General features: G+C 40.1%; 1 protein-coding gene across 1 annotated transcript; it reads right to left on the reverse strand.

Moving 5' to 3' along the window:
• Window positions 1-32,439: 32,439 nt before the first annotated feature.
• XIRP2 (xin actin binding repeat containing 2) lies at window positions 32,440-182,909 on the reverse strand. The gene is given in 8 exon segments (XM_032238853.1): window positions 32,440-32,572; window positions 39,555-45,244; window positions 47,372-47,505; window positions 49,361-49,433; window positions 54,902-55,009; window positions 92,956-93,063; window positions 115,512-115,672; window positions 182,808-182,909. Coding segments are annotated over 8 exon segments (6,444 nt in total). The 5' UTR covers window positions 182,845-182,909.
• Window positions 182,910-288,358: the final 105,449 nt, after the last annotated feature.

The raw sequence follows: 288,358 nt of genomic DNA on the forward strand, positions 1-288,358 counted from the left end.
CAGTAGAGTTGCCATGGTAATGGCTTTACAGTACTCCACAAGGGGGCTCCCTCTGGTAAAGGGGAAAATCCAACATTAGAAATTACATTTGGTCCAGACATTTCCCCCTATCAATAAATACCCCGGCAACACCGGGTTAACAGCTAGTTATATTATAACTCAGGAGCAACTGTTAGAGAGAACCATTGCTCTATTTTTTAAAAATAAAAATCTAATGTGATTCTGTTTTAGCTTATCGTTTATCTGACATATTTAGAGTTTTGGAGGTTCACTATTAAACTTTCCCATGACATATGTCTTCTGATATCTCAGAAGCACAGTATTTATCTTTAGATTGTTCTCTAAGGCAAAAAGTGTCTTTAGTGTTACATATTTAAAAACGAAATAAAGAAACATTAAAAAATAGGAGCATAGCATTTTATTTTCCTAATAAAATCACTAAGACATTGTGCATTAAGATTATATGCATAGTCTGACTGGGACACCGTATCAATAGCTGGATCTCACCATTTTGGATAACTTTAATCTCATCTCCCAACTTCTCCTTTTTTTATACAAGGTGGTTGAGAAGTATTGCATGGAAACTTCAGAAGACCCTGGAGGAAGTGGGTTATCTGGACACTTTTCAGATGAGTTTCAGACCTAGTAGGAGTGGGATGAAGGTGATGCATCCATCCTTGTTCTTGAACCTCTTTGCTTTGAAGTTTAGGAGTAGGACGCTGATTCTTCTCCTTTCTCTGGGTGCAGTCAGTGTTGATGATGGAGGGGAGAGAGAGATACAGCCCACAGCTCCTTCTATGTGGAGTCCCTCAGGGCTCAGTGTTTTCCCCACTCCTATTTAATATCTATATAAAGCTGATGTCACCGTTCCAAGTAATGCACCCATAGAAAGCAGAACTCTGAGGCAGGCAAGTTCCTCAAAGAACAGTTTTATTGGATATATTATATTGGCATAACTGGTGAAAGCCAAGACTAACAATTCCTGCAGCTTTCAACTGTTTAAAAGTAAAAGTTTCCCCTTTCCCTTAAGTCACTGGTCACACTGTCCATTCCAGGTGCTGGTCGGTTGCTTGGTTACTTTGCTCCTCCTCTGGCCAGTCACCTGTAAGAATGTCCTTGATTCCCACAAGAAAACTTTATTGTTTTGGCTACAAAACCCCATCTAACTATTTCCCTTCCCCTCCCTCTGTTGAGTGACAACCCTGAAGCCTCTAAGATGACCTCAGCCAAGTTCACTTCAGGGTTGACAGCTGCTGGGTGAGGTCATCTGATAGCATAGGGTTAGCTGATAATACCCAACTCTACATCTTTACCTGGGGTTTACTGAGTGATGCTGGGGACATTCCATCTTTGTGTTTGGAAGCTATAGGAGTCTGAATGGAGGAAAACTGGCTTCAGCTCAATCTTGGCAAGAAAGACTGAATAGTTTTGGGTTTTAGGGCCCCCTGGATGCAATGATCATCCATCTTTGGATCTGAATGTGTTTCATTCATCCTAACAGAACCAGTGCACAATATGTTAGTCCCCCCTGAATGCACAATTCCTATTTCAAGAGCAGGTGGGTTTTTGCATAACTTCATTTTGTGAACTAGATGCACCCTTCTCTGGACTTGGAGGCATTGCTTATAGTCACTTATACCTTAGTCATCTCCACAGTGGATTACTGCAATGGCATCTGCCTGGGGCTATCCAGAAGTTGCAACTAGTCCAGCATATAGTGGCATGGGTAATTAGGGATGCATCTTGGTACACTCATGTTATCCCTCTGGTCTGTGGGTTGCATTGGCTCCCAGTATATGTCTGAGTGGAATTCAAAGTACCTTTCTGGCAATTATTTGCGAGAGAGTTTGCACTTGTTATACCAGGTTTGACAGGAGAGGCACACTCTTGGTCCTTTCAATTAAAGAATGCCATCTAATGAAATCTAAAAGTGGGCTTTTCCAGTCATCACTGCAGGGTTTTATGCTTTTGGTATCATTGTTGTGTTGTCTTGTTTTTAATGTGTTGCGGGTCACCTAGAGTTGCATTCATGACATAGACAACCATATCATTTGATGAAAGGTAGATAGAAAAAAAAAGAACTCTTCCTTTCTCAGAAACAAAACTATTTAATTGGATTTGGGGGTAGGCCAGAAATAAATATACCTCATACTGAAATACACTTACAATTGGGATTTCACCCCTATGACTTACCACCCCTGAAGTTGCTCATGTTCCTGTCCTAGCCTATTATACAAATCCCACCCATGTTATTTTTATTTTGTTATGTCATGCAAACCTAAATAATTGGATTAAGGCTAAACCACAGTGTTATGAAAATAGTGCCAGACATAGAAGACACAATAAAAGGTTTAACTTATTTTTGTTTACTTTCAATCTTGGTTTTTTTTTAAAAAAAATACTATTTTAGAAATAGTTTTTTTTTCTCCCATTTTCCCAGTATGGTAGCAATCTTTCTTTTCCAAAGCCACATATTTATTTCTTTGTTTATTTATTTATAAATTGGGGCGGGGGGAGGCAAAGGAAGTGTCAGATCTGCTTCAACTTGAACTTGTAATGGTCCTTGACTCCATTTGATGAGAAAGGTATAGTTTACTAAAGGTCAAGTGAAATACAGTAGAGCAAAGCCAGAGCTAAAATCCTCAAGTGTAACTCCCCCCACCCAGTCTTAGGGGCTTCCCATTTCTGCCCCCCGTCATCCAATCAATTTCGAAAAAGGTATTTTTGAAATGGTCACTCTGGGTGTGGGCTGACTTGTAATTGCAGTCTTCTTCCAGCGGAGTGACCTTGAAGTGCCACCTTAGAGAGTTTCATTTACTTCCAATACTTTCATTTTCCCACAAGTATTCTCCCTCCCTCCCATTCTCCCCCCCAGGGTCCATTGCAGACTGGAAATGAGCGACAACAGTGCGCAGGTGTGAGGTGCAGTTCTGACAGAAAGTCCTAATAGAAATGAATTGTTGATAGCAGAAGACCACAGTAAAGCTCTTTAAAAAAAAAAAAGAAAGAGGGAATTTAAAAGAAAAGGAAAATGTTACTTAAAATAAGTTCCCTACCCCGAAAAGTGATCACCAACTGATCAGGAATTTCTAGCATGTTTTTTTCCCCTCTTGTCATCTCTTATCTTTATGCCCTTTAATTCCCCAAAATAATTTGGCCCTGAATATTCAACTTCATCATGTTTAAGTTGTATCCCTCATGAAAGTAGTTCATGTGTTAGTCCTATGGCTTGATTCAAGAGTTTTTAGTTCATTTTTGCCTCTTAAGCAACTGATCGTGTTTAAATTGATTTTCACATTTAGTACTGCTGCCTTTAAATCTTTAATATACTTGTCTTCTTCAAAATCAGTTTACTAATCAAAAGTTAATACTTACTCATTAGGGGGTCATTCAAAAAAAGCTAACATGCTACAGCTTGTAGCTGAAGTCATTCAGAATTCCGAATTTTGCACAAGTAATTATAATTATTTTCTATGTCAAAATTGAAGCTTGGACTCCAATTATCTGAACTCAAACTGAATACAAATAAACTAACATGTGGCATACTGCAATCATCAATGCCGTTATTAAAAAATGAGCTATAAGTAATTACTGCAGCATTGAGCTGGAACTAGAGAAAGTTGCAGGTAAAAAAGACCCATTGAAATCCATCATGATTAACAAGTTCTACCAGTGTAATTAGATTAGATTAGATTAGATTAGATTAGATTAGATTAGATTTAGGAAGAGAGATCGGAATAGAAAGATAGGGAGATAGAGAGAAATACGTAGATATATAGAGAGATAAAGAGATGAAAGATAGAGAACTATAGGCGATAGATTAGATAGATGATAGATTTATTTATTTATTTTTATTTTATTTATTTAGTTTGCCACTCATGTACAAAATAGCAGGAATAAGAATAAACATGAATAAGAACACAGGAAATGGGTACAAATAAATGAGGACAATAGGACAGGATGTTAAGCATGCTGATGCACTTATGCACTGACCTCTTAGGAATGGGGTGAGGTCAACAGTAGACAGTTTAAAGTTAAAGCTATGGGGGTTTAAGGATGTAACTACACAATCAGGTAGTGCATTCCAGGCATTGACAACTCTGTTGCTGAAGTCGTATTTCGTGCAATCGAGTTTGGAGCGGTTTACCTTGAGTTTGTAACTATTGTGTGCTCATGTATTATTGTGGTTGAAGCTGAAGTAGTCAATGATGGGTAGGAGGCTGTAGCAGAGAATTTTGTGTACTACGCTTAGGTCAGACTTTAGGCAGCGTAGTTCTAGGTTGTCCAAGCCCAAAATTTCGAGCCTGGTGGCATAAGGTATTCTGTTGCGAGTAGAGGAGTGGCGTATTCTTCTGGTGAAATACCTCTGGACTCGCTCGATTGTGTTAATGTCTGATATACAGTGCTGATTCTAGACAGATGAGCTGTATTCGAGAGTTGGTCTAGCAAAGATTTTGCATGCCCTCGTTTGTGGTACAAGATGCACTGAAAATCTCCTTGCCTGCATTCCATATCATTTTATATTCTAAACTTTCAATGGGGCATAACAGTGTTTGTGAACCTTTCCCAATTGTTATGATTACAAGTGAGCTGTGGGAGGGAAATGGGGGGGGGGGGTAAGAGTGAGGAGAAAGAATGGAAAACAAGAAGAGGAGAGGAAGGAAGTTGCATGTGTGAGAATTACCTTTTAATAACATTGCATGTGGATTGATTCAGAAGTGCAGACGTGCCTATACCTAAATTCGCCCATTACACTTCCATGAAACATTTTGTGGGAAAGTGGCCTCAGTGAAAGTCATCAGCAAAATTAGATTCAATTTCTCAACCCTACCTGAATCCAGAGTAGAGACAAGAAAATGTCACTTTACATTAACTTTTCACACACTTTCTTGCTATAAAACATGTCCTGGTAGAGTCAGCTCTTTCTGTTTTAAAAAGGGAAGGTTTTAACTATTATTTCTCTCAGGAAATTGGACAGGGAGGGCTATGCAGGATGTGGAGGCACCCAATTATGAGGATGGAAACGAAGGAAGGAAGGGGCTAATTATATGATCCAAGGATTACATTTCCTCGCTATACAAATCCATTGAAAACAGGGCAAAAGAGGATGGACTAGAAATCTTAATGTAGGAAGATGAATATGATTTAGTGGGCATTACTAAAATTTACTGGAATAAAATGAAAGGATGGGAGGATGTCAATTATTCAGAAGGAATAGGCCAGGAAAAGCATGTGAAAAAATTGCATGCATGTATTGAGATCAGGAACCTGGATGCTAGACAAGAGCATTTCAGCAAAAATGCAAAGCTGCAGAAATAGTAAAGATATTCTTGCAGGCTATTACATAGATCTCCAAGTCAGGCAGAAGACCTGGATAATGATCTCCTGGACAGGAGTTGATTACAGGATGGAGAGTTATTGTAATCTTGGGAGACTTTGACTATCTGGACATCTGTTGGAAAATCAATTTGGTCAAGACTGCAAAGTTCCAAAATTTCTCAATGGTCTTGAGAACTGCTTCATTTCTCAGAAGGCTGAAGGAGTTTATTGAACTATGTGATCATTGACCAAATGCACATAAGTTAAAAACAGTTTTCTCAATTATATTGGATAGGCAGCCAATAAAAGCCTATTCATGTCTGCACTAGATAACCCAGGAAAGCAACCAGGTCATGAAATGTCTAATTGACTTATGATAGAACATTTGACTACAGTTCTTGAATTTTTTTCTCATCTTAATTGTTTGGTAAGTGGTGCACGATTGCCATATGTCTGAATTGTTTGTAATTAGAGGGAAGGTTAAAAAGACAGCACAGTTCTAGGCTGCATAAACAGAGGGATAGAATCACGTGAAATGTTAATACTACTTTGCAATGCCTTGGTAAGGCCACAGTTGGATCACTGCATCCAGTTTTTGTTGCCACAATGTTAAAAAGATATTGAGACTCTAGAAAGAGTGCAGGGAAGAGCAACAAAGATGATTAGGGGACTGGAGGCTAAACATATAAAGAACAGTTTCTGGAACTGGATATGTCTAATCTTATGAAAAGAAGGACCCGTGGAGACATGATAGCAATATTCCAATATCTCAGGGGCTGCTACAAAGAAGAGGGAGTCAAGCTATTCTCCAAAGCACCTGAGGGCAGGACAAGAAGCAATGGGGTGGAAACTAATCAAGGAGAGAAGAAACTTAGAACTAAGGAGAAATTTCCTGACAATTAGAACAATTAATCAATGGAACAGCTTGCCTCCAGAAGTTGTGAACACTGGAAGTTTTTAAGAAGAGATTGGATAACCATTTGCCTGAAGTGATGTAGGTTTCCTGCCTAAGCAGGGGGTTGGACTAGAAGACCTCCGAGGTCCCTTCCAACTCTGTTATTCTGTATTCTAATGTTCCATATTCTCCCAAAGTGGTAGAATGAAAATTTCAGAAGCAAGTGCACTAATGTCTCCATTTCAGTAGGCTCTGGCCTTCCATTTTTACAATTCCTTCACTCCTGTGTAATTTCTTAGTCCTGTTTCACAGGAGCATTTTCACTTTGGCACATCTGGGTGGTCTCTCCTGAATATTGTTGGCTCCGATTGTTGGCTCTGATTGTTGGCTCCGATAACATTCTTTTCCAAGAATGGACAGACTAAAAGAGAAAGAAGAGTATTGGCTTTCCTAGAGCTGAGCTTAACCTGTAGGGAATAATTGTTTGGAAAACATAAAACATGATCAGTTCTAAGAACCACATTTTAGAAAGTACACTGACAAATTAGAGAGCATGGCTAAAGGGAAATGAGCAAGATGGTAAAGGGTCTATAATTTAGGATGGTAAATTGGAGGATGACTGCAAGGAGCCGTGACAGCTCTCTTCAAGTATCTAAAGGGCTGTCATTAAGAAGGTGGGGCAGAATTGTTCAAAATTGTTCCAGAAGTTAGAAAAATAAACAACAGGTTAAATTACAAAGTTGTAGATTTTAGTTGGCCATCAGTAAACATATACTAATAGTAAGATAAAGGTAAAAGTTCCCCTCGCACATATGTGCTAGTTGTTCCCAACTCTAGGGGGTAGTGCTCATCTCCGTTTCTAAGCCAAAGAGCCAGCGCTGTCCGAAGACATCTCTGTGGTCATGTGGCCAGCATGTCTAAACATCGAAGGCACACGGAACACTGTTACCTTCCCACCAAAGGTGGTTCCTATTTTTCTACTTGCATTTTTACATGCTTTTGAACTGCTAGGTTGGCAGAAGCTGAGACAAGTAATGGGAGCTCACTCCATTACGCAGCACTAGGGATTTGAACCGCTGAGCTGCTGCCCTTTCTGATTAACAAGCTCAGCGTCTTAGTCACTGAACCATCACGTCCCTTATGTACTAATAGTAGGAAAGGTTAAATTGTGGAGTAGACTGCCATGGGAGATGGTGGATTCTCCTGGCTGGACTTATTTAAACAGAAGCAGGGCCATCATCTGATGGAGATGCTGTAGCACTGGATTCCTGTATTACCTGAGGTTTGGACTTGATATCTCTAAGTTTCCTTCTAAGTTTTAATTCCATGGTTGTCGAAGGAATGATAACATAATTTGTGCGAGCGTTTCAGATGGTAGCCAATGGGTTATCAAATCAATAGGCTGGATAGGCACGTTATATTTGGAATGAAAAATATCCAGATGACCACTAGATGGCAGTAAAGAGATACAGAAAGGTCTAACTACAGTATTTTGTATCAATCTAGATTTTTCCTGCCTAGGTACCCAAGTTCAAAGACTTGGGTTTGTTGAAGGAACTTGGTAAAGTTTTGTTTTTGAATGTTTTCTCTTTGGCTCTACAAAACCCATAGAATAGATATAGCAGTTTTGTGCTAGGGAACCTCTATTAAGATGGCTGTGTAACAGTGGTGGGTTTCAAAAATTGTTCGAACCCACTCTGTGGGTGTGGCTTCCTTTGTGGGAGTGGCTTGCCGCCCATGTGACTGGATGGGAGTGGCTTGCCACCCATGTGACCGGATGGGAGTGGCTTGCCACCCATGTGACCGGATATGAAGATGCCGACGACACTTGTCAGAACCACCTTAAATTACCTCTCACACAGCACTGGCGTGCATAAGAATATGATGTAAACTTGTTTTTTAAAAGGCATCTTTGGTTTGCGTTAAAACAACTTCAACACACGCAATGTTCTGATTGCACCACAAACACAGTAGTCATCCTTACCTTTCACAGAGGCACTGAGTTTTATAAATATGAGCATGATAGTGTAGAATAATCATATCCAAGGACCAGTGGTGGGTTTCAAAAAAATTTGGAACCTCTTCTGTAGGTGTGGCCTGCTTTCCGGGTCCACTGGTGGAACCTCTTCTAACCGGTTCAGTAGATTTGACGAACCGGTTCTACTGAATAGGTGCGAACTGGTAGGAACCCACCTCTGCTGTGTAAGTATTACTTTGTCATTGGCTCAGCTGATTTAATTAATAGCAAAGGTGTTTCCAGGGAAGAAACACTGATTTACTTTAGAACTGATCAAAAGTATACCCTATGAAGTTGCAGGCAACTTCTTCTGTAGCAGAGGTTCACACTGAATTGAATGTAGCTCTGGCAGAGACCTCAATGAAATGTCCCCATAATAGTATTTCTACACAAAAGTTTTAGATTATTACTTCTCTTCTACTAAACTGACTTTTTTTTTCCTGAAGAGAAATACTTTCTTTCAAGCCAGATCAAATGACGAAACATTTAATGTCACTTTTAGTCACAGTTCTTGGGCAAGAGTGCAAAGTGGTAGTTGCAGCTGAATGTCTTGGCTCACAGGCAGCTCTGGCATTCAGTGGGGGAATTGTTATAGGTGTGTGTGTGTGTGTGTGTGTGTGTGTGTGTGTGTGTGTGTATTTGTGCAGAAATTCCACTTAGCAAGCTGTCCTAGCAGCCTCTTTTTTTCCAGGGCAGCGGCTTTTTGTAAAATGAGAACTAGCATTACCATTGCGATAAATTTCAAAATCGATTTTGTGGTGTGATGTGATGGACCCTAATGAGTACATCTAAGGAAATGAACAGATTTTTCAAGATATCTCAAAGAAATAAGTGAAATTTCTGGGAAGAATTAGGTTGGTGTAGGGATTGATTAAAGGACTCATCCCCCCCCCCCCACACACACATGGTGTGTTCCCACTAACTGATAAGGTTTTGCTTTGGTTTAGCAAATTGCATGAAATGAATTATTACCATATTTTTCAGAGTACAAGATTTTGAAGAGGCAAATTAAAAAAAATTTTTTGCACTCTGCAGGCTTCCCAAAAATGACCCGTTTTTCGCAAAAATGGGCCCACGTTTTGTCCAAAAAAAAAAGGAGCATACATAGCCTTTAGCAAAAACGAGCAAAAATGGCCTGTTTTTCACTGATTATTGCCATCCCCCAAGAGCACTCTGGAAGCCTCTTAAAGGCTACTATGCACAGCCATTTTTGCAAAGTGGGCTGGGTTTCAGGAGGCAAAAAATGCTGTATTCAGTGTATAAGACGCACCAAGATTTTCACCCTCTTTTTTGAGGGAAAACGGTGCCTCATATACTCCGAAAAATACAGTATGTTTGTAATCCATGGCTTAAGGCTTAGCACGTTGAGTGACTCCAGCTAACAATGATTTAGCCAAATTTCATTAAATAAATCATGACTTACTGTGATCTCAAAATTCAGGCCCATATCTGAAAACCTATCACACTCACCGAATCCATAGTGCGGGTTTTCCAAATGGGGTGTTTTCCACATGTTACTTCCAGAATTGCTAGCCAGAATTCTTAAAATTCCAGTGGATTTAGGAGACTCACCTCATGCCTTACAGATACCATCTTTCCTAACATGTCTGATCATTAGACTGTTTTAGTCTGACTTACACACCTCCTCAGGAGTTGTTTTAGCATATCCTAGCATATCCTCAATTGTATCCGATTCTCACTTTATCCAAAACTTTGCAAGAAAGAGAAGTGACAATCTTTTTTTTTTCTCCTCCTCTCAGCCTGCTATTGAATCTTTCCAAGGTCATTATAGGACGAATGATTCTTCCCCAATCTCTTGAGCTGCAAATTTTTATGCTAACAACTCTGCATAGCCCTTGCTGGTTCTATTTTATTTTAGCATTCATTTTCTCTCAGTCACTCGTCTTCACTGAAATTGATGGGGATTTAGGCAAGTGATCCATGTGTTTCATTTCGGGTATGGATGAGCTACCTCATTTTTATGTCCTTCAGGAGAGATTTACAGTACAGCTTAAAGTTTTAGATTATTGTGTAACAGGAAAATATATATACGGAAAAAGCTTTTCTATGAATTCTTTAGACTTGTAATCATGTATGCCACAGATTTTATATGTGAAAGTCACAGTCCTTGCCAATCATTGTGCTGCAAGATAGAATAATGCTATATACAATAATTCTGAGGTAAAAAATGCAACTCTTCCCCACAATAAAAATGAGGAACATATAAACAATCATCATCAATCATATTGGTGACAAGGATTATTTATTATTTATATATTTAAAATATGCATGTAGTTGAACTGCTGAAGAAACATCCAGTGCTTTAGAAATTATGTGTTCAGGGATAAATGCCTTCAAGTGGAGAAAAAGCAAATCTTTAGAAATCTACTTTTTCCACAGAGTTTATTGAAGAATCAGACTCCTAGGCCTAGTGATTGTACTAAGTAGACAAGTTTTCTTCATGCTGATGCTTATTAGATCTCCTGGACCATCTCTCATATTCCACAGTCAACATACTCAATGGCTGCTGTAGCCAGTTCCACCACAAAACTGCGCTCGACTAAACCGCGCCCGACTAAACCGCGTCGCTGACATCATCAACAGGGCAACAACAGCGCGGAGACAGAAGCATGCTGTAAACCCTAAACCTAAACCTAATCCCCCTAAACCTAATCCTAAACCTAACCCTAATTCTAACCCTAAACCTAACCCTAAACTTAACCCTTAACCTAACCCTAAACCTAATCCTAACCCTTAACCTAACCCTAAACCTAACCCTAACCCTAACCCTTAACCTAACCCTAAACCTAACCCTAATCCTTAACCTAACCCTAAACCTAACCCTAAACCTAACCCTTACCTTAAGTTGAATCGGCTTGCTTTCAAAGCGCTATTTAAAGCGCCCTTCTTTCTCCGCGCTGGCTGTTATCGCCCTGTTGATGACGTCAGCGACGCGGTTTAATCGGGCGCAGCTTAGTCGAGCGCGGTTTTGACGGGTTGCAGCTGTAGCCAAAGAACACATATTTGACATATTTGAATAATATGCATCTGCTCTCTATGCTGTTCCCATAGAAAGTCACTAGTAGTCAATAACTTCAGGACTACAGGTATACTAATTCCACACCTCACCTCATTGCACAAAACAATGAGAAGACAACCTGTAATTGTCTCACTTTGGGTCTCAAAAGATGGATAGTCATTGAGAATCCACCAACTGACCAGACAGAGATTGGTCTTATAGGCAGCCTCTCCCTGAGCTACCAGAGATATGTTGTGGCCCACCAGCAGAGCTGGCAGCAGAGTCAGACAGTGAGGCAGTTGGGAAAGAACAAGGGCCAGTCCTGGACATTGAGGAAGGCTCGGACGAGGGCTCTGCATTGGAGGCAGAGTTGGGGCCGAGGCCATCTAGCAGTTCTTAGCTGCCTTCAGAGCTAGACAGCAATGTGACAGAGGAACAGCTGGAGCCTGTTCCCAGTATGCGCATGCACAGAGCTGCCAGCAAAAAAGAACAACTAAGAAATCAGGGTTGACTTGGGAGTAAAGCCACAGATGGATGGTGAATGGCCTTTCCCATAGGAAATAAAAGAGGAGGGAAAAGGGAGTGGGCTTTTGCAGGAAACAATTCGTTCATTCATTTGTTTATTCATTTCAGGAGTGTGAAGATCTGTCCATGAATCTCAGAGACTCTGTGCCAAGTCTTTCCTTGCACAGCACTGCTTTTGGAAAATATTTACATGGCAGCTTTCCAAGCTAGATAAGGTCTGGGGTTATAAATTCACCTTTGAAAGACTGTTTACCAGGTCTTTGCTGAATGTGAATGAGAGGAATTCACATTCGTTTAATAAAAGGGGTTTTGTCGGGACCAGGAATCTGTTTCGTGCTTTTTGGGGAAGCCTAGGTCAGAACAAGATCCTGGAGCAACAAAAAATAAAATGAAAAGTCTTCCACTGACACACTGTAATAAAGAAACTGCATAATTCAAGCAAATAAATACAAAAACTGTTAAGGCTCCTTTCTACATGTTCATTTTGTGGGACATTGGCAAAAATAAACATCCAATTGATTGCTACGAATGCAACCTAATTGCAAAGACTCCATTCTGCTGTTGCATTAAAAAGCTTTTTGAAGATGGGAGAGTGAAAGGATGGTATGTCAAAATTTCTGTAACCAGACACTTTCCACAATAAGTTTAATCCCAGCAGCACTGGGGATTCATTGGAAACATGCTTCAAACTCACCATAGTTATTTTATACAACAAATGTGGCAAATCCTTTGCACTACTTATTCCTTTCCCTCTTAGTAATAAACCTACTATGGGCCACACAGTTTATGGATTTCAATTTTAGTATAGTTAAAGGTAAAGGTAAAGGTTCCCCTTGCACATTTGTGCTAGCCGTTCCTGACTCTAGGGGGCGGTGCTCTCCGAAGACATCTCTGTGGTCATGTGGCCAGCATGACTCAATGTCAAAGGCGCATGGAACACTGTTACCTTCCCACCAAAGGTGATCTCTATTTTGCTACTTGCATTTTTAAATGCTTTCGAACTGCTAGGTTGGCAGAAGCCGGGACAAATAATGGGAGCTCACTCCGTTACGTGGTACTAGGGATTCAAACAGCCAAACTGCCGATCTTTTTGATCAACAAGCTCAGCATCTTAGCCACTGAGCCACCACGTCCCTAGGAGTATAGTTACATCATATAAAGATGACAGACTGGATTTGTCATAGATTTTATTTGTTATTTATTATTTTATTCTAGAATTTATAATTGTGCATTTATTGAGTGTTTTTATTAGTTCTGGTCTCTGGTCTACGACTGTAATTAATTGAATTGAATTGAAATGAAATGATGGCATATTTCTGCAATGTCTAGGGATAGGGGGAAGGAAGATACATGGTTTAAATAATTCCTACAGGTAAATAGCAGGAATAGATTTTTGAAGTTCTGGGATTATGGAGCATGGTACCTAAACAGGAGGAGGAGGAGGAGGAGGAGGAGGAGGAGGAGGAGGAGGAGGAGGAGGAGGAGGTGGTGGTGTGATGCATTATAGTGCAGTGGCAGTTTCCCAAAAAGGAGGAAGCACATTCCCAGCAGTGTGGATGAAACAAGAGACAGACCAGCCTGGTCCTAGATAAGAGACAGAGGGAGGAAGTCAGATTAGCTGACTCTCTGGAATTTCCCAGAGAATATCTATTGGAGCGAGAATAGTAAAGGTTTGGCCTGGCAAGATTCAGTCTGTTGGAGGTAAGCAAATAAAGAACTGGACTTTGGCTAGATTATTTTTAGGTCACTGTTCTGCCAAATCTGACATCAATCTTGCCAGACTCAAGGCCATTGCTAGCAGATACAGAAAAAGATCACAAGATATTTAGAACCCAACGATATGATTTATAGATATAATCATCCTGATTGACATATTGTTAGCTAAATCTGAATGGAATGCCAGCCATTTACCCAGGATTTAAATTTAGGATAAAATACTGTATACCTATTTAGAGAGCTCCATGTTAACCATTTCCAAAGGAAGAATAGGTTAACAAAAAAAAAAAATGCAGTGTGAAGAAAGTCCAGTACGCACACAATTTATCCCTTGAAACAGAAACAAAGAGAAAGAGACTGCATTCAGAAACAGATTTGATACTTTAAATGAAATGCAACTTCCTATGACTGTTCTCAGAAAATATGATCCATCTGTATTTCCCTACAAATAGGCTATGTGCGGACATGTTATTTGAACAATTTTCAAGAGCATCAAAAAGGAATTGTTACAAGCCCTGAACTATTCAAATCCTATTTCTGAGACATATCACATTTGCAATGTTTTATGGATGATTTGGGAGCATCTCCAGTTTTACCTTTTAAGGACTCACACAAATGGGGCTACTTCTGCGGTGTTCATTTGCATTGCTATTGCGGAGGACTTTCTTTACCATTATTCTTAGCCCAAGAGTGGAGACTAGAAGGATTTTTGGACATGTATCTCCCAACAACCCCAGCCTAATGAGTACCATATTTTTCAGAGTATAAGATGCACCGGAGTATAAGATGCACCAAGATTTTAAAGAGGCAAATTTAAAAAAAAGGTTTTGTACTCTGCAGACCTCCCAAAATGGCCCATTTTTCATGAAAATGGGCCCACTTTTGTCAAAAAAGGGGCATGTATATAAGGAGGCTTATAGAGTTCTCCTGGAAACATCCTGTTTCTTGCTCATTTCTGCCCTCCCCAGCCCTCAGGAACACTCTGGAAGCCTCCTAAAGGCTATGCACAGCCATTTTGGTGAAAGGGGCAGGATGTTGGGAGGCCAAGAATGCTGTATTCATTGTATAAGACGCACTCAGATTTTCACCCTCTTTTTTAAGGGAAAAAGGTGCATCTTATACTCCAAAAAATACAGTAATTTTTAGGGATGATAAGAGAATCAGCTTTCATAGTCACTGTCAACCATATTCACTGTCAACCCTGCAGCCTGGCTGAGGCCATCTTTGAGGCTTCCTGGTTGCCACAAAGTGAAGGGGGAGAAAGGGAGGGGGGAATTTTAGATAGCTCAGCTTGGCCACCAAAATAAAAAGTTATATTTGTGGGAACCAAGGTCATTCAAACAGGTGGCTGAGAAGAGGAGGTGTGGAGTAATCAGGCAATCTGCTAGCACCACTATTGGACAATGTAATCAATGACCTGGGGGGACTTTAACTTTTTAATTAGGTGAAAAATGCAGGAACTTTCAGAGTTGGTTTTCATCAGTTGTGCCAATATGATGTATCTAATAAATTGTTCTTTGAGGAATATACCTGCCTCAGAGTTCTGCTTTCAATGGGTGCATTACTTGGAATGTTGACATTCATACAATACCCTATCTAATGTAGTCAAATGCATTCCACAACAACCTATCATTTGCAGTCTCCTCCCACTTTGAATTTTGTCTTTGTCTTTGAAATTAGAGAGGAGATATATAAGAACTGGAAAGAATATAGATCCTTGAGTAGCATAAGTAAGAATAGTGCAGAACTATACAGATTATCATCTGCCAATCTAGCAGTTCGAAAGCATGTAAAAATGCCAGTAGAAAAATAGGAACCACCTTTGGTGGGAAGGTAATAGTGTTCCGTGCACCTTCGGCATTTAATCATGACCACAGAGACGTCTTCAGACAGTGCTGGCTGTTTGGCTTTGAAATGGAGATGAACACTGCCCCCTAGAGTTGGGAATAACTAGCACATATGTGTGAGGGGAACTTTTACCTTTACCTTTATACAGATTATGTCAGAAAAGCTAGAATTAATTGAGGTTGGCAGAGAAAGCTAACAAAAAGGGTTCTTTTTTATTTCTGTTCAAAACAAAACTAGTGGGGGAAAAATCAATATGCCATCAGATTGGTAAAGACTCAAAATGCTAACAGATAAGAAAGAAAAGGTAGGGCAACTCTATTTCTTTTTTTGGTTCAGACTTATCCCTTAAGAGTGAATGGGTTCCCCCAAGAAATACTACTAAAACATTGTAAAAAGCCGAATGAAAGAGCAGGAGTTGAGTTAGCCATTGGTCAAAACATGGTCAGAGAAAGCCAGTTTACCTTATTTCTATATACTTAACTGATGGTGAATTGAACATTTAAGTGTTCACTTTAAAAAAAAAACATTTCAGAGGACTGGTGAAGTGCCCTATGACTAGAGAAGGACAAATATTAACTCAATTTTCTAGAAAGAAAACAACAACAACACAACAGCCAGTTTTACTGGGTGTATCAGGGAAGATTCTAGAACAGATCAGAAAGAGATTGATCTGTAAGCACCCTGAAAACAATGCAGTCATTGCAAGAAATCATGAGGGATCTGTCAAGACATTAACCCTCTGCATCCCTCTTTCTCTCTGGCATTTTAGCTTCCTTAGTAAATCAGAGGAAATGCTGTAAATAAATTTTTCTTTCAACAAAGTATTTGTTAAAGTATCCTACAACATTCTAAATTGCAAGTTAGTTAAACGTGGGCTGGATGGAGCCAGCCTCGTGTCACCTCCCCGGAAGCTGAAACTAGCCAAGAGGGACATGGGTCCAGCACACAAGTGACAGCACTGAGTCTCCCCATAATGCTGTCCATGCCCTTGGGGGTCACAGGGTAAAACTCATCCCAGATAGTCTCCAAAAGATTCATCCCTGTCGACTCGCCCAAATCTACCCAGTCAGAGTCTAAGCCTGTCCAAATCTGAGCAATTTTATCCTGCAGATACTGAACAAATTCTTCAGCGCTACCATGCAAGGGGTCTTCCCTAGTTCCTTGATTACCCTAAACAGGGCGGCTGGGCAGTTATCTGCGGACATGATAAGAGCAGAAAAATGTTGCCATTTTGCCGCTTTTATCGCCACTAAGTAGGATTTAATATGAATTCTTACTAGTGTTCGATCAGATTTGGACCAGCTGGCCCTCCAACCACTCTCTAGGCATCTTTTCTGGTGTTTTATCTCCCAGAGCTCCTCGGTAAACCAGGCAGGTACCCGGGATCAACATTGGGTCAGAGGCCGCAAAGGCACAATGCGGTCCAAGGCCCCAGTGGCCGCCCTATCCCAGGCTTCCACTTCGGTCGAGCTGTGAGCAAGGGATTCAGGAAAAGTCCCAAGTTCCATCAGGAAACTTTTAGGGTCCATCAGGCGCCTGGGGTGGAACCATCTAGTTGGTTCCACCTCCCTGGTGAAGGGTAGCAGTATGGAAGTCAAGCCTGATGAGGAAATGGCCAGACCATGACAAGCGTTGGATAGAAATATCCTCTAAATCTAGTTCATTCATCCACTGCTCAGAGATGAAAATCAAGTCGAGCGTGTGTCCCCTGTTATGGGTGGGGTCTTGAATTAACTGAATTAGGTCCATAGCCATCATGGAAGCCATGAACTCCCGAGCTGACTCAGATGTCTCACCAATGGAAGGCAGATTGAAATCCCCCAGGATCATAAACCTGGGGAAATCAACCGCAAATCCGGCTAATACATCCAGCAGCTGCAGCACGGCCGATGAAACGTAGCAGGGAGACAGGTATGTAACGAAAAGGCCCACCTGACCTCCAAGGCTCCATTTCACAAAAAGGGACTCACACCCTCCTATCTGAGGCACAGTGACCTCCTGAGGTCCAAGACACTCCCTAATAATCACCCCTACCCCCACCCCTGCTCTGGGCCCTCGGCTGGTGAAACACCCGGAAGCCTGGTGGGCATAAATCACTAAGGGGACTACTCTCCTCATGGCACAACCAGGTCTCCATAATGCACGCCAGGTCTGCTCTACCCAGGTCTGGCATTAAGCGACACCAGCAGGAGACCAGGGTCCTGTAATCCCAAGCAACCACGGGTGTGAGAATGGCGATAAGGGTCGGAATGTGAATTCATTCTTAAACAGCGAACCTGTGTCCCCTGAACATAATTTGGCCCTCAGCCCCCACCATATCTGCCTCTCCCACAAACATTAGAGATGGTAAACCCCCCAATGGAATGGCTTAATGTCTCCCCCGGAATCCTAACCCTTCCCAGCACTCTTGACCTGTGCTACTTAGTTAGCCTGTGCCCTGGCAGACTCCCCCCCAAGTCTGTATCAACCATCTGGATCAACCCCCCCCCCCTTAAAATTTGATTAAAAAACCCCTGTAACCCCTAAGAAGTCTCTTCTTCACATGTCACCTCTCGGGATCCCAAGATCCATCATTAAGCAAGTGTCTTGATAGGCAAGAAGGCCATCCCCGGGAAAGGGGGAGTTCCTGAAGGTAGTAAATTTCTGTCGCAGTATAACATAGAGGAGAGTGTGGCATCAACCAAACAGGATGACATCACGGGGAGATGGAACGGGGAGATGACATGTCCATGAGGGGGGGGCAGCCAACAGTGTTCAATGGGGTAGCGGGAAGCTTATGTCCATCATAAATGGTCAGTGTTAAGGACAATATGTAGGGGTAACGACCAGATGTCAAAATCGCAGCAGATGATAGATTGCGAGGTGGTGAAGTGGCCAGTGATGGCAGTGGTGAGGACAGTGGTGGCAGCAGTGGTTGCTCCAACAGCTCCAACAACTAAGCTCCATCCACGCCAGCCACACTCATATCCGTCGTCAGGACCGCACTCCATTGACCCAGTTCATATTCACAAGGGGAGGGGCCAAATGGCCAAATGACACAGTATGGTGGCCCAGGCAACGGCGGTGATACTAGAGGGGGACACAACGAAGGACACCCCCTCCCCACTCCAACTGCGCCCACGCCAACTACTGAAGCCATCTTCCGCTGACATCAATATCCATGCCAGCTGCCTCAGCCACTCCCCGCTGATCCAGCCTATCACCTCCATAAGCAAGATGGGGGGGGGAGCAACCAGGATAACACCACAGCGTGGGGAGTGGCAGTGGCAGAAACCCCAGGCAGGGCATCCTGCTGCCGCTGCTGCCGACCACACCCACGCCGGTAGTTGCAGACGCCCTCCATTCTCCTTTCACCACCAACCGCCCCGTTTCACTCACAATGTTCCAGCCATGAGGCAGGAAATCACAGCTCAAGAGTACCCCCGAGGTCCCAGGAAGTTCTCATAGCTGGACCTGGAGCCCACAATGGAATAGGGTACCTCCTGCAAGCCCCGAGAAGGACAATAATGTCCCCGAAGCTCTCCTCAAATGCGACAGGACACCATCTTGGGCATGCTCAGTAGAAAAATGTCTAGGCTTTGGGTCCTTTACTTTTCAATATTCAGTAGATGATGTGGTATAAGTCATTTGTTGAGATAGTCAGCTATAGAAATCAAATAAATCATAAATGAATAACCTTTTTAAAAAAATGAAAATGTCCAGGGTGTGATAGCTAAAACTTTAGACGATAGAAATAAAATTAAAAACCATCTTGCCAGAATAATAGGTTGAAAATAATAGAATGAAATTTAACAGCGAATTATTAAATACTTATCATATATATATAAATAGCTGTGCGTGTATATGTTCCAGCATGACTCTGGAACGCCTTGAGTAATTTCAACCAAACTTTGTACACAGATGACTTACTCTCTGAAAAAAATACTGTGGAGATAAGATACCCCTAACACCCCTCAGGGTATGTGTTCTGTTAAGATACAGCCTGTTGTGCCTTAAAATGGCTTCTACTGTACTGCCAGAAAATCGCTTTTACTGTACAGCGCAGTAGAGTTGCCATGGTAACGGCTTCACAGTACTCCACAAGGGGCCTCCCTCTGATAAGGGGGAAAATCCAACATTAGAAATTATGTTTGGTCTGGATATTTCCCCCCCTATGAATAAATTCCCAGGCAATGCCGGGTTTTTGGCTAGTTACTAATAAAAGTCAAGTGCATGAATATAGGAAGATGTATTGGTATACTGTCTATATGGCATACTGTGCCTGTAAAAAAAAGCATAAATGCATTTCTATACTGAATAAAAAAAATATGTAATGATCACATCACTGGAGTAATATTTCTATTTTATTCTGCATTGGTCAAGTGCTGTATCAAGGATGCCACATTTTAAGATTGAATCAGACCAGAACAAGTTCAAAGAAAAGCAATGAGGATGTGGATAGAGGTTTGAAAGCTAAGTCCTATGAACTGAGATTTAAGGAGATGAGATGTTTAGCCTTGAGAATATGGAGAGGGGAAAATATGACAGCACTTTTCAACTGAAGTATAGAATAAATGTTACATAATGGGAGGTTAAAAAAAAACCCTGTTCCTCATTGTTCCAAAGAGCAGGATACAGAATGATGGATTTGACTTACTAAACTCAGAATCTGATTAAGTAACGGAAAGAAAAGCCATAATGTTTTTACAATGGAAACAATCATCCAGAGAGTTGATAAACTCCTCTATACTGAATATCTTCGAATAGCTGGCCATCTCTCAGGGATACCTTAATTTGGATCCCTATACCGAGAAGGGGGTTGAAATGGCTGTTTTCAATTTGATGGATTTGGTAGCATTATGTGAAGACATAGCTCTGAGTGGCGCGGTGGCCTAGAAGTGGACCTCTCACCTTACAATTAGGAGGCTGTGAGTTTGATCCTAGGTAGAGGCACATATTTCTCTCTCTGAGCATGATGAGAATATATCTGATGAATATAACTCCCCATTGGTGACAGGAAGGGCATCCAACCATTAAACAGTCAGCTCTATTCAGTTGCCCAGGCTCCACCCCGCAAGGGATTTATGGGGTCATTAAAAGGAGATGATGATGGTGTGACGACATAGCTCTCTGATGACCAGTTGCAAGTTGGATTGATTTATGTCAAGTTGGTATGGGTACATCATCAGAACACCAAATTAATGACAGATCATCATGGGCATTTTTATGTGGTCATCAAGAGTCAACACCACTGTATATAATCAATTAATGTTATCATTCCGTCATTATATAAAATAACTCTCTCATCTGTTATCTGATTCCATTTAAACAGAGCTGTCTCTAATTTATGATTCGGATTATTCAAGCTTTAAATGTGTGTGCAAAAACTCCCATGCACTGGTTCATTCTTTTATATCATGAACATATAGCCCCAAATAGATTGCTGCTTACTCTGTAGTTTTTCCTGCTCTCACCTGATGCCTCTGAAATCAGAGCAGACCTCTTTCAATTGGATAAATGAACAGGCAAATGTTTATTTTCTAATCTACGTGGAACAAAGTAAATTAGAAATATATACAAAAGGATTATGAATTATGAAATAACAAAGACCATTGGCAGTCGAGCATCAGTGGATTGGATATCAGGTGCAGTATGTAGGTTTTTATAATAGAGAGTGTTTGGCAAAAGGAACAACTTGTCTTGAAGGACACAATATTGTAGGAAATGAAGAGGCTGATCTGGAAGGCAGGGTTAAATGTGTCATCAGTTTACAGTTACCACATTCTTAGAAAAGACCTAAGTCCAGTCCAGTCCCCCATTAATTCTGTTGACCCTTATCTATTACTAATTTATCATATTTTTTGGAGTATAAGACTCACTTTTACCCCATGCGTCTTATACAGCGAATGTTGCCAAAACCCCACCCATCTGCCAGCCCCCATCCTTTGGCCTCTGTGCATTGCATTTTTGGCCCCCATGCATCATGTTTTCTGCCTCCGTGCATCATTTTTTTTGGCCTCCGCATGCTATGTTTTAGACCCATTCCAGGCTGTGGGGATTGCCATACATCACCACCGATAGCTGCCTCTGTGTGTCACGTTTTCAGCCCCTGCATGCCCCATTTTTGGCCTCCATGTGTCATGTTTTTGGTTGCCTGGAACGGGCCAAAAAAGTGATGTGCAGAGGCCAAAAATGGGGCATGTGGATGCTGAAAAAGTGACGCACAGAGGCAACGATTGGTGGCAATCAGTGGTGATGGGCTATGGCGATCACTGCAGACTGGAACAGCTGATTGGCGATATTCTAGGAGGTCAATCCAACGGTCAATCAGCTGCTTGTGATGAATCAGGCTGCGATAATGTGCTGAAGCTGACCAGGCTGTTTGCTGCAAGGACGCTAGCCAGATGAATACTGATGGATGCTGGTAAGCAGAATTTTTTTTCTTATTTTCCTCTCCAAAAAGGAATGTGTGTCTTATACTTTGAAGCATCTTATACTCTGAAAAATATGGTAGCTTCCAATGTTAGTTGACTAGATTCTTGTATCAGAGGTAGCAATAATAAAGTCTTCTGTACGCTGAACTCAACAAATGCTCCTTGTTATTTGCACCTGGCATTAAAGAAAAACTGAATATAATAAGTCATTCTAATAAAGATAAATATGAATTTAGAAAGATGGTGGCATTGTCTGAACAATTTTGAAACTCTTCTGTGTTCTGATTATATCTTCCCTCTTGCTCCCTATCTTCTTCCAAGCTTGGAGGACAAAGTAAAAAAAATGGCCATTACATTATTTTATTTATATCTATTTATTTATTTATCAAATATATACTGCCATCCATCTCACCAAAGGTCACATTAATGCAGCCTGAGCTAATAACTCATGGTTCTGGAGTTTACTACTGAAATAAATATGGCAAATGACCTAGTATTCTGCTTCACAACAATTTATTTGAGGAATAGAAAGTCACGGCTCAAATTTATCAGTTCTTCCTATATCTGCTGCAAGTAGGACAGAGGTCTAAGTGGGATACTTCTGGTGCTCTTTATGCTTGCAACTGAGCTCTATTTTACTTGTGGTTCCTGAATTGAAATGAAGCTGCTTAGATTCTATGGACTGAATTCGACCAGAGGTTCTCCAGCTGGATGGACGTGGGTATGTGTGAGCTCTGAAGAGCCTCACATTAACACTGTCTGACAAATCAATTCTGAGATCCTTTTTTGGATCAGAACCCCCCTGGAGGAGGGGCGAAGAAGGGGCAGCGTCTCATCAGACCCAGAGGGAGGTAACAGGGCCCTCACAGGTCGGAGATTTTCCCTCTGAATCAGAGTTGGGGCAGCAGCATGGCGACATAGCTACACAAGAAGCTGGCTTTCAACCAAAGCAACTGAGCAGGAGGACGAGATGAAAGATGGGTAAGATCCAATTAACCCATAGTCATAAATCAAAACTTGGAAAAGGCAAAGAATCCTGAGAGCATAAATAATATTAATAGAAAGATCTGGATTTTGGCAAAAAGAAAGGGAAAAATAAACAGTTGAAATACTAGCCCCCCAAAAAGCCATTTGTGTGAAATAATTTGGACAGAAACGGAAAAAGCAGAGAAGTGCCAAACCCACTCAAATACAAACTCCAGATTTGGTTTTGGATTTGATATAGAAACCAAACATTCTGACAAGATTTCCTTCATCCGAATTTCTTCTAACTAATATATCTTAAGCAACTTCAAGTAATGAGAGGTGGAATGTAACAAGGGAGAAAAGTCAAGAAAAAGCACTATTTTCTCACTGATAACTGATAACCTAATCTTGCCTGTGTGGGAAGAATTAATTAATCAACTGCCATAAATCAGAACTTGGGAAAGCAGGAGGCAAAGATAAACATAGCCAAGTTTGGCTGTATGCAAGTTTGTTCCAATTAATATATTTTGAGCAACTATAACCAACAAGAGGTGGAAAGTAGTAAGGGAAAAAATAATAAAATCAAGAACTGGGAAAATATGAAGGTTTTTTTTTCTGCAAAAGATCAAGATGGCCCCTGCTTCTCTTCCATTTTACATTAGCTGAATTAGCTTAGCTAAATCTAAGGTGGACCAGAACTTTGAAATTAAGAACTGTATAACTAACTGCAATCTTGGAACTGGACATTAAGGAAGAACAAAAGACCAAGATGGCCGCTCTTCTTCTCAGCAACTGAACTAGCTAAATTTAAGGTGGACCAGAACTCTGAAATAAGAACTGTATAATTAACTGTAACTTTGGAAATGGACATTGCAGAAAGCTGGGAATTTGAAGAAGTACATGAAATTCTAAAAAAATATGCATAAATCATTAAAATCAAGACTAAATAGAATTCTGAACTCAGAGAAGCAGGAATTTAGGGAAGAAGGGAAGGAAGAAGGGGGGGGAGATAATAAAGGAGTAGAAATGGTGTGTAATAAAAAGCAGCCAAAAACTTCATTGGGTTTGGCAGTGGTATAGGGAAAATTGAAAAGTGGAGATGTGTCCCAACAAAAGGAAATAAAAAGCAGACAAAAGATCTTACGGAGATTGACAGTGGCATAGGAAAAACTGAAGGGGGGGTTACACCCCAACAAGGGAAAATATAAAATATTTCTTTGAGGGTGGCTTGGGGAAAATTGAAGAGGGTGGATGTGTCAAAACAAAGAAAAGGGTGGAGACAGGAATAGAGAAGTGGGACAAAAGACTTAGTAGGAAAAAATCAGATAAGGAGGAGGAAGATATATGTTAATTAAATATGTATATTCAAAAGGAATTATAAATACCATCAACATAAAATGGAGCATGCTCAGAAGCTGAAATACACCAAATAAATGAGATGAAGAGTGTGAAGTAGAGGAGAGTGGTAAGGGAAGAAGAGAGGGACAGGAGAGAGGGCAGGGGGGAGAGAAAGAGAGAAAGAAGAAGTGGAAAGGGGAGAGAGGAGAAGGAGAGAGGAAGGGGAAGTAGAGAAGGATGACAGAGGGAAGAAAGGAGGTAGGGAGGAGGAGGAGTGAGGTAGAAGAAAGTTATGGATAACGTACAAATATGGTGTATGGAGAGCAGAAGAGCCAATAATTGTTTTTGGGAGTTGATGGTAAGACAAATTGATGTAAACATTTAATAATACAATATGATGTTGGCTATGTAATAGTATACATGTGGTTATATGTTATGAAAATGAAAAAAATAAAATTTAATAAAAAAGATTATATTGACTGAAGTAGCATGAAAGTCCAAATAAAATGAATAGCCACATACAGCATATGTTTCAGTTAGGACATTGGTGTTTGGAGAGAGGGGAAGGAGAATAAAATTCTTCAACCTCTCTAACATCTAATCAGCATGATCTCTGTCTTACTAGATGCATAAGAGCAGCCCAATTCTTGGGCATAAATGTGATCAAAGTTCTTACATTTTTATGTCTTCCCCATAAGCAGGGTGTGGTACTAGATAGCATCACAGACTTATATACCGCCTCATAGTGCTTTTACAGCCCTCTCTAAGCAGTTTACAGAGTCAGCCTCTTGCCCCCAACAATCTGGGTCCTCATTTAACCCACCTCGGAAGGATGGAAGGCTGAGTCAACCTTGAGCCTGGTGAGATTCGATTTGCCAAATTTCAGGCAGCTGGCAGGCAGCAGAAGTAGCCTGCGGTACTGCCCTTGACCACTGCACTACCCAGGCTCCTAGATGTTAGAATTTGGTGGTTACTCAGTGAAAATGAATGAATAAACAGCAAATAAATGTTGTGAAAATAAAATGCTATTTCCCATTAGTAACCCTAAAGGCCTTTGAAAATAAAATGCCATTTCACCTTATATAGGGTTAAGATAGGATGTTTAATTTTCACATTAATGAGGGTCACTGCTTTATGAAGCTTTAAAAGTTAGCGTATTTAAACATTTTCATGAAAGATGATGATTTATTGGGAACACCTAAGGATATAACTAACTGGAATCTCTGTGCACCAAGGTAATCTCCCAGTGAATATTAGATTTAAAAGTGGAGCCTAGAAAGTAACACTGGGAAATAGCTCATCATTGTGTCAGTATCTTGGTTGGGTAAGTCTGGGCCACTTAATATAAATTACAGTACTAGAGTATCATTCTTCAACATCACATGTCCTTAAGTCCTCCTTATGACTTCTGGTTGGCAATATTACAAACACGATGTTAAACAGTTTAATTCTTAAACCAAAATAATGTAATAATAAGAAAAGAATAATTTTGAAAATCCGAGGTCACTGTATGGTCAGTATTCATTTTTGAAATATTTACTGCCAAGTAATTCTTACATTCTCAAAGGATTCAAATAGTTTGCTATACAGTAAGCAGTTTTCAAGTGCAATAGGTTTAAAAATAAATTCAGAAACAGCATTTGGTAAAGTGCTTTTTATTCAGTTTTGTCAATTGCCTAATGAAATATTCTCATGCAAGCTCGGCTAACCTAGGAAAACCATTTTATTCAGTACATAAGGACAAGTGTCAACATTGCTAATATGATTAAGCACACACAGATTCTAAAACTGAGCTTGGTTTGCTTTCCAAACAAGTTGGATTAATTTGGTAAATTAACATTAGTTCCTTGGCTCACCATTTTAGTTAACATTTTCCATGTTGTTCTCCCTTCTGCCTTTTGACTTGATCACTGAACAAAGTCCAATTTAAGTGAGTTCATTTCCTATTGGATTCAGTGGAAGATAATCAGCTTAATTTTCTTTCATTACAGGAAAAGAGAGTTAATATCCTATATTTCTGGGAGCAAAGTCCATTAAACGTAATGGGACATTTCTCTGTAGACATGAAGAGAATTGAACTGTTCATGTGTAATCCCATGCACCCTTCCCCCACCCCAGTTGTATTCAGCAATGCATGTTTCAATTTTGGTTGGATTCTGCTCCTCTTTGTTGGTTTTCAAGAAACAAAAATGTGCATGTTACGTGACCTGAAAACTTTCAAGGCAAATGTACTCTAGGAAAACAAAACATAAAGAGTATAACTCACAAATGGTGAGGGAACTACAGTGCATTTTGATCATTTAGTTCTGTCGAGTACTTGTATTCCAATATTTCTTAGGAAAAAAATGTGTAACGCTTATAATCTAGAAAACCCCAAATATACTTACTATATCATAGAACAACGTTGTTACAGTAAAACAGTAGGTGAAAAAATAATTTTAGAAATATTTGACTTCTTATCGCACACCAGGTGCATAATCTCTAAATTCATTACAGTGGTTAAAGCATAACACTGAAATAGTGCAGTAGTAAGAGAATCTTACAGCTTGTTTTCAAAGAGTAGATAAGTATGCATCACTTGGCTGCAATTCTAAGTGATGACTTCTATATATCAATAGAAATGTAAATACAGATTTCATTTACACCTCATCATCTTAAAAAGTTACTTTTCATTTTGCTTCCTCAATGGTGACTTGCATATGAAGCAATCCTTAGTTAGTATAAATATAAATATAAATACAGGTATGTAACTTCCAAATATATGAAACGAGTAGATATACATGGATTCTAATGTATTTTAAGCAAATTAAGTTCATCCCTGTTTTCTGGTACAAATGTAGATAATTATTTCTTTCAAAATTCTGGTAGGTAACTGGATTTTTAAATATATATATATATTCCACAAATTAGAGATACATAAGTTTTTAACCAATTCTTCAAAGAAAATTACAGATTTGCTTTGGTCAGTTCACGGGCACAAATGAATGATCGTCATTCTGACAGCTTTTCCTAATCTGCTCACATTTACTTGGGTGGCCTATCCTGATTTCTTCTTTTTGAGATGACAAAGCAACTCCGTCATTTCAGCTGAGCAAATCTAAATAACTGCTTTTGTCTTTCTGCAAGATTTCCTTTCCTTCATCCTGACAAATTGTAATATGGTAATCCATGAAGTCTTCAGAACATGGACCATCAACATTTTCGGTTGGTGCTGTAGAGCCGAATAGACCAATCCTGTCATCTCCTGGTAAAAACTCTGCTGCTGCTAGATCACATGAAATAGCACCTAATGTTTTGACATATTTCATTGATTCCTTACTGCCTGGTAATTTGCCTTCAAAAGGAAATCCTGCAACATTCACTTCCTTTAAAGTGACTTTGCTGCTAATGCATTGTTTTTCACAATGGGCATCTTTATTTTTCTGCCGAATAAAACTATCTGAGGTAATGAAATTCTCTCCTTTGATGCTTTTGTCAACATCTGTGAGATTGAAAACCTCTGTGGAATAGCCGACTTCAGAGTCAGTTAGGCAGAGTACCTCTGAATTTACATCACATCTTTTGAGTCTTTCAAATGTAGATTTGGAGGCAGGAGGACTGTTTCCCTGACCCACTTCTGTGAATGGACTGTCCTCCAACAATGTTCCCTGACTACAGAGTTTGCGATGCGGAAAAGTAGTTTGAAAGCCATTATTGTCATTGTTATTGTTGTTATTATTGTTCAGAGTAATGTTTTGGTTACTCTGCCATCCAGCGTTATGATCATCATCAGTGTTGGTAACTGGTATAACTTCGGCGACATTAGCTTTGACATTTTCTCCATCTTTCCCCTTGTTAGCAATTTGCACAACCACCTTATCGTATTCCTTTGCATTCCTTTCACTTGCTTTTTCCTTTTCTGAATCATCAGCCACATCTGCTCTCCTTTGTACAATTCCATTCTCATCATTGCATGCCTTTGCTGTAATATTGGTAGGTTCCTCTTCCCTAGGAACAGGAATGGGAGAGGGATGGTTGTCTGAATGTAAGTCAACATTTTCATTTTTCTTTTGTCTGTTTGTCTCCCAAAGATGGCTATTACCATTTGTGAGCTGCGGTTGGCTTGTATCACCCACAGAAAAATTCGTATTAATTCTGTCAGTCTCATGTTCAGAAATTTCAGGGGGCCATTTTGGTTTATTTACTTTAACCACATCCATTGAGAGTGAATTTTTCGGAGTTTCTGTAGAAGGTGGCCACATAATGTTTAATTTGCCCTTCTCTGTATTCTGTTTTAAATTATCATTCGTAGTTTCACAATGGGCTTGTGGATTGCCAGGATTCAACATATGAACAGTTGCTTTATTCACTTTTGATGTGGACTTATGGACTTCTTTAGCACAACTATTAGGGCCTTTCTGATTTTTGGAAATCCACAATTCTTTATGTTGCTTGTGTCCGAAGCCTTCATCATAATTTCCTTTGGATTTGAAAAGTTGCTTAAAATGTGGTTTGCAATATATTTTACCATGGAGAGAAGCATAATTTCCTAAGCTGTCAAATCAAAGAAAAGCGTTATATAGTATTTTTCAATCATAAACAGTCCAAGGAAATTTTAGCTGTAATTAATTGTAATTTTAGTACCCATAAATATAATTCATTCACTCTACCTCTTTCCCCCTCTCCCTCTCCCTCCCTCGCCAATAAATTAAATACTATTACATTGGATCAATATTTAGTTATACATTGGATTTAGGCCATAATGAATATTTATGGCATTGCTCAAAAGATGATTTAATCTAACTCCAAATTGTTCACTTTTAAGATTGGGTTTTAAATGCTTAATTTCACTCTTTGTGAAATAAGTAGCACAGAATAGATCAAAGAAGTCTTTTTCTTAGTGCATTTTAAAGCAAATATTTTGAAAGTTAGTTATACATTTGACAGTGTTTGAGGATCAGTTCTGTGTAGCCCCCGGATTCTATCAGAATTGCTACATTCTCAACATTTTCCATTCATTGCTAGAATTAAAAAGAAGTTCCAATAGAAGAGAATATTTGTAATTCGGGGATGAACTGTGGGGGTCTTTGGTGCTCTCTGAGTTTGGTGGGTTTTTTTGTAGATGTTTCATTATCCAACTAGGTAAGAACAGTGGGTTGTGAACAAACCATTGTGGAGTTTGTTCTTATTTTTAATACTAAGGGCTTGCCCGGTCAGTCTTAGTTGGAGTTCCTTGATTAGGCTGTTTACTGTTAGCTTATTTCTGTGTTTGTAGCTCCTTGAGTGGGTATTGTTTACTTCTTGATTGTTGGTCTAATGTTAATCCTAGTGTTAATCTCTGCTCATCTTTTGAGACAATCACCTGCTATAATCTGTAGTCAGAAGCCACAATAAAAACTCCTTAATTTCACCACACATGGACAGAATCAACCATTGTGTCAATTAAGAAACTGAGCATTCTAGACCAAGTCAAGTCCAAAAACACCAGATAATTCCTGCAGGCTTGGCACTCAGAAAAATCAGCCATCAACAGGCACACAGAGACAAGCAACATTTATGTACCATTCAAAGAGAAATAAACTAACCCTATCAAAGCAGACAAACAAGGGAACAGTAAAGTACAGCCTAAGGAAGGAAGCACTAAGAACACCCCCAGTGAAGGCCACTAGTATATAAAAATAAAAACAAACTCCATACCCTTCAAGCACTGATGATGTTACCTATTTCGATAATAAAACATTTGCAAAACAATTGCAATTTCAGAGAGCATAAAAAGAAGTTCATATGTCCATTTGATGTGTGAAAAGAAAAGCTTTTTGTATTTTCTTTGTACATATTTGTCTTAAATGTCTGTTAAATGTCTTCAGTTATCCTTACTGAAACATGTTTCGTTTAAAAACAACAGGGGATAAAATTGATATTCTGCATCTCTACAAAAAAATGCTTTTTCATTTACTATTTCTGCTACTATTTTCTCTGAAGATTTTGCATCCAGCAAAGTAATTTGAGGAATATGAAATGCTTCCATATTTTTATTTTAGAGTTTCTTTGAACTTCTAAATGTTTGTGGGGTAGCTATGCCACTTCATTGTTCCTGGGGTTTCCCTTAATTTCTTAGGTCACTTATCAAAGCCACAGAAAATCTGACTTTTTTAGAAGCTTATTATTATTCTATCGTCTTCCAAAATTGTGTGACTTTGACATTTACAGTGGATTACGGGTTATAGGATCCAACTGTGATGCATCACTTTCAGCATACATTCACTTTCGATGGCATTTTTGTAGTCTTTTTAAAATTGATACTTTAATTGGGCTTGATCTTATTCTCTTATATGGCATCACTAGGTAAACAAAATGGGAGAATAACAAAATGCATTGCAGGTTGCTGTGAAGAAAATAGAAAGCAAGATTTTGGGATATGTTCACCACCTATTTTATTTTATTTTATATACCTGTATGTATGATAAAATAATATAAATAATAATATTGATTGCAAAAGGCATCTTTACTTGGAACAGCATCTTGCAATGGTACCTTTAATAATATCAAACAACGTTTGTCTGTCCCAGATTCTCAGGCAGGACTTGATAGGTGGATAAAAGATTTAAGTCTGTCTAAATATCTGGCTGACTATTTAACCAACTGTAATAATAATAGAAAGCATATGACTTGCAGATGTTTGGCTGCAACTTTGCAATGCAAGTACCAGTCAGAGTATACTTTGTGATGTTTTGTCCTTTTCATGACATTGCAGTTTGTATATCAAATGTATTATATATACTATTATAAAAGCTTGAGTGAAAATTAAACTCTTTTAAAAACAGTTTCCTGTTTTAAAAAATAATTACTGGATGTTAATTACAGTCAAAAAACATTTTAGCCATTTTAAAAAAATGTTATTAAGATCATTGTGGTACAATGTTGTTTAAATTTTAAAAGCGCTTTAATATAAAGTAAAACATATTTTAAAACTTTTACCTAGTTCTCAAATGAGGATAATGTGGTTCATTTGTTTTTTGCTTACAATGGCTTACCATGAAAAAAAAAGGCATTTTTTCCAGTTAACAATGTTCTAAAATAGGGGTGTCAAACTCATGACCCACGGTCCGGATACGTCATGAGCTGGCCATGCCCACCCATTTTAGCAAACAGGGGGAAAGTTACAATATATCATGTGACGACAATGTAACGATGCAGGTCTGACACACCTGTTCTAAAATATCCAGGTTTGAAATGATATGTGAGTTGGATGAGATTTATTTCAGTTGTAATAATCTATGTCTTACCTAATGTACCCATAGCTTACCAACTGCAGTTGTTGAATGTACACATCAGACTAAGATAAAACTAAACCCTATTGTGGCTAAGTATGAGGGGTAGATCTACTCCCAATGTATTCAGAATTGCACCTTTCCAGCTAGACACTTGTAGTGTTCACTAATGTTAAAATATCACAAATCCTTTTCAAACGCTTAGAAAAAAAAGGGGGGCATTCATCAGATTAGCCACAGCGCCTAGAAGCCCTAGTCTTCATTAGCATTGTTCAAATATTATTCTCTTCCAAATACCCATTGTATATTTACAACTATACACACACTGCCTATCAGGAATTATGAAATGAACCCATATAAAGAGCAGTATATACTCCCTTGATTGTGGATACTGATATTATGTATATAGGTTACATTAGCAGGGAGTAATTGAAGGTGTTGTCAATCAGAGAACACTACAAAAAAATTTCTACCCCTTTCCTCAACTGATATATTAATATATGCATAAAATATTTATTTATTTATTTATATTTTTGGCATGTTTATGTGGTGTATATTGGAGGTGGTGACCCTTTGAAAGCTGTATGCAATGAAATTTCATTTTAATGCATGGCAATTAGTGTACATTCAAAATGACAATAAAGTTGTTCTAAGTTCATTTCTCTCTTCCTTTTTTTGAAATGCAATGTTTTCCGTAAGGCTTGTATAAAACTTCTTTCAGTGTTTAACCTCAGTATTTTTAAAATTCTTAAAAAGCAGGGCATATTTGGCACCTGCTTCTTCTGATTCTGTAAATAGTATTAAATCATTTCCAAGGGAGAAATAGCTTCAATAATTCTTGTTACGATTTATATAGCAGGTTTCATTTACTTTGAAATATGAACAGTCCTTTCCCCCTTTAGATAGAGAGATGCCCAGACAAAGCAGAAGTTAAGTGATCCAACACCGTCATTCTGGGGATAAGAGTTCAGTGGCACCACTAAATATGTTGATTTATTTTCAACATTTCAAGTTTCATTCATTCATTCATTCATTCATTCATTCATTCATTCATTCATTCATTCATCTGAACATCAAATCAAGCTTTGACAATATACGAATGTTAAAGTTTTAATTGCTCACTTCACCTTACCTTAATTTACTACCACAATGGTGGCACCGAAAACATGATTTATGGAAAATCTGCTTGTCGGCAGCTAGGCACTCCATTGGATAAACTCTCTTTTGACAAAGTAGGCATGTTTCCTTTCCCTGAAGTTGCACTTTCTAGAAATAAATGAGATGATGTCAGTGCTATATATTGTTATATTTCTTTTCTTCAGGCTATGCACAAAAAAAATTGCAATATCATTAGGAAACCTGAGAACCTTCACTCCTAAATAATTAACCCTTAAGCTTCCTGGGAGTCAGATGAAATAAATTCTTTGTTTCGACTAATGCCAGACTTTTTTATATTTATTTGAAGATGCTTCAATATTTTCAATAAAGTGAAAGGTAAAAGAAGATGAGTGAATGACTCTTCCTTCCTTCTTTTCCTTCCCTTTCCTTTCTTCTTTTTCTTTCTTTCATTCATTCTTTCTTTCTCTCTTTCCTTTCTCCTTCCTTCCCTTTCCTTCTTTCTCCTTTTCTCTCTCTCTTTCCTTCCTTCCTTTCTCCTCCCTCCCTCTCTCTTTTTCCTTTTCCATTACAGTGAAGGAAAACAGATGCTTCTGCCACTGGCTGCAAAATTCTGCATCTAGGGCTTGTGACACTTTCCCATTGGAAGCGCATCCTCTCCATCTGCTTATTCACAGTAGAAGCACTTCTATTTCATGGCAAGTTTGATTATGTACAGGAAGAACCCAAAGCATTTTTTTTTAAAAAAAGGATTGAATTCACGGTGTTGATCAATAATACAGATTTCTTAAAATGCAATTCACTTTGGGGAACAAGACCAGTCTTCCATGGACTGTGCTCATGAAAAACAGCGCTCTTGATCTTTTGTGCGGGTAATGCGATTTCTACCCTGTTTATAAAGGAATCTGCAATTTGGTTTTTTTATTTTTATATCTTTAAGGAAATAGGTTCATTTTGCACTGACCAAGAGTTTTATTCTTCTATTCTCTGTATCTGAAGCTGCAAATGATAGGTTTTGAACGTAAGTGGAGATGGTGAAGATGAAGGATTTTGAATGTAAAATCTGAGAGATAACTGCTTGCTTCAAGCACCATTCTACTTTTCAGAGTGCTCACTGCTATTGTTTGCGAGTACACTTCCAGGAAGAGCCCTGATCCACAGCCTCATCTCATTCTTATTTTCTAGCTCTCACAGCCTAGAATAGATTAGACTAGAATTCCCAGTGTCCTGGTTGCTAGCTTGATACCTTAGCCCAGTGTTGGTGAGCCTTTTTGGCACCGAGTGCCAAAATGGGGGTGCACATGTGTGTGCTGGAAACTAGAAGAACAGCTGCCTGATGCGCATGCGTGCACCAGGAAAATGATCTTCTGGTTTCTGGCATGTGCATGCACACTGGCCACCTGGTCTTCTTGTTTCTGTTGCTCATGCACGCGCAAAAACCAGCTGGCCGGCACGCATATGCGCACCAGAAACCAGAAGATAATCTTCCTGGGGCGGCTGCTCTTCCAGTTTCTGGCACTCCCGGGTGTGTGAAGACCAGCTAGCCCATGAAACAGAACCCAGAAGAGCAACAGGCAATGGCTTGTGTGCCCAGAGAGTTCCCCATCATGGCCTTAGGCATTAAATCAAACTGGCTATTCCACTTTCCTGCAGATTAACATTATGTCATGGGCACTGTGGGAGATTAAAACCACTAGCCATCTTTCATTAAAATCTGGGGGAGAGGGGAATTAATAGAAAACCCAGAAGAAATTATCTCCAATTCTCAAATAATTTTTCCCCCAAGTGTGGTTAGGACATACTATAGAGTTTCAGATATATATTTTTTAAATTCTGGCAAAATTCTTCTCAAACCTGCTTCCCCTGTGCCAATTCATAATTTTCAGACGATTCTGTGTCCTGCAGGAAGACCTATTGGGCAGGAGAGGAAAGGAGAAAGGTGGGGTGGGGTGGGGTCTTATTTTGTTAAATTTGCAATTCTTGAGAGTCAATTCTTGTTGTTTCTTTACAGGTGTAACCTTTTAAATTTTCAATGGTACTAAAAAATAACTTTGTGACCAATCCTTGCATTTATGACCATCACAACATAACAGAATAACAGAGTTGAAAGGTACCTTGGAGGCCTTCTAGTCCAACCCCCTGTCAAAGAGGAAACCCTATACCATTCTAGGCAAATGGTTGTCCAATCACTTCTTAAAACCCTCCAGTGGTGGAGCACCCACAATTTCTAGAGGCAAGTCGTTCCACTGATATTCTCCCTGTCAGGAAATGTTTCCTTGGTACTAGGTTGGTTCGCTCCTTGATTAGTTTCATCAACTGTTTCTTGTCCTGCCTTCAGGTTTTTGGGAGAATAGTTTGACTCCCTCTTCTTTGTGGCAGCCCCTGAGATATTGGAACACTGCTATCATGTCTCCTTTAATCCTTCTTTTCATTAAACTAGACATCCTGCAGTCATGTGCTCATCATTTGAGAGCTGAATGCAATGACATTTAAGTTTAATGTATGCTGATTAGTGTCCATTCAAAGTGACTACAAAGTTTGATTCTAATTGTTTTAATTTATCTGCTTCGCAACCAGTTTGTGACAGAGTTAATACCGAAGCAGAAGTAAAATCATAAATTGTTATTTTTTTTTGTTTAGTGACCATGTCTAAGGGAAAAAAAAGGTCATTTGCCTGTCACAATCACATGACTTTTTATTTAGCAACTACATCTTTTAGCCAACCAAGTTACTGGTTCCAATTGTAGTTGCTAAGCAAGGCTACCTATACATGATTAGATTTGACTGTAGTGCCCAGAAATTCGAATATTCCTACAAATATAACTTCTGTTACCTCTATAATTTAACAATTTTCACTGCCCTCAATACCCCCAGAACAATTTCTGATTGTCCTTTGGTCTTTGGCCTGCAAATAAAATATTATATCTCCCCCAGATGCACCCCTTGTGCAGAGCCTGGAACAATTGCTTCAGGTGCCATACACACCACACCCCAGTTTAACAGGCCCTGTTGTAAAAGAAGCAATTCTGTCCTATGAAATGAACACGTGTTACTTAAAATGACACTTTGTCAAAATATGCTGCATTTACCCTAACGGCCTCATGCAGTTCTACAACAGCAACAGCAACAACAACAACCTGTAGTATATATGTTTTTAACTTGAGCAAAGCAACACATATTTGCTATAAAACATATTTTGTGAGATGTTAGTTCTTTTAATTAAAATTCGGGGAAATGATTTTAACAGCAAAATCGAAATACAGCTTTTACTTTGGGAGATCACACTTCAAACCCTCATATTGGTTAGTCACATGCTCAGCACATATAGTAAGCTCATGCTTTTAGAAAGGGAATAGAGATTTCTGGAAGAGAGGAAAGAGAGAAGGGGAAGTAAAAGAAGTGTTAGCTGGAGTTGTGTTACTTTCTCCTTCCAACTGCATTTTAATTGTACAGAATGTTTTATTGCTGTGGTGCACATGATAAAAGCTTCCTTCACACATTGCATGCTTATTTACCACTGATAAACTCTGCTTCCTCGTGGAAACTACTTCTCACTTCTGCTTCAGTAGCTTCTGACATGGTGTAGCCAAGGCTTTGAAACACTCTCTCGCTCTCTTGCCAAGTCTTCTGAAAGTTCCTTAGAAGATCTTCTGGTGAATTGGGAGCGGCAATATCTAAGATGTGCCCTGAGACGACATCTTCATAAGTCGGAGGGGCCCGTTTGAAGCCAAATCCTGACTGACTTCCATCAGTGCTCTGTGCGGTGGAGGCCGCGGTTCTAGACTCAATGACGGTGTTCTCAAAAGATTCCATGCCATAGGAGCATCCGAGGGGGGACTTTGCATCAAAGCACACCCTGGGCTCACAGGAATGTTCTTTAATGACACGCTGGTTTTGCTTCTGAGAGTTAGTTTCCTTTGATTCTCTTTGATGCTTTCCAGGAAATTTTTGGAAACTATCTTTTCTGTTGTCTGACTCTTGGGAAGTTTGGCTAAGCCTGTCCTTTCTCGATCTACACTGGACTTCCTTTGACTTGTCGCTCATGATACCGTTTTCAACATATTTGTTCTTGAATTTTCCCTCACTTAATGTCTGACCATTGAAAGTCTGTAACATTGCATCAGTTTTATATTTGTAGTCACTGCCAAACCTTTCAGGTAGCTCTGGCTCCTTCCTTATGTGAATCACCTGGTCAGATGCTTCATACCTATGCCTAAGCCCTTTAGGACCAGTCTTAGGTACCTCAAAACCATGTGCAATGGAAATAGAGCCTACACTTTGTCCACGGGGCTCTTCTGGAATGCTCCTACCCTTTTGAGAGACGTACATTTGATTTACTTGGGATTCTTCATGTGTCTCTTTGACTTTTGCCACTGTCTCTGCAGTTACACAGGTGTCTTTTCGAAATGGTACTTTGCAAAGGTCAAGTTGACGTGTATCAATCTTGATTTGCCGACGGAGGCTTGCAGGAGATTTAACAATTTCTGACCTTTTCTCCACAATAGGAATTGGAGTTATTGATCTAATTGGGATTGCCCCTTGAGATAGTTTTGCTGTAGAGTCTTTAAGTTTCGCAAGTTGCTCAGAACGGGCGGATGACGTTTGTATCTTAGACGTTGGCGTAGTAGATCTCGGTGGGGGGGATGGTGGAACTGGAGTGCTTTCTCTTTGGATTGGAGACAATAAATCCCTGAGAGGAGATTCAACACATCTAGATTCAATCGTGATGAAAGTAGGTGAAGGCGCTCGCATTCTTAGAGATGGTGAAGAAGTTGTGGTTTCTGAAAATCTGTTTGCACTGACTTTCTGCTTTACCTCTTGGTGTGCCATGGTGTCTTTGGACATTTCTTTAGCCATCTGTGAATCTTTTCTGCTGGATCCAACAGTCACTTTAGCTATCTTTTGCGATGATCCTCTAGCGCAATGAACATTTTTTTTATACTTCAGGGAATTTGTTGAAACCATGGCTGCTTGGATTGCCTCTTCACACGAGTGAAGTATTTTGGATGCTTGATCTTTAATAACCAACAATTCTTCTCTCATCTTTTCAACACTGTCTTCCTGTGCAATGTAACTTAAGTCTTGCTTCTTTTCTTGTCCGACCAGCCATTCTGGAATAACACTTAAGAACACCTGGAATGTTTTCATTCCATTTTTACTTGGCTCCATCTCAAATTCTTTCATTCTGGACAACAACTGTTGTATCTCCTCCCGTTTCCTCAACAACTCTAATATGTCTACTGAGTCTTTCTCACTTTTCTGAAGGGATCCTCTTGGTGAACTAGATGGTAACGTTTTTTCTTGCATGGGCACTTTTTTTGGCTGGGGTGTCTTGTGAGGGCTTTTTTTCTGTTCTGAGGTAATTTCCCGGGTATATTCTCCTTGTCCTTGTAGATTATTCTTTTCCTGAGACAGGTTTTTATTCTGAACATTTGCCTCCAAAACAAAAGTTGATTCTGGTTTGGAATGCACAGTCTGAAATTGGTTATGTATATTGATTATTTTTTGCTTAACCATTTTTTCTGATTTACTGCTAGTCATTTGTTCTTTTCTTTGAATTATTCCTTTCTCTTCTTTGAGGTGAGCAATTACCTGGCTTTGCTTTCCTTCCATAGCTAAAGAATTATTTTCTTGCTTCATTTTGTCTTTCTCCGTTTCCTTTCTTTGAACTAATCTCTGTTTCGTTTCACTAGATTCTTTATCCCCTATTTCTTGCCTGCCTTCTGCATGCTTAAAAAGTGTTTTTTCCATGTGGATTTTCCCATCCACTTTCATACAATTACCTGCAGCACTTTTCTTGCTTATGCTTTCTTTCTGTTTTTCTTGAACCTGTTGCCTCACAACACCACTTGGCCCTTCTTGCTTTTTATAAATCATGGAATCCCTGTGGCCTTTAGGTAAGGTATGATCACAGGCAGAAACCTGGATGGTTTTAACTTTGAAAGAGGGGTACGCTGTTTTATTATTTGGCACATGCAACTGTTCCTCCTTTTGGTGTTGCTCTTTCTGGCTCATAGCATGTTCTTTGTGGGTCTGTACTTTTTCAGAAGATGCACTCTGTTTTGTAAGACGTTGTGATTCATGGACTGCTTCTTTCCTGATGTGTTCTTCTGCTGAGCGCTTTGAAACCTTTTGAGACTGTTCAGCTGTGAATTGTTTTGGTAAGGGCTGTGGGTCATCAGCTTCTGAGTTTATGACTTGAGGCTTCCTCTGGCATTCTGGCTCTGCAGGTGTTTCTGGAACTTCAGAGGGCAGCGACCCTTCCAGAGTGATTTCATCCTGTTTATATGATTTTGGCACTGGCAGGCCACCTTCTGACTCTGCCTGAGCTAATCTTCCCCAGCTTTCACTGTTCCTTCTCACCTGGAGTTGACAAACATCCTTGCTTTGTTTTTGTTCCATCTCTTCCTTTTGCAGTTTGTATTTTTCTTCTGCAATCATTAGAGGAGTTTTAAATTTCCGGACATAAGGCTTAGGCGATGCTTGCGTTGTCTCTGCTGGAAGAGAAGGAGACCTAAAATGTGGAAATGTCTTATTCGACAGTGATACTTCCAGATTGATAGTATCCACAACTGATGCAGCCCTTTTAACATCCTCGTTTTTGGTGCAGACTGTCTTCTCTTTTCTTTCATGGCTAACAGTGTTCCTGAACATTGAACTTTCTGCCCTTTCTTCCACTGTATTTGTCTTATCAATCTCTTTGTGCATCTGAATAACCCTTGGTTGCATTTTTCTAGATGTTTTGCCCTGGCTCGCTTCTAATTCTTTCATAAGTTCTGCCTGGAGATGTTTTGTGTTGTATGAAGTCCCGCTCTGAGACTGAACTGTTTTGTCTAGGCTTTTGAAGAAACGTTCTTTCGCCTGAGGGAGAGGTGGGGGAGGCCGATGAGATGTCAATTTATTGTCACTTTTCTCTTCTGCAGTGGGGGGTGGAGGGGGAAAACTCTCGTGCACTGACTTGACCTCTTCATTTGATGGTGGTGGTGGAGAAGGCAATCTACGTCTATCGCAAGGCATCAATAAATGAGGAGGTGGTGGCGGCAGAGGGAAGTCAACGTCAGATGAGGCCAATGGAAGTGCGGGTGGGGGTGGAGAAGGAGGAGGAGGAGGAGGGGGAGAATCAATTTCTGACCTATCTGAGCCTTTAGGATTCTTGTACGGATTCCCAAGATTTTTCACTTGAACCCTTAAGTCTTCCTCAACACCTTCAACGTTATATTTTCCCGAATACTTCAAAATGGATTTCTCGCTGCACTTTTGCTTCCTTTCAGCCTCTTTGAATTGCCTGTGCATTTCCTGTGTGACTCTGACTTTTTGATTGGTTTTCACATTCTGCTCTGATGCCATGGAAACCTGAGCTTGGCTTGCCACAACATTATTTTTCTTCCCTCTGCAAACCTCCTTTGAATGCTGTGATTGCTTTCTGTCTTGTTGCACTTCTTTTGTTTCAAGATGACCAGCCGCTTTGGAAATCAGGCCGGTTGACTGGTTGATCAGTTGCTCCGTCCCTCTGTAATTGGAGCTCTGGCGATCACATGTTGGCTGGGCCAATTTCACTTTTGTCTCACCCTGACTTCTCACACCAACATATTTTTCATTTTTATATTCATGAAAGATGCTTTGTTTTTTCCCCGTCATTTGTTTCGCACTTTGCATTTCATTGGTTGCATGGCCCTTCATCAATATTCTGCTTGCTTCTGACTCCTCTGCTCTTTCATTCTTCTCAATGTTATTGCAAAACGTAGATTGGTCAATCACATACTGATCTCTATGTCTTTTTGCTGTGACTTTATCCACGGAAGATTTATCTGCTTTTTCAGTGACTTTGTGCTGAGATTTAGGTAAGGCCTTCATATTTCTCCTCTCCATCTCATGACTCTTGGTGTTCCATCTCGGATCCAAATGGATTGCTTTGGCATCTTCTGTGAGAAAACTCTTCCTTTGGGACATCATCTCCTTCCGAAGAAATGTATCATTGTTTTTCAAGGATTCAGTTGGGTTGACTTTGTTCTGGGCTAATTGTTGAGATGGTTTCAGTAACCTTTCCTTACTTTGTTTTGCCTGGGCCTCTGTGAATCTTTGGTATTGCCTTAATTTTGTTTCTTCGGAAGTATCCAGCAAGCTCTCTATAGCAGTTTGAGTATTGCCTCTGACAACTTCTTTGTCTGTTTCCCAGAAAGATTGCTGGACTGCTTTAAAAGGTTTTAGTGTGGATTCAAGGTCACGTTGGACAACCTCTTCTCTCCAGACTTCATTTTTTGTTTGTTTTGTTTTCTCCAGAGATTCAATGGTCTGTTTAATATCACCAGGAACGACCTCTGGTTTTTCTGTCTCTCTTGGTTGATGAACTGATTCTTGAAGAGACTTCAAAATTGCATGGATGTCAGCTTTTGCAATTTCTTCTTTCTCCGTAACAGTGGTCTGATTTATAGCCTGATTCAGGGAATTCAAAGTTGTCTTCAAATCCCCTTTTATAATTTCTTCTTTGTCTACGTGACAGGATGTATCTTGTGGCTCAGTGGTGAAGATTTTAAGAGCATTACAGACATCGCCAGGAATTATGTCAGCTTCGTTAACCGTCCGCTGTATTTGAGACTTCTTTTTCTTTAGCAATAGTTTAGTGCCTTCAACATCTCCCCCTACTATTTCCTCTTCCTCGTCTTGATTTTTTCTAGCAAATGCTTCATTCGTCTCTGACTGGAGTAATTTCAAATAGTCCAAAGCTCCAGCTTCTATGCAGGTTGTAAAAAACTGAACGTTGCCCCTTTCTGAATCATCTATTTTAGGTCTTTCTGCTATTTCATGATTCGTTACAGAAGAGAGAAGACTGTGAATGGTGCGCTTTACATCACCGCCTATAACTTCATCTTGTTCGGTTTTATTGCTCTCTTTTTTGTGGAAGAGAGAATAGATTGTCATATTAACATCACCCCTTTCACTTTCCTGAATTAAAATCCCACGTTTTACAAAACGATCCTGATTAAACAGGTTTTTAATGGCTTGCTGTATATCGCCTCTCATTACCTCTTCTTTTTCAACTTGCATCGCTGTTGAGCTATTCATCAGTTGCTTTTTGGTCAAATCTACATTGCCCTTTTCATCTTCATTTACTTTACTTTCCCTTTCCAGAGTACTTGGTTTGGATAGGAGGTTTATCATGATGTTGGCTAAATCCCCTTTAATAATCTCTTCCTTTTGTATTTCAGGAGCTTCCTGATTCATCAACCTATATTTTGCCATTCGGACGTCTCCAATTTCATCTGCCTCCAAGATGATCCCATGAGTCTCGACAACTTTCTGTGAGTAAAGTTCCTTTAAAGTTTCTTTCACGCTTTTCCCAACAATTTCTTCTTTTTCAATTCTACTCTCATTAAATTCATGGAAAGGCGTGGTTTCAAAAAGCCATGTGGTGGTTTTTACATCGGCTTGTGGAATTTCCTCCTTATCTATTTCTGTATTAGACTCATCATTTTCTTTAATGGCATCTAAAGGCTGGTTTTCAAAGAGCCATACCGCATGCTGAACATCCCCCTCCTGGATTTCCTCCCTCGTTACTGTCTGGATGTCTTTGTATTCTGAATCTTCCCCTCTAATTTCATCAATAGTGTGTGTTTCAAATAGCCAAGAACATGTTTTAACATTGCCTTGTTGTATTTCGCTGACATTCACTGTTCTTACATATTTGTCCCTCTGGGTTTCTTCAGATTCAAATAATTGCTTGTTGGCTTTCACATCACCGCCCTGGACACTGTTCACTGTGGGGACAAATAACTTCTCCTCGTCTGAAATCGTGTCCAATGACTGTGTTTCAAATCGGTACCTAACTGAGCTAACATTTCCTTTCTGGATATCTTCCTGGGTGACTGATTTTATGACGTACACGTTTTCGGACTCATTTATTGAGCCCAAAGGCTTAGTTTCAAACAGCCACCGGGTCCCACGTACATCTCCATGGAGGACTTCTTCCTTCTTCACTGTAGTCACCTCGTGATAGTATCCTTCTTTGTCCTGGATTGCATAAAGCGGCTGGGTCTCAAAAAGCATTTTGTAGCTTTTCACATCCCCCTTTGTTATCTCTTCATGGTTGATGGTTTTCTTTGTATTTTCCTCCATGGCATCTTCATCTTTAATCTGGTCCAGAGAAAAGGTCTCAAAGATGAAGCAGCCATTTTTCACGTGCCCATCTTGTACATCTGTAACGGTTTGGGCCGAGGTCCTTTCTTCTTTGTCCTCTGAAATTTCACCAAGGGACCGATTTTCGAAAAGCCAACAGCAACGCAAAACGTCTCCTTTTTGTATATCTTCACTTGATATGGTTTTAATTTTGTGCAGGACTTCCTCTGAGTTGATACTGAGCGAGTCTAATGGTTGGGTCTCAAATTTATATTTCATAGTAGAGACATCTCCAGGCTGGATATCGATTTCCACAATTCGTTTGAGTTCGTTGTCCTCTTCTCCTCCTTGTATGTTCTCTAGCTTTTCCGTCTCAAAAAGGAAACACGCTGTGCGGACATCACTGCCTTGGATATCCTCCTGATCAACCATGTGCAGCTTAGCTGTTTCTGATTCCACCCCGATCGCATCTAGAGATTGGGTTTCAAAGAGCAAGGTGCATGTTTTCACATCTCCTCTCTGTACTTCATTGGTGTTTGTCACCGTTGTCTCTTTCTCATACAGAGATTCCATGGGCTGAGTTTCAAACAACCACTTGCACATCCTGACATCCCCCTTGACCACTTCCGTAACCTCCGTCTGTTGCTCACTTTCTTCGTCTTCTACGTTGCTGAAATATTTAATGGCATCAAGAGGCTGAGTTTCAAACAGCCATTTTGCTGTCTTCACATCACCTGACTGGACTTCTTTGGAGGTAATCCCTTTGATGATCTCCATTTTCTCAATGCTCTCGTCAAATTGGTCGATGGGCCTTGTTTCAAAAAGCCACCTGCAGTTCCTGACATCGCCCCGGATCACCTCTTCTTGACGAATTGTTTTAACTTGATGGTATTTCCCAAGATTATCCTGTATGGCGTATAATGGGGTTGTTTCAAAAATGTCTTTATTCAATTTTACGGCACCTCTTGTTACGCCTTCCACATGGATTTTGTGTGAATCATTCCGTTTGCTTAACCAGCACGTTTCAAATGCATGCTTACAGCTGCTCACATCTCCCTTGTCAATTTCCTCCAGTTTCACAGTTCTTACGAATTCTTTTCTTTCTTCCCTAATCTGTTCAAGAGGTTTTGTCTCGAAAATCCATTTCTGATGCCTCACATCGCCTTTCTCTTCCTCGGTGGCAGCCATTTTTTGAAGTTTTTTAACCTCCGAGCTGTCTTTCAACAGGTCCATTGGCAATGTTTCAAATAGGTGTTTAGTAGTGTTTACATCTCCTCCAATGATTTCTATGGTGGGTGAAATAATTGGGTCTTCATTTTCTTTTAAGGTATCGAGGGGCTGAGTCTCAAAGAGCCAACATTTTCTGCAAACATCGGCGCCCAGTATGACTTCTTTTTCTGCAGCAGGTTCCTCACACTCTTTAATAGTATCTAAAGGCTGGGTTTCAAATAACCATTTTGCCCGGCTCACTTCCCCTTTCACATTTTCCTCCATGGAAATTCCACGGACAACTTTGATGTCCACAGAATCTTTGTTGATGACGTCCAGAGGCTGAGTTTCAAACATCCAATGGACAGTTTTGACATCTCCTTTCTCCAGATCTTCTCGGTGGACTGTTTTAATTTCTAGCATTTGGCCTAAATCATTTCGAATAACATACATTGGCAACGTTTCAAAGTGCCTTATACTTCTCTTCACGTCTCCTTTAATCTCCTTTAGTTCTGATCTCAGTTGCAGGAGCTTAGCTTCATCTACTGAATAAAGCTGCCCAAGACTATCCAAGTTCTGGGTTTCAAACATATATTTTACTGTTTTGACATCTCCACCGGTGATTTCCTCGACAGAATTTTCATTTAGCTCTTCTTCCTGCTCGTGGTGAATTTTATTCATCGCATCCAGTGGCTGAGTTTCAAACATCCAGGTGCCCGTGCGGACATCTCCTCGAGCCAAGTCTGGTATTCGATCTGCAGCCCCTGCGTCGTCTGAAAAATTTGCACTCAGTGCATCTATGGGTTGTGTTTCAAACATCCAAGTCGTATACTTAACGTCTCCCCCTGCAATGATTTCTTGACCTGCAATGGTTTTAACATTGTCCTGGTCGGAAGACTCGTCCTTTATTGAATCCAGGGGCTGATTTTCAAAAATCCACTTCATGGATTGGACCTCTCCCTTCAGGATCTCATCCCATTCTAAATTTTCTCTTTCTGGGCTCATGCTTTTTTGAGGGCTGTTTTCTGAGTTTTCAAAGACTTGTTTAGCCTGAAGGACTTCTCCTCCTACGGAGCGCTCTATTTCAGTGTTGCTACCACAGACGATGTCAGAAATATCCTTGAAGTAATCTTTTTCTAAATTCTTTCTTAATTCGGGGTGAATGTGTTTGTACAAACGGTTTAGTTCATAAAGATTTCTTTGCCTGGAATATAAATCCTTGGGGAGAACTTGCTTGGATGGAGAGAGAGGGGGTTCAGGGGACTGGGAAAACTCTGTCATTTCAGAGGGAACCTGTAGTAAATCTGGCGATGGTGGAGGAGGAAATTCCTCTGTACTCCCATGCTTTAGAAACTTATTACAGTCTGGGGTTGAGGCAGCAGATGTGTGCTCTGTTTTCCTTGCCATATACGTTCCCTGTCCTCTAGTCGTAGAAGTAGCTTCAGCAGAAGAATGAACATTTGCAGAAGGCCACACCATTTCTTGATACCCATTTTCAATCTTTAGAAGAGAAAATAATATGCCTTTAAATTCATTTTCAGGGGATGTGCTTAGATTTCTACTATACAGTTGACCCAATGTTTTAAAGAGTCAATCAACAAGAGTTCAGAGACAGCTTTTGCAAAATATCCTTCAACATCAAGTTGATTTCACATATTCTACGGTGGTCCATGCATAATCCGACTCACCTGAAACTATAGCAGTTTGAGAAATCTATACTAGAATGTGCAGATACTAGTTTTAGATTCTCTGCTTTTATCTCATAGTAAGAAAGGCAGCAGTCATGAGCTTACACTTTTTAAAAATAATAATTGGAAAGTAACAGGATACAAAGTAAACTAGCAAGGAAAAGATTTTAGCAAAACAGAAAAATTATTTTAAAGAGCCATAGTCTACTTATAGATTGGAATTGATCAAAGTCTATGAGAGACAGTGAAAGAATGTACTAGCCCATTGGAGCCAAAGGTTGTGCTCAAGGACCCCAGTATTGGCAAAATAGCAATAGCACTTAGACTTATACATCGCTTTACAGTGCTTGACAGCCCTCTCTAAGCGGTTTATACAGTCAGCATATAGCCTCTCAACAATCTGGGTCCTCATTTTATCCACCTCGGAAGGATGGAAGGCTGAATCAACCTTGAGCCTGGTGAGATTTGAACTACCAAATTGCAAGCAGCCAGCAGTCAGCAGAAGTGGCCTACAGTACTGCACTCTAACCGCTGTGCCACCATGGCTCATAATGACATAAGAGTGGATGAACAATTCAAAGGATGTCATGGAACAGTTCAAAGTCTGTCATGGTTTGTCTAAACTCTGAGCATTGTTGGAATCTCAGAAATCAAAAGCAAGCTTGTCACATCAGGTCTCACTACCTTGTTGTACTGAGACAACAGTCAACATATAATATCTCAGGCACAGGTAATCCTCAATTTACAAGCATCTGTTTTGTGGCCATTCAAAATTACAACAGCCCTGGAAAAATTGGCTTATGTTCACACATACGACTGGTATCCCCGGGTTCAAAGGCTAAAAATCCAGGTACTTGGCAACTGGCATATATTAACAATGATTGTCTCATCCTGAGATCATGTAATCACCATTCCCAAATGGCTTCCAACAAGCAAAATCGATGTAGTCAAGAGTCGCTTAATGATTTTGTAATTAATTCAACAACTACACTTATTTGGTTAACAACCATGGCAAAAAGAAAATTGTAAAATTGGGCACGATCACTTAACAACCATCTTGTTTATCAATGGTCCCAATTGTAGTTATAAGTTGAGGGCTACACGAATTGTCAAATTTCGACTTCCCACAATGTAAGAAACATAGCGGTTGGTGAGAGATGCTGAAAGCTCAGGCAACATTGTGGAAGGTCCATTTCTGTAGTAAAGTCTTGGCAGGAAAAATAGTTGCCAGCCTCTGTCTGGCTTGCAAAAAATCAAATAATAGCGTCAATTTGACTCATGGGGCTCTTCTTTAGACAGATTCATTTGTTTGCCAAAACTTGCATTCTAACTATTATATAAAGATATTTTATGTATTTTATCGTAACTTTATTGCTACTCCTACTCAAAAATAAAGTGATCAGAGCACACTGTGAGCACACTGGGCCACATTAAAAATGAAATTCTGTTGCCTGCTCTCAAGAGAAAGTATATATCTATCCAAAGACATATATAAGGGAGATATACATATGCTATATACATACATAACTATATACCTGCAAAACACACACACACACACACACATACACACACACACACACACACACCAGTGGTGGGTTTCAAAAATTTTTGGAACTTCTTCTGTAGGTGTGGCCTGCTTTCCGGGTCCACTGGTGGAACCTCTTCTAACCGGTTCGGTAGATTTGATAAACCGGTTCTACCGAATAGGTGCGAACTGGAGGGAACCCACCTCTGACACACAAACACACACACACACACACACACACACACACACACAGAGAGGGAGGGGGAGAGTTGTGGGGGTGTTTCTCTATTTCAATATCTATCTATCTATCTATCTATCATCTATCATCTATCTATCTATCTATCTATCTATCTATCTATCTATCTATCTATCTATCTATCTTTACATAGACTGACATATGTATTTATTTCTGACCTTGATCTGCTTTGGAGCTGTTCCATTTTCTCGTCCAGAATGAAATGTCTTTCCTTGGGTAGTTTTCTCAAAGTGCTGTTTCAAACATTGTGTAGAGATCTTCGGAATCTCCTCTTTCATAGAAGCATCAACTCCTACAACATGACAAGAAAACCAAGAGGGTTTTAAAATAGTCAGTTGAATTAGGTTTAGTCACTTTAGCGATGCCTTGTGTTCTCCTGAAATTAGGATTTCCATCCTACCTGTGTATTCTCAGACCTCTACCTATGTTCCATGATAGACCAATATGTTACTGTTTAAAAAGTAATTTATCATGCAGTATGGGGGGGAAAGCACAGCTCAAAAGTCTCCATCTTTCAAGAGGGAGGGAGAGAGGGAGAAAGAGAGAAGGAGAAGGAGAAAAAAGAGAGAGAGGGGGGGAAAAGAGAGAGAAGAAGAAGAAAGGGAGAAAGGAAGAGAGAGAGAAGGAGGAGGAGAGAGAGAAGGAGGAGGAGGAAGAGAAGGAGAAAAAGAGAAGAAGAGAGAGAAAAGGAAAAGAAGAAGAAAGAGAGAGGAGGAGGAGGAGGAGAAGAGAGAGAGAGAAAGAGAGAGAGAGAGATGCTTTAAAGACTCTGCAGAATTCCGCAACATACTCAGCTGAAATATGTTTATTGAATAAATTGCAATACCAAAATATGATAGGCAGAAAAAACATCCTTCAGATGTTGTGGACCAACTTCCAGCATTTTCTGCCGTTATATTTATCTACATGCAAGGGGAATTTGGGATTTCTGAGTGATGCCATGGCACCTGCATATTATAGAACTTCCGTTTAACATTGTGATAACAGAATCTGTTATCATTAAATGCTGCTCAGTTGTTCAGTGCACATATCTGATACAAAAATGGTTCCAGTGAAAGTGAAACAAAATAAAAAAAAAAGGATTTGCTTCAACTGGTGAAAGTTATTGTGTTTCTTTTGAAGATTGTCTAGCAAACAATATCCTTAAAACGGATTCATACAGAAGTGGTAAGCCGTGTGCTTTGTTTGTTTTTGAGCTTAGCAATGAAGTGTGAACTGACCCATTATGCCTTAGCATTCTGTGGAAATCGGTTCACAGTCCTTGTCTAACAAACAATAAAATCCTGGCTTAGAATTATGTATGTTCTCAGCCATGGTATATTATACTGATGTCTTTATTTGTCTAACAGTTATCTTAATCTCAAGCTGTGCCTTAACTCCCTCTTTAGTGTTTTACTTCTACCTCCATTTAATTTCCTGTATCCCTTATGGAAATCGCTGAAAACCATATTATTGCAACCCAGACAGCAGGTATGCATAGCACATTTAAACTTATAATTGGTAACTTTACACACATTGCTCTTCACATCAGTAGGATATGTGCATTGTTGAATAGAGCAAAGCTAATAAATGGACAAACATGAATATAAATGTCATTTATTCAATCTTCATGGCATGACCTCTCCTGACTTCAGAGGATGCGATTTAATGAAATTTCCAGGGTGTAACTTTGGGTCTATTTTATAATCAGCACAATATGAATAGAATGTTTGCTGGGTGAGCTGTTTATAGATTATTTTAATCCTCACCAATATTTTTATCTAATACCCGGTGTTGCCTGGGTATTTATTTATAGGGGGGTAATGTCCAGAACAAACATAATTTCTAATGTTGGATTTTTCCCCTTACCAGAGGGAACCCCCTTGTCGAGTACTGTGAAGCCGTTATCATGGCAACTCAACTGCACTGTACAGTAGAAGCCATTTTAAGGCACAACAGGCTGTATCTTAATAGAACAGCCCCTCCCCCCAAAGGATGTTAGGTGTGTCTTACCCCCACGGTATTTTTTTCCAGACAGTAAGTCATCTGTGTACCAAGTTTGATTGAAATTGCTCTAGGCATTCCAGAGTTATGTTGGAGAACACACACATACACACAGCCTTTTTTACACACACACACACACACAAACACACAAACTTAGATCTTACCTGTTCTATCAATATTTTGAGTGGTGGTAGACATTTTCTTGGCCTCCATGGAAGCTTGCCCCTGATGGGAAACCTGGGCCAAAGAAATATACCAGTGTCAAGAAAAATGAACACTTGTCTTCTACATTTTGTGTGACTCGGGGGACGGGTGGGTGTACAAGTAAATGCATGCTTTAGGATGTGGATAATAAGATCTCACCTCCCATCAAGAGTTTTCTAAAAGTCAGACATCAATAGATCAAATGTTAGCACTGCCACAAATTCATAAAGTCCTAATCCTCTCAATTTAAATGTATATACCTATTTTGAAAGTACATTCCATGATTGGCTTTTTTTTTAAAAGCAGCCTCCCAAACCCTCTTGACACTGATGGATTCAGTAACACTCAATAATGTCAGGGTTCCAAGTAACATCTGCAACGAAGGAAGACTGCAAGGCTTGAGTTTCCTCAAACTTCCATTTTATTAGAGATGTCATATTGGCACATCTGGGAAAACCTGAATCTGAAAGTTTCCAGGTTTTCCCCATCCAAATGAAAGTTCAAGTCCCTGCTCAGCACCCACATGTCCATCACATGGTCCAATCAGTTACTGTGCCTCCCAGTCATGCCACTCCAGGTGCAGAGCAAAATGTCCTTGACTCTCTGAGAAAGCAATCTTATTTTGACTATATCTACCTCACTCCATATATTTCCCCCTCGCAGTTCCCCACAGCAATAAATGTCGCAGGCCTGAAGGCCTAATGCAAAAGATGGCTTTTAGGCTGAACAAATGGATTGGCCCAGTGAACTATTTTTTCCTCTTCTTCCTGGAGTTAGGATACTAGGACATAAGGTGCATAAGGGCCAGATCTAGGATTTGTGGAGGCATTAAGCACCTCCCCACAAAACTTTCTTCATATTTTGAGAATGAGTTCTTGCTACCTTTATGATTCAATTATGCCTGACAATTTCATAGCTGCACTGGGAGAATTAATATTAACATTAATCTGACTGGCATGCTAGTTATGGAGAGACCCAACATTTTCAATCACCTGCCTTTGAACGGTATACTAAGGACTTTGTTCCGAAGATCTGATAAAAGCATAGCAAAGAAATTTGAAAAGCCAGGATAAAGATTCCATTGGCTTTGTTTTCACTGACATTTAAATATGTACAAAACTTTGTAGTAGCTGTATTTAATTACTTTCTGTGTGATTAATGTTTCCCCCTTCTGTTAAAAATGCTAAGTGAAAACCTTTGGAAGGGTTACACTCCAGGCTTCAGGGGCTGTGTGTAGGAAGAATTCTGTTTTAAATGAATGCAGCCAAAGGGCAATTTTGTACTGCAAGGAGTCCAAAAGAGTTGAGGTAGCTGTGTAACCTACACCTTTTAAAAAAATATTGGTCACATGAATGTTTTGTCTGCATGAGTGTAATCACCGTCTTGGCTCCTTTAACTCCCTTTCTGTAGTTTCTTTCTAAATCAATCTGTCTGTCTGTCTGTCTGTCTGTCTGTCTGTCTGTCTGTCTGTCTGTCTGTCTGTCTATCTATCTATCTATCTATCTATCTATCTATCTATCTATCTATCTATCTATCTATCTATCTATATATCTAGCATCTATTTACAAATAACTCAAAGCAGCAAACATGTGGTTAATACCACTTGATAATGCCTTGGTAAAGCCACACTTGGAATCCTGCATGCAGTTTTGGTTGCCACAATGTAAAAAAGATGTTGAGACTCTAGAAAGAGTGTAGAGAAGACAACAAAGATGATTAGGGGACTGGGTCAGGATCAAACTTCTAGCAGTGAGCAGTGAATTAGCCCTGCAGTACTGCCTTCTAACCACTGCGCCAACACGGCTCATGCGAATGGAGCATGAGCATTTAGGGCTGAGGATGCTTCACTGTTGGGTGAACAGTTGCAAGATTATAAAACAAATATAATATAATGACAGCCTGGCAGCACAAGGTGGAATGGCTACACAAGGGCAGGGTCTCACTAGTGGAGAAGCAGAAGTGGGCCAGTTACAGCAGCTGATTGGCATAGGGGCTGCAACTGGAATGGAGCAAAGTGCTGGAGATGATCATGACCCAACAAATGCGCGCACGACAAAACCGTGGTGCTAAAACCACGACGTCATCAATGCTATGTCATCAACGCGCCGACAACAGCGCGCCGACAGAAGCGTGATTTAAGTTAAGGTAAGGGTTAGGTTTAGGGTTAGGTTTAGGGTTAGGTTTAGGTTTAGGTTTAGGGTTAGGTTTAGGTTTAGGGTTACGTTTACAGCACACTTCTGTCGGCGTGTTGTTGTCGGTGCGCTTCAGCGCTCATTCATCAGCGCGGTTTAGAACTCACGGTTTTGTCACCGTGGTTTAGTCTGGCGTGCTTTTGTCATTTGCTCTTATGTCGGTGAACCGGAGATGATATGATCTGCAGGGCTCCAATGGGATCAGGTTGGCAAATTGAATTAAATCTGGACAACATGGGTGGGAATTTGAGATGGTTTAGGCCCAGGAGGAAGGCAGTACTGTCCATTTTTGTCCTTGGGAAGGCTTTGGTGGCTGATGCTGACACCGGGTCAGACATAAAGTCTAAACTTGCCTTATATTGGTTTGGTTTGAATTGCTGACAGATTGCTAACACGCCTTCTTTAATCATTATTGGAAAATGATATTATTATATTCCTACTGTCGTTTGTGAGATGGGCTGTGAGACCAGAGTGGTATTCACTTACTTTCCCTACCAGTTTGCAAATGTGAGTTCACATGCATGCCCTCGGCCGTCCGTGCATGCACTTTGATTGTGCATATGGCTTAAAAACCTGCCTAAATAGGATGGCATATAGTGGGGGCGTGGCAGGCAGGCCCATCTGTGATTTCTACTACCAGTTTGGGCAAACCGGTTTGAACCGGCTGAATACCACCTATGTGTGAGACTATAACGGTCCCGAGATGTAGGCCATTGTTAACATTACAGATAAAAACTAGGACTCACTCTCAATTTCTGCAAACAAAAAAGCAAAAAAAAAAGAAGAAATACTAAGAAATAATATTTATATATGGCATTTATATGGCCACCCATCTCAGTCACATGACCCTGGGTGGCTAACAATATTTAAAGACAGAATTAAAACAATGCAACAAGCTACCTACATTAAAAATCTCTCAGGTTATAGCAGAAGCTACTATCTTTAGATTTCCACTCCTGTCCCCCAGGCTAGCCATCAATTCTCATATATACTCCTTTGATCTGCATTAAGGCAATTTGCACTTTTAATTTTTCAGCCCCTGCCTCAAATTTAATTATGCCCCTTTGAATTAGGAAGAACAATCTGTTGTCTTTCCAGCAATCTACTGCTTTTTAAGTGAACGCCTAGGTCCAGTCAAATACAATGAAACCTTGAATTTTCCCTTGATTTTTAGAGGCAGCGCTCGCTATCCTCTAGAGAAGAAAAAGAAAGAAGATCTGTTAAAACCTGAAATTCAGAATGTATTTGTGCCTTTGATCATTTTATGTCTCCATGGAAAATGAGGGAAGGTTCAGAAGGAGGGTTTGAGTAGGTGGAAATGAGAGAGAAAGAAAACGCCTGGGAAATGGGGGCTGGGAGGGGGGAAAAGAAAGAAAAATACATTTAGGAGAACTCAGCTCAGCGGAACGAAAATAGATTTATAGCTTTCTGTTGTGAACAGAAGCAAGATTTTGAATAATTGTTTATGAAAGCATATAGAAGCCATGCCGGAAATTGCACAAAGCACAACATAAAGCACCACATCTTCAAGAAGAGTGGTCAGTGTGAGATTGTTAAAAGGTTATATGCAGCACTTGTTTCCTTAGAATAAATCTCAGTGTGGCGTGCGTGGACTTGTGACTCCTTAACTAGTGTGATTGTGATTGCAGGATCAGTGAAGCTCATAAATGCAACACTGCAAATGTATTGCTGAAGCAGCAGCTGCTGTTAGTACTACTACATACTATGTGCTCATACATATGTGCTAGTCATACTATGTCCTCATACATATGTGCTAGTCATTCCCAACTCTAGGGAGCAGAGTTCATCTCCATTTCAAAGCCGAAGAGCCAGCGCTGTCCAAAGAGGTCTCCGTGATCATGTGACTGGCATGACTAAACACCAAAGGCACACAGAACATGGTTACCTTCCCCCCAAAGTGGTCCCTATTTTTCTACTTGCATTTTTACATGCTTTCGAACTGCTAGGTTGGCAGAAGCTGGGACAAGTAACAGGAGCTCACTCTGTTATGCGGCACTAGGGATTTGAACTGCTGAACTGCCGACCTTTCTGATTGACAAGCTCAGCATCTTAGCCACTGAGCCGCTGCATCCCATAGTACTACTACTACTATAGTACAATGTATTGTAAATGGGAAGTTTCTAGTAGTAGGATACTTTCATTTACATTTGGGTCCAGATTCTGTACCAGTGGGGATTTTTGTTGTTGTTGTTGTTCACTGGTACTGTAATAAAGGGATTATTACTACAGCTGCCATTTTATATTTATAAAGTTGACTTCGATTTATAAGCGTGAGAGCCTAAGGGGATGGGCAAAAAAGAATTCAGGTCGATGAAGAAAAAGAAGTATTGTTAGAAAGGGGAGAGGGGAAAAAGAAGAGTTTTGTTGAACATTATTGTGTAATCATTCCTGCATTTCTGAAAAGTGCTGTTTTCTAACAAAAAATAGCCCCTATGTTTTCTTACAATATTGTCATGGGATATTAAAATTTCTTTCATGGTATTTGTAATGCAATGGCAGTGGATGATTCCTTCCTTCCTTCCTTCCTTCCTTCCTTCCTTCCTTCCTTCCTTCCTTCCTTCCTTCCTTCCTTCCTTCCTTCCTAACTTCATGTTCCTCTATAAAAAAAAAACTTCATCCTGGAGTCAGGTGACCACTGATAAACCTCCAAGTGGCCTCAATGACTCTCTAAAAGGATGCAAATGACCAGCTGTCTGCAAGGAATATAAATCCTTCCATTCCCCACCATCCAGTCAGAGCTGAAGAAACCTCTTGGATGAGAAGTGAAACATCTTCAAAAAGAAAAACAAGGAAGTCCAGTTGCCTCCTGAAAAAGCACCTTTGGGACAACCATGACCTGGATGACTGAGAATCTCTACAGACATTCCTCTACAAACTCTCTGGCTACTCACTTTGCCACCTAAGAAGTCCTTATGGTAGAGGTTCTCTCCTAGCATCTTCCTTAGGTTTTATTGAAACTGTGAAGATGGTTTCTCTAAACTCCTTGAGCAATGATTGCACAGTGAATTGCAGGACACTCACTTCTACCCCTCCTGAAAGGAACAGGAAGAACCCTTCCCCTCTGCATGCAATTTCACCCACTTTTTATTTTCTTTCGGTTAAAAAAATGACAGACAATTTATTTTCAATCAAACAGAAAAAGAACCGTTTAAAAACGTAGAAAAGAGTTGCAGTGGTTTGCTGTCAAGCCAGAAGGGCTGCTCTACGTATAAGCAAGAACATCATGGCGTAAATTGCGCATTGGCCAAATGACATCAAATTATTATTATTATTAAATGCTAAAGTTACCTTTTCTGACTGAAATGTTTCCAGCTGCACTCCTTTTGAGGTCGCTTCATTTATGCTAGTTTCTGTCCTACTGCTAGACATCATGGTTTGACTCTGACTTGTCCTTTTCTGCAGACAAACAAAAATAATTTCACATTTTTCAACTTGGTAGTAAACTTTAATAAAACCCTAAATCCAGGGCTGAAATTTAGCAGTTTCTGACAGGTTCTGGAGAACCGGTAGCAAAAATGTTGAGTAGATTGGAGAACTGGTAAATACCACCTCTGGATGGCCTCAGAGTGGGGAGGGAATGGGGATTTTGCAGTATCCTTCCCCTGCCACGCCCACCAAGCCACGCCCACAGAACCAGTAGTAAAAGAAATTGAACTTTACCACTGCCTAAATCATCTTATTTTATTTTTCTTGAAAATGATTCTCCAAGGGCATATATACACCCAGAGACACGCTACTAGATTATAATTAACCATATGATTGAAAGGGTAAAATATGTATGGAGGCCAGAGCTGGGAGATGATAAAGATGGTACTTTCATTATTGCAGAGCACCTGAATTTTTCTTTTATTATTAGTGTAGTATATGATATATACCAGAGAACATTGCAAATAGTGACCTGGATTTTAATGCATTATTGATTTAATTGCCAGACTCCTATCTCCTAGCCAAGATGTGGACAGAATACTTAGAAAAATATAAACTTTCTGACGTTAAGGGTGAATTAAAAGTTCTGTACACAGGTTGATTACATTTGCAAATGGCTGGGTTCACACACTGCTCTAGGCCTTTGCAAACTGTCAGTAGGTTTGCATAACGTTCTAGGATAAAGCAATAATTTGTGCCCAACTGAGTTAGTTTGCAATTCGCCACACCGTGCAAAATGAGACAACCAGCAAACGAGAGCTAAGTTAATTATGAGCTTGTAAATCCGGAAAACACAGCCAATGTGTGAACGAAGTGTGTGGATTATCTGCACAATTTTAGTCTGTAAGTCCTATGAGTAGTGTTGCCAGAAGAGGCAATGCCAGGCCCATCTCCAATGATACAACACAATTTTATAGTTGCTTGATTCATAATAAGAATCGCAGCAGTATGCAAAGCTTTGCCATCGATACAAATTGAGTGTTATGGCTCCCTGAATTCTGCAGGGTTTTTAATGCATTTCAAAAATTCCTTTCCCTCTGGGCTCCAGGTGCTCCTGAAAACTACAAATCCGAGCCTTTAAACAGTGTACAGTCCTATTTTTGAACAGCCTGCATTGCAGGTGGCACTATCAGTTTGGTTGGAAGCAAGATTTGGGGGATAGACAATGCGTGCAAGGAGGAAGAGGAGAAAACAGAGCAACTGCAATTAGCGAAAAAGGCTGTTTGCAAAGAAGAAAGGAAAAATTGTAATCATTTCACGGTTAGAATTTAGCCCAGTCTTCCTGAATCCGGTTCCTTTCTGGGCCTGAGCAAGTAGCACTGCTCTCTTCTCTCCCATCAAACCAGGGCATTTTGCCTGATGTAACTACCAACTGCCAGTTGCCTGTCTCTCGGTTTCACCTGCCCCTTCATTGTTTTTGCAGCTGCACAGAAGTGATTAAGCTTCTCTCCAGTAAATATTCCAAGAGTAGGCTGTGTTGTATATTAGCCTATTCTTAATTAGGCTCAAATGGGCTTCTGACTACTAGCTGTTGCTTCTCTTATCTTCATTCCAAGTCTGTGGAGTGCTGGAAAGAATGATCTGTGGAGTCCTCTAATATAACATACAACAAACTCCTTCTAAATCAAAATTTTCTATAACTGGAGGAGCAAGAGTTTTTATGGAACTTGGCAGTGGGGGGGTGCAGGTGGTATGCCCCAGTATGGGCATACTGGTGCCTGCCCGGAGCATCGGGTACCATTCTGGTATGGTGCTCCGGAGGGCCCACCTGCGCACCCATGCTCCTTACCTATATTTGAGCTCTTCAGCGTTTCCACACATGCACACTGAGCAGCTGGAGCATCGCAGAGGCTCGCGGAGGTGTCGCAAGAGGTATGTACGCATGTGCCTGCTTCACGCATATGCACACACACTGCACGCACTCATATGGTGCATGCCGGGCCCCATTGCAACCGGTACTGGTTGCAATGGGATCAGGAACCCACCACTGGAATTTAGATCCTTTCCTGCTCCTATACAAGATGGTTCTTAAGAATGGTGAAATCCAAATGAAATACAATAGAAGGGGAAATAATATAAGGTGAGCGGTATCGATTGATAATTGCTATTAGAAAAAACTAGAAGCTCCTATTCGTGTTGTATTGTGTAAATGTGGTGTACGTCTATGTTCTGTCTGTGTGTATTTTACATGTTTGTTAATAATAATAATAAAAAAGATGGTCCTCGACTTATGACCAGAATTGAGGCTAACATTTCTGTTGCTATGTTAAGTGAGGTTTGACCCATTTTATGATTTTTCATGCCACAGTTGTTAAGTGAATCACTGCAGTTAAGTTAATAACACAGATGTTAAGTGAATTGACTTAACTTCCCTATTGACTTGCTCGTCAGAAGATTACAAATGATCATCACATGATCCCAGGCCACTACAATAGTCATAAATATGAGTCAAGATTTGAATTTTGATCATGTGACCATGGGGATGCTGCAACGGTCTTACGTGTGAAAAAGGATCATAAGTAACTTTTTTCAGTGCCGTTGTAACTTGAAACGGTCACTAAATGAACTGTTGTAAGTTGACGACTACCTGTATAGAAATGAACCCAGAATTTTCTGCGAGTAAAATGTGGGTTCCACCACTGAACAAAAGCTTTGTTATTTTCCCCCAAATTGCAAATAGCCATTGCTCTGCAGATACTTCTAATAATTCAGTGTTTCACCTTATGTGCCCTCTGACAGTCAAAATAAACTTGCCTGCTGAATTCATGGTTTAAATATATGAAGTGACAGAATGCATTTGGAAAAGTGGCACTTAACTGGCAAATTCCGCGGCAGCTGGGTGGCTATCTGTCAGTAATACTGGGTGGCATTCTTGTCTTTCTGCACCCAGAAAAAATGTTAGGTTTGATCACCTCCTTGTCTTTCCCAGATTTATGACTCTTGGAAGATGTAATCAGAATCTCTTCCTCTAAGGCAGGGGTCCCCAACCCCTGATCTGTGGACCAGCACTGGCCCACAGCATGCCAGAAACCGGGCCAGGCAAACATCCGCGGTGTTCAGGCAGCACACGAAACCACGCCCCCTCTGGTCCGTGGAAAAACCTCTCCCCATGGAATTGGTGGAGCAATGCCCCAGCAAAAGATTGGGGGCTATTGCTCTAGGGTCCTGCTGGGATTCACCTAGATAGGCCTTCCTTGAGTTGCACAAGATAAGGATATTGAGGTGCTATGAAGCTGTTGGGCACAAGGAAACACATTTCCTTACAAGTATGCATGTAAAAAACCTGTTCAAGCTAAGAACAGTTTATTTCCTTGTCAAAACGGTAAGAGTGAATTAATTTTTCAGCCACTCTTCCTCTTCACAGCAGATCCCCGTGAAGTCCTCCAAACCTGCTTTAAAAACTTGGCAGAGTCTTTGGAACAGATTTTGAGAAGGGGATGTTATGATGGAGAGGGGAAACCACCAAATATCACTTTCCTCCCCATTTCACAGATGGACTATTTTTTTTCCTAATTGGCAGAGACACACTTGCTGGTTACCATTCAATATTATAACAATAAGCAACAACCAAGCAGTTGGTTTGTTTTCACTTTTCCTCCTAAAATTATTTACTATGTTAGGAGTAGGTTAATGACGATGCATAAGTATTAAAAATAGTCCGAACTCCAGATGTGTTTATGTTTAGATCTCATGTACTTTTTTTGAGCATATGTTTTGATTTCAGCTTTGGGAAAAACAATTTCCTCAGTAGATGCTTGCCAGTATCTTGGTCAATTGAATGTTTTTCTTTTAGCATTTAAAAGACAGAAAGTGTCCTGGAGGGGAAGAGGCTTAAATATTAATTTTAGAATGTTTTATATATTGCCTTTATCCTAAGACTTTGGATGGAATCCAGCAAAATACGAAAGCCAAAGAAAGATATAGTATCCATTAATAAATATTAAAAAGTAGCCACAACCTCATTATGGGACAATCTTGTTTAAATAAAGCCATTTTCAGGTCTTCCTAACGAAAAGGGAAATTAGAATCAACCATATGTTTAGGGTTAGCCAAAAATGCAAAGGGAAATGCAAAAGACTGGCAAGCTCTAGAATAGAATAGAAGAATAGAATAGAATAGAATAGAATTCTTTATTGGCCAACTGTGATTGGACACACAAGGAATTTGTCTTTGGTGCATATGCTCTCAGTGTATATAAAAAAAACAAGATACATTCATCAAGAATCATAAGATTAAGGTTAGTAATTAAAGTTAAGTCTAGTAATTAAAGTCAAGGAGCACAGTGAAAAAAATGGAACTAAAATTAAATGCAAAGAGAGCAAACTCATGACAAGCATAAGAACTGACCTTGGGATTAACAATGAAGATACAGAAGTGATGGGTATGTTCTACTTTTTAGGATGAACCATTAACAGTAAAGGGACAGGCAGTCAAAAAATACTATCTACTGAATATGATTGCTAACAGCCAACACTGATTTAATGAAACACAACCAACCAATCAACCATTTTTTTTTTGGAGTGGGGGGAGCTATTAACATATTCCTATAGTGTAGCTTACTGTGAAGAAGTAGACTGTGTTTAAACATCTTGCTTTCAGCTTGGGGAAAAACAATTTCCTCAGTAGCAAGCATGCCCCTTTTGAATCCTCTACAAACCTCTTGATGTCTGGACTGGACATGGCTGTGTGTGCTCAAATATACACATCAGTGGTGGTAGTCAGCTGGTTCGGACTGGTTTTCAAGCAAACCAGTAGTGGCAACCTGCAGTTGGGCATGATCACCCACTCCGGCGCTACGCCATCCTATTGAGCCACATTTTCTAAGCTGTGCACATATGTGCAAGTCACAAAGTGTGAGCAAAGTGTATGCGCGGAAGGTGCGCTCACTCACATTTTTGGTGGACCGGTGGTAAAATTATGTGAAACCCACCTTTGATACACATACATAAACACAGATAAGCACACACACAGATGCGTGCATTAAATATAATAACTCCTTTCAGTGTGTGCACTTTTTTGAAAAAAAAATCACATATGATAATACTAGAGTTGTGGCAATAATGTGCATTGAGAGAGCAATCAGAGTGGCTACAAACAGAATCGATCAAATTCATATAAAAAGGATAGCAGCAGGAGGAAGGGTGAGTGAAATTATTTAGACGGCCCTTCTTTCATAAATGTAATTGTGAAACTGCTATTGCAAAGGAATTTTCACACAAAAACAGAACCCAGCAGAAAGCAAACACAGAAAATCAGAGCATGCCTCACAGGTAAGAATAGATGTTAAGAACTGTTCAAGATTGATTCTCTATATTTAGAATTGACTGAAGCAGATTCCCCTCTGAAAAGGAGTAGAACTTAGGAAATCAGAAATCGTGTCATGAATTTCTGGCTGTCATTTGTTAAAATTAAATTTTTATTTATCAAATTAGATGTTTTTCCTAATTATAATTTCAGTATGTACGAATTAGTTTGCTGTAGAATGGCAGCTAACGATGGTTTCTCTGCTTTAACTGGTTAGATGCAAATGGTTCACAATTTTCTTTTCAAGCCAAAACAAATCATATTGCATCTCAATGCAAACATTCTAGCTTACTGTGAACTAAAATAAAAATGATGGCACAGTATGTAAACTATATGAGCTACAGCTGCTTCTACTTCTATTGCCTTGCTGTAGCTGCTACCATAGGACATATATTTTGCAGGACTGCCATAATTTCATACATAATCTTATTTTATTGTGACCAAAATAATCTCCATTGTTACCTTATAACTATAAATAACACCATATGGTAAAGCAAATAATACATTGATAGCAAATAATATTCTAGATATAAAGGTGCATATTAATAACCTGGGAGAAAAACATTACTAGACACATACATTTGATTTATTTTTAGCTAATCCACCAATCTTTATATCTTTGGCCAGCATTTAAACATAGCCTGCTATATTGAATTAAATACTGTGGTTCTTTTCTTTTTCTATACATTTTATTAACAGTTTTTCTTTAACAACCAACATTTTTTTGTGGACAGTGTAGGACTGGGTTGACATATTTTTCACACAGTGCTCACAGTAATAATACAATTACATATACAGAATTTTTATCTTCCAACTTCTAGCCTTACTTAATGTGCTGATTATAATTATAATATATTATAATGTAAAACAATGTAAAGAGATGTTAAGACTCTAGAAAGAATGCAGAGAAGACAACAACAATGATTAGGGGACTGGAGGCTAAAACATGAAGAACGGTTGTAGGAACTGGGTATACTGTATCTAGTTTAGTGAAAAGAAGGACTAGAGGAGACATGATAGCAGTGTTCCAATATCTCAGGGGCTGCCACAAAGAAGAGGGAGTCAAACTATTCTCCAAGGCACCTGAGTGTAGTTCAAGAAGCAATGGGTGGAAATTAAACAAGGAGAGAAGCAACTTAGAACTGAGGAGAAATTTCCTGACAGTTAGAACAATTAATCAGTGGAACAACTTGCCTCCAGATGTTGTGAATGCTCCAACACTGGAAGTTTTTAAGAAGATGTTGGATAACCATTTGGCTGAAGTGGTGTAGGGTTTCCTGCCTAAGCAGGGGGTTGGACTAGAAGATCTCCAAGGTTCCTTCCAACTGTTATTCTATTCTATTCTATTCTATTCTATTCTATTCTATTCTATTCTATTCTATTCTATTCTATTCTATTCTAAATATATTCCTTTATGTATCGATTGATATTACACCAATGTTTCCCTGTCATTCAGTGTTCCACCACATTTTCAATATCTCAACTTTCTATAAATATCAATAAAACCAGTTGTCAATAAAATTTAATCAGTCCCGAGATTATATCTCTAAGTCCCCTGAATTTATAGTCCTTGAAAGCTATGTTTTCCAATATATTTTACCACCTGTTGAACATAAGAATACCTTTAGATATACCTAATACTGTGATTCTATGGTGAATCTGTGCTATCTTCCTTAAAACTAGTGAGGAAAAAGTTTTGAAACTTCATAACTCAGAGCTATGCTTGTTGCCTCAGAAATTCATCTCACAATACAAGTTAAAAAGTGGTACAAGTGGATTTATTATTGGGAAGTAAAATGTGGAAGAGGAAATTATTTTTATGTAAATATAAAGTCGGGGCCACTGGAATGCCACCCCAAGAATCCATCAGAGAAAGAAAACAGGCAAGGGCAACAACAGAAAGGAGGGAAGATGAGGAGGGAAAGGAAGAAAGGGCAAAGCAGAAGAAGTATGGGAGGGGAAGTAAGAGAAGGAGAGAGGGTAAGAAGGAGAAGAAGAGAGGAGGAGTGGTGGAAAGAGAGGGTTATGAAGAAAAGGGGAAGGAGAGAGAAAAGAAGAAGTTAGAGAAGAGAGGTTGAGAAGAAGGAAGTGTAGGGTTGTTAAAAAACAAGATGGAGTACGCCGGGGTGGCAAGAAAGTGACTCCAAATGTGTTTTCTATATTTGTAAGAATAGTTATAAATGTTAATAGTTAATAGATAAACGTTAATAGTATTTACAAGAATGTATATTTGTGAAGGTATATGAAAGGAAAAAATAAAAAAAAATCTCTATATCTATCTATCTATCTATCTATCTATCTATCTATCTATCTATCTATCTATCTATCTATCTATCTAAAGAAATTCATCTCATAAAGCTCACTTTCAAGTAAGCCCGCATTGGATCATTACTCATCATTCTAATTACATCAGTGAGTAAACAGCGTGAATTTCTGAGGTTTCAGAATTAATTTCACCATTTCTTTTCATTTTATATTGAATAACTTTCCCAATCCTGTTGCCTTCTAGGGATGTTTGATTTTTAGCCCCCAATAATCCAATCAATGATCAGCAGGGATGATAAGAATTTTAGTCTCACATACCTGATGGCAACAGAATGATAAAAACAGCTGTCTTCTTAAAGTGATAAAGCAGCAGATCTGCAGGAATTGCTTCAAGATTAAAATCCTTCTTTGAAACAATCCTATGTTTAATAAAAAGAAAATGACTACGGATAGTCCTTGACTTACAAAGTTCATTTAGTGACTTTTTAAAAATTACATCATCACTGAATGAAGTGACTTATGACTGTTTTCGCATTTATGACCACTGCAGCATTGCCATGGGTAAAATCCAGGCTCTAGGAAACTGACTCACAATTACAATTCCCCGGGTCCTGTAATCTCCTTTTGCAACCTTCTGACAAGCAAAATCAATGGGAAAACCAGGTTCACTTAACAACTGTGTTACTAACTTAACAACTGCAGCAATTCACTTAACAACTGGGGTAAGAAAGGTCAAAAAATGGGACAAAATTCATTTAACAACTGTCTCACTTAGCAACAGAAATTTTGGGTTCAATTGTGGCCGAACATCAAGGACTACTTGTATATAAGTACAGGACCAGGACTTCAGCCTTCATATTCAGCCGTTTTTCGCCCTCCGGAGGCTTTCCGGAAGCCTCCGGAGGGTGAAAAACAATACAACACGCAAACTGGAAGTTCAGGAATGGACTTCCGGGTTGCCTGTAGGGGTGTTTTTTGCCCTCCCCAGGCTCCTAGAAAGCTCCTGGAGCCTGGTGAGGGTGAAAAACAGGTCCATCGCATGACAAAAGCAGGGGGAGGGCAGGGGTCACGCACCCATGCATGAGATGGTCACACACATAGAATTATGGGTGTGGGAATGCCCACGCATGACCCTCCCCCTGCGCTCCCCTCGCTTTTGGCATATGATGGCAAAAAGTTTAACCATCACTGCTCTAAACTGAGCAAAGTGAGCATGCGCGTGCTCAGCACGTGCTCAGAAAACCAGTTGTTAAACCGGTACAATCCCATCCCTATATAGGACTCCGATACAGATTAACTCAACAAATCTCAACAAATTAACTGAACAGGGCCATTTTTTTTAAAAAAAATAAAGCTTACATGTAAGCGTGTTTGTAGAATCTTTCCCTGTACAGATGCCAATTTGGTGTGAGTAAAGTCATCCCCCATACAATATTATAATAAAAATACCTGTCTCTAGCCCTTCGTCTGTGAAACATGTTAGTAACAAGACTGCTATTCTGCAGGCTGTATCTGTGATAGAATTACAGGGTCTGTCTGTCCACCTGCCTGATTTTGTTTTCACTACAAACAAGCTGATAACCTTTTCCAGCAAACCACTAAATATAATGGATGAGCATGACATACTCGTGGGCCAATATTTGTAATCACATCTTTCAGAGAGATGTACAGCCAGAGGTCTCTGAAGAGAATGTTGATCATATTCTTCAGCAATGACCCAAGCGCGTTTCTCTGGTTTTACTAGCGGTAATCCATTTCCCTGGGCACTCTTGCGTTTTTATGATGAGGCAAACTTCATAGCAGTTGATGTTGTTTTCCAGTCTATCAGAATTCTGGGTTTTTGGTGTGTTTTTTTTTTTTGTCTCTCCCTGTACAGAAAACTCTTCTCCAAAAGACTTTGTGGCTGTCAGTTAGGTTTATGAAATATTGACTGTCCGGACATCTCTCTCTTCAGAATTAATTTTGAATTTCTCTCTGAAATATTTTTTTTCTCTATCTCAGGAAGATCTTTCTGGATTCAAGCAGTGAAACAGCACTGCTTAGAAATCATGCTGGTCCCGGATTCAAAGAACGACACATTATTGTCATCATATATGAAAATGGCTGTGTGTATGTATGTTCCAGCATAACTCTGGAATGCCTCTCTATCTAGTTGCCTTTCTATCTTCATCTACTCCCTAATACTTGAAATATAACAAACGTTTGTTAATATTTATGAAGAGCTAGTTCATACTTTAGTGGGACACGGTGGCTCAGTGGCTAAGATGCTGAGCTTGTCGATCAGCAGGTCGGCAGTTCAGCAGTTCGAATCTCTAGTGTGGCGTAACAGAGTAAGCTCCTGTTACTTGTCCCAGCTTCTGCCAACCTAGCAGTTTGAAAGCATGTAAAAACGCAAGTAGAAAAATAGGGACCACTTTGGTGGGAAGGTAATAGCGCACCGTGCGCCTTTGGCGTTTAGTCATGCCAGTCACATGACTATGGAAACGTCTTTGGATAACGCTGGCTCTTTGACTTTGAAACGGAGATGAGCACTGCCACTAGAGCCGGAAATGACTAGCAGATATCTGCGGGGGAACCTTTACCCTTACCTTTAAGCTCATACTTTCTATCCAAGGAAACTAGGAAGAGCTGTTTATTCTTTTTTTTAATGGGTAGTACTGCTGTTTTACTCAACATTCCTTCAGCACTTTACTTCAGTCTATCCTCTAACAAGAGATCCTACTGAATTCACCTCTCCAACAGGTTCAATCAATGCCTCCTCAATTGAAAGCTGATACTCTTTGAAAACTTTCATAAAAATGTTAAAGAGATTATTTTAATATGCTTATTTGTGCTATTTTTAATTGCTTGCTTGCTTTTGATTAGTTTTCATAGGACAAAACTTTTGATTTAATGTCATCATTTTTAAAACAAAGCAGTGCAAATATGCTTAATCTCTCTCTCCCCCCCCCCCGTCTGTGTGTGTGTGTGTGTGTGTGTGTGTGTATGTGCCAGCCAGTGTATTGATTTGCTCTTTTAATTTCTTAGTTACTAAACTAATTTGTTTTGTTGCAAGGTTTAGATTTTTCCTTGATCTAATATTCATTTTGACCCTTAGCAATCTGGTTTCCATGCTTACTACTGAAGATAAATTATTTTCTTCACTGTATATAATTCATTTGAGCATTAGAATTCTGTTAATCTCTTCTTTGATTTAATCCTCCCCTTTCGGTATGGTTAACATTCGCCTCTTCCTTCTTTGCATAATTCCAGTTTTTGAGCTTCTGCTTCACTTTCTTCATAGTTTCTATATTGCTCTTGTTCCTACAAATTCCAACTTAGGTCCTTTGTTTATTATTTTGTTTATTATTTTTATCTCAGGGTTGCCTCATTGTTAATACTATTTTTATTTTCTTTTTCCAAAACATGCTCTTTTTCTTTTGTTGAACTTTCCTCTTGTCTTGTTTCTACTGTAGGAAGTTAAAACCCACCCCTCTCCTAGAAAAATGAAATACCCTGGGAAATATTAAAAAGTCAGAATATTATATTTCCCTGGATAAGAAATGGAGAATCATGTTTTTAGGCAGGAAACAGACTCACTGTTAATAACCCTAAACCTAAGCCTAACCCCCACCTTTGTCAATGGGCCATTAAAAAAGCCTGAGCTAGTCTACTCTACATAACAAAGATAGGATTAGCTTTCCACAGAAACTTACCACAGGGCACCTGGGAAGAAGCAATGCTCAACCAAATTTGGATTCAAAGCACAGCCTAAAGAGTTGTTCCTGCATGGCTCCATGGGAGTTTTACAACCAATCAGAGTACAAGCTCAAGATCAAAGGCCAGGGAGGGCATAAAACTAGGAACTTTCAGCATCTCTCTTTTTCTTCTTCACCCAACATCTGGAAGCACGTGATCCCCATTTTCTGTTCAGGAGCTCAAGCCATGTGATCCTGTTCACCATTAAACCATCTTTCCAAGAAGAATCCATGTCTCCAGTATCTTTTTTCCCACTTGGACATTTCTTCCAACACCACTTTATTATGACACTTCTTCAAATGAAGATAAAGATAAAAACTAACCTATTTATCTACAGACTATTTCCTCCCTCCCTCCCTTCTTTCCTGTTTTGTGTCACTTATGTTTTCTCCCATATTTTTTGCATATTTTATAATCAATTAAACTCTACTAATTTCAGTTTTTAAAGGTTGTTAACAGTAACTCAGTTACAGCCAAAGACACCCTTCTATTCAAATTCATTCATTTGTTTTTATCATACTTGGAATACTACAATACCTTCCCCATTCCTGCCACAACCCCCTTGATTTCTCTTTTTACACCTGCCACTTACCTTACTGCTTCTCAGTGGGTATGATCTTGTTTCTCTGCCTTTTATTTCCCATCACTGCATAGAGTTTTCTTTTCACATTCAATTTACACCTCTGCTTCTCACCTTCACTTTCCAGTCTTTGCTTATCTGTCATCTCTGATTTTTATTTTTTTCTGTTCCAATAACTTTTCATTTTTCTAGTTCTTTGGTTATCTGCTTACCTGCCTGTCTGCTTTTCTCCTCTTAACTCTTTACCTAACAAAATATATTTGATTGATTCCTTAGCAGGGCATACACCTAGTGAATTTACTAGGAATAAATCTGCATAGAAATGCATGATAAATCATGTTTCTTTTAAAATATTTTTTCCACAAGGTTTACTTTTGGGGCCCTTTCCTGGACTTGTCTGCATTCTTTTTAATAATCTATATTTTTATCTTGTATTATATTATGATATGATATGATATTATTATTATATTATATTATATTATATTATATTATATTATATTATATTAGATTTATAGATTTATAGATTTATAGATTTATAGATTTATAGATTTATAGATTTATAGATTTATAGATTTATAGATTTATAGATTTATAGATTTATAGATTTATAGATTTATAGATTTATAGATTTATAGATACACATACACACAAACACACACACACACACATATGTGTGTGTGTGTGTTTTATACCCTATAGCTTAGTTTAGGCAGTTTACTATAATAAGAAAAACATGACATTTAAAATTATATATATTCATTTGCTTAACTACTATGTGAGATTTATCATGCATTGCTGTAACACTACCCAACACTAATTCTGTAGTAGGGACCACATCATGCAAGATTAAAGACTGTTCCAATACTTATAAAATTATTACCACAAAATCCATTTTAGGAGATTAGATAGATGGATGGATAATTGGATAGATAGATATGTGTGTGTGTAAGACACACACACAGAGAGAGATAGAGAGACAGAATAGATAGGTAGATACCAGGGGAAAAATTCAGCAGATTCTGACAGGTTCTGGAGAACCGGTAGTGGAAATTTTGAGTAGTTCAGAGAACTGGTAAATACCATATTTTTCAGAATATAAGACACACCGGAGTATAAGACACAGCAAGTGTCTTAAGAGGAAAATTTTAAAAAAAGTTTTTGCAGTCTGCAAACCTCCCAAAAATGGCCCATTTTTTGCAAAAACAAGCCCATCCCCCCCCCAAAAAGGCACAAATAGCCTTTAGGGAGCTTGCAGAGTGTTCAGGGGGGGGGGCAAAAACGAGCAAAAAACAGCCGGATTTTTGCAAAAACAGGCTCATTTTTTGTAAAAAGAAAAAAAGGCATGGATACCCTTTAGAACGCTTATAGAGTGCTCCTGGGGGCTGGGGTGGTGGTAAAATTGAGCAAAAAACAGGCCATTTTTTGCTGATTTCTGCCCTCCCCAGCCCCCAGAAGCTCTCTAAAAAATTCCTAGAGGCTATGCAAGGCCATGTTGGTGAAGGGGACGGGATTTCGGGAGGCAAAATGTGCTGTATTCAGTGTATAAGATGCATCCAGATTTTCAGCCTCTTTTTTGAGGGAAAAGGGTGCGTCTTATACTCTGAAAAATATGGTACCACCTCTGGCTGGCCCCAGAGTGGGGAGAGAATGGGGATATTGCAGTATCCTTCACCTGCCGCACCCACCAAGCCACATCCATAGAACCAATAGTAAAAAAAAATTGAATTTCACCACTGGGTAGATATATAGATGATAGGAAGGAAGGAAGGAAGGAAGGAAGGAAGGAAGGAAGGAAGGAAGGAAGGAAGGAAGGAAGGAAGGAAGAAAGATGTATGTGTGTGTATGAGAGACAGACAGAGAGATAGAGACAGACAGATTAGATAGGTAGATAGATGAATAAATGAATGGATGGATGGATAGATAGATAGTTAGATAGCACCTTGAGTTATTTGTAAAAATAATAAAGGTGGAATGTAAATTTAAAAAACAAAAATAGGACGGATACAGCATTTATATTCAATCAGAACAACAAAAATAGATAGCCAGTTTGGTCTAGTTAGAGACTGTGAGTTTAGGCATGAAAGCCAGCTGGGTGACTTTGGGCCAGTCATTCTCTCTCAGCCCAGCGAATTCACAAGGTTGCTATTGTGGAGAAAATAGGAGGAGAAAGAATATTATGTATTTTCACCACCTTGAGGCATTTATAAAAAATAATGAAGATAGAATATTAAATAAATCAATTAACAATGAACCCTCAATATAGTGAAGTAAAATATCTACCATTAAGTTAGACCGCACACCTATACACGCATTCACACACACACACATACACACATACATGAGTTCACACAACAGTCCTAATATATATGGTAAATGCAAATGGAGTCTTCATAACAGTGAAACACATTTTATTTCAAAGACTGGGTCTCCTGAAGAGGAAATCTAGTTTTCTTTCCATTTCAAACAATCTCCAAGTTTACTTTTGAATCTTGCATAGATGCGGACCTGCTCCTACCTTTTTGTTTCTTTGTTTATTTATAACTTATCTACTTACTGTCTATTACAATGATTTGGGACGCGGTGGCTCAGAGGTTAATAAGCTGAGCTTGTCAATCAGAAAGGTCGATATGTACAATTTTGCGCCTTTAGTTTTAGATCTTGCTTTACTTTCGATGCTTTCACTTCATATTCAGTAAAAGTACCTTTTCTCTAAAACAATGGAGTTGGGGTTTTCCTTTCTTGAATTTTGAAATGGGGGTCTCTAGGACAAGGCTTGCGCTAATAAACCAGAGTAACAAAATAGCAATGAAGGACATTATAGAAACACTACCAATGTCACTAGTGATATGAGTCAAATAGGCTATCCATTCTTCCCTTTCACCTCTCTTAGAAAGTGCAAAGACAATTGAGTCTAAAATTAGCTATCTGTCTTTACAATGGAATCAAAGACCTTTTAAACCCAAGCACTGTAGTACACAGATTATCATATCAGTAATTAAATGGAAAGGGGCAAAAAAACTATTGAGCTGAAAGTGCTGTATGAAAGAAAATCCAGGGTCACGCATGAAAACCTGCATGCGAAGTATCACTGAGCCAGAGATGATCACTCATGACAGCAATTTGTCACATTTCCCCCTAAAGTAATATTATACATAGTCCTCTGTATTGTTCCTGATATCAGTGAGCACATACTTTAAATATAGATCTAAATCTGAAGATGTTGCCTAACCAGGTAGTGAAACATCTGTAAAGAAAACAACAAAACTCAGAGGCTACCAAGGACTCCAAAGTACTTTAAATGCAGTGTGTAACTGCAGCAGAAATGCAGTGGCTCAGGTGATTTAGGACACTGGGTTGACAATCATCAAGCCTGCATTTGAGACACAAGTGCTGTGGTGCAGTGGTGGGATTCAAAAATTTTTACTACCAATTCTGTGGGCATGGCTTGGTAGGTGTGGCGTAGCTTGGTGGATGTGACTTGGTGGGCGTGGCAGGGGAAGGATATTGTAAAATCTCCATTCCCTCCCCACTCCAGGGGAAGGATACTGCAAAATCCTCATTCCCTCCTGATCAGCTGGGATTCGGGAGGCAGAAAATAGATGAGGGCAGGGCCAATCAGAGGTGGTATTTACTGGTTCTCCAAACTACTCAAAATTTCCGCTACTGGTTCTCCAAAACTGGCCAGAACCTGCTGAATACCACCTCTGCTGTGATGTGATGGGGTGAGCTCCCATCGTTCGCTCCAGCTCCTACCCACCCAGCAGTTTGAAAGCAGGTGACTGCATGAAGATAGATGGGTACCACTCTGGTGGGCAACTTAATAGGGATGTAAAAGGAGTGCCCAACCAAGTTTGCCTCAGACAATGGTGATGGCACTGGCTAATCTTTCAACCTCCGTACTTCTGACATGAGAGCTAGTGACTTTCCGAAGCCTCATTTTATGTTGAATATTACAGGAAATGCTGCACTGAATATAGGCTCCAGATTCCAAAGTCAAGTAAGCTTTCAAAAATAGGAAAGTATTGCATTGATTAAAAGAAATAAAATAATTTCTTGTGACAGCACCGCAGATTATGGATTCCCCGAAGAGCAGTTTGATAGCTTCAGTTCGTACAATTTCAGAAGTGCGCGTGAGAGGGTGTGAGATGGGGTAATGCATAACTCAATTACTTGAGAATTTTGCCAGAAGCTACTTTTCATGCTTGTGTCACATCTATGTCAAGAAATAGCAGCTACCACATGTATTCCAATGCACACTTAGTTTTAGCCTCAGGTCTACACTCAGTGAATCAAATGCATGAGGGACATGAACCCGTTGAGATTCTACCAAGGAAAACTATAATACTTTACTTCCAACTAGTGTTAAGTAAGACAGTGAACATCTATTTTATTTTTTATTTTTTTGCTATCCATGTGTTTTATTCATGATTCTACATTTAACAGAATGGAAGTATCAACAGATGAAAATAACACAAAATCATTCTAGGTGTATTTGTTTGTTGGTTTGTACATATGTTTCTACCTTGCCTTTTTTAAAAATTGAAGACACATATGCTCTAGATAAGTGGTTTCAGCATGATTTTTTCAAGGCTCTGCAAAGGCAGAAAGTCCACTGAATCCCTCAATTTCAAGTCTCTCAAAAGCAATTATATTCAAATCTGAAGATCAGGTTTGCTAATGGGAAGCTCAGTAGTGCAAACTCTGCACAGGTAGTCCTCAAATTACGAATGTAATGGAGCCTGCCCATTCCTTTCATAACCCGAGGATTCGTGGGAGTGAATCTCCTACCTTGAATGAGATCACTCCCTCTTTTCACCCAGGCATTCGCTAATCAAATGCGCAGCTCGATAAGTGCACATGAGGTATCTCAGGGTGAGGAAGTTCATGGGACGCCTACTGATGGAACAGGCCACCTGCCTAAGATCACCCAAGGCCTCCCTAACCCACTGGGATACCTCATTCTCCCTCCTCTGCTGTCCCCAAAACTGCTCACCCTTCAACCTGTCATGGCGGATTACTTACTGTGCAAAGATTTAGCAAGCTGTCTCCTCTCCAGCCTCTGAGCTGTGCACACCCCTCCACAGCTCCATTTTGGTATGCTCAGGCCTTGCCCGGCACTTTGCAGATGAAAACGGAGCTTGGGAAGTTCTGTTTTGGCCTGCACAGGCCTTGCCCAGCATTGGAAGGCCGCCCCTCCAATGCTCCTTTTTGACCAGAAAAGTGTGGAGCGGAGGGGAATAGGCAGGACGAATGTTGCACAGCCTTTTGGTTTTTTTATCTTTCTAATTTGCCCTGATTATCCCAATGGCGTTCTGCAATTTTAAAAAGTATTTTGGATATTATTAACTTATCTATAAATTGCTACAGTACGCATGGATTATTATTCTACATCCATTTTATATTTACAAGTAGCTGGAGATGAATCAGGTAGAGACAGGAACTGCTAGTTCACCAACTTCATGCTAACCATTTGTGAATGAGCAGGGATTTGAATCTCTCCCTAATCAGTTATCAGTTACTTAATTATTTCAGGTATGCTGCAAATAATATTTTAAATGTTTATATGGAAAACCATCTGGAGTAACTACATGTATGCCATCAGTTTTAATCTTACTGGATAGGAAATTCTTTTTTGTTCTGACTTATTTGAAATGAAGAAATTAAATGGTAGTGGCTTTCCTAAAGTTCCTGTCAGCATGAAACTTATTGAAGTTATGCCAGAGTCCATTCACTCAGCATCCAGAGTTTCAATCCACCAGAGTAGTTTCTGGTCCTCTGATAATAAGGCAGACGAGAGCTAAGCAGTCCAATAATTTGCCCAAAATAGCTGCCACTTTTCCATTAGAACAGACCACTGTACCAGTTACTAAAACTAAAACAAAGCCAGTAAATGAAATAAGGTGAATATACTTTCGACATGCAAACATGTGGACTACAACTTGATTCTCAAGATTACATTCTTTTACTGTAAGTTCCTGGATGTAAGTGTTGTGTATATATTAAACACACACACATAGAGAAACACAGACACATACATATAATTATTAAAGATTGTAATTTAAAGAATAAAAACTACCGTATTTTTCAGAGGATAAGATGCACAGGAGTATAAGATGCACCAAGATTTTGAAGAAGCAAATTTAAAAAAAGTAGGTAGGTAGATAGAGGGATAGAGAGGGAGAGAAAGAGAGAGAAATATAGTAGATAGGTAGGGAGAGAGAAAAAGTAGGTAGGTAGGTAGGTAGGTAGGTAGGTAGGTAAAGGTATGTATGTATGTATGTATGTATGTATGTATGTATGTATGTATGTATGTATGTAGTGTCACAACCCCTGGTATGCCCAAATATGGGAGGAAGCCTACTGCTTCCTTTCTCTGTCTATCGGCTCATCACAAGAGACCATCCAGACAGAAACCCAATATTTTTACTGTTGTCTTTGTTACATTTGTGTTGTATTTATGCTGATAAATAAATAAAGGGAGACTAGTATAGATCTATTTCAAGCTATTTAGCTCTCATCAGCTAGCCATACCCTTACTGGGATTTGAACCTGGGCTGTATTACATATTAGGCAGATGTGTTAACCACTAAGCCACAAGATTCTCCTCCTTTATCAGCTGAGCAAGGGAAATAGGTATGTATTTAGTGTCACAACCCCTGGTATGCCCAAATATGGGAGGAAGCCTACTGCTTCCTTTCTCTGTCTATCGGCTCGTCACGAGACCATCCAGACAGAAACCCAATATTTTTACTATTGCCTTTGTTACATTTGTGTTGTATAAAATAATTTCTTGTGACAGCACCGCAGATTATGGATTCCCCGAAGAGCAGTTTGATAGCTTCAGTTCGTACAATTTCAGAAGTGTGATGATGAGAGAGAGATAAGAGAGAGAGAGAGAGAGAGAGAGAGAGAGAGAGAGAGAGAGAGAGAGAGAGAGAGAGAGATAGAGAGCGATAGAGAGAGAGAGAAATATAGTAGGTAGGTAGGGAAAGAGAGAGAGGGTGTAGGTAGGTTGGTAGGTAAAAGGATAGAGAGAGAAATAGAGAGAGAAAGAGAAATACAGTAGATAGGGTGAGAGAGAGTAGGTAGGTACGAAAATAGATAGGGGGGAGGGAGAGACAAATACAGTAGATAGGTAGGGAGAGAGAGAGAGTAGGTAGGTAGGTAGATGTCTCCAGGTGTATTTATCCATGTGTAGGAGAAGGAAATCGCTGACAATCTGAGCACCTACGACTTTGTTTCTGCTGGCACAGCACTTGATCAATGTAATTCTCATCAATCAGTTAAAAAGCTTTCCAAAAGGGGGGAAAAACGTTTTTGCACTGCAAACCTCCCAAAAATGGCCTCTTTTTTTCCCCACGAAAACGGGCCTTGGGGTGGTGGTGTTGCAGAGTGCTTCTGGGGGGAGGGGCAAAAATGGGCAAAACAATTGCATGCATAGCTTTATGGAGGCTTATAGAGTGCTACTGGGGGCGGCGGGGGGGGGGCAAAACCAGCCCCTTTTTACTCATTTCTGCCCTCCCCAGCCCCCAGGAGCTCTCTGAAAGCCTCCATAAGGATATGCATGGCCATTTCAGTGAAGGGGGCAGGGCTTCAGGAGGCAAAAATGCTGTATTCGATATATAAAACGCACCCAAATTTTCAGCCTCTTTTTTGAGGATAAAATGTGCATCTTATACTCCAAAAAATATGGTAATACAAACTAAATAAATAAAAAGGTGCAGAAAATAAAAATAGAAAAGAAAAAAGAAAAATATAATAAAAAAGAAAAGAAATACCATATATAAAATGACTTCTTCCTTCATCAGAAGTAGAATTTTAGTAAGTAGAAGTAAAAACCACCTTAAAATGCAACAAATAATCTCTTCTTCCCATATCCCATCTCTTAGCTATAAATTAATCCTTGAAGCTTCATTGTTTCAGTCCTGAGGTCAGCAAAATCCATTAAGGTTACCAGTGATATGGTAGCAACATATCTATTTTAACTTCGAGCAAATAAACCAACTTTACATTACTTCTTTTGCTTCTAACAGTCTTGATCTTTAGACACTAAAAATAATATTTAACAACTTGATTTCTTTTCAATTTTTGTCACTTCTCACAAAATATCCCTTTTAATTATTAAGACATCAATCAGTTTCTTCTATATGTCCAATGTAGCAACTTTTTCCATGTAATTTTTGTAACTGTCATTTTTAAATCTACTTTCAGATCTGTCTCAATCATGTTAGGTAACTCCCCCCCCCTCCATGGCATCTTTTCAACACAATCTATCTATAGAGGAAGACACACTTAGAATTATCTTCTGGTTCCAATGTTAAAAAATATCCTTCCATATGTCCAATGTTAAAACATTTTTCTTCATTCTGTAAATTGAATCTGGTTCTTCTTCTTCTTTTATTATTATCTTTATTTCCTTCTAGTTCCTTCTAATGTCCAATTTTTAAAAGCTTGTCTTTAAAAGGAAAGCTAAAAAGCCCTTTATCCAATGGACAGCATCCTTTGAATTATGCCATTTAATTGGATTTTCAAATATGCAATGAAGTAGCAATTTGTTTCTCCACAAGTTGCCAAAACAAAAAAAGAAATTAATCTTAACAGAAATCGGTGTTGGTCTCATACAAATGAACCCTTTTAATAATAATAATAATAATAATAATAATAATAATAATAATAATAACAACAACAACAACAATAATAATAATAATAATAATAATAATAATAATAATAATAATAATAATAATTAGAACATAATTAGAAAATAAGAACAAGCTATCCGCACAAATGCCATTAAGGCCAAAATCGAAAAATCCTCTGATGATGCCAAATGCAGACTTTGTAAAGAAGCTGATGAAACTGTTGATCACATACTCAGCTGCTGTAAAAAAATCGCGCAGACTGATTATAAATTGCGGCACAATTCAGTAGCACAAATGATCCATTGGAAGTTGTGCAAAAATTATAATATTAAAACAGCAACAAACTGGTGGGAACATCAGCCTGAAAAAGTCACCGAAAATCAGATGGTCAAGATCTTGTGGGATTTCCGTATACAAACCGACAAAATACTGGCGCATAATACACCAGACATCACACTGGTTGAGAAAAATAAGGTCACAATCATAGACATTGCAATACCAGGTGATAGCAGGGTCGCCGAGAAAGAACATGAAAAAATCGCAAGATACCAGGACTTAAAAATCGAAATTCAACGACTATGGCACAAACCAGCAGTGATAATTCCAGTGGTAATTGGCACACTGGGTGCTATTCCAAAAGCACTGGAATTACATTTAAAACAGTTAAAAATTGACAAAATCACCATCAGTCAAATGCAAAAAGCCGCACTGCTTGGATCTGCACGCATATTACGAAAATACGTTACGACGTCCTAGGCCCCTGGGTGGGGCCCGACTAGTAACCAATGCCAAATCCGGCGAAACAACTGGCCGCTGTGATACAATTGTACAACAACAACAACAACAACAACAACAACAACAACAATAATAATAATAATAATAATGGTGGGAACATCAGCCTGAAAAAGTCACCGAAAATCAGATGGTCAAGATATTTGGGATTTCCGTATACAAATCGACAAAATACTGGCGCATAATACACCAGACATCACACTGGTTGAGAAAAATAAGGTCACAATCATAGACATCGGAATACCAGGTGATAGCAGGGTCGCCGAGAAGGAACATGAAAAAATCGCAAGATACCAGGACTTAAAAATCAATCTTCATCATCGCAATGATCCCACTATCAGTAATCTTAAAAAAAATGAAATTAGGCTACCAAACAGCCAAAAAAGCTGAAAAAATTTCGCATTTACTATATATGGATGATTTGAAACTCTATGGCAAGTCAGAAATAGAAATCCAATCATTGACAAATACAGTCCGAGTATTCAGCACCGATATTTCAATGCAGTTTGGCATGGAAAAATGCGCCACTGTATCCATAAAAAGGGGCAAAATCACTGCATCTGAGGGAATTGAAATGCCCAATGGCCAACTAATTAAATGCAAAGAAAATGAAGCCTACAAATACTTAGGCATTCTGCAGTTGGATAACATCAAGCATGGAGAAGTAAAAACTATTGTCAGGCGAGAGTACACCAACAGAGTTAGGAAAATTTTGAAATCTAAATTGAATGGTGGAAATACAATCAAGGCCATAAATACCTGGGCAATACCAGTTATAAGATACACAGCTGGCATAGTTAACTGGACACAAGCTGATTTGGACCTTTTGGACCGAAAAACCAGGAAACTAATGACAATGCACTACAGTTTACATCCACGTGGTGATACTGATAGACTATATCTGCCCCGAAAATCAGGTGGCAGAGGATTATTACAAGTGAAGCAAACAGTTGAAGAAGAAAAACATGCACTGGCTGATTATTTAAAAGACACCCAAGAACATCTATTAATCGAAGTAAAGAACAAAAATCTACTGAAGGCCCAACAGACAAAACAAGAATACAGAAAAGATGTGATAAAATCAAGAATGGAGAGTTGGCAGAACAAAGCACTGCATGGTCAATTTCTGGAAAAAATAAAAGATAAAGTGGACAGTGAACAAACTTGGTTATGGTTAAAAACAGGTACATTAAAGAAAGAAACAGAGTCACTAATCCTGGCTGCGCAAGAACAAGCTATCCGCACAAATGCCATTAAGGCCAAAATCGAAAAATCCTCTGATGATGCCAATTGCAGACTTTGCAAAGAAGCTGATGAAATTGTTGATCACATACTCAGCTGCTGTAAAAAAATCGCGCAGACTGATTATAAATTGCGGCACAATTCAGTAGCACAAATGATCCATTGGAATTTGTGCAAAAATTATAATATTAAAACAGCAACAAACTGGTGGGAACATCAGCCTGAAAAAGTCACCGAAAATCAGATGGTCAAGATCTTGTGGGATTTCCGTATACAAACCGACAAAATACTGGCGCATAATACACCAGACATCACACTGGTTGAGAAAAATAAGGTCACAATCATAGACATCGCAATACCAGGTGATAGCAGGGTCGCCGAGAAGGAACATGAAAAAATCGCAAGATACCAGGACTTAAAAATCGAAATTCAACGACTATGGCACAAACCAGCAGTGGTAATTCCAGTGGTAATTGGCACACTGGGTGCTATTCCAAAAGCACTGGAATTACATTTAAAAACAGTTAAAAATTGACAAAATCACCATCAGTCAAATGCAAAAAGCCGCACTGCTTGGATCTGCACGCATATTACGAAAATACGTTACGACGTCCTAGGCCCCTGGGTGGGGCCCGACTAGTAACCAATGCCAAATCCGGCGAAACAACTGGCCGCTGTGATACAATTGTACAACAACAACAACAATAATAATAATAAAAAAAAAATGTAAAATAAATTTTACAAAAGGGCCAAATTGATGAATGGTTGACAACTGGAAAAACATACTTGATTCAGAAAGATGCAACTAAAGGAACAACACCGGAAAACTACATGCTTGCCAACAACCTTCAAATTACTCACAGGCATTATTGCAGATAACATGATGGATTATTTGGAAACAAACAACATCTTGCCAGTAGAGCAAAAAGGCAACAAAAGAAGGAGCAGGGGCACAAAAGATCAGCTTCTAATTGATAAAATGATATTAGAAAATTGTAAGAACAGAAAAATGAACTTGAATATGGTCTGGATTGATTACAAAAAGGCATTTGACTCACTGCCACATAGTTGGATCATAAAATGCTTAGAAACAACTGGCATTAGCAAAAATATTACATCCTTTACTGAAAAGGCGATGAAACAATGGAGAACTGAGTTGGCAGTAGGGAATGAGATCTACGGAATGGTTAATATCAAGCGAGGAATTTTCCAGGGTGATTCACTTTCACCTCTTCTCTTCATCATCGCAATGATCCCACTATCAGTAATCTTAAAAAAAATGAAATTAGGCTACCAAACAGCCAAAGAAGCTGAAAAAATTTCACATTTACTATATATGGATGATTTGAAACTCTATGGAAAGTCAGAAAAAGAAATCCAATCATTGACAAACACAGTCCGAGTATTCAGCACCGATATTTCAATGCAGTTTGGCATGGAAAAATGCGCCACTGTATCCATAAAAAGGGGCAAAATCACTGCATGTGAGGGAATTTAAATGCCCAATGGCCAATTAATTAAATGCAAAGAAAATGAAGCCTACAAATACTTAGGCATTCTGCAGTTGGATAACATCAAGCATGGAGAAGTAAAAACTATTGTCAGGCGAGAGTACACCAACAGAGTTAGGAAAATTTTGAAATCTAAATTGAATGGTGGAAATACAATCAAGGCCATAAATACCTGGGCAATACCAGTTATAAGATACACAGCTGGTATAGTTAACTGGACACAAGCTGATTTGGACCTTTTGGACCGAAAAACCAGGAAACTAATGACAATGCACTACAGTTTACATCCACGTGGTGATACTGATAGACTATACCTGCCACGAAAATCAGGTGGCAGAGGATTATTACAAGTGAAGCAAACAGTTGAAGAAGAAAAACATGCACTGGCTGATTATTTAAAAGAAAGTCAAGAACATCTATTAATCGAAGTAAAGAACAAAAATCTACTGAAGGCCCAACAGACGAAACAAGAATACAGAAAAGATGTGATAAAATCAAGAATGGAGAGTTGGCAGAACAAAGCACTGTATGGCCAATTTCTGGAAAAAATAAAAGATAAAGTGGACAGTGAACAAACTTGGTTATGGTTAACAACAGGTACATTAAAGAAAGAAACAGAGTCACTAATCCTGGCTGCGCAAGAACAAGCTATCCGCACGAATGCCATTAAGGCCAAAATCGAAAAATCCTCTGATGATGCCAAATGCAGACTTTGCAAAGAAGCTGACGAAAGTGTTGATCACATACTCAGCTGCTGTAAAAAAATCGCGCAGACTGATTATAAATTGCGGCACAATTCAGTAGCACAAATGATCCATTGGAATTTGTGCAAAAATTATAATATTAAAACAGCAACAAACTGGTGGGAACATCAGCCTGAAAAAGTCACCGAAAATCAGATGGTCAAGATCTTGTGGGATTTCCGTATACAAACCGACAAAATACTGGCGCATAATACACCAGACATCACACTGGTTGAGAAAAATAAGGTCACAATCATAGACATCGCAATACCAGGTGATAGCAGGGTCGCCGAGAAGGAACATGAAAAAATCTCAAGATACCAGGACTTAAAAATCGAAATTCAACGACTATGGCACAAACCAGCAGTGATAATTCCAGTGGTAATTGGCACACTGGGTGCTATTCCAAAAGCACTGGAATTACATTTAAAACAGTTAAAAATTGACAAAATCACCATCAGTCAAATGCAAAAAGCCGCACTGCTTGGATCTGCACGCATATTACGAAAATACATTACGACGTCCTAGGCCCCTGGGTGGGGCCCGACTAGTAACCAATGCCAAATCCGGCGAAACAACTGGCCGCTGTGATACAATTGTATAATAATAATAATAATATAATAATATTGGCTAAAAGCCACAGTTGTACCTTAGTCATTGGGTCTGAAACAAGAGTCCAGACACAAAAGAAAGCATTCATATAGAAAACAAGATTTATCTTTGCAGTGTTATTAGAACAAAACTATATAGAAGGAACCATAAATAAAACAAGCAGTTTGAGACTTTACAGTATGTGCATATGTATGTAGATATGTATTTTATATATTAGACTTACAGGCAGTGGTAGGATCCTGTCGGTTTAACAACCGGTTCAGTGATTGCGTATTTCACTCTGTGTGCATGCACAGTTTTAACAAACCTTCCATGTTACTCTGCTGCACGAATCAGCTGAGAGAATATAGGTCAGTAAAGCGCAGGGACAGGTGGGTGAGCCCACCTGATCATTGGAGCAAACTGGTTTGCCCCCAGCTGAACTTCAGAGCTACCAGTTTGCCCAAACCGGTCTGAACCGGCTGAATCCCATCCCTGCTTACAGATAGTCTTCAACTTATGATCAACCTCTGCATGATTGTTTGAACTTGCAACCCTAACTCTAACATTAACTTCATAAAAATTGGAAGAAAGCTTGTTGCTTTCTGGTAATTAAAATATGACTGATTGTTAGCAACAAATACTTTAGCAAAACATAATGAGAAAAAATGGTAGATTAATATGTCCTTCTTTTCACCCTGTGCAACACCGAGTGATGAGCTGACATACCTTCTTCTCTGACATACCTTCTTCTTTGCTATGACATAATTTGCTTACAAACCAACTATAATGTCATGGAACCATAAGAGGACAAGGCAGCTGACAAATAAGTGGAAAGAATGCTTTTTTATCGATAGACATCTTCTTACCCATTATAATTCCAATTCCATTAAAACCAGGAGATGACATTTCATAATCATGTCAGCCATTTGGACCTTTTGAGGAATGGAAAATAAAACCCAACACACAATGAATTTGAAATTACCTTTATGAAACAGCAGTGCAAAAATTTGCCAACGTGTTTTAATTCTGGTGGATCAAAATCAGGAATTACAGATGGTTCACTGATAATAGTTATCAGTCCTTAGATGGGAGGCCATCAGAATCGCGGACTGGATTGGAAAAATATAAATCTGGATCTGGAAAAGTGACAGCAGAGCTAGGTTTTACTCTCAAAACTGATGCCTTTGGCGAGATGGAGAAAGGCAGAGATAAAATTGGCAATGAACACAAAAACTGTTAGCAAATAAAAGAGGAAATAAATGCCACCTCAGCTCTGAGAAAGATGGAAACTCGAGAAAGTGACTCAAAATAACCCAACCTTGATTCTATATGATATAAGAATTGTCAGAGGGAAATGCTGGAAAGCTTTCAAGTTTCCGTTAATATACCCTACAACAATAAAGTGTACTCTCAGTGGTTTTTGTGGTGTCTGTTACGTGAGCTGGCTTACCTCAAAGGCTGACAGCCAGGATAGAGAATTTCTTGGTGAAGGTTAAGGTATTACAGCAAATTTCTCTCTGCGAAGGTCAGGATCAGATTACTTTGATCCACTACTCCACAAGACTAATGGGCCTGATTGGACTGGATTCCTGTTGCTTTGAGAGATGTTTGTTGAACCTGACCAACCACCCTATCAATGATCTGGTTAAAATGTGGAATAATTATCTGGGTCCAAAAAGCTTTTGGTTCAGAAAAGAATAGGGTATTTTCTAGATGTCCCCTGCCTTGTGCCAAGCCTACAGCACACCACAGAATGTGGAGTAATTGCAGAAGACAAGGTGTGAGAACAGACCGTCAAAGTTATTGTGGTGCAAGACTAAAGAATGAGTCAGTCAGTACGGGGGTTAGGCATCATAAAGTTTCTATTACTGCAATCAAAAAAGAAAATAAACTTTAAGTCTTCCATCTGTTTCAGTGGATAAGTGGCCAGTGGAATTCATTAGAACTATTAGAGACCAGGCACTTGGAGACCTTGATCAGTGCTTTTGTGCACCTGAGCTCTGCTATAAACAAGTTCTATGATTCTTTGCCAACAAAAAGGAGTGGATTTGCACTGAATTTGATGCCACTTTGAATAGTATTAAGGCAGGCCTGTGTTGCTGCCAGCGTTACTACCAGTTCGTAACCCGCGCGAAACGTGTGCACACACACACGCACTGTTCAATGTAAATTGTTCTGCATGCATGCGCAGAACAATTTACAGTGAACTGTGCACATGCAGTCACTAAAATCCAAAATGGCAACGACCAAGCGGCAGCGAGGGAACCAGTTCGGGGGTGTGGCAGGCCTGGATCGCTGCTGGTTTTGTGACCCAGGCCTGAATTCCACTACTGGTTTGGCTGAACTGGGTCGAACTGGCAGCAACTCACCTCTTTATTGAGGTTTTCAAATGTACCAGCTGTTAATCTCTGAGCCAATTTATTTATTTAATGAATTTATATTTCTACTTGTCATCTCTACTTATCCACCAAAACAATTGCAATCCATAACATAAAAATGAAAAACATAAAATGTGCTAGTCGTTCCCTAGAGTCAGGAACAACTAGCACATATGTGCAAGGAGAACCTTTGCACCTTCTCATAAAAATGGGATAAAAAAGAAACAGTAATAGTGCTGGAGGCCCCTAAAAAAATCTTGCAAGAATCGTAACAGATTGCTTGCCTCTCAAGAAAGTAGAGATAAGGTCCTTCATTTGCTTCATGCCCCTATTTGCTTGTTAGACCCTGCCATGACTTGACTTACCATGTGACTGGGTGGGAGTGGCTTGCCAGCCATGTGACTGGGTGGGAGTGGCTTGGCAGTCATGTGACTGGGTGGGTGTGGCCAACTTGTAAAATGTGGTGAAACTCACTTAACAACGCTCTTGCTTAGCAACCAAAATGTTGGCACAGAAACTCTAGCATTTGAAGCACGCAAGTCTTAAAGCTGTCAAGTTACAAGACCCTTGCACCACTAATCTTTTAGGAGAAAAAAACCCCAGGGGTGTTCAAACTTGACAGCTTTAAGACTTGTGGACTTCAACTCCCAGAATTCCTCCTCCTGTCATGTTGGCTCAGAAACTCTGGTGCTGAAGTGTGCAAGTCTTAAAGCTGTCAAGTTACAAGACCCTTGCACTCCTAACCCTTTAGAAAAAAAACCCAGGGATGTTCAAACTTGACAGCTTTAAGATTTTAAGGTTTTGATGGGTCTCTTAGAGGTGGGTGGGGCGATTGGTGAGCCAGCCAATCAGTGAGCGGCGGGTGGGGCAAGCGTGGTGAGGACGGGGGGGAGGGGGGAGCTGGAGCCAGTTTTAAACGGCACAGTAGATTTGTGGAACCTCTTCTATAGAAGAGGTTTGAACTGGCAGGAATTCAGTTAATTAACACTTTGCTGGAGCAGGCAGAGCTTCTGTGGGACCAGCCAACTGGAACAACTTTTGGCCAATATCCAGTATTTCACATTTAGCCAAGCTGGTGGAGAAGGCAGTGGTGCTGCAGCTTCAGGAGGTCTTGGAGTTAGCTGACTGTCTAGATGTTTTTCAATTTGAAATCATCCATGGACTTGGCACAGAGATTGCCTTGGGTCACTCTGATGGATGATCCATAACAGAAAAAAAAATACAAGGGGAATATATGATCCTGTTTTTAATTCTAGAATTATCAGCAACTTTTGATCTTGTTAACATCATATCTCTTTAAGGTGGGAAAGTGCACTTTGTAGTAGCTTCATTCTTAGTTGTTGGGCATGATCAGAATGTAATAATTTGGCTCAGCTTCTTAAGAGGCAGCTCTGTCTTGTCTCTTATGTTATTTAAGATCTACATCAAGCCACTGTAGGATCATCCATATATTTTGAGCTAATTGGATCTGCATAGAAGATGATACTCAGATGTATTTCTCACTTTCTGTGGATTCAGGGTTGATTCTCCACATGTGTCCCAATAGAGGAGAGGATGAAGAAAACAAGTTAAAGACCCTTATGGACAAAGCAGAGTTGTAGCTGATTCTAGACTATGATTGGATTAGAATAGATCTGGATTGGATTCTAGGATTCAATGAATATGCCTACTTTGGATGAGGATTCAGTCCCCCCTTTAAAAAGAAGTTTGCAGATTGCGGGTCCTCCATAAACTGGCATTAATAGTGGACAACCCTATAGCAATAATGGGATATTAGTCACACCCTCATTGTGGCACATGTGCTCATAATCTTGATCATGGATTAATTTAGTGGATTTCAGTAGGATCGCCACTGAAATTGCAGTTACTCATGGCCCTTTTAAAAAGTGCTCTGTCATCTCCATGAAAAACCAGTGGCTTTCTGAGCTCCATTCAGAAAGCACTCACTCAACACCTTGCATGGCTCCCAAGCTAATTATACAAAGCTACTCTTCTATAATCTACCTCAAAATTTCTGTTGTCCCATCATAGATAAGTGCAGCAACTACAACACATTTGGTTTTTTTTTCATAGCAGGAATCAATTGCTCTTGGAGTTGTAAAGGTAAAGGTAAATATATATGCTAATCGTTCCTGAATCTAGGGGGTGGTGCTCATTTCCATTTCAAAACCGAAGAACCAGCGCTGTCTGAAGACGTTTCTGTGGTCATGTGGCCGACATAACTAAGTGCCAAAGGCACATGGAACGCTGTTACCTTCCCACCAAAGGTGGTTTCTATTTTTCTATTTGCATTTTTAAATGCTTTCGAACTGCTAGGTTGGCAGAAGCTGGGATAAGTAACAGGAGCTCACTCTGTTACCCGGCACTAGGGATTCGAACCGCCAAACTGTCGACCTTTCTGATCGACAAGCTCAGCATCTTAGCCACCGAGCCTGAACTGAGTTGAGGTAAACCTTTTTCATATTATAGTGTAGGTTAAAATCTGTTCTTTTACCCAAGCCTTTTAGAGTTTTAAATGTGGTTGAGCTTTTAGAGCTTTTAATATTTAATTTTAGAATTTTATATATGTCATATATGTACTTTTGTAAGCTGCCTTGAGCCATTGGGATTGGTAGAATGTACATTTATAAATATATGAATAATGCACTTTAGTGTAAAGTGCTAAAAACTGAGTGAATTTGTCCATATAGGTTATTGGGAGAAGACTCCTAGGCAACGAGACTCAAAGCACAAATTAGTCAATTACAGAATTTTGTCAGCATTGCTAGCACAACTAATTGTTGTGGGCACTTGTTGGTGCTTTGATTCTGGATAGGGAAGAACTACATTTTAATAGGGAGGCAGAAAAGGAAATACTTCACTATCCCACAGCCACAAATTCAGATAGCCTACATTAGACTACCTATGTAAGAGACAACTTTTAATGCATGTATCAAGAAAGGGCAAATAAACGCAAACAACAACTTCAAAACATTATCTAATGCTAGGATTAAAAATCGCTATCAGCCCTAAGTCTATATTTTATGGGGAAATTACTTTTTTAATATCAACTAGGTTGATTTTCCTCGTAAGCAAAAGAGAGAGAGAGAGAGAGAGGAGAGAGAGAGAGAGAGAGAGAGGAGAGAGAGAGAGAGAGAGAGAGAACAAGACTACTTACAGTATGCAGTTTAAGAATGTGCTGTTGTTTCTTTGAATCACAAACTACAGTTGGAAAAAAATCCAGTGCCAAAAACAGGGTGGACACTAAATTTATTCCTCATATCAACCCCACCCCAGTACCAATATATCCCCAGGCTGCATCCATCCTCTGGCTCAAGGATGAAATTCATCAGGTTCTGACAGGTTCTGGAGAACTGGTAGCAGAAATTTTGAGTAGTTCGGAGAACTAGCAAAAACCAGCTCTGGTTGGCCCAAGGGTGGGGTGGGATTGGAGATTTTGCAGTATCCTTCCCCTGCCACACCCACCAAGCCACGCCCACAGAATCGGTAGTATTGAATTTCACCACTGCTCTGGCTGCTCAGGCAAAATGCCCCCCACCCCCGTGAAATACTCTTCAACATATTGAAAGTTGCAACTATTTCTACTAAGTTTGGTGAGCTCAGGAAATTATTTGAAGCCCAGCATCAATAAAATATATTTAATGAAAACCTAGTGTAAAGATTTAGTTGAGACTTATTTGGGATGATCTCTTTAACTCAGTCCTGGTTTCTTGGCTGAAGCATGTCCAACTCTTATCAGTGAAAACTGGGCATTAAATCTACAAGGCCACCAAAATGTTTCACTGAATTATTGCAGCTAAAAATATTTTCTCTCTCTAAATAGGAAAGAAGTGGTCTAAAGTGAAGACAGCTACTTCAGCACCAGAGGGCTTCTGTGCACTGTACCAGGGGTAAAATTCAGCAGGTTCTGACAGGTTCTGGAGAACCAGTAGCAGAAAATTTGAGCACCATATTTTTCGGAATATAAGACACACCTTTTCATCTTAACATGACAACAGAACTAAAAGAAAGAGAAGAATCGGACTTCTATAAAGTATGGAATAAAATGTACAAGTGGCTAGAAATCAGAAGCCAAAACAGAAAATAGAGAATACAAATAAATGGTGATACAAATAATGCATATTATTATAAGTGTTAATATTATGTTTGCTACATTATAGCACAAGGTTATAGTAATAGGAAGGCAATGCAGAAGGGAGAATTATAAAAGCTAAGCAGGAAAGCCGATATAGAAAGCTGCAAAATTACTGTATATTGTTATGTATGTTCTGTGGTTTTATTTGTTTTTTTTTCTACTTGTTGTGTCTTCTTTACTGTTTTTAAAGATTAAAACATTCAATAAAAATTATAAAAAACCCGCACCTTTTTCCCTTAAAAAAGAGGCTGAAAACCTGGGTGCATCTTATACACTGAATACAGCATTTTTGGCCTCCCCAAACCCCGTCCCCTTTGCAAAAATGGCCGTGTGTAGCTTTTAGGAGGTTTCCAGAGTGCTCCTGGGGGCTGGGGAGGGCAAAAATAAGCAAAAACCAGGCCAGCCCCCCAGCCCCCAGGAGCACCCTACAAGTCTCCTAAAGGCTATGCATACCCTTTTTGGACAAAAAAAACCAGGCCTATGTTTTTCAAAAACAGGGAATGTTTTTTGCAAAAACATTTTTGGGAGGTCTGCAGCGTGCAAAAACTTTTTTTTTAATTTGCTTCTTCAAAATCTTGGTGCATCTTATACTCTGGTGCATCTTATACTCAGAAAAATACGGTAGTTCAGAGAACTGGTAAATACCACCTCTGGCTGGCCCCAGAGTACAGTGGGAATGGAGATTTTGCAATATTCTTCCCCTGGAGGGGGGAGGGAATGGGGATTTTGCAATATCCTTCCCCTGCCACGCCCACCAAGCCACACCCACAGAATCGGTAGTAAAAAAAAAATGATTTTCACCACTGCACTGTACCCATAATTTAGAAGCATTCTGACAGGAAGCGTCACATTTCTCCATTTGGGTTTCATCTGAATTTCCTTTTTGGGACAGTTGACTTTGTAGTATGTAGCTACCTATTTCTGTGTTCCACTTGAAAATAATACCTCCACCTCTGCTGTAATCCATCCACAGTGCCTGCCAGGAAGATGTGACAGGTGGCTATTTAAAGGAGGGCCTTTCCAATCTAATGTCTCAGTTTGGCAAGCCTCACCCAGCATGTATGCTGTGAATTCTTCAGGCAAGGTGAGAACGTGTGCTTCACTCAAAAGAAAATGACTGCGTTTTAAAATATTATTCTTGAACTATGGTCACCCTATTTGGATTATTTTGTTTTGGTTGACTCTGTGACTACTTTAAATTCCATATAAGATTCTTTAGTTCTTTAGATTCTTTTCTTTTCTTTTTACCAACACCAATGGAATATTATTAGGGTGGGTGGCTCAGATGTTCAGACTGAATATGGCATTTTAATTTACCCATTAGCAATAGCAATAGTACTTAGACTTATATACCGCTTCACAGTGCTTTTACAGCCCTCTCTAAGCAGTTTACAGAGCCGACCTATTGCCCACAACAATCTGTCCTCATTTTACCCACCTTGGAATGATGGAAGGCTGAGTCAACCTTGAGCCTGGTGAGATTCGATCTGCCAAACTGCTGGCTGGTGATCAGCAGAAATAGCCTGTAGTACTGCACTCTAACCACTGTTCCTCCACAGCTTTTATATTTCAAGGTTTGGATCTGATCTTCTTATTCCACCAATGGGAATATTCTTGAAAAGACTTCCATTCAGAATGTTCATACCCTGTTTCCCTGAAAATAAGGCCTCCACGGATAATAAGCCCAATTGGGCTTTTGAGTGCATGCGCTAAAATAAACCCTCCCCCCAAAATAAGCCCTCCACAAAAATATTGCAACACAGCAGTAGCCATGAGATGACCATGCTCGCTGCCTCCTGCACCTCAAAAATAATAAGACTTCCCCAAAAATAAGCCCAAGTGCTTAATTTGGGGGGGGGGGTCAAAAGAAAATAAGACTCTGTCTTATTTTCGGGGAAACACGGTATTTAGTAGACTTACGGAAATAAAATGTTCACCTGTTTCCCCTCCTTTGACAGCCTTCTATGCTATTAAAAAAAATCCTTTTTAAAGTAGTAAAGCAACACCCTATAAGAAAGCAGTGGCAAACTGTTTCCATATCGTTACTGAAAATCAGACAAACCCTATATGGACATCTCTATGAAGATACCAGAAGCTGATGAAAGCTTATACTTTTTAATAAAATGTATTAATGGGAAAAGATGTACCAGAGTCCTCTGGTTTTGGCTATCACAGACTAATACAGCTCTCCTTCTACAATCTCATTGTTATGCCTTGCACACAATGACTACTTAATAGCATTTGCCCTCAGAGCAAGGCTACGGAAAGCTCACTTTTTAGCTCAGCAAACAGAAGCCATGCATACATCCCAAGATACTAGAGATAGTAATCTACTCTGAAAATGTTTTAAAATAGTTGGTCTTTGTGTCTTTGGGATTAGTAGCAACTCCTATTCTTTCCAGCAATATTCCCATTGACAAAGTTATCCTGCTAGAAGTTCTCTTATTTAAAGCCACAAGTATACATTTTTAGTATCATCCGCCACTGTACTCTACATGTTCCCAATTAAACACGCTCTGTCACAGATTGCAAAAAAAAAAAAAAATTAAGTTACCTGTAATAAAAAAGAGGGTAACACTTGATTTGGTGATACAATTTTTAGTGGGGTCCCTGTGGTATGCATAATGTTTAGTCAAATGCTGGATATAAGAAGTTCATTTAAAAAGCAACACAAGATATTTTAAATAGTTCATTTCAAAACTCACATAAAAATAGTAAAATGCACAAATTAATGAATGAAATGGAAAAAATAGATAGGCTATCTGTCTATGAACTAAAAGAGGGGCAAATAGATCTGAACAAAGGAGATCATTTTTTGTAGAATGGAGTGATGAAGCCATGCAGGGAAGTGAAAAGATAGGTTTAATGACAAAGGAAAGACTACCACATTTCTCGAAAATAAGACAGGGTCTTATTTTCTTTTGGCTCCCGAAATAAGTGCTTGGCCTTATTTTCAGGGAGGTCTTATTATTTTTGAGGTGCAGGAGGTGGTGAGCATGGTCACCTCATGGCTGCTGCTGTGTTGCAATATTTTCAGGGGAGGGCTTATTTTAGCGCATGCACTCAAAAGCCTGATTAGCCTTATTATCTGGGAGGTCTTATTTTCAGGGAAACAGGGTACAATGTTATGCCTGAAAGAGTTGGGTAAAATAATGTAATCTGGACAGTTATGATGTAACAATTCATAGGTATGAAAGTTATATGTCATACATATGATGAATGGTGTATATTATGCACCAATGAATTGTGATAAGGGAAGAACCAGAGAGAATTGAGGGAATATTCTGAAAGAGTGAGATCCAAAGAAAAATGAATTTTGTGAGGTAACACAATTGGATTTGTTAGAACAAGATGAGAGAGTCCAAAAAAGTAACGAGGCCATTCAGAGGCCCAAGAATGAATACAAATAGTGACTGTCTGGTGATCATTTCCTCAAAGAAAAAATAGTTTGTTTGTTTTGAATATATGATTTCAAGTTTCATATGTGCACATGAAAACAACTGAATATAATCTGGAACAATTCTTCAGGGGTCACAGGACACCACAGAAGTCAAACTAGGATCAGTTAAAATCCCTTAATTCCTCCAGCAAATACATTATGTGTGAGGATTTGCTCATAGGAAATATGGTTTCTACCAACTTCAAAACTATCTTTTTTTTACAATATTTACAGAATACATTCACACACCAGTGGTGGGTTGCAGGAGGTACGCCCCGGTATGAGCGCAGCGGAGCCTACCCGGAGCACCGGATACTGTTCTGGTACAGTGTTCCGGAGAGCCCACCCACCCGCCTGAGCTCCTTACCTGTGTTTAAGCTTTTGACGTTTACATGCATGGCGTATACAGTGCCTACGCGATGCTCCACCGAGCAGCTGGAGCATTGTGTAGGCTTGCGGAAGCATTGCTGGTAAGTACGATGCATGTGTGCACCACATGTGCGTGTGCGCGGACTGCGTGCGTCCATGTGGGTGAAGTCAGGGCTGTTCCAACTGTACCGGTTGAAACGGAATCTGGAACCCACCACTGTCACACACATACAGAATATCACAATAGATTCACTCTATGATCCTTGTCATGATTCAGTCCTCCTACTCCTATAAAATTTCAAGGTGTTTCACCTATTCTAAACAGCTGTTCTTGACTCTATCCAAGACTTGAGATATGTCACAGCTTTGCTCTCCATCCTGCTTCCCTTTCTCCGCAATCTCTTCCATCCATCCTTTTGGAAGGCGATATGGCATTTCTAAAATATTGCCATTGCAGAGTGCGTGAAATTTAATCCCATTTCTCAGTGGGAAAAATGCACATATCTCCAGCATTGAACTTAAAAATGCTCCCTGGTATTGTTTTTAATCATTTATCTACCCTGTACACCTGGAGATGGAGAGGAATCGCCTTTGGATTCATAGTTCTATTTTTATGTAAATAAAACCTGCTCACGTCGATACCCAAAGGCAGCGAACCATCTAGCTGTGGACTTTAATAGCTGAATGGCAAAACTGGAAGTGACCTCGTCCACGGTGACCTTGAAAGCACAGAGGTTGCTTCACTGGTGCCGCATTTTCAAACTAAAATAATTCAGTGAGTGAAACAGTGATTTTTGGACTGTATCACGGCTTCCATCTTTTTCTTCTTCTTCTTTATTTTATACTCTCTGATAATTAAATAACAAAGTACATAAATCATTTTTTTCAACCAACATTTGCCAGCTATCTATAGGTAGCATTTGCATTTTTCTTCTTCACAGAAAAGAGCAAACAGAAAAAGCTTTTCAAGGCTTCAAGAGAAATAAATGCAAACCACAGAGAGTTTACAATGAATTATAACCCCAAAGCTGTGGTTTAGATGTTCACATTTGTGGGAAGGTAAATCAGTTCCATGTCTTGATCATTGTTATACAGCGGAGGGTGTCCAAACTCAAGGCTTTAAACATAACCCTGATGCAGCCCTCAATGAAATCGATTTTGACACACCTGTTCTACAGTGAGACATTTGACAGGTGTTTAGATAGTGATTATTTATTTAAGGCTGTAATTACCTTGCAATAGGCGTAATCTAATATTCATAGGTATGTAAGAAAATAGCTTAACATTGAGATACAGAGTAGTACAGCGTGGAATAGGTTTTATCAATGGTGAGAGATAAGAGGTAGAAATTAGAGGAAGAATTATTGTTATATCTAAATAAAATATGAATGTTGTTTATAACTATAAGCATGCTAGTACAATTAATATGATCATAAATAAGCTAATATAACTATAAATATGGTTGTAATCATTACGTGTATTATCATTATTACTATCAATAAATCTATTATTTTTTTCCTTCTTTTGTAAAACGAAATGCCCGGACAGTACACTGTCTTCAAAATATTTATATCTAAATTTAAAAAAAATGACTTTAAAAAAAGATAAGGAAAAAGCTTAACAGACAAGCATTTCGGATGCATTTATGTCCCTTTCAAATTCACTGTAATGAACATTATTGATAAAGTAGGTTTGATGCATTATATCCCAAAGACAGGATATATCTTTTCATACATTTTGGACTATATAACCGATTTGTGTTTGCCTCACTGTTACGCGGTAGGAGTTTTGGCTGGTGTTTGAGTAGTTGTTAGACCTTAGGGTACAATAGCCTTTCAAAATAGAACATTTCCAGTATTTGTGCACGTTTCAGGAAATGGTTTACCAGAGAAAAACATCGTATTTTTTTTTCACAGCCAAGTGGCTGCTCTTACAACAAAGCCCTTGCAACCTTTGTAAAATTTTATGTGGGTATTGTGATTCTCACATGAGATGTGTGTCTGACGATAAAGGAAAAGTGTATTCATTTAAAAAAGTGAAATAATCATCATTTCTGAGTGAAAATGGGACACATGCTGTATATAGCAAGAGCTTTGCATTGTAAGTTGCATTCCGGAAGATCAGACCTGTGTTCTGTTCCCATTACGGCTCAACAATTCAACAACCATTGTGATTCTTTCGTTTTACCTGTACAGATTTTTGCCAATATTGGTACTGAGCTTCTCCTTTTTCAAACTGGTTCTTCACACTTGCCAAACCTCCAGGTATTCTGCATGCCTCTGATTCCTCTAGAGCCTGGTGGGGAAAAGAACAAAGAGAAGAGCTAAAAATAAACCCTTAAAAACAGCTACTTGGGGTGCTTTGGGTTTTGCTCTATCTTTGAAGTCTGTTTTGATGGCTGGTGAATGCCTGGGAAAGTCCCTGCAATTTCCTTGGCAGGAATTCAGAATTGGATTGTCATTGCTCATCCAGCTGGTTTTCCGCCTAAGGAAGGACTGGAACTCATGGTCTCTTGGTTTCTAACTGGGTGCCTTAAGCACTACATCAAATTGGCTGTTTGGTCAGCTGTTGTGGTATTCCATAGCACTTCTGAGTTCAACTGGCTTTACTCCCAGGGAAAGTGGGTATAGGTCAGTGATGGCAAACCTTTTTGTGGTGGCGTGCCGAAACACCCATAATGCAATGTGCGTGCGATTCCTACCTGTGCCCTGCTCCACTGCGCATGTACACATGCCCTCTGCCTGTTCCCCACCCTCATGCATATGTGTGTTCCCCCTGCATCCTGTTTTGGGCCTGGAAGGCATCTTGCACTAACCTTGAAGCCAAAACGGGAAGCAGGGATGCTGCACCAGTCCCACTGTGCCCCGCCCCCTGCGTATGCGCAGCAGAGATCCAAAGACAAGCTGGCCAGTGAGAGGCTCATGCGCTTGCATGGTGGAGCTGGGCTGGGCTGGGGCGATGGCTGGTGGGCCTACAGAGAGGGCTCTGCATACCACCTGTGGCACACGTGCCATAGGTTCCATCATGGGTATAGGTGGTCCTTGTTTAATGACCACTCATACAGTGACCATTTCAACTTATGATGAGTGGCAGTTACAACTGGTCTTTAAAATTCTGACCGGTGCATTGCTCTGTGGTTACATACAGTAACTGCAATCTGAATGCAGTTGAATGCAGTGACCTGGCCTGGATTTCCAACCATCAGAGTTGTCCCCTGGTCTTGTGATCACAATTTGTAACCTTCCCCGCAGTTTCCCATAAGCGAAGTCAATGGGGAAACCATCAGTGTAAGGGAGAAGTCATCATCATGGGAGGCCCTTTCTTAATGAGCCACACAGTCCTCACTTAACAACGGTAAACAGAAACTGCTGGAATTGCCATTGCTAAGTGGTTCTGTTGCATTCTATCATGTTTTACAACTGCGCTGGTTAGCTATGTAAATTCTGGTCCTAATTACCGTTCTTAACCAAGGTCTACCTGTACATGATTAGGTATTACTTAATTATAAATTGTATTTCTGCCTGTTCCTACAAATTATGGTATTGGGTTTTAAAGTTTGCGTTATGTATGTATGAGTGTGTGTGTGTGTGTGTGTATTCTGTTCCAAGAAGCTACAGAAACACACTAAATATTAAAAGTATCTGAAAAGGAAAATGCAAACTATCCAGTGTGCAATGCTCTGAATTATTTTACATTTGTTTTGCTTCATGTATGAAGTATATTTTGCTATTGATTCATTCCACTCCATTCCAATCCAGCGATGTACAGGCCTTAATAGGTTATGCCAACCTTCTAAGGCAAACTCATGAAAAGAATGTCATCAAAATACTTAAAATATGAATGCCTAATGCGTTATCCAGATTTAAGTAGAAGCTTATGGGGATATTATTATTACTACACTGATTTAAAAGATTAAAGAAGCGCTAACCATCAGTAGCCCTCAGTATCTTCTAATCCAGCGTTTCTTCAGGACCATTAACTGCTTTATGCCATCAGGGGCTCGGAGACCAGGAAGAGATTCTACTGTTATACAACTGTGAATTAATCTCTTTGCAAAAGCAACACAGACAATATCGGAAGCTTCTTTTATAATGGTGAAGATTAGTGCAACAATATGGACTGCAATAGTATGTTTTTTGGGAAAAAAAACCCAGCCCCAATTCATAATCTGACACTGTGAACCACATGTGATTTAAAAGCCTAGGTTTGATAACAAATTAGAGAGTGGGAATTAGGTGAGAACATTAAAAGCCTCCCTCTGGATATTGTCTACCTGGTCAGCAATGCTATTTGCTTCTAACAACCACACTGGTGACTAATCATAGTCTTCTAGATTTTTCCCATTGCCTATTCATCTTACTTTGCTTCCTTTGACTTCAATGGATGGCTGTTATTTTTCAGAGTTTTCAGAGGGGTGGTGGTAAAAGAAAGAGCCATCAGATTCTATCTATTTATGCTTTGTGAACCTTCAGATCAGACCACTAGTAGCTGCCTGGACGGCTTCCTGTAGTTTTCTTGGCATGATTGTTCCAAAGCGGTTTGCCACTGCCTTCTGTCTGGGGCTGGGAGAGAGGGACTGGGCCAAGTCATCCAGCTGGTCTTTGTGCCAAAGGCAGGGCTAAAACTCACCATCTCCATGATTCTAGCCTAATGTCCTAACCACTTTCCTAAACTGGTTGTACCATAGTAACAATTAGCCCCAAGACCTGCTTTTCTACATTTGCCTTTAATTCTGGTTTGCTTCTATATCAGTGGTTCCCCCCACCCCACTTTTCCAGCTTGGCAGCTCGCCCGGGGCTTTGGGTGTTTAAAGTTGCCAACCCCTGAGTTAGGACATGCCTTATTCACTACTACACCCATGTATCTTCTCTACTTTAAGAGCTGCACTGGCTACCAATAAACTACCTTCCAGTTACAATTGAAAGTTCTAGTTCTCAAAATCTCTATATAGCTCCAGAGCCACCTTTCCTAAATTACATCTGTCTGTTTAGTAAGATTAAAACAAGTGTGTTTTTTTGTTCCAAGTACCTGCTCTCAGACACCACAAAAATCTGTGGGGTTTTCAGTTATAGCACCCCTTTCTGTGGGTGCTATAGCTTGTATCAGACATTGAAAAGGCTTCTTTCCTCTGGTCCTTTAGAAAGTCCATTAGGCACTGGAATGTTAGGAGGATAAGGAATGGGCATTCAGATTTTGAGCTAGATTGAATACATCTCCCCCTTTCCCTTTCTGATGGATTTGCTGTTGTGTTAGTGTTTGTTTTGTTAATTAAGAGCCAATGAGATGTAGTGATTAAGGCAGCAGGCTACAAACAGGGAGGTGGTGAGTTCCAGTCCTGCCTTTTAGGGTTTAAGTCAGCTGGGTGATCTTGAGCCAGTCGTTCTCTCCCAGCCCTAGGAAGGAGGAAAGGGCAAATCACTTTGGGAATCTTGCAAAGAATACTGCAGGGACTTGTCCAAGACCTGAAAACACACACACACACACACACACACACACACACACACACACACACAGTGTTTTAATCTAAATTTTGAAAAATGAGAATAATATGCCACTCAAAGCTGGCTCCCTTTGAAGTGGCTCATACTTCTTCTAAAATAACATAAATGCAGTGACATGCGATGAGGTTTATAGCTGGTGGGGCACTGACACAGGGGTTTCAAATGTTTTTAGACTTGTGGACTTCAACTCCCAGAATTCCACAGCCAGGCATGCTCAGTTCCAATTTAAAGTGACAGCATTTCCCCCCCTTGCAAAATAAGTTTTGCTTCATTCTTTTTCTTCTCCGTCCCCCTCCTTCCTCCCTCTCTCCCTCCCTCCCCCCTCTCTCAAACAGACACATGCACACAGAGAAGTAGGATCCCTCTCTCTCAAACAAATACAAACAGAAGTTGGATTGGATATATTTTCCAATGGCTTAAAAGCAGCTCCTCTGCCATACCCCGCCCCATTCCCCTGCTGCCTTCCAATCCGAGCCTTTGATTGCAGGTGGAGCCACGTTGCCTTTTCAAACTTGTAATCAGTGAAGCTGGGCTTATATACTTTTATCCAGCTCTGTGTGTGTGTGTGTCTGTGTGTGTGTGTGTGTGTGTGTCTGTGTGTTTGAAAAGGCAACGTGGCTCTGTATGCAATCAAACTTTTTGAATTCCTCCCCCTTCCCTCCGACCCATACACTCACCTTTTCCAGCTGTTTCAGAGAGGATTTCAACTCTGCTCTTGTCTGCCATCATGAAAAGAAAAAAAATGTAAAAGGAGAAAGGCATGAGCTCTGAGGTCAGACTGAGCTAGTTGATACCAGAGCCTCTAAAAAACGCCCTCTATAGGAGGCGAGAGAACCACATGCCTCATCTACATAAGGAATTTTTCGGCTTTTAACCCTTGTTTAGCTCTGCTCGAGTGATCATAAAGTCAGACTAAATGAGGCACCTCGTTCTCCTGCCGCCCCCTGTAGACGGCACTTTTTTAGAGGCTTTTTTACACAGTTAAGCACTAAGCAGAGTCATCCACTGTGACTCTGGCAGCAACTACCTCAGCCTTTTTCCTTTTACATTTTTTTTCTTTTCATGATGACAGTGGTGAGGCCCTGCCTCCACTACCTCCCCTGACTGCACGTCCCTGAATAAATGTATAAATAAATGTAATAGAAGTATAAACTATTTGCTGTAACTCTGCTATTTAAAAATGTCCCACACAGCAGCTGTAATTACAAAAGGAGCCTGTTATGTATTGAATGTATATAGTTGTGTGAACTGTGTTAAAGTGTAACTAACCTTTAGATGACCCCAACTATTTTGGAGGGAAATTTAGAACATTTATATTTGGGCGGCAATTTTTATAGTTCTATGATTGGTTTATAGGGCCTAGAGTAAAAGTCACAGCCATTTGCCTGCAGTTCCTCAGCTCCATTTTGAGTCAGTAAACGCTGTTACAGCTATGCTGGTCTGGATCTTGCTTACTGAAGCCCACTACACAATAGAGCCATTCTTCATCAGCCTAAAGTGACTCTGCTCTAAATGCAGCAGCTGCTTAGGATAGAAAGATGGAATTGTTCTTTGCCATTTTTAGTGGGGAGGGAAACATGCAGCCCTTTTTAAGGAGAGTCCCTCTATGGAGTAACCATCTGTTTTTAAGCTGGAAGGTTCCAGGAAATGGTTGGCTGGTTGTGACAAGTGATGGTCACCTATTGTTACCTTTCCCATCAGATGGAATCAACTGGGTTAAGACAGAAAAAGGTGCAAAGAAAAAAGAAACAGCACAGCAACAGATCATGAAGATCTGATGGTTTAGCTGGAAAATGTTGGTATGAAATTATGCAGGAAGATGCAGAGATCGTACAGTCCTATCTTTGACTTCACATAAGTAGGTTTGCCATTTCACAACTGACTTATGTTCAGTTACACCGAATTCAATGTTTTGTCTGGAATTGTGTTACTGGGCCTGCATGCTCAGCTTGGGATACACTCCACACAAAGGAATGCTATTTCTGAAGAAAAGCAAGTGATGAGAAAATGCTTTCCCCGCTGAGCAATTTTCTTCTCCAAACATTGATACAACAATCGAAATTGGGAGAATTGGAGTAGAAAAATAACCCCCACCATTTGCTTCTCCAACTGAAACAGCTCCTCCTAAAACTGCATTGCATGTACAATAGTGTTTGCATGTCAATATATACATTTCTTTTGTTTCATATACACCATTGTTCACGTATGGTGGATGGATGTGTGTTTCGCTCCTCCGATGCCAGTGTGAAAGAACTGTACATTTCCTGCTAGCATTCTTGTATCGTAAAGCTGTGAAAAACAGATAAACACACACATATTGCAAATCTTCTACTGTGCTTGTTAGCTTCTGGAAAAAAACCAAACAAACAAGGGAATATATCTGCAGAATGGATTGAGGGATTTTTGTGAAATATGTTTTTGGGCAAGTATGAGTTCATGTAGGAACTTTGGAGCTGTGGATTTGGTAAATTATCTCCCAAAACAGCCTCAAAAATAAATTGGGAAATCAAGTTCTAGAAAACAAAGTAGAAACATGCTTTCCCACAACTATTTTTCCCTCAAAAATCCTGTGACTAGATTTCAGGTAAGGAAACAGATTTGATCTGTGTTGTGGAGATCCAAATAACTGGCTGATGTTGTGGTGCCTCATCTCTGTCCGCCTTCAGTGTAGCATTAGCTCAAATTGAGAGGTGGGCCGAGGTTCACAGAAATATGACTTCCTTACAGCCTGCATTTCTGCCACTGGGTTAGCAGGAACCTTTAGGTACACTTTGGACATACAGCATCACATTTGATCAATGTACTCTCAAATGTGTTGCTTGAGAACTCAAAATTAATGTTGAGGCTCTCCTAGTGGAAAAGCCTGCAATTTACACTTTTATAACAGACCTCTCTATGCAGGGATGGGCTGCTATGGGTTTGCCCGGGTTCAGGAGAACCCGTAGCTAACATTATGGCTGGTTTGGAGAACCTCCAAATCCCACCCCTGGCTGGCACCTCCCACCCCACCCCGCCTTTCCTACCCTGCCCCTCCCAGGAGTCCCCACGTAGCCCATTTTGGATGCGAGGTAAGTGCAGGGCCCACGCGGAGGCTCAGGGACGGGAAAAATAGGCCTCCTGGAAGTTCCAGAAGGCCGAAACAGGCCCATTTCCAGCCTCTGGAAGGTCTCTGGAGCCTGGGGTGATAGTTTTTGTCCTCCCAGAGGTTCGAGGAAAGCCTCTGGAGCCTGGGGAAGGCAAAAATCCCCCCTCCGTGGTGCAGGAGGCCAACTAGGCCATAGCCACCATGGCAATGCCTACCCAGCAACCGGGCAGAGAATCCATTGCTGAAATTTTTGAAGCCCACTCCTGTCCCTATGTACATATATGGGCCTATGCGTAAAATAAAGCATGCCCTTGTTTAGTTTTTAGTTTAGCATATGGAGTGGTGGTATCCCAGGTTCTGTCACTCTTCCTATGGAAACTCACTAATACCTAGGAATGAATATCTTTCCTTTGTGTTCTTTACCTAGTGTCTGAGAAGATGGGGTCTGCAACTGCAGACCTTAATGGAGAACAATGATTATCTCAGTCCCGAATCTGGATCTGGCTTGATATTTAGGTTAGAACAAATTGACCTCTGTCATCCTGACAGAGGGGATACGATTATGGAGCCTGACTGACCTCTCAGTGGTTTGATCCTATGGACATTGTTTTTATAGTAGCTCTATCCTAAATTTCAGGAATGGTTTTGCAGAATAATATTAAGTAACTATTTCTGCATATTGCTAAGTCAGTGCTGATATATTTATGAAGTCACTGGAGATAGTTTACCTCATTATATTTGAACCAGGAAAGAGAAAACGTTCTAAATTAATGCACAGAATCAGAAATGTAGTGGTTGATGACCAATTTGAATGTTGACAAGGCAAAGTTCCAAATATGGGAATTGCAAAATTTGCCTGTTCTAAAAGGATAACTATGTATTTTAGGGTAATCCTAAAATCATTGTCATTGGATACCTCTGAGTCTTCTGTGTTCAGGAATCCTAGTTGCCATTTTCATAGTTGCTCTAACACAGGGATGTCAAATACAAGGATGGTGGGCCACATCTGGCCCACACTGTGGTCAGATCTGGCCCGCGGAGCCATCCTGGAAAATGTAACGGGCCGGCCCACATCACTTTGGCCCAGTCCACCCAGTGCAAAGAGGAAACATTGGGCCAGCGTGGCTTCGGCCTGGTCTACCAAGTGCAAAGAGGAAACACTCCAGCAGTTTGAGGAGTGGAGTCAAGCTGGCCATGCCCACCCAGTCAGCCACATCCACCTAGTCTGCCATGCCCTATATAGAATACCTGAGTGATTTGGTGCGTTGTTAAAATCCTCCTATTACATACTAGGTTTATGCTGTTTATACCATGACTGAATTGACAGAATGATACATTTCAGACATTTGCAGGCTGGTTTTTGAAATGCTCATACTGCTGAGTTCACACAGTACTTTCGACTACCTCATTAAGTGCCTATTGAAGATCACTCAGTTTTTCCATACAACAATAAGAAATTATGTATGGATGGTTTTGTTCCTTTCCTTCTTCTGCCCCATCCCCTTTGTTCAACTGAATATGCTTTATGCACTGTCTGAATCTATTAATCGCATGCGCAGAACAATTTACAGTGAACTGCACATGCACACACACACTACTAAACAACATTCCAGCAACAGCAGCGGCGAACAGGGAACTGGTTTGGGGGCATGGCCAGCCTGGGTCGCTGCCGGTTCTGCGATCCAGGCCAAAATACCACTACTGGTTTGGCCAAACTGGGCCAAACTGTGAGCAACCCACCTCTGATACATACATACATACATACATACATACATACATACATACATACATTATACACACATATCCGCAATAGATAGCCTTCTACCCTCTATTTTAAGACTTCTCAGGACGTCAAGCTCATCTATTATTTGTGATTTGTTCCACTTCCAAGAGTTTGTTAGAAAACTTTCTTTAACATTTAATTTTAACTTTTTAAAACATTCAATTTATGTCTTCTTACAACTGGCATCCCTTATTTCCATGTCTTGCACCCCAGAACCAGAGGTGGTATTCATCAGGTTCTGACCAGTTTTGGAAAACTGGTAGTGGAAATTTTGAATAGTTCAGAGAACCAGTAAATACCACCTCTGATTGGCCACGCCCCCAACTATTCTCTGCCTCCCAAGTCCCAGCTGATAGGAGGAAATAGGGATTTTGCAATAACCTTCCCCTGGAGTGGGGAGCGAAAGGAGATTTTACAGTATCCTTCCTCTGCCATGCTCATCATACCACGCCCACAAAATTGGTAGTAAAATTTTTTGAATCCTACCACTGCCCAGAACCCTTCCTGACTTTCTATATTCATGCCATTTCACTCGTTTGAAAAGAAGTATCATAACCCTTTCTGTCCCCATTCTTCAGGGATAAACATGCTCTTTCAGCCTGTCTTCAAAGGACTATGATTCTAGCTCCTTGGCAATCCTTGCCCTTCTCTGAACCTCTACGGCAGTTTCTTTAAACCCTTCTTATAGACAAATATCCACCATATAACATAGTACCTGGCTTGGGATCTGATCAATGTACAATAAATAGAACAATTACTTCTCATGATTTACGTACAAGTACAATTCTGTTGAAGCAGTTTAAAGTTGCATTTCTCTAAAGTTGCTACACCACTTACTCAGAACACACTCAACTACTATTTCCAGATCTTTATTTTATTTTGTTTTGTTTTGTTTGCTTGTTTGTTTTGTCAAGCATGTATAAGATAACAGATATAAGTATAAACATGATTATGAATACAGGAAATGGATATGAATAAGTGGGGACAGTAGAACAGGGATGGTAGGCACTTTTTATATTATATTATAATATGATATGATATATCATACCATATGATATGATATATCATATTATTATTATATTTTATTATTATTATTATTATTATTATATTATTATTATTATTATTATATTTCTATTAGTACCAATGCAAATTGAATCAAATTTGATTTTAACACCTCTATAAATAATACACAAAAAGGAAATTTCCTAGTAATAATGGGACTGTTGACTTTGAGTTTATATATTTATCTGGAGAGTTATAGTGATATTCTATTTTCTTTCTTTCTTTCTTTCTTTCTTTCTTTCTTTCTTTCTCTCTCCTTCCTTCCTTCCTTCCTTCCTTCCTTCCTTCCCCATTAGGAGCTGATATAGGAGCTTTTTAAAAATAATTCAGAACTACCAGGGAATGACATTTTCTTGAAACATCCAAGTCATTTTGAGATTCCATTGCATATATCTGAGGGGCAACAAGGCATAGCCTAGCAAAATAGCCTTATTTTTCGAAGGACCCAAAGACATGAAAGCTATGTCTGAAGATCTATGTTTTGGCACAGCAAGTGTGAACAGCCAGTTATATTATCAAGCAACCATTTCATGCATGCCTAGCACAAGCCAGTGAAATCGCAATGATTTGTGGTGGGCCATTTTTATCTGACACTCTTTAAACTCTTTGTTGGATGTTACTTATATAAAGGGCTCCTAGAAAATAGTCACTGTCTTTTCTGATATCCTGTTCAAGCAAAAGTAAATTAATGTCACTGTGAGATCCAGTTAAGTTTTGATAGCTTAAATGGCATAAATGGGAGCTTTTATCGGATAAGACAATGAAAGCAATTGTCCTCATCCCATACATGGAAGGGGGCCAGCCAAAATATGGGTCAAAGTTTTAAATGAACAGCAAAGCAAACACGTTCCATTCAAAGCAGTAGAAGTATTAACCCAAGTATAATATCAAGAATTATTTCAACATTTTAAGTTTCTCCACATTCTCATTTACTTGGTGCACAAAAAACAGCACAGAAAAAGTGAGAAGCAAAAAAAGGAAATGCCAGGGGAAAGCTCAAATAAGCATAATAAGCTCTGAACATCTTAAAACTTTCTTCAGCAGAAAACATTTAATTTGCTTTGATTTGCAATTAATTAATTATAGTTGATTAGATTTTGTTAGTATGGTTCGTTCTGTGAGAAACAAAAATATAGCCTATTAATCTGTTAGAATCAATAAGGCCTAAGTGGAAAAAGCAGGCCCTAAAAAGCCACACAAACCAAAGTTTTAGAAAGATTTCAAAGTGTATCAGAACTATTTGTAATCCTGCTGAGCCGTTGCTGTGAAATGTGATTTTGCAAAGTACATAGTTTCAAAATATATTTGGACGTAGAAGGACGAAACCGTGAGAAATAAGGAACTGAAAGTAGTCAGTGGATAGAAGTTTGAGATGTACATGGGTATATGTGGAGACTGTCTGTCAGTAAGAAAGAACAAGAAAGTAAGTTGTGAAATGTGTGCAGAAAAGTATAAAAAGAGTGTCTTGGGATGAGTTCAGGGCTACTGGCCATAGCTACTCCTTGCTGGATTCAGCTATGTCAGTGGACTTCATTGCAATGGGTTATTGATATAAGTTAGCAATAGCAATAGCAATAACACTTAGATTTATATACCGCTTCATAGTGCTTTTACAGCCCTCTCTAAGCGGTTTACAAAGTCAGCCTATTGCCCCAACAATCTGAGTCCTCATTTTACCCACCTTGGAAGGATGGAAGGCTGAGTCAACTTTTAGCCGGTGAGATTTGAACTGCCAAACTGCAGCTAGCAGTCAGCTGAAGTAGCCTGCAGTACTGCACTCTAACCACTGCACCACCAGGGCTCCTAGTTGTATTATGATGGCTGTTCATGTTCCAAATTGCTCATCAAATAAACCTCGGAATCTTAAAGTAAGAATTATTATTTGTGTTCCTGCCTCTTGTACCTTTTATTGGGATATTTCTACGACAGTTCTAGCAAGTCTTCCTATGTGCATTAGAGAGGGGCATTCTCCAACAAAGATGGGAACAAACAAGTATTCTCTTGCATCGGAGAATGTAATACACAATTAGAAACATTATTGTGTAGGACGGAGCAAAAATGAAATGCCAATCGGTACTGATGCAATATGTTAGATACTAATTGTATATGACAGATAGGCCATTTCTTGCCTGATGGTTGATGATACAATGATTTATTCATGTATTTGGGAACAATTAAATGCAAGAACAAATTAAAAACAGAAAAATCTTGAGAATGTGGCAAAATATGATGCCTTTCAGAGACTCAAAAATGGTAATATATTTGGTCTCCACATCTATACAAATCTGGTCCTTTAGGATACAGTGGCACCAACAGAGATATGGATGTGGGTTGATATTTCAAACTATTTTCCAAACCACCAGAAGGCAAGGCAAGAAAGAGTGGATGGAAACTAGTCAAGAAGAGAAGCAACCTAGAACTAAGGAGAAATTTTCTAACAGTGAGAACAACTAATCAGTGAAATGACTTGCCCCCAGAAGCTGTGGGTGCTCCATCACTGGAGACTTTTAAGAAGAGACTGGACAGCCACTTGTCTGAAATGATATAAGGTCTCCTGCTTAAGCCAAGATTGAAGTCAGACTAGAAGACTTCAAAGGTCCCTTCCACTCTGTTAGCTGCAGGGGAAGAATGGCAGTCTTTTGCCAGACTGGAATAAAATAGAATGAATGAGCTGGAAGAGACCTTAGAAGTCTTCTAGTCCAGCCCTTCCTCAAGCAGGAGATTCTGTTATTCTATTATTCTCTAGGGCCTTGTGCTCATACCCCCTCCAAGACATTAGAACTCTCAGTTCCCGTTCCAATTGAAGTCCTTGAAAGCAGCACCATGCAACTGGTAAATGCCAGTAATATTTAATATCAAGGAAGTGCTGCTTTAGTGCCTTTCTTTTGGTCATTCGTATCTCCTCAGGTCAACATTCAGAATCTCTTCTATTATACACACAGAAACTATTACACATTAAACTACCGTAACTCAGTCTTTTCCAATCTGCCATCTAGGGCAACACTACAGAGTTTGGACCCCAGTATTCCTCCTACATCCTCCTTGGGGGAAGTATTAACCCCAAGTGGCTCAGCTAAAGTGCTGAGCTTATCGATCAAAAAGGTCAGCAGTTCAGCAGTTTGAATCCCTAGCGATGCGTAACGGAATGAGCTCCCGTTACTTGTCCCAGCTTCTGCCAACCTAGCAGTTCGAAACTACATAAAAAATGCAAGTAAAAAAATAGGAACCACCTTTGGTGGGAAGGTAACAGCATTCCCTGCGCCTTCAGCATTTAGTCATGACCACAGAGATGTCTTCGGACAGCGCTGGCTCTTCAGCGTTGAAACAGAGATGAGCACTGCCTCCTAGAGTCGGGAATGACTAGTACATATAGGCGAGGGGAACCTTTACCTTTAATCATCCTACTAGCTGAATGATGTTAAGAAGTTCGTCCGACATTTAAAAAATTATCCACGTTCTTTCAAAACTCCAAATGCAAATCTATGAAACGTAAGCAGCGATAAATCACATTCTGGCTCCATTAAAGAGGACCATCGAGCAAAACCGAAGTCTGCATTCGTATCACTAATGATCAGCTCTGTGCCCTGTGATCTCATCCTGTCATCTTTGTTGAACCAATTTATTTCTATCTCAGCTACAGTTCAATAGCTTTATAGATGAAACGCTTGAGCTCTGAAAAGCTTGGGGATGACTTGGTTTTCCATTGGTGGAAATATCACTCTTCTCCTCCTGGGAAGAAATTCTGCCTTTGTGACTCAAGCTAGCACATCACCATAGGTTTTAATTGACTAGCGAGGGAGGGGAGATCACTTTGGCAGCCCTTGCTAATAGAATATTGAAAGTATTTTTTTTAGTACCTGATGTACGTTTAAGGTATACATCCATGCAAGTTATACATGGGAAGTAGGATGGTCCATGTTGATACTTTTTTCCTTCTCACCCTCCAACATTTGTCAGTCACATTGGCTCCTGTGGGATTCTCAGCATTTTAATGCTTCATGGATCCGTTTGGGGGCTGCTAACCATTGTTGCTATGGAAGTGCATGTAATTGTCAAGGATTGGATTTGTAAGCAACAAACTGTTTTTGTTGTTCACATTTTATGAAAATTGGAATGTGGGTGACTGTCAGAGATTTTAACAAGCACAAGTTATAAGTTATCACTTGTCTGAGTAGGTGGAAGCACCTGGCCAATTTGCCTCAGCCTAGAAGCTAAACAAGAGCAGGCTATTTAGTATGTGGATGGCATTCTGTGCTGGGGAATTTGAGAGGTGCAGGCAAGCCTGGAAAGTAAAAATAAATTCTAAAAAAAAAAAAAAACCTAGCAGAAAATAATCTCCATATGGATACAGTATGTTCATGTAATCATCTGGCACTAAGCTCAATGTGAAATAGTTTGTGGATTCCCAAATACAATTTTAGTCCTTCTTTAAGAATGATATTGTAGCAGTTGTGTTCTGTTTAATTTAAACTTTCCCTGAATCTTATGGGTAGATGGAGCAAATTTTAAATTGGTGGCTAACTATAGGTAAAGAAAACCGTTAATTTCAGTTTTGTTTTGGTTTTGATTCTAAAATCCTTCTGGATGAGGAATACAACACACATAATAGAAATACAATATATCAAAAATGTGCTTCTAAGTTTGCTATTATGCATGTTAATATCATTCAATTGTTATTGGAAGCCGAATTTGGATACAATTTTAGAGCTATAATCAGTCACCTTCTTTATGTTGGAGCAGATACAGGGTACTCTACAAAAATATTAGCACAAAATATTAGGGTAAATTTAATATAAGAATGATCTCATATAACCTAGAGATTTTATGAAAACACCAGCAGAACTAACTCAATTCTAAATAGAACTGAATAAATTTCACCTATGAAAGGATATAAAGTAAGTTTTAATTAATTATATGCCATATTTATCAGGTGGTTCTGCATAGATTATACATATCCCCCAAAGGATGACGTTGGTGGCTTGGAAATGGTTTTAGACTCCTCTTGTCATTAGAGGCACAAGCTGTGGCCAAAGTATTGCAAGCACTTTTATCAACCAGACTGGTGTGACTGTTGCAGCCCTCCTTGGATTGAAGTTTAATGAAAAGAAGGACCAGGGATGACATGATAGCCATGTTCCAATATCTCAAGGGCTGCTACAAAGAAGACGGAGGCAACCTATTCTCCAAAGCAGTTGAAGGCAGGACAAGAAGCAATGAATGGAAACTAATCAAGGAGAGAAGCAACCTAGAACTAAGGAGAAATTTCCTGACAGTTAAAACAATTAATCAGTGAAACAACTTGCCTCTGGAAGTTGTCAATGCTCCAATGCTGGAAGTTTTTAAGAAGAAATGGATAGATGACCATTTGTTTGAAATGATACTGTTTTTCCTACCTGGCCAAGGGGATGGACTAGAAGACCTCCAAGGTCCCTTTCAACTCTTTTATTCTGTATTCTGTATGAGACTATTCAAGAGCTACTTCCTAATCTTTTTTTTGGGGGGGGTCTCTGCTCTGTGAAGCACCTGGCAACACCTTATTGCTTTTTCAGCAATAACCTTTTTTCCCTGTCATTTATACATATTGCTATTCAGATTATCGTTTTTCCTAAAATGTTATTTTCTGTTCATTCTGTTGATTGAGAACAGTGAAACACATAAAAATAAAGTGATTACAAGTTTCTAGCTTGATTTGAAAAGAAGGAAATGTAGCATATTTTTCTTAAGCGCATGAGATCTTATTAATCAAATATTAACAAATTGAAAAATATGTCTCTACGTATTATTGTAGTTAATGTAAAGGAACTGCTTTGTGTTATATGTAGTGCTTTACAACAAGCACAAGTGGCTCTCAGGTGGCAGGACTCAATTAATGCAGACATCAAAAATTGTTCAGTTGGACCCAGTTGCTGTGTTTGATCATGTGAAATGGTGTTCATTGATCCAAAAAAGGAACCCTGCACCTGCGAGAAAATGCTAGGTAAGACAATGACTGTTGGCTGTCTTCAGAGTTTTTAACAAAATAGGGAAAGGGCTTGTGGTCTGAACCTGATTGAATCCATTTGAAAAACATTATTACTTAACATTTCTCCTAAAACTGTTTTTGGCATGACACCAACACTTCATAAACAATACAGTGGACGTTAAAATTGCACTCTATTACTCAAAGTATTTCTAGATGGGGTTGGATTGTAATCCAATTGGAATGCATTGCTATTTCTAGTGGCAATGGCCATTGACTTGTTTGTTTTGATGGAAAGTTTTTGAATAAATTAGAAAGATGACACAATTCTTAATTACGACTGTGAGTATAGGTTTATTGTCTAGATTTGCCAGAACATTTAAGATGGTGTGACACAAGAATTAGCAAAGGATAAGAAACGAATTCAATTACTATTCGTAGAGAGTCAGATTTATTACAGAAAAACAGAGGAAAACTAAAGTATATCTGTCTTTGGATCAATGGTGTGGGAAATGGAATTGGCTGAAAAATGAACACAGCAGTAAAGATTCCGGAAGACTCCTTCAGCTAAAGATTGTTTTATTCACCTTTGGTCTCCATTTCTGATTATGGCAACAACATAATTCCTAATTCTCTCTTTTTCTACCTCTGTTTTTTAGTTAAGCTACACTAAGCATGGATCTTTAAAATGTTACATCTCCCATACAATTCCAAATATTTAGTTTAAAAGTATACTAAATGTGTTTATATGTGTGTTAAGTTACACTTCTTTTTTTTCCTTTTGCATAGTTTCTATTCTGCAATAATTTTGCTTACATTTTTATCTTCAATTTCTTGTGGATCAATGCATATTTGAATAAATCTTTAAAACACAGAGAATATGGAAAATATTAAATAAGTGATAATTTAAAGGTAACCTCTTTTAGACCTCTTTTCATATCCAGAAACAGAGTCAAAAGAAATATGTACCCTTCATAGTTTTCTTCATTTTGTTGTCAGTCTTGAAGTTCACTACTTTTAACAGGGCTGGGAGAATTCAAATAATACAAATTTCTCATATTGATCTAAGTGAAACATTGAGATGTGTGGCATTTTTAAAATTTTATAAACACAGTATAGAAAGCACTTTTTATGCAGTCTGCATGGTATGCTGTAGCTTTTCTTCTAGAAAGAATTCCAATATCATAAACTCTATTTACAGTAGCTACAGATCTAAAACAAGCAAAACAACAACAACAACAACAACAAAAAACCTTGGAAGCAGTGTGATGCTGAAATAAAAAAAAATGTGGGGAAATTTTATGAGTGCTTTCTATTCTTCTGTACTCAGTCCTTGCACACGGTATTATCAGTAATAATACTCCATTATTGTCACTAGGCAAAAATCAGGCTGCTTATCTTGAAATGGAATGAATTTTGGGTTGTTCTTTTTGGGAATTGTTGTTGTTTCTTTGTAAATAAAACTGCTGCTGGGTGCTGAAATCACAAGAAGACCGCCGTGTGAAGATAAAAATCTTAAATCTTTAACATCTTTCCTACTACTCACTGTTTATTTATTAATCAAACTGATCTCCCGCTGTAATCATAAATGGATTCTCAGTGGCTCATAAACAAGACAATAACATAACCATGGAAAATAAAAAAATATATAGTGTCTACAGGGCTCAAAACAATAGCTGTGTTTGTTGTTTCTGGAAGGCAAATACTGTAACTTTGGAGCCAATGAAATGTCCAATGACAGACCACTCTGGAAGGCTAGCCTCATTAGACAAGAACAATGACTTCAAAGTCACACACACACACACACACACACACACACAAACACACAAAAACAGAGAAAAACAGCTGCACCGATCTTCCAGCAAGATCAGTGTGGATATGCCAATTCAAGAGGAGCAACGTAAACCAATGCCAAGCCATAAAGATCTTCATAGCTTCAAACCAGCTTTTTAAATTTCATTTGTAACCTCTTTCCACCATGAACATTTTTAGATTTGTTTTTCTTTGTTTGATAAATTCATCATGAGTCAATAGTAAAAGGCAGCTTTACTTGGAACAGCTTACATTCTGTGATGATACCTTTAATAATAGGAAACATCAACATATGCCTATATCAGGTCCTTGGGAAGGACTCGGTTGGCAGATAAAATGACAAATCCAGTCTGAACATCTGGCTGACTGTGAAATGAACCACTGATGAGGTTCTGGAAGGCATTGAAAACCCAATTATTTTCCCAGACTTTGGAATAGAAAGATGCTAAGCAACAATGGATTCATTTTTTTTTACTACCGGTTCTATGGGCGTGGCTTGGTGGGCATAGTGTGGCTTGGTGGGCGTGGCTTGGTGGGCATGGCAGGGGAAGGATACTGTAAAATCTCCATTCCCTCCCCATTCCAGGGGAAAATTACTGCAAAATCCCTATTCCCTCCCGATCAGCTGGGACTCGGGAGGCAGAGAATAGATGGTGGTGGGGCCATTCAGATGTGGTTTTTACCGGTTCTCCAAACTACTCAAAATTTCCACTACCAGTTTTCCAGAACTGGCCAGAACCTTCTGAATGCCACCTCTGATGCTAAGCCTCTATAACATTAGTTTTGTTTTGTATAGTTTTTCTTTTTCTGGATGGAAAGCTCTTGTTCATTCATGCTATTGTTCTAGCTTTTCTAAGGAAAAAGTGTCCAATTCATTGGTAATCAGGCATTTTAAAAGATGTCGAATAAATAAATGGCTAATTATACCAGTGATCATAATTTGATCCAGTCATCAAAATTTCTATTACTATTCTTTTAGAAAATACAGTTGTAACTGATATTTCAAATTCCTTAAAAAATTAAAGAAATAACAATTTTATCATAACTAGCATTAATGTTCTAATTGCTAATTATTTAAAATCTGTCTCCAACAGCAACATCATAAACAGTTCTGATTTCTTTGTTGACTAAGTTACTTCTAATAGATTTTGTACCTATAGCATCAGGAAGAAAACTAATTGGATATATTGAATTAAAATAATCCCTTCCAAAGGCTGGCAGTATGATTTATGATACATCTTATTATCAGTCATAGCCTGTGGGTATGCTATGCTTCCATATGCTATGAAATTGTAAGATGATTGATTGATTGATTTGATTTGATTTCTATATTGCTTGGTAGCAATTATTTTGGTAGCAGTTAATAGTCTCCTGTTAAAATTTTTAGGGATTAACATCAATTAGATTACATCTTCTTAGTTTATGTTCTTATAATAGTTGCATTTATAGATATTCAAGTGTAAATACTGAGGATTTTTTAAAAATCCCCCAATTTCTTTGACTTTGACTTAAAACATCATCCAACCTGGTTTTCATACTATAATTGGGAAAAGGGCCCCTGTGTTTGTCTGGAGAGTAGCCTTCAGATTGAAATATACCCTAGGTAAAGATCTCCATGTTCCCATTAGACCAGAGCAGAGGTGGTATTCAGCATGTTTTGACCAGTTCTGGAGAACCGGTAGCATAAATTTTGAATAATTTGGAAAACCGGTAAATACTACCTCTGACTGACCCCACCCCCATCTATTCTCTGCCTCCTGAGTTCCAGTTGATCAGGAGGAAATGGGGATCTTGCAGTAACCTCCTGGAGTGGGGAGGGAATGGAGATTTTACAGTATCCTTCCCCTGCCATGCCAACCAAGCCACGCCCACCAAGTCACACCCAGAGAACCGGTAGTAAAAATTTGGAATCCCACCACTGAACCAGAGCTAAGTTATGTAATATTAAGCTTGATGGGTAAGTTTTATTTCTCATACAGAGTTAACAAATGCATTGCGTGGATAAAACATCTTTTATCCACCCTTGATTTGACTTACTGAAGACTCTTTTTGAGTTACAAAACGAATTGCTTAAACATTTGCTTCACTTTCTGGAATGACAATGTTTGCATGCTTTTTCTTCTTTGGCTTTCCCAAAATGTTTCAAAGTAAAATGATTCCAAACATCGTTTTATGTGTCTTCAACATGAAAGCTTATAATGAACTAAAGTTTAATTTGAGAGAACATTTTCTCTGATGGAGTGGACATCAGCATTTTTGAGCAGAAAATAGTTACTGAATGGGTGCACAACAGTGAACCTCTGACCTACATTAGAAGAGCAATTTATTTTCCTGAGCTCTCTTGGAATTACTTATACGTTCACAACAAGCCCCAAGAGTCTATCTCCTAATCATGTTTGTTATCCCTTAGCAGCAAATGGACAAAGTCTTTCTTAATATTTCTTATCAATTCTTGGTACACCTTCAGTTCTTAAGAGTAAAGTCTCCTTTGATTCAATTTTGAGTCACAGTGAGTTTATGCATATGTTCATACAATTTTCTTGGCAAGAGTAAATAATTGAATTATCTGACCCTGCTTAGCATTTTGAGATCAACCAAGGTCAGCTAGGCACTGCCACCTAGCTGGGCAATCAATTCTTACTGCTACAAATAGCTCCACCGTGTCCATTTACGCCTAAGAATTTGTATTTCATTCTGGGTATGCTATTTAAGAAACTTTGCTGCCGGTAAAGAGAAAGTGTCAGAACAAAATTCTGAATTTAGTTAAGGGCATCTTGAAAATGTATCTTCTATTATTATTATTATTATACAATTGTATCACAGCGGCCAGTTGTTTCGCCGGATTTGGCATTGGTTACTAGTCGGGCCCCACCCAGGGGCCTAGGACGTCGTAACGTATTTTCGCAATATGCGTGCAGATCCAAGCAGTGCGGCTTTTTGCATTTGACTGATGGTGATTTTGTCAATTTTAACTGTTTTAAATGTAATTCCAGTGCTTTTGGAATAGCACCCAGTGTGCCAATTACCACTGGAATTATCACTGCTGGTTTGTGCCATAGTCGTTGAATTTCGATTTTTAAGTCCTGGTATCTTGAGATTTTTTCATGTTCCTTCTCGGCGACCCTGCTATCACCTGGTATTGCGATGTCTATGATTGTGACCCTATTTTTCTCAACCAGTGTGATGTCTGGTGTATTATGCGCCAGTATTTTGTCGGTTTGTATACGGAAATCCCACAAGATCTTGACCATCTGATTTTCTGTGACTCTTTCAGGCTGATGTTCCCACCAGTTTGTTGCTGTTTTAATATTATAATTTTTGCACAAATTCCAATGGATCATTTGTGCTACTGAATTGTGCCGCAATTTATAATCAGTCTGCGCGATTTTTTTACAGCAGCTGAGTATGTGATCAACAGTTTCGTCAGCTTCTTTGCAAAGTCTGCATTTGGCATCATCAGAGGATTTTTCGATTTTGGCCTTAATGGCATTTGTGCGGATAGCTTGTTCTTGCGCAGCCAGGATTAGTGACTCTGTTTCTTTCTTTAATGTACCTGTTTTTAACCATAACCAAGTTTGTTCCCTGTCCACTTTATCTTTTATTTTTTCCAGAAATTGACCATGCAGTGCTTTGTTCTGCCAACTCTCCATTCTTGATTTTATCACATCTTTTCTGTATTCTTGTTTTGTCTGTTGGGCCTTCAGTAGATTTTTGTTCTTTACTTCGATTAATAGATGTTCTTGACTTTCTTTTAAATAATCAGCCAGTGCATGTTTTTCTTCTTCAACTGTTTGCTTCACTTGTAATAATCCTCTGCCACCTGATTTTCGTGGCAGGTATAGTCTATCAGTATCACCACGTGGATGTAAACTGTAGTGCATTGTCATTAGTTTCCTGGTTTTTCGGTCCAAAAGGTCCAAATCAGCTTGTGTCCAGTTAACTATGCCAGCTGTGTATCTTATAACTGGTATTGCCCAGGTATTTATGGCCTTGATTGTATTTCCACCATTCAATTTAGATTTCAAAATTTTCCTAACTCTGTTGGTGTACTCTCGTCTGACAATAGTTTTTACTTCTCCATGCTTGATGTTATCCAACTGCAGAATGCCTAAGTATTTGTAGGCTTCATTTTCTTTGCATTTAATTAGTTGGCCATTGGGCATTTCAATTCCCTCAGATGCAGTGATTTTGCCCCTTTTTATGGATACAGTGGCGCATTTTCCCATGCCAAACTGCATTGAAATATCGGTGCTGAATACTCGGACTGTATTTGTCAATGATTGGATTTCTATTTCTGACTTTCCATAGAGTTTCAAATCATCCATATATAGTAAATGCGAAATTTTTTCAGCTTTTTTGGCTGTTTGGTAGCCTAATTTCATTTTTTTTTAAGATTACTGATAGTGGGATCATTGCGATGATGAAGAGAAGAGGTGAAAGTGAATCACCCTGGAAAATTCCTCGCTTGATATTAACCATTCCGTAGATCTCATTCCCTACTGCCAACTCAGTTCTCCATTGTTTCATTGCCTTTTCAGTAAAGGATGTAATATTTTTGCTAATGCCAGTTGTTTCTAAGCATTTTATGATCCAACTATGTGGCAGTGAGTCAAATGCCTTTTTGTAATCAATCCAGACCATATTCAAGTTCGTTTTTCTGTTCTTACAATTTTCTAATATCATTTTATCAATTAGAAGCTGATCTTTTGTGCCCCTGCTCCTTCTTTTGTTGCCTTTTTGCTCTACTGGCAAGATGTTGTTTGTTTCCAAATAATCCATCATGTTATCTGCAATAATTATTATTGCAGATATTATTATTATTATTATTACTCTAAAATTGACCTTTATTCAAAGATACCACAACAGGGTAGAAAACAAGGATAGAATTTTTGGGAATGACAGACGTGGAGTATGACAGATGGTAGATCATGATATTCAAGTACTCTTTTTTTTTTAAACTGCTTACATTAAGTTATATTAAAGCCTCTCACAAACTATGTGCAAACAGGTTTCGCTTTAACATTAGCAGAAGAGTGGGCAATCTGTCAATGTTGTCCTCACCCAATTGTCCAAATTGTTAATCGAACAGAGCAAGTTTTCTTTAGGTGCTGTTTAAGAATGTACTAGAGAGAGGTGAAGAATTATAAATTTACTTATATTTGTGACGAAGATCAGAAGTCACTTTTTAAAATATTTTTTCTTATTTTTCCCTTTTCCTTTTTCTCGCACCTTTTATTCTTTCTCTCTCTCTCTTTTTCTCCTTTAGTTTTATTTTGCACTTGCTTTTAGGAGCGTAATCAAACTTTTCAATGTGAACTTTTAAAAGGAGGAGTTTGCCAGAAAGAATGTGCACATTTGCACGTTTCTTTATTGTAGGAAAAGAACTCTGTAATTAACAATTAGTGCAAACCAAACCAAGCCACCTCTCTTGATGCAGGACTCAGAAATGAAAGACAAGCTGAAATACAATTGACCTTACTCTATAAAAGCTGTCTGAATGGATGATGTGAATCTGTTAGGCAAAAAAAGTGTGTTTCTTACATTAGCAGAGGAGTTGCTGATGTCTACTTTAGATGCAGCGGCCTGGTACAAAGCCATCCTTTCTTTCAGGGAGATGGCCTCCTGGATCTCCAGAGGTCCATGGTCACTTTCTTTAATACCTTCTGAAAGCCCTTCACCAGACTTTTTACTGCCTGTAGAACCTTGAAATAACAATAGAACCCAGTCAAAATTTTCTAGGACAAACATGTATGACAATTGCTTATTTTACAGGTAGACATAAAATATTTTCTATTTTTTCCTAGAGGTCATACAAACAGCATTGCATAAATGAAGTATGATTGCTATTAAACGCATGTACAAGTCCTTTGAGTGGAAAATTTAAAAAGAGACACAAGAATAGCACCCTGGACCATCGCAAGTGACTGATTTTATACTTATATGTCCATACATGCACCACAAAATTGCCACCTAGAACGGAGGGTTATAATTCAGAATTTATCAATATTCAAGTTACCCAACAAGTAGCCAGCTGTCAGGTTGTGTTTCTCTTTTCCCAGCAGCTTGTTATACTTACTTTATTTCTAAATAATTTAAAATTATCCCATACTTTTTAAAAGGGTTTTGCCTCACATCTTTCTCTATAACTTCTGTTCTCAGGTCTCTCCCTCTTTGCCACCATTTTCTCGTTGGAGAGAGGTGTTGTCATATAAGGTTGTAATCTTGTATTTTTACAGCGCGCAAAAATAAGGTGATTTCCCTAAACAAGTTGAACACTTTCTTCTTCTTCTTTTCTATTAGCATTCAAAGGAATGGCTTCATGATACGTGACACAGTTAAATTTCTACTACTCGAAAAAAAGGAAATAATGGAAATGTTGCTGTACATCTATCCAGAGGTGGTATTCAGCAGGTTCTGACCAGTTTTGGAGAACTGGTAGTGGAAACTTTGAGTAGTTCGGAGAACCGGTAAATACCACTTCTGATTGGTCCTCATCTATTCTCTGCCTCCCAAGTCCCAGCTGATTGGGAGGAAATGGGGATTTTGCAGTAACCTTTCCCTGGAGTGGGGAGGGAATGGAGATTTTACAGTATCCTTCCCCTGCTACGCTCACCAAGCCATGCCCGCAGAACTGGTAGTTAAAATTTTTGAATCCCACCACTGCATCTATCTCCCATTCAGCTGTTTTGGGATATGCTGGGAACTCTTCAGATTCCATTTGCTTACCACCAACTTTTGTCTTTGTCCCACCATAATGAAAGCTTTACAATAATTGGTTATTTTGACCTAATTTGAAAATTTGAAAGATGAAGTCATTCTGCAAGAGCTGAATCCTCCAGAGGCCAGCACTTGTTATTAAATACTGTAAAAAATGGCTTTTAAAAATGTAAAATGTACATTATTTTCTCTGTTGAGAAAATAACCAAGTCAGCCATTTTATTTAACCTAGCAATTAATAAAACAATTCCTGTCATTTTTCTGTCAAGATATATTTTTTATTGACAGTTTAATGAACTTCTTAAATGTTTTATTAACTTCTCAGCTGTGCTAAAATATAACCGTTCAGGCAAGAGCGAACAATCAACATCTGTACATTAGACAATTTATATGACTGATGTTTTTCTATGTTCATTAACGTGGTCTTTTTCTTTAGATTAAAATATATGTTAAAGAATCACAAAGTAAAACAAAACCAAGTTTAGAATCAGGCTTAGTTTGGAACTCCAGTTGTGCTTCAAAGAATAAATCCTCTTTTTATACAGTTCCCATTCATTTCTTTAAGGCTTACTATATTGAACAGTCATGATGATTTGTGCCCAACGCTCATTTGCTCTAAGTTCTTTTGTCTTGAATGTTGTTACTTCCATCCTCAAACTGCTTTTATCACAGCTGGGAATGGGCTGCTTAGAAATTATTTTTAGTTCTCCGTGGCTTATAACATTCATGAGATTACTAAAGGCCTGAGTAATTTTCAACTTCACTCCAACTTTCAGGAGTTATGAACCAAAATCTTCTTCATAAAACACAAACTTGCAATAGCTAGAGAAATCTTCCAGTTTAAGATTACCACCATTTTCAGAATCAAATGCTGAGGGTGCTGCTATGAGTAGATTTCTCAAACCTGGCACCCGCCAGATGTGAGGTGAACCCAGTACCCCAAATTCTCTGACAGAAGGCTGCCTTCTGACAAGGCCTTTGCAGCTGTCAGTTTGGCATACCAAACATGGAATTTCACAATGTAGTATGACTGAAACTAATGAGCATGGAAAGGTCTGATTTGGTTCATATTAAACATAGATTGAAAAGCTGGGAAAACCTGAGGGTCCCTGATATAGGCAGTGTATATCATTCTCCACTCTCTGTGTGGCTTCGGCTTTCTTCACAGCTTGTTTGATTATCAATCAGACAGGTTGACTCATATTAGACCAAGGAAGCTGTCTCAGATAGAAAATGATTTGGGGCAGGAATGACAGGAAAGTGTTAGAGGGGAAGAGCATTATGTATCCTAAGGTCTGCCCATGAATCCTCCAAGTCAGTGTTTCTTAAATGTTTTGATCTCAGGATCCCTTCCCGCCTTTAAAAATTATGGAGGACCCCAAAAGAGCTTTTGTGTCTAAGGGCAGTGGTCAGTGGTGGGCCCCAGCATCACCCACATGCCCGCACACATGTGCGACATGTGCATGCGTTGTACTTACCTGCGACTCTTCCTCAAGCCTCCACGATGCTCCAGCTGCTTGGCAAAGCATCGTCGCAGGCGCCATATGCACCATGCCCGTGCGCAGAAGCGCCAAATGCTTAAAGCACAGGTAAGGGGTGAGGGTGGGTGGGCCCTCCGGAGCACCATACCGGAACAGTATCCGGTGCTCTGGGCAGGCTCCAGTACACCCATACCACGGCATGCCGCCTGCAACCCACCACTGGCAGTGGTATATTAACCATTAAGCAGACTAAGCACATGCTTAGGATACCAGGCCCCAGGGGGCACCACAAAGTTGAGAAAGAGAAAAAAAAACCAGTGAAGGTCTTAGTGGGGGAGGGACAGGATCCGAGACAACATTTGAAGAAACACTGCTCTAAGCCACCTTATTCCATAGATAGTATTGAAGTATAATTCAGCCACCACTTTGGTTGCAATTACCTATGTACTCTGCTCTTGCTGAAAGTACCACATACTCAGTAATAAAGCTGGTCACAAATTCACAACATCACTGTTACTAGCAGTAGCGCTTAGACTTATGTACCGCTTCACAGTGCTTTTACAGTCCTCTCTAAGCAGTTTACAGAGTCAGCCTATTGCCCTCAATCTGGGTCCTCATTTTGCCCACCTCGGGAAGGTTGGAAGGCTGAGTCAACCTTCTGAGATTTGAACTGCCAAACTGCAGCTAGCAGTCAGCTGAAGTAGCCTGCAGTACTGCACTCTAACCACTGTGCCACCTCAGCTCTTACTAACTACCCACTATGGAAATTTAGCATAAATGGATCAAATATTACTTTGTAATATTTTTTTAAATTTCATACTAATTCTAATTCAAATACTAATTCATATAGTGGCTGGATTATTCCCACCCCCACTAGTCCTCTTTTCTCATAGATCAGCATCAAGATACAGTATATCTGCTACAAAATGAAAGATTGGCTTGATATAAACTATTTATATAAGGAATTAGGATATGAGTGCTATTTTACATACATACCTAAAGAGGAGCTTTCGTTAATTTGACTAGTGGCTGAAATATATTTTTTGACAAGTGAGCATGGTGCACAAATGAATGTAGATGTTAAAATAAGAGAGGAAATGCTCATCTTAAGGACGGGTCTCAGAGATTTCTCAGGAAACCAAGAATAATGTGCTAATTTTACTTGGGTAAGTAGTCGCATAGCATGTAAGTTCCATCATCCTCACTTCAACAGAGAATACAGGAAATGTCATCTCCAAAAGACAGGAGGCTAGCCATATCATACACAGTAAGGGAATTTGATTTTTAAATGTGGCATGATGGGTGTCATATATTTTTTGATCAGGGCATTCTTTTTCTTAGAGATAGAAGATGTATGGATTCCACCGCTGTGGTTCATCAACCAGTATAGATTTTGTACAGTAAATCTAGGAACAATTCAATAAGTGGAACAGAATAATTTGTGTAAGCTGTCTCTTGGGATCATTTTATGTGAACAGAACATAAACAAAATCCACACAGTGTATCTCCTTAAACATTCTTTTGATGTTAGATTCATCTATGGGAAGGTGAACTCTAGATTTCTCATCATTTCTCTGTATATGAAAATATCCAGCAATTCTAGATTTTGCTGATGAATAAAAAATATTCCAATGAGTAAATACATGAAAACAGTTTTTACTCCAGCTCCTATATACATACATACACTTTCACATATGAATGGTCCCTGCATAGTACCTGCTATAATATTTGTGACAAGATTCTTTTTATATTATTATATATTGTACAGCTCCTCAGCATCTTCCAAATTGGTCCTGACTGAACATCAGGAAAAATTTCCTAATGGTAACAAGATTTTGACAGTGGAATCAACAGCCAAAAGAGATGGTCTACTCTGAAGGTCCTGAGGTTTTTCCCCACCCAAATTAAACATCAACGTTCTTTTCCCTGGTCCACATCTCCATCACATGGTCAAATCAGATCACAATCCCAACTCTAGTTGGTTTCAGTCGACGCCTCCCCAGCACCCGGTGAGAATGTCCTTGGTTCCCAGGAGAAAGAATTTTATTTTGGCTACAAGCAGTGGTGAAATTTTTTTTTTTTTTTTTTTATAGCAATAGCAGTGGACTTATATACCGCTTCATAGGCCTTTCAGGCCTCTCTAAGCGGTTTACAGAGAGTCAGCATATTGCCCCCAACAATCTGGGTCCTCATTTTACCCACCTCGGAAGGATGGAAGGCTGAGTCAACCCTGAGCCGGTGAGATTTGAACCGCTGACCTGCTGATCTAGCAGTAGCCTGCAGTGCTGCATTTAACCACTGCGCCACCTTGGCTCTTCTAATTTTACTACCGGTTTTGTGGGTGTGGCTTGCTGGGCGTGGCAGGGGAAGGATACTGCAAAATCCCCATTCCCTCCCTACTCCTGGGGGAAGGATATTGCAAAATCTCCATTCCCACCCCAATCTGGGTCCAGCCAGAGGTGGCATTTGCTGGTTTTCTGAACTACTCAAAATTCCCGCTACCGGTTCTCCAGAACCTGCCAGAACCTGCTGAATTTTACCCCTGGCTACAAGTCCCCAGCTATCTCTACTCCCCTCTCCCATTCCCACAGCTCCAACCAGCATTGCTGTGGCAGCTCTGAAGATGCTCCAAAATGGCTTCAGGGTTGACACTCTGCTGGATGGGTTTGAGCAGAGACTGATCATCCCTCTGTTGGAAATGTATGGAGGTTAGACTCGATGGAACTTCGTCTCTGTCAATTCTTCAGTTCAATAATTTCATGTGGCCATATTTTAAACACCTGAAAAAATATCTTGTGGAGTCAGAAGCTCAAGAGTTAGCAGGGTAATTCAAATCAAAGCTCTAATTTAGTCTCATCACCATACCTATTGCTTTGTGACCATCAATTTCTTAAGATTCCTATGGGTGCTTATTGTAAGAGGCAAAGGTTGCTGTAGGTCATATCTCTAGATCCACCCCAGTGTCACACAGTTCCTCTAACCTCTGCTATTATGTTAGAAAGGAAGTCTTGACTTCAATAAGTAGAGGCTTCTCCAAATCCTGGAGCCCTAATTATGTACAGTTAAGTACTTGGAGAAGTCTCCACTCAAAAATTTATTCATTAAATCTTCCATGCTCTAATTGTGCTTGATGCCAAGAGGTGACATGTGAGCATCATACACATACACAGGTAGTTTCAGTAATAGTACAAGTCACAATTGATAGAAATCCATATTCATATTTCAATTAGAATGTGGATAGGTCATATTCATGAGTATTGTTTCTATAGACACTTTTTGGGGTTTCCACATGGGTCTTTTTGGGAAAAAAATCAAAATGTGTCCAATGGTCCTTAAATATTGCTTACCTATGCTATAGAAATTGTATTAGTGTTCTTCCATGCATGCCCATTTCCATGCTTAAACAGGGGGTTGGACTAGAAGATCTCCAAGGTCCCTTCCAACTGTTATTCTATTCTATTCTATTCTATTCTATTCTATTCTATTCTATTCCATTCCATTCCATTCCATTCCATTCCATTCCATTCATACTCCTTATCTATATTGCTTGTGTATTTTTAAGAATAATTGAAGAGGACTTTCTCTTGATTTTATTTCTTTAACTTCCAACATAAATTATTACTCCTTAGTTACCCTGTCTGGATTTTAATCCCAGTTAAAATTAATAATTCCCCCTTCACAGAAGTTTCTGTGAGATGCTTTTGTGAAAAACTGAATAACTATCATAATAAATACATCTCTGAAATTTTATCACCATCACCAATGTAATTCTGCCTTAATACCAGTTTTGTTGGTATTTGCCACTCTGATAGAACTTTAAAAAAAAAAAGCTAAAGAAGCATTTTGTTTGTTTCAGATTTGTATCTATTCATTTTTTCGCTCTGTATTTTAAACTTCTTAATTCTTCCCTTCCAATCCAATTTGATCTATGATTGGAGAAAAAGTTCTATCAAGTCCTTTTGAAAGAACACAAAGTGATAATATTGTTATCAGTAGCTCAAAAGACTCCTGAATAACCAAAAATCTTGAGAGCTGCATTATATCAAAATAGGTTTTTTTTTTAAAAGGGTAGCCGTAGTCTGAATACACCACTAGGTGGAGTCTCTCCAATAGCTATCTGTAAAACATGCTGTTCTGATAACCCGTAAAATAATACACATACAGCTATTTCCATTTGACAATGTTATAATTACTATAAGAATGAGCTATCACTTGTTTCATATTACATCTAAAGATAATTTAAACATTATTTCAAAAGATAATGCTGTCAAGTAAGCTCCCCTAACAAAGGTTTCCAACCAGAGAACTTCCATGGTGCTAAATAGCTGTGTACAAATTACTGTCCTGTGTTCTTTATCTTTTGTGACATTCTTCTTAAACTCTTATATTTAAAAGACCAAGGAGAAAAAGCAAGATTTGGTCAAAATTGAGGAAAACTAGAGGATGGAACGTATACTTTTTGATCAGGTCTCACTTTGTCAATGTTCTCATCAGTGGTGGGATTCAAAAAATTGTACTACCGTTTCTCTGGGTGTGGCTTGGTGGGCGTGGCATGGCTTGGTGGGAATGACTTGGTGTGTATGGCTTAGTGGATATGGCAGTGGAAGGTTACTGCAAAATCTATAGTCCGTCCTGATCAGCTGAAACTCGGGAGGCAGAGAATAGATGGGGGAGGAGTCAGTCAGACGTAGTATTTACCAGTTCTCCTTACTACTCAGAATTTCCGCTACCAGTTCTACAGAACTGGTCAGAACCTGCTGAATATCATCTCTGGTTCTCATATTCCTCTTTAGTGTTTCGGTAAAAATACATATTGAGATAGTTTTGTGGGATATTGGCTGTGTCTCTGAGTTAGTTATGCAGAACAAATAAAGTAGAACTCTGCTCAGTTTTATCTTTTGACGTATATTTATAGTATATATAGTATATACATTCACACACACACACACACACACACACACACCAATCTTTTTTTTTCTAAGGTAATCAACATTATGCAGAGCAAGAAGAGGAATAAGCCAGAAGATTTAAAGACATGTGTGAGGGAAAAAAACAAGAAAATCTAAGCTAAAACTGGCTTACATCAAACCATTAATAATATTTTTCCTTAACCTTCTAACTTGCATGGCATCTTTGCATCTACATGAAGAAATGGATTCGTACTTTGCCATTTCGTCTTTAAATTTCTCACTTCTCTCTTTTTGCCATCTCATCAACTTCTAACCATGTCTTTTTGGTTTCCCCTTCCTCTTGACTTATTCTTCTTTCCTTCATATACAGGGCGCCCATGACTTAACAACAGTTCATTTAATGACGGTACAATGGCACTGGAAAAAGTTATGTATGACTGTTTTTCACACTTCCTCCATTTCATCATCTGTGGTAATCATTCCGCCAAGAGACAAAAATTGAACTGTTTGCTCTGTTTTTTGACAAATTATGAGTAAATTGTAATCATTCATTCTGTTTTCTCTGACAAACGCAGCTACTTTGATTTTTATATGTTATTGTCAGATAATACTCTTGATTCTGTCATATTTTTTCCAACATACGATTCTGGTTGTCAACTAACAACATGACATTGGATATATATTCATGTCCCTGACTAGCACAACTGCCTAATACATATCTCAAACAAACACTCCTTATGCATCTATCCATTGAAGAATCAAGGACATCAACATGCCCCTCTTACTCTCTGTTCAGCGTTCAACCCTTTGCAATTATATTCTATTTATTCTCACCCATGCTTTACTTCCATACCACCCCAATCTTATCACATTCAGCAAACAATAATCAATTCAATATTCATGCAAAGCATTCCATCATTTACACCTACACATTTTATCTCAGGTTTCCTCTAAATAAACAAAAGTACAGACTACAAACTTTTTCAAAGGGGGCATAATAGCTCAGTAGTGAAAGATCCTGAGCCATTGGAAAGCTGACAGTGTGAATTCAAGACTCGAGTGCCGCACGACGAAATGAGCGCCGGCTACTTGCCCCAGCTCTTGCCTACCTCTCAATTCGAAAGCATGCAAGTGCAAGTACCACTTTAATCGGAAGGTAACAGCTTACTCTGCACTTCGGTGTATAATCATGCTGGCCACATGGCCATGGAATTGTCTTCAAAACAATGCTGGCTCCCTCAACTAAGAAACAAACAGGAGTACTGCCCCCTAGTGTTGGAATCAACTGGACATGGGAAGAATTTTAGCTTTAGAAACTTTTTCAAATTTATACATTTCTTACTGACCTGCTGAACATTAAATCTGGTCTTCTAACCCCTGCCCCTGCATACAAGCTACAATATACTTCTAAAATTTTGTTTACTGTCCCCTCTAATACAATTTGAATCAGAAATTTGCCAAACACATTTAGAAAATTACCTTCCTGGTAGTTTTGCATTCACTTTTTCTTATTTTTCTTTTATTCTTTTATACATTCCTAAAATACCGCTTCCAGTATTCCCTGACATCACTTTCATCCCAATTCCTTAATCACTTTTTATTTTTATTTCCATTTGCTCTGCTAAAGGCTTGTTTATTGCCTTTTATCTACTTCCAAAACAAGTTTTATTTCCATCAAAGTTGCTGAAAATTAGTTCTCACACATTCGGTAGGAAACATGATAGCAAATCTGACAGTTGCAAAATAAAAGGACAGATGGAAACCGTCCAGCCTACTCAAAAGTGGGAGCCCAATAAATAACTTCACTATTATTTGTTGGAAATTCTTGGATTTCTTGTAGAGCTTGAGAAAGTGGTACTGTCTTGTCTGTGGAATGAAGCTCTGTATTTGATCTTCTTTTATCTTATCTGGTCTTTGTTCACTTTGACTTACATGCCTTGAAAATTTATCTTTTCCTCTTTAGACACATTATCCAATATATATTTTTCATTATGATTTTTACAGCAATAATTCTTACAAACATACACTCTTTCATTCAAAGCTACTTTTACTTGATCCTTCTATCAAACTGTATAATTCAGTATTGGAAGATAACTTTCCATACCCTTCTTTAGGCAAGTGGAACCCATTGTCTAAACAGTGGAATAGCTTGCATTCAGAAGTTTTGGATACTCCATGACTGGAGGTTTTAAGAAGAGACTGGACAGCTTCTTGTCTGGAATGATATAGGGCTGCGATGGCGAACCTATGGCACGAGTACCACAGGTGGCACGCAGCGCCCTCTCTGTGAACATGCGAACACTCGCTCCAGTTCAGCTCCACTGAACTGTGTTGGATTAGATGATCTCCAAAGTCCCTTCCAACTCTGTTTTTCCGTTAATTGAAAGATTAATTTGTCATCTAACACTTCATGCAGTACAGACCTTTGTTTTCTGCTCTTATAGTTCCACTTTCACTTTTGTTTCTTTATTCTCTTTCAGGTCCTGTTTTCTGAGGATCCACTCTTGACTTTACCAAAATTAACTATCTCAACACATCTCAGCATCAGCCTTGTATTTTTTTATATTTATCTTTTCATAAACAACTGTGTTTCTTTATATTCCTTTTCCATGAAAACTGAAGAAATTTGAACCAGAACTTTTTCTACTCATATGCCATCAATTCTCATTCATTCTTGGAACTGAATGGTCCAATGACACTTTCAGTTCTATTTCAGTTCTATTTCTAATTTTTATCACATGAAAAAAAAAACAATAATTCAGAATATTACTCTATTTTCCCAAAAGACATATTGGTTCTTCTATTATTACCATGCCCAGGAACTATTGATATCACTAAGCTGTTGCTTCCCTGTTTTCATTATGCATCTACAAAATCCAATTCAACTTCTCTACTTTCCCGTCTTTTATTTTATTCATTAATTCATGCTCTACCATTTATTTCTTTTATTTTTGTCTTGCAAATTTTCTTTTTTTAATATATTATATCTATATCTGTCTGTCTGTCTGTCTGTCTGTATCTTTTTTCTGTCTCTGTCTCTGTCTCTGTCTCTGTCTCTGTCTCTGTCTGTCTACCTACCTACCTACCTACCTACCTACCTACATACCTACATACATATATATAAATATAAATATAAATATAAATATATCATCTATATCTATCTCCATATCTATCTGAGCAATGTGTTGTCTGGGTACAATTAGTTTTAGTAGAAATATAACAATAATCATAATGTTAATCATAGTATACATATCAACATTGATCACATAGTAATAGTATGATTAACTTATCCATCTTTAAAAAATTCAGTACATAATTAATTATCCTTTTAATCTTTTTAGTTTCTAACCTCTGTTTCTGTTATTTAGCCATTGATAAAACAAGTTCCATGTTAAGAAGTAGTCTGTTTCTTCCTTTTCTTTTCTTTTAAGTGTTAATCTATCCATTTCAGCACATTCTAATTTTTTTATGACACTTTCCTGCTTTTCTGCAGATATCTCTTCATTTTTCCATTGTTGTGCAAACATAATTTTTGCTATTGTTAACATATGTAACATGTATTCCCAGTATTATACTGTTCTCGTAGGATATCCAACAGAAATATTTCTGATTTCAAATCTATGTGTTGCTTTATCATTTTTTCTAATCATATATTTTAGTCCAGTATTATTATTATTTTTTGTCTTTAGACATGTCCTCCACATATGATAATAATATGCCTTGCAAATTTTAATGTGTCATGAATGTCAGCAAATGGCCTGATGGATAACTTTTACCATAGGCAACGAGGCCTTCACATGAGATTTTTTTTTCTAATATAGAAAAGGTATAGGCTAGGTTAAAAAGTCATATCTGTGCCACATGCTTGTATACCACAGATGTATATACCACTAGTATCTTAGAGATAGAGGTATTCACATACAGCACTGAGCAATCTCTTCTTGCCATTTTCTCTATTGCCCCGATATACCCAAAGAAACATTTTTAATTCATATGGTATCTTAAAAGCATTATCATAAAGATCTGGACTCTTGGCTATGATGGAAATAAGGAAAATAAAATTGGAACACCTCTTAGTTCATTTATAATCTCTTTGTTGATAATCGACTCCCTACCTCACAAAGTTCACTCTCATGAAAATTCACCAATCACCTCTTGGGAAGCATAGATAAAAAGTTTTCACAGTACATGGAAACTTTTATTCAGTTAATATTCAATTCCTGTAAGAAAAATGTTTCCTCCAGAAGTGGGAAAAGATTCAACCTGCAATCTATTGGAATATTCCTTCTGCAGCAACAGAACCGAGCTGCTTCCCCCAAAGGATATAGCAAAGTAATATCTGTATATCCTTTTGGGGACAAAAACAACTTAAAATTTTCCAGCTGAATACACTGTTCAAGGAATACAGATGTTGGCTGAACCTTATAAACCTCAACTGGTTATCACAGAGTCTCTCTACTGACAAAATGCTGTTTAATCCAGTGGAGAATTCCAGTGAAAGAAAAGGGAGGCAGCTATGCTGAAAATAAACAATAAACACAGGTCTTCGCTGATTCCTTTTCCCTACTCTCATTCCTATCTAATGTCTGCCCATTACCGATATTAGAATTATCTATTATTATAAGCTGGTAGCAGTGGGAAATTGCATATGTGTATTCCTCAAGCTAATACTTAAGATTTTCTGCTTACTGTATTATTGTACCAAAAAAGATTCAATTAACTCAGGAAATTTACATTTTAAAGCTTCAGTATCAATCTTCTCACTGAAGATTGAAAAGAAGCAGGGAAAAAGGAATTAAAACTTTACACAAAAAGAGGGATGAGAAAGAGGGACTAGCCGAAGAAAATTGCATTGCTCTTCTTCTAATGTTTAAAAATATAATTAGTGGTAGATCCATCTAGAGCTACGACATTTATTTGGAGGCAATTCCAAATACTTTCTGATTTCCATAATTTCAAAGCAAACCTAATCATCATGTTTCTGTGTCATCTAGCACAATTAAACATACTTAAATCTATGACATACTTCAAGGAATTCATCTTCACTAGTATCCAATTTCTTATGTCCTCTATCTTCATCACCTGTTCCTTGTTTTTATTAAGAGTGAGGAAAGAATTTGGTAAACTCGATTCATTATACTTTGTGATATTTTCAGTATTTGAACTAAAAATATCCTTCTATAATTTATTTTCCCCTTACTATAACATAACAACAATCTACATTTTAAAAAAATAGTTGTGATTGAGAGTATAACTATAACTATTAATAATAATGCTATCATAAATCTAATCATTTTAAAATATTAATGTAAATGGCACCTACAAGATCGCCTGCCGAATGCCATAATTAAGTAAAAATTATTTATTTCAAAAATTAAATTTCAGAAAACTCATATGAGAACCAAATCCTGTAAGATTTTAGGTTAAAACCTCAAGATTGCATAAGATTTTGAGTGAGAATGTTGATATCTTCATTGATCTTGCATGTTTGATTGCTGTATGTTTTATATTTTAATTATGTTGTATCATCAATCAGAAAAAGTTTATATCCTTGCATTAATCTCAGGAAATAGGGAAGAGTCAGAGGCAGAACAAAATGTAGGAAGATGGAGTGGGTGTTTTTATGTAGAAAAATATGCATTGGTACAGAGATTTCTAGGGGCAGAAATTTTATACAAGCCACATTTAAAATATTTTGCATGGATGGGAACTATTTCTCCTTTTTGCACCTGGTTTCTATTTAAATGAAAGATTTCTAATCATATATTCTATACGGTGTGTGCTAGGCCTCAAATATTTCAATTTTCTTGTGGACTTTCTCGAGGTGAAACATGAAATAATAATTAGGCAAATTATAATCTAACTAATTTGCCTGGTTTTGCCACTCAGTCTAGGCCCTGTCTTTTGTTGTTGTTATTAATCACGGCACAGTCAGCCAGATGTTCAGACTGAGTTTGGAATTTTTGTCTACCTATTGAGTCCTTACCAAGGATCTGGGATAGGCAGATCTGGATGTTTGATGGGGTTACAGATACAACCGCCAGATGGAAGCTGTTCCAGGTAAAGCTGCCTTCTGGAATTGACTGATGGCAAATTTGTCAATGCCTGTGGTGTTCAAGTGGTGCTCCAGTGGTTTTGGGATTGCACCCAAGGAACCTATTACTATTGGTATTAGTCTTGCTTGCCTTTGCCATAGTCATTCTATTTCTATTTGTAGGTCTTTGTATTTTGTTATCTTCAGTTCTTTCTCTTCTGTTCTGCTGTCTCCAGGCACTGCCACATCCGCTATCCAACTTTTTTGTCTTATTGAGAACTATTAACTCTGGGATGTTATGTGGCAGGTGCCTGTCTGTCTGAATTCTGAAGTCTCAGAACAATTTAACTTCTTCATTTTCTATGTGTTGTTGTTGTTGTTGTTGTTGTTGTTGTTAATTCTAACCAAATTGACCTTTCACTCCCTTCACAGGGTTTGCATAATCAACATTCTGTTGCTGATCAATTTCTTTTAGGACATACAGGGCTTTCAGTTAAGAAATGGTCACAGAGAGATTTCAGTAGAACATTAGACTCAGGGGTGGGATCCTATTGGTTTAACAACTGGTTCCCTGATGTGCCTGAGACATGCTGCATGTGCACGTGCAGTTTACCAAAATCTCACCTTCAGCATTGTTACTGGCAAGGAAAACAACCAAGGCGTAGCTGCGCCAATCAGCTGGGCTTAGAAAAAGGAAATATAGGTGAATATAGCGCAGGGCAGTGGTGGGTTATGACTGGTATGCCCCGGTACGGGCGTACCGGTGTCAGGCGGGAGCACCGGGTACCATTCCGGTACAGTGGGGCCCACTTGCCCGCCCGCGCTCCTTACCAGTATTTGAGCTCTTCGGTGCTTTCGCACATGCGCACGGAGTGTACAGCACCTGCGCAATGCTCCGCTGAGCAGCTGGTACGTCTTGGAGGCATTGCGGAGCATCGCAAGAGATAAGTATGCACATGCGCATGTTCATGTGGTGGACGCCGGACTCTGTTGTACCATACCAGTTGCACCGGGATCCGGAACCCACCACTGGCACAGGGGCAGGCAGGCAAGGCCACTTCAAGGTCAGAGCAAACCGGTTCAGTCCCAGCTGATCATTGGAGCTACTGATTCGCCTGAACCAGTCTGAACTGGTAGAATCCCACCCCTGAGTAGACCTATCCAGACCTCCACTGTCCTGAATATGTGAGAATGCAAATGTGTGTCTGAGTGATGGTGGTGGGGGGCTTGTCTAACAGCTTTATATATAAAACCACATTCCATCCACACTTAACTTTAGTACATTTAGCTCATCAAAAATTTAAAAAACAATCAAAATCAAATGAGAAAAAAATAGGAAATCAGTAAAACCAAATGCAGTCACATACATACAACAAAAGCTAGGTGTATCATCCTGCATCTCCCCCAAATTGTGTTTTTTAGTCCATATGTTGGCTTCTTGGAGAGGATCACAGATAGCAATAAAAGCACAAAGTTTCAGATTTTGGACATCTCCTCTCTAAATTTCAGAGGTACAATTTCACATTAGGTACCACAAATGAAGTGCCAGGGGGTCCCATGTTGCATGGATATTGTTTACTACAACTAAATATGCTTAGTGGTCCCTTCAGTGGGGAGCTGAATAGGCAAGAGTGAGGTACACAGTTATGGTAAGTAGTGAGAGCTGGCTTCTATACTTCCACACATTCTGGCTGATAAATATATCAACACAAAAAAGCAAAAAAAAAAAAAAAAAAAAAAGAACATCAAACAGCGAGCACAAGCTCTACAAATGTGTTCAAGAAGATTCTGCCTTCTTTAAATTAGCTTGAAGTTGAGAATATATAGGGAAAAGATGTCATACTTTCCAAATTATTATGCTGTTCTCAAGGGGAAAAATGTATGTACTACCCTGTTTCCCCAAAAATAAGACCTCCCCATATAAAAAGCCCAATTGTGCTTTTGAGCCCATGCACTAAAATAAGCCCTCCCCAGAAAATAAGCCCTCCCCTAAAATATTTAAATGTGCGCAGCCAGTCCTCACCATTTCCTGGGGGGAAGGGGGGAACATGCCCACTAACCCCACATGCGTCTGCCATCCATGCATAATGGCCTCGTGGAGGCCGCTCTTTTAAACCCTGGCTACCACACCCCTTCTCTTAGTAGTGGCCGCAAAAAGATTGACAGGCTTAGCAACAGTAGGGCTGGACAGAGTGTGCCAGAAACAACTTCTGGCCCTCTCTGGATCAGCTGATCCATGGGCTATGGGCTGAGGTTAAGAGGCCTCCTGCACCTCAAAAATAACAAGACCTCCCGGAAAATAAGGCTAAGCACTTATTTTGGGGGTCAAAAGATGCCCAATGACTCATATAAAGTTAAGTATATATATACATGAAGTGAAAAAGAATTGATATATATGCTTAGCCAAATCAGGATTCCACTTTCCATCCTGAATTCCACTCCACTCTATTTTAGAGGATCCACAAATTCTATACAGCAGATTGGAGGTACCCCTAGGAAATTGCACCCTGAAGTGGAATATAATCCACTCTCTCTGTCCAACCCACATTTCCATTTTTTAAATCATTTCAGCATATTATATGATTGAATATCTTTGGAGAAGGAGGTTGAACTTCAGCCTAATCTCCAGCCTTCAGACATCTTCAGACACTAAAGCTGGGAGTTTAACTATTAGATATAATGCAAACATTTCCCTGTGAAATAGAGGGTCCAGAAAGCTGAATTCCAAATGGAAATCTCTACTAATCTGCATTTACAATCTCAGAGGTAAAGAAACAATTTAAGAAACAATATTTATTTAAGAAACAATATTCCTCATGAAGATTGGCTAAGTTCTAGACTTGGCCATGGACAGTTTTACTAAAGCCCCAGCACTTAATTCAGCTCCAAATTTTATATGCTGAAAGCAACATTGCTTACCTGCTTTGATATTACCTTAGAATCTATACCCACTTTAATAAGTGAACTGCCTTTGAACTCTACTGTTGCGACATCATTCTGCCTGTTTGAAGTAGGTGGTTGGGCATGTACCTGAACTCTTTCATAATCCTAGATCTATGATGGCGAACCTATGGCATGAGTGCCACAAGTGGCATGCGGAGCTATTTCTGAGGGCATGCGAGGTGTTGCTCTGTCAACTGCAGCATGCATGCGTGTGGTGACCAGCTGATTTCCGGCCTTAATTTTCAGTTGTTTTTCGCCCTCCGGAGAGAAAAATGGCCCAACAGGCAACCTGGAAATCCGTTCTCCAACTTCCGGTTTATGTGTTGGGCCATTTTTCGCCCTTCCCAAGCTCCTAGAAAGCCTCTGGGGCCTGGGGAGGGTGAAAAACGGACCTACCAGGCCCACCGGAAGTCAGAAAACGGGCCATTTCCGGTCTCCGGAGGGCTTCCGGGAAGGCAGGGGAGATGGTTTTCGCCCTCCCCAGGCTCCAAGAAAGCTGTGCGTGCATGCGCAGTACAGCGGGGGAGCACACATGCATGTGCAGGGGGCACACCACGGATGGGGCATTAAATTATGGGCGTGGGCACGTGTATATGCGTGATAGCGTGCACATGTTTGCTTTTGGCACCTGAGGCAAAAAAGGTTTGCCATCACTGTCCTACATGCGCTTTCTGAAAAGTATCTTGGGTCTCACTTGGCATTTACACCATCTGTGCATGTATTTAATGTTATGTAACAACCCAGCTGTACATCTGCATCCCTCCAGGTGACGTGCTCTGGAAAGGGCAGTGAGATTCATTCAATGGGTTGCTGAATTTGAAAAACATTTCAATGCAAATGCAAATGCTGTGACGTACATATTACCTTAGTGTATAGAACATTCTAAATAATTGCATGGATTTTTTTTAAGGTATGATTTAATGTGTTGCTGAAGACAGCGCATTGAACGGAAGCAGTGGGAGAATATTTAAGTAAGTAAAAACCCACAATATCCTACTAATATATGTGTAGTGATTCATCTTTAATATGTAAACTGTGATTATGTTTTTCAAGCATTTGATTTCTATACCTCGTCAGAACAATAACCATCCCCAGCTTAATGAGGGGTGATTGCTATTATAAGTGCAGCCCCTGAAAACTGGATGTAATAGATAAATAGGAAATGATGTTTTCTTTCCCCATAGTAAACCCATGCCGTCTCTCAGTCCTATATTAAAGATATTGGAATTATGCAGTTCTAAATTCCAAAAAGAGATGATGTCATCATCAATATAGCCCAACCCATAACAAGAGTTTGCCAATAGAAGTCTCTCCTGCCTTAAGAATCTCCTATTTTAAGACCTGTAATCATATTCTCTGTCTGTCTGTCTGTCTGTCTCTCCTTTCATAATTTTAACCTAGAGAACTGCTGGGTTACAAGAAGCAGTTGTGTTCAAATTGCATATATAGGAATATTCAATTTCATGAGTTATTGATCCTGCACAGTATGTGCACCTAGAAATATAGTCTACTACATATGGAAGTAAGGAGGGTGAAAGAAACCAAAGGCCACATGTGTTTTGTTGCAGATGCAATGTCATTATTTCTTTTAAGCCCTGCCCAGTTTTGAAATTCTGCCTGGCTCACTTTGAAACTAGGTCTCTGTATTACAATATTTTCTTAATATTGAAGACAATTTCAAGTTAATCAAGGACATGCATACAACAGCCACAATAGTAATAGCACTTCGACTAATATACTGCTTCCTAGTACTTCACAACACTGTCTAAGCGAGTCAGCATATTGCCCCCCAACAATCTGGGTCCTCATTTTACCTGTCTCAGAAGGATGGAAGGCTGACTCAACCTTGAGCTGGTCAGGATCAAACTCCTGGCAGTGAGCAGAGTCAGCCTGCATTCTAACTGGATCTATGACAATTTGCTATGGCCAATTTGCCACGGCCAACTTGCCATGGCCAACTCACTGTGGCTAACTCGCCGCAACCAACTTGCCACAGCAACTCACTGCAGGACAACTCACTGCGGGACAAGAGTTACACTAATATCAAAAAAATGGTGGGATAGAATCATTAAAGAAAGGATGCAAAAGAAGGGACAGAATGAAATGTGAATGGCACATTTTTATTTATTTTAAATAATTAAATAGAATTGTTAAATTGTCCCATGGTGCGCTGTACCACATAGAGTTGGCTATGACGAGTTGGTCTGCAGCGAGTTTGGCTGTAGTGAGTTGATCATGGTGAGTTGCCGCAGCAAGTTGTCCCACTCCCATTCTAACCACTGTGTCACCATGAGAAAGGCAAGTTGTAAGGATATTGTTTATGATTAAATGGTACTGATTATTCAAATTTCCAGGTATCATATCAATTGTTTCATTTAGGATCCCAAGAAAGAGAGAAAAGCAAAGGTATCACAAAGTGTATGGATGAGAAATAGTCCACTTGCTGACTCTTTTCAGAACATTTGATCCATGGTCTCCTGGCCCCAGGTCATAGGCATTTCATTGAAGCCCTTACTACAACCTGCTACAGGTATCCAAGCTTCTAATCCAGTGATGGCGAACCTTTTCGGCACTGAGTGCCCAAACTGGAATGTGTGCACATGTGCCAGAGCGCTGCAAAACCGAAGACCAGCTGGCCATGTGTGTACATGTGCACATGTGTGTACATGTGTACATGTGCGTACATGTGTGTACATGTGCATACACATCTGTACATGTGCACATGTGTGTACATGTGTGTACATGTGTGTGCACATTAAGACCAGCTGGATAGCACACTTGCAGGTGCCAGAAACCTGAAGACCTGGTGGCCAGTATGCATGGGGGCACCAGAAACCAGAAGAGCAGCTGACGACAGTGAGCGTGCCCACAGAGAGGGCTCTGCATGTCCTCTCTGGCAAGCGTGCCAAAGGTTTGCCATCACGGTTCTAATCTATCTATGCAATTCTATCATTTGGCTGATTAGCTGGCTACAGGAGAGAACAATTGCAATTGCAGGAGAATTCCCCTCAACAGCTCATCATATATACATTATACATAGCCTGGGGAAAAAAAAACAGTTGTAGGGGACATTGGCAAGCTAATCTTGGTGTGAGGCACAAACAACTGGGTGATTTTGGACCAGCCCTTCTTTCTCATTGCTGGGAAGCAGGCAATGGCACGCTAGTTCCAAAATCTTGCCAAGAAAATGGCAAAGGTAGTTGCCAGAAATCAGTGCTGACTTGAATGCCCTACACCCAAGTAAAGCTACTCGGTGTGTTTTCCTCTCTAAATTAGAGTTTTCAACATGTATACTAGTTGGGGGAGACTGGAATGGAGGTGAACACACATGGAGGGTGCTGTCCCTTCCTCCACAGAAAAATTGTGGTATTTGCATTTGTGATTGGAGACTGCAATTTAAATGGGGAGGAGAACCCAGGGAAAATCATTAAACTCCACTCTTCTCATCCATCTGTTCTTCTCTCACTTATGTGGGTAAAGTGCCAACAAGGAAGAAGAAGAAAACCTAGTAGATATTAAATCTTTTTCTCTCTGCACATTATGTCATGAAAAAGAAAAGGGGGAGCATTTTTGAGGACATGATGGGAAGGGGATTCAAATCCACTATGTCTCCTTAACTACCTCACTTAAAGTGTTCTACCCTACAAGCAACTAATGCAGCATCGTAGAGCCAAAGGGTCTAGTGACAATAACTAAAATCCACCGTTCTTCTTTGAATATGTCACTCAACTTGAATTAATGTATAATTCATCTCAAGGTGAAAAAGCCCTTGTATTTGTCACAAGTCTCTGCCAGCCTTTTCTTTCTGTCTGCATGTAAAAATGATAGATACTGAGATTTTCATGACAGTGTAGCTCATACAGTAATGGAAAAGTAATGGTTTTAGGTTGTTTTCCCAGCCTGAATTTATTTGTTTATTATTAATTTTATTGAAGAACATTTATGGCTGCCCAACCCCCTCTCAGAGACTCTTACAAAGATAACAACCCAATATAAAAACAATAAAAAAGCAATAATCCCCCACTCTCTAGCAACAACAATCAAGGAATAAATTATCTTTGATGAGCATGTTCATTAGAAAAAAAATTAGGAAGGCATTTCCTGGATTTTAACCTTAAAAAAACTCATTACTTTTCCAAAATTCAGATAAATCTACATTTTATTTATTTATTTATTTGATTCCTCGAGGTTTTATAAGGAAAGGAAAGCTGACAGCTTTTTCTTTGGACTTTTTTTGTGGACCACAGTAAAATACATGGGAAAATACCATTTGAATTAATATTAATTTAGGGGTAGGGGGTAGTGTTAGGGTTAGATCTACTTAGTGTTATGGCCCAAAATTAATGCTTGGGATAGATTCCTCGAGGTTTTTTAAGGAAAGGAAAGTTAACAGCTTTTTGTTCTGAGTTGTTTGTGGACCACAGTAAAATGCATGGGCAAATCCAATTTGAATTAATATGAATTTAGGGTTAGGGCTAGGATTAGGGTTAACTGTCAAGGGTTTGATTTATTTGTCACTCATTTCATTTCAAATGACTCTGGGTGGCTTGCAACATAATAAACATACAGTTGCCAGATGAAGGGAACAAGCTAAGGAACAAGGGTTGACTTGGGAGTAAGGCCACAGGTGGACGGTGAATGGCCCCATAGGGAATAAAAGAGGAGCGAAAGGGGAAGGGTGTTTGCAGGAGACAGTTCATTCCTGCATTCTTGCCAAGTATTGTGGCGTTTGAAAGATATCAGTTTGGCCACTCTCCAAGCCTGATAAAGGTCGGTAATTTTGAACTATCTTGAAAGACTGTGTGAGAGGAAAGACTTTGCTGAAGAAGAATTCCCTGTAAATTAAATGAAAGGGGTTTATCAGGACTAGGATTCAGCTTCGTGCTGCTGGGGAAGTCTAGGTCAGAACACAAACCTTCTTCTTTTCAATAACTCTTATATCAGGGATACTATAAACAAGGTGCCTGTCTGTTTGGATTTTGAAGTCCCATAAGATCTTAATCCACTAATTTTCCAAAATGTCTCAACCTGATGGTCCCAGTGGTTCTTGCTACATTCAGATCTAAACCTCTGGCAATAAATAACTCTGGTAACTTGATATTATAATTCTTGCCACCGTGTTCAGGAGTCAAGATCTTATGCGCCATGATATCCCGCTGTAACTAAATTCTCTATCTCCTCCATCGTAAACAGGTTTTATTTAGAAATAAATCCTACGAATCTTGTACCACATGACTCTGAGCTGTGGTTGAGCTAAATTATTGAAAATAACTCTACATGTTTGTAAGTTTTGATAGCCCTTCACATCATGTGTGTTGCACATTCTGCTTGTCCTCTCTAAGCAACGCATAAAAACATCCATCAAGGACATCTCAAGTAATTGTCATTGTACCCACTCATAAGGAGCGAAGAACGGGAATAAAACTCCCAGGGTAGATTAAAAATAGAAAACAACTTTGAACCGGTGAATCTCCATAATGCAATCAAGCTTATTGCCAGAATTCTTCAAAAGGTGCCACAAGAGAACATGAAAATTAAAGCACAAAATAGTTTGTGCAGAAAGTAAAATAAACACAGCTTGGGCATTTGCCAATTCTGCTTTCTGCCAAAAATTGAATGTTTCCATTAAGTGCAGTCCAGGGAAAAACAGTCGGTGTTTTCAAAAACTTTGTTTCCTGCATCAACAAAGATTGCTGCCCCCACCTGCCCCCGAAATGTCCAAATCAGCAGAGGCCACATAAGGTTTGCTTATGTAGCTGTGAGATTAAGGCACTGACCTAGAAGCTGGGAGATTGTGAGTTCTAATTCATTTTCAGCTATGGAAACTTATTGTGGAAGTTTGGGCCACTCTTTCTATGCCCAACCTAACTCACAATTGGGTGTTATGGTAAAATAAGAGGATTTATTTATTCCACCCTGAAATCCCAACATAAATCTTGTAAAGATAAATATATCAATATCTAGCCACTGCTCTCAGTTCTATAGTATTAAACATAAGATTGGGTGATTGCAACTTGTATATTTTGTCGCCATTATCTTCTTCCTTTTAATTCAGTTACAAAGTTTTATGTAGTAAAAGTCTTGAATTCCTATATAGACATAAACTATTACACAAATACAGTATAGAAGAGATCTGGTCCTTAGGGCAAGAATGAAGAACCTTGGTAAGCAAAGGCTGCAGTTCTCATTTGATATGTTAACATTTCAGAGACTGCAGTGGGCAGAATTATTTAAAAAGTGGGCAGAGTCACATTATACTAATTGGGAGAACCAAGATTTCCTGGTTTTTTCCTTCTCAATTGCTTTGCAAAGATTAATATATGGTTATCATCTTCAATGATATGAGCCAGCAATGTGTTGCACTTGCCAAAAAAGCCAACACAATCCTAGGCTGCATTAATAGAGGGATAAGAATCAGGATCACATGAAGTATTAATACCAATTTACAATGCCTTGGTAACGCTTGGAATATTGCATCTGATTTTGGACACCATGATATAAAAAAGATGTTAAGACTCTAGAGTGTAGAGAAGAAAAACAAGGATGATTAGGGGATTGAAGGCTAATATATATGAAGAACAGTTGCAGGAACTGGGTATGTCCAGTGTAATGAAAAGAAGGATTAGGGATAGCAGTGTTCCAATATCTAAAGGGCTGCCACAAAGAAGCGGGAATCAGCCTATCAGTGGTGAAATTCATTTTTTTTTACTACGGGCTCTGTGAACGTGGATTGGAGGGTGTGGCAAGGGAAGGATACTGCAAAATCCCCATTCCTTCCCCACTCCTGGGGGAAGGATACTGCAAAATCTCCATTCCCACCCCATTCTGGGGCCAACCAGAGGTGGTACTTGCTGGTTCTCCAAAGTACTCAAAATTTCTGCTACCGGTTCTCCAGAACCTGCTGAATTTCACTCCTGCAGCCTATTTTCTGAAGCAGATGAAGGCAGAACAAGAAGCAATGGATGGAAATTAATCAAAGATAGAACCAACCTAGAACTAAGGAGAAGTTTCCTGAACAATTAATCAGTGGGACAACTTGTCTCCAGAAGTTGTGGGTGGGCAGGGGCATGGACTAGAAGACCTCCAATTCTGGTCCCTTCCAACTCTGTTATTCTCATCAACAACAACTAGATTAAGCCTGCATACAATCTTCGGGTGTGTCTGCTTTCTGATAAAGCAAATGTTTCCAAAACAGTATAGTTGGTGGATGCTTCAGAGAGCCACTCAGTAGAACACTGGGCACCACAGAAGACCTTAGGAACTTATATGCAAATCTATATTTTCACTATGGGGAGGGAGAGGAACAAAACACAAGATGGCAACAGGTAACTCTGCAATCCTTTTCACAATCTAGTGGAACCACTTTGGAAGGAGAAATATAGGTTGTGTGGTTGTCCTTTGCATGAGCATGAAGCTTTGTGAGCACAGATTGGGGAAGGGAGATATTCTTTCAACAAAGAGATCTTCTTCATGTGAAGAACGCACAATTAGTGTATAAAGGTTAAAAAAACAACAGTGCTTACATTAGCCCTACTGAGTCTATGGGGAATCCTAGACAAGATAATATCTTTTTTTTTTCTCTGTTTAATTTTATTTTATTTTATCAATTTCATATATACATTCACAATTATATGATCTCATAACTGTTATTAATAATGTGTATTTATAACAATTTTTCCCTACTGTTAACAATATACTTGAAGATTGCTTTTTTAACATCCCATAGATCCATCTTATCTTACAACGGTCCTACTTCTTCTTCCCTCCCTCCCTCTTTCCTTCCCTCGTTTCTTCTCTCCTACTCCCCTTCCTTCCCTCCCTCCTTCCCCTTCCCTCCTTCTCTCCTTCTCTCCTTCCTTCCCTCCTTCCTTCCTTCCCTCCTTTCTTTTCTCCTTCTCTCCTTCCTTTCCCCCTTCCTTTCCTTCCTTCCCCCCTTCCTTCTCTCCTACATTCCCTCCTTCCTTCCCTCCTTTCTTCTCTCCTTCTCTTCTTCCTTCCCTCCTTCCTTCCCTCCTTTCTTCTCTCCTTCTCTCCTTGCTTCCCTCCTTCCTTCCCTCCTTGCTTCCCTCCCTCCTTCCCTCCTTCCTACCCCCCTTTATTCTCTTTCTTCTCTCCTTCCTTCCTTCCTCCTCTCCTTTCCCTTCTCTCCTTCCCCTTCCTCCCCTTTACCCTTCCCCTCTTCTTCCCATTCCTCCCCTCTTTCCTACTCTTACATTCCCTCCCATTCTTCCTCTGCCTTTCCCTTTCTCCTATTCCTCTCCTTTCTCCTCTCCTTCCTATATTTCCTTCTACTCCTCCCTCCATCCACTCTATCCGTTGTTGTGTTTACATATTCTCCTCTTCAGGGGATGACCTGGTTCTCTTTTTTTTTCCTTATTTGAAAGTTATATAAAAAAAGGCAAGATTTACAAAATACAAGATACAAAAATAGATAAAGCTCTTTACATATTTTCATCTCCCATTGCTCATCTCGCCTTACCTAGTATGAAACTAGGTTGCTAATTCCATGCAGGTAGTTATAACGGATTACCTATCAGCTTTTCAAGTTTTTCCAACGTTGTGGTCTAATGGTGTTACTCAACGGTGAATTCTCACCTCTAATACATTTCTACTCTCATTTGTCCCTCTGTCTTTGTGTATTGTTTATTTGAGTTGTTGCTTAGATCATTTTAAGTTAGTCAACTATCTCCTTTTATATCTGAATCCTCACTGTCTCATCAAGCCATTTGTACAATTTCTCCCAGACTTTGTAAAAGTCTGTGTCTTCTTTATCGTTAATATCTGAGGGTCTCCTCCCCATGTGCGCCATTGAGCTTTCCTCTTTCTTACCTACGCCTCATATTTTCACATCCCTCATCTACCTACTCTTTGTCCTTTCCAATCCTGAAAGAAAGTGATGGATGTGTTGACAACTAAGCTCTTTTTACTGATGACTAGAAATATTATCTTATTTTTCTCCAGAAGTTAAGTATGAGAAAATCTGGAGCTGAGTTTAAAATGGAAATATCATCCATTCAATATTAGATCTAGGGGTGGGTTCCTAGTGGTTTAACAACCGGTTCGCTGAGCACACGCTTCCACTGTGCTGCGCAACTCAGCTGAGAAGATAAAGGTAAGTAAAGCCCGGGGGTGGGGGAACGGGCAGACTCAGCTGATCTTCGGAGCTACAGATTCACCTGAACCGGTCCGAACCATTAATCCCACTTCTGATTAAATCTTAAACTTATGAAAAATAATTATATAAGCTTAAAGGCCATCTAGGATCAGGCATTGAAGTCTTGCTCTACTTCTCTAATTTTCTAATTTTCCCACAGATACATATTAAAAACAAACACCTTTACAGTAACTGCATTTTTCATAAAGAAAATTGTTTGTCATCTGTTAAAAATGTTCTCATTTAACACCAAGAAGCAGTAGCGTTCCACTTATTTAAATAGATTCTCAATTCTTTTAGAGAACAATCCACCGATGGAAGAATCTAACAGGATGGTGCCATATACAATTAACCTAACAGTTTCTCAGAGTAGACTATTTTAGGATCATTTGACTATAGTTATATTATTAGCACAAGCCAAGCACTTGCTTTTAGGTTAAACTGACACATCTGACTTTTGAGAAGACAATGCCGTTGCAAATTTGTTTACACAAATCCAGTTTCTGGAATATTCCTTCAATATAATATATTCAAGAGATCCTTTGTGGCAAATGATGTACATTCAGTGGTATGATTGCGTGAGTAATAAGCTTAGGTAACATGTATAATCTAAGAACTGAGAGTCAGTTTGGTATAGTGGTTAAAGCACAAAGCTAGCAATCAGAAGATTGTGAGATCTAATCCTACCTAGGCATAAAACCAGCTGGCCAGTCAATTTTTCTCAGCCCTAAGAAGCAGGCAAGGGAAAATCATTTCTGAAAATCTTGCTAAAGAAACTCCAGGGATTTATACCAGACAATCATCAGGAGAAGGAAGGAAGGATACACAAATTCAGAAACAAAAACATAATTAGATCTGTTATTTTCAGATTTCATTATATCACATATAATGTGATATAATGCTTTAACTGCTTGCAAACAAAATGAAGAGCTGTGTTTCATCACTGGATTCACTTCTGAGAAAATGCTCTTTTTATCTTAAGCAGATTCTCATGATGCAAATTCAGCTTTCTCCAACCTGGATGCTATGTATCAAATTGTAATTCCCATAATCCACAGGAAGGCTATGAAAATCCACCTTGATTGTTTCAAATGTCTTACTATCCACTTTTGAAATTCTCCGGACAGAGATAAACTAGCCAATTTTGATTATGCCCAGATAAACTTTTGTGATTGGACAAGTGGTTGCAAACTGTGCTTTCAGCAATCAGAATAAGACCACAAGCGTTCAGACTTCAAAACTGAAGGGCAATTTCAAACATTTTAAAGGGTTTTAAGGGGCAGATACAGTGCATACTATGGCTATAGCAGCTCTAGCTTCTGTGGCTTTGCCCTGTTTGAAATGGTAGCACTTGACCTAGAAAGAACATTAAAAAATGTTTTTCTAGCTTTCCAAATGACAGAATTCCCCTTTATTTACTAACTCTTATGTAACCACATTTTGTTTTTGCCCTAAAATAGTGTCCCTATTGGGAGTCACATGTTAGGTTCTGAAGATTCTTTTGGCTGTTCAACCTATCCCAAAATATGTACAGTGGTGGGTTCCTACCAGTTCGGCTGAACTGGTAGTGATTTGGTGACCCAGGCCTGCCACTGGATGGTGCCTATGGCAACCCCATCTTGCTTCTGCGCATGTGCAGAGCAATTTTTGTTGCACTGCGCATGCACGCACAAAGCACCCATAAGCGAACTGGCAGTAGTTACTGCCGGAACACACCCCTGAATACGTACCCCAATTTTTCCAATCAGACATCTTTAGAAATATTGGATTGTACTTTTCTTTATTCTAAATGAGGACAAGCAACGCTGGCTGAAGATAATGGGAGTTATACTCTAACACATTTGGAGCATGCCAGGTTGGAGAAGACTGGTTGAAATTACTGACCTGGGCAAGCCATCACACTGGCTCCCAATCTTTTTAAGCACATTTCAAAATGTTGCTCTTAAAATAAGAACTCTAAGTATCTAAAGTAGGGCTTTCTCTTGGATGATTCTGATTATTGAGATCAACTGTTATGACCCTTTACTAAGTTTCTCCAATATTTGAAGTTAAGTGAATGGCAGTTGAGAAAAGAACATTTTGCATTGTTTTGTTTTTGCTTCTTTTTTTTTGAGATATGTCTCTGCTCTGATCCACGTAAATGTTTAATATCATAAAAAGATTTTCAATTGTACCTGCCAAAGCCTTTAAGGCTTGGCTGTTTTGCTATTAGTGGAATGTTTTACATTGCTTGGATATGTTTTGGTTTAATGTTGCTTTTCGGTTTTATTAGCATTGTGGTTTCATCATTTGTAATTTCCGTTGTGTTTCCTTCTGTAGACTGCTTAAATTCTGTTTTATTGTAATCACCTTTGAACTGAAATATAGAATATTATAATTTCCCAAATTGAAACAAAATGTTACCTAAAGTTCCTTAAGGCACTGGTCCCTCTGCCAGATGCAAATTCCAAGTGTATCTCTGATTTACACTACAAACACCATGATACTTTTGTGGATTTTTCCAACTGAAATGAATTTCCTATTCATTTTACTGGAAACAGTCAGCTTGCAGATGGATTTTTTTGCAGCTGTGAATTCGTCTCAATTCTTAAATTACAATGACATGGATATAAACAGCAGATACATTTTAAGGGCACAAGGGCCACATAAAGTGTGATTATCACATATGTATAATTTTTGAGAATTAAATTGACATGTGTTTTCTTATTTGCTGTATGTAAACAATTGTGGCATCAATCTTTTTAAAGTTCTAAAAGTTTTAAAGTCTCTGACTCAATCTTACCAAGACTGTGGTTGTGGGTGTTCAGACCTAGGGATATTCCATCTCTAACTTGGATTGACCTTCCCCATTCAAGATTGGGAAACTTCCCCTAAGACACAGGTGTCAAACTTGCCATGTCACATTGCCATCACGTGACATTGTGTGATGTTTTTCCCATCCGCAGAGCTGGGATGGGCATGACCTGCGCATGACCGCTCTCGGGCTGCCAGTTTGACACCTCTAAGAGTATATGGTAGCTGTGGCCAAGAAGGCCTTTGTATACCTTCATTTGGTCTATTTGTTTCCTAGACTAGGAGGTCCTTGACCATGAGGTGACCATGAGGTCACTAATGCAACACTCTGTGTAAAGTTGTATTTGGAGCTCATCCAGAAGCTTTAACTGGCCAGAATGAAGCATCAGAGGCAGCATGCCTTGATATGTCATATAATATCTGGCTGCCAGTTTGATTCTGGATGCAACTCAAGGTGTTGGTTGTTACCTCTAAAGACCTACACAGTATGAGGTTAGATTACTTTTGGGACCAGTTCTTCCCCATATTATCTACCTGGCTAAATCAATCTGGGTTCCAAGTAACACCCCCAACAAAAGAAGACTCTAAGGCATGAAGTTCCTCAAAGTTCCATTTTATTAGAGATATCATATTGCACATCTGGGAAAAGCCGAATCTGAAAGTTTCCAGGTTTCCCCCACCCAAATGAAAGTTCAAGACGCTGCCCAGCACCCACATGTCCATCACATGGCCCAATCAGGCCCCATCCAAAACTGGAGATGCCTCCCAGTCACATCCTTCCAAGTGTAGGGCAAGATGTCCTTGACTCTCTGAGAAAGGAATGTTATTTTGATTATATACCTCCCATACTCCATATAATCCCTCTTCTCATTTTCCCACAGCACTGAATGTGGCAGGCCAGAAGGCCCAATGCAAAAGATGACTTCCAGGTATGACACTGGCAGGGTGCTTTCTGGGTTCCTTTGATTAAATAATGTCATCTACCAGAACTCTGGAGATGCTCCTTCTCTATAGCAGTGCCTGCCCTCTGGAATGAGATCCTCTCCAAGATCCGGATAGTCCTTCACCTTGCTGATATTTTGAAGTGTCTTGAAGGTCTTTGGTGAGGGTGATTAAAGCCCCCTTTGGATTGTGTGGTTTGTTTCTCCTTGGTCATTTTAGCAATCTTTTATTTTTATATTTTTCTTATTTTTTATGTTTTTACATGTGAACTGTCCAGAATCATTGGGAGTCGGGCAGCATATAAATTTTGATAATACTAATAATGCTGTCCCAGAAAAAAAAAAGCTATGCAGAGTTGGAATTATTCAGAAATTGAATAAGAGTCTACCAAGAAAGGTACAGTTTAGACTAGAGAGTAATAAAAACACTCCAGAAGAAAGCAGTTGCAACTCACTTCCATACTGAAGAAAATTGCATGGTTGTGTCCATCTAGACCAATGCACAAGTTGGGAGCATTCTTGCCTTAGTGCTGTTCAACACACTCCTATGGGGAATCATCTATGCAGCATAGATTTCTTCAGAAGGCTTTATTTAATTTTCTTTTTTTAATTTTGATTTTATTTTAATATAAACAGTCCATCTTCCATTAAACAGTGTGTCATGAGGGTACAAATATTTTGTGCAATAACAGTTAAGATTTACAAACATGTTCATTATTTAATCTATTCCTAGCTTAATACTAATACCATCACTGTCTAATACTATAACAATCCTCTTCCTGATTTATTTAACTGTATTAACTATGTTGACTCTATTAATACATTTTCTATATTTTACATATATACTTTTACTTCTAAATCTTTTTTATTCTCTATCGATAAAATGATTCCCATATATTATAATAATCAGTTTGTTCTTTCTCTTTAATTGCCAATGTTAATCTGTTCATCTCTGCACATTCTAATATTTTCCTAATCACATTCTCCTCAGTAGGAATCTCTTCACTTTTCTAGTTTTGCGCAAATACAATTCTAGCTGCTGTTGTTATTTTCTTTACTATATATTTCTGGTAAAATCCCCAACAGGAATATTTCAGGTTTCAAGTCAATATGTTGTTGTATCATCTGTCTCTGTCCCCGTTATTATTTATACTGACATAGGAACCTTTCTATAATTTTATCATTCTCAAAAATATATAGATACACACACACACGTACCATTGATCTTTGGCTGATCTGACATTAAGGGGTTAAAGCAGTCTTTGAAAAGGATGGAGAAAGAACAGCCGAATATGATTACTTCGAATGTCAGATCTTGAACGATGACAAGTATTTCATGATTAGAATGAAAGCTGCAGACAGACTGTTCACCCAAAATAATCTGCTTCATGAAGAATTTAAAATTTTATCTTACTGCTGTTCTAAAACAGAGCAATAATTCTGAGACCACTTAGGAGAACAAATAAAAACTAAGTTTTGATACATAATAAGGCTGGTTACCAATGCTTAGTCTGAGACAATGGTGAACAGACAAAGGCCAACTAGGTGTTATAAAAATGTCGGTAAAGAAGAAAAGCTAAGCGTGGAAGAAAACTTCTGGAAAGGTGCAAACTCCACTATAAATGAGGAGACATTACTCTTTAATTCTTATTTCCAACATTGCAGTTTGAAGAGTTCTTAGTGCAGAAAATAAATATGAACTATTAAAATATGGGTTCACCAACAAATGCGTGATACACATATGCACACCGACAAAACCGCGAAGATAAAACCGCGATGTCAAAATGGCGCCCACAAAAGCGCGCCGGCAAATGCGCGCCGACAAAATTGTGTCAACAAACTACACAGTGGGACGTGTATACGTGTTGTGTATTGAAGAAAGTCCTCGCTGTTACGAATGACAGCTCGGAAGCAGCCAGGTGCGTCTTAGCCAATCAGACGTGCCTGTCAGTTGCCGAGCTGTCATCAGCGCGAGCTGTAACACGAGCCAGGTGATTGCAGTATAAAAGGCAAGCCGTTTAAACAGTTAACTGTCTTGTTAAAGCAACAACCTTGCTGATTGCTCTATTGTTTCAGCTGTTCCTGCAGCCGCCCAGCCGGCTTCATTTAATACATTGTTGCGAGTTTTGTTACACTACTTCAGCTACTGAATAAAAGGTTACAGTGTTTTAAAGGACCTGCCTGGTTTTTTCAGTTATAATACTGGCGACGAAGACTAGGGACCTGTAACCTGAAGAAAATCAACTGCAATTTTCTTCTCTCAGTTGTTTAGAGTTCTCCTCACCGTCATGGCTGGTATGCCTACTTTTGCACCTTTTGGAGTCGGAGGTGAGACTTGGGAAGCATTCCTGGAAAGGTTTGAGTGCTTCCTGATCGCAAATAACCGCCAGGGTTATTCTCAAGCGCGAAAGTGCGGATTTTTTCTTACAGCTTGCGGTCCGGAAATGTTTGCAACTGCAAGGTCTTTTGCCGCCCCAAGAGCGGTTTATGACCTCTCGTGGCAAGAGCTCACAGATGGGCTTCAGGCTTACTATGCCCCTACCCCCTCCCAAATAGCAAGACGTTTTGCTTACCGCAGGCGCGTCCAAAAGCCTGCAGAGAATGTCAATCAGTTTTTGCAAGCTTTAAGAGTTGCTGCAGCACAGTGCGATTTCCCTGACTTAGAGGCTAATCTTGCAGAACAATTTGTCTGTGGATTAAAAGACATTTTCCTCAGACGCCGGCTTTTGGGCAAGCCTAAAGTCACGTTAGTTTATGCCATAGATGAGGCTCGTGCTGCGGAGTTGGCAGATTCATCATCCAGCGAGATAGAACGTTACCTCGCGCAGATGACAGTTGCTGGCAGTTTACCAACGGGTCAAGCCTCAACTGCCTTGGTTCCTCCTCCACTACAACAGCCAACGTACATCACCAATTTAATTGATGAGCTTGCCCCTCTTCCAGACTATTTACTTAATTTACAGGTGGACAGGATTGGGGCACAGCCCCGCAGACAGCAACCGCGTCAGCAGCAGTCTATCAGCCGTCCACTTTCTAATTCAAATGCCTGTTTTAGCTGCGGTGGTCCGCATGCCAGGGCTTCCTGCCCCTTTAAGGCTGCAGAGTGCCGCCGTTGCGGGGAAAAAGGACATTTGGCCAAAGTTTGTAGAGCTGCTCAGCCTGCTACAGCTGCATCGTCTGCTCCTCCACCTCCTTATGGGGCAGCTGCTTCAAACAGAAGTCCTCAGCCCCGCGCGTCTGCTCAGCGACAGGATAATTGCTTCAACGTCAAGCAAGCTGGCCTGCCGCTTCCTGATGTCTCCATCAATTCTTCCTCAGAGGGTACGAACAAGATAATTGTCACTCCATTGATCGAAGGTCAACCTTGCAACATGGAAGTAGACTCTGGAGCTTCCAAATCCTTGTTATCTTGGGACAAATTTTCTCTTTTGTGCCCCCATGTTAAACGCTGTCACCTTTCTCCTCCTGACTCTATCTTAAAGGACTATCAGGGGTCTAGCATTTCTATTGTTGGTTCCTATAATGTCAGAGTTTCTTATGGGCAGCATTGTACAACTTTGCCTGTTTTAATTGTGCTTAAGCCCTTGCCATCCATTCTAGGTTTGGATTGGTTCAGCCCACTGGGTCTCTCAATACATGGAATTCATTCCATGACAGACACTTCTGCTGATGTGGCATTAGTTTTGTCAGATTACGCTGACATTTTTGATGGCCAGCTGGGCCGGTACAAGGGTAACCCTATCTCTCTCAACTTGGATCCCCAGGTTGCTCCCATCAGACTGAAGGCCCGCAGGGTGCCTTTTGCTTTAAGGCCCAAGGTTGAAGCCGAGCTCGACAAGCTCGTGGCACAGGGCATACTGGAGCCAGTCGACCATTCACCGTGGGAGACCCCAATTGTCATTCCAGTGAAGCCCGACGGCTCCATTAGGGTCTGTGCCGACTACAAATCCACCATCAACCTCGCCTTGCAAGCAAACCCATATCCAGTCCCTGTTGTACAACATCTGCTCCATTCCCTGGGGCAGGGTTGTATTTTTGCCAAACTGGATATGGCGCAAGCCTACCAGCAGCTTCCTGTGGATGACGATGCGGCGGCTGCCCAAACCATCGTCACCCACCGGGGGGCTTTCCGTTGTCGCCGCCTACAATTTGGCGTATCCGTTGCCCCGGGGATTTTCCAGAGTCTCATGGAGCGGTTGCTCCATGGGCTTCCAGGAGTGGTACCATATTTTGATGACGTCCTGATCGCTGCAAACAGCCGATCAGACCTCATCAAAGTTCTAAGGAAAGTCCTCGACCGTTTCAGGGGCGCGGGACTTAAATTGAAACGCAGCAAGTGTTTCTTTGCTGTTCCCCAAGTGGAATTTCTGGGCTTCACAATTGACGCCCAGGGAATTCACCCTACCCCTTCAAAATTGGCAGCTATCAGGGACGCACCTGCTCCAACTTCCAAGGCGCAGTTACAATCGTTCCTGGGGCTTTTAAATTTTTATGCACCTTTCATTCCACACAAGGCATCACTGGCCGAGCCCCTGCATCGGTTGCTGGACCGATCAGCGCCTTGGCAATGGGGCAGCCGCGAAGCACAAGCGTTCGCAGCTGTCAAATCCCTGCTGACGTCAGATGCAGTCTTAGTCCAATACAGTGACAAGATGCCTCTGACTCTAGCATGTGATGCCTCGCCCGTGGGTTTGGGAGCCGTTCTGAGCCATGTCCTGCCCAATGGTTCAGAAGCTCCCATAGCTTTTTACTCCCGGACACTGACATCAGCAGAAAGGAATTACAGCCAAATTGACAAGGAGGCTCTAGCTGCAGTGTCAGGAATTAAAAAATTCCACGATTACTTATACGGGCGGCATTTCACCTTGTTTACAGACCATAAGCCACTCCTTGGGCTTTTGGCAGGTGATAAGCCGACCCCTCCTATTCTATCCCCAAGAATGACACGATGGACGGAATTCTTAGCGGCGTACTCCTACGCCTTACGATACCGTCCAGGCAAGCAGATAGGGCATGCAGATGCCCTGAGTCGCTGCCCACTTCCATTGAAGGAAGTTAAACCAGTTCCTTGCCTTTCAGTTTTGGCAATTGCAGAGCTAGAATTGCCTTTGTCTGCTACAGACATAGCAGCCCACTCTCGGTCTGACCCTACTTTGGCAAAACTTCTTACTTGGGTCCTGAGAGGTTGGCCTTCTGGTACATTACCACCTCAATTCAAACATTTTAAAAACAGACAAGCAGAGCTTTCAATTCATTCCGGCTGCCTGTTGTGGGGCGACCGTGTGGTTATCCCAACGGTCCTGCAACAACAGATTTTGCAACGCCTTCATGAAAGTCATCCTGGGGTCAGTAGAATGAAAGCTCTTGCTCGCAGTTTTGTTTGGTGGCCAGGGTTAGATGCCGACATTGAAGCCTGGGTTGCCAAATGTGAGACATGCCAACAGTCTCGGCCTTCTCCTCCTTCCTCTCCCTCCCGGGAATGGGAGATGCCTCGAGGGCCTTGGTCTAGGTTACATATTGATTTCGCTGGTCCATTCCATGGGCAGGTTTTCCTTATAGTTGTGGATGCGTACTCTCGATGGGTGGAAGTATTGCTAATGCACTCCACCACATCTGACAGCACGGTGCGAGCTTTGCGACGGTTGTTCGCAACCCATGGGTTGCCAGACACAGTGGTGTCTGACAACGGCCCGCAATTTACAGCCACAACTTTTCAAACTTTCCTGGCTGAACTAGGGATACGACATGCGCTGGTTGCCCCTTACCACCCGGCAAGCAATGGCCGAGCGGAAAGGGCGGTTAGATCGGCCAAGGAGGCTTTGGGCCGGCTAAACCGTGGTGACTGGCAGGCTAGGGTGGATGCTTACTTATTGGCACAGCATTCCACACCTTGCCCTCTGACACAGAAGAGCCCCGCGGAGATGTTGATGGGCAGGCGCCTGCGGACCACCCTGGATAGATTGCATCCCGTCTATTCAGGAATTCAGTCTGGCAACCTGGGGCCTCCAACCCCATCCCGTTCTTTCCAACTGGGGGATCTAGTTTGGGCTAGAAATTATGGAGGGGACTTGAGATGGGTTCCAGCAGTTATATCACAAATAACAGGACCCGTTTCCTATAGGGTTGACTTATCCGATGGATCCTCATGGCGAAGACACCTGGATCAATTGAGGAAACGGAAGACAGCAGCCGTAGCTTCTCAAGCGGATGTTCAAGGGTTTCAACTGCAAGTTCAACAAAATCTAGCCGGTGTAAATGCTCCTCCCATTCCAAGGGTTCCAGATCCTTATATATATAGCCCAAACCCCTCAGAGGCAGACTACCAGCCTCATGCCCCTCCAGCATCATCTGCCACCATGTCTCATCCACACACTTCACCTTTTAGTTATGCAATTCCTCCACAATTACCACAAGGACATCGTTGCCAGGATCCGCCTGCAATAGAATTAAGGCGGTCTGAGCGAATCCGTCGTTCCCCTGCTTATTTAAAAGACTACGCGTGCTTGCGCACAGCTGGGGGGGAAGAAGTGTTGTGTATTGAAGAAAGTCCTCGCTGTTACGAATGACAGCTCGGAAGCAGCCAGGTGCGTCTTAGCCAATCAGACGTGCCTGTCAGTTGCCGAGCTGTCATCAGCGCGAGCTGTAACACGAGCCAGGTGATTGCAGTATAAAAGGCAAGCCGTTTAAACAGTTAACTGTCTTGTTAAAGCAACAACCTTGCTGATTGCTCTATTGTTTCAGCTGTTCCTGCAGCCGCCCAGCCGGCTTCATTTAATACATTGTTGCGAGTTTTGTTACACTACTTCAGCTACTGAATAAAAGGTTACAGTGTTTTAAAGGACCTGCCTGGTTTTTTCAGTTATAATAATACGTACGTTATAACTCTAACTCTAACCCTAACCCTAACCCTAACCCTAACCCTAACCCTAACCCTAACCCAATTGTGCTTGTCATCGCGCTTTTGTCGGCACGCTTTTGTCGGCGCGCTTTTGTGGGCGCAATTTTGATGTCGTGGTTTTGTCGGTGCGCTTTTGTCGGTGCGCATATGTGTATCGTGCAATTGTTGGGTCATGAAAATATGTAGTGGCTATTAAAATAATATTTTGAAATATACTTGTGAGGGGAAGAAAAAGCAAAGTCACGATGATGCCACTAATTCTCTCAATGCTACATGAACAAAGTTGATTGTCTATTTACTAAAACATGTTGAAACTCACACAAATGAATAATCCAATAGGAAATTCTGCTGAATGCTGGGCTCCCTAGAACTCAACTTGAGTTTTAATTACATGCTAAAGTTTAAACACAAAAGTCTTGCAGTGGAATACTTTTAAAAATTAAAAGAATGCCATTTCAGTATCTGTTATCATTACAGGCTTTTGACTCATAGTCCCTAGATCTCCCTTATGCAATGCTAATTGTAAAGCAGTAAGCTATTGGGTTATATTTGTCATAGCTGGACATACCTTTTTATTTTCAGCATGGCTATTTTTATAAAGATTGCAACTTGCTAACGGTCTTTAAATACATACTTGCATGGAAGAGATAAGGGGATACAAGCTGATTTTGATGTCTTCCAACCATATTAGCCAAGATGGCAAAATTCAGGGCAGTTATCTCACGGAAGGAACAAATAATATGTAATATATCGTCATGTTAGATTAACAGTGAAATGTGTAACTAGTGGCCAAAAAATCCTGTTTACCACTCTCCAGGTTTTTTTAAAAAAAGACTGATTGCAAAGAAAATATCATACAGATGTGCATCAGCTATTATGGTGAATATTTAATCATATCTAAAGAAAAACCACACTGTACAATTAAAAAAGTTAAAGAATTCAGTTCTCAAAAACAATCTCTATAAAATTTTCACAGTTTTTCAGTCTTGGGTTCTAAAACTGACTCAAAACCAGCTAGTCTTCATAAATATTAGCAAAAATGAACTTATTGTTGAATTAAACTCAAGCACCTCAGTTATTAATCATAGTCAGGATTTGTTAAGAGGCTCAGTACTGAAGGCTGTCCCTTACACTGATGTCTCTTCCCACAAAATGAGATCTGACCCCACAAGAAATGTAATTCCCCTTCCTATGGAATTTGAAGCAAAATGTCTTTTTTCCCCTTGTCTTCAGGCCCAGCTGCTTAAAAAAGCTGAGTGCTCAACGTTTATTCATACTTACTTCAGTTATCCCAACCCTAACCCTAACCTGCTCAGTTCACAGCAGCAGAGCTAGAAAAATCAGCTCAGACTAATAAAGCCAAACAAAGCTAATCACAGTTCTGCGATAAAAGATGCTTGATCTAAGCAGGACCCATATTACCCAGATTCCAAGCATTAAGAGTGACTTTTCTCCTTTCGATTCTAATTCAAAAGCCACTTGCCTGAGATTTCCCCTTCTCCTTCAACAGCTGCTACTATTCTGAAGAGTGGAATTTTATTTAAAATACACATACTACACATAAAAAGCTTGCCCTGAGAAAGAGAAACACCTGGATTTTCTTTCCACTGCTGGCCCAAATACACAAATACCCAGAATTGTTACACAGCCACTTGGGTTTCCTCCTGCTCACAACTAACCCGTAAGAGGCAAAGAGCTGCAGCCTACCTGTGAAGGAAAACTCTTGTCAGTCCTCCGTTAAAAATCCTCTCTTGTTTCCCCGTGTGAGACAAAGTTCCCAGTCCCCTGAAGATACAATCCAGTGGAGACCAGCTCCACTGAAACTCACCCCTCTCCTTCTCTCAAGCAAGTCACTGGAGACAGCTGGTTTTATTTTAGCCCTGCATGCACACCGTGGCACTTGGCACCTATTTTTAGGGCCTGAGAAGTACAGGGCCCAGTGCCTGAGTCAACTGCTTGTTCTAGAAATCTGTTAGTAAAGGCCATCTTATAGTGCCTTTTGTCATCTCTCTAGACTTGGCGTAACAGCACTTGTGCAGTCAATCAAGCGTTCCCTGACCCAGATTTCTCCTTCTCCGTGAGATGGTCGTTTTTAGAGAAAAGAAACCTAGACCATCCTAATCATCACACTCGTATGGACTCCACCCCCAGTTAACACTCCTTTTCCTGGCTCTTCAAGGCACTTACTCAATTAATTCACAAGGCAAATAGGGGAAAATGAACCACTGCGATAAATAAAAAAACAGCTGAAGGCACTTAACCAAATCTTTCAGTAGTTTTCAAATGTGGAAAAGCAAGAGTTTTGTTTTTTTAAATTGACAATTAAAGAGAGCTTCCCTAGATGAAGTTGGGAAGAGACATGAGCTGACGTTTAAACCAAGAAATGGGCTTTAATATCAGACTCGTTGTGGGTACAGTATGCTTACTCATACCAGCAAGATGCTCTTCCTAATGTCCTACTTCTGTAGGGCAATCTGGAAGGACTGGTGACTCCAAATAGATCAGCAAAAAAGACTCCTATTTCCCTAAGTGGAAAGGGAGAAGGGTTGACTCAGTTTTAGTTTTGATATGAATGATGACTTTTTCCATAGGAACGCCACAGGATTTTTAGTCTACCATTAGGTTTCACCTGATGCCAAGTTCAAAATGAATCGGGAACTATCTGATGGGCAACCTCAGAAAAATCTTGAAGGAAGATTCGTAACATGTTCTGTCCAAATGGGAAAGCAATGATGTTTTTCCTTTAAAAAAAAAACTATCTGTGGAAGAGGATGAGGATGGGAATTTATTTTGTATTTGCTAAAAAAGGAAAAATGTCTTCAAAACAGCCAAATGGGAAGTGCAAATTACTGAAAGCTGGTGGAATTTATCTTTTTGTAACACTTAAATCACTTTCGTTTAGTTAGCACTTTCTGTTTAATTCCTTTCTGTTCAGTTAGTGCTACTCTGCCCTTCATTCTTCCTCTTCCTCCTCTTCTTCCTTTCCTATCTTTTCCTTTCCTGATGCAGCTCCCCTTCTTTCCAGATACCTCTTTTTATTATTTTTCCTCGTTGCTTTGCAATGTAGAGGAAGTCTGTAGATGTGAATTGGCCAGTTTCTATGTAAGAGAATGATTAGGTGGATGAGAAAAAATGGTAGGTTTATTTTATATAGAAAACTACTATATAAGACTATATCAGTGGTGGGTTCCGGATTCCGTTCCAACCGGTATGGTTGGAACGGCCCCGGCGTCACTCACATGTCCGTGCACGGTGTGCGTGCATGCATCCTACCTGTCAGCAAGGCTTCCGCAAACCTCTGTGATGCTCCAGCTGCTCAGCAGAGTATCGCACAGGTGCTGCATGCGCCATGGGCATGTGCGGAAGCGCGGAAGTCTTAAAAGACAGGTAAGGAGCTTGGGCGGGCGGAAGGGCCCTCCGAAGCACCATACCGGAATGGTATTCGGTGCTCCCGGCTGGTTCCGGTATGTCCGTACAAGGGCGTACTCCCTGCAACTCACCACTGGACTATATACACAGGTTTTTCCCTAGATCATAGTTTTTCTGAAGTAACCTACTGGCATATTTGAAACTATACAATAAACACATGGACATGTCCAGATCATGGGCATGCTATGCAATATATTTATTGGAATATGGAAATTAAGGAAAGTGTAAAGTGGTGTTGGCCACCCAGGGATAGCAAAGTAGACTATTTCACAGGACTTTGTCTGGATCCTGAGCTTCTTTTTCAATCTACCCTTTTCTTTTAGCAGGAAGAGCTCATTTTTAATTCACAGGTATCTTCTTTTTAGATGAATTAAGGAGAAGATATACTAATCTGAAAAAGCAAGCAGTCTTCATTTCCAGTGTGACACTAATTGTATAGACAAATGTGCAGGGATATCAAGTATGCTATAAAAAGAAGACTGTCCAGGGCATTTTTGAAAATTCAGTTTGTTTAATTTTAGAACCACTTCATTCATAACTTTTCTTTTACACGGGTTTAAGAGAATACTGAAAACCTACTACAATAAATGTAGACCACACAAACATGGATGCGGCTGCTTCCAAACATAAGTCTATATTACAAAAGAAAATGCTGCTATGTTTTCATGCATAACGGTGACAGGGTGCATCATCTGAAGTTTATGCTACTCAGTTATCAGTGTTTAGTTCAAAACAAGTTCTGGCTGTTGTTTAGCTAGGGGAAATTGAAGCAACTGCCTTGGTAGTCAACTTGGTGCGTCATGAAAGGGCCAGAAATATATGGATGAGTTTATTCACATTGTCTTTTCATTGCCAAGAGGGAATATGTTTCAGAACTTTTTCTGACTCAAGTGCAAAAATAACTTTACCAGACTAGAACACTATGCACCTTGTGGGAGGGGGTAGGGCAAAGGGGAAGATGCCCTTTCTGCTTTTACCTCAGCAAAGTATCATGGGATGGGTACTACTAAATGAAATGGTTTGTTTCTTTGTCACATTCTATAAACAGAATCCAAGCAGCAAGGCAGGACTGTCAAAATATAGGATAGTAGTTAGAATAGAATAACAGAGTTGGAAGGGAACTTGGAGGTCTTCTCATCCAACCCCCTGCTTAGGCAGGAAACCCTACACCACTTCAGACAAATGGTCGTCTATCCATCTCTTCTTAAAACTTCAAGTGTTGGAGCATTTAGGACTTCTTGGAGGCAAGTTGTTCCACTGGTTACTTGTTCTCTCAGGAAATTTCTCCTTAGTTCTAAGTTGCTTCTCTCCTTGCTTAGTTTCCACTCATTGCTTCTTGTTCGGCCTTCAGGCACTTCAGGAGAATAGTTTGACTCCCTCTTCTTTGTGGCAGCCCCTGAGATAGCAATAGCACTTAGACTCATACATACTCCTTCATAGTGCTTTTACAGCCCCATCTAAGCGGTTTACAGAGTCAGCATATTGCCCCCAACAATCTGGGTCCTCAGAGATATTGGAATACTGCTATCATGTCACTCCTAATCCTTGTTTTCACCAGACTAGACATATCCAGTTCCAGCAACTGTTCTTTATATGTTTTAGCCTCCAGTCCCCTAATCATCTTTGTTTCTCTTCTCTGCACTCTTTCTAGAGTCTCCACATCTTTTTTACAAAATTGGATGCAGTATTCCAAGTGTGGCCTTACCAAGGCATCTTGATTCTACCCCTCTGTTTATGTAGCCTAGAACTGTGTTAGCTTTTTTGGCAGCTGCTGCAAAATGTTGGCTCATATTTAAATGGTTGTCCACTAGGACTCCAAGATCCCTTTCACAATTACTACTATTAAGCAAGGTACCACATATACTGTACCCGTGCATTTTGTTTTTCTTGTCTAAATGTAGAACCTTACTTTTTTCACCATTAAATTTCATTTTGTTAGAGAGCACCCAATGTTCAAGTTCTCAAAACATAAATTAATGATCCGAAGGGAGAAGAAATGGTAGATTTCTTGATTGAATCCAGGATCCTGAGTTCCCTAATTTTTTATCCCAAATCATGCCCTTAGAACAATAACTAAGGACAGCAGGGCAAAAAGTAAGATTTCCCCTCTGCCCTTGTGGCTAAGGAATCTTGGCAGACTCACCTTTCAAGCTTTCACACAGCAAAGTCTGTTTGATAAAATGAAGAAATGTCATCAGCAATTTTATTGAAAGGGATATTAAAAAAATCTGCATCCCCCACACAAAAAAATCCTCGTATCACCAGGCAGCAGGGTTGATTACATTCTATTCCCCCAAAGGTATCCAGAGGTTTCTGAAAATGAGAATATTACCCTGAAAACTGCAAAGTGCTCAGAACCTAATTGGTAATGTATTTCATCCACTGATTAAAATAAAGAGAGATATGAGTTTCCTCGATTGATTAAGGAAATTGTTCCCAGGGAATTGCCATTATCTGGAAATGCCTGCTGACTGCCAATTTATAACCCAGACAGCTACACCTCATGAAGGATCTGTAAATTGGCTATATCAGAGCTGAAGCAGCATACACGGTAGCACTCTTACTTCCAAAATGAAATATTAACTGAGCACCTCCCACAAGATCTTCGGAGTAGTATGTCAGTGCTTACAGGGATGGCTTTTATATTATTCAATCAACCAAAGAAATAGAATTTTCTTAAGGAATGTTCATTTCACAGGATGTACATTAGTCATTCATTTGTCCTTGTACTATAGGGAATTGATTGGGAGGCATTGCTATGCGATAAATGGCTAGCAATCATGCACGCATGATTTAGGATCAAATTTTCACCTAAAAAGTCAACCTAAATCCCGTCATTGGGAAGAAGAAGCGGCTGATTCCAGGGTGATTAGAAAGATTATTTCTAGCTCCAGTAGAAAGGGTTCATCATAAAAACTGCAAAGCTAATCGTGTCTGGTAGCTGCCCAGAGTCGCTAAAATAGTGAGATGGGCACCATATACATTAAATAAATAAATAGCAATAGCACTCAGATTATATACCATTTTACAGTGCTTTACCACACTCTGTAAGCAGTTTACAGAGTCAGCCTATTGCCCCCAACAATCTGGGTCCTCATTTTACCAACCTCAGAAGGATGGAAGGCTGAGTCAACCCTGATCCGGTGAGAATTGAACTGCCACATTGCAGGCAGCCTGCAGGCAGCAAAAGTAGCCTGCAGTACTGCAGTCTAATCACTGTGACACCATGGCTCATAAATAAAGCCTGTAAGCAAGAAGCGCGGAACATGCACCCTTTATACGATTCGCCTATAAATTCCTACTTCAATAAACATCTAAGCGTTACATGGCAGATCTACTTCACTTGGGGGAATTTCATATATTGGGGACAGAAAGATGGACAAGATAGCAACTAATAAAACTATTACTTTTCCATCTCATTCAAGAGAAACTACAGTCTTGCAGTTCTTTTGAACTAGGGGGGTATCTCCTTGTGCAAAAGAAAGCTCTTTAATCTCTTCTCTCTGTGAACATGCAGTAGAGGACAATAAAGCCATGGGGCATATTTTTCTGCAGTTAGCCTCTTTTGCACATTGAATGTTACGCATCTGACTGGGTAGATAGTTTATTAATTGACTAGCTGGATACCCGTGCTTTGCTACGAAACTATGGATATAGTTTGATTCTAAAAGCTTGAAAATTAATGTAGAATGTGTAACTCCTTAGCATCAGAGCATGTTAATATAAGGCAACTGAGAGTTGGAACAGAGTTCCTTTCAAGGGGGGAGGGGGAAGTAGAACATCTAACTCCTTAGCATTGACACATGTTGATATAATACTGTATAAAAATATTGATGATCAGATTGTCATTTTGACAAATCCTTTCTTAGCAAGCACCTAGAAGCCAAGAGGAACATATGTGCCAAATTTCAAGTTTGTAGTCTTTACAGTTCTGGAGATTTTGTGATGAGTGAGTGGTATTTGGCTTTTACATATATATAGATTATACCCAAAATAAAATGGATCAGGAACTAAATCCAAGGAACTAAATCCAATGATTTAAATATCCTGGATTTAGTTATTATTAAAATACATATGTATGCCATGAAGTCTAGTCAGTTCCCTTTCCAAAGAAACCCAGATACTTCCTAATATGAAGCCATGGGCATTTGTATCCTTTGACCCACAAAATTATCCTTGAATTTTGCTCCCTGCATAACCCCTAATTACCTGTTGCATAGTTTTGTGAGCTTTAGTTCATCTCTAAGATTGACCAAGATTTAACTTTCCTCAAGAGATCAAGAAAACCTATCTAATATATTTTCCTACAATTACTGTTCTGGTTCCTTGAGCAGAGAACCCCATACTTCCTTGCAATTTTTGTTGCCTTATTTACCCAAGAGTTGCCTCTCTCCATAGTCAATCCCTTGTTAAGTCTGATTCCATATACAGCTTTGCATGATCTACAAATCTACAAAGAATTAGGGTCAGAGATGGTATTCTATTTTCTTCACTATCGGTTCGGAAACAGGAGCATGCATGTCTGGGCATGCACAGAACATCCTTGATGACATCAGGGTGGGTAGGCAGAGCCCCGCACTGCCACCACTACCTGTTTGCCCAAACCGGTGCAAACCGGCAGCATACCACCTCTGGTAAGGGTTCGTATGTGAATTGATGTTTGTGAAATTATGATTGGTTAGGCAGACAATTTAGAGCATTGGGAAGCCCAGTAGAATTACTTAGTTGCCTTCTAAATCTATTTTAGATGAGCCATAGTGGCATAGTGGTTAGAATGCAGTACTACAAGCTACTTCTGCTGGCTGCTGGCTGCCTGCAATTTGGCAGATTGAATCCCACCAGGCTCAAGGTTGACTCAGCCTTCCATCCTTCCAAAGAGGGTAAAATGAGGACCCAGATTGTTGGGAGCAATATGCTGACTCTGTAAACCGCTTAGAGAGGGCTGTAAAGCACTGTAAAGTGGCAGATAAGTCCAATTCTTGTACAAAATTATTGTGGTCCGAGTATTCCTAACAACCACTAGGTTTTTAATTTATTTGGCCAGTGCCACAATTAAATATATCACCCAGAGACTATTTCTGTGTACAAGTGTTCAGATGGGTATAGAAGTGAATTGATTTTTCTTTAGTTGTTCTTTGTATTACTCTTTGTGAATTCATAATCTAACTATGAATATAAACAATATGACCTTTAGTAATGACTGTACATGACCCACACAATATCAAAGATGGGTTACATACATTTACATTTCTCACCGTTGCTTGAGGCAATTAAAGTCTGCAATGAAATGACAATGACAGTCTCTTCACATATTTATGGAGTGAGAATTATAATACCATGTATAACGTAGATCTGTACGCTGTGTGTGTTAAACCAGAACCATTCTCATTCTATTTATAATCAGAGATTTGTACTTCGATAATTGTACAGCAGGTGTGTCAAACTTGATATCATTGAGGCCACATCAGGGTTGTGTTTGACCTTGGGGGGGCGCAGGATAGATGGGGCCAGGGTAGACATGGCCAGCTCAATGTCACACATGACCAGGGCACCAGAGCGCTCTGCCTGAGCTCTATTTTGGCTGACAGAGACACCATGGGCTGGTCCTTTGCTGTTTCCAGGGTGGCCCTGCGGGCCAGATCTAAACACCTCAGGGGTGGATTTGGATTCAGCCCCTGGACGTTGAGTTTGACACCCCTGTTGTACAGTAAGTGAATAAAACTGGCCAAACTGTAAATGGATAAATCTATCAGTTTCAAAACTGTAAAAGAAAATAACCGGAAAGGCAACCTGTCTATGTATCGTGTACATCATATATAGTATCAGGCAGGATAATTTTTAAAAATTCTACTCTTATTTTAAAAATGTGTCAAGGAGAAAACACGGCAGCTGATATCAGTTCTTAAAATGCTTGTCAGATAAAAGAAATGCATGGAATTAAATGTTGCAGAAATAAATTTCCTTCAATAGGTGTAAGAATCCAAGTCCTCTGGCACACATAAAGTGCTATAAATGAGCAATAATTCGGGGGTGACATTGTTATAAAGCAATATAAGTACAAGGTGAACTCATCTGCATGCAATTATTCACATTGTTTAAATTGTGCTGATCTACCAGAAACTACTTCTACTTAACTGCCTCTGTTTTACTTTCAATACTTCAAATAATTTCAAGGTTGCTGGAAGCCATGGTTCTATTATAGCTTAGGGTGGATATTTTTCCTCCTGAATCCTAGCCTTAACTTCCTTTGTAAGAACACAGCTAACAACATCCATTTCTTGTTTTTATTAGATGAGAATGTGCTGTTCCTACTTTAGTTTCATTTCCTGTACTAAAAATGCATTATCTTCCCCAACCATAATTCTGGTTAACAAGGAACAAGATTAGTTGGTGGTAATGACTAATTAACAGTTACTGACAGCATTTAAATTGTCTAAATTACAGGTCAATCTTGCAGTCTTGATATGCGAGGCAGTCACTATCCCATTGCTACCGCTAGCATAATCATCGCTGAATCAATACCAGGCCAAGAGCACAAGCAGCAAAATTTAATGTGTCAACCCAATCACTCCCACAACATTCTTTGCTGTTACCCATCAATTACACAAATTCTGTCTTTCTATTAGTGGTATATCAGAAGCAATCAGTACATGATGAAGGCTGAAAATTCAAAATACTTCGTGAAAATTCACCAGCAGTTGCACATAGCAATAGCAATAGCACTTAGACTTATGCACCACTTCATAGTGCTTTTACAGCCCTCTCTGAGCAGAATCAACAATCTGGGTCCTCATTTTACTGACCTTGCAAGGATGGAAGGCTGATTCAACCTTGAGCCGGTGAGGATCAAACTTCAGGTGGTGGGCAGAGTTAGCTTGCAATATGACATTCCAACCACTGCACCACCACATGCTTTCTCGAAATTCATATTTTTGAGTGCTGTTTTAATTTACATATTTTCCAGGTATCTTATCTTTAAAAATATGTTTTGTATATATCTTCTTTTGCATTTGCAATTTGTGCGTACTTTTGAATATGTGAAGATCTGAAGTATGCAAATGCTGTAGCTATAGGTCTGTGGAGATAGAAGAAGCTTCTTGGATGAGAAGCGAAATATCTTCAGAGAAAAACCAGAAAGTCCAGTTGCCTCTTGTAAAAGCACCTTTGGGCTGTAGCTATATCCTCAGAAGCGCCAACTCGGCATTTTCATCTTATTAACCCCAAAGAGATTCCCTCTTTGTCCCCATTTTTCTCTTTCTCTTCTCTGTTTTCCCCTAGTTCCATGAGGATGAGCCTATGGAATGTGAGCCAGAGGTGGCGTCATCACCAACTGCTTTTCTGGGTTCCATCACGCGCATGCGGACCAGCTCAGTGGTGGAATTCAATGCTGGTTCTGTGGGCATGGCTTGGTGGGCATGGCAGGGGAAGGATACTGCAAAATCCCCATTCCCTTTCCATTCCAGGGGAAGGATACTGCAAAATCCCTATTCCCTTTCCATTCCAGGGGAAGGATACTGCAAAATCCCCATTCCCTCCCAACTCCAGGGGAAGGGTACTGTAAAATCCCCATTTCCTCCCCACTCCAGAGGAAGGGTACTGCAAAATCCCCAGTCTCTCCCCACTCCAGGGGAAGGATACTGCAAAATCCCCATTCCCACCTCACTTGGGGGTCAGCCAGAGGTGGTATGTGCTGGTTCTCTGAACTACACAAAATTTCTGCTACCGGTTCTCCAGAACATGTCAGAACCTGCTGAATTTCACCCCTGGACCAGCTGTCTGGCGCGCATGTGCGTGACAGAACCAGGAAGTACATCTGGCTGCCACATCCATGCGCACTGGCCATCTGCTCTCTTCCAGGTTCTGGCACTCCGACGCACATGCTCCAGTTTTGGCACTCAATGCCGAAAAGGTTAACCATCACTGAGCTAGAGTTATCTGAAGATTTCAACAGAGGAATTCTCCCCAAAGTTTAAAAAGTATGTGTATGGCAAATTTATATAAAACATTGGGATTTTATTTTTATCATTCCTTCTTACAGGATTGAATTGTTTATTGTCTGTCTTTATTGTCTACCAGTAGCATCAGCTTTTTGGAGCAAGGGGAGTTGCATCAGAGGAAAGGGAATGACAGTACTTGTGGAGCCTTTGAAATCTGCATGGGAAATGAAGGAACAATGAGGAGACCTCATTGCTGGATTTCCATGCTGAGAAGAAGTATACCCATTTCATAATTCTCTGCCATGTGCTCCTGAAGATGCACTGAGGCAGCCTGACGGGCAAGCAGCAGGATTCCTCATTGCTGTAGCTGCTTGTAGGTTTTCATATGATGTGCACAACGTTGAGGGAGAAAAACAACCTTGTTTATGCATACTCCTTGCCTGAAGGAGTATGAACAAGAATGGAGAAGGGGATATGTAATGACTTCTTCAATGATCCAGTGAAGAAATGCCAATTATCAGGACTTTTTGCCTCCTGAACTTTCTACACTTGGAAAGTCTCATCAAATAGTCAATGGTCTACCATCACGAAGATATGCTGGTGGAGATTCGAACCCTCACCACCCTCCAGGCCTTCCGCAAAGCCCTCAAGACCTGGCTGTTCCGACAGGCCTGGGGCTAAAGAGCTTTTGCCCCCCCCTTGAATGGTATGGTTGTTGTGTGCTTTTAAATTGTGTATTGTTTTGTTTGTCTTTTTATCCCTTATCTGTATCCCCTTCCCTGACTTGGATTGTGAGCCGCCCTGAGTCCCCTCCGGGGAAAAGGGCAGCATATAAGTGCAATAAATTCAATTCAATTCAATTCAATATGTGGGCACTTTCTGGTCTGTTCTTTGGTTGTAAATGAATAGTCAGTCGTGGCAACAGGAAACCAGTATGCCTGTCAATCAAAGAGCCTACACTCTCCATTTATTCATTGATGTACAGGAGATTTTGTGACCTCTTTCTGTCCATCATCCTAGACATTATTACCAGGGGTAGTATTCTACTGGTTCAGACTGGTTCGGGCAAACCGGTAGCTCCAACTATCAGCTGGGAGCAAACTGGTTCACTGCGACTATGAGCTGGGAGTGAACTGGTTCGCTTTGACTTTCAGTGGGGCCCAACCGCTTGCCCTTGTGCTAGACTCATCTATATTCCCTTTTCTGAAGACCAGCTGATCAGTGCAGCAGAGCAGATTGCTGTGCCTCAGCTGTTTTGCACCAGGACTGCAGCAGAAGGTAAGTCTTCAAACCCACTGCGCATGCGTGAAGTGCGAGCGAAATACGCGCTCTGCGAACCGGTTGTTAAACCGGTAGGATTTCACCCGTGATTATTACCACTTATGAGAGGGAAGAGCTGGACCTTTGTGTCCACCATCTGAACATTCTTCCCACTCATCTCTTTTCCTATGAACCTTACAAGATGCTTTGAGAATCTTTTCCAAAAAATAAAATAATAATAATAATCCTGAGGTGGGAATTCTGTGAAGGAATTAAGAAAAAGAAGGATGTTTTTCTGCCTTTGTTTATGTTTGTTCTCACTGATGGTTTTGTGTATGATATTTTCTGTCCCATCTTTGAGATTAACCTCAAATAATCCAGCCACAGGTTTCCTCTCTCTCTCCTGCCATTACCCTGGTACAAAACTATTGCCCTATCTGTATAACATTTCCCCACCAGTGCAGGGATGCAAGAGGATTTCTGGTCACTCACCCAGCCACCCAGGAGGGGATCAGACTTTTAACAACTTGCCAAGTTAAAGGTAAAGGTTCCCCTTGCACATATGTGCTAGTTGTTCCCAACTCTAGGGGGCGGTGCTCATCACCATTTCAAAGCTGAAGAGCCAGTGCTTTCCAAAGATGTCTCCATGGTCATGTGGCTGGCATCACTAAACACCAAAGGTGCACAAAACACTGCTACCTTCCCACCAAAAGTGGTCCCTATTTTTATACTTGCATTTTTATGTGCTTTCGAACTGCTAGGTTGGCAGAAGCTGGGACAAGTAACGTGAGCTCACTCCGTTACGCTGCGTTAGGGATTCAAACCACCAAACTGCTGACCTTTCTGATTGACAAGCTCAGCATCTTAGCAACTGAGCCACCATATCCCAGCCAAGTTAATAACAAGCTAATCAAATTCAATTTTACTTTCTTATTTTCTGGTAAGTCCCTTCCATGTTTGCACCTGTATGCAATTTACTTTTAAAAATGCCTGAAAGATTTTATAGTTATGAAAAACCACAGCCGTACTGCTTAAGACTAGTAAGGCCAAATCAATTCCACTGCAACATGTAGTTGTCTCGTGTTCCAGAGAAGAAAATGATACTCTGTGATGAATCTTCATTTACATCTGTAGTACAATCACAAGTTGGATTTTATTCCTTTGACGTGCATCATTAACTGTATTAATACCAGAACATGAATCCATCTCAGCCTCCGTCTCTCCCTCTCTCTCATACAAAATTCTGAAATTAATGAGCTTTAGTGAGGCTTTAATATGGCCAAGTAGTTCTAAATAATTTCATTTCCACAAAAAGGAGTATAGTTTAGTGGGAAGCTTAAACTAAAATGTAAGCTGATTTTTCCAGGAAGCATTTAAACAAAAAGGAAGATCTGAGCCAGCTTAATTCACAAGGCATTGGGAAGATACCGTATATACTCGAGTATAAGCCGAGTTTTTCAGCCCACTTTTTGGGCTGAAAAAAGCCGCCTCGGCTTATACTCGAGTTTACAACTGGATCCGGCAGTGCTGTTGCCTGTTGGAGGAGGAGGAGGCGAACCAGCCTGCCATCGCTGGCCACCGCCAGCCCCGCCGCTCTTCACAAACCTTTCCAAGCCCCACAGTCCAGCGGACAGAGCAGAAACAGCCCCGGGGCTTCGCTGCCGCTCCCCGCATTTTTTGCACGGGGATCCCTTGGAGAGGGGATTCTAGCCTGCCATCGCTGGCCACCGCCAGCCCCGCCGCTCTTCACAAATCTTTCCAAGCCCCACAGTCCAGCGGACGGAGCAGAAACAGCCCCGGGGCTTCGCTGCCGCTCCCCGCATTTTTTGCACGGGGATCCCTTGGAGAGGGGATTCTAGCCTGCCATCGCTGGCCACCGCCAGCCCCGCCGCTCTTCACAAACCCTTCCAAGCCCCACAGTCCAGCGGACGGAGCAGAAACAGCCCCGGGGCTTCGCTGCCGCTCCCCGCATTTTTTGCACGGGGATCCCTTGGAGAGGGGATTCTAGCCTGCCATCGCCGGCCACCGCCAGCCCCGCCGAGAAGAAACCTCACTGATGCAATCCATGAGAAAAATATACAAACAACATCAATAGTATAAAGCAGTGGTCCCCAACCCCCGGTCCGCTTTGGTAGCCACCCGCCCGGCCGCCTTGGTAGCCCGTGGAGACGGAGCGCGTTCGGTTAGCTGCTACCTGGGGGCGGCGTCCCCATGACGTCACCGCGGAGTCCTCGCCTCCTTCCCTGGCGAGGCTTTCTCCCCGCCAGCCAATCAGAGGCCAGTCCCCGGGCAAACGGGGACAAGTTGCTGGCCGGTCGAAGCAGAAGCGGGAGATTGGAGGGGGGGGAGAGAGAGCAAGAGCGAGCGCTGGGCGGGTGGCAGCGCATTCCACAGCGGACTAGGCGCGCCGCGGGCTGCCAACACCCCCCCCCCACACACACACACGTACACACACTGCCTCTCTGGCAATTGGCTGCCCAGGAAGGGAGCGGGGAGCTTTCACAGATAGGAACGTGATGGGGTTTGTTTTCTTCCCCCACTCCTGAGCCCTTTTTTTTTTTTTTTGCTTGCCTTCTGGGGTCTCCACCGTGGAGCAGCCGAGGTCAGATGGGGAGGCGGAGAGAGAGAGAGAGAGAGAGAGAGAGAGAGAGAGAGAGAGAGAGAGAGAGATGGGCGGGTGGCAGCTGTCTGTGAAACATCTTCCCCTCCCCACCTCCTGGGCAGCCAATTGCCAGAGAGGCACGGTGGGGGTGGTGGGGGTGGTGGGGGTGGAAGGAAATAAAAAGAGAAGTTGCCCTTTCATTTTGCAATCTCTCTCTACGACCTTGTTTCATTCTCTTCCCTTTTGTTTCGTCCTCATTTCTCAATCTCAGCAACTTTAACACTTTTGGACTTCAACTCCCCAAATTGCCCAGCCAGCTAGAATAGATAGATAGATGGTGGATAGGTGATTGATAGATAGAGAGGGATGGATGGATGGATGGATAAATAGATAAATAGATAGATAGATGATAGATAGATAGAGGATATATACACATACACACATACACACATACATACACAGAGAGAGACAGAGACAGAGACAGAGACAGACATGGATGGATATACTATAAAGAATAATCCAAACTCCTTGGATGTTCTGGGCACCTTTTTCCCACCTGGGCCTATTCACAGATGCCACTTCGGAATCTTTCTCAGGTTCCCTGACTCCTGTTTGGGCACACTCCCTAATCTGGTTCAGTGGTCTTCAACTCCCCCCCCCAATGAATGGGAAGACACTCCCCCCTCCATCCCCAAATCCTGAATGCCTTTGCCAACTGGAAGGAATGGTGGCTGAGAAGCAGAGTTACAGGGATTCCTTGGGAGAAAACGGCACATTTTTGGTTCTTTTCACCTCATTTTATTCCGTCCAGAAAATGCAGGGAGCGGCAGCGAAGCCCTGGGGCTGTTTCTGCTCCGTCCGCTGGACTGTGGGGCTTGGAAGGGTTCGGGAAGAGCGGCGGGGCTGGCGGTGGCAGGCGATGGCAGGCTGGTTCGCCTCCTCCTCCTCCAACAGCACTGCCGGATATCCGTCCAACGCTGCGGGGGCGCCAGCGGGAGCTTTGGCGGCTTCACCTCAGCCGCAGCGCTGGGCAGCAAATGTGCTGGTGCTGTTGGAAGAGGAGGAGGCGGCGGCACCTGAGGACAGGACAAGAAGCAATGGAAACTTGTCAGAAGGAGACTCAAGCTGGAAATAAGGAGAAATCTGACAGTAAGAACAATTAAAATCCTAGGAAAATGTCCTTTCATGAAAAATTACTTTTTCAGTTAACTCTGCCTGACATTAGTTGGGCGAACAGAAATATTAGTTGGCCAATTCTAAAAGGGAGCACCAGAAAGAACTTAAAATATTTTTTAAGAGAGCTGGGTTTTTCATTTATATTATATGTATGAACAGAATTAACACAAATTGCAGATACCAATCAAACATAAAGAAAAAAAGGATGAAATAATGCTCATTTTTAAAAACTCAGTGAAAATAAAAACAATATACCAAGAAGGTGGCATACTGGTTGTGATTTGATCTCTTCGTGGGATCCCGGGGATCCCCTATACAAGTATTTTAATATTGCAGACTTGCAGTATTATAAGTCATACTGATATTATAGAACACTTTAATTAAGCGGGTCCCTTGAATAAACATAACTTTGAGTTTCAAATAACACTGATTTTTTATTTTTGAAATTTACCGGTATCTGCTGCATTTCCCACCCTAGGCTTATACTCGAGTCAATAACTTTTCCAGCTTTTTGGGGTAAAATTAGGTGCCTCGGCTTATATTCGGGTCGGCTTATACTCGAGTATATACGGTAATAAAATGAATGTTTATGATTATTAAACAATATTTCAGAGCTGGAATGCATTCATGCATAGTGCTTTATGTAAAGCCAACTTCCTTAATGGCTTTTAGTTGGCAGTTGGACAGTTCATTCTCAGCAACAGCTAATGATTGCTTCCTAGGTCCTCCGTGGCCCAACCGCTGTGGCCATCTCACCACGGCCATCTCGCTGCAGCCAAAAACTCAACATAGACAACTTGCTATGAGACAACAACTTGCCATGGACAATTCCATGTGGAATAGCTTAACATGATAAATGTTATCTGCCACAGTTTCTTTAACATTAGTTCCATTTTTGTCAATGGAAATAATGGGGATAACATTTATTGCGTTGAATTATCCTGCATGAAATTGTCCTACAGGCATTTTTCCCACAGTGAGTTGGCCGTGGCGAGATGACCACAGTGAATTGTCCCATTCCGCCCAAAAGATGGCACTATTTAACCCACAGTGCACCCAGTCTGTTGGCTCTTGCCAGCTGGGTAGAAACCATGTCCCGATGCCATTTAGAACTTTACAGATGATAACCAGCCCAATGAAGCATATTGAAAACCACACTGTGCAGTTAATGCAGCAGGGGTGTCAACTAAGTATGCTGAGACAGGTCCAGCATTGCTCATGCTGCTGTATTCTGGACCAGAATAAGCTTTTGAGTGGTTTCAAGGGCAGCCCCATGTAGAGTGCATTGCAGTGGTGAATCCAACAATCGGCAAGGCCTTGACTGGAGGGTGCCAAAATCTAGAAAGGATGCAACTACAGCATCAGATGGAACTGTACAAAGGCCTTCTTGGCCATAGCTACTATCCACATTTTGTGCAGTATCTGTGAGAGGTTCCTGCCCCCCCCCAATTCCATATTCTGTATTCTTAAGTCTAACTTTGCCTTAACATTTCCCAGTCCAGTTTTTCCTGATTGCACTATCCAGAAAAAAATGAGTATAATGATGTTAAGCTAGGTCTGCTTATATGCCATTTTTTTCAGTTCATTCAGTTGAGTTCCTATTCTTCAGTTTCAATTGCTCTCCCAACTACTCCTACTCACTAGAAGTAAGAATCCTCTAATCTAACACTGAATAGTTTTAGTTCTCCCAATTTATAGGACCTAGCTGGTTGCACAATCAGGACCGGATCCACCCCGCTGCCCTCTGGAGCTACTTCTGCCTTGAAGTCTTTATTTCACATTATAATAGCTTTGGAGATGTCCAGTTAGAATAATGGCAGGGGAGTGGGACAAACAGCACAGAGCGATGCTTCCCATACTTACTGCAGAGCCTGACTGATGGATGCTTTCCCTGAGTCTGGCAGTGTGCTGAAAGGACTAAGAGAGGCAGCTAGAGATTGTCATCAGGGACAGCAAATAACTTGTTCACATTGTTTTGTGGTGACTGATAGGTACAGAGCCTATCCCCATTTAACTCTTAAATGGGGAAAGGTGTGAAATGTATTTTAGTAGCAGAACACTAAATGACATTTCCCAAGTTGTTATAGGCAAGGCAATCTGCCTTGGCTAGATTATTTAAATGGAGATTAATGGATGTGAAATTCTCCAACTTCTTGCATCAATAAAACAGGACAAGGTGCATCCATGTATCCACTTCCTTTCTAAAGTGGAGTTAAATTTTTGCAAACCTCCCAATGAATTTAAAAAGGTGTCCTGCAATCAGTTCTCAGGGAAAATACTGCTCTTGCATATGGGGTTAGAGTTTAGTTAGAGATATTGGGATGAGTTTTAGCCATGAAGGAATTCTTGTTGGTGCATCTTTTCAATTTCTTTCAGGGTCTTCAAGGGAAGCAATCACATCTTATTTAATTAATTTCACAAATGAAGGATATAATCATCTATCTCAAACTTTTAAATAATCCATTTCAATGGTCAACCTGAAGTTTTGGAAAGACAAATGTACCTTTTTTTTTTACACAGCATGCATAATTTGTTACCACGATTCATCCATTCACTTAATCAATTTAGCTCCTCTCTGCATACCCATTTTGCCTAAGGATGATACATCATCTTATCCAATGTCCAAAGAATGATTGACCTGTGACATGATCTGTGACCTGTAGGATTGAGAATCTCCATAGATATCTCATCCATCAGGATAAGGAAAAATTATTTTAGTCTCTCCTTTTTGGTTGCCACGGTGTAAAAAAGATGTTGGGACTCTAGAAAGAGTGCAGAGAAGAGCAACAAAGATGATTAGGGAACTGGAGGCTAAAACACATGAAGAATGGTTGCAGGAACTGGGTATACTGTATCTAGTTTAATGAAAAGGAGGACTAGGGGAGACATGATAGCAGTGCTCCAATATCTCAGGGGCTGCCACAAAGAAGAGGCACCTGAGGGTAGAACAAAAAGCAATGGGTGGAAACTAATCAAGGAGAGAAGCAACTTAGAACAGAGGAGAAATTTCCTGACAGTTAAAACAATTAATCAGTGGAACAACTTGCCTCCAGAAGTTGTGAACGCTCCAACACTGGAAGTTTTTAAGATATTGGATAACCATTTGTCTGAAATGGCATAGGGTTTCCTGCCCAGGCAGGGGGTTGGACTAGAAGACCTCCAAGGTCCTTTCCAATTCTGTTATTCTGTTCTTTGTTTGGATTCCAGCAACCAATATTCTGGTTGTTTTTTTGTTTGTTTCATTTCCCCCCAGATTTAATATCCAGTTTCAATATCAATGGTTCATTGACAAATTTAATATTATATAGGAAAGAGAAAATGTCCTCCCACTTTACTTTGCTGTTCTTCTACTAGAGATGACCTCTGACACCTTAAGTAATAAAGAAATAGACAAGAAATATTGAAACTGAAATTGAAATAAGAGAAAATTCTATAGGTATCATGACTGTTTCCTGCATCCTGACTCTTTTTCCATACATATTTCAGGACAGCTGTATAGTCTGGTTACATTCAAATACTGCTGATAAAACTAATAATATTATCCCACATCACAAAATGTTCTATATGCCTTGCCAATAATATGTATAAATGCTTTAAAAAGTTGATATTTGCATATCTATATGCAATTCCCCGAATTTACCTAGATGCTAGACTTGGAATTGCTGTTAATGTTCAGACTAGCCTACCTTGTTTTAATCAGGGCCATGAGATCCACCAACTAGAACCTTGTGCAAAAATACTTAATTTAGAAAGAAAGTTACCCGTTTTAGTCACAGATTTTTGACACACAATATTGATTCTTGATTACCTCTAACTTTGTTCCTTCTAGCAGATTTTAGGTCTTTTGTGGCTGCTTCTACTATGGCTGAAAAATTTGGAGTTATATATCACTATACTTTATTTCAAACCTTAAGCCAATCATCAAGCAGTAGATTTACTTATAACTTTTGCCTATCGTACACTAATGTCAGAGGTGGGCTGCTGAGGGTTTGCAGGGGTTCGGGAGAACCTCTAGCTAAGATTCTATGTAGTTCGGAGAACCCCCAAATTCCACTCCTGGCTGGCCTCTCCCCTCCCCGCTCACCTCTCCCAGGAGTAACCACATGGCCTATTTTGGATGCAGGTAAATACAGGGCACTCACAGAGGCTCGAAAGGATGGAAAACATGCCTACCGGGAGTTTGGGAAGGCCTGAAATGGGCCAGGAGCCTGGGGAAGCCATTTTCTCGCTCCCGGAGGCTCGAAGAAAACTTCCGGAGCCCGGGGAGCGCAAAAACACGCCCCCTGCCATGGTGCGGAGGTCGACCAAGCCATACCCACCACGGCCCACCATGGCCATGCCCACCCAGCAACCAGACAGAAAACCCCTTGCTAAAATTTTTGAAGGCCACCCCTGCATATACTTTGCCACCCATCTCGCCTCATGGTCATTACAGGAAAATAAAAATTCCTGAAACAGTAAATTTCCAAGAAATGTCACTTAGGAACAAATACAATATTCCTTTTTTTAGAGCTATGAACAGACTAATGTATCAATGAAACCAAGTACATTTTGATTCATTATAGTTTTAAGAGGGAAATTTGGAAGAAAAATGCAGCCCTGTGACAATAGGTACACAGTAACTCTTTCAGAAATGGATATGAGTAATACACATGTCAAATATTCTCAGCATGATTTCACTATCCAGTTTGGTATATCATGGAAAGAAAAATGAACTGTTATTAAATTGTATTTCAGCCCTCATGGTATGTCATGTGAAATCATTTGGCTAAAATGTTTTGATTGTTCCTGAGCTAGTGAGACAACTTAATCATTATAATATGAGGGAATTTGCTGGACCTGTTCAGGATCCTGATTTATGAATTTTAATTGTGAAAAACAAGGCAATGCTCTCCTTAAGAGCACACCCCTCAAGAACGTTCATTTTCCCTTCCTGAAATCTTGAGAAATCTGTTCATACCGAGGAATATACTATTTTGGTTTATGCACAAAATGTAAGATTTTAGTTCTGTGACAGCAATCTGTTTATTCTTTTCTCAAACCACCTACATTTCCATGGATTTATTTAGCAAAAGAATGATAAAAGACAGCTTTTCTCTTGGGAATGACAGAATAAGGTTGCAGCGGAATTTCTGGCTGTGGGCATAAACAGACCAAATCAAAAGGTTTGTTAAATCTCATTTTGCTGTTATTTTGAACCTTTCAAATACGATGCGGTGAAGTTCACCGATGCTGAAAAGATCCATTTCACCTAATCTGAAGCAAATATGAATGAATGCTGTCCTGAACTCCATCTTTTTCCTTTCTAGTTGCAGGCTGGGATGTATCTAAATCCAGTCGACGTCAATGTCATAGGATTTTCCATATCATTCATTGTATTCCCTCTACCTTTACAAAAAATGCTGGAAAAAATGTATTTAGTCTTGCTTGTATTTTTCCTAGTATGGGGACTTTTATATAAAACTTTCACTAATCTTTATCTTTTTTGAACAAATACATCCTCTAAAAACATATAATTATGCTGAAAATCACATTTCATGTGCAGACTATCCAAAATCAATTCCCCCCCGCCCACTAGTGGTGGGTTGCTTTTACCTTCGCTACCAGTACGCTGCTCATGGCATGTTTGTGCATGCACCAGACATGCGCTGTGTACACGTTGTACATGCCCTGCGCACGCATGTGCACTCCACTTCCCCTGTAACACCCAGCTGCTTGTGAGAGGTCACGCAGGTGCCGCACGCTGTGCACGCAGGCACAATTGGCCCAGTTGCCTTAAAAACAGGTATGGAACACGGGCGGGCAGGTGAGCCAAATGAGCCATCATACCGATAAAGTGGCCACTGCTCCCGACTACTACCAGTATGGCCGTACTGGCCAGAACCCATCACTGCCCCCCCCCCAAATAACTTCCCCACACAATTATGCATGGTATCATACTCTAATTACTGTTGCCAAACAACACATGCATCCATTTTAATGTATTGCATCCATTTATTCAGACTTAAATCTGTACCAGATTTCATTTCCTCCCCAACTATATTGCAGATTTAATTGCCTTTTTCTCCCAATCATATCTTCCAGTTGTGCAAGGGATTTCTTTCTTCACATGTAGGCTTAACATACAAGAGTTACATCTTGAAGCTGAAAGTGGGGCTAAGCCCTGTCCTCTTTTCCAGGACAATCGTATAATTTACTGTCAGAAAATGGTAGCACCTGGCCTACTTTATCCATGCTAGAAAGCTAAGCAAGTTAGTGTGGGCTAGAATTTACAAGGAGGACTTCTGGAGAGTCTCACAGTGATAGGATGGACTGAGGAGTTACAAAAATGTTCCAGAAGGCAGCAATGACAATCATTTTTATATTGTTGTTCCAGAAAATTAGTCAATTTAACAATGCTCAGACTTTGCAAACACTTTGTTATGGTTCTACTGTTGCTTATGAACTTGATTTAGTCTTTATCCTGAAACTACATTGCCTTCTCCCATACTTGGCTTTTAGTAATAGTAAACTAAAGCTTTCGTCAAACTGGTTGAGGCAAGACAAAATCCAACTAATCAAAGTGATGGCTTCCATCAACTTTTAAACTATGTTAATGCAATCCATGCCAAACGTTCCCCCCCCCTTTCCTAGAGATTAAGATTACAGCTAAAATATATGAAGAATTGGGTTTGTCAAGTGTAGTGAAAAGAAGGATTAGGGGTGACTTGATAGCAGTGATCTAATATTGGAAGGGCTGCCACAAAGAAGAGAGGGGTCAACTTATTTTCCAAAGCACCAGAAGGCAAGGCAAGAAACAATGGATGAAAACTAATCAAGGAGAAAAGCAACCTAGAACTGAGGAGAAATTTCCTAACAGTGAGAACAATTAGCTTGCCTTCAGAAGTTGTGGGTGCTCCATCACTGGAGGTTTTAAAGAAGAGATTGGACAGCCACTTGTCTGGAATGGTATGCTTGAGCAGGGGATTGAACTAGAAGACCTCCAAGGTCCTTTCCAAATCTGTTATTCTGGTAAGATGGCATCAGTGATGGGTTTCAAAAATTGTTCGAACCTACTCTGTGGGTGTGGCCTCCTTTGTGGGAGTGGCTTGCCATCCATGTGACCAGATGGGAGTGGCTTACCGCCATGTGACCAGATATGAATTAGTACTTAAGTCAGTCCAAGTAGCTATTCAGAAACTCTGGCATTAAAGCACGCAAGTCTTAAAGCTGTCAAGTTACAAGATCCTTGCACCCCTAGCCCTTTAGGAAAAAAAAAACTAGGGTCTTCAAACCTCACAGCTTTAATACTTGTGGACTTCAACTCCCAGAATTCCTCCTCCAGTCACGTTAGCTCAGGAACTCTGGCATTGAAGCATGCAAGTCTTAAAGCTGTCAAGTTACAAGATCCTTGCAGCCCTAACCCTTTAGCAGTGGTGGGTTTCAAAAAATTTTGGAACCTCTTCTGTAGGTGTGGCCTGCTTTCCGGGTCCACTGGTGGAACCTCTTCTAACCGGTTCGGTAGATTTGATGAACCGGTTCTACCGAATAGGTGCGAACTGGTAGGAACCCACCTCTGGATGGCATACAACACAAGTTTTACAATTTGAGCAGGTCTTAGATTGGCTGCTACCCTTCTGGCCTTTAGGAAACACCCAAAGACATGTCTCTGCTGCTATGTTTGCAGTCCAGTGATAGTGCTGGGTCTTTTCAACAGTTATACTGAACGTGATATAATGCTTGTACACTATTCATCTGCTGGGTGTTTTGTACTGAGTTCTTATAAGGGTTTTAGTATGGTTGTGTGTTTGCTGTTTCTATTTATATTGTTTATTGTTCCTGTTATTTTGAACTATAGTGAGCTGCCCAGAGTCACATATGTGAGGTGGCTGGCTATGCAGATTGATTGATTGATTGATTGATTGATTGATTGGATGGATGGATGGATCCACTGCCAAGGAAGTAATAGTAGTAAACAATGAGAGAAAGGCATCAATCATAAATGTGAGAAATCAAATATCCCCTCTCCTGCTGCCTACCAACAGAAAACCATCTCTTCCCAAAGTTACTTCTCAGCACGATGGCCTGCTCGAAAATGCACATTTGTACGCAATTTCTAGTTAAAGCACTAAGTTGTTCATAGATGGTTTCTCTCGTCTTAACTGCCGACTGAGTCACCGTCTTGTCTCCAGGCCATCAACCTTGACCAGCTGTCTGGCAAAAAAGCATGAAGCAAACTGGGCTGCCTGATAAGGAACTGCTGTGTCTGTTCCAAGCTCCACTGTGAAGTGTCACAATGAATGAGGCATAGAAGCTGCTTAAGGTCAAAACGCCTGACAGCTTCAGAAAATCCTTTGTTTTTCCTACGGTGGCCTGTTCAGCATTCAGCAGTCATTTTACCTGACTGATTCACCATGACCTGGGAGTTGCTACATACCATTTAATTTAGAGGAACTGCCATATGCCACACAGCTTTTCTTTCACTTCAAAACTCATGCTTAAAAGCCACAGCATGATGCCTTCCTGCGGTTAGGCAAGATAAACAGGCCCCCAAATTATTAGATTTTTTTTCCCCTTGTGAACTCAGTACAGCCTGAGATGACGGAAATAGGAAAACAATCATCTTTAATTTGAATTAATCTCTCAGAAAATGAAAACCATTAAACAGCTCATCGTACCCATAAATTGTAACATTCATTTCAGGGCAGTATGTATTGGTACATACTCATTGCATTGCTCCTTCTTGGGGCAGGTAATTTTATAAAAAACATGGAAAGGGAAAAAGAAACCATAAACCATGTAAGTACAAGGATGGCAAAAGGAAAAGGAAACTGCAATAATTAATTATGCCAACACCGTTCAGAATATCTCCGTTCATTTTTATCTTTGACGACCTATAAGGTCCCTTCCATCTCTGTTAATCTGTTAAACATCTAGCATCTCCTTCAACGTTTTTAAGCTTCTCACTTCTCTTTTTTTGAAGATCATATCAGTTCCATCCCACAATTTTTTTGGTCTTCATCTTCCTTTTGATCCAATCCCTTTAACTTTCTATATTTATGTAGTTATTTGATCTTCATTCCTCCTCGCTGTGAACCAACCACCTCAATATTTTGCCCTCAATCTACATTCTTTCAGGGCCCATTAATTCCTGACCTTATCACCATCTTTACTACTTCTTATTTTATTACATAAAGCTCTTTAGTATCCCATTCTCATAATATCTAACGTTTTTCTATGTTTCTCATGATATAAACAACTCTCATTTCCATGTAACAAATGAGGAAAAACAGACTTACATATGCAGCTATTTCTGTTTCATTCGCAACATACCCACTTCTTTTTCTATGAACAGGTGCGTATCTTAAACTTTCTCTATCCATTTTTCGTAAACATTCTATCAACATTCATCTATTTGCTCTAGATTTTGTAATTAAGTATAATTCGCAGTCATTTTCCTGTCAGACACAAGAACTTGATACAGTCATGTTCAGAACTATATTTTTATTACATCCTACAATCTATTTGCTGCAAATTACCAACATAGTATCATTTCTTATCATTTCATAGTATCATCTCCAACCAATGCAGTTCTAAGACCACCACAAATATTCCTTATACATTTATCCATATATACAACAAATGTCTGTGGCATTTCAGGTCCTTGTTTTACACTCTGCTCTAAGCTCAACTACTTACTAAACCTTCCATTTAGTCCTGTACATTTTTCATTTCTAAGATAAACTACGCTTATCATATTCAGCAGCCAATCTTCAACTCCACAATTTGAGACTATTTGTGATAATATACAGCATATTTTCATATACATAGATTGAAAAGAAAAAAAATCTGATTTGCACATCCCTTGACCCCTATAAAGCCACACTTCCAAATTTTGATCTTTATCTCTTATACTCTTTTGTTCAGTATTCTACAAATACTTCTTGGGGACACATAACAAATACCATGTAAGTTTTGAATTTACTCCTCCTATCTTTGTATTTATATAAGAGAATAATAATGGTGTGTGTGTGTGTGTGTGTGTGTGTGTGTGTGAGAGAGAGAGAGAGAGAGAGAGAGAGAGAGAGAGAGAGAGAGAGAGAGAGAGAGAGAGTCTGTCTATGTGTCTATGTATAGTTTTATTAAGATTTTAAGAATAATAGAAAATGCAAACAAATATGAGGGGTACTAGGGGCTCTCTGAGCTTGGATGTTTTCATTACTCATATTAGGTACAGGGACTTATTTTCTTTTGACCCCCAAAATAAACGCTTGGCCTTATTTTTGGGGAGGTCTTATTATTTTTGAGATGCAGGAGGCGGCGAGCGTGGTCACCTCATGGCTGCTGCTATGTAGCAATATTTTCAGGGAGGGCTTATTTTTGGGGGAGGGCTTATTTTAGCTCTTGCGCTCAAAAGCCCGATTGGGCTTATTATCCAGGAAGATCTTTTTTTCAGGGAAACAGGGTAGCACCGAGTCTAATCTGTGGCTTCAAAGCTTTCCCTCCTAATCATGTGACTTTCATCCCAAATAATAATCCTGCCATATTGAAGAAAATTTGCAGTGCTTGAGTTTTTAATAGATGTTATAAAGAGCATTTTCATTCACTTTGGGAGATATTTTAAATATTGAATGTGTTGTTCTACCACCAGGCATCCATGCTGCTGCAATTCCATATTATGCTACTGCAGTATTAAAAACTCTGTAGCTCCTAACTTTAGCAAGAAGTTGGTGACAAATGTGTTTCCTGTTCTTCCTGGTACGTCAATGAAAATTACTGAAGAAAAATTGCTTTACAAGCAATTACACACATAATCATATACTGCTCTTTGTTCCTTGCTCATTATTCAAAGGGAGTTCATTGTGTACTACAAATTCTTACTGTTTGTCTCTGTTATATTGCAGTTCATGCAATAATTAAAGAATGCCACTATTTTGATTAATTATACTGTTTGTTAGTACAATAGTCAATCCCCTTTTTTCCTCTAATAGGAATTTCTTTAAGAACAATTATATCTGCATTGTCAATTTTCAATCATGTAAAAAAATATTGCTGTGAAATTTGATCCATTTCCTTCTTTTTGACAAAGTATGCCAAAACATTCTTTGGAACATTTCTTGTGGTAGAAAGTCTAGAACTTAGTCCATAAATGTTATCAATTTCTGCCTCAGTATTTTTTTCCCCGATTAAAAAAAATTGACATGGCTTTAATAATGTTTTCCTCTGATAGCAGCATCAGAATTCACTGGGATGCTCTAAGTCTCAAGCAAAATGCCTTCTCTCTCACTTCCAATAAAGTTAGATTGTCTAGTTGTCTTTCCAGTTCTGTAATATCTATCTTTCTCACTAAAATTTCCATGTTGTCATTAACTTATTTTGCCTCTCCAGCCATTTATTTTACAGAGCCTGCCATTATCTTACCTTCTTCTTTCACCCTTACAAGTCTTTCATCATTCTTTTTCAAAAACTGTCACTTTGTCATCCAGTTATTTAGTCAATTTAGTATCAAGTGATTCTGCTAATTTATTTCACAATTCCTGAAATATTTTCTGAGACAATTACAGTGTAATTCCTTTCACTGCAGGCTGCTTTAGCAATCCTCTCTTCTTCTCCATTCTCACTGCTTTTTCAGTTGTCATTATAATGTCATAATCCCTAAAGGAAAGTGTCTACAGGACAGGAAAAAAGGCAGGGTTCCCTTTTTTTCTTTTATCTTCTTGTGTCTTTTACACTTTCTTCTCTAATGACACTCTGTAGTTTCAATCCACATCACAATCCAAGTCTCCATAGCAATAAGCAGCACCACAGCCTGGCTCATATTGCTTTTATCTTGGGTTTTGTAGAGTCATCAATTCTCTCCACTCTTTAATCATAAAGAGAAAGCATTCCAATAAAGATCTGATCCATTTGTCTAGTTTCAATTCACTTTCACCAAAAATAATATTTAAAAATAACTGTTCCCTTTATCCATTTTAAATTTTCTTAGGTTGGTTCCACATGTCCTTTACTTCTAGGATTCTCTATAGTAGACCCCACAGTCTGACCAACCTTTTCTTAAAAAGGAAGGTTTGAAACTGAGAGTAGTTGTTCATATACAGAGATGATTTCTTAAAGATGAAGCATATTACAAGCTTTCCAAGGCTGATATGATCATGTTTCTAAAGTGGGGGATTGTCAGTCTTCTGAATCCAGTTCATCATGCCTCCCCTCCTCTCATCCTCTCACAGAAGCCAGGAGTGCATGGCTCTAGTCCACTAGCATCAGAGGTAGGTTGCTGCTGGTTCGGCCCAGTTTGGCCGAACCTGTAGTGGAACTCAGGCCTGGATTGCAAAACTGGCAGTGAATGAGGCCTGACATGCCCGAACCAGTTCCCTTTCCACTGCTGATGTTGCCACCATGTTGGATTTTAGTGACCGTGTGTATGCAGTTCAATGCAAATTGTTCTGTGCATGCACGCAGAACAATTTACATTGAATAGCAAACACACTAATTGTGCGCGGGTTGTGAACCAGTAGTAAAACCGGCAGCAACCCACCCCTGACTAGCATGTAGCATAAATCATTCTATTCCCTTCATCATAGAACACATAGGCCTAAAGGAGTCCCAGATAATATGGTGAGACATCATCCTAGTCACCATTTGAAACTTCACCAATACTGCATCAAAGCTTTAAGAAGAGCAACAGATGCTAAAGATGCCTTGCCTCCCTTATTGCCATAATGAAGGCCCAAATGTCAGCTCAGTTGGGTTCACATGTCAACTTTTTCAGTGTTTGAGACATTGTTTCTGCTGCTTGGTCTCCCAGAGCTCTTTGGCAAACCAAGGACAACTGGGTGACAGTGAGAGGCTACTCAGAATCAAGAACATCAAGAGATTGAATTGCCTCCTGTTGCCAATAGCAATGAGTCACTCAACTGAACAGCCTGCATTTAAATGGGTTGATGGAGATCCTTATGCATTCTAATTCACAATCTTCCATGTGTCATGATTGTGGCCCCAGAGATTTTGACTTCAACCATCCATCATGGCTTTGGATAATGAACGCTTTCATTATCCAAAGCGATAGCATCAGCCAGGTTACTAGTCATATCCATATCAGGTTACTAGTCATATTTCTTGCTATTGGTAAGAATAAAACCCATACATTTTGGCAATTTTTGTCCAATAAACCACAAGTCCAATTAAAGCCCAAAGTTTTACACAAGGTGTGTTAGTGCAATTCTGAATCAGCCAGAACCTTCTTTGCAAGCCAATGTATCATAGACTTCCTCCCACCATCTTAGGGTACATGCAATCTTCAGCCATACATTAAGAATACATCAATTCCATTAGCGGAAACAAATGAATAACCTCCAATGACTTGAGTCGAACCTGTTTACTTTTTCCTGAAATGCATGTATTACTCTGTTACATAGTACATAACTCCAATCAAGTTAATGAGATTTAAGTAGCATAAATTTATATAGAAGCCTTATAATAAACCAATGTATTTGCATTATGAAGAAGTTTAATGATTAATGTATATATTTAACAATTAAAGTTGTTGAGGACAGTGTACAGAATTACTTCCCTTCCCATTGGCTATGTGGAGATGGGAACCCATGTACTCTAAGTTTCTACTACACTGACTCTCTTAAAATTAATTCAGTTTAATACTGTATTAAATTAATGAGGCATTTAAATTTTCTGATTTTTATATCTGATTCTAAAAGTACATTTCATTTGCTCAGAAGGATTCCTTATGTAATTATGTATGCAACATTTATAGTTGAAGATAAATCTTCTGTGTAATGGTAGTTTTGACAAACATAAAGCATTTTTTAAGTTAAATTACCTTAAAACCCAATCTTACAACTTTGGGAGTGCTAGATATTAACTGTAGTTTCATCAAATATTTTGGGTTTTTTTTTAATGAATTGGGAATATATTGAAAACTCTGTCATTTGAAACGTACAAGGTATTGTCATTGAAACATATTCCTGAGGTTCATACATAAAAGTGTTTCCCGAACAATAGTTTTCCTGAAACATCACACCGTTTTGTCTTATTCAATTTTAAGATTGCTAAATATGTATTCGAGTGATCATCTGAAAAAAGAAAAGAAATGTTTTTTTTGCTCTCTTTCCAAGCTAGAAACCTCAATTCATTATTTTACTGAATATAGCTTCCATTTCACGGCAATGGTTTTCCTGAAAGCAGTTAGATGATTACTAATGCTTTTTTAAAAAAAATAATCCATGCAATATTTTTGGCTGTGAAATTAACATATTCCACGTAAAGCAAGGAAAGCAATATTAAAGAAAACAATATCAAATTATTTCTCCTGCTTATGCTTTATTGCAAAAAAAGCTTTACAGTGTGAAATCTACCTTTCAGAATTACCAGAATGTCAATTAAATTGTTGCTTTAGAGCATCTAATGCTATTTTTGCAGAAATCCCTTGCACATATTATCATTATTTTGCTTTGCATCTCTGCTGGTAAAGAAAAAAAAAACATCCCCACACAATGTTTTATGGTCTTTCTTGTTCTATATCTATGCTAGGAAAGCAAAGAAATCAGATCAAAAAGCAGTGATGCTAACCTTCAACTTTGTTGCTCTGAACATTTTCGGATGACATCTTGTCAAAAAATGTTTTGCCACCTTTTGGTTCTGCGTTTCTCACAGGAATGATGGAATGACTCCGAGACTGATTTTTAAATGCCGGTGATGGCAAACTTCTTTCATTGTCTACTTCCTGTTGGAAAACATTAAGGGGATGTATATTAAAAGCTATCAGTAGGAAACAGACGTGGGGAGGAGGATGTGAAGAGGTGAGGGAAAGAGCAGCAGGTTTCCATTACAAGACTAATGTTTTTTGCGATGCTTCAGGAGACATTTCTGCAATACTATAGAGAGTTACAAATGTACTTTTGAAGTCAACTTATATTTCAACATCTAGAGACAATGTTGCATTTTCACGCGGTATTCTTTCATGCAGTTTTCGCTTTCGCTGCCTTTCCTACGGTAAAATACCCACAGTGGCTTCAAAAGGACACGTAGTTTTTCTGCAAAGCTGTAGCCACACTTTCAAAGTTGGATGCATGGATCCTAACTGGGGCTCTTCTGAATATGTTTTACTCAGTCACAGTCAAACCAAGCCCCTCTATTAATTTCATGTAGCAATTATCAGAAGCAGAACAATCATGAAAAGCAGTCCACTAAATAATATTAATAGCACTAAATTGGGGAATTTAAAAACCAGATTGTTCTCCATTTGATACACTAGTTAAAATAAAACAGGGAAACATACTGGAATCTTTGTAAAAAAAAAAAAAGACACTCTTTAATATTAAACAAGCTGAGATTACTGCAATTTTAAAAACTATTTGATGTTACAAAGAAGCTCGGGGTTTTTTGTTGATAATTCTAGACTGAAAATGTTTACTCATCCATTGTATAAAGAAAAGATATCTCCACTAGCAGCAAGTCACTATGGATACCTTTGGCTGTTTTACATGCTAAAATCAAATGAATTGGATCAGAAAACATAACAGGGCATAATTTTAAAAGCATATTTATTGCAGTATTTTTTTTATTAGTTCAGGAGGCATCAAATGTATTTATTCTTTCCAGAATTACTCTTCCTGAGTACACATGAGTAATAATAATAGCTAAATAATAGTAATTATATTTACATTGTCTTCTTCCCATTATATTATAGAGTAAGCACCACCATAATAGATAGCAAAATATGGTAAGCATCTTTCTGTAAACCAGCACGTAGCAATGAAAACACTGTAAACATACATGCATGCATACATACAAACATTGCATAGCTAGATAGCTAGCTAGATAGCTAGATATAGCATGCATGCATGCATGCATGCATACATACATACATACATACATACATACATACATACATACATACATACATTGCATACATAGAGAAAGAGTTAAGACACTAGTCTGGAAATCAGGAGAATGTGAGTTTTAGTCTCCCATTAGATACAAAGCCAGCTGGGTGACCTCGGGCCAGTCATTCTCACTCAGTGCTAGGAAAGGGGCGGAGCAAACTACTTCTGAAACCTTGCCAAAAGAACTGCAGGGACTAATCCAGGCAGTTGCAAGGAGTCAACACTTGACTTGAAAGCACACAAATGTACACACACACACAGTCACAAGCAGTTAAAGGAATAAGGAATTTTAGAGTAAGAAATTAGTCATGATCTTAATGAAAGTAGATTCATACATCGTTGCTTATGAACCAGAAGGTAATGGATAATAATTCTGAATTGGACAGACAAGTCACTTCAAATTTTCCCATGTATCCAAGGTAAAAATAAAGTAAGACTACATAATTTGAAGGAAAAGAAGGAAAAAAGGGCATTTCTTCTACAAGACTACCTCTTCATATCTAACATGTGAGAGGAATCACCAGTGGTGGGTTGCTGGTGGTACGCCCTGGTACGGGCATACCGGAGCCAGCCCAGAGCACCGGATACCGTTCCGGTACGGTGCTCCGCCCTTGCTTCTTACTGTCCTTATACGTCTTCAGTGCTTCCGCACACACATACAGCCCCTGTGCGACACTAAGCTGAGCAGCTGGAGCATTGCGGAGGCTCACAGAAGCGCCAAGATGCATGTACGCACTTATGCACATGTGTGTGCGCTGTGCGTGCCCACATGGATGCTAGCAGGCCCGTTCCAACCGTACCAGTTGGAACGGAATCCACAACCCACCACTGGGAATCACATACCTTTTCCTAAATGTGAGAAGTTGAGGACTCTTGGTTCCAGAGGATCCAGCTCAAGCTGAAGGAATGGCAGATTTGACTTTTGACGAGCTAACATCCAAATTAAACACATCCTTCTATGTTTTGTTTTGTGTTTTGTTTTGTGTTTTGCTTTGTGTTGTGTTTTGTTTTGTGAGAGCTGGACACTTTGAATAGGTATATGATGTTTTATTATATGATTCTATTGTTTGTTGCTTTCTTTGAACCTGTGAGCCATTTAAAGTTGATTTTATAAAAGCAGCATATTAGTTAAGTACATAAACAAACGGTGATGCAGCTGGATTAGTACAACTTTGCCTCTCGCCCCCTTTTTGCAAAAGAGAAAGAAATGAATATTTATCTGGTTTTTGTTTCTTTGTTTGTTTATTGGAGGCTATATGCTGCTGCAATCCAGAAGGATTTTGAGTGGCTTCCATGCCTTTCCCACAGTACAGGTTTAATAAAACAACAAAAACTGCAATGAAAAATAAGGTCATTGAGGACAAAACCATCTAAACCCAATCCAGAAAGGATGAAATATGTACGGATGCCCCTTCGCTGTAATGCCTTCCAATGCTATAATGTGCATGGCTCTATGGGCACAAATGGATGAAAGGCAGAATGAAAAAGCCAATAATCCTCGTATGGAAAAGATTGCAAGCAAGCAACTAATATTTTCAATTTATACAAACATCCTAGTAGAATCTAAAAAACAGGCAAAGCAATTGTAACCACGTTAGTCACTTGTTTCTTATTGTGCCACCCAAAGTGCAAATGGATTCAGGAATTCACAACGAGAAAATTAACATCCCTTCAGAATATACCAGGGCAGGGCAACGAGGTGGCTCAGCAGTTAAGACCCTGGGCTTGTCGACTGGAAAACTGGCAGCCCGTGTTTGAGACCCAAGTGCCGTGTGTCAGGTGAGCTCCAATCCTCACCCCACCTCCTGCCAACCTAGCAGTTCAAAAGCAAAGAGGTCCCATTTTGATGGGAAGTTTAACAGGGCTCCATGACGTCGTGAGGGCCACATGACTATGGAAATGTCTTCGAACAATGCTGGCTCAATGGCCTTGAAATGGAGATGAGCATTGCCCCCTTGTCTTCCACACCTATTCATCTCCGCCCCCTGACTTTTATCCCCAGAACTAGGGTGGGGCCTCATTAGCAGTGGTAGCTCTTCCTTCCCCAGGATCAGCCCACAGCTTTCCACTTCTCTCCCCTTCTCCGCCTTCTGTGCAGAGGTGTGTCAGGCAATGGACCCAGCTGTTCTTCCTCTTCCTAATCAGCCACCTCCAGACCTGGGGGCTGTTGACCCTCCATCTGAGAGTTGACGAATGGCCCAGGCTCCGCTTCTGTCTTTCTCTCTGCTAGCTCCATTCCCTCTTCTCCCTTGGAGCTCCCAGGTTGCCCTGATGCTGACCTTGACTCCCACTCCGCTTCGTCCTCCTCCTCTGATTCCGCTGCTGGAGGGGCTGGTAGCCAACAGGCCAAAACAAGTATAAATCAGTTGCCAAGCATCTGAATTTTGATCACATGACCATGAGAATGCTGCAATGGCTGTAAGTGTGAACAATGGTCATAAGTCACTTTTTTGCAGTGGCATTGTAACTTCAAGCAGTCACTAAACAAACTGTTGTAAGTCAGGGACCGTGTGTGCTACATACTCGGTCACTTTTCCTAAACTATCATGCCTGGTAAGTTGATGCACACATAGACAAGGAGACAAGTGATACCTTAAACCAATGCAGCTGGAAACCCCCTTAAGGCTGAAATTGTAATACTGGACCCTTTTCTCAACATTTACTCATATATTCGTACTGCATGGCAGATCATGTGTGAACTTGAGGGAGTGATTCAGCTGAGCGGGTTGGAGAGAGCTGGAAGTGACTTTCTCTTACAGCACTTAGCATTTTAAAGAATGGAGCAAAGATCTTATAAGATCCCCAACTATTTCCTATATTTTGACCTTCAGGGATGTGTTATCCGTCTGTAAAATATTAAGCAAAACAATATAAAAGCTTGCCTGCCTCTTTTTTGAGAGAAGCAGCTGAGTTGTGAAATATAAAACAATAGCAAATGTATATATTCATTCTGATTTATCCATTAACCCCCGTAAAGTAATTTTTGAGTCAGTCTAAACTGACTCTTGGAGATTAATGCTACTCATATGCTTTATATAATACCACACTGCCACTGGCTACTTATTTTGTTTGCTCAAAAGGGATCGGCTCTCAGGATATGGAATAAATAGGCCTATAAGCATTTCCAGAGAATCCAGAACATTTCAGTATTCTCAAGGTCACTCTTTAAGACATGAAAGGAAAAAAAAGACAACCTGGATAATGAGCCATGAAATTAGGAACTGTAATCAGGAAAGCAATATGCTTTATACTCCTATTTGTATTCCTTTTTTTTCTGCTTTCGAGCTCTTGTTTTCTTTGGTTTCAGAAGATGTGTTATGGGTTTGTATAAAAGAAGCATGATCCGCATATAGATTCCTAAGGAAATGTGGATGCTTTCATATAAGAACTAGAAAATGATTATGTTACTTTTATAATTAAAAAAAAAGCGCTATTAACTCTAAAATGTCTCGAGGACATGACCAGATCTAACTTTGCTTCCATGAGAGAACAAAAATGGGACTCTTGCTGATTGAGGTCCTGGCCTCCCTTTTACTGCCAAACAAGGGGTGGTTGTGGAAATAGAAGTGCCATTTGAACAAAATCTTGCCATGGCAACGAAGGAAATTGGGAGCGGCCATGACAGTATTTGACAGATTAGCTTGGTGCTCTGTTCCCTTCCTCAAAGGATTTGAAAATATTCCTGGTAATGTCCCCACCAAATAGGCAACTTTAAATTGAAACTTAGATCATGAAAAATACTTCAGGTTATAATAAACTGATTGATTCTACTCCCTTTTCAACCCACTGCTATTAAAATATTAAACTTTCATTCTTGGCTCTAAATTTTCTTGCCTATTGCCCTATCATACTGAAAACACAATATCGAAGCCATGACAATTGATTGCAATTTAATCAACATTAAAGAGTTTCTGAACAATACTATTATTTGAAACAGTGCATTTAATTTACAAATTAAAATTGGGAGTCCAGAATCAACAAAATTTAAATCCAATGGGTACTTTAAACAGCAATTCCCAGCTGCAACTGGAAATGATGCCATAGAATTCTCAAATTAACTCCGACGGCATATTAAAGCTACAAATGTATATATTTACCCAGGAGCAAATTTCAATCTGTTCTGTATATATGATTAATTTGTAAGGTTTTATTAATTTATAGCTTGTCTAATGTCAAGTTCCAGCCTATATTTATTTTGAAGTACTGATAAGTCCCACTGAGCACAGTTGTGGAAGGTTCCAATTTAAAATTAATCTTAGAATTTTATACACATTTTCCAATGGATCTATTAAGAAATACTTCCCAAAAAAGTTGCATTAAGTAAAAGTATATGCAGATAGTTCTTGACTTATGACTGTAATGGATCTGCCAATTACTGTCATAAGTTGTGATGGTCATAAAGCAGACCATTATTTATTATCTATCATGTATGTATGTATGTATGTATGTATGTATGTATCTATCTATCTATCTATCTATCTATCTATCTATCTATCTATCTATCTATCTATCTATCTATCTATCTATCTGACTTATTTGCTGCCTCACACCACATGAATAATTTGATTTTACCTTTTTTGTAGCAGTCATAAAGTGAACCCAGTGGTCATTAAGCAAACATCACAGACATTAAGCAAATACATTATTTGCTATGGGACGTTTTCACCAAAAATCGGAAATAAATGCCATGACTGGCAAATGCATTATAACATCATAAAATTGCAGTGATGTGACCCTTTCCTTAAATCCATTCCTCTTCATAGCACGGTCTACCATATTTTACTCTATTGCTTCTTTTTTTTTACCCTTTCCCCTTCTTTTCTGCTCCTCTATTGCTGTACTCGGTTATGCTTTGTTGGTTAGTTTGTTACATTTACATTCTGCCTTCTTTCACAGGTTCAAAGTAACATTCGGAAGAATTCCTCCAACCATTTTTCCTGCTAAAATAACCCTATGAGGTAAGGTGAAATGAGGAAGAGGGACTTATTTAAATTTGATTGTATTATTTTCACCTTATAGTAAAAGTGGTTTTGATATTCATGAGTTTGCTGTCCAAGTCTGGAATCAGAGGTGGTATTCAGCAGGTTCTGACCAATTCTGGAGAACCAGTAGCAAAAATTTTGAGTAGTTCAGAGAACCGGTAAATCACTGGCCCTGCCCCCATCTATTTTCTGTCTCTGAGTCCCAGCTGAATGGGAGGAAATGGGGATTTTACAGTAACCTTCCCCTGTCAAGCCCACCAAGTCACGCCCACAGAATCAATAGTAAAAAAAAATTGAATCCCATCACTGCCTGGAATACCTGGAAGAGAGGACTCTTACAACTCTGAATATTCCTTCCTCCTTCCTGCCTCTTTCCTAAAGATAATTAGAGAGGGTCCAATCTGAGATAGCAATAGCACTTAGACTTATATACTGCTTCACAGTGCTTTCCAGCCCTCTATAAGCAGTTTACAGAGTCAGCCTATTGGCCCCAACAATCTGGGTCCTCATTTTACTCACCTCGGAAGGATGGAAGGCTGAGTCAACCTTAAGCCTGGTGAGATTTGAATTGCCAAATTGCAGGCAGTCAGCAGAAGTAGCCTGCAGTACTACACTCTAACCACTGCACCACCCTGGCTCTATTTAAAGGAGCAGATGCTTTCTCAATTCCATTCCTGCTTTGGAATGGAATGACTTATTTTAGTTCACCATTGCCTGGGCTGCTACTCTTCCTCCTGTTCCTCAAGGTTATTCTCACACACCTTTATAGCAGCATATAAACAGCATTCGGGTAACCCCTGAAATGGGGGCATTTCCAACCAAGCTGGTTTCCAGTCTTGCATCACATTTTACCAACCTCCAACCTTTCATCTGTCGTAGTCCTGAGATTTTGCTGAGCCTTCAATTTGATAGGCTGCATGTAATGCCATCTACTGGCATTAGATTGTTAGCCGCCCTGAGTCTCTCGGGAATAGGGCGGCATACAAATTAAATAAACCTAACCTAACCTGAGATGCTATAATGTGTATATGTTTTTATATACAGTGGTGCTCAGTGGTGTCCTTTGGGGGTATATTCTTACATTCGTCTCCCTGAGAGAATTCCAGAGAACATTTATTTGGCTAAGTGGCTAAGACACTGAGCTTGTCAATCAGAAGGGTGGTAGATCAGCAGTTCAAATCCCTAGTTCCGTGTAATGGGGTGAGTTCCCATTACTTGTCCCAGCTTCTGCCAACCTAGCAGTTCAAAAGTATGTAAAAATGCAAGTAGAAAAATAGGAACCACCTTTGTTGGGAAGGTAACAGCGTTCCATGTGCCTTCAGCATTTAGTCATGCCGGCGACACAACCACAGAGACATCTTCAGACAGCACTGGCTCTTTGGCTTTGAAATGGAGATGAGCACCACCTTCTAGAGACAGAAATGACTAGCATGTATGTGTGTGGGAACCTTTACCTTTAAAGCCATTGTTGGCAGAGGACATGAGTTCTATTTGCCCTTTCTTCTCTTTCACTATGGTTCTGATATACCCTTCTAGGTTGTCCAGTTCTGCACTTCCATATATGCAGGCAGTCCTCGACTTAAGACCACAATGGAGCCCAAAATTTCTATTCTTAAGTGAAACATTAATTAAGTGAGTTTTGTCCCATTGTACAACCTTTCTTCTCCAATTGTTCAGTGAATCATTGCTGTTGATAAGTTAGTAACCTGGTTGTTAAGTGAATCTGGTTTCTACATTGACTTTTCTTGTTGCATAAAGGGATCATATGACCCCGGGACACTGCAACTGTCATAAATATGGATCAGTTGCCAAAGGTCTGGATTTTGATTGTAGTGTCCATGGTGATACTACAATGGTCATAAGTGTGATAAATTGTCATAAATCCCATTTTTCAATGTCATTGTAACTTTGAATGGTCACTAAATGAACTGTTGTAAATCAAGGATGACCTATATATATAATCCATGTCTTCTTAGTCCTGGAAAATTTGTATTAATTTTCTTTCTTTTTAGTTTTATACATCTTCATTTTTACTGTTTTATTTTTCTGTCAGCCAGCCTTATGGCCACAATATTTTATTTCATATTGGTCTCACCTAAACTTCTCATTTGGCACCCAAACCACAATGCTAGTGAGAGAGAGAAAACAGCTGTTAGAGCTTTTGTTTCCTGACAATTAAAAGACTAAAATACAAAAGTTGGCATAGTTTTAATAGTATCACCTCCTGGCTATGTAGCATACAAAGTGGATTCGGGATTACCTCCCACTGACCCTTTGTAATTAAATCAATCTCATTACAGATAAGCAGAATAAAAACATGTTCAATCAAAATATAGAATATAACCCCCTTCTTTTGACAATACATATTAAAATGCAAATATTAATTGTGGACTGAGAGAATTACAAAGCATCCTGCAAATTAGCTAGAAAAGAAAAGATTCAGAAGTAAATGAATTATTTTGGACATACCACAAGTGGCATTGGTCTGCTACAAATTAAAAAAAAAACTTCTTCTAATTAATCTATCAAAAGATTGAAAAGAGCTGGTCAAATCATAAAAAGATTTGAAACCTTGGTGGCCCAGTGGTTACAATGCAGTATTGCAGGCAAATTCTGTCCACTGTCTGCAGTTTGCTCCTGATGTGGCTCAACATTGACTATATCCTTCCAAGATTGGTAAAATAGGACCCAGATTATTGGGAGCAAAAGGCTGACTTTTGTAAACCACTCCGAGAGTTCTGTAAAGTATATAAATCTAAGTGCTATTGCTAAACAGATTAGGATCATCAGGATTAAAGACTGAAGTATGAATGAAGGCTGAAATTATACACCCAACTCCATGAGTCAAAAAGAAAAATAAAGAAAACAAAACCTTATATTTATTTATAATGTATACATACATTTATTTAGACATACATTTACACATATACAATATATCCTACAAAACTAGAGGACTTCTTGAAGAAAATAATCCTTTGCTGTAATTTGTTGGATTCCATTTTGTTGGAGACACTCAAAATTCAGCAGAGAATGCTAAGAATAAAGGAAGCCTCCCTTTCTTTTTCTGGCCTCCAGAGATACTCTACATGGGTATTTCACCCAAGCCAGGTGGAAAAGATGAAAAAAAGACCCTCATGCAATTGCAAATCTTATAAGATCCTTTAAAAAAATAAAAAAAACTCTAAGAAATAACTCTAAAAGCTGAATACTCATCTCTGCTTCCCCAAAAGAAGCAGCATATCGTATATATTTTTCATATGTTTACATTAATATTTTCAAGAAACCTGAGATATAATTTCAACCTAACATTTGGGGGGGGGAGGGAGAGGAGACTGGAGAGAGGGGAGAAAGAAAAGAAAGAAAATGGAAAGGGGATGGAGGGGAGTGGAGGAGAGAGGAGAGAGGGGAAAGGGGAAGGGGGGAGGAAAGGAAATTCAGTTTGCATTTCTCTACATGTTTTCGTTCCCATTTTCTGTTAACTGGAGAGATGAATGCAGTTCTTCTGCCCTTCCCTGCATGTCATTTTGAAGACCAATCAAATATATAAGTCCAATTTGATTAATATGCTAGATCAACAGTATTGATTAACCAGCCATCCAGTTTCTGAAAATGGCACATACTGACAAGTGCTTAACAGCATAGATGAAACCAACAACATACATTCACACTTCTACCTGTATCAGTTGCTCACAGCTTCCTTCTGACGTGTACTAACATGTTCAGGGAAATAAACTTAAGTTTCCTCAAATTTGTGCATAGACTTTGTCATGCTGTGAAGCCGGTGATATTCTGTGAAGGTCTGCAGTGTTGAAACCCTTCCATAGATGAAAGCTCCTATAGTAACATTCAGTGGTGGGATTCAAATTTTTTTACTACTGGTTCTGTAGGCGTGGTTTGGTGGGGTGGGGTGTGTCTTGGTGGGTGTGGCAGGGGACGGTTACTGCAAAATCCCCATTTCCTCCTGATCAGCTGGGACTTGAGAGGCAGAGAATAGATGAGGGCAGGGCAAGTCAGAGGTGGTATTTACCGGTTCTCCGAATTACTCAACATTTCCACTACCTGTTCTCCAGAACTGATCAGAACCTGCTAAATACCACCTCTGGTAACATTCCTATAACGTAATAGACTTCTCTAGAACCTTAGAGATGGAGGCCCACAAGCAATGGAGGAATATTCAACTGTTATGGATGCTGTCATTGTATCCTGATGATCTTTCAAGGTATCTTCCAATTCTATGGTTTACTAGACTTCTAAGAATCATTTTTAGTCAATTTCCAATAGACAAAATGTTACTAAGAAAAAGAATCTGGGAAACTCACAATCCATCTTTCCCCCCAGAGATTTCATTTATTCACAGTAATGTATCTAAGAATGCCTGCTACATCGGAACAAAATCATGTCATTGTTCCTTCCAATTTAATGAGTTGAGGCAGCAAACTGGGTAGTTTATTTTTGTTGCTTGTTTTTCGGGGAATGTTGTGAAGTCAGTGTTTGACAGGGAGGATCATTTTTATTCTTTCTGAAGAGTTTTTGTGTTAAGCTCGCTGTCGTTTGGGGCCAATGAAACTGTTTCTTCTTTAAATGCAGGCAGTCGCTGAATTTAAGCAAGATTCATTAAAAGTCCCCATTAAGCAGAAGCTCTGAGCTTCTTACTTGAAAGATATTGGTCTATTTCAAATTATAAAAAACCGGTGGCTTTTTTTTAAAAAAACCTGAAGATGTCCTTTTCCTCCTCACATCATTGAAAGGATGGGTCCTTTTAAAAAGCTATTTTTAAAAATCTTTTGATGTGAGTTGGCTATTCAGTATCTTACAGAACCATTTTGAAACATAACTACTCAGAAGCCATATGTCAAGAAATGCATAGTCATTATATTCAGAATAGGCCAGAGATAAAACCTCTTCATGTCAGTGGCTTTCCTAATAGCCACATTTCATTTAGACCGTGGGGTTTTTTTTCTTGTTATCTAACCCTGTGCTGATCTAAAGGTTAGAATATGTAAGTCTTAAAATAGATTTTTTTTAAAAAAAAAAAAACAAATTACTGCTATTTTTTCCGAAGGACTGCTGGTGAGGCAAAGAACACTTGACAGAATACTGACATGAACTGCAAAGTTCAGTGGTAAAACATGTAAGTTTAATTTAAGTCTTTCTGAGAATATACAGGAAACATGAAATGTTCCTTTCCATTTCAATGGGGGCATGACAAGCGTTTGCCGGCACAATCGTAGATAGTTGAGGCCAATGTTTGGAGTTAGATCATCTGACTTGAGGGTTCTTTCATGTCACAATGTGGGAAATCTGATAATCATGCCTTTATTGCAATGTTGACTTCCTTCTGTTTTCAGCCATCCCTCTCCTGTTTTTGGAAATCAAACAAGGTAGATAAAGCCTGCAGGGCATGGCTTCTGGGATTCTCTCTAGCATTTTTTTTTGTCATGGACATAGAAATAATGTGTATTTTCTTCTGTGTAAGAAATGACATGCTATGGCCCATTAGAGAGCCGAGGTGGCGCAGTGGTTAGAGTGCAATACTGCAGGCTACTTCTGCTGACTGCTGGCTGCCTGCAATTTGGCAAATCGAATCTCACCAGGCTCAAGGTTGACTCAGCCTTCCATCCTTCTGAGGTGGGTAAAATGAGGACCCAGATTGTTGGAGGCAAAAGGCTGACTCTGTAAGATGCTTAGAGAAGGCTGTAAAGCACTGTGAAGCAGTACATAAGTCTAAGTGCTATTGCTATTAGAAGTGAATAGGCAGCCTATCTAAACTGTTTTAGATCACATGATCAAAAGGAAAGCAGCACAATGCTTAGAAGGGAGTAGTTGCCAATCTCCTGAACTTTGAGTTATATCTGCATAATGTAACTGTAGGTAGTCCTCAACTTACGACTGCAATTGAGCCCAGAAGTTATGTTGCTAAAGTGAAAAATGTGTTAAGTGAGTTTTACCCCATTTTATGATTTTTCTTGTCATGTTTATTAAGTGAACCACTGCAGTTGTTAAGCGAATCTGGTTTCCACATTGACTTGGCCTATCAGATGATCACCTGACCCCAGACACAGCAACTGTCATAATTGTGAAGCAATCATGTGACCATGGAGATGCTGCAATGGTCATAAATGTGAAAAATGGTCACAAGTCACTTTTTTAGTGCTGTTGTAACTTTGAACTTTGAATTCTGCTTGTATATGTTCTCAGTCCTAAGCAGCAAATAAATTTAAAGTGCAAACCTGAATATTTTCCAGAAATGGCAATAACTAGTAAATAAAATATCATGTAATAAAGTGTGTGCAAGCACTATCTTAAAGGGAAGAAGCAATGCTAACACCAAAGTTCCCAAAACTGGCTTCGAATAGGAATATATGCCTTCATTTGGGTTCTCTGAAGCTGTAGGAGATGCTAGGGGGGGAGGGGGGACACTTTGGGGATCATATCCATAACAAGGAAACAGAATAGGTTTGAGCTAACCATTTGAAAATATTCTCCTGGACCTCTTTTTTTTAATGGGCATCTACTGAATGAAAAAGATATATAGATCAAGATGGGGGAAGTCCCAACGGTGTTTTTTTCCAGAGGCAACTGGATGTTTTGCTTCTCATCCAAGAAGCTTCTTCAGCTCTTCTCCCAAAAACACTTTTGGGACAACCATGACCCGGATGACTGAGAATCACCATAGATATCAATACAGGAAGTATGCTTCCCTTAAATTGAATATATATTCAATTCAATGTTATTGTGTCATGATTGATTGATTAAGTGCATTTTATTTGGCTCTCAATTGATGAGCTTGATGAAACAGGTAGAATTAAATGGTGTTCCTAGTCAGAGACCAAAAGAGATAAATGAGAGGGAGAGGGAGAGGGGAGGGAGAGATAGAGAGAGAGAAAGACACACACAGAGAGAAAAACAGACAGACAGCGAGACAGAGAGAGCGCCAAGGAATTCATCACAACCTATTTTTTTCATTTTGGCATGATAAATTTTCTTTCTTTTTCCTCTTCCCCAGCAAAATCTTTCTAGAAAAAAGGTGTTCTGTGATTTTAGTAAAGAAATTGAGAACTTTGTTTCCAACCATCAGTCAAACTGACGTTGGTACCTCACATAAGAGCCGAGGTGGTGCAGTGGTTAGGGTGTAGTGGTTAGGGTGCAGTACTGCAGGCCACTTCAGCTGACTGCTATCTGCAGTTCAGCGGTTCAAATCTCACCAGCTCAAGGTTGACTCAGCCTTCCATCCTTCGGAGGTGGGTGAAATGAGGACCCAGACTGTGAGGGCGATATGCTGACTCAGTAAACTGCTTAGAGAGGGCTTATATACCTATGAAGCAGTATATAAGTCTAACTGCTATTGCTACATAGTACGTGATTCAAAGACATAACTGCTGAGTTATAAAATATGCTAAGAAAGAAATGAAGTTCATGTGATTGCTAGACAAGCCAGAAATGTCTTCCCTTCCAAATATGCAATAACGTACCAAAACAAGAACCGAATGTACATTTGTTGCCTTATATAGTAGTAAGAGAGGGAGAGAGGGAAAAGGAGAGGGAAAGAGAGGGAGAGGGAGAGAAGGAAGAAGGATCAAAATCATTCAATTGCCAAAAGTAGCATGATAAAAATCTCTTTCTAATATGATTCACATTTGTTAATTAAAATATGATGAAAATTTATCTCACTGCAATTCAGCTCATACTAAGCTCAGAATCCTGTTGAGTATCTGCTGGGATGCTACAGGCATTATTAAAATGGAATGTAAGTGCTTCAGATTGCCTACTACAGGTGAGTTCTAATCGCTGCATAAAAGTGAAAAGAAATCAAAATGGTGTGGAAGGAACATCTGTAGTCAGTATTCTGCAATGCAGCATTTCAGTTCACTTCAATTTCTCAGCGAGGAAGACAAAACACCTCACAGAACTAGAACTTATATGCCATCTTTGCAGTTTTGGCTCCCAGATATATCTGCCCTTTCAGTCAAATGAATCAATATGGTAATTTAAGGACACTGCCCAGCTGAGAAAGCCTGAAGACTGTGGTCTGAAAAAAACTCTGTAAATTACCTGTTGAATTAGCCTGCAGTTCCAAAAAGCAAAAAATGAGTGATAATAGGACATGCTTGCAGGGGAAAACAGCTAAGCGCTCTTCCAAATTCTACTTTTAGCAGGGGATTAATTCAACTGTAATGGAAATGCTATCTTGCTTCTCTGCTTAAGATTAAACCTTTAGAGAACTTTAATGTATTCATGGCAGTAGAATGTCCTCAGACTCAGATTCGTTATTTGCAACAAGTGGATTTACTTCCACCAAGCCTGGGAAGTCCTCAAATTCAAACCCAACATCACTCATTGAAGCTTACTTGCTAATTTCTATGTCTTCGCCAATCTTCCTCACAGGATCACTTTTTTTCTGGTAAAATTGGGAAGAGGAAATGCTACCTGTATCATTGCAAGAAAGATGGGCTTTACATATAAATGATAATTACAATGTGTAAATATATTGTAATGTAAAATGTAAACTTATTGTAATTTCATAAAAACACTGAAAGGTATACAGGAAAGCTTTGTCTTTGAAGGTTTGTCAGAAAGTCAACAGAGACAGAGGGCGGGGCTTGACGTTATGATGACACAACATGCAATCTTGGGGCTCCAGGATTGCTGTTGATATCTCAGTTGCTGGATGGTCCTTTTTGGATCTAAACCATTCTGAAGGAATGGTGATAGAGAAGACCATATCTTGCTGATCTCAGAGACATCTCAAAGTCCCTGATCGATCCAGGAGAAATCTCTTTTTCCCGGCTACAAGAGAAGCAGCCAAAAATGGCTGCAGAAGATTAGGACAGTCCCCTGAAACGGAAGCAGAACAGGAAGACAGTGTGTCAAAATGGTGAGAAAAATCTTTATTATTAGAGAAGAGAAAACCCAAAAGACTTAGAGTTAAAATAAAATTGAAGACAGAAGGAAGTAAAGGAGAATTAACCTTGGTTTAAAACTATCATGTTGTCTTTTTCACTTTAATTTTATTTGTTTTCTATGGATGGACTTTTTACAAATGCCTCTTACTTTTAAACTGGACTGGTTTTTTTCCTTCTTCCTCTATACTTTTTCAATTTTTTTGTATTTGTGGATTAAAAGTTTCTTTCCTCACAAGGCTCGGCCACATTGTAATCTGTAAACATTTTTTTCCTTCTCTTCTGGAGTTTGGAGCTTAGAAAGAGAGGCAAAAACAGAGGGAAAGGATGTAACACTGCCATCTAGAGGCTAGAGGCTTGGCAACATCTGATAATACAAAGCTATTGGCTTTATTTACTGAAAGGGTCAGTGGAAAACATCTTGTTTATACAGGTGTTTCTTTGAAGGAAAGAGAAACTTTGACCTGAAATACTTTACTGAATTTGTTTGAAACCTAGCAAAAGCCTTGGATGTTTTAGTGGCAGTGTTTATAACCTGGAAAAATGGCCCAATATGAAGAAGAAAAGGGACTAACATTGCAAAGAAATATGCTAGAAATTCAAAAAGTATTAATAATCCCAAAGAGAATTGAAAAGAGACTTGAAATTATAGATCAAAATACCGAAAGTATGGAGGGAAGAGTTGAGAATACTTATAAAGTAACGATGAAATTTGAGGACAAAGTTCAAAAAACCACAGAGACATATGAAAGTGATAAGAAAATTGTTGACACTGACAGCAAATTGAGAGTGGAGGGAAATGATAAATGTGAAATACGGAAAGGAGAGATTGATGAACTGGAACTCCATCACAGATGTCAAAATATAATGAAGAAAGGGGAGAAAATTTGGTAGAAACAATGAGAGTAATTTCGGCAGAAGCACCAGCGATAACAAAAGTCAAGCTGATGAAAGAACAGATAAAGGGTTTCGAATCTTTATAAGATATGCACTTAATAACAAGTTGTCAAGAGAAGTACACATAAGACTTATCAAGAAAACACTTAGAATACAGATTCTACAAATGGCAACAGATATTGGACTGCACTATTTCGGGAAGGATACAGGATGATGAAATGAAATGTCACAATAAAATTTAGTTAAATGTAGTTAAATTTTGAGTACTATGTATAAGACAAAGTAATAATAGCTATAGTTAAATAAATGATTAATAATGATAATGAAGCATTTATATATACTACATTGATAATATGAAACTTTATCCAAACTGTAAGTGAAGATGATGGAGATGATGTTGAAAAATCTTTTTATAAAAGATAAGAATATATACAGAATAGAATATAAAGATATAATATCATTGGATGATTTCAGGATGATGTAATAAAATGCCGTAATATAAATTTATTTCAAATTTAATATGTTTCATATAAAAAGGATATAATAATAGCTATGCTTAATGGATGTTTAACAATTATAACAATATGCATACATGAATATTAGATTGATGATATGAATAATGGAAAAAACATGGAATTGAAAATTATTAGAGAATGTTATCAATGCTAAAATAATAGAATGACAGAATAGGATATAAAATACTCTTTATTATTGGATATATTGAAGATGATATAATGAATCATTATAATGTAAATGGATGCATATTTAGAATACCTTGTTTAAAATGGAGAAACAATAGTGATAATCAAACAAATGAAGTATAATAATAACATATACAAAGATATTTGATTGACAATATGTGATTTTTGATAAATCTAGTGATGACTATGGAAAGGACGCAGAAAGAACTTGTAACTAATCGACACATTGTATGCAGTTGAAGGGGGTTTTATGTTATATGTTTTGTGTGTTTGTGTTTGTTTGAAAATAAAAAAATTATTAAAAAAGAAAGAAAGTCAACAGAGACAGAGGCAGGCAAACATCCTTTGTAAGGCTGTTCCACATTTTGAAAAGATAAAGATTCAAATCTCAGTGATCTATCCGCTGTATGAATCTGGGGCCCTCTTCAGTTCATCAACACTTTCGTGAGCTTTCAAGTTGTTCATTGACCTCCAAATATTTGTTGTTGGGAAATAATTTTATGACTACTGCCTTAACTATAGTATTATGAATAATAATAACAATCTCAACCCCTTGAACAGTCCCATTGACCCCTGGGAATCAAAATTGAAATGGACTCCTTTGGAAAATCCTGACTGGAGCAATATTTTTCTCTCCTGCTTCTTCAAAATCCAACTTTCATTTCCATAGAGCATTATATATGCTTGCATTATTCTGATCTTTGTATGTTCACACCAGAGGTGGTATTCAGCAGGTTCTGACCAGTTCTGGAGAACCAGTAGCAGAAATTTTGAGTAGTTCAGGGAACCAGTAAAATACCACCTCTGACTGGCCCCGCCCTCATCTATCCTCTGCCTCCTGAGTCCCAGCTGATTGAGAAGAAATGGAGATTTTGCAGTAACCTTCCCCTGCCACACCCACCAAGCCCTGCCCACAGAACCAGTAGTACAAAAATTGGAATCCCACCACTGGTGTACACACATTATGGCCTTTGAATATCTTTCCAAGGCCTTCATAGCTGCTACACCAAATGCTAGTCTGCACTGCAGCATATTTCTTGACTGTTTTTTTCTTCAAAAATTCTTCTGGGGAATAATTGATAGTTGATCCTGAAAGGCAGAAGCTATCCTCCGCTTTGATTTCTTCACTGTCAATTCTAAGGCTGACTGTGGTATCCATTGTCATCAGTTTGGTCTTCTTTATGTTTAGTCCTATTTTTTCCCACTGTACTTCGTTACTTTTATTGCTAGAGCTTGCATTACTGAATTTTTTATTATTTTTATTACTTGCATTACTAGAGCTTTTATTACTAGAACTTGGCACTTCAGAGGGTGTCATCAGCATAGCATAGTCTATTGATATTTCTTCCTTTAGTTTTAAAACCACATTCATCTTCTTCCACATTATCTTATATGGAACTCAAATTGTTAACCACCTCTGAGCAGCTTGTAGAGCCGAGGTGGCGCAGTGGTTAGGGTGCAGTACTGCAGACCACTTCAGCTGACTGTTATCTGCAGTTCAGCGGTTCAAATCTCACCGGCTCAAAGGTTGACTCAGCCTTCCATCCTTCCGAGGTGGGTGAAATGAGGACCCAAACTGTGGGGACGATATGCTGATTCTGTAAACCGCTTAGGGAGGGCTGAAAGCCCTATGAAGCGGTATATAAGTCGAACTGCTATTGCTATTGCTATTGCTAGCTTCCAACCCAATCCTGTGCAAACATTAAAAGAATAAACAACAGACATTCCCCCAACCTTACAGAATAAAGTATTCTCAGGCCAAGGAATCATAAAAATCCATATAATGCTATTCCAGAGAAGGAGAGTGGAAGCAATCAATAAGTACTTTGAAGATATATTCTTTAATTTAGGGGAAATTTTATTCTCCTGTCAGTATAGATTTAGATGTTAGGCCTTGCCATCCTTCGTGGGCCTTTCTTTTCCTTAGTAGGTGACAGGTTGTAAAGAGTAACTACAACTATCATTTTCCTTTATGAAATCATTCAAACAGTCTGTGGAACTTCCACAGTTTGAGAGTAGAGCTATTGTAAGTTTGAACTGATATAAATTATATATGATTAATATATATCTATTAATTGATATGGTTTTCTTATCCTTTAATTGATACGGTTAGCAATTGATGAAAGATTGTTATAGCTGGCAATTGTAGTAAACAGTCCCGTATTTAGTTATCATAAAATGAAGACACAATTGTTCAAATGTGTCTTTATAAGTATATTTTAGTGAACAATGTATTGATAGAGGTTATTTCAAATGTTGATTAAATTGTCTCATTATTTGTATCAAGATTACAACCAAAATCTTAAAAAAAAATTGGATGTACCAGGACAAAAGTGATGTTCTTTTTTATTATAGAAATCATTATCAACTTGATCTATTGTTTATGTTTGGCACTTTCATATTGATACTCACTCCTAACTCTTTAATGTTTTTCTCACTAATGTTGAAAGTCACTAGGACACAATAATAAAATACCTGCCCTCGATGAAAATCAATTAAAGCTTTCTGTAATTGATGTCAACAGAAAACATTGCCATTGATTTAACTAAGATCAGCATTTTAGCCAACGACAGAATGAAAATGAATGCCTTGTATTGAATAATTCTGTTTCCGCACCACCAATATCATTATGCTTCCGTCAGCAAGCAAAATCTTTGTGTGTATAACTAAATGATGTGATTATGTTGTAGTCAATGTGGTACCAATGAAAAATTTCAATTTCATTTCATCATTTATGTGTAACCTGCTTTCCTTTTCAAAAGGAAACACAACACACGCAAGGACATCCACAGTATCAACAATAACGTATAAAGAACAAGAAGGAGCACCCTAGGGAAAAAAATATTTTTCTGCTATATGACCTGTTCTTTTTTCTTATTTCATGCTGCAATAAAAACAATCAATCCTTGTAAACATGATGTTAGTATAGGGGTGTTATGAGCCGGCTGGAGGTGAACGAGGAGGAGGAGGAGGAGGAGGAGGAGGAGGTGGTGGTGGTGGTGGTAGAAAAGTCAGGGATTTCTGGAGTCCTGGAGGTGGTGATTCCAGCAATGTGGAAGCCAAACACTCCACTGCTCAGCACAGTTTTTCCTGATGGCATTTACTAATTAAAATAAGTTATTAATCAACTCTTACTGATGAGTCAGGTAAGGCCATTAAAATATGTTGTTAAAAACATAACATAGTTTTTTCCATCCCTATCACACAGGCAGAGCTGAAGTGTAAGCTTCTTTGGCCACATTACATGGACAGTAATGAAAATGCAACATATATGTACCAAATTTCAACCATAAACAAGAAAGCCTGCTCATTTGGATACAAGTCAAATATGAAGCTTTCATTAACAAAGAGCTGTTTTCCATAGATGGGCAGCTTTTTGCTTGATTCAACCAAAGTCCATATGTTTGAAAAGCATCAGAAGAGTTTTGTAACCACAATGTGGGCAGGATCAGGAGTGGAATTCTACCGGTTTGGACCAGTTCGGGTGAACCTGTAGCTCTGAAGATCAGCTGGGAGTGAACTGGTTCGCACCCACGGCAAGTGAACCTGCCCTTCCGCCCCTGCGCTTTACCTACCTTTATCTTCTTAGCTGAGTTGCGCAGCAGAATAGAATGCCGTGCCTCAGCTGTTTTCCTTCCCAAGCAGCAATCTGAAATGTACCATATTTTTCAGACTATAAGACGCACTGGTGTATAAGATGCACCAAGATTTCGAAGAGGTAAGTAAGAAAAAAAAGTTTTTGTCTTCCCTGGCCCCCAGAAGCACTCTGCGGGCTTCAGCAGAGCTGGGGGAAGGGAAAATGCCCCCATTTTTCACCAAAATGGGGGCATTTTTCCCTTCCCAAGCCCTGCTGAAGCCTGCAGAATGCTTCTGGGGGGAGGCAAAAGCACCCCCGTTTTTGTGAAAAACTGCCCATTTTTCGCCCATTTTTCATAAAAATGGGTTGCAGGGACAGGGCTTCGGGAGGGCAAAAATGGCTGTATTCGGTACATAAGACGCACCAACATTTCCATGCTCTTTTTTGGGGAGGGGGGTGAAGGTCCATCTTATACTCCAAAAAATAAAGTAAGTATTCTGTAAACTGCGCACTGGCGTGTGCATGATCAAAGCGCACACTCAGCGAACCGTTAAATTGTTAAACTGGTAGGAACCCATCCCTGGGCAGGATGAATACAGATCCTGAGCTCTGAGTTTTCAAAATCACACTGTCGGGTCCAGTGACGTGCAGTCAGGGGAGGCAGGGCCTCACCACTGTCGTCATGAAAAGAAAAAAAAAATTAAAAGGAAAAAGGCTGAGATAGTTGCTGCCCAGAGTCACAGTGGATGACTCTGCTTAGTGCTTAACTGTTTAAAAAAGCCTCTAAAAAAGTGCCCTCTACAGGAAAAGGCAGGAGAACCACGTGCCTCATTTAGTCTATCTTTATGATCATTTGAGCAGAGTTAAGCAAGGGTTAAAAGCCAAAAAATTCAGCAGAGTCATCCATTGGGGACTCTGGCAGCAGCTAATCCAGCCTGACCTCAGCAACTCTCACTTTTCTCCTTTTATATTTTTACATTTTCATCATGGCAGACAAGAGCAGAGTTGAAATCCTCTGTGAAACAGCTGGAAAAGGTATGTGGGTCGGAGGAAGGGGGAGGAATTCAAAATTAATGTAATTTGTAAGTAATTGTATTATTGTAAGTAATTTGTGTTTGTGTGTGTGTGTGTGTTTTACCCGCCTCCGCTGGTGCGCAGGCTGGCACTTTTTATGTCAGACACAGCAGCAGGGCTTTTGGGCTTTTTATGTCGAACATAGCGCCTGGGTGGCAGGGTGACTTTTGGCTCTTGAAAGTTTCCCGCCTCTATGGCGGACATAGCGCCGTGGCGGACATAGTGCCGTGGCGGACATAGTGCCGTGGCGGCAGGACGGCTTTTGCCTCTTGATTATGGTGGACATAGTGCCGGGGCGGACATAGCGCCGGGGTGGCAGGGCGGCTTTTGCCTCTTGAAAACTCTTGAAAGCTCTGCTGCGGGCAAAAGAAAGCACTTTAATCAGTGGGGTGCCGGGAGAGAGGAGAGAATGCTCAGGCATTCTCTCCTCTCCCCCGGCATCCCACTGACTAAAGCGCTTCCTTTCGCCCGCCTGAGCTCTGCTGTGGGCGAAAGAAAGTGCTTTAATCAGTGGGGTGCCGGGAGAGAGGACTGCCTCACCAGCCATAAACTTCACCGCACGTCACTAGCTTACTTGTTCTAATGAAAGCAGTGCAAACTGGGAACAGTGTGAAGTTATCAGAAAAAAGGATGGTGCTGGGAATATGGGCAGGGATCTGTTTGTAGTTGTAAAAATATTACTCAATAATATTTAGGATACTCCTGCTGAATGAGAATCAGATTTTTTAACCCCATATATTTTTATTAACCTGAGTTGATAATCATTTGCATTGCATAGGCTAATGCATCACTATATTGAATATATATCCCTGCCTGACTGTCCTGACGTTTGAAACATCCTATGGTAAATTGCTGTTGCAATGTCATCCTTTCTTTATAGGCATAAATTCAAAATTCCCATGATTTTTTTTATCTCTCAGGGGAAAGGATCAGCTCAATTCATGGTCTGTAAAATCTGCAAACAACAATTTGTGTTAATTTGCATGTTTCCCTTCACAGCACAGCATCATGGATGTGACCAAAGGGCTATGGAGTTCAGCTACTACACAAATAATCAAGGCCTCTCTTTGCCATAAGGAGCAAGGAATAACTTTCTCAGGAATTCCACAAAAATATTTGGGATTTTCATTCCTTTTTTTAACCCATCTCTTTATCTACCTTCTCAGTGTGCCTCTATATTAAGAATTCCATATAAAGAACTAGGAAAGAAGGCTGTGTGAGCTGGCCTGTCATCCTACTGGATCTCCAGACTTTAATGTAAAATGAAGCTTTCGTTCTGCAGCTGCTTTATCCTGCTTTTGAAATGAATGGTTTATTAGGAGTGAAGGATAGGCTCCCATGTGTGCAGCTGCATGTGCTGTAATATGTTTGGAACTTGGCAAGAGTAATACTTTATTTGCATCAGCCCAGGAAATGTGAGTTACATTCAGAGAACTAATCCAGAGCCTCTCCAACTCAGACTGTTATTTTTTTTTAATCTCATAAGCACATGAGCATAACAGAACTGAATTGAAGTGACAATACTGCAGGCTAAAAATAATCTTTGTTCAAAGACTATTTGCTTCTTACCAAACTCTAGAAAGTCAAGATGGAGGACACAAGGACAAGAATGTACTTGCATTTGCCCCAACATTTCGAACTCATACTTTAGTTGCGAACCTAGAAGTCACATAACCACTGATACGCTTGTCCTTTGAGAATTTGTTCAAGGACAAGAATGTACTTGCATTTGCCCCAACATTGCGAACTCATACTTTAATTGCGAACCTAGAAGTCACATAACCACTGATACGCTTGTCCTTTGAGAATTTGTTCAAGGACAAGAATGTACTTGCATTTGCCCCAACATTTCGAACTCATACTTTAATTGCGAACCTAGAAGTCACATAACCACTGATACGCTTGTCCTTTGAGAATTTGTTCAAGGACAAGAATGTACTTGCATTTGCCCCAACATTTCGAACTCATACTTTAATTGCGAACCTAGAAGTCACATAACCACTGATATGCTTGTCCTTTGAGAATTTGTTCAAGGACAAGAATGTACTTGCATTTGCCCCAACATTTCGAACTCATACTTTAATTGCGAACCTAGAAGTCACATAACCACTGATACGCTTGTCCTTTGAGAATTTGTTCAAAGCATCTTGAATAATGTGGTACCTGTTTATCTACTTGCATTTGCATGCTTTAAAACTGGTTGGCAGGAGCTGGGGCAAGGAAAGAAGCTCACCCCATCATCCCATGGTACTCAGGTCTCGAACCTGGGCTGTCAGATTTCCGGACTTTAACATTTCAGTAGGAAGGTAACAGCTCTCTCTGATGTCATGCTGGCTAAATGACTGCAGAAATGTCTTCGGATGGCACTAGTTCAATGACCTTGAAATGGAAATGAGCATGCCCCCACACACACACACTAGGCAATGACTAATGGAGTAAAATACGAAGGGACTCCTTTTACCATGAATGATATCGCAGCCAGTGGCCATAGGTGTGCTTTTCATTGTGTAAATATGGAATTCCTTTATCTATCACTAACTGATCACACAGTGTTGCCTAGGTATTTATTTATAGGGGGGAAATGTCCAGACCAAATGTATTTTCTAATATTGGATTTTCCTCCTTACCAGAGGAAGCCCCATGTGAAGCCATTACTATGGCAATTCCACTGCATTGTACAGTAGAAGCCATTTTATGACAGTACAATAGAAACCATTTAAAGGCCCAATAGGCTGCATCTTAACAGAATACACACACTGAGGGGCGCTAGGGGTATCTTACTCCTACAGTATTTTTCTCCAGAGAATGGTTGGTGTAGATAGATAGATGATAGATAGATAGATGATAGATAGATAGATAGATAGATAGATAGATAGATAGATAGATAGATAGATAGATAGATAGATAGATGATAGATAGGACGTGCAGTCAGGGGAGGCAGGGGAGGCAGAGCCTCACCACTATCATCATGAAAATAAAAAAAAATGTAAAAGGAAAAAGGCTGAGCTAGTTACTGCCAGAGTCACAGTGGATGACGCTGCTTAGTGCTTAACTGTTTAAAAAAGCCTCTAAAAAAGCGCCCTCTACAGGAGGAAGCAGGAGAATGACATGCCTCATCTAGTCTGACTTTAGGATCACTCGAGCAGAGTTAAGCAAGGGTTAAAAGCCAAAACATTCCTGACGTAGATGAGGCACATCGTTCTCCTGCCTCCTCCTGTAGAGGGCGCTTTTTTAGAGGATTTTTTTAAACAGTTAAGCAGAGTCATCCATGGTGACATTGGCAGCAACTAGCCCAGCCTGACCTCAGCTCTTGCCTTTTTCCTTTTACATTTTTTTTCTTTTCATGATGGTAGGCAAGAGCAGAATTGAAATCCTCTCTGAAACAGCTGGAAAAGGTTCATGTGGGTCGGAGGGAGGAATTCAAACTTCATCCTCCTGGTGCAACTTTGTCTGTGTGTGTGTTTGTTTGTTTGAGAGACAATTTGTCTGAGTGAAGAAAGAGAAGGGGGTAGGAGAGGCAGGGAGGGCAGCCCATCTTACCTGGACGGAGGGGCATCGCCTCAGGCTTCAGTCCAGCCTGCGGCACTTGCAGCCCCCGCCAGCTCCTCCAAGGACTCCCAGGCTCGGCGCCGCGGAGAGCCACTGTGAGAGAGGCCGGCCAGGTTGCCCGGGCGGCGGCAGAGGTTCCCTTTGTTCTTTCAGGCAGGGGAAGAGGCATCCTCCACTCCATCCACACCCCACCTGCGCTGCCCTCGCCCGAGAAGTGTGCCCCAGATGCCGCACAGCTCTGGCGGGTAAAAGAAAGCGCTTTAGTCAGTGAAGCACTTTCTTTCGCCTGCCTGAGCCTAAAGCGCTTTCTTTCTCCCGCCTGTGCTCGCGACAGAGCTCAGGTGGGCTGCCGCAAGCACAGGCAGGCGAAAGAAAGTGCTTTAGTCAGTGGGGTGTTGGGGGAAAGGACTGCCTCACCAGCCATAAACCTCACCGCATGTCACTGATAGATAGATAGATAGATAGATATAGAGATAGATATAGAGATAGATATAGATATAGATAGATATAGATAGATATAGATAGATATAGATAGATATAGATAGATATAGATAGATATAGATAGATATAGATAGATATAAATATATAGATTGTGTACAGACCATATCTCTGAATAATGGAAAATTCTAGAAAGAGAAACCTTCCAACATTTCATTTTCTTAACAAACTGTTAAGGAAAGTACAACTTCACCACAGAATAAAAGGGACTCTGTCTTAGTTAAATTTTCCACTACATCTTCTTAGTTTATGCTCTCAAGAACTTGTTTTATGCTTTTCTTCTTTTGCACATAAATCTAAACCAAAGATCAAGCAATTCTTTTTCCTAGCTTCCCTTGCCATTTACTTCTATTTCCCCTGTAAAAAAAGAAGGGCCAGACAGTTCGATTGGTTGATCGTTAAAAAAAACCCCAACTTTATATCGGTCTTCTGTCCCTATTAATTCTTTCCTCACCAAACTTCTAGCCATCTTGTAGCAATAAACTATTTTGAGAAATCCCTTGCCTAGCAAGAAATGCTCATAGTTTCACTGTCTGATCTGCAGCCCACAGATCAGCAGCCCTGGGAGGATCCACACTTTGCAGAATGCAGGTGCTTTTAGAATGTAAAGAGATCGTCATTATATTTATGTAAACCTTCCGAGAAGAGTTTCATTTCTATCAAGACTTCGACCAACTCCTCTTGGGATGCAACTATGCAAATCAATTTCCCACATCTACATGTGGTTTCAGAGCCTGCTCAGTTTCTATCTCTAGAAGAAACATAGCAGTAAGACAAGTAGCTTATTTAAGGGGGAAACCAGGAGACAGTAAAAAATGAATGAATGTGGATTGCATACAAAAATGAGAGGGTAGTATAAAAGTATTCTAAGGTGGTTTGGTTATAAAGAGAGAATGGCTGAATCACCAAACAAAAAACATGGAAGGAGACTGAATTTGTGGATAGAAAGAAGACCAAGAAAATCATGGTTGGATGAAGTTGATGAGCCTATTATGTTCTGGGTGAAGAATGGAGCTGAGGCCTAAGAGTTCTTTGTTCAAAACTCCCTGTGAGGCAACTTTTTCTCCCTGACTGACACAGCTCCTTTTATAGGGAAGCTGATCAGCCCACAACCAATCAGGAGAGAGTATTTTCCCACTCCAACAGAGGACCAGACTGAGAACTTCAACTGACAATACATAACAGAGATCATTAAAAAAGGTCTTAACAAAAGATAGTGTATGAAACAATGTTTGGACAGATTGGAAGCAAGGATGGTTTGCAAGGATAGAAATGCCTGGCGAGAGGTTTAGGAAATTGGCATGATTAGGTATGTCTCATTTTCTTTCTTCTTTCTCATGGTACAAGATATCCAGGCAAGATTTTTTCCCAGCTTATCCTAGTGGTTCACTAATTCTTGCCCTTTTCCTGTGCTCTGCATGACTAACCCCAAAAGAATATAGCATCATGGAGATGTATGTTTGTTAATCTGTCCTAATAATTAAACATGAGATGTGGTGGCTCAGTAGCTAAGATGCTGAGCTTGTTGATCAGAAGGTCGGCAGTTCGGCGATTCAAATCCCTAGTGCAGCATAATGGAGTGAGCTCCCATTACTTGTTCCAGCTTCTGCCAACCTAGCAGTTCAAAAGCACATAAAAATGCAAGTAGAAAGATAGGGACCACCTTTGGTGGGAAGGTAACAATGCTCTGTGCGCCTTTGGCATTTAGTCATGCTGCCCACATGACCATGGAGACATCATAGGACAGCACTGGCTCTTCGGCTTAGAAACAGAGATTAGCATCGCCCCTAGAGCCAAAAACAACTAGCATGCATGTGCAGGGGAACCTTTATCTTTATCTTTACCTTAATATTTAAAAATTTGAACACTCCAGTATTTATATTTTTGAAAGATTATTTGAAGAACTATTCATCCTTTGATATCACAATACATACTTTAGATAGGTTGGCTTGGTATGTGCACTCACATATCCATGTCGCTATTACTGAATTGAGAATCATTGGCAGGGGGAGGAAGATCCATCAGAATCATATTTCTCATGTGACTTCACATCTATACTGTTTTTCTTTAATTTTTCTTTAGAATTAGGAAAAGCCAAGTACATCAACATATACTGGAAATACACCAAGGGGAGGAGGAGGAGGAGGAAAGAAGAAGGATGGGTAGAGAGGGATGGGAGAGAGGGTGGGGCGGAAAGTGAAAAGGAAGGGGGGGGAGCGGATTTGGAGAGAGAAGTGGCAGAGGGGGAGGGGAAGTAGGGTAGAGGGGGATGATGGAGGGAAGATAGAAAGTTGGTGGGTGGTGGAAGGAAGAGGTGTATGGAGAATGGAAGCAGTATATTGGGCTTTTATTCTCTGGGGCATTGTCGACAAGAGGAAGTGATGTAATTATTGTTTAATACTGTATGGTGTATACATGTGAGTGTATGAAAATGAAAAATGAAAATTGAAAAAAAAAGAATCATATTTCTCAAGGGCAGACAAAAGTGATCTGAGTGTCTGGAATCCAGAATTTAGAAAACTATAAAAGAGACAGTTCAAAATTCTTTCTAGCATAAAAAGATAATATTGAATAGGTAGACCAGGAGTGGGCAACTATGGCAACTACAAATCGTGGACTTCAACTTCCAGAATTCCTCAGCCAGTCAACTTTAAACTTGTCATAGTTTCTCACCCCTGAAATAGTCCAGATAGATAGATAGATAGATAGATAGATAGATAGATAGATAGATAGATAGATAGATAGATAGATGATAGATAGATAGATAGATAGATAGATAGATAGAGATAGAGATAGAGATAGAGATAGAGATAGAGATAGAGATAGAGATAGAGATAGAGATAGAGATAGAGATAGATTAACAGCAAATTTCATTCTCATACCTCATGAATTGATGACGTAACCTATTGTAGTATAAAATGTTCGCAAAAAAATAACCAAGCTCAGAGAACACCCTGAGGTCAGCCTTAAGCTGCATAGACTGTATTCTCTACTACTGAGGTGGAGCAATCAATTGACAACATAAATAAGGTTCCCTCCGCCAGTGAAGGGGAAGAGTTAATTAAGTCTTTGCCATTTAGAGTTCTTTTCGCTTGCAATTCTTCTCATTCCATTCTTCCCAGTCCCAGTTCTGAAATCATGACTTCCTATTTTTTCTTCATGAAAAAGGTGGTATAATAGATTATATGTCTGAATGCTTCTGATCAAATCAATTCCAAACAAGCATGCAACATGGATAAGTATTAATATCAAATTTCGATATTTAGCAGGGTAGCAAAATCACTGTAGAAATATAGAAAAAGTTATTCTGATGAACTTCTAAGTGAGTTTGATTACATATGCCTGTGTTGTCAATGTTCTAAAATATAGCTAATTTGGTTTTGAAACAGAACTCATTATTCTATATTTTGAAGGATCTTTGTAGTATCACAAATACATTGCTTCTGATAAAAGCCCTAATTTTTCTTCATATTATGATACGTAAGTTTCCCATTAATCCACTTAATTAGGTAGAACACTAGCAAGGAGTAATCGATACTATTAATAGAGTGGCGCTATGAATTCTGATCATTCATAATTTAAAAAATATTGATGGGAAACCAAAACTAAATAAGTTTTAATTAGTGGAAATGTAATTACAAAAAATGTTTAATTATATTTTTAAACAAATTTATTGGTTTAGAATGTAACATACAAAAATATTTAATTATAGAAGTGGTCATATTTAAAGTATGTTTTTGTTTTAAAGTCAAATATGAAGGTTGAAAGAACAGTATTATGTAACTTTAAATATCTGTCGGTGTATTATTAGCATTTGTCCCTCAAATTCACAAATTACAACTGAAGTACTGTTTACCAAACAAACCCTTGTATTATTAATTTCCATGGTTTTTGTTTTAATGAGCTTCTTTTCGTGGTTCCTTCCCCGTACTGACTGGCTGATATGGCTCTGGATTATTGGTTTTATTTTAATGTTACTAAAAAATTTATCCAATACATGCATAAATAAAGGTCTGCATAAATATACATATAGATACATCAAAGAAACACGTTTTATAGATATTTTTTCAGAGTGTATATATTTTCTGCTAGTGCTCACATGTATTTTTCATTTTTCAAACTAGAATTTCATTTTAGCATACACTTTCCTTATATTCCGTTACTTTTCCCCTAAAGCATGCTTTTTTGTACGTATCTTGGTTTCTCCAATATACAATATTGATAGATCTGTAACTCATAGATTTGTATAAAAGTTCTGATAAGCAAAATTATTTATTTCTTCTTCGATACAGAGGTCACGGATTTCTAGCCACTGAAATCAGGAACAAGGATAGTCAAAATATACAAGAGTTGTCAGTATAGATTTTATTGCCATGGATGTGCCACGGATTCTAGTAATGTACCAATCTGTTAATATGTTTTTCACATATTAATTTACAGGGAGTTCTCTCACAGGAGATAAAACGGTTAAAAGTCATATTAAGTATAAATGACATAATATACATCATCTCACCCTGAGAAATGATCAAACTTTTATTCAGTAGAGAATATTTAGGAAAATCTAGCATTCAGATCATGTAAGTGCATTTTTAATATATATTTCTTTAAAGATTTAGAAATACTCTTTCAAGATCTATAAGTACAGTAGCTCTTAGTCTTCATTTTTGTAAAACCTTATTGAATGAGATCTTTTGAGATTCTGAAACTAAATCTTGCAGTAGACCTACCTGATTAGATAAAATCAGTTTTTTTAAGCATTATACTCCATTTATCTACTGCAAAAGGCAGTATCGTTGTGGGTCATTCTGAGAGTGAGATAGGTGGTATCCAAACTTGATAAATAAATCAATAAAACATAGTCTAGCCCTTATTCCATGATTTAAGCATAGATATGGTTTGAGGAAGTGTGTGCCTGGATCTATGTAGTTCAGGAGTACTCAGTTCTAGGGGGTCTACGGACTAAAGCTGCACTTTCAATAAATTCCAGCCTATTGCATGTTGAGCTCTTTGTCACATCACAAGACGAATCCTCCATTCCTCTGCTCGCAACAGAATACCTTATGCCACCAGACTTGAAATTTTGGACTTAGACAACTTAGAACTATGCCGCCTTAGGTCTGACCTAAGTATAGCGCACAAAATTATCTGCTACAATGTCTTGCCTGTCAATGACTACTTCAGCTTCATCCACAACAATACTCGAGCACACAATAGATACAAACTTAAGGTAAACCGCTCCAAACTAGATTGCAGAAAATACGACTTCAGCAACAGAGTGGTCAATGCCTGCAATGCACTACCTGACTCTGTGGTTTCTTCCCCAAACCCCCATAACTTTAACCTCAGACTGTCTACTGTCGACCTCACCCCACTCCTAAGAGGTCTGTAAGGGGCGTGCATAAGCGCACCATTGTGCCTACTGTCCCTGTCCTAATGTTCCCCTTTATTCGTATCCATTTCATGTATTCATAATCATATTTGTACTTATATCTGTTATCTAATAAATGCTTGATGAAATAAAACAAACAAACAAACAAACATCTTATACCACTCTTATTACAAGTACCAGTACCAATGGTATTAGCTGCTACTGGAATGCACGAAGAATTATTTAGGAAGAAATACCGTATTTATCGGCGTATAACACGCAGTTTTAAAACTAAAATTGCAAGCTTAAACCCTGCCTGCGTGTTATACGCCGATACTCCGGGTGGCAGAAGCCCGGGACCCAGTCAAATTCGCTGCGCAAGGTGAAACGGCCGGCAGCAGCCCTGCTCTCCTGCTGCGGCTTCTGTTTCAATAGGGAAGAAAACTTCCTTTCGCTTCCCGGGCTTCTGCCGCCCGGCAGAAGCCCCGGGACCCAGTCAAATTCGGGAAGCGAAAGGAAGTTTTCTTCCCTACTGAAACAGAAGCCGCAGCAGCAGCCTCGCTCTCCTGCGGCCAGCGTCCGTTTCAGTCGCTTCCCTTGTCCGTCTTGATTGCTGGAAGCAGTAACAAACGGCGCGTCCGCTCCGCATCGCCCTGACAACCACCCTAGCCGGCGGCTGCCAGGCCTCGCTGGAGTCAATTGCAAAGCTGCGTTCAGCGCTTTGAGGACCTGAGGCATCTTGGGAAATGTAGTTCCATATCAGAAAGAATGGAGTAGCTGCGAATTTGTAACAACATAATATAACTTGGTGCTTCGCAGGTTACGAAAATCTCGTTTGATTTGCACACTGTTTTTTAAAAGTTAGATAAAGAAATTATGCTGTGAAAGCGACTAGATAGCCCCCCTCCCCTTCCTGTGTGTGAGAAAGGGAAGGAGAGGAAGGAAGGAGGGAGGGGGGAGGAAAAGAAGAAGGGAGGGGGGGAGAAGATGGAAGGAGAAAAGATGGATGGAAGGAGAAAGAATGGAAGAAGGAGGAAGATGGAAGAAGAAAGGAAGAAAAAGAAGAAGGGAGGGAGAAGGAAGGAGGTAGGAAGAAAAGGGGAAGAGAGGGAAAGAGCAGAAAGACAGAGAGGATGAAGTTGATAGGCAAGAGGAAGGGGGAAGGAAGGGAAAAAAGAGGGAGAGAGTGAAGATGAGGAAGAGGTTTTTGGTTTTCCAAAAAGCAGTGATTCTGATTAAGTTCTTTTGCTCAAAGAGGTGTTTTTTCATTTCATATTTGCCTTTTAAGAGGAGTTAATGTTATAATTCATGTTCTAATGTTATAAATTTTAATCCAACATTAAGTTCCGAGCTTCCAAGTCATTTATTTTTAATGAAAAAAAATTTTACTCAAATTTTTGTGTTAAAATGGGGGGTGCGTGTTATACGCCGGTGCGTGTTATACGCCGATAAATACGGTATCTTAAAGTCTCTTTGTTTTTCTTCATATGATAAGAATAGGTTCATTTCATTTCAGACACTTTATACTGGGCAGTCAGACATCTTCGTATTTTTCTGTGGAAAACATATTACCCCTTTTTTCCTATGTTTACATTGCTTTTTAAATATCCTTTTATAATTGTGATAGACTGATTTACAGACCCAATGAAGTGCCATGTTGTTAAGGATTTCTACATTGATAAGTGAAGTTATTAGAAGCAAGAAACAGAAGGAATACAATTATGCCAGATGAGACTTAATGCAATATTCTATATGAGACAAAGAAAATTAGAGAGGAAAAAATCCTCCGTGTTTAACTTTTTTGGGGGGAAAAACATTTCAAAGAGCTGAAAAGTAGTACAGGGTTAGAAGGAAATTGGCACCAGAAAAACACTGAAATTCAGGCACACTATTGTTGATCTGTACCAAAGGAGGATTCGAAATAATGTCAGCAGAGTTCAGCCCCTTTGTATTCATGTCTTGACTTTACATACATGTACAAAAAGGGTGAAGCTTACATCACAAATGTGATACTGTTTTCATCATTTTGATGAAACCACTGCATCCTGCAGATGCCACAGCTGTCTGCAGGACTGTTTCCCATGTATTACAGTAGTCATCAACTTACAACTGGTTGCTTAATAGCCACTCAAAATCAGAATCAGTATCTCCCCCCCCCCCAAAAAAAAAATACTTGCAACCTGGTTCTGACAGGTCTCCTCTGCCCTCATGGTCATATGCCCACATGTTGGTGCCCACAAACCTGTTTGCAGCAACCTGCTGTCGTGTGACTGCTTTTTATGATTCCCCCCCCCTTGAAAGCCAGCATTTATTTCTGTTTTTTGACAAAAACTGCCCACAGCAAACAATGGGTTTGCTTCATAACGGGGGTGGGGGAGGCGTGTTTGCTTTACAACTGCCATATAAACAATCATAAAAATGCTGAGCCATTTTATGGCCATCACAACCTATGACTGTAATGGGGAGGCTCTATTACAGTCGTAGATTTTATCTGCAGATAAAAATTTGGACAGTTCTTCCAGTCCTCAAATAGCTATTAGTATAAATTTTATCATCTTCTATAGGAGGACTGTATAGTTTCATTGTCTCAAGAATCTCACCAGGTTTCCAAAATCTCATATATTCAGACCCCATTGGGGAAGAAGGCTTCAGTAGAAAAATTGATTCTTTAAGCATTTTAGTTAAAGCACATCTTTCACTCCTGAAAACACCCCTTATTTTCCTAAAAGGAAAAAAAAGTGTCCACTTTTTGACCCTATTTATTTGAAAGAATGTTACAGTGGGCTGACTGTGACCCACAGGGCACACACTTGGTACTCTTGCACTGACATGTGTTTTTGAAAAGTATTTTCTACCTGTAGCGAGTGCATTTTCAGATCAAATATATGTTAGGAGGAGAGAAAAAAATCGAGTCGAGAATGATGGATAAAAGTGGACTCCATCAATCCCTGCCATTTGTCCTACTGTGGACTTCCAATTCACTTTCATTAAACTCTATGTCAGATTTCTTTGCCACATTGAGAGAGAGAGGCCTAAGAAACAATAAAAGAAGCAAAAAACAATGGGCAGACCGCCGAGCATAACGATAACATCTGCATTTAGACTGAGTCTTCCTGTGGCTTTTGTGGTGGACTGAATAAATTAATGTTTGGCAATGCTGCAGAATATGAGGTTATTTTTCAGTAACCAATAAAAAAAAGTTAAGTATCAATTAAAAAGCAGTAAAAACATAGAGAATTTGAGTATAATTACCACATATTAGCAATAAACAGAAGGAAGTGTGTTTAATATCTGCATTTTCAAGTTTATCTCAGCTGGGTAAACAGGATTACCGTTTATCAATCTGATGTGTGTGTGTGAGAGAGAGAGGGATCACTCTGATGTGTGTATGAGAGAGAGAGAGAGGGATCAATCTGATGGGTGTGTGTGAGAGAGAGAGGGATCACTCTGATGTGTGTGTGAGAGAGAGAGAGGGATCAATCTGATGGGTGTGTGTGAGAGAGAGAGGGGGAGGGAGGGAGGAAGGGAAGAAGAGGGAGGGAGGGAGGGGGGAGAGAGAGAGAGAGAGACAGAGAGAGAGAGAGAGAGAGAGAGAGAGAGAGAGAGAGAGAGAATCAAACAACATTAAATATCCAATGGACTATAAAGCCATAGTATTTACCCAGTTTTTTAAAAATATTGTTTATTTGAACTGGTACCAGTGTTTCTACTTTAAATTCAGCGGAGGGATGGTTTACAGAGCGGCAAAGTTATATGTCACCCTCAGAGGTGGCTTCCTACTGGTTTGGACCAATTTGGCTGAGTAGGTAGTAACAGTGCCGCCATCTTGTTTTACGACAGCACATTCATGCGTATTGCATCCCTGAGCGAACCGGCCGTGACAGAAGCCGGAACACACCCCTGATCACCCTCTCATAAAATACATTAGAGCATCTCAAGTGAAAAAAGGAACTCTTTAATACCTGCTATTTTAAGAAGTACTGTATATACTCGAGTATAAGCCTAGTTTTTCAGCCTACTTTTTGGGCTGAAAAAAGCCGCCTCGGCTTATACTCGAGTCAGTGAAAAATTTGCCCGAAATGGAGGAGAAAAAGGGGCGGGGCCATGCCGCTGGGTGACACTCGTGAATGGCCCAGTGCCCCTGTGAGTTTCCCCTCCCTCTGTGTCAGTTTGCCGCGCAGCGCGCACCGCACCATCCCCCCTCCTCACGTTCTAATGTAATGCAGGGCTGTCTTACGATTCCCCTTCCTCCCCCTCCTGCCGCTCTGCAACGATGTCCCACCTCCTCCTTGTTATGGCAAGCAGCCACATAGCGATGTCCCACCTCCTCTGGTACAGTGATCCAATGATAGGAATCACTGTGCCGTGTGTCATAGGAGGCGGGACATCGCTCCCGCGGCTGCACGGGACATCATCATCACAGCGGGACATCAGCATCATGAGGTGAGTGAAGTATTTCATTGAATACACCGCTAGTTTACTGTTTTTCTTTGAAATAAATATTCAAAAACATTATTGGTATCTATTTTTATTTTTGAAATTTACCGGTAGCTGCTGCATTTCCCACCCTAGGCTTATACTCGAGTCAATAACTTTTCCAGTTTTTTTTGTGGTAAAATTAGGTGCCTCGGCTTATATTCGGGTCGGCCTATACTCGAGTATATACGGTAATTCAAAGAGCAAATTAAAATCTATCATTTAAATAATCCCTCTGCATGTCCATTAGACAGGGCTCCCCCTCTGTAGAAAACTGAAGCATTACCAGGGATTAAATGGAAAGAACAGGTGCTTCGTGTAAAAGGTTATACCTACATTATAATAGTTTAAATGACCTGAAACATTTATCCTATAAAGTTTGTGAGATGCATTTATTCTATTAAGTTTTAATAAATCATTACTATTGCCACAGCATTTAATAATCTTACTGCTGAAAAATAGACCTTCTGGAGCACCTTATCCAGTGAAACTCACATCTGGTTCTCCTTAGGGATATTGTTTCCTACCAGGTTGTATGTTGAAGAGATTCTATATAGTTGGGCTACCTAGCTGGATTATAAAACATCTGCAAGCAAACATCCAAGTTCAGAGAACACCAAGAACACCACAAACTTTACATTTGTCTTCACCATCAAGTATTAAACTGCAGATGATTCTTTGATATATATTTGGGAATGGATTTTTGGCATGGATCATGGTTTTGTTTGGATATTGTGGAAGTTTACAACTAATCTTCAACTTAAGGGCAAAATTGAGCCGAGAACTACAGTCATAAATTGCTGAAGCCATGAACTGAGGCATTCATGTGACTGCTACACTCAACAACTACAATCCCATCTCTCCTCATTGCAGCTGTTAAGCAACCACGTGGGTATTTAAGCAGAGTGTGGGATGCCTCAAGGGGTGGAGGAAGCTCTGGAAGTTCTAGTCCTGCACTCAATTTCAGGCCAGGGTCTTCACTGCATCACCCCCAACCTTATATGTGGCCTATGCCAGGCCTCTCATGGTCTCTCGATCCCCTCAGACTCTCTCTGCTCAACTTCCAACCCTACCAGATCCCACAACCTTGGACACCCTTCTCATCCTGTTGCATCATGCAGCTTTGTACCTGCTTCCTGCCTTGTCATGTACCACAACTTTTGTTGTCCTTCCCACCCCACTGGGTCTCGCAGCCTTAGCCTCCTCCCTCACCCATCACATCTTGTTCCACTTACCTTTCCAAAGATTGCTTTTTTGAAAAAGTGTCCAGCTGGTGAGATGTGTGGCCTTCCTCCAGAGGCCACCTCACACCCTTCTGGAAGCAGGCATCATTCTCACCATCTCTCAGAAGGACAGGATTTTCCAAATTGACCAATTTGGAAAATCACGCCCTTCTGAGAGATATGGGAATGGCGACGGCAGCCAGAATGGTGCAAGGTGGCCTCTGTAGAAAATCTGTGCATCGTATCAGTGGGGCACTCTTTTGGAAAGGCAATCTTCTGAAGATGTAAGTGGAACAAGACATGATGCAGCAGGAGAAGGTCCAAGTCCTTAGAATATGGTGGGGCATGATGGGAGGGAAGGATAAGGGCAGTTTCAGCATTCCCATTGGTTAGTTGTAAGGGTGGCTGGATTGCCAAGCACCTGGATTTTCATCATGTGACCATGGAGGTGCTCAGAGGTGGTATCCTGCCAGTTCGGACCAGTTCGCCCGAACCAATAGTGGAAATCACGGGTGGGCCTGCCCACCCATCCCGGCTCTATGTTGTCCCATTTAGGCACTCTTTTTAACCAAAGCACATGCGCAGACGCTTGAATGCATGCTCGGATGCACATGCTCACATTAGCGAACCGGGAAGGTAAGTGAATACCACCCTTAGAGCAGTGGTGGGTTGCAGAGTGGTATGCCCTGGTACGGGCATACCGGTGCCTGTCCAGAGCACTGGGTACTGTTCTGGTACAGTGCTTCAGAGGGCCCACGCACCTGCATGGAGTGCAGGGGGCCTGCACGATGCTCCGCCGAGCAGCTGGAGCATCGCAGAGGCGTCGGAAGAGGTAAGAATGCATACGTGCGCTACGCACATTCATGGTGTGGACACCAGGCCCTATTGCAACTGTACTGGTTGCAACAGGATCCAAAACCCACCACTGCCTTGGAGGCACTACAACAGCTGTAACTTTGAATAGAGGTCATATGTCCTTTTGTTCTGCTCCAACATAATTTCAAACGGTTGCTGAGTGACCGAATGGTTGTAAATTGAGGATTACCTGTAGTTCTGACGTAGAATTTGTCTTATGGAGGGATTGGTGTATGTATTTCTGACCTGATATAAAGAGTTATAAAGAATGGCTTTGAGAGACAGAGGAAAGAGTCATTACCGAAGCAGCAAACCGATAAATGTGGCTTAAGTGCATATGTCAGCTATCCCTCTGATTCACATGAAGATAAGAGGGAGGAGGGGAATTCTGTTATGATATTCACTCTAATGGAAGTGATTTTGGGCCTATTCAGCGTCTGTTTTGGCCTTCTAGCATTGATACTTAGAAACAGATAATTTCCTGAGAAATATTCATTTTTCAGGTCTAGGGAGACATTCAGATAACACAACCCCTATGTTTTCTTGATAGATATTTTAAAGATTTTTGGGAGAGGTTATTTTCTTTAATAAACTTCCCCAAAAGGAGGCTAGTCTTCTTAGGCATCCTGCTGTGCTGCTGAACTGAGCAATAGTATCAGACATTTTCTTCCTAGAACTCAAACATAAGCTGTTAACACCAGTGGTGGGTTCTGGCAGAGACTTCTAGTTCTCTCAGGGGTGCGCCCTGCGCACGTGTGTGCAGTACAGCTAAAATTGCTCTGTGCAGACTTCCGGTCTGGCGTCACGCTGGAACGGGCTGCTGACAGACTCTCTGTTCGGTTCGCCCGGTCTTTCCACGAGCGTGGCCGTAATAGGCAAGGTCCCTTCGAGGTGCGAGGACCTTTGGAGAGGGGAAACCTCTGTGCAGTGGAGGGTGAAAGGCGATCTCCTCCCACGAAGCAAGAGGCTCCCTCAGAGTTCGTGCAAAAGAGGTCGGCTGATTAATGGCCGACCAGAAGGCGTGACTGCCAGCCACTAATAAGGAAGGGAGAGACAGCTGCAGGGAATATATAGCGGACCAAATGACGGTAATCACAAGATCTGACTTAAAAGCCTAAACCTAAAAGATAAACAACTTTACTGCAATAAATACAGATACGTGTGTGGGCGCATTTATCTGCAGCGGCTATTAAATACAAACAGTGAACTTTTGTGAAAGCTGATTGACGTTGTGAATAGAAGAAGACAGGCTTTGGACTAGTTAAATTTGAGGATTAACAGAGGACGAGACGAAGAAGAGAAGCTGGATTTGCCTGCCTGGGAAAAAGGAAAGAAGTTTAATCACAAGGGTTTGAAGTACCCGGTGTCATATTACAGCCAGAGACAGCAGAAGGAAAACACTACACTGACAACAGGAAGAGTTTGATGGGTGAGTTCTAAATACTTTCTGGCCTCTCCTGCACCCTGTCGTATCACGCTGAAACGTTTCTCTTCCTGACTCTCCCAGATACTATAGAATTAACTGAGCCTATATTTCACAGCCCTGCTCCAGCTTAATTACCCTGTATGTACCCCGGGCTCTGTATAACTACTTAAGCAGCACTCAGAAGGTACTAGACTTACACCTTATAGGGGAAGAGCTGAATTAAAGCAAATGGCAACGAAAACAGTAACCTTAATTAAAGGGAGTAAAAAGCAAACTCCCCTATCTACCCCGGTGAGGGAAAAGTCCCCTGAGGGCAGGCAAACGGGAGATAAGGCAGCCCCAACCCAGGAAGTAACAATGGACTCCCTACAAGAGACAATATTGAAGATGGGGGAAAGTGTCGCCAAAGGCCTGGAGGGAGTAAAGAATGAAATGCGTGAAGTAAGAAACAATATGGGAAAAATTGAGGAACGTATAGGAGTAATACAAACAGCGCTGCTGAAAAATGAGCAGGAAATTCAAAATGTTAAGGGGAGAACGGAAATAGCGGAAAAAAGGATAGACAAAGTGGAGGACAATCTGGAATCTATAAACTCAAGCCTGGAGGAGGCCATCCTCCAGCTAGAATTAGAGCGATCAGCATATTATTTAAGACTACAAAACGTGGAGGAAGCAAAAGATGAAAACCTCCGGGAGCTGATTGGAGAAATCCTGGGATTAGTCCTCGGCAGGCCGAAAAAAGAGGTTATTAATGATCTGGACGAAGCCTATAGAGTCAATACAGGCTTCGCAAGACGCCACCGGCTTCCGAGGGAGATCCATGTGAGGGTGTTGAGAAGACAGCTGAGAGAGGACATTCTAAGTACAATAAGAGGGGACTCTCTAACATACAAAGGTAAAGAAATTCTCATTTTAAAACAGACTCCACGGAGAGTCAGAGAGAAGAGAAGGAAATACAACTTCCTCTCCACACGTTTAAACAGAGACAGAATTCAGTTCAGATGGCTCCTTCCAGAAGGAATGTTGATAACATGGAGGGAAAAGAAATACCGAATAGATACCTTGGCGAAAGCTCAAGAATTCCAGGAACTTTTACTAGCAGACGATGAGAGATTTAATAAAGAAGGACTTTTAAGACAGGGGGACACTATAATTGAAACTCAACCAGAGGGGCGGGGGCCAGGAGAGGCCAGAGAACGAGAGAGATATGGCAGAGAAGATTCGAGAGCAAGGTCACCCATCGAGACTCGATCCAAAGGTGCCCTCAAAGCGAATAACGTGTAAGGGAATTGAAGAATGGGAAACGAATGTACTATCAGCTAATGTAAATGGTCTTAACATAACTTCCAAAAGAAAACGAGTACTGTTGGATCTAGTGAAACAAAAGTTAGATGTAATCTGTCTTCAGGAAACCCACATTAAAGAAAAATACAACAACCTGTTGGTCTGTCCAAAACTAGGTAAAACATTCTGCTCGTCAGCACAAACCAGAAAAAGAGGAATTGTGATGTATATAAAAGAATGGTTGAACCCCAAATTAATATATGCAGACAAAGATGGTAGGGTATTAATGGTGGAGATAATTAATGGTGGGAAAAATTTTTTACTAGTTGGAATCTATGCCCCAAATCAAAAACAAGAGAGATTTTATATTAATCTATATAAGAGGATAAATGAAATAGAGTGGCAAAATATATGTATTCTAGGGGATTTCAACGCTATAGCAGATGGTAAGATGGACTATAAGGGTACCCACAAGAAAAGCACAAGAAGGAAACTACCGTCTGCCTATGTAAATATGGTGAAGGATTTAGATCTTTATGATGTCTGGCGAGCAATGAATGACAAGATGCAACAGTACACGTTTTACTCCCATCCACATAATTCATGGTCCCGTATCGACATGGTTTGGTCAAACTCGGAGCTACTCATGGATACTGTAAATATTGAAATAATAACCAACAAGTGGGCCGATCATCACCCAGTCTTATGGCAATGGAAAGGGAAGGCAAGGATAAAAGCTAGGTGGACATTAAACCAGAACATACTACAAGAGAAACAATTTGTACAACAAATAGAAAAGGAACTGGGCTACTTCTTTAAAGAAAACGGTAAAGAGCAGACCTCAATACAAAATGTTTGGGACACGATGAAGGCAGTTGTGAGGGGAATTTCCATAGCCTATATAATAAGAAGAAACAAAATGCACAGGGAAAAACTTAATACACTGAACAAAGAACTAAGAGAGACGGAACTGCTGACCCAGAAAGAGCCAGAAAATAGTAGACACAGGGAAAAAGGAGAGTTAATTAAACACCAAATAAATTTGATCTCCCAAGAGGAAATAGCACAAAACATTAAGAAAATGAAGCAGAATTATTTTGAACATGCAAATAAAACTGGGAGATGGTTGGCCCACAAAATAAGAAAGGAGAAGGTCAAAAGAATTATTAAACAACTGTATGACGAGGAGGGGAATCTGAAACAAGAAATAGGAGAAAAGAAAAAGATAGTACAGAACTATTATAGGAAACTATATAAACAAGACGAAATTAATGAACAGGACATTAGAAAATACCTTATAAAGCAGAAGCTTCCAGTCTTGTCGGAGGAGATGAGAGAGATGCTCGATAAAGAAATTACACAAGAAGAACTGAAAAAGGCCATTCAAAAACAAAAAAACAATAAAACACCTGGGCCGGATGGGCTCCCGTCGGAAATATATAAAAAACTTCAAAATACCATAGAAGACAAATTATTAGAACTATGTAATGATACATTGCAAAATGGTAGGGTCCCAAAATCATGGGGGGAAGCCTACATTACCCTAATACCAAAGGAAGAGGCGGACAGTAGCAAGGTCCAAAATTATAGACCCATATCCCTGTTAAATGCAGATTACAAAATCTTTGTATCAATATTGGCGGAAAGACTAAAAATAATATTAAATCAAAGTATCCATTCGGATCAAAACGGCTTTCTCCCAAAAAGACATATTAGAAACAATACAAGAATAATAATGGACACCCTGGAATTCTATCAAACAAGATCCGAGAAACAACTCGCATTAATCTTTGTCGACGCTCAGAAAGCCTTTGATAACCTAGATTGGAACTTTCTAATCACTCAACTAAAAATGATGAAATTTGGCGATAAATTTATTAAGATTATAGAATCTATATATTCACGGCAATCTGCAAATATTATAGTCAATGGGGAACTAACGGAGAGGATACAAATTGGAAAGGGTGTTAGACAAGGGTGCCCGCTCTCCCCACTACTATTTATTACGTCTCTAGAGGTCCTTTTAAATCGGATAAAATCAAATCAGGAAATTAGGGGCCTGACCATAAAAAAAGAACAATATAAAGTACAGGCCTTCGCGGATGACATGGTCTTTATCGTGGAAGACCCCTTACTTTCAGGACCGAATTTGATGAAGGACATTGAGAACTTTGGGTGTGTGGCCGGTTTAAAAATAAACAAGGAAAAAACAAAAATGATTATAAAAAATTTCCCCAAAAACCAGATTGGAGAACTAGAGGAAACAATGGAATTAAAGGTAACTAAAAAAATTAAGTATTTAGGGATCTGGCTGTCTGCGAAGTGCTCTTCCATAAAAGAAGACAACTATGATAAGTTGTTACAGAATACCCAAAAGGACTTAAAAACCTGGTCAAAACTACAACTATCACTGATGGGAAGAGTCGCAGTAATTAAAATGAATGTTCTCCCAAAAATCCTCTACCTATTTCAAACGGCACCGGTTAAGCTAGGGGAAAAATTTTATAATGATTTGGACAAAATGATTCGTAACTTTATATGGAATGGTAAAAAGCCCAGAATAAAATATATGCACCTGCAGGATAAAAGAACTCAAGGGGGAATGGGATTACCGGAATGGAAAACATATCATCAAGCAGCAACAACTATGTGGATAAAAGAATGGGTAGTGTTAGCTAATAAAAGAATCTTAACAATAGAGGGCCACGACCTGCAATACGGGTGGCACAACTACTTATGGTGCGAGGGAAATAAAATCCACAATTATTTTAGTAGTCACCATTTAAGGGGGGTATTGATTAAGGACTGGCTCGAAATTAGAAGGAGATACTATACGCAACTACCTAAATGGATATCTCCGACGGAAGCCCTGATATACCCGAATTTGATAAACTTGGATAAAATTGTTACCTACCAACAGTTGCTAGACGACCAAAACAAACTAAACCCTAGGGAAAATTTGGCTGATAAGGGAATAAACATCGATTGGTGGCCATATCTTCAAATTCAAAACAAACATAAATTCGATCTAGCACAACCTGGCTTCCAGAACAAGAACCAGGAATTAGATAAAATTTTAATTGGACCAGATGAGAAATTAATTTCAAAAATATACAACTGCTTACTGATTCGAAAAACGGAAGCAGAAAGAGTAAAAGAAGTCATGGTAACCTGGGCCCAAAACATCGGCCACTCAATAGATCTAGACGACTGGGAAAGAGTCTGGGAATGGAATCTAAAATTGACAAAGTCGACGGCCTATAAAGAAAATATATATAAAATGTTCTACCGCTGGCATCTTCCACCGACAAGACTGGCGAAAATGTCTTCAAAAGTTTCAGCCATATGCTGGAAATGTAAAACGGTGCTGGGCACGTACTACCATATGTGGTGGACGTGTCCGGTAGCCAAAGCATATTGGAAGCAAATACTAGGATGGCTGAATGGAATCCTGTCAATTAAACTATGCTTTAAGCCGGAAACTTTCTTATTAGGAATAATAGATCAAAAAATTTGCAAATCTGACCAATACCTCCTAGTCCATATTCTGACAGCGTCAAGGATTGTTTACGCACAGTGCTGGAAGAGTGAAAATGCCCCCACCAACACTATGGTGATGAATAAAATTTTAGAACTAGCAGAAATGAACAGACTGACGATGCGAATTAATGACAAAGAAGACACAGACTTTTATACAGTCTGGGAGAAGCTATACAAATGGCTTGATGAGTCAGTGAAGACCTAGACATAAAAAGAGATAGCTAACTAACCTATCACGATTAAACCAATAACTCAAATGAACAATATACAACAACTGAGAGATAAACGAAAGGAGAAATGTATCAGGGGCGAGAACCCACCGTCGAGCAATTTTGTCACGCTACAATGCTGGGAAAACTTTAAAAAGCTGATAGGAAATTCGCTATAATTACCTGCATGAAATTAGTGATCAAACTTCATTTTAGATGAGGCGAGAAGACGTATAATCCTTGCCTCGTCAAGCAAGGAAAGGGAAAGAGAACCAGATTGTCCTCAGCAGAGGAAAATACGCAAATGTAACAAAGGTTAGAAGGGAGGGAAGGAGGATAGTAGGGAAGTCTGGATGGAGAGGAGAAAGGAGAGGAATAGGAAAGGCAGAAGAAGGGGGGAAGAAAGAGGAGGAAGAGAAAGAAGAGAAGGGAAAGAAGGTGGGAAGAAAGAAGGAGAGAAGAAAGAGAAGAAACTGGGGGAGGAAGGAGGGAGGGAAGAAGAGAGGGTAGTAAAGAGGGAAAGAGGGAGGGAAAGAAAGAGAGAAGGAGAGTTGAAAGGAAGGAGGGAAGGAGGGAGGAAAGGAGGGAGATTAAGAGAAAAGGAAGGAGGAGGGAAAGAGGCAGGGAAGGAGGGAAGGTATGTGTGAAGGAGGGGGGGAGCGAGGGAGGGAAAGGAGGGGGAAGGAAAGGAGAAAAGGAGAAAAGAAAGGAGGGAAGGCAGGGGAGAAGGAAGTAAGGGGGGAGGGAAGAAAAGAGGGAGGGAAAGATACCTAACCTTTGATGTTTATAATGATTTGATAGTATGGGAATATCTCGAAATGTAGTTGTATTGTTTTGTTACAAGTTATGGATGTTGTATTTTCTTTTTACCAATAAAATCTATTAAAAAAAAAAAAAATTGCTCTGTGCATGCACAGAAGCAAAAAACAACATGGCGGCACTTATGGCACTACCGGGAGAACCGGTTCGGGGATGTGGCAGATCTTGGTTGCTGTAGGTTCCAGCGACCCAGGCCGCCAAGCTACTGCTGTTTCAGCTGAATCGGTAGGAACCCACCACTGGTTAACACATATAAACCTATCTTCTATAGACATTGCCAATAGGAAAATGTATTTGCCAAAAAGAAAGCATTGAAGGGAATCAAGCCAATAGTTCTTCAAGATCAGACCTGGATAATTTGTGACCTGCCAAGCTGAACATGATAGCTTTATTTCCTCATTTCTGTAGTATTAAGCAAAAGTGAGAGAACGATTTAACCTGATTTGATTTATTCTGATTTATTCAGTTCGTGTGCCGCCCTATTCACGAGAGACTGAGGGCAGCTAACAATCAAAAAGGGAGGGGGGTAATGGATGGATTTCCATTTATCGCTGGTAGGCTACATCCAACTTTATGGAACCATAAAAAGATTACTAATTTAATCTAGCCTAATAGTTATTTATGTATTTTTATTTATTTATTGGAATTTGTCAAACAAAAATGTGAACAAGAATAAGAGGATAAAAATACAATGACAGGGACAATAGGCACATTAGTGCACTTATGTACTCCTTCTCTACTGACCACTTAAGTAGGAAGTGAGGTCCACGGAAGTCAATTTGTGGCATATGGAGAAATATAGAGTCCTGCATGGTAATACAGCTAGCCTCTTCTTATGAAGTCAGTCTTTCCTTGACAACTCTAATGTAATTAATCAAAAAGCCTTGGAGATGAAGAAGATGTATTTATTTATTTATTTAGTTAGTTAGTTAGTTAGTTAGTTAGTTAGTTAGTTAGTTTGTCAAACATGTAAAAGATAACAGGTTTAAGTATAAACATAAACATGAACACAGTAAATGGGTACAAATAAATGGAGACAGTAGGACAGGAACGTTAAGCATGATGGTGCACTTATATATGTCCTTTATAGACCTCTTAGGAATGGGGTGAGGTCAACAGTAGACAATCTTAGGTTAAAATTATAGGGGTTTGGGGATGTAACAACAGTCAGGTAGAGCATTCCAGGCATTGACCACTCTATTGCTGAAGTCATATTTTCTGCAATCGAGTTTGGAGCAGTTTACCTTGAGTTTGTATCTATTGTTTGCTTGTGTATTATTGTGATTGAAGCTGAAGTAGTCATTGACCAGTAGCAAATAATTTTGTTTACTACACTTAGGTCAGACTGTAGGCAGCTCCCGCTAGGCGGAGAGAGTTAAATGATCTTTCCGATTTTATCATACATGCAGCCGAAGGTAGCATGAGGGAGTAAAAGAAAACCGCACTAGAGTCGAAGAATACCGCTGTACATGTTCTTGCATCTAAGCAAATATACTTCTAGGCAATTCTGTATGCATACAAACCATGCAAATATAAGCAGCAATAACAACAACATTGAACTGCGATTTTGCATTCCATATGGCACACGTGTGGATATGTAATGTGCAATCTTTGTTATGCTATTTTAAGGCATGCAAAATATCTTTGGTATTGGGGTATAGTTAAAAGCAATGATTCTCAACTTCACCAGCTTTAAGCTGTGTAGGTGCCAACTCCCAGAATTCCCCAGCCATATTTTACAGACATGGCTGGGGAATTCTGGGAGCTAAAGTTCACACAGCTTATAGTTACTGTGGTTGAAAATACACATCTCTATTTCTGTATGTCTAAGGAATATTGAGTCCCTTGAGATGGAATTGGATTCATTACACAGTTGAATTTTTTTGTTTCCAAACAAGTTTTCTCCATTCACATGTCAACATTTCAGTGAAATCATCTCAGCTTTCAAAGAATCCTTAATTTCTCATTATTTTTACAGCTGTTTCCTCATATCTGAATTATACAATTTATTACACTTCATTCACTCCTACAAATCTATTTTTGCCTACATCAAAACATACCTCTTGATTCCAAAGTGCAATTTTCACCATCTGTATTTCTTCCAGAAAGAATATTAAAAAGCAGGGAAAACTGGCGGGCTGGTGCCCCATACAATCAAATGAAAGTACCAGTATGCAGTATGAAGTGTTGGGTTATCATTCAATTGTAATGTGTTCTCTCAAGGGGCTGTTCCATTGCTATGGAGATTACTGTGCCTAAGGGCAATTTTTAAAATGGAAACAATGCGAGGATTCTTTAAGATAGTCACTGAAAGAGTTGTCTTTCAAAGATACATTTAATCTCCAAAAGGGTGGGGCAATGATGGTGGTCTTGATGAAAAGGTATTTGGTTTAGGAAAACCTAATGTATAGATAAGTTAGCTACTGCATGGTAACTATCTCTTTGGAAGTATTCTACCCATGTTTTCCCAAAAGTAAGACAGGGTCTTATTTTCTTTTGACCCCCGAAATAAGCACTTGGTCTTATTTTTGGGGAGGTCTTATTATTGTTGTGGTGCAAGAGGTAATAGCAATAGCAATAGCAATAGCAGTAGACTTATATACCGCTTCATAGGGCTTTCAGCCCTCTCTAAGCGGTTTACAGAGAGTCAGCATATTGCCCCCAACAATCTGGGTCCTCATTTTACCCACCTCGGAAGGATGGAAGGCTGAGTCAACCCTGAGCCGGTGAGATTTGAACCGCTGAACTGCTGATCTAGCAGTAGCCTGCAGTGCTGCATTTAACCACTGCGCCACCTTGGCTCTGTGGCGAGCATGGTCACCTCATGGCTGCTGCTGTATTGCAACATTTTCAGGAAGGGCTTATTTTCAGGGGAGGACTTATTAGTGCATGCACTCAAAAGCCCGATTGGCCTTATTATCCAGGAAAGTCTTATTTTCAGGGAAACAGGGAGAATTCTGCAAGAATTCTGATTATATATAAATGGTATCTTTTAAATTCTGTTGTCAAGTTTGATCAAGCTCTTACTTAGAAATATAGACAATACGACTTGAACCCTTAAAAAGTAATTCTTCTCTTGCACAGAGATGGACAAATCAGTATTTCTTTTGACTGTTTCCTATATCCCCTTTCATTTCCCTCCCTCCCTCATTCCTTCCTTCTCTCCCTTTCTCTCCCTCCCTCTTTCTTCCTTCCTTCCCTCCTTCTTTCTTTCTTTCTTTCTTTCTTTCTTTCTTTCTTTCTTTCTTTCTTTCTTCATATTTCTGCAATGATTTGATATTTATTTTTCATATGCTATTTTTCCTTATATAGCTACCTGGACACACGTTTTCTTAAACTGCATAACATTTGGTGTTTGTTCTTCCAGATGTATACGTTTGCAAGCCAAATATAATTTGCTTTGCACACATAGCAACAGATTTCCTCATTTTTTTTACACTTTGTTATGCATTTTTGAGCTGTGACATTGTTGTCAAATGTGCCCTTGTTTATTCATTTTAAAATAATTTAATGATTTTACCAATAAAAAAGGATAAAAGTATAAGAAAAAGAAAATAAAAAGTGCAAAGAAAAACAAAAAGAAACAGAAGGAAAAAAGGCAAACAGAAAAAGCAATATTTGAAGAAGTGACTTTTAGCCTTCATCACAATAAATACAAACAAACCTAAAACATTTTTATGCCTTAAAGGCGTAATATCCTTACAGGATCACTTCTTCCCATAACCACCCCTTGTTAAGTTCAAATCCACAAATTGTTAATATTTCTATCCAGATATTGGCAAGTTCCAAGTAGAGAATATGATTTCTATTAAATGCTATTACTCTTAGACAAGAATTTGAAAATAACTTCTCAAATTACCCAGTTCTGTGCTACCATTTGTAAAATATGCTGTACCATTACTGACCTCTTTCCCCGAAAATACGACAAGGTCTTATTTTCTTTTTACCTACAAAATATGGCTTGGGCTTTATTATGGGGGGAGGGTTTATTGTTTTGGGGTTGCCAGGCGGCTACTCTCTTGCAAGTGGGCTCCCAAAGAGCCAGGCACAGTCTCATGGGCGAATGGCTGTGTTGCGCTGTCGCAGCAGCGCAACACAACAGTCATGAAGTGACCATGCTCACAAGCAGCCATCTGGCAAACCCCCTTTGCAGCCAGGCACAGCATCATTCACTGACCTAGGGGTATCGCCAAGCCGCGTGAGCACCTGTTCGCTGCCGCCCAGCTCCCACGGCTTGACGCCTTCCAAATGTCAGTGAATGGCACTCTGCACGGCTGATGAGGGGGGTTGTGCGAATGGCTATTCTGCTCTCACTCATCTGCCTCCCAGCCTCACGATGTATGGCCCAGCTCTCATTACGGAGCCAGGGCATCTCCGCCGCCGCCACCATCCCAGCCTGGCTTTTTCTGTAGCTTCCAACCCTAGTCTTTCGGCAGTGGCTGCTCTGGGCGCACGCTCTATGGTTGTGGGCCAGCTGCCTGCAGAGCAAGGGGGTTTGTTGGGTGGCTGCTCATGAGCGTGGTCACTTCATGGCTGTTGTGTTGTGCTGCTGCGATAGTGCAACACAACCATTCACCCATGAGGCTGTGCCCGGCTCTTTGGGAGCCCACTTGCAAGAGAGCAGCTGCCCGGCAATCCCCCCCCTTCAGCTGGGCACAGCGCTGCTCACCAACCTAGCAGTATCTCAAAGGCGCCAAACAACACGATCACCTTTGTCTCCCCCCAGATTCCCGCAGCTGGGAACCTTCGGGATACTGCTAGGTTGATGAGTGGTGCTCTGCCTGGCCGGAGGTGGGGGCTTGTCCAGGGGGCTTATATGCAGGCGGGGGCTTATATTTTTGCCCACCAGAAAAATGTGGCATAGCTGTATTAGGAAGACATGTCGTATTTTCGGGGAAACATGGTAGGATTTGACCTTCTTTTATTAGTCCTCAATGCATGAGTACAATTGAGCCTAAATTTTCTGTGGTTAAATGAGACATTTGTTAAGTGAGTTTTGCCCTATTTTACGACCTTTCTTGCTACAGTTAAGTAAATAACTGTGGTTGATAAGTTATTAAGGGTTAAGTACTAAGTTGTTAAGTGGACCTGGCTTCCCCGTTGACTTTGCTTGTCAGAAGGTTGCAAAAGGGGATCCCATGATCTTGTGACACAGCGGTGGCTATAAGTATGAAACAATTGCCAAGCATCTGAATTTTGATTCCATGATCATGGGGATGCTACAAAGGTTGGAACTGTGAAAACTGATTCTAAGTCACTTTTCCCAGTGCCATTGTAACTTTGAAAGGTCACTAAATGAACTGTTGTAAGTCGAGGACCACCTATATTTTATTTGGGATTCATTTTAACAGCTATGGCCTTACATATTTTTAGACTCTATTATACTCGTTTTTTCTTTTATACACACATAGAAAAATGTAGTAGTTCTTTTATTCAATATCCTGTTTGCATCTGGCCTCAGGGCTGTATTAAATACAGTAAATGTGATTTGATTCACTATTGGCAAGGGATAGATTATTTATTCTAATAAAATCATCAGTGGGAAGCAGGCTGGGATGGAGGATGTTAACATCGAACGTTTCTTGCACGTAAAACATTGAAACACAAAAGTGCAGAAAACACCAACCATCTATGCAAACAGGTCTTTTCACAGTGAACGCCCCTCATCTGCTCCTGACGTTGTTCCCCCAGCCTCAGCTGAAAGACAAGCGGTCTATTCCTGTTGCGATCTACACTCGTTTCTGAACAGATTGACAGGCTGCCTGTCAAACAGATCATGGGGAAATGGGTTGCTTTTGAGCAACAGCAAACTCTGAAAGATTATGGCTCCACCACGAATGAGCTATCATGCCTTTGTCCTCTAGTAAGACTGTGGCTCAAAGAGTACAGCCAGCACAGAGTGAAGAACGGCGATGGATGCTGGGAACTGTAGTGCAGCTATCATGCCCCAGCATATAATTTTTGTATACTGTTGCTGCTCTCTTGCCCCATCTAGTGGCTGGAGAGATAAATATATCCCAACATACAATCTTCATATACTGTTGTTGCTCTCTAGCCCCATCTAGTGGCTCGAGAGACAGATACCAAGTATATTGTTTGAAGCTGACCCAACATCTTCTACCCATCAGCTCACACTCTCAAAACAAGTGCACAGCTTCCATTTCCTCTAGCATTTGGTGAAGCACAAAGAAGCACAAAGCACAAAGCAGCACAAAGCACAAAGAAGAATCCATCTTAATCTGTGGCACATGGTCATCCAAGGACAAACCCACATCCCACACACAGAGCATCACTGGGGAGATTTAAATTACTTATATTTATTCATTGTTATGTTCAGCAGTAACTCAGTACTGCCTATCATGTATTTGGTTCTCATTGTATATATCCTTATTTTCCCCAGTTTCACCATATCCTGTTCTTTCAATAAAGCATCCAGATCTACCCACATAGTCTGTTTTATTGGAGGTTGGGGGGTTTAGCTGCATGTTGAGCCGCACATATAGTAATGTGTAGTGAGGACAGAACAGCGACAATCATCAGAGGATCAACAATTCCTCAGTCTTCTTTCCCAGCAGCAGAGCAGGCAGACAGAGGCACAAGTTCTGCTATAGAACCATATGCCTACACTGAATGTTCAAAGACCACATGTGACCCCAGCAACAGTGCTTTCCTCTGGCATCTTCATGTTTCTTTTCCCCAAACCCCCAAACAGATGCTGCCCAAGCTGTTTAAAAAGACTCACCTCTTTCTTAGATTAAAGGTTGCGGTAGGCAGGTGAAGCAAAGCAGGAAAAAGAGAGGGTATAATCCTTCTTGCTTCCTATTCAATCAGAGGGGTGCAATATCCTAAATTTTGAAGGCTTTGCATAGTATGCTGAGGCCACAGAGTACCCCAAAAGCAGGAAGGTAGAAGTACGGTTTGAGAGAGGCATTCAACCCTCTCCCAAATTGCCAAAAAAAAAAAAAAAAAAAGGAAAGCAGTACAAAGCAAAAAATAATTATAACTTTGCAGTAGATTCCTGGGCTTCTGAATTAAAAAGCAAAGGAAACTAGAAGAAAATCAGATGTTCACTTTCCTAAGGTATGTTCACAGGTGGTATTCAGCCAGTTCTGACCAGTTCTAGCGAACTGGTAGCGGAAACTTTGAGTAGTTTGGAGAACTGGCAAATACCACCATCTGGCTGGCTCCTCCCACATCTATTCACTGCCTCTGGAGTTCCAGCTGATCAGTTGGGTCTCCTTCTGTTGCCCTGCACAGAACATCGGAGCTGGAAAGCAGATTAGTGGGGTGAGGAAGAAAAGGGGATATTACAGTATCCTTGCCCTGGAGTGGGGAGGGAATGGAAATTTTGCAGTATCCTTCCCCTGCCACGCCCCCCAAGCCATGCCCCCCCCCCAAGCCATGCTACACCCACAGAACGGGTAGTTTAAAAAAATGAATCCCATCACAGGCGTACGTTTTAGAGTAAAATAATATTCTGAAAATGTTTACTGAAACAAAATTACTGAAAATTTATTGAAAAGGGAACAAAAACCCAAAGTATATTAAAGTAACATAGAAGAATATTAAAATTATGCCAATAACCAGGTTGTGTGTCTTGAAATCCTCAAAGTGCCCTTAACATTCTATTCTTACAGAATATGTATATATATGTATATGTATTTGCATAATTGCTAAATACTGTATACTAATTTCTGGTCCTGTTTCGGGGCAGGGTTTGTTAACTTCTCAGGGTAATGTTTTCCATTAGCCATCTGTTCACATTAAACAGTGGGCAAAGTGATTTACTGTAGGAATTCACGCCAACATTGGTTGAATGGACAAAATTAAAAGGAGCTAAATACATCGTTTAAAAAGAGATGGGGAATTTTAAAATGCTCTATGTTTGGTATATTGTGTCAAAGAAGGATCGCATTTAATAAGCAATCATGATTACATTAGAGAATTGTGGTTATTGTTCTTTTCAATACTCCATTTAAATGAGCAGCATATTATTCTGCTTTCCAAAGGCTCCCTGGACACTGCTGAAGTTTTCGTTCCCAAAATTACAATCAGAAGCACCAATAGTGAGGGATATGAAGAGCTACAGTTCAGTACTGGGAGAAAAAAAGCGCAAAAGGTAGGTGGTCATTTTAAAAAAATGGGCAAGGCCAACTAAATCGTGAATAAGGTAAAGGTAAAGGTTCCCCTCGCACATGTGTGCTAGTCGTTCCCAACTCTAGGAGGCGGTGCTGATCTCCATTTCAAAGCGAAGAGCCAGAGATGTCCGAAGACATCTCTGTGGTTGTGTGGCCAGCATGACTAAATGGTGAAGGGGCATGGAATGCTGTAACCTTCCCACCAAAGGTGGTCCCTATTTTTCTACTTGCATTTTTACATGCTTTCAAACTGCAGAAGCTGGGACAAGTAACAGGAGCTCACTCCATTACACGATGCTAGGGATTCGAACTGCCAAACTGCCGATCTTTCTGATCGACAAGTTCAGCGTCTTTGCCACTGAGCCGCCATGTCCCCATAAATCGTAAATAGGGGCAGATAAATGTCCAATCATTGTAAATTTAATCTTTGCATGGAATTAGTTGCATGAAAAGGTGCAGCAGTGAAAACAAAATATTCAAGTATTGAAAAAGGACGCGGTTTAGCGTAAACCCCATCACTGGTTGTCACTGGGAAGAGAATCTCTACAGGCTGCAAACAGATAGATAATGGAAGGTTACTCACTCCCGGATCAGCTGTTTTCCTTCATCATTCCTTTATAGTCCAATTCCATTCTGAACAACAATAAACATCTGGCTGACTGTGTAACAAACCATAATCATTCACAAAACACAAGGACTTGCAAATGAAAGGAAAACAGCTGTGGCAAAAGAAAGCAATGATAGTAATAGACGCCTTGGGTGCATTCCCAAACCAACTTAAACACCATTGGCATTGACAAATTCAACCCCTGTCAGTTGCAAAAGGCAGCTTTACTCAGAACAGCTTACATCCTGTGATAATACCTCTAAGACCTTCCAACAGCAAAATCTGCCTCTCCCAGGTCCTTGGGAAGGACTCAATAGATGGATAAAAAATACCAAATTCAGTCTAAATATTTTTGGCTGACTCTGCAAATAATATAGTAATGTATTCTTTTTCATCAGACTAAACTAAACAAACTACAAATGACTGAGGCCATATTTTGCCCTAAGTTATAACAACCGTAAGAAAAATCATAATCACTGGCTTTGGTCTTAGAGTCATATATGAAGACAGCCTTAACTGTACAAATTTCTAAAATCCTACCCTATACTAAGTTTCTTATTTAGTTCTACCATGTCCTCTTTGAATTGCCTGATACATGCTTATCTCCATCTTCTTATAGAGGTGATTGTAGGCAACTGTAGGAAGTCAAATTATGTTAAACTTATAGCACAGGTGTTATGATATCATCACACAACCAGTACAATTGGGCAATGACATCATGATTTCTGATTTACAGGTAAGGTAAAGGGTCCCCTCGCACATATGTGCTAGTCATTCCCGACTCAAGGGGCCGGTGCTCATCTCCGTTTCAAAGCCGAAGGGCTAGCAGCCAGCATGACTAAATGGCGAAGGCACATGGAGTGCTGTTACCTTCCCACCAAAGGTGGCTCCTATTTCTCTACTTGCATTTTTACATGCTTTCGAACTGCTAGGTTGGCAGAATCTGGGACAAGTAATGGGAACTCACTCCTTTACGTGGGTCTAGGGATTCAAACCCCCAGAATGCTGACCCTTCTGATTGAAAAGCTCAGTGTCTTAGCCACTGAGCCACTGCATTCCTTGATGTACAGGCAGTCCTTCACATATAACCATTCATTTCATGATCATTCAAAGTTACAATGACACTGAAAAAAGTCATTATGACCAGTTTTCACACTTAAGACTATTGTAGTATCCCCGGTTGAGCAAAATTCAGATGGTTGGTAACTGACATGTATTTATGATGGTGGCATAGTCTCAGGGTTGTGTGCGACCATCTGAGAAGCAAAGTCAATGGGGAAGCCAGATTTACTTAACAACCATATTACTAACTTAACAACCGCAGTGATTCACATAACAATTGTGGCAAGAGAAGTCACAAAATGGGACAAAAATCACTTAACAGTTGTTAAGCAACAGAAAGTTTGGTCTTCATTGTGGTCATAAGTCAAGGACTACCAATGATTATGCCTATTACATCAATTGAGTCACGACGTATCATTTAGAGCAAGTAGGAAAACATAAATATTGTACTGTACATCATTTGTGTCCTGATGTAACGGGCATAAACTTCACAAATGGCATTATTTGTGCAATTATTTCATGACATTGATGTGATTGTGGCTTTTACTACATACCTATCTCTTCTTTGATTCATGATTTATGTTAATCAGAGTTCTCTGGGTGTAATATTTTATTTACGATGTGCAGTTCTATCTATAATATACTCATATTTTCTTCCCAAGCGAAAAAAAGACCTTGCACAGGACAGAGATCATAATCTTTTAGTATCCTGCCGTGTTTTCCCCAAAATACGACAGGGTCTTATTTTCTTTTGACCCCCGAAATAAGTGCTTGGCCTTATTTTTGGGGAGGTCTTATTATTTTTGAGGTGCAGGTGACAGTGAGCATGGTCACCTCATGGCTGCTGCTCTGTTGAAATATTTTCAGGGAGGGCTTATTTTAGCACATGCGCTCAAAAGCCCGATTGGGCTTCTTATCCAGGGAGGTTTTATTTTCGGGGAAACAGGGTAGCATTTATTTGTCTTTTTTCTGCAGTTGATTGCCTTTCAGTCCAACAAGGCTCAAACCAGCTTATCCACCTCCCCCACCCAAAAAATAAATATTGAAATAAAAACCTTAATAAACAACAGTAAAACAAGACCCGGTGCCCTAAGGATCAGTCCCAACATCCCAGCCCAATGCAGCAGCAGCAGCAGCAGCAGCAATTTAGAAATTCAGCAGTTGTACAAATGAAAAGACAAAAGACCCAGTTAGAGTCATTTGCTAGGAGGTAATTGAAGATGCTGAGCTTCATTAAGCTCCCTCTGTAATATAATCCTCACCAGTTCTGATAATTGGAAAAACTGAGAAGCATTATATGAAAAGTCAAAATCATATATTCAAAAGCATTAAAACTGTGCTCTTGAGGGATCCACCATATTGGAGGCGAGCGTGAAGCAAGCTGTAATATCCATAAGCAAGAAACAGCCATCCAATTTTCATGCTAGGTTCTAACTCATGAACGGTGTTAATGGGCCTTTTAAAAAATTGCTTATGGTCCTGGAATGCTAACCAAAGCTCAGGCCCTTGAATCAAAGTTGGAGGTTGCTGACAAGTCTGATTTCGATAGACATTAAAATGCTTTACAGTGAATGTCTTAATTTGCCAGCACAAGGCAGCTCAATTAATGGCAATTGCAAATGTTTCCTCTTCTTTTTTATTTTCACTGTGCTGGCTTGTCAAAGTTTCAACAGTCAATGTGCAAGATAAAAAGGCTGGCGGGATGATTAGGACGAGAAGCCTTTTATTCCAGCAATATTCAGACGGAATAAAGTTAACGCAAATATCTTACAAAGAACTAGTCTTTGTCATAAAATTAGGCAATATTTTGATGTCGCATACTACTGGGTGTTTTAATAACACAAAGAATCATTGAGTTGTAGAGTATGAGTTAGAAGGGACTTTAAAGATTATCCCAGTCTATTTCATGCAAGAATCCCCTATTGTAGCAAATACTACTACATCAAGTTTCTGAATACCTTCCACCTAGGAGAGTCCACTAACACCCAGGTAACCTGCTTATTGTTGAAAAACTCTTACCACTTGGTGTTTCCCCCTGGATAGAAGTAAAACCCACTTCCTTGTAATTCAACCCAACTGCTTCCTGTCCTACCTTCTGTCCTACCATGCCTGAGCAAGGCCATCTTCTTTTCTACATGACAGCTATCCATATGCTGAAGACCATGATCTGCCAAGCCAGACTCTGGGCTACAGCAAAATACCTTTCCACAAATGCCATCTTCTTTACAAGTGGCTGTTTGGAAGGCATGTCAAATGCAGCTCCAGATCACAGAGGCTTTAACAGTTTGCTCAACAATATGTGTTAGGCCACGTTTGGACAACCAAGCTGACAGGAGCCCCAACTGGGCATCCTTTTCATTGTATGTACAATGTGCTCTAAACCTCTTGTTTTTGTAATGTTTTGAAATGGGGAAAAGCCGGTACGCTTTCAGCCTTATTTCTCTAGTGCTTTCCTCCCTGGCCACTTTGCCTCTGGCAGAATAAATTTGGAGGACTATTCATTACTGCCAGTGGAAAATATATTGGGGGCATATGGAAAAGCCTTCCTGCATTTACTGCAAAGAAAGGCAACTATGACTTTTAGAGTAGCCTCACTTCTACAAGGGACAAATGACCAGAAAAAAATTATAAAACCAGACAATATGGAATGTCAGTTTATGTATCTTTTTCTGCACATGTACATGACACACTCACCTCTGTTCACATGTATATCAGTGGTGGGATTCAACATTTTTTACTATTGGTTCTGTGGGCGTGGCTTGGTGGGCATGGCAGGGGAAGAATTCTGTAAAATCTCCATTCCCTCCCCACTCCAGGGGAAGGATACTGCAAAATCCCCATTTCCTCCCTATCAGCTGGGACTCGGGAGGCAGAGAATAGATGGGGGCAGGGCCAATCAGAGGTGGTATTTACCGGTTCTCCAAACTACTCAAAATTTTCGCTACCGGTTCTCCAGAACTGATCAGAACCTGCTGAACACCACCTCTGATGCATATACATACACATACACATAAACACAGAGATGGGCTTCACATAATTGAACAACCAGTTCACCCAGAATCGAAAATGTGCACATGCATGCTGTATCAAAAACATGGTGATGGTATAGGATGGGGTAGCTTCGCTCCCATGCATGCCTTGCACACATGCATGCTGCAGCAAAACCACGATAATTGTATAAGACAGGATAGTGCCAGGGTGGATGGGTGGGCCCAGTCCCTGGCCATAACTACTGGTTTGACCAAACCTATCTGAACTGGCTGAATCCTACCCCTGCATAAACATCTATTGTATATACTGTACCTATCTGCCAGAAGCTGTTGAAAAGGAAAAGTCTAGACAAAGAAAGCAACCGCAAATTAATAATTACTAAATAAAATTGGCACGCTGTAAAACAAGGGACTCCACTGTGAAAATACTGTAGATCCCCATCTCCATATACTAGCTATACCTCGCATCCCGCATACAAACCACTTAAATATACTGAAGCACAGAAGTAAACTCGTGCGCATAAATTTTCCTTCCTCCTTCCAGAAGAAACAGAAAAAAGTAGAAAATTTTATGCAGATGTATGCATGCATAATCTGTACCCCAAAGAAAAGTTAGCATATGAAGTTTATTTAAAATGAAATACAGAGCGCTAGAAGCATAAATATTATTCTGCTTACTTTTTGAGTGATCCACCAATGGGTTGTGTTTTTTTGTGCGTGCTTTCTTTATTGAAAGTTTTAGTATTTCGCAACCCACAACTTCCAATGAGTCTGCCAGATAGGCAACCCAAAGTAATCAAACTGCTATGTAAGAACACAGGCATGTCTACTCAACCAATATCATAATCATCCTCTTTTAACAACCCCATAATCCCTTGCGGGGTGGAGTCTGGGCAACTGAATGGAGCTGAGTGTTTACTGGCCAGATGCTCTTCCTGTCACCAATGCAGAGTTATATTCAGCAGATAAATTCTCAGGGTGCTCAGAGAGAGAAATATCTGCCTCTACCTAGGATCGAACTGACAGCATCCTGATTGTGAGGCGAGAGCTCCACCTCTAGGCCACTGAAGCACTCAACCAATATCTTAATGTACTACAATTATTACTGTCTCTGATTCATAAATTAATTGTTTCCTGAAATACTTTTCATTTAGGATTTCATGTCATGGAAATAGGTCCACCTTTGTTATACTCTACAGTGCCATAAATTTTGTTTTAATTCTTACATTTTATTATCTTGCTTTAAGACATGTGGTTTTATTGTAGGTTTTATTTGTTTTTCTCAAAGGTCTTTTTATCATTCTCTTTATCCTCCACACTGGACTCCTTCTGGAAAACAGCACTATAAAAAATAAGATAATGAAATAATAATCGTGCTTTCTGAATGTCATGCAAAGCATTGAATTATTGAGAAGCCTGAGGTGGTGAAGAGAGAGGGCCACCATGTTTTGAAATCATTGGATGTTTAAAATTTTAAACTAAAATTTAATTTTAATGTGTTTTTTTTTTTAAAAAAACCATTGGATTCTTAGCAGTGCAAAAATTGCCCGGTGCCATTTTAATGTACTCTAAAGAATGTTGAAAATCCATCAAGTTATAAACCTCTTTTTATTGGCAGACATTACTTGGAGCAATAAGCATTTAAGGCCACTGAAAGAAAGTCAATTGCAGGAGTCAGTTTGTGTGTATGTGTGTCTTTCTGTTCAGATAAAAAAAATGCAGGAGAAGCATTTTTCCCCCATGGTAAATCACTAATGCATGAATCACTATAATGGGCTTTGCTGTTGCAACTTGCTTCCCATGCTGGCAGAGTAACTTTGAAAGGCCACGCAATGTTAGAATTGTCCCCTCCTTTCCTTTCCTTTCCTTTCCTTTCCTTTCCTTTCCTTGATCAAACTAAGTAGTTCCTTCCACTAATGGGACCCTGTGGAGCAGGAAGGGATCAAGTCTTACTCAGGGAGGGAAGGATCTGCTGGAGAAGTCCATTGTGCTTACTTTCTTTGTAGCATGTGACTCTCATGGAGCTCTTAACATCTGCATTCTTTTTGTAACAGAGGCTATCTAGTCACATCCCCAGGCGGTGGCTCAATGGTTAAGACGCTCAGCTTGTCCATCAGAAAGGTTGGCAATTCGGTGGTTCAAATCCCTAGTGCCATGTAACAGAGTAAGCTCCCGTTAACTTGTCCCAGCTTCTGCCAATCTAGCAGTTCAAAAGCATGTAAAAATGCAAGTAGAAAAATAGGAACCATCTTTGGTGGGAACGTAACAGTGTTTTGTGTGCCTTCAGCATTTAGTCATGCCGGCCACATGACCAGGGAGACGTCTTCAGACAGCGCTGGCTCTTCGGCTTTGTAATGGAGATGAGCACCTCCCTCTAGAGTCGGGAACAGGTAGCATATATGTGCGAGGGGAATCTTTACCTTTACCTGTTACCACATCCCCTGATCAATGATGGCTTGAGCTTGTCAAAACATGATGGCATTTGCTACCTTCCATTAGAAACAGCTTAATTTATATTTGGAGAGGAATTCAAGTTTATATATCTGGAAAATATGTTCAGAAATTTTTGTTGTTGTTGTTTATAAAATGTCAACTGGGTTCCTCAATTCCAAAAATATCTGTACAGAAAAATGCAGTTACCAATTAATGAGGAGAGTTTGATTGTTCAGATCTGGAGTTATATCATGCTTACTTATTGTCAAGTGTTAAATATTGAAAGTCAACAATTGGTGTTAATTTGGGCAATTTGGGAATATACATGTTTGGATGGGCAGTGTTATGCTCTAAATATACTAATACTCTAGAATCTCTTGATACAATTATGCCAGAAAGTTATGGAATGGCATGTGTAATTTTAAAAAAAAGACTCAATCATTTTCCCCATGCAAATTGATATTGTGGGGAAAACACAGCTTTAAAAACTGGGGAGACAATGCTGGAAGAGGGGATATTGACTTTGGACCTACAGATAGATGATGATGATGAATTTTGAACATAATCTAGGTCAGAGGTCTCCAACCTTGACAATTTTAAGACTTTGCTGGCTGAGGAATTCTGAGAGTTGAAGTCCACAAGTCTTAAAGATGCCAAGGTTGGAGACCCCTGATCTAAGTGCAGAATAAATTTGGATTTGGATTTTTGGATTTTATTAACATTTATAGGCTGCCCTTTTCCCTGAGGGGACTCAGGGCGGCTTACATAAAATAGGGAGGGGGGGGGTACAAAACAATAAACATAAAACAATACATGAGAGTAAAATAGTACACAACATTCATTCATCATCCGGGTGGGGACAGATTATGGTCTTTATCCCCAGGCCTGACGGGATAGCCAGGTCTTAAGGGCTGTGCGGAAGGTCTGAACGGTGGTGAGGGTACGAATCTCCACGGGGAGATCGTTCCAAAGGGTCGGAGCTACTACTGAAAAGGCTCTCCTCCGTGTGGTTGCCAGTCAACACTGACTGGCAGATGGAACTCGGAGGAGGCCTAATCTATGCAATCTTATTGGTCGCAAGGAGGTAATTGGCAGGAGGCGGTCTCTCAAGTACGCAGATCCACTACCATGAAGGGCTTTATGAGTGGTAAGTAGTACTGTATCATCTATTAGATGTTACCTAATGGAAATATTTGCAATTACAAAACAGAGGAGTTGCACTTCCATATTTTTAGGTCTTTTTGGAAAATCCTATCAAAATCTTCTATAAGTACAAACTTCATTCGCAAAGTAAAAGTGGAAGGAATACAGAAAGAATATATCCAGAGGAAAAATATTTATGTTATAGCAGCTTTTATTCCCAACTTTGGCATATCAGATGAACATACTTAAGTGTTCCAATCTCAATTTTTACAACCCTAAACCATGCCAAAGATATATGCAGGTAGTCCTCAACTTACAACCATGTGTTCAGTAACTCTTCAAAGTTACAACGCCTTTGAAAAAGTGACTTATGACTGTTCTCACACTTAAGAATGCCAAGCACCCAAAATTAAACATGATGGTTGTAGAATAGGGTGTGATTCCCTTAACAACTGCCTTGCTTAGCAGCAGAAATTTTGGCCCAAATTGTGGTCATAAGTTGAGGACTACCTGTATGTTCCATCTATCCCCCGGTAGTGAGCCAGCTTTCTAGAACTGGAGAAGAGCAGTTGTGGGACGCACAGTTTTCACCCATTTAGGAGAACCGGTTGTTAACTTTCTAAGACGTTCGGAGAACCGGTTGTTGGAAGAAATCTTTTTTTTTTCAATTTTACAGGGCTAATCCTGTAAGGAAGACAGGAAGGAAACATTCTGGTGTTGTTTCAAGCCTAATCTTTATTGCCCTACTTACAGAAACTGCCCTTCCGGTTAACCTTCATTACATTGTAACAGCTAAGGTGAAGCGCCCATTGACGTGAGTGACATTGAGTTGGCCACGCCCACCCAGTCACATGGCCACTGAGCCCCGCCTACCCAGCTGGTCATTAGGGCAGAGAACTGGTTGTTAAATTATTTTAATCCCACCAATGGAGAAGAGTCTCTACATTTTAGAATAAGGGATATTGTTGTTATTTCATTAAGCATAATACAACTTATTGCTTTCTTCTGACAAGGTCATCTTCCCAGATGGTCTATTGTGCAAATCAGTTCAGGCCAAAAGTGGCAATGAGTAATGTTTTAAAAAATGCATAAGCTTTCTGCCTTTTCTACCTCTGATTCTAGCCTTAAGCAGAAATGGAGATACAAATATTTATCTCTGTATCTATTTATTGATTCAAAACATGAATAGCATATTTTTGGCAATTCCTTAATTTCTATCACCAGTCATTGGGTGTCACACAAATCTAATTATAAGCCAGCTTCTACCTTCCTCATGCATATTCACATTTTTGGATAACAGAAAATTAGTCACTTATTGGGAGATGGGCATACAGTAAATAGGATGGATGGATGAATAAAACCTCACATCTCTAAAATTCTGTTCTAAATGTCAGTTGCCTGTATCTGGGAAAATTAACCAGTCATCTGATGATGTCATTTGCACTTTTCTGGGAAAGCTTGACTCAACCCTCATCATCTTCCTTTAATGACCCCATAATCCCTTGCGGGATGGAATCTGGGCAACTGAATGGAGGTAGCAGAGTGTTTTAATGGCCAGATGCCCTTCCTGTCACCAATGCGGAGTTACATTCAGCAGATATAATCTCATTGTGCCCAGAGAGAGAAATATCTGTCTCTACTTAGGATCGAACTCACAGCCTCCTGATTGTGAGGCAAGAGCTCCACCTCTAGACCACCGCATCACTCCACCAAATCTTGACTCAGCAGTGCAAACCATTAAATATATGCATCACTCATCGAAAAAAGGCTAGGCCCATGATGGCAAACCTATGACAGGGGTGCCACAGGTGGCACGCGAAGCCATATTTGGTGGCATGCCAGTCATCAGCTCCAGTGCACATGCATGCTGTGGCCAGTTGATTTTTTACCCTTCCAGTGGGTCAGGGGAGGCTGTTTTTGCCCTCCCCAGACTTCAAGAAAGCCTCTGGAGGCTGTGGAGGGTGAAAAATGGCCCCAATGGGCCAACCAGAAGTTCGTTCCTGAACTCCCGGTTGGGCCTCTGGGACTGTTTTTCGCCCTCTACAGGCTTCAGGAAAGCCTCCAGAGACTGGGGAGGGGTCGCACACGCATGCACAAGTGGACGGGGAGATTGAGTGGCTGTGGGTGCAATAGCATGCACATGCACAATTTTGGCATGCCGTAAGAAAAAGGTTCGCCATCACTGGGCTAGGCCTTTGATCCCATGGTCCTATCCACAACCTTGACACTCGCCATGCCAACCACAGCAGTCATTTGTGAACTGTTACCTTGAGCAACATTTTGTGTTTGGACTGTTATCTCTAAAACTGGCTGCTTTGAAAATGCAGTGAGCAGTACTGCATTTGTCAGAACTGACCTTCTCTTTTAACCAAAATCTGAGCTGAAGGAGAACATGTATTATAAATCTTCTACGGTGACACTTGCACAAATCATACCAGATTTCTTATTACAGTGCTGGAAAAATGTTTTACAAGATGAGGTTATAGCATGCTAAAATAGCACACTTGCATGCATTTATGTTGTAATTATAGAGAACATGTTTGTATAAACACAGAGCCACCACAACACACACACACACAGATACACACACACGATGAAAGCCAGAGTTGTCTATACAGGAACTGATAGATGGAAAATTAAAGGATCTGCAAGCTCTAGTAATGGAAGCCGTGTGCGGTGGCAGCCAAAAAAGCCAATGCAATCCTAAATTGTATTAACAGAGTGATCCCATGAAGATCACGTGAGGTACTAATACCACTCTATAAAGCCTTAGTAAGACCACACCTAGAGCATTGCATCCCATTTTGATCACCATACTATTAAAAACATGTTGAGACTCTAGAAAGATGCAGAGAAGAGTAACGAGGATGATTATGCGGCTGGAGGCTAAAACATATGAAGAATGGTTACAGGAACTGGGGATGGCTAGTCTATGAAGAGAAGGAGCAGGGGAAATATGATAGCAATGTCCCAATATTTGATGGGCTTTCACAGAGGAGGAGGTTCAGTATATTTTCTAAAGCACCTGAAGGCTAGACAAAGAATAATGGATGTAAACTCGTCAAGGAGAGATTCAACCTAAAAATAAGAAGAAATTTTCTGACAGTGAGAACAATCAACCAATGGAACAGCTTGCCTTCAGAAGTTGTGGGAGCTTCATCACTGGAAGTTTTCAAAAAGAGACTGGATTGCCATCTGTCAGAAATGGTTTAAGGTCTCCTGCTTGAGCAGGGGGTTGGATTAGATGATCTACAAGGTCCTTTCCAACTCTGTTATTCTATTCTAAAGAAATAGCACAGCAAAAAAAAGTAAAGACAATGCACTGTTTATAAACCGATTATCTTTTAAGTAGCTGTTATACGTTCATTTTGTTCGCAAGTCCAACAAATACAAAAAACATACACAATAACCCTTGCACCAAGCAGAAGTGAGCTCCTCAGCTTCTTCTCACCCCTTCTTCCCAGGGAGCCTGGCTTTGGGTCCAGAGAACCTCTCTGGCACTGTTTCCCTGTGACTTCAGCCACCAGCTCTGAGATGAACCAGTTGACTCACAAGCGATTGGAATCCTCATTGGGGAAGGGCAGCTGGCAAGGCAACCAGGCCCTGCCATCCTGTGCGACTTGTGGGCAGGGGGGGTGAGATGCACCTTAGTTGGTCTCAACCCTACGAGCAGCAGTGAACAATTCCACACTGCTCAATTGTCCATGGAGATAAGTGGGGGACATCTTATAAGAAGTCCCAGCTCCCTTGTGAAGTTCATACTACTGTTAAGTTGGAAGGAAAGAAAGAGGAGGATGACAAGCAACAAGATGATTGAATAAGATACATCAGCGGGCACGTTGTTCGAAGTCCTGAAAGATCAAACTGGGGACAGATATCATAGAAAGAATTTATCAATGCAGTTGCTAAGATTTGACGATGCATAATCCATCAATCAATCTATTGTACAGGATTCATTTTTTTTAAACATGTTACATTGTGTGCACAGATTAATACAGCAGTCAGCAACTTAAAATTCCTGGTCCTGTGCAATTGTTACAAAGCATAACATCTCCAAAGTCCCCACACACCATTATTGTCAAAGAAGTAAGAAAACTTTGAAAAATTACATGTCTTCATTTATTATATTATACTCTTATTTATTTAATCATTTAAGGTTATAAAAGAAGTATATACCACATATATAATGATATCCTAACAAAAGAAACAGTTTCATTTTGGTTTCTTCTTTTAAAAAAAGTCAGTACATTAAGGTTGTACAACAGTACAGATTTTAAAACAGAAAAGTTCTGTTGCTGCTCGCAGCCTCATTAACTGCAATTATGCCACTGAAATGAGATAATGGCTGACTAACCCATCCTTATAATAAAGGAGGGGAAATGTAGGACAGGCAGAAAAAATCCCTATTTCTGCAATCCTGGTGCAGGGCATGCTTGAAAACAGACAAGAAAAGTTCCCCAAATCAGTTCTATATTTTTAATCTTTCCTACTGGTGACTTAAAATTTGAGCACACCAAGTCCAGTAGGGCACAAAATGATAAGAGCAAAGGAGAAAACATACCGTATTTTTTGGACTATAAAACACTCCGGATTACAAGACACACCTAGCTTTTGGATAGGAAAACAGGAAAAAAAAACTGCCTCTGCCTCCCAGCATCCATCCAGTATTCATCTGGCCCATTCACCACAGCCCGTTTTCTGGTGACCATTCACCACCATGGCTGGTTCACCACAACCCATTTTGCTGTAGCTGCCACGGCCTGTTGACCATGGCCCATTCCAGTGGTGGGTTTCAAAAATTGTTCAAACCTACTCTGTGGGTGTGGCCTCCTTTGTGGGAGTGGCTTGCCGCCCATGTGACTGGATGGGAGTGGCTTGCCGCCCATGTGACCGGATATGAAGATGCCGACGACACTTGTCAGAACCACCTTAAATTACCTCACACACAGCACTGGCATGCATAAGAATATGATGTAAACTTGTTTTTTAAAAAGCATCTTTTGTTTGCGTTAAAACAACTTCAACACACGCAATGTTCTGATTGCACCACAAACGCAGTAGTCATCCTTACCTTTCACAGAGGCACTAAGTTTTAAAAATATGAGCATGATAGTGTAGAATAATCATATCCAAGAACCAGTGATGGGTTTCAAAAAATTTTGGAACCTCTTCTGTAGGTGTGGCCTGCTTTCTGGGTCCACTGGTGGAACCTCTTCTAACCGGTTCGGTAGATTTGATGAACCGGTTCTACCGAATAGGTGCGAACTGGTAGGAACCCACCTCTGGGCCATTCACTGCTACCTGTTTGCTACCGCCGCCTGTTTGCCACCGCCCATTTGCCTCCACCCGTTCGGCATGGCCTATTTGCCGCCACCCATTTGCTTCCGCCCTTAAACTATATAAGATGCACAGACATTTCCACCCACTTTTTTGAGGGGGGGAGTGTGTCTTATACCCCGAAAAATACGGTATATCTGAAAAATGAACTAGTGAGGGAGAAAATATAGAGGAATGTTTCCTATAATAGCCAAATGATTCAGATATTATAGCACTGAAAAGAAAGAAAAAAGTCCTGGGACCCAAGCCAGATTTAGGGATCCTAATACATTTGTATCCTCCAGCACGAAATGTTTTAAGCACTGGAGAGGGGGGGGGGGACAAAACCACTTGCGGATGCGTGCAAGTGCTGCAGAAAATAATGCATTCAATTTCAAACCACCCAACCAGACTTACAACCTCTCAATTCACTTCATGCAGCCATAAATCTGTATGCTGCAATACAGGTTTGCCAGAAAAAACCTCCTCAGTATCTATTTCACATGAATAAAGTTCTGCAAATAGACCCGGTGAACTATGAACCAAAGAGAAAACAAGACGATCTGGTGGACTTAGCATTTCTTAGAATGCCAGAGTACTAGAGAATTAGAGCTATAATAAAAGATTCTGAGGCTTTGCCATTTTTTATAATCCTCGCAGCTTGACTGTCTGCATGATTAGTCAGATGGAAAGTTCTGGGATTTATTCCCAGGTGGTTATGGATGGGACCTACAGCTCCCAATTAATTAGTTGAACTCAGCGTGACACAAAAATCCAAATTAATCCTGTTATGATGGGATGCCATAAATTTAATTCTTCCACTCAAGCAGATGTAGCTGCCTCTGGAAAATGTCAGAAAGCATCCTTGTCTAACAGGAACTCTCCATGGGAATTTAGTTTCATTCTTGCCGGCTTCTTGAGTAGGCAAATGAACTTCCTAGGCGTTACGTTTGCCTGTTAAGTCAATATCTCTTCCATAAACATTCATTAAAAAGGCGACAACAAAGCCAAACTTACTTAATTGCTCACTCTAGAAAATAAAACATCAAGAACGAATAAACTTCTTCAGAATTTCCACTTCTGGGGAAAGCATGCTTAGGAATCAAGAATGTATAAAGAACAGTGATAAATGGCTCCCATTATGTTCCATCTGCAAACCCGCATCTGAAAATCTTTTCTGTGAAGCACAGCTAACAAGTTAACAAAATTGGAAGTATCTTTTGTTATACGTGGGCATTGACCCACTGAGGGGCATCCCCTATTCATAATGAATCTAGGATAAACAGCGGCAATGCCTGATAGATTGTATTCTCTGTCGATGAAAAAAGACTTCGGGGACAGCATGAATTCATTGTCCTACTGCCTTTTAAGCCCTATTTTCCAATTACTGCAAATATTCAGGAAAAAAAGTACGAACAGCATTAGTACAGGGACCGTTTCTCTAACTAGAAACGGTCTATGGCTGATCTGAATTTTCTAAACCAGGACAGATTTTTGGAGGGTTGTTTTTTTTTTAAAAAAAAAAGCTCAAAATTACTAACTGAGGAAACAAATTCATCATTCTGCGGGATGGGGAGATTAAGGAAAATGTATTAATGGTTCACATTTCAGTTTTTTTGCTTTTCGGCTCTCAATGAAATTTGCCATTTGCAAATGGGGCTGATTCTCGCAGCAGCAACAATCATCTGAGTAATCTTTATTTATTCAAAATCATTTAAAGGAAGTGGCCACAAGTTAGCCAATTTTCAATCACATGGGAGTGTAATGGACCGCAGATTTGGGGGGCCTATTTTAAGTGAGCCAATTTGAAGTGCATCAGTTAAAAAATTGTTGCCCTGTTATGCACCATTTGAAGCCTGAAACAAAAACAGAACAAGCATCAGAACAAGCGTTATTTAACATGTGACTGCTTCAATAGCCCAAGTTAGTAACGTATATTCTGAGCTGTTTTCAAAAGGTAATCCATCCCACAGGCCTGAGCATTTAGCGTTTAAATGCATGGGACTATGCAGTAGAGAGACAAGAGAGCTTCACAGAGTTTAACTGGAACCAGCATTCACATAAGCATGTGAAAAATTGGAATCTCGGAAATAATTTTACTTTTCACACAGGTTGATGGCCAGCCAGGAAGGAAAAAGAGAGGAATGAGAGCAACTAGTCCACATCCCAAAATAGTAGATTTTTGGGAGGCCGGACTGCTTGACTGCCTACATACCTATCTAAGTGGTGGCCTTGGTGATCTTCTGCATAATAATCAACTCAAGAAAAGATTGTGGCAGAAATTGGCACACTGAGGAGCCCTGTTTAACATCTGCAAGGAGGTCAGAGAAGGGCAAGGGTTGCAGCCTCCTGAAAATTTGCTTGCTGTGCATTCAGATAAGATGATCCAGGAAGAACATACCAAGGTCTAACTATCCTTCCATTGCTTCCTCTCAGATTCTGAATTAACATATAGATTCATGGGATCAGGCTCTCATAAACCTCCACTGGCTAATGGTCTATCGTAGTTAGAATCAAACATCCATATAAGAGTTGCATGGGGAAAGGAGGAATGTTGGACTTGGATTAGGAAGGCTCTTTCCCCTTTGTCCATAAAAACTAACTGAGAGAATCAGATGAGCCAAGCTGTAAAATATTCGGCAGATATGAGAGAAGATATTTGAATGAAAGGCACTTGGAAGCAGTAAAAGAGAGAGGGGATGGGGTTAACCCCTTCCCACTCAGTCACCTGTTTTCAAGTCCAATATTATCTTATTAGTGGTTGGGGCTATGAAATGGCAGCAGAGAGCAAAAACAATTTTCTAACCAAAATTATTATTCCTAAAGAAATGGGCATTCTGTCTGGGGAATCTGCCTGTCCATCCAAATCCAGTAAAATCTTTATGCCAATACACTGGTTTCAGATTTCGCACGTATAGAGGACTACCACAAACGTATGCCAAAATCCCAAATGTTGCACATGGTTCAAATTAAAACAATTAAAATAGACCAAAAATGACTTTAACAGCACCAATGGGCAAGAGTTTGCTGAACTCACATATATTAAAAGATTGTCAGGCTAGGTCAGGTGCAAGCAATCAAAACCACCTGTGAGAATAAAGCCAAGGTATATACTGTAGTTTATTGCTGATTACGTGTATTACAAGAATCTTGCCATGTTGATTGTCTTCCCTTGGGAGATGGCTGATGTAAACTAAAAGTTTGAATTCAGACATTTCCTCCCCACAAACCCACTCTAATCTAGAATGTCTCTTGAATCCCTCTAGAGGGGCCCCCTCTCCAGAGGTGGTATTCAGCAGGTTCGAACCAGTTCTGGAGATCCAGTAGCAGAAAGTTGAGTAGTTCGGAAAACTGGTAAATACCACCTCTGACTGCCCCTGCCCCCATCTATTCTCTGCCTCCTGAGTCCCAGCTGATCAGGAGGGAATGGGGATTTTACAGAATCCTTCCCCTGGAGTGGGGATTGAATGCAGATTTTACAATATCCTTCCCCTGCCATGCCCACCAAGCCACGCATACCAAGCCATGCATACAGAACCGGTAGTAAAAATATTTGAACCCCACTACTGCCCCTCTCCTTCAACCGATAATTCCACCACAGGCTATTTCTGAAGGTTTCTACAAACACAATGGGTTGTTAACACATTACACTTACTGTATTAATTGATGAGGCACTAGTACTCTGTCTCACATATATAACCTACATCTGTATAGCCAACCTATCTTCCCTCCCTTCTCCCACATTATCCCCCCCTCCCGGAAATATAAATCCCATATCTGTTTATGGTTACTTCATGCATTTGACCAAGTGAACTGCGGTTCATAAAAGCTTATGCTTTTTAGTAAAATGTGTTAGTTGGGAAAGATGCTACTCTTTTCCAGGTAAATATAAGAATTTATAAATATTGTATTGCTTGTGTGATATGGTCCTCATTGTCATACAAGTTGCTGTTTTGCTACAGTACATTCTTTTCCCTTTAAATCCTTATTCCTCAGTGCCAATGCAGAAAGTGAAAGGAGGGGGGGGAGAGAGAGAGAATGCATGCTGTCAACGAAACTTTGAGATGCCCATCACCAGCCTCGTTATATTGCTGAAAGCCAATGCCCAAAGTGACAGCAGCTTTCTCAACTGAAAGCAAGTCAATACTGCCTTACGTCTTTGTCTGGTAGCTGACATTACATTCCAGATTATTGTATATCAGGGTGACATGCCCAAATGAGATTGCGGTTGCTTCCGAAGGTTGTAAAAGCCATGCAAATATTTTCAGCTAAGAACTCGTCCCTCAATCTATGGTGTAAGCATTTGCATAGGGTGGGTTTTCCTTTAGAGCTAAAATAAAGGGCATTTCTTTGGACCAGATGTTATATTATTGACTTGAAAGAAGGTGACAACATAACAAGCAGGGATAATAAAAGGCGTGCTACAATTTTATATATGCCACCTGTATAAATTCATCCTCTCTGTTTTCTTTTCTTTGCGTTCCGGGAAGTGGAGGAAATGGCTGATCAAACAAGCACCATCTGGAAAGTCAACAATTCCTTCCTTGCATTAAATAATTATCATATGTGCTGAAGGAGGTATTCCTCAATTTAAATGGCTGGGACGTGATTTGATGGACCAAAATGATCCTAATAGAATCCCTAGATTTCAAAACAATGCCATAAACAAATTCAAAGTATATTTAGACCTTTATGCTGGGCTACGAAACAGTCTTCAAGCTGTTGCTGAACTCCCAACTTCTTTCTTATTTGATCTGTTAACTGGAGTTGCTAGCAATCATGGCTTACCTGTCTGGAAGTTTACGCCTTCCTTACACTATCTCAGTTCTAATCCCAAAAGTCCATCCCTCAAAATTTTTCACATTCAGATTTGCATTCTACTTTTTTGTTAGCATTTTTCTTTCTCCTTTCCCAAAAACAGAAGGTTCCTTTCCTTCTTTTCTTTTCTCATTTAATTTTTTAAGCTAACATGGGGAGCTGTCCAAGATTATTAAATATCTGTAATATCAAATACGGGTACCAGTAATTATTCAGTTACTTAAATTTGTTCCTTACAAGGCAATGCCTTTAAGAGTTTCTTTTTCATTATTATCATGCTGTTCTGATCTAGGCTTCCTGATACTGTATTTTGTGATTTCCTCCAATTCTTTCTTTTCTACTCTGTTGTCTTCAGATTCAGCAGTGTCCACTATTCAGACATTTATGTCTTTCTTATTGAAAGTTAAGTCTGGGATGTTGTGTGGCAGGTGCTTATCTTTTTGAGTTTTAAAGTCCCAGAGGATTTTGTCTTCTTCATTTTCAATTACTTTGTCTATTTGATCCCACCAGTTCTTGCTTGCAGGTGAATAGTATTTCTTGCAGATATTCCAATGCTCTAGTGTTGATATTTAGCTGTTGTTGGCAATTGATCTGTGCAATCTTTTTGCAGCAGTTAACTAAGAGGCCCACTGTTTTCTCAGCTTCATTGCAGAAGCATCTTTTGTTGTCCATTGCGGTCTTCTCAACTCTGTGTTAAAAGCATTTACTTAGTCTTGTGCAGCCAGAATAGGCCCGCTATCTCTCTTTCTTCACTTTTGCTGTACTTAGCCATTGCTGGGTTAGGATTAGTGTTGTTATCTGCTTTGCCTGCTAGGGCTGTGGGTGGGTGTATTGGCCATGACATACTTTTCCTTACCATGTCTCTTACCTGTTCTTCATTTTATTACAAATAATAATATATGCCAATATATTATTATTTATTACAAATAATAATATATGCCAATATATTGGGATATAACAATATGCCACATGCACTGTAATAATTGACAACTGTATCATTCATCTCATTCATTGAGTGGAAGAGATTAAACAAATGGTTCAGAACATGGATGCTTTAGAGCATGGGTGTCAAACCTGAGGTGTCACATTGCCATCACGTGACATTTCACGATGTTATTTCCCTTCACAGAGCTGAGGTGGGCATGGCTAGCAGGTTGCTAGTTTCACACCCATGACATAGAATACCCTTTGTTTTTGGTATGTGTTCTCTTTGAGTCAGTCTTGACTCCTAGCAAGTAACTGGACAAGTGTTCTTGGCAACGTTTTTGTAAGTGGTCTTGCCTCTTTTGTAAGAGGGCCCAGCTGCCTTTGTTCCTATCATGGGATTTGAATTCAGTCTCCTGGTTTCCCAACTCTAGAGGGTGGTGCTCATCTCTGGTTCAAAGCCGAAGAGCCAGCACTGTCCAAAGGCATCTCCGTGGTCATAACTAAATGCCGAAGACTCACAGAGCGCTGTTACCTTCCCATCAAAGGTGATCCCTATTTTTTCTACTTGCATTTTTACATGCTTTTGAACTGCTAGGTTGGCAGAAGCTGGGACAAGTAACAGGAGCTCACTCCGTTACACGGCACTAGGGATTCGAACCACCGAACTGCTGACCTTTCTGATCAACAAGCTCAACATCTTAGCCACTGAGCCATTGCGTCACTATAGAATAATTAGACTATAGTAATTGGGAGCACTTTAGGATTAGAATATAAGGAGTTAACACTGATATTCTAGGTAGGCTCTTTGGCATTAAGCTACACTAGAGAATACTGATGCATACTAGATATGTATACAATTAAAGATAAATATGCTTAAATAAATAGTTGCAAATGGTGAAGTAGTTAAGATGTTGGACTAGGTCCAAAGACACTCAAATTCAATCCACAGAGCCTTCCTGGAGGACTTTGCTTACCTCTCTCTCTCTCTCTCTCTCTCTCTCTCTCTCTCTTCTCTCTCTCTCTCTCCCTCCCTCCCTCCCCCTCCCCCCTGCCTCTCTCCCTTCCTCTTCCCCTCTCTCTCTGCCAATGTAATTGTTGTTGAGAAAAATCAAAGTGATAGGCATAATGCTTTGAACTCCTGGCAGAAAGGTGAATTATAAATGCAACAAATAAATAAATACAAACATGCCCTGTAGACTCATTGGTTAAAATATTTGAGCAGATAGAAAATTGGCAAATGTTGTTTTCATCAGAACTGTCGTGTTAATCAGGCATATGCAAATATATATTTAATTCCTAAGTGATTATTTGATTAATACTTATATACTATTTTAAACTATTTTAATCAAACTAAGCTAAAGGATATAACCGAAGAATACCTTAATAAAAGATTCCTTTGGAAGTAGCTATTTATATGCACCAAACACCAATATTTTGAGTTGTTTTTTGTAACATCATCCCTTGAAATGCATGGCCCAAAACACTTATTTGAACTGTAATGCCATGATGATGCTGGAATGAAGAAATGTGTGTTGTAACATCACTATGCAAGCTCCAACCTTTTGCATTTACATCACAATACTATAAGCAAGCCGATCAGAGCTGAGTTTGTGTATGACATCTAGATGTTCATTTTGTCTCTTATTCCATCCTCCTTTCTTGCAGACATTTAGCAATAGCAATAGCACTACTAAAAAAACAGAGATATTACCCTGCCAACAAAAGTGTGTATAGTCAAGGCTATGGTTTTCCCAGTTGCAATGTATGGCTGTGAAAGTTGGATCATAAGAAAGGCTGACTGCCAAAGAATTGAGGCCTTTGAACTATGGTACTGGAGAAGACTCCTGTGAGTCCCTTGGACTACAAGATGATCAAATTGGTCAATCCTAGAAGAGATCAACATTGACTGCTCTTTAGAAGGCCAGATCCTGAAGATGAAACTCAAATACTTTGGCCACCTAATGAGAAGGAAGGACTCACTGGAGAAGAGCCTAATGCTGGGAAAGATTGAGGGCAAAAGAAAAAAGGGACAACAGAAAATGAGGTGGCTGGATGGAGTCACTGAAGCAGGCGTGAGCTTAAATGGACTCCAGAGGATGGTAAAGGACAGGAAGGCCTGGAGGAATGGGATTGTGATAGGTCGGACATGATTTCACAACTAACAACAACAATAACAATAGCACTTCGACTTATATACTGCTTTACAGTGCTTTATAGCTCTCTGTAAGCAGTTTACAGAATCAGCATATTGCCCCAAACAATCTGGGTCCTTGTTTTACGGACCTCAGAAGGATGGAAGGTTAACTCAACCTTGAGCCTGGTGAGAATTGAACAGCTGACAGTCAGCAGAATTAGCCTGCAATATTGCATTCTAACCATTGGGGCCACCAGGTGCATCAAGATGGCTAGTTTGTCTAGATATGCTAGACAAGCATAATCCCAGCATACCTGGAGGGCACTGAGACTCGCAGGGTAGTGAATAGCATCAAATGATATTAGTAATCTCCTACTTGCTTTCTCTTTCCTCTGCTTTTGTATGGAATAAAGCAGGGGTGGGTTTAAAAATTTTTTAGAACCTCTTCTGTAGGCGTGGCCTGCTTTGTAGGAGTGGCTTCCCGGCCATGTGACCGGATGGGCGTAGCCAACTTGTAAAATGTGGTGAAACTCACTTAAAAATGCTCTTGCTTAGCAACCAAAATGTTGGCTCAGAAACTCTGGCATTTGAAGCATGCAAGTCTTAAAGCTGTCAAGTTACAAGACCCTTGCACCTCTAACCCTTTATGAAAAAAACCCCAGGGGTGTTCAAACATGACAGCTTTAAGACTTGTGGACTTCAACTCCCAGAATTCCTCCTCTCACTCTTCATCTTGATGAGGTGCGGACAGGCAGGGGGGAGGGAGCTGGAACCTGGAGTTCTAAATGGCACTGTAGATTTCTGGAACCTCTTCTATAGAAGAGGTTAGAACTGGCAGGAACTCACCCCTGGAATAAAGGCAACAACATCACGCTGCAGCTTAATAATGCAGACGAACAGCCTGTCATCTGAATTTAGAGATCTGCTTGTAGAGAAGAAAAAGCATGGGGGAAAAAAATAAAAGAAAGGCTCACTGCAGAAATGCTTCTGCAAGAAATTCAATGCAGCTGTTTTCCCTGTGGAAACAAATCTATGAGTGGGAGTCATTTCTGATTTAATTAGCCTGTGCTGGGTTCTCCTTACCTGCCTGCTTTTACTTGCAGGTGATTCAAATCGGTTTCTTAGATCTTCCCAGGGAATATTGAAGCGCTCTATCCTGCATCGGACACCTGGAGGTTCCTCTCTGCACATTTCAGCAGAAGAATGCTTTCGACAACTCTTAGCCATGGTGATCACTGGCTCTATTGCATTATTTTGGTTTTGGTTTTTTCCTGGATGCTCATTTCCCACTTTGAATCTACTAATGCTAAGTTTTTATTCCATTCCACTCTGCTCTGTGAAGCTGCCAGATACCTGTTGCTGTTCTTTATGTGGGGTGGGTGGGTTTCAACATTAGATTCTTCCCCAGCAGGATTTTGCCAGCATCACTTCCTGTGATGGAGGTTTACAGCTTTGGATGCCAGTTTTTCAGGGCAACTCCATTTGTATGTCCGTTTGATGATTTCTGGAAGGCTTCTTCAATCAGATAGTTGGCCAGCATCAGACTGAACTGGAAAATCAATTGAAAGATTGTTATAGCACAGAGAACAAACAAACAGCATACTCAAAACAATGGGCTTTGTAGAAATCCTGTGACTGCTTTAAATCAGCCTCCAAAGTTTATTTGAAATCCTTAAAGAAAACAATGAATTATAGATTTAGATCTTTTCTTTAATATGAATGAATTAGTTAATTAATTAATAGTCACCTTATTAATTCTTAATAATTATCTTATTAATTCTTAATTAATAATCACATTACATTATTAATTCTTAATTTATTATCACAACAACAAAATTGTATCACAGCGGCCGGTTGTTTCGCCGGATTTGGCATTGATTACTAGTCGGGCCCCAACCAGGGACCTAGGACATTGTAACGTATTTTTGTAATATGCGTGCGGATCCAAGCAGTGCAGCTTTTTGCATTTGACTGATGGTGATTTTGTCAATTTTTAACTGTTTTAAATGTAATTCCAGTGCTTTTGGAATAGCACCCAGTGTGCCGATTACCACTTGAATTACTACTGCTGGTTTGTGTAATATTGTTGTTGTTGTTGTTGTTGTTATTTAGAAATGATATCATAAGGTGAGAGCCATGTGGCACAGTGGTTAGAATGCAGCATTGCAGGCTAACTCTGCTCACATTGCCAGGAGTTCGATTCTTTAAATCCTGACCGGCTCAAAGTTGACTCAGCCTTCTATCTTTCTGAGGTGGTTAAAATGAGGAGCCAGATGGTTGGGGGCAATAGGCTGACTCTGTAAACCACTTAGAGAGGATTGCAAAGCGGTATATAAGTCTAATTGCTATTGTTATTTCTTCCAGAGGTTGGTATATCAAGGCCATAACAAGGTCTTAAGGGGCAGAACCTAAGTTTAAGGGAGTCTTGTCAGGGGTGAAATCCAGCAGGTTCTGGAGAACCGGTAGTGGAAATTTTGAGTAGTTCAGAGAACGAGCAAATACCACCTCTGGCTAGTCCAAGAGTGGGGTGGGAATGGAGATTTTGCAGTAACCTTCCCCCGCCATGCCCACCAAGCCACACCACGCCAAACAAGCCACACCCACCAAGCCACATCACACCCACCAAGCCATGCCCACAGAACTGGTAATAAAAAAATTTGAATTTCACCACTGAGTCTCATGCAATAAAAGTGATTCTATTCATTTATTAAGCAAATTAAGCCACTCAATTCATAGACTGGGTGGCAAATAAAGGTAAAAAAAACTACCAAATACAGTTTAAGGAGAAAGAGAAGAAGAGGGGACTCAGTGACTAGTTTGCCCAACCACACTTTTTCCCTTCCATTCAAGCATATTGGGTTTATAGGGAAGGAGAAGGAATGCTTGCACTGAAAAAGCTACTGGCAGGAAATAAATATATCCACCACTGGCTTCTCCATTATAATGTTTATCAGTGTTAAAACCTGAAAGGAAGTAATTATCTTTTTTTTTAAAGGAAAAACAAATATATAAATATCCAGATAGGCCTCCCACCGCCAATACTTTTGGTTTGAAAAACTCTCTAGCTGCAGCTACCGAAAATAATGATCAGATAAAAAAGACTGTTATAATAGAAGAACAGTAGGAAGCCGATTCAGGTAGTGAGAGAGAATGTAGCAGAGTGATGCTCGATCAACCTACTCTCTTCTGTTCTTTCAGACTATTTTATTAGGTAGTAAAAGTCACCAAGAAGTTAGCAAGCTTTTCCTCCAATACTCTCAGAAAGTGAGGAAGTTAAATTATTATTTTGGAATTATTCTCTGCAAGTGTGTGTGTGGGAGGCAGGGTAGGTAGGTAGGAAGGTAGGTAGGTAGGTAGGTATCCCTTGTCTTTGGGGTATTGTGTTATTTATAATCTTGAAGAAATACAGATCACTAGCCTAGATGTGATGTTTCCAGAATCTCAACACCTTTGTTCAGTGGGAAACTCTAATTAACAGGCACTTTTCAGAACTGCAGCTGTTAATACCCAAGAATATCAAGTTGTGCCCAATTCTAGAATATTTATTCCAATATTATATGTATCCCAATTCCAAGCATATCTATTCCAATTCTCAAATACAAATGGTAGGTGTTTTTATACAGTGTTGTTAGTAGTCAGTCACTCATCAGTCCCCAACATCTATGGTTCCTGCAATTTTCCCGAGATGCCTGTGAGGAAAAGCCTTCTGGGATTTGAGTAGTGCCTAATGACAGCGGCTGTCCTCCCACATCACGCTAAGCTGGAGAAGGATCTGTTTGGTTTAGGCTAAGACACAGAGTTTTTGTAAGCCATGCAAGACATGGGCGTAAAGCTGGCTTATTACAGTTCCTGAACCATAGTAAAGAAACATGGCTTAGGACTGGGATGTCTTTCTCACTGAGCAGCTCCTCAGAATATGACAGTTGTAGAAGGAATGGAGGCTCAGATTCTCATAGAAGAAAAGGACAGAAATTCTCAAATTCCCTCTTTTCTGGAAGCTTGCAGAAGACAGGCCTCACCCAGGGGAGAGAATGTTCTCTTCCTTGAGGTCTGCAAGTCCTGGGGGTAACTGTTGTACTTGTTTACTAGTAGAACAGTATCAGTCAGGAGAATGACTGACTCTTTCAAATACATGCACACACAAATACACTCCAAACCAGAGGTGGTATTCAGCTGGTTTTGACCAATTTGGGTGAACCAGTAGCAGAAATTTTGAGTAGTTTGGAGAACCGGCAAATACCACCTCTGGTTAGTCCCGCTCTCCTGCCACCCTCGTTACCTGTCCTATATTCCCTTATTTTTAAGCTCAGCCGATTCATGCAGCACAGCCGATTGTCACACCTCAGCTGAGCTAAAAAATAGGTTCAGGTCATCAGCGCTGACACCACGGGCGGTCTTTGAATGCTGCGTGTGTGCGCGCACACATGAAGTATGCTCTCATAGAACCAGTAGGAAAAGATTTGGAATCCCACCACTGTTCCAAACCCCTGGAATGCATGTGGGCTTATAAACCTCCATTTTGAGATGTCCCAAAGAGGCTTTTTCAAAAGGCAACTAGACTTTGTTCCTGAAGGCTTTTCACTTCTCATCCAAGATGTTTCTTCAGTTCTGAAGCTTCTTCTGACCTGAACAAGTTTCTTGGATGTGAAGCGAAACATCTTCAGGGAAATACAAAATCTAGCCGCCTCTTGAAAAAACCCCTTCGGGAAAACCATGACCTGCATGACTGAGAATCTCCATAGACATCTTTTTACAGATCATACATACAACCTAATATCCAAGTTCTTCATATGCAGTTTTCTAAATGCTTTTTTTCCTAATAGAATTTGGAGGCAAACATACTTAACTCTGGGAACAAAACTTTTATCCTAATCCGCCTCATAGTTTTTTTCATAACACTTTGATATTAAACTACCTTTATGGCATTGCACATATCCATGAGCATTATTATGTTTTGTTTGGAAGATTGCCTTTCTGATTTTCTTGCCCTTGGCTAATTCTGTTAGACTCCATCTTTTGTTTTTGCGCAAGAATCCAATTCAGGGGTGGGCTGCTGAGGGTTCGCAGGGAGAACAGGGAGAACATCTAGCTAAGATTCTGTGCAGTTCGGAGAACCCCCAAATCCCACTCCTGGCTGGCCCCGCCTTCCCCTCCCCTCCCAGGAGTCCCCATGCAGGTTTTGGATGCAGGTAAATGCAAGGAGGCTTGGGGACAGTGAAAAACAGGCTTACCGAAAGTTGGAAAGGCCAGAAATGGACCCATTTCTGGCCTCCAGAGGGCCTTTCGAGCCTGGGGAGACAGTTTTTGCACTCCCGGAGGCTCAAGAAAAGACTCCAGAGCCTGGGGAGGGCAAAATCCCCCCCCACCAAGGTATAAGAGGCCAACTAGGCCACACCCACCATGGTCATGCCCCCCCAACAACCGGGCAGAGAACCCCTTGCTAAAATTTTTGAATCCCACCCTGATCCAATTTCTTCCCATGCATCTTCCCCCAATTTCTTTGCCTCAGCTGCTGGCAGTTCTGGACTTTTATCCATGAATTAGGATTAGGCCATCCTCCACCCTCCCCCAAGCTGTGAGCACATTGTCTTACATGGGATTCCTTTAATAAATGTTTGAGATTTTCTTAAACCCAATTTTAGGCTAGTCCTATCTAAATATGTCTCATCCACCCCTTTCTCAGACTGATGCTCTTTGAGATTCCTCAGACTAATTTTCAGTAATGTTTCTGGACAGATCCAGCTGCTATTTGAAAACCAAGGTGCTTTGTACTAATATCTAAATATTGCAGCTCCTTTGGCTTTTCATTTCTTCTTTATTAAAACTATCAACACCGCAGGTGTTTACTTTCCCGGTGTTTACATCCCAAACCCTGTAGCTGTTTATTCCCCTTTGATAATCCAGCATTGTGCCTAATTGGTTGAGGCAATTTAATTTCATCCTTTTTTTTCCTTTGTGGATTTATGCATAAGCTTTACATCCCAACACGTTTTGTAGATGCAACACACTGGTTTGTTTCCATTCCATAACTCATGTGGGTTTCATCTATACTTCTGACTGATAAATGATTTTGCAGATAGATAATTGTGACTTGCAGTTCCCCAAAAATCATCTGACAGTTTTACATCAAGCAGGAAGGACTGTTGTCATATTTAGCAGGCTTTGAATCATTCTTTCGGCAACCCCATTTAAAAAAATGTATTTTGCCTTCACTGTTGAAATATTTTTCAAATTCCAATTTGTAATACTCCCCTCCACCATTATCAAACTTCAATCTTTTTATTTTTTTTCCTGTTAAACTTGTTTTCTAAACTATGCACAGTATAGTTTGAATTTCTTCTGTCGAACTTTGTAATGGTACAAAGTTGGTTTTTCTGCCTTTTCTTTGTACACCACAAAATCTGAAAAGAGATGAGTTCCAGTAGCTGGCTGGTTTTGTTTAAGTCCTGGAAAACTTCTTTTGGAATTCCTTTCCAAGCTTGATTTTGCTTTTATCATCTCTCTCAATTGTATGCTATAGACTTTTGCTCTGGAAAGTCTGAATTTCCTTTTAACATGTCTTTTTTTTTAAATTGTAGCTCTGTCAGATTACATTTCTCCCTTTGTTTAGAGAATTCTGTCTAGATGTACCATTCAAATCATGCTGATATGCTGATATTGTAGTCTGACAATTACATTCGCAAGAGAAATTTCATTGTAAAGTTTGATTAACCCTTCTGTTTATTTGATTATGACAGTTCCTTGATCAGAAAGGTTCACCGCATTTTTAGTGTCTTCCAACTAGAGAAATGTCCTGAAATATGTTCCAATAAACTTTCATTTCATAATAATTCCAGATTTTCAGTTTTCTTAACATTGACATATTATTATTTATTCCTGTGTATACAGTATGTCAGTTTGTCCCATATATCTTTTTCTATGACACAATGTTGAATCAATTTAAAGTTCGTTGTGTTCAACATGAGAATTATTTCAGATTTAAGTGAAATCTGAAATCTATCCTTTTTTCCCAAGCTATCCTGATTTGGGCTTCCTTTGAACATGACATCTCCCAAACCTCTGAGAGATCCAACTTTTCAAATATTACCACCATCTTCATGCTCTACTTGCTGTACTCTTTTCCATTGTCAAGCCTGAGACTTTCCAGTCCTGATGTCACCGCCATTTTCAAAATTTCATGCTGGCTGAAAATGCAAAAATAAAACTTCTCGATTTAGGAACTTTGAAGTCCTAATGAGCAAGGTGTGTTGGGTCCTAGTGCTGGCTCAGTTGAATGCTTGAGCAAATTCCAAAATGGACTTTTAACATGTCTTTAGAATTTAGTTCTGGTGCATATCTTAGAACCATGATGGCGAACCTATAGCACCATGCCACAGATGGCATGTGAAGCCCTCTCTGTGGGCACGCCAGCCATCACCCAGCTCAGCCCCAATGCGCATGGATGTGCGCCTCTCACAAGTCAGCTGATTTTCAGGTCCCTGCTGTGCATGTTGGAGACACGCACGCATGCATGGGGTGAGGGTCACGCATGCATGCACAGGGGTGGGGGAGCACAGAAGGTATGGTGCAACACCCCTCCACACACACACAAACATTCTGTTTTTTGTGCCAGGAGGTTTAGGGAGAGCCTCCAGAGCCCGGGGAGGCTGTTTTCGCCCTCCTGGAGGTTCAAGTTAAGCCTCCCGAGCCTGGGGAGGGCAAAAAATGGGCCTATTGGAAGGACCATAAGTCCAAAATGGGCCTATTTCTGGCCTCCGGAGGACATCCAGAGCTTGGGAGAGGTCATGTTTGCCCGCCCGGAGGCTCGAAAAGAGCCTACAAAGCCTGGGGAAGTCAATGTCCGCTCCCCATTGTGGTGCAGGAGGCCAAGTAGGCCACATGGGGCATGTAAGCATGCACAGGGGGTGGGGCACATTGCATTATGGGTGTGGGCATGCGCACAAAGGATTTTGAGATGCGAGGACAAAAAGGTTAGTTATCACTGTCTTAGAATATATGTCAGAACATGGAGTAGGAGACAAAATAGCATAAAGAATAGAATAGAATAGAATAGAATAGAATAGAATAGAATAGAATAGAATAGAATAGAATAGAATAGAATAGAATAGAATAGAATGCTATCTCTACTCAAGAAAAGCTTTAGAGGTTATTACCAGCATTCTAAAACTGAGTGTTTCAATATCTATCAGGATCAAAAATTATGCCAAACGTTATACTGTATTCCTTTTCAAGTGGATGGGTGTACAATGTCTCTTTGGGGTTCCTGGTTGAATGTAGAAGGTTAGGGTAGGGGAGAAAATCCTACTCGGATGACAGCCATTAATGTTCAGCAGTTAATGTGAAAAGGATTCCAACCTGCTCTCACTGTATTTATTCTTCAAAGGTCTCCTTTACTTCCAAACAGATAAGTGAATATCTGAACTATGCCGTTGGAAAGGGTGAAATTAAGTAAATGGTTTTGATTTCCACTAAATCCCAAAGCCACTGAAGAGAGAGGGGCTATAGAAATAGATATTGGCAGGGTAGATTTAAGGCAGGCAGGGACGATTTATTTAAATACATGACATGCACTTCTCAGTTAGTCATGTGTAAATAGTAATGTTAATCAAGGAGATAGGCAGAGCAATGAAAAAGTAAAGGTTCTCCTCGCATATATGTGCTAGTCATTCCTCACTCTAGGGGGCTGTGCTCATTGCCATTTCAAAGCCGAAGAGCCAGCACTGTCCGAAGACATCTCCATGGTCATGTGGCCGGCATGACTAAATGTTACCTTCTGTTGCCTTCCCACCAAAGGTAGCCCCTATTTTTCTACTTGCATTTTTTTACATGATTTCGAACTGCTACGTTGGCAGAAGCTGGGACAAGTAACAGGTGCTCACTCAATTATGCGGCGCTAGGGATTCAAACTGCTGAACTGCCAACCTTTCTGATCGACAAGCTCAGCATCTTAGTCACTGAGCCACTGCATCATGTATTAATCAAGGGGATAGGCAGAGCAAAAGTAAATTGACCAAACATGGACTTGCTTTCCATAAACTGATTCTGTCTGGTGCAGTTGACACAGTTGAATTCAATGCATCTGGTACACAGAGAAAGTTAGGGAAGTTGAGGTAGAACTCCTGCAGATATATCAGTAATGCACACTATGTTCTTCCTCCAAGGAACCCCTTCTCATCCCTGTGGATAGTGTGTGTCTCCCTCAATGTCAGGTCCTCTAACAATGTTCCTAGCACTGCACTCTTCTGGACAGAGTGCTCTAATGCTGTATCTGAGATCTGAGGGGCCATTTTCCCAGCTTAGGAATCACAGCCCTAAGTGCACCTATTTCTATAGGGACCATTTGGCTTTTATTTTCTATATACTTTGTAGTTTCTTCTTCAGGCACAGTATTTCTCTAGCTTCTCATACTCCTTCCTAATGTTGCTGTCACTTGGCACCAGTACATCTATCATCACCACTGTCTTCTGGTCTACACTGTCTTCTTCTGGTCTACCACAATGTCTGGATGATTGGCCAATTCCTGCCTGTCTAGGACCTGGAGTGAACATCTCTGTACATTGAAACAAGTTTCTGGGGTCTTCAGATTGGAAGATTCCATGGCCTTCCTTGGTCAGTTACTATCCTGGCAGGATGTCTGACTTCTTGCAAGGCATATATCTTGATGTCATGGATATTGTCTTCCCATTAAGCTGACCCTTTGAGATCTGTCTTATGCTTTGATGGTACTTGGATGTTGTTGTCTTCCTTGCCTTTTCATTATGGTGTCCATGTGCCAGGTACGAAAGGTATTTGTACCTGGTTTCTATGTCCACTATGTGGCTTGCTGGTAGTACCATCCCATCAGTTGTAACAATCTTTCTTCTCTTGACTACCATCTACACTTGACATCCCAATATCCTCATTGAAGATATGTCTCAAGTAGATCACATGTCTACATTTTGTTCATTCTTAACATACAGCTTGATGTCATCCACCTAGAGGAGGTGGCTCATGGTAGTTCCACTCTTGAACCTGTATCCGTATCCAGCCCTTGTAATTATCTGGCTGAGGGAAGAGCATGGACAACAAAAGCAGGGACAGTGCATCACCTTGATGTATAGCTCACTTGATGACCACCAGGGCAAGCTGTCTTGAGTTGACTTCTAGCTTTGACTTCAACATTCACAATGAGTTCTTGAGGAAAGCTCTTGGTGTTCTGTTGACTAACCAGACCTTCACACAACCATGTGTGTGACATTGAGTTGTAATCAATCCAATGTCAGGGTTCCAAGTAACACCCCCAACGAAAGAAGACTCCAAGGCTTGAAGTTCTGCAAAGTTCCATTTTATTAGAGATGTCATATTGGCACATCTGGGAAAACCTAAATCTAAGCGTTTCGGGTTTTCCCCCACCCAAAAGAAAGTCAAAGATCCATCCCTGCACCTACAAGTCCATCACATGGTCCAATCAATTCGCCCTCCCAACTGGAGACAACTCCCAGTCACTCCCACCCAGGTTCAGGCCAAATGCCCTTGACTCCCAGAGAAAAGAATGTTGTTTTGTCTAATCTGCCACCACTCCTTGTAATCCCCCTCCTGTTTTCCCAGGCACTAAATATGGCAGCCCTGGAGAGTGAGGGGGAGCAGACTTAGCACTTTGTTAAGTTTGTTTCTCTGTGTGTTGTGTATATATACATGTCTCCATGGATGCAATTGTGCAAGTATTTTTTTTTCTTCTTTAAAAGAATTTTTGGATTTCTCCTCACCAAATCTTTAAGACTGAAAGAGTTAGACTTGAAATATAAAGAGATTGTCAATCGCCATACTGTTAGATTGATAGGCAATTATGGACTCTTGATTATATCCTCCTTAGAAAGAATATGCTACTGCATGGGTGAGAAAAAGATCAAACTTCATTCCATGGAAACCCAACAAAGTTCATAGGGAGGGTTTCTTTCTACGATGGGCTTCTTGGGTCAACAGTGAATATCAGTTATCAAAAATGTAGGTAGAAAATTAAGCAGACAATAGGCAATTACAAAAAGTGACGCCAACTTTCTGAATTCTGTTTCTTTGCACTTAGTGACTTATAAATAGGCTAATGTTCTGAAAACCTGACCTAAATTACTATATATTTTAAATAGCTGTAAAGCTATGCTGAAAAAGTTGTTCTCAAGGTATTGTGATAAATTCAATAAAAAGAAGGGAATTCTTGGTGAACTTAAGGAGAAATGAGAGTATTGGATAGTAAATGGACAAATAAAATTACCAATCAAAGAGAATATTTGCACCTCAGGGTTGAAATGAGATGTTCTCTCTTACTTTTTCCTCTTCCTCTCTTCTCTCTCTGTCTCTCTTATCCTCTTTCTCTTTGTCTCTCTTCTCTTTCTCCTTCTTTTCCATTCTTCCTTCACTTTCTCTCTCCTTCTCCCTTCTCTTTCCTCTTTGTCTCTTTCTGTCTCTCTCACCCTCTTTCTCTTTGTCTCTCTTTCTCTCTCCTTTCCCACTCTTCTGTCACTTTCTCTCTCCTTCTCTGTCTCTTTCTCTCCTCCCTCTTTTTTCTTCCTCTCTTCCTTTCTCCCACACTTTCTTTCTACCGGCCAACCTGTCCCCTATACTTATCTTCAACTGATCATGTTTGCAATAATTTACCTTTTCTAAATAGGTGCAGTTCCCTTACTGGATCCCTCGCTCACTCAAACACACACACACACTCACGCATGTACGCACAAAACCATTTTTATCCATTCCAGTTCGGATCCTATAAATCAATCGTTCTGTAAAACATCTGTGAAAAAATATCAGGAGCTCAGGCATGAAAATGTGCCACTCAAACACTATACTTTTCCTCACACACTGAAAAAAATTAGAGAGAACATTGCTCGGCACCCTCAAGAGGAATTTTAAGTCAGAATCAGTGCAAAGGCCCTAAGTCAGAAATCACCTCAGGGAGAAATTTGCCAAGGCTGTAGAAATTAGATGCTCAGGTTCCAAGTAAAATATATTGTTGCATGGCTACTTCATATTCTTGAAGCTGCCAGCAGCTGTATTTCTGTCTATTGGAATGAAGCAGCAACAATTTCATAATTATAAAAAAAGTATTTTCAAATGGAAGTTTTAACTAAAGAAGATGAATAATCAATTCATTCTGCTCTTGAAGACTGTTATGACAAGTAGATGTGGTGCTCTCTCAAATTTCTTGCAGCAGAAAGGAGAAACGGAGGAATAGTATTGTGATGTTCAGCTGAAGTGAAGGAGGGAGAAAAGTATCATTCTCCTTTCTAATTCTACAGCCACTTTTATTAGCAGCCATTTTTCAAGGTACTTTGTTCAAGGAGGTATTCCGTTCACTGACAAAAGGGCAACCGACAAAAGCGCACCCAACGAAACTGTGGTGACAAAACCGTGAATTCTAAACCGCGCCGACAAATGAGCGCTGAAGCGCGGCAACAACAGTGCGCCAACAGAAGCGCGCTCTAAACCTAACCCTAACCCTAAACCTAACCCTAAACCTTAACTTAAATCGCGCTTCTGTCGGCGCGCTGTTGTCGGCGCATTGATGATGTCACGGTTTTAGCGCCGCGGTTTTGTCAGCGTGCTTTTGTCATGCGCGCATTTGTCGGGTCACGTTCCGTTATCAATGAGTGACGTGGTCTTATGGTCTCTCCTTGTTGCATGCTGGGTCATTCCCTAATTCTGTGCAGTTTATTCACCTTGACAAATAGCATCCATCTTTAGTGAGATGGTTAGTTATGCAGTTTATCCTACGCCAATTGACAGTTTTATTAAAAAAACAATAGGAAGCTAATTCTGGCACAATCACTGGCTAATTGGGGTTGTATCAATTTCTTGAAGAGTTCAGAACCCAGTATTGTCTGGTCTCAAATGTAGACCTAAGCAAATGGTCTCCCACATGTACACACTATGTATATACTTGAGTATCCATAAGCTGACTGGGTCATGAAGTGTGATTGAGCCCTGACATTGCTTATCCTGATGTGTTATTTGATGAGCTTGTCTTTATCCCAGCTGTAATTTATACATAATGTGTCATAACAACTCACATCTCATCCATACCTAATTCTCTTGATGTACACCCATACCACAAACACAGGGGAACCTATTTCTTTTGGGTAGGGTTAGAGCAGGGGTGAAATTCAGCAGGTTTTGACGGTAGCAGAAATTTTGAGTAGTTCGGAGAACCGTCAAATACCACCTCTGGCTGGCCCCAGAGTGGGGTGGGAATGGAAATTTTGCAATATCCTTCCCCCAGGAGTGGGGAGGGAAAGGGGATTTTGCAGTATCCTTCCCCTGCCACACCCACCAAGCCACACCCACAGAACCGGTGGTAAAAAAAATGAATTTCACCACTGGGTTAGAACAATAAGAGGACAAATTCATATTCCAATCTTTCTTCTGCAGATTACAGATTTTCCACAACAGCAAAGATCTAAGTGAACTTGAGCAGGAACACCTGAGTCTGAAGTTTCCTACCTGGCCTCTCCAAGCAGCCCAACTCTAGATCACCGGCTCTCTTGCAGCAAACTCAAGTAGGGAAAAACCAATTATCTTGAAGAGAGTCACAGGAGGAGAGCTAAAAATTCATTGCTTCCCTCACTACCCCTTCTAGCAATCCTATTCTAGATCACTGATTCACTGCTACATTATAAGTAGAGGTGTAATTGGGAAATAGCCATTTCTTCCACCTGCTTATACAAGATTAGCAAATCAGGACTGAAGGGGAGAAGAATTTTACTGCAAGAAATGGAAGCAAAGGGCAAGTTATCTACGTATGTATGCTTTAAGCAGAGAAGAAGGCTCACCCGAATCAAAATTTATATTTAACTAGTTGATAACCCAGTGTTGCCTGGTATTTATTTGTAGGGGGAAAATGTCCGGATCAAATGTAATTTCTAATGTTGGATTTTCCCCCTTACCAGAGGGAGCTCCCTTGTGGAGTACTGTGAAGCCGTTAGCATGGCAACTGTACTGCGCTGTACAGTAGAAGCCATTTTTATGGCAAAAGAGTAGAAATCATGTTAAGGCACAACAGGCTGTATCTTAACAGAACACACACCCCAAGGGGTGTTAGGAGTGTCTTACCCCACAGTATTTGTTTCCAGAGGGTAAGTCATCTGTGTACCAAGTTTGGTTGAAATTGCTTGAGGCTTTCCAGAGTTATGCTGGAACATATAGACATACAGTCATAGATAGATAGATAGATGGATGGATGGATGAATGGATGGATGGATGGATGACTACATGCACACAAACAGGTACAGTTTTCCAGCAGAAGTGGTATTCTGCTGAAAAACTGTACCTGTTTGTGTGCATGTGGTTCGGGCAAACCGGTAGTGGTGGTGGCAAAATGCTCCACCCACCTGCCCAGTTGTCATCACAGATGCTCTGCGCATGCGCTCCGGGTTCTGAACTGCTAGTGAAGGTAAGAGGATTTCATGCCTGTTTTCCAGTGATAAAACATAAATATTTTACCACTGTTTCCTTCTGAAATATTTTATTTTCAATTTCCCAGGCTAAGGATGAGAAGAAGGGGATCTCCCATTCTAATACTAACCATATCTGACACTGTTTAGCTTTTTTATTCATTTATTTTAGATTGGTCAAGTTTGGCTGGGTGCTGCCTCTTGCATGTTGGCATTATGAGAACTTCTGCTCTTCCTGTTCCTCTATCATAAGTAAAAGGTTTTTTTCTCTCTGGGAATTTTTAATATTGTTTAATTAACTATCTCTGACTTTCATTTTTAAATTAATAGGAATACTGAAGCAATTTCAGAGCTGATCTGATAAATATTAAGATAACCCCTACATGCAAGAATTCAGCTACTGTGGTCAGAATTGGGCTGCAAAAATCTCAATAATCACATGATGGAAGCACAGAAAACTCGATGCTGCTATCTCATGGCCTAGAATCTTTTTGTAACCAGATTTGATAATTGTAACTCTGATCTCCATAGAGTTGTATCTCTCCATTTAGTGTGATTCAGCCCATATGTGAAGGGCTCTCCACATGCTTTAAGGTATGCCCTGCCCTAATATATTGTGCAGCTGCTGAACGCTCTTCCGTGGCAAATAATTATATTATTTATTTATAAATCTCTGAGGCATAACATTAGTCGCTCCCAGATAGGGAACATGGCTTTAGAAAATTATCCTGTTTTCTTGAATACGAATATGACTTCTAATGACCATCCTTTAGAATTTTAAATAGGATTATTATTCAATCACAAATGTTTGTTCTTGTGTAATATAGAATGGGGCATGGACTGGCACCAGTCCATGGACATCAGGAACTGGGCCTCACAAGCAAGGAAAGCCCCATCTGTGCATGCGTGGGATTCTGCCAGTGCATGAAACCACTCCCTCTGGGTCCATGGAAAAACCACTCTCCATGGAAGATATAGAGCAGTGATGGCTAACCCTTTTGTCATTGCTTGCTGTAAACGTGTTCTTGTCCACACCCATAATGTAATGAGTGTGTGACCCTGCGCATGCATGCACAATCCCCCATGAGCCATTTTGGGTCTAGGAGGCCCCCCCTGAAGCATCCTGTGACCAAAAATGGAGTGCAGGGGGGTGCTGCCCCACACATGCGCATGTAACCTCCCACATCTCCCACATGCGTCCAGCCTTCGCGCATGCATGGCAGAGACCCAAAAATCAGCTGGATGGCAGGAGGTGTGCATGAGTGCCTAGTGGAGCTGAACTGGGACAACGGCTTGCGGGCCTGCAGTGGGCTTCACGTGCCACCTATGCCACACATGCTATAGGTTTGCCATCAAGGATATAGAGTATAACTGCCTTATACTCCCCAATGCTGATTGACGATTATGTTAATAAATAACCATCTGTACCTTTCTCCTGACTGTAACCTCATCATTACCTTGCATTTCAACTCTGTCCCCTAAATTCCACAGCTACATGAGCTGTGTTGAATTAAGTAAAGCAGCTTTGGAGTAGGTCACAGGCTTAGACTGGGGATGAAATGGGTCAGGCAGGTATAGACATGATTATAGATGCATGGTGCCTTCCCATCAGTGGTGAGTTGCAGGCAGTACGCCCAGGTACGGGAGTATCAGTGCCTGCGGGGAGCACCGGGAGGGCCCAGCCAGCCAGCCACCCAAGCTCCTTACCTGTATTTGAGCTCTAACGCCTGCTCCACCGAGCAGCTGGAGGTGTCACGGAGGCAAGGACGCATGCCCGCGTGTGTGCATGCGTGTTGCGTGTGTGCATGTGGGAGAAGCCGGGGCCCGTTGCACCGTACCAGTTGCACCGGGATTTGGAACCCACCATGTAATCTTACTCCCCTTCCTCATATTTCTACCTCCCATTTGGGCTTATCTGTATAGCCATCCAAAATAACACAGAATGTAACATTCCCACGCAAGTACCTTGGAAGGGTGCAGTTATAACTGAGAAAAGAAAGAGCGGAAAGAGACTGTTTAATTTTTCTCTCTCTTTTTAAAACTCATCCCAGCTTTGCTGGCATGTGTCCCTTGCTGCAACAAGTCCAACTGCATCCTGTGAGATTTTTAAAAAAATAGTTTTAACAAAAAAGATGAATTCCTCCCTCCCTCCCTCCCCTTCCTGCCTTCCTGACAGCCTGCCTTCTTGCCCTTCCCTTCCTGCCTTCCTGTCGTCCTTCCTGCCTTCCTGCCATCCTTCATTCTTTCCTTCCTTCCTTCCTTCCTTCCTTTCCTTCCTTGTCTTTCTTTTTTCCTTCCTTCCTGCCTTCCTACCTTCCTTCCTTCCTTTCCTTCCTTGTCTTTCTTCTTTCCTTCCTTCCTGCCTTCCTACCTTCCTTCCTTCCTTCCTTTCCTTCCTTGTCTTTCTTCTTTCCTTCCTTCCTTCCTTCCTTCCTTTCCTTCCTTGTCTTTCTTCTTTCCTTCCTTCCTGCCTTCCTTCCTTCCTTCCTTTCCTTCCTTGTCTTTCTTCTTTCCTTCCTTCCTTCCTTTCCTTCCTTGTCTTTCTTCTTTCCTTCCTTCCTTCCTTCCTGCCTTCCTTCCTTCCTTCCTTTCCTTCCTTGTCTTTCTTCTTTCCTTCCTTCCTGCCTTCCTGCCTTCCTGCCTTCCTCCCCTCCCCTCTTCAAAATTTCCCCTTAAAAATGTTTTGCTTATTTTATAAAAAGCCAAACAGAGTTTTGTTACATCTAGTCATGTGTCATTTAATCCAACTGATGAACTGCAAACAGTGTGCAAACCTTCTCGGCTCATTGACTATTATGGTGCTTTGGGGCTCATTAACTGTAGCTAAAAGGAATGGAGGAGATGCTCTGTTTTCCATGTTCTTGAATTCTACAGAGGAGGAATTCTGCACTACGGGCTACTGTAGATGGGTGTTGGTGTGTGCTTGCACATGCATGGTGATGGGGCAGGGGAGGAAATAATGTGGTTTGTTGCCATCCCACTTTTTAAGAAAGAGAGTACGGAGTGCCTGACAACTTGCTTTACGTGGTAATAGCCTAAACACTGGTGGGTTTCAAACTTTTGGTGGGCGTGACTAGATGGGGGGCATGTGTCTGAGTCAGCGTGGTCAACTTGACATCAATCACACACACTCAGTCACATGACCGCCTCACCAAGCCATGCCCACCGAAACGCTGGTGAAAGGTTTTGATGGGGGGGAGGGGGCCTCCAGCCTCGCCAGAGCTAAGGGAGCGCCTGCAAACTACCCAGTAAGAAAAAAAGTGTTTGTCCTTGGTTCCAAGGAATGCTCTGCAGGCTTCAGCAGGGCTGAGGGAAGGGGAAAATGTCTCAGTTTTTTATGAAAAATGGGCAGAAAACGGTTCATTTTTCTCAAAAACGGAGACATTTTCCCCTTCCCTCAGCCCTGCTCCTCTCTGGGACCCCTCTAGGACTGGCATGCACACACCATTAAAAAGGGGGGGAATTTACATTTTTTTCAATGAAGATTGTTCTGCACATGTGCAGAACAGAAAATAAAGATGGCGGCGCCCAGGATAGAACCGGTAGGTCATGTGTCCGGCCAAGTTACTACCTATTCAGCCAATGAGAAGAAAATGAGACTTTTGATGATTATATCGACACCTTCTTAGGACTGAGACAGAGTGGCTGACCCAAAGCCACCCAGCTGTCTTCACGTCCAAGGAGATCTAGAAATCAGCTTGTCCCAATGGTGCTTTCTTTCGAAAGGCAACTGGACTTTGTTTTTCCTTGAAGACATTTTGCTTCTCATCCAAGAAGATTTTTCAGTTCTGACTCAAAAGCACCTTTGGGACAACCATGATCTGGATGACTGAGAATCTCCATAGACATTTAGAAATCAGGTTTCATTGTTCCTAGTCCAGTCCCTTGAATTATACACTAAACTGGTTTTCTCCCACTGGAAAAGTGAAGGAAGGGCTTAAGGTGTCCAAGAGGAAATACCTTCATGGCATGGGATATTCTCATGGTCAGCCCATAAACTATACATGGATGAAGAACTATTTATTTCCATTCGGACAGACAACCTTTCCACCGTTTTTACAAGAGTTCATTAGTAGAAAGGTAATAAATGTGTGCAGAATTGGAGATGATATAGATAAAAATTAGCTATAGGTATAGATAATAGGTAGATGATAGATAGATAGATAGATAGATAGATAGATAGATAGATAGATAGATAGATAGATAGATAGATAGATGATAGATGGATGGATGGATGGATGGATGGATGGATGGATGGATGGATGGAGACAGACAGACAGACAGACAGACAGACAGGCAGAGACAGAAACAGAAACAGAAAGGTGCATATTTATAGCCAACTATCTCTATATCTCCAGTTCTGTATCATTGTCTTTCTCTTTATACTGTGTATATTGTCTGTTCTGAGAGGCAAGACATTTTGTACTTTTTTCCCCTGTCGATCAATCAGATACAATCATTCCTTTGTTATTGCTTTCAGAACCCAGCTGTAGTCAAGTTGCCATGGTCCAATGTTAGTTAAGGAACTTTGATATTTTATAAAAGTTTAGTATACAGAGTGATATGCATTTGGAGGATGATTTAAGTCATTAGTTAACAATTTCCTCCTCTGTGTGTGTGTGCCACAAATGTGTGGAGGGCCAGCTTTCCTCAATTTCCCTATTGTTGCAGCAGAAATTATGTATACTGTAATTTCTTATTGTAAAGCGGATCTTAGTTAACTTTGCCCAGCAAGATGCCTGATGAGTGAGGATTCCCTTGCTGTTCATCAAATCCAAATATTAGCCAAACAGGATCTGCTTGCTTTGTGTCCGTGATCTGCCTGAATTATTGAATCTGTTCAAGATGCAGGCATTTTCTTCAGAGGACAGACTGTGAGGCAAAAATACAGCTTGACCAGAGGTGGGATTCAGCAGGTTCTGACCAGTTTTAGAGAACCGGTAGTGGAAATTTTGAGTAGTTCAGGAAACCGGTAAAATACCACTTCTGACTGTCCCTGTCCCCATCTATTCTCTGCCTCCCGAGTCCCAGCTGATTGGGAGGAAATGGAGATTTTACAGTATCCTTCCCCTGCAATGCCTACCAAGCCACTCCCACTAATCCATGCCCACCAAGCATGCCAGCCCCCCCAAGCCACACCCACATAGCCAGTAGTAACAAATTTTGAATCCCACCACTGAGCTAGACTAGTGGTGGTGAATCTTTTCGTCAACTAGTGCCAAAAAAGGAGCGCGCACACACACTCCTCTGGGCCACAAGCAGCTGGCCCAGGAGGCATGTGTGTGCTGAAAAATGAAGTTCTGGTTTCTGGCATGCACAAGTGCCCCCCAGCAAGTCTTCCGGTTACTGCCACACATGCACACATGCTGTTCAGTTGGGCAGTGCACATGTTCACGCTGGAAAATGGAAGACCGGTTCTTCCAGTTTCTGGCACTACTGCATGTACGAAGGCCAGCTGATAGTTGTCTGCACATGCATGCCAGAAACCCGGAAGAGGAATGGGCAATGCCCCATTTGCCAGTTGGCATGGCTCCTTATGCCACTTCAGGCAAGCGTGCCATAGGTTCACCATCACAGAGCTAGACTATCAGAAGTCTGCTTTCAACTGGGCTTTATCCAAATACTGGATAAAGACATCACTGTGTTTAAATGAAATACTGGAAAGTTGAATTTTTCCCTGAACTGAGACTGAAAGGTTCTTATGACCAAGAAACAGAAATATAAAGAAACCAAAGAAATTTGTAGTAGGAAGTGCAAGTATCAAATTCTGCAGATGGATTTGTTTTAGAATGAAAAAGGGCTTAGTTCTTTTCTTGGCTGGCTTTCCTGCCTTTCTGCGGCTACCGAGCACCAAACACCAAAATTCTTTACTAACAACTTTAAGACTGAAGATGTCCAATTGTCTGTGTGCCTGCCCTTGAAACTCTTCCCACTACTTTTTCCATTCAAGCAAGCAATTCCCATACTGTGCAATCACCTGCAAATGGCGATATTGAGTCTCTGTGTGTGTGGGTGTTTGTGTGGGTGTGTCTCTGTCTCTCTGTCACTCTCTGCCTCTATCTCTGCCTCTCTCTCTCTCTCTATCTATCTATCTATCTATCTATCTATCTATCTATCATCTATCTATCTATCTATCTCTATCTCTGTGTGTGTGTGTCTGTGTCTGTGTCTGTGTGTCTGTGTGTGTTTTGTAGAAAGTCAGCACCCACTCACCCTCCTAGAGAATGAAATATTTTGAGGAATATTAAAAAGCAGAATAGAATATTTCCCCTAAAGAAGAAATGGAAAAAAATCTTAAGGGAGCACCAGTCTCCTTGCCCCAAGCAGAAATTGAGGAGGCCAGCTTTTAGAAATGCAGATTTGGCAATCCATTCAGAAACATTGAAATTCCAGATAAGCAATTAGGTTGACAAGATTAACTCAGACAAACACCTAGGATTTGTATTTCCCCTTCTGCCTATAGAATATTAAAGGACATGTTCTTACATAGCAACAGGAAGCTCAAATACAAAGCCCAAAGGTATAAAAAAAACCATCCACTCTCAACTCCATTTTGTCAGCTGTCTCAGAACTGCATCTGTTCATCAATCAAGTTTCTTTCCAATCAGCCTCCGTTTTGTTTCCAGCGCCTTTCTCCTGACTTGGATCTGGATGAGGATCAGAGGTGGGTTGCTCCTGGTTTGGCCCGGATCAGGAGAACTGGTAGTAGCGGTTGCGGGAGGCTCCGCCCACCCAGCCGGATTCTTCTGCGCATACACAGAAGCATCACGGGCACAAGTGAGCTCCCAAGTGCAAGTACGCACACACGCACAAGCGAACTGGTAGTAAAAAAATGGGAACCCACCACTGATGATGATAATTCTTCCAAAATTTTGTGTGTGTGTGTGTGTGTGTGTGTGTGTGTTTTAGTGACTGCCTGTTCCCAGACTGTAAGATTAAATTGGAGACAGAAAGGTCACTAATGGGAGTTATAATGCTGGATGTTGTGATCATCTGGAACTGCGGAGGAAATAAGCAAAATTTCTCCAGTCCATGCCTGAAGTGGGGAAGGAAGATTGGCAGGGTGAATGCAAAGTTAATACTAAACACGGGTTTTTTTTTTTGCAAAGGGTTTGCCTTCTAATCATCAGTATATGATATTTATGCACAAATTATGTATGGTTCAGTGGTTTAATTATAAAGCAATTATAAATCTGACATTCAGCCATGATTATTCATCAGGACGACACATTCACTATGACTCTAAGCCCTTACATGTGCAATAGATTTGACCATAGCACTTGACTTGATTTCCAAACAGCCTCTAAGATAAGTACAGTATTGCATATGAAGTTGTTCCAGCAAAATTCGCAATCCATATTTCGAACAACATGTGCAAATAAACTTGAATCTCTTTCTTATATTAAGGCTCATTAGAAATCCTAACATATAGTGCTCTAATTGCCATGATCTATTCCTAGTTTTATAATAGGGATTTATACTCAATTATATTATAAAGATGTGATATTTGGACGTGACATTTATTTTAATTCATTCTCAAATTTTATATAACCTTAACGTCTGGAAAGGAAAATACATTGAATGAGCATTGATTAGACTTAAGTCTAAATCACAATGTTAGATTTTAAAGGTAAAGGTAAAGGTTCCCCTCGCACATATGTGCTAGTCGTTCCCGACTCTAGGGGGCGGTGCTCATCTCCATTTCAAAACTGAAGAGCCAGCAGTGTCTGAAGACGTCTCTGTGGTCATGTGGCTGACATAATTAAATGCCAATGGTGGTTCCTATTTTTTCTACTTGCATTTTTACACGCTTTCGAACTGCTAGGTTGGCAGAAACTGGGACAAGTAATGGGAGCTCACTCTGTTATGCAGCACTAGGGATTCGAACTGCTGACCTTTCTGATCAACAAGCTCAGCATCTTAGCCATTGAGCCACTGCACCCCTATGTTAGACTTAGGAACATTTATAATGTGGTGTTACATCCTGTAACATTAACAGGAAACTTACTTTTTAACCATGGTGGCACAGTGGTTCGAGTGCAGTACTGCAGGCTACTTCTGCTGACTGTCGGCTGCCTGCAATTTGGCAGTTCGAATCTCACCAGGTTCAAGGTTGACTCAGCCTTCCATCCTTCCGAGGTCAAGAAAAGGAAGACCCAGATTGTTGGGGGGCAATAGGCTGACTCTGTAAACTGCTTAGAGAGGGCTGTAAAGCACTGTGAAGTGGTATATAAGTCAAAGTGCTATTGTTTTTGCTATAATTTCTAACTTTTGATAAGAATTGTTCTAGTTTTCATTTTCATGTTAATATGTACAAATAAAGTATATGCCCTTTGTTTAAAGATTAGCTATTCAGTGTAATTTTTGGCAGGGGCTGTTCCCATATGCTCCATTCATTGGCTGAAATCTTATGCACACTTTTTCTTGCCTTAAACCTTTCTGAATGTAGAGTGACTTTCCAGCGTAGTTCAAGTACCCAATAATCAAGGTGTTGGGGTTTTTTCCCCCATAATTTCCTGGGGACAAATTAATTAGTGTTTTAACCCTCTGGTATTAATCAAAATAAGTAGGTAAATGGAGCTTCACTTGTCAAATCTATCTAAATTGTTCCCACAGCTGTTAGATTAATGATAGAAATAAGAGAAACCGAAAAGAGAAGGGAAATAGCTTTTCATTGGACGGCCTCAAGGACGGTATTTGTCACCTGTTCGGTGGTTTTGTATTTGTTCGGTTTTTTTACACTGTAGCACAGCTTTTAAAAATGGATAAATGCTTGCTTGATATACTTTCTCCTCCTGGCTACATCTCTAGAGATGACATGAACATTTTATATGACATGCCGGAATTCTTTTATTAGTGGCCTAATAAAGGATTGGCATTCTTTGGGCCATTGCCAAAGTCTATGCTCAGCAAGTTTGTAGACCCCCCTTTGCCCTTGATTCTGCTTTCCTGGCTGTAGATTCTTTTTTTCACCTGCCTGCCTGGATGAGGAAGAAAAAAGAAAGAACTAAAGAGGGAGAGACCTTATATTTTACATGCCTTGCTTAATCTCCAACTGAGAATCAGCATTGGCTGGGCTGGCAGGGAAAAGGCAGTCGGACCAATTTGTAGAGACTTGCTTGCCTGAAACATTTTTCTTAAGGATCTAACTTGCAACCGGTGTTGGTTTTCAAGATGCCGCTCAATATTGCTTGTACTTAGCAATAGCAATAGCAATAGCTTCATAGGGCTTTCAGCCCTCTCTAAGCGGTTTACAGAGTCAGCATATTGCCCCCACAGTCTGGGTCCTCATTTTACCCACCTCGGAAGGATGGAAGGCTGAGTCAACCTTGAGCCGGTGAGATTAGAACCGCTGAACTGCAGATAACAGTCAGCTGAAGTGGCCTGCAGTACTGCACCCTAACCACTGCGCCACCTCGGCTCTGCTTTCAAGGGTTGTTTTTTCAGTCGCAACAGCAGCCAGTGTGTTTCCCAATTTAACAAAGATTAGATTAAGAATAGATTAACAAAGTTGAGAGGGGCCTTGTAGGTCATCTAGTACAACCCCCTGCCCAAGCAGGAGACCCTACGCCATTTCTCACAAATGGCAGTCCAATCTCTTTTGAAAGCCTCCAATGAGGAAGCTCCACAACTTCCGAAGGCAAGCTTTTCCATTGGTTGATTATTCTCACTGTCAGAAAATGTCTCCTTATTTCTAGGTTGAATCTCTCCTTGATCAGTTTCCATCCATTATTCCTTGTCTGGCCTTCAGGTGCTTTGGAAAATAGCTTGATCCCTTCCTCTCTGTGGCAGCCCCTCAAATATTGGAACAATGCTATCATGTCTTCCTTGGTCCTTCTCTTCACTGGACTAGCCATCCCCAGTTCCTGCAACTGTTCATCGTTTTAACCTCCAGTCTCCTTATCATCTTGGTTGCACTCTTCTTTGCATTCTTTCTAGAGTCTAAACATCTTTTTATAGTGTGGTGACCAAGATTGGATGGAGTATTCTAGGTGTGGTCTTACTAGGGCTTTATAGAGTGGTATTAGTGCCTCACTTGATCTTGATTGCATCCCTCTGTTAATGCAATTTAGGATTGCATTGGCTTTTTTGGCTGCGGCTGCACACTGCTATTTAACTGGTTATCCACTAAGACTCCAAGATCCCTCTCACAGTTACTGCTATTAAGCCTGGTTTTACCCAGTCTATATGTGTACTTTTGGTTTCTCAACCAAGTATAAGGCTTTTCTTTTCTCTACATTGAATTTTATTTTGTTAGATAGATGCACAGGGCCGTTTTCTCATTGTAAAGGATAATAAGGGAAGGGTTATTTGTTACCCAACCCTTTCAAACATTCTGTGAAATATTTAATTCTCTCAGTCTAATTCCACATTTCAGACTGTGTTTTGATATTGTTCAATATTTACCATTGATATCTTTGTCCTGCCATGGAGTCTAAGCTGAATTTCAGCCAAGTTTAAAATCTAGGCTGCATCTCACCCTGACTCTGAAAAGTCTTTTCATTTCACTTTTCAGAAATGGACTACCGTGATCAGTCTCGGCTTTCTAAAATTGGAACTGTAACGCAAAGCCTTCTCTGACTCATTCTACGGGATATGATTGCATTTTTCCAGCAGCTCAACCCTATCCTATTTTATACACACAATTTTCTTACGAATACATGCTTGATTTCGTTGTTCATTTTACACAGCATTATTTCAGTATCATATGTAGGGAAGGACACATTGTGGTCTCAAGTTTAGTTTTAAAACATTACTTTCATGGTATTTCTTTTCATATTTTTCCAAGTAACTTTTCTATCCAGTATGGGCTTCCATAAAGGAACATGATAATAACTGATCTCCATGTGCTCATAGCCACTTCTATGTCCCTGAAAAGAGGAATGAATGGATTCCTGTTAGTGTAAGCCCTTTTTTTCCTTGGGACCTCACCATACAAGTTTTCCTACTTCTAACCCTAATGCTATTGCATACCAGCTATTTACTGCATTCCACAAATTTATCTGGATCTATCTATAATCTTTCTATGATTAATTAGAGCTTCTAATAATAATTGAAATGTGTTTCTGAAATTTCACTTCCTTTCAACAAATCATGTCAAACAAGATTAGGACATACCAAAATGAAAAAGCTTTTTAAAAAAGGAATGCAGAATATAAGAAAGGATTAGATTAGATTAGATTAGATTATTTAAATCCTAATTTTAAAAGCAGATTCAACTATATTTTCATCTATATAGATCAGCCTAATGTAAGTGGCAGAAGAATTACACACTTCTATTACAAAGAGATATGGAAAATGAGTAGCACTTAGTAACTCTCACCATACTAAACAGGTGCTCCAGTTCTAAGGTAGGCACCTTATACCAAGACATTAATCCCCAATTAGCATTCGGCATACCATGTATGCAAAACTGACACATTGCTTTGCTTAATAGAAGAGGACAAAAATGCATGCATTATTCATACTCATGGAGAGTAAACTAGAGCCTGTGCACTTGCTTATTTAACTTTCTTTTATCTTCTCATTTTCATTTATTAGGACAACTGTGTCAGGCAGTGTGCTAGGTAATATATTTTCAGAAATCCATTAAGCTGAACATGTATAATGGGCTTATCTTACCACTCTTCGTTTCTTTTGGCCAATGTTCCTCCCTTGTGCCTCTGCTGTGGTGGTGTGCGGTGCTTATTGCACAAAAGCTGGAAATGGGAAGACTTGCGTCTCACCGATTCATTTACCTAAGCAAGAGCCGGCAGAAAGTCATACACTTAAGAGCAGCTAAAAGACACCAAATCTCCTACGGCTTTGACTTGCAAATCTATTATTTAAGAAGGCCTGGAGCAAAGAGGCATGCTGGTTGCCATACCTCTGCACGAATGTGCTCACCTTACACGTAACAGTGGTAAAAGCTGGAGGTAACAGCTTTTGTTTCAAAAGTCTGCAGGGGAGGGAACAAAGCACACGTTTTAAGAGAGGCTGAGCGTTTACACACACACACACACATCTCCATGCATATACTGTAGGTCACATATCAGGTTGCAAGATGGACCGTGCCTTGGGATTTCTCTTCTCTTCCTGTACCCCAAGATGGGGATGAGATAATTAAGAATTTCAACTGCGTTCCAAATCAGCACTATTTTGCCATTATTTGAAGTACACACTGGTATACAGAAACCTGCCAGTAAAAGTCTACTATTGAAGATTAACTATAGTCGGTTAAGTGTTTTTTTTTTCCAGTGAGACTGGTCTATCAGACCAATCTGGTCTACTCAAATATGGGAGGGAGCATACTGCTTCCACTTTTGCCTTTCAGGAACCTTCGCAGGCAGTCGCTTCCGTGACAAACTCTTTTTGTGTTAGATTTAATTTACTGACAAAGAAATAAAGGGAGACTTGCAGGGGTGGGATCCTACCAGTTTAACAACCGGTTCACTGAGTGAGTGCTTGCTTCACATAATGGTCTTAGGGTCCTCCTGCAGCCAATGTTTTTGCACTGTCCCAGACAAAACCGATACACACTTTGGAAATTCTCTTGGACTCACAGTTCCTGTTCAAATAGCAGGTGGATCGCCGTTGCTGGCAGGGTTTTTTGCATAGCTTTGTGTTGTACATCAATTGTGCCCTTAGACACAATTGTACATAGTCACTCACACTTTAATCATTTTCCACATAGATTACAGTTGTGGCTCGGCAGGAGCCTTTGGAGCTGCTATCAGACTCTGACAGCAGGGGCCCTATGAGTCAGGCCTGGAGGAGGTGGAGGGCCCTGGACAGGGTTCTTACTCCGAGCAGGGCTCAGAGAGACTAGTTGGTCCCCAGGTAATGACTGAGCCTTGGATCAGTGAGTGAGGCTGACACAGAAACCTCCTGTGAGTTGTTTCGGGATGCACGCAGGAGAAGGGCTGACCGATGTAAAGAACAATTGAGGACTCACAGGAGATGATAACGAGCAGCTGTTGCTCGTTAGGATGTCCTCCTGCGGATAAAAGACTGATGGTGCCACGCCCTGGTTGCAGAAGTCAACGTTCCATTTCTGTTCTAGTCAACATTCTCCGTTCGTGTGCAACCATCGAGAAAAGCACTTGGATAAGTGACTTGATTTATATAATTCTGTTTTGTAGCAGTTTATGAGTTAGGATTTTTTCCAGAGCATTTATCTGTGTTTATTTTGGGCTCGCAGCCAGCAAGAGCCGGGACTGATAAAAAACATTCCTTTGAACGTTCTGTTTGCTTTCGTTTCTGAATGGACAAGGTGGGGGTCAGAACAGATTACTACACTGTACTCTACATGGGGCTGCTCTTATAAACTATACAGAACATACAGTTAATCAGAGGTGGATTGCAAATCCCAGCGCTACCAGTTTACTCATGCATGCGAGCTCACGCAAATGATGCTTCTGCACATACGCAGAAGCGTCCGGGCAGGTGGGCAGATCCTCCCACTGCAGCGCCTACCAGTTCGTCTGATCTGGGCCTAACCGGGAGCAACCCACCTCTGCGGTTAATCCAGAATGTGATAATAAGAATGATTATGGGATACATCTATATTATGGTTTGAAAAGTTTGAAAGCTCGGTTCTTTTCCCAAGTTCTGAGATCAAGAAAGTAATTTAATCCATGATGCTTATACAGTATACTATGTTTGAGAGAGCCAGCTTGTGTTTTTAGTACCACTATATGCATTTTTTCTACTGTATTTTAAAACCTGTGTTAGGCTGCCAGTGTTGCATTACTGATATGGGTGGCCACATCGATCGATAGAAATAAATAAATGTGATTAAGTGCATTTGCCCTACCAAGAATTAATACAAGCCATCATGGAGATAAATAGTGATTTGGCCACATCTCTTTGGCTTGTTTTGCTACTAATAATTATGGAACTGTAAAATTTATTCACTTAAAATATTTATTGATCAACAAGCGCTGCATCAAAAAAAAAAACTGAAACAGGTAAGTCACAAACTGTGAGCCTTTTTCCAGCTGTGACCCATCTCTGAAGTAGCAGCACGAACATCCCTTTTGCCTATCTCTGCTTTGCTTCTGCTGCCTCTGTTTTATGGCACCTGACACTTCTCAAATTTTATGCACCTTGAGGCTGCTTTCAAACAGTATCGGAGATGAGGACAGGTTTAATGGGATTTTCTGAAGAAAGCTTTCCAAGGTTATAACTTTTTTGCTAATTATTGCCCCTGGGGATATATGAAATATATATTGAAAACCAAATTGAAGAGGAAATTATAGATATTTTCTACCCGCTACTAAGGTTGAATTTCTGTTGGGTAAACAACATCACTACATTAGTGAGAAGTGCTTCTATCCAGAATCCTGTTGAGGACAAGTGTTTTAGGGAACGCTATTCCCCCAAACAATAAGTCTTTTCAGACAGGAAAGTATATGATAAATGATCTTTAAGTTGCCTGGGAAAGCATTAGCAACTTGAACACACTCCATAAAAAAAGATGAGGATGCTTGGAAGCAAGCAACTTCATCCAGGGAGAATTTTAAAAGAGGGTGTGGGGTCTAGAGGGAAATATTGCATTTTCATTCAAATGCTAGGCTTGTAAAGTGTCTCTCAAACAGTTACTCTCTTTTTCATTTTGTCTAGCACAATTCAGTGTTGCCCAGACCTGGAACTTTGGAGGTTAAGCAAGGTCAGCAGGCCATGCCAGGGGTTCCACCACAAATGCGCGAACAACAAAAGCGCACCTGACTAAACTGTGGTGACAAAACCGCGCCGACAAAACCCTGCGACGAATGAGCGACGAATGAGCCCTGAAGCGCACCAACAACAGCGCGCCAACAGAAGCGCGCTGTAACCTAACCCTAACCCTAAACCTAACCCTAAACCTAACCCTAAACCTAACCCTAAACCTTACCTTAACTTAAATCACGCTTCTGTCGGCGCGCTGTTGTCGGCGCGCTGTTGTCGGTGCACTTTTGACATCGCGGTTTTAGCGCCACGGTTTTGTCGGCGCGCTAATGACGTTCGCGCTTTAGTCGGGTCACGCATGCCAGGATCCTACGCTCCCAGATACAAGCTGAGGTACAAGACCCACCACAGCAATGGTGTCCCTACCACTTTCTTTTTATTTATTAGATGTATATCCTGCCTTTTGCTTGGATGCTCAAAGAGGTTCAAGGTTCAAGGTTCAAGAGGCAAGCATGGTGCCCTCTTTTTCTGTTTCTCACCAGAATCCTGTGCTTCGCGCTCAACCTTCGTGACTCTCATTATGCTGCAGTTCCCAAGCTCTTTATTAGTGTCCACTAGCCTTTTCATGATGCCTTCATATTCTTTTCTCTGCCTAAGAGACGTGGTAGCGCAGTAATTAAAAGTGCAGTACTGTAGGCTACTTCTGCTGACTGGTGGCTGCCTGCAATTTGGCAGTTCAAATCTCACCAGGCTCAAGGTTGACGCAGCCTTCCATCCTTCCAAGGTGGGAAAAATGAGGATTGCCCCAGATTGTTGGGGGCAAGATGCTGACTCTCTGTAAACCACTTAGAGAGGGCTGTGAAGCGGTATATAAGTCTAAGTGCTATTGCTATTGCTAATTCTTCTTCTGCACCACTGTACTGACCACTCATTTTCTACTGTATTTTTTTCTTCCATTGCATACCACCGATCTTCTTCATTGTGGTGTTTATCCCCGCTCCCTCTCTTTTGCTTCTTCTTGCTGTGCTGAAGAAGAGCCTGTTTATCAATGTTCCCTTTGTCATACACTTTAATCAAAAGTTTTTAGAGTAGCCACTTGTATCTCCCTGACCCATTTTTTTGCCACTGAAATGAGTCTCTGAGTGCCTTTGTGTTAATGAGGTAGCATTCCATCTAATGGTGTTTTGTAACAAATGAATACATAGTCATTCGTTGTCCCACACCCCATCTTAAAATGCTAAATGCAACTTTCGAAGCACAAACGGCTTAGTGCTATAAACAGTAGCACTTAAAATGCTTTAAAGGACCGGTCAATTTTTTTACAAGCTTGTGATTTCAATAATTTTGTCTTTTCTTCCAAATGTGTCAGTAATTACAGTTTGAGAAACAGGTAGTAGTTTCCTTTCCTTGTGTTGGGTATGTTTTGATGAACGAACAGTAGACTGGAAAAGTTAAATGAAATCTGTAAATATGTGATGGGAAATGTTTTATCTTCAATTCACAAAAATCTCCATTTAAAGATTCTATTTGTATTATTACTAGTAGTGAGTTGCTCTTGGGTTGGTTAGAAATTTACTTGATAATTATGAAGGTTTGTAACTCTATTCAGAAAAGCGCCCCTAAACTCATAATAGGTTATGTACTTATGATTCTATGTGATCTCTGGGAATTATCATTATGTATCCTAAACCCCTTTCACAACCACTACCATAGTGAATAACTGTTCATAAATTCAGTGCACTATAATTACAAATATGTACTGTAGGTAGGAGACAGAGTTTGTTTATTACATTTTTAAATTTGCACTTTCCCAGGTTCTCAGCTCTTTTCATAAAATTATATTGTGTAACCATCTAGGGTGATCCAGTGCCAGGAGGTGTTCTGTCAAGTTAATTCCTCAAGAACATTTTCTTCTGAGAGAGGGCATGTCTTGACGTTGTAATGACACGACATTCAATCTTGGGGCTCCAGGATTGCTGACGATATCTCTGTTTCTTGATAGTGCATTTGGACCTAAACTGTTCTGAAGGAACAGTAATAGAGAAGAGCATGTCCTGCTGATCTCAGAGGCATTGCAAAGCACCTGATTGAAAAGAGATTTGAAATTATAGATCAAAATACAAAAAGTATTGGGACAGCAATGAAGTTTGAGGACAGAGCTGAAAAAATAACAGAGACATATGAAAGTGATAAGAAAATTGTTGACATTGACAGCAA

Source organism: Thamnophis elegans, chromosome 1, assembly GCF_009769535.1.
Source record: "Thamnophis elegans isolate rThaEle1 chromosome 1, rThaEle1.pri, whole genome shotgun sequence".
Classification (NCBI taxonomy): domain Eukaryota; kingdom Metazoa; phylum Chordata; class Lepidosauria; order Squamata; family Colubridae; genus Thamnophis; species Thamnophis elegans.